We start from the raw sequence: 269359 nt of genomic DNA on the forward strand, positions 1-269359 counted from the left end.
TTCCTTGAACCAAATAGTCGTGTGCCAATATTTGTTGTTGATAGTGTTTATATTCTTTTATGTCATTAGTATCCATATTTTTTAGTAAACTGATCCAAAGAGATTAGTTTGTAGAGCTAACCAAACGAGGATTATAGTGTTTACTTTGGAAAAATTAATAGGTTGAATGATAGATGGCGTGCGTGTTTTTCACATGAAAATCTGCACATATATTAAAATTGTAAGATTTGAATCATAGAGAAAATATAGTGTATATGACTGAAGTTAGGCCATTCCGAAACTAAAGTTGGCTAAAATTTTTCTTTGTCAAAATGCATAGATATAAATCTTATATGAATAGAGTTCTCTATTGCTTATAGCAGTGTAATAAACTTCGTGTGTAAAGGAGAAAAAATGTTAGATAAGTGGAAAAAAAAATTATGATTTTTTTTCTTGTGCCCATAGGCTCTTCGCAATTTGGAGAAGAAAGAACATATTGTGTAAAAATCTTTGGCTCGGTCAAATTTTATCCAGTTGTTTATAAAACTTTTGTTATCTGATTCATGTAATTTTTCAGTGTTGATTTAAAAGCCCAAAAAACCCATCTATACTGACTTTTTGATATATTTTTTTCTGTGATTTGAATTTAAAAAGAGATAAAACTTTCGATAAGTTATGTAAACTCAAAACAAGTATTTAGCTTTAGAAAGCATTTACATTTTTCAAACTTATAATATATACATATATAATGTTTAAAATTTTGCATATAAAACCTGTGTAAAATGTGCCTGAATATATTTCTCTTCTTTAATGTGTTAATCGTACTATATATAACATTATTTTAAAATTTCAAAAAGTTTATGTCACATACAAAAAATCATCAATAAAAAATATAATTCTTCATCTACAACAAGAAAAATAAAAAATTATAAACATATAAATTTAAATTAAAAAAACCTAACATTGGAAAAAACAAGAAGTTAATGTAAAAAAAAAAAACCGACAAATAATATTATAAATAAAATAAATTTATAAGACAGAAATCTCTAGTTATTATAATTTGAAACAAATTGTGATAGGAAACAAAGATTGAACCAAACGAAACTCGGTTTATACATCAAACCGAAAACAGTGAAAGAAGGTAAGAAACAAACAACACACAAAGTCCACATAACATCATTGCCAAACGGAAATGATGTTTTTTATTATTGAAGAAGCAAAAAAAGCATTTTGAAGTAAAAGAGGTTATTAGTTCTTGTTGGCGATGAAAAGTCCCCACTTCTGCTCACCCGAAGCACTTCTCTCCAGCTTCGCCTTCCATCCTCCAACTATGTCCTCATAGTCCTCCTGTGTTTATTTTATAAGCTTTGTTAGATACTCCAAACGATAAATCAATAGATACAGCTTCGAATGTTGTTTTATGATATATGAAACTTTTTGGAAACAAAAAAAGATACTGACTTTGGAGAAGTCGGAGATGAACTCTTCCTTTTCTTTCTCCACCCTCTCTAGTTCACGTCTCAGGACTTGCATAAACTGTATTATCCAAAACACCCAAAAAAACAAACTCTGTTAAGAACTGATAATCCTCGGTTTCCAAAATGTTAATATTCATCTACCTGATCAGTACGGTCATCTGCGATCACATCGTTAAAGCCTGCCTCTTTTAGCATCTATACATTGAATAGTTGCGTTAAGAGTTACTGTTTTGACACACACAAGAAAATATCTTTGACAAAGAAAACAAACCTGCCCATAAGCTTGAACATCATGGAGATCATATCCTCTCTGTTTAATGTACTCAGAAAACTCAGGAGATGGAGTTTCCGAGCTCTTACAGTAGTCGCTGATGAGCACTTTGCCTCCCGGTTTAAGCCACTTGAAGAAAGTCCTGAACAAAGCTGGTTTGTCCTGTTAAATAAGATTGACAGAACGAGTTAAGCATTCACAGTGATAAACTTCCAAGAGATAACAACTGAGAGAGGTAAAGTTTCTTGTACTTGGATGTGCAGAATAGTGTCACGGCTGTAAATGACATCGAACGAATTCTCAGGGTAATGTTTTGTGGTGCAATCCGCGACCTCAAACTCAACCGAGCAGTTGAGTCCAATAGCACGTTCCAGTGCGAACGAAATCATGTTGACTGAGAGATCGATACCAACGACATGAACATCGAAGTTCTCAGCCATGTAGAAGTCACCTCCACCAATACCACAACCAACATCTAACACTTTCTGTCCTGGTTTCAGATCCATTTTCTCCACAAACTCTTTGGTTGTCTCTGTCACAAGAAACATAACACAAACACATGTGAGTACTGATCGTATAAAACACAGAACATCTCCACACCCACAACACAAGCAAAAGCAAAAGCAAATTGGGATCTTACCGATTCCACCAGTGCTCACAAAGCCTTGTCCAAAGACACGCTCATAGCGTAGGATCCCACTGGATTTGTATTGAACATTGTCCAAGAAACGTTGGAAGCCTCTGTCATTCTCTGAGCTGACTTTCTGCCAAATCCAGCAAATCTGCATAGAACATCACAAAGAGTGTTATCAATGGTTAAAGATGTCGGAGTAAAAGGAAATAGATAATCCTGATAGACAGAGTCTTAGTTTTACCTGGTTCTGATTCTTCTTGTTCTTCACATAAGCTCCAATGCACTTTTGCCCGATCATAGAGAGCTCAAATGAGTTCCCAGCAGCATCTCGTGTCACACATTCTTGAAATACCTGCATTTATTCACCAGCATAACCTCTACGTGAGTGAACTTCATTTATTCACCATACACGAAGGCACAATATAACATTTACGTTTCAGTGAATCAAGTGGTTATATACCCTTTATTCTTCAATTCAAACCACTGAAAACTCTAATAAATCTCAAACATATTCTTAAGCATAGGCATTCTAACTATTTTTAACCCGCTAAACAAATGAAATTACAGTTCTGTAAAAAGTAAAAACCTTGGTATAGAAACGGGGTTCACGGTAGTGAGTGGGGTTGGATTTGCGCTTGCTGTCACCAGATTGGTGGAAGCAAGATTCTCGGAAGAAAATGTATCCTCCAACTTTGATCCAACCAACCATCCTTTCTACCAAAAGCTCCACCTGCACCAAAACAAAACCATTTAAAAAAAAGAAAACTTACTTGCTTTCTCATTGATAAAAAAGATGATGTTTATACCTCTTTGTCAGAGAGATACATGAGAAGCCAGTTGGAGAAAATCAAGTCAATGGATCCATCAGTGATGTTCAGGTCAGGGGATGTAACATCAGCACACATGAACTTCACATTCTTGTAATGCCCATTGACACTCTTATTCTGCAGTAACATTGTAAGGCCATGAGCAATTAGGCATAACAACAAGACCTAAGAAGGTGAATAAAAGTAGTAAAAAAAAAAAAAACCTTCTTGATGACGCTATCAATGAAGTCAAGAGCAATGAGTTCACCAGCCTTCTGAGCCAATTCACCAGTGAACCGACCAATACCAGCTCCAAGCTCCAGCACCGACTTGCCTTCATAGGGTGGAAGCAAAGAGAGCACCTGCAATAACATTAAACCAATCAAATCAATAAACAAAGTGGTATCATCAATCCAAACCAGAGCTATTAAACTGAATCACACTAATATGAATATATTTAATCAAAAATATATATAGGTTAGTTAGACCATCTCCAATGGCTTAAGTAACTCTATAATAGAGTTTGAGTTTACTCCAATCGTAAACTATTTTAGAGTAGAAAATAGAGTGATGAACAAAAAAAAAAACAAATAGAATACCATGGGAGCATTTTTTACTCTAAACTCTATTTTAAAGTGAAAAATAGAGTGGGATTGGAGATGCTCTTTACCTCAGGGCGTTCTTCCTTGTCGAGATCAGCAGCACGAGAGTCGAGCATCATAGCTTCAACAGTGAGATCAGCTGAATGCTCAATCCAGTAACTCTTCTGGACGTCACGCTCTGCTTCTGCTCCCACATTATTATTTCCATTAATTAATAAACAAATCCAAAATCAGATTTCAACATTCTCTCTAGTGTTTTTTTTTTTTTCAATTTTAAATTTGCGAAGGTTTAATCATAAAAGCCGATAAATCATTTCAACAACGTGATTTTAATCTAGAGAAGGAAACCTCACCGTACGATGCTGCCATTGTGGGAAAGGTGTTCGTCGGGGAAAAAAAGAGGGGAAAAGATGTGTTTGCGAGAGAGAGATGGTTTTCAGTGGCCTTCGACGGCGAGTCTGGATCGGGAGAAGCTTCTTGATCTACGGTTGACGGATCGGCCTCTCTGCTGCATCAATTCGCAACTCGGGAACAAAATGTATTTTGAGAGAGATGTGTGTTGAGGGTTTAATGTGGGTGAGAGAGAGAAGCTAACTGCGCGCCCGATTTTATAGGGAAACGGTGACGTCGTTTTCGAGGTTGGCTCCCCCCTCTTTACTGACTGACGACTGTAAATAAGTTAAAAACAAGAAACACACGCGGTTGGTTACAAATTGAACCAAAGAGTTCTTTTGGTCAAAATCTACTTGTAAATTTTAAGTAAATGTAATGTGATCTAGTCTTTTATGTTGCGGCTTATATTTTTTACTTTATAAATACGTTATATTTTATATATTTTAATTTATACAACAAATCTTCTTACATATTTGAATTTAAATATCATATCTTTACCAATAAAGTAGAATTTTTTTTTATCATTTTAGGGTACTTGTCGCTCTGTCATTTGCTGAAGGATGTTTTCGATCTGGGCTTTTTCGGGTTTTTTGGGTTTGTGTTTTCTGTTTATGATGTTTTCCGATTTGAGTATGTTACCTTAACCTTCCGTAGACCAAAACATGACACATGTCACCTTAAAACTAATGATTTTGTTGATTTGAAACTCTTAAAAAAATGTGTCAGTTATTTTTACTTTTCATTTTTTCAACTATATCAAAATGAAATAAAAATAAAAAGAAAAAATATAAATTCTTACATTTTTCTTAATTTTGTCAATAATTTTGTGTTCAATAAACAACATTATATTTGAATTTTTTAAAATTTGTATATAATTTTAAATTTTTAGTAACTTTTTAAATTTTTATAAAAATTATAATATATTTTTATTGACATCTTTCCAACCCCTAATATTTAAATATATTAAAGTGGCGTTTTTAAATTTACTAAAATGGTGGTCTAGTGGTTTCCACTATAGGAAGAGTTGTCCTGTTGGTCTAGGCCAGGGATCGATTCTCCTCTAGTGCAAAATTATTAGCTCCACATGTGGCCACGCGGATATGGGCCCATGCTTACGGCCCATTTGAATACCCGGGAGAGGATCCATCCGTGGATTGCACCTCCCACCCGGGAGTTAGGTCTGTGTCTTTAATAGACCCGGGTTTAACCCTTTTTCTTAGCAAAAAAAAAAAAAAAATTTACTAAAATGGGTGATTTGAGAAAAAAAATATAAACCAGCTTCGAAAGGGATGGCAGTGAGACGAGCATGTGTAGAAATGAGAGACATTGTGGACTATGTTACCCTTTGGTGGATGTGTGTATTATTGGTGGGACTCAGTAATTATTTTGGACAAAAATCTAGTGTTTGCATGCAAGTGTGGTCTATCTCCTGTAGGCTCTAGTGACATCTTTTCAGAAAAAAGGAAATCTCAGTTGATAGGCATTGGCTAAAAAGTAAAAACGTTACCGGAATTCAGAACATATACAGTTTTCTTTTGAAGAGTATGAATGGAAGTTTCTTGGAAATGAGTTTCAGGTCAAACGAAATTAAACAATACTAAAAAGGTTTTGTAAAACTAAATGAGTAATTTGGGAGAGTTGGTGGAAGGGAATCTCTAGATCGTTCATAGGGAACCGTAATTTAGGGTCCCTTGGGATCTCTATCAAACATAAAAAATTAGAAACAGTATACTATACTCGAATCTCTTTTACTTTTTTCGTAAATAGCAAGAAAGACGCTTCAGTGTCATCACAGTCACTTGACACACTACTGATGGTGATCATCAAGACACGTTGTATTAAAGGACAACAATGGGTTCACGTGTTTTGTCGTTTTCAGCGATGGTGGATCACTCATTATAGTACACCTGGATTCTCTTCACCTAATATCTCCGTTGTCTCTTTTCACTTCGACCCCATTATTTCATAGTATAATTTCTTCATGAGATTCAGAGTTATTTTTTTAGAGGTGAATCTTGTTCACTACATTTAATCACATATGTTCTGCTTCAGCAATCAGCACCGTAAACATTAACTTCTGATATCAGTTGTCGAAAAAGGCGTTGCGGTATCCATGTGAATGGTACCATGCTGATTTTAAATTTTATTTAAAACGTTTATGGCTGAGTTTGGATCATTATCTGTTCTTTTGGTTGATATTAAATAATGAAAATATATGAACATACAAGCATCCCAATATGTGTGTATGTGTAACTGTATAAAAGCATATAAATAAAATCAGTTGTTCGTGTCAATCAAAGGATTTATTCGAGGCACATAGCTAACCAAATATACATGGACAATATATAGGACTCGATCACCATTTGGGAACAAAACATCACTCAACGCTCTTAATCCTCATACTCTCATGCATGGATTAATATGCGTTTTCTACTTCAAGATGGGTATGTTCTTACTTTTGATTTTGACTTTTAATTCTCAAAAAGTAAAGATGATTAATAAAGAAAAAGTAATTCATAGACCCTTGGAGCCAGGGAGGTCAATCCACTGAAGCTGAGCCTCGACCTCTCCACATTCAACGTGACGTAATCTGAGAACGAGATCCTGAACGAGCTTACCGTCGACCCAAGTGACTTTAGACTCCTCAGCTAGACAGTTGCGACGACAGGGCTGAACCGTGGTGACAATGGTTCCACTAGGAAGACCGTCAAGGTGCATTTTTAAAGCCTCAATATACGGCTTTATCTCGAACTCTGCATCACCCATCTTGTCGTCCTTGCTAAACATGTCGTGGTCGTACACCGTCTATATACAAAACATATTACACATATGGTCCATAATAATAAAATTTTAAAATATGATTTATATGAAAAAACATACCAAGAGGACGGTAAGAGTGGGGTCTGTGACGGAGAGAGTCAGATCTTCATTCCATTCTGGATTTACGTCTTTGTTGATAACACGAGTCTTCAATTTCTGCAACCAAAGAAAAAACAATTAAGTTAAATATTTGCACGTATGAATATTTGTGATACTGTAATATCAGATGACCTGTTTGCCCATTTTGACAACGACGTAAGGGTCGCTGCTATTGATGTCACGGACGGCGAGGTTGACGCCTCGTTTGATGCGGATTCTAAGGAGTCCCAAAAGATTGTTCATTAGTGAGCCTGTCGTGGTCATCTCCCTTTGATTAATTTTCTATATATTGCTCACTCTCTACGAATCTTTTATCAAAGCTTCCACTGCAACACAAATGTTTCGTTTTATTTTTATTTTTATTTGTTTTCTCTCCTCCTCTTAGCTCTGTGTTTCTCTTAGAGCGAAGCGTTTGCGGGGAGGAGATAACGTGCAGTGAAAGAAATGGATACAGACGATGTATATTAAAGGGATGACCTAACTTCACATTGATTTGAAGACGACCGTGAGTTTCGGTATCCGTTGTTTAGGATGAACGTTAGTTATGGGAATCCAATTTTAGTGGACGCTAAAACTCCGTTACAACGGTAATATTTTGATTCCATTTTCGGCGAAGACTCTCGCAAAGTGTATCTAAATAGAGTCCCTAAATATGCGAGGATTGTAACAAAATTGGCCTTTACTCTTGGATACATTTTAAAGGAACATACGTTTGCGGAATGAAACGAAGCTTCACTGGAATACCTTTCGCAGTCTCTCGGCTGATAGAGACGCTCTCTTGTTGTTTGGTTCCAACACCAGCGCGTGTCTGAAATCTGCAGAGTTTACCAAAAAAAAATTAATATTTTTTACCTATTAAGACGAAAATAGTTTAGATCTTGGTTCTTTAAAGCTTACCGTCCATGGCTTCCTTGTACTCGCCTAACATTTCCCTTGCGGTTCCTCTTCGTAAATAGGCTTTCACATTCTGAACAAAAAGAAGGAAACATTCTGTTGAGGTTCAAGGCAAAGAGTGTTATTACTAAGCTAGCTCCAGTGTTTAAAGAAAGTTACCTTCTTGTCGAGAGTGATGGCTTTGGTACAGTCTTCTTCGGCTAGAAGAAAGCTGTATGTATAGGGTTTTATCAAGCCAGTGCCACAACAAAAAGAACTCTCACTTAAAAGAGGTTTTCTAGGAGCAGAGAAATAAACTACCTTCCAATTTCAAGGTAAGCAGCAGCTCTGTTACTGTAATATGTAGCATTGTTTTCACTCAGCTTAATAGCTTCTGAGTATAGACCTATAGCTTTCTGCCACTGTTTCTCTTTAAAAGCTTGGTTACCCTGGTTTTACAAAATCAACGAACAAAGAAATAACAAATGAGAACCACACTAGACAAAGGATGACAATGCCATTTGGATAATTAATAGACCTTCTCTTTGGCAATTTCAGCTGACTCTTCTAGGCTGATGGTCTTTTTAGATGATTTAGGATCGGCAATAACACTGGAGTTCTCTTGCAAAGACGCATACATTGTCTGCACTGTATCTAGTAAAAAGCGGTCACCACCATGTCTTGCTATGAAAGAAACTGAAACAGGGCACTTCTCGTGGTGTCCCAGTGGCACAGTCACCTGTATTATCAGACCAATAAATGTTCAAAGACACATAATATGTGAACTGCGTTTTGCCCATTTACCATCGTTTTTTTCACTGGAAAGGACCAAATAAGAGAGTGAATCTAACCTGACAACATCCAGATATGCTAGCAATGCTAAGTAGACTGGAAGCTCGGTTCTGATAGTCCTCGGAGATGATCTCTTTGCTACCAAGTTTTGGAGGAAGAGTTGGCATTGTTGGAATAACCAGAACGCCATCATCCTTGAACCATGGAAACAAACACACTTAAGCTTAGTCAAGTCACTCTTAACGAAAGTTGCTCAAGTTGTGGAGATAGCATGGAAAGAGCATGAATACCTTGAGAAGTGAATTAATAGCCACTCGTGTCTGGTTTCTAATTGTATTCAGATTCTCAATTTCTTCATTGGTTAGTTCTGCGTTGTCACACACTTGTGAAGAAATCACAGGATCAATAGCTGGCTTCACTGTATTGATCCAATCCCCATGGTTTTGAAGAAACTCATGCCTACAATACAAGCCAAGATCGTTTTTAAGAGTTCAGAATCGAGATTCTCTCATCCTCTGATGGTGAATAAACGACAGGCACACCTTTGAAGAAGCTGCATGACATTTGCTAGTAGCCTCGATGTTGGGACCTTCGTGTTAGCAATGGCTTTCGTCCTAGTGAACTCTTTCAAGCTAGGAACTTTAGATTCAAAATAGTTCTCCAGGCTCTGATGCTTCAGCGATTGTTCTGAAAATAAAACAAAGGATATCTCGATTATAATCAGGATATATGACGACGGAGGTACTTCAAGAAGAGCAAAAGGCATACTTCCGAAGAGCTTTTCAGCTGATTTGATCACCACCTGTGTAATCCGGTCCACAGGGATCTTTAACAGCTGAAAATAGTCGTCAGCTACTATGATTTGCCTTGGATTACGTTGTGTGGCAAATGGAAGTTGCAAGAGTACATGGCCAACACGACGTAGGGTGTTTGGATCGCGAGCAAACCATCCTGAAGGCAATATCTATTGGTCAGAATCAACTTAACTTCTCATATAACAGTGCTTAATGTATTATTAGACCACAAAGGTCTAACTGACACATGTATATGTATCCATACCAACAGAGTCAAGACTAGAAGATACTGGTATGATCCCAGTGTTTGAAATGGCCCCATGTGAAGATTTGAACCCAAGAACGCCACAGTATCCAGCAGGCACTCTTACCCCGCCGACTGTGTCGATGCCTGCAATGATGCAATCATATTGTTATGAAAACTGAACCAAAACCAGCAGGCGATTGAGATTTAAGAGATCAATGAGAGGGGCCAATGAACAGACTATCTTTCCTATATAGCCATAAGAGTCAAAAATTAAGCAATTATATTAGAGGCCTAATCAGCTAAAAGTGAGGTTATAATATATTATGCTTATACAGAAAGGTTGGGGTGTGATTCATACAGCCGATTCTGAGCTTTCACTATCTCGTTCACGATGAAAGCAAAATGAATGCAGAAGTGTTCTTATTTATGGTGATAACATCATCTTGTTTAGAAATGCAAATGGTGGCAGCTTTGATGAAAATGTCATGTAAATACTAAACAAGTTTAGGATCTTTTTAGGGTCTTCCTAAAGAAATATAACTGTCAACCATGTTTTGTTACCAAAACTAAAGGTTACCTTTGCACTACATTGTCCTCGCAAGGGAAAAAAAAGAATAAACTGAACTCACCTAAGGCAAAATCCACAGCGTTAGTGGCTACGGCAACAGCAGCTCCGCTGCAAGCGCCACCAGGGATACGATCATGAGCAGCAGGATTTGTCGGAGACTCGTAATGCTTGTTTTCTCCACTGATACTGAAGAAAACAAAGGGGTCAAAATGCTTGAACCAAAATCGTAACGCTTGTTTTCTCCACTAAAAAATATAAAAAATTTCACACTGGAATCCCAAACTGGTAAACTACATGTCCTTTTCTGAATTTCAACATAGTTAACAATTTCGCATATGTAATAGAAAGAGAGAGACAAACCTAAAGGCAAGTTCATCGACAACAGTTTTGCCAACGCAAGTAGCTCCACCTTCAACGAGAGTTGAAACCACAGGACATGTTGAAGAAGCAGCTTCATGCGTCCTGACCCAATCTGGATGACCAAAGCCAGTCACGTAGCCTGTAACATCGAATCTGTAAAACAGATGAGAACGAAAAGAAAGAGCAAGCTCAGCATTTTTAACCTCTTGCAAAGTAAAAAAAGTTCATTCATGAGAATGAGATATATGAACATAAATTAGATAAGATATATACTAATCAATCAACATATCCATAGTTCTGTAAGTAGAGGTCAAACACTCTCTACGGCAATTGAAACCATCTAAGCTTGGTGATGAATCCAAACTTACAACTTAAAGATCCAAGCCCTAGAGTCTAACGATGATAGTAACAATTCAAAGATTCATATCTCTATATTCATTCGCAGGTGATATCCATTTGAACATTTGAGCTTATAACAAACATATTCTCAGTATAATTGCTCAAAATGAATCTCGGAAGTTCACTAACAGATACTGTAGAAGTTTCTTGCTACTCAGCAAAAATTCTTCACCTAAATCCCAAAAATATCACAAGAGAGACATATGAAGCTGAAGAGGGAAGGGAAACAGGTGTGTACAGTGACTTACACGTCGGAGATGGCGAAGGAGAGACCGGTGATAGGGTGAGGAGCTTTGGGAGGAGCAGGCTGCGGCGGAGGAAGCAGGAGGAGCTTGTCGATAAAGGCGCCGAAATCTTCACGGATGGTTTTCTTGAGCTTCTTAGCAGCCAAGAGAATCCCGGCGATGCCTAAACCAAGAAGGACCCAGAGATTCGAAGCGTGAGACGCCATCGATGACTGCTTTGCTTAAGATAAGAGAGAGAGACCCTAAGAAGGAAGAAAGAGTTTTGTTTTGTGTGTTTTTTGCGTTTCTTGAGGTTTATTCCCGTTCCACCCCCAAAAATATATTATTTAACTAATTAAAATAAATTTAATTATTTAATATTTACATTTCAATATAGATGATGTTTTAGATGATTGTCTTTGTTTTATAATAGATGATGTTTTCATACATTTAACTTTGTGTTTCAAAAAAGAAAAAGTGTTTCAGAAAAAATATGTAACTTTAGTTTTATCAAAAACTGTGTAGTCAATTGTGTTTTCATTATTTTTGTTTATAATTAAATAAATTAGTTTTAAATTATATTTTAGTGATTTCTTACTTAGAAAAAATAGTTTTTAATATATACTAGATTTTGATCCGCGTTTCAAAAGCGCAGGTTTTTCTTTGGATTGTAAACAAATATTATGAATTAGTATTTTAAAATTGTTATGCATTATTATGTTATAAAAGTTATATTATATCGAAGAAAAATTTATTTAAAATTGTATAATTTATGAATTAGTTTATTTATGATTTTGTATATATACTCTTTATGTAATTCTCTCTCTTAGATATGAACATTTTACCAGATCCGTGAAACCAAACTGAAACCGATCTGGAAATATTGGTGATGTTTGGATTTGGATCTAGGGCAAAGTACATATTCAATTTTATTTTTGGACCCGCAAGTTTTCTTTGAGTCAATATCCTAACCGAGACCCAACCTAATACCCAAGTACCTGAATTTTTTGTGTATATTAGGTATATTAGAGTATTTTAGATATGTTTTTGGTATTGCGAATACTTTTTAAGTTTTGCATTCAGGTTTTCGATTTTAGTTTCGAGTTTTGAGTAAAATTCTAATAAAAATATATATAGGGTATTCGGAATTTTTTTTGGGTATTTTTCGGTTCCTCGGGTCAGATTTCATGTAAAATTTTGGATATTTTCGGTATTTCAATATTTTGGGTACTTGTTTGGGTTTTTGGGTATGTGTTTCAGTATTTTTTTTGGGTTTTCAGGTACTTCGAGTATTTTTTGGTTCCTCAATACCCAAACTAATTCGGACCTGTTACGTACCTAAAAATTACATGTATTTTATAGGTATTTGAATTATAGATTCAAACCGCTCAGGACCTAAAAAAACCAATCCAAACCTAAACCAAAAAAATTAAATACCTAGTTATGTCCAAATATTTAGGACCCGAATAGGACCCGAAATGAACCTGACCTGTTGACTGAGATCAGACCTACACTCTCTCATTGTATTTTGTTTTTGACCTTATACTCTCTGATTGTATTTTGTTTTTGACCTTACACTCTCTGATTGTATTTTGTATGCATTTTATAAGAGTTACATTTTTTGAGTTAATTACCTTTAAGATGTACTTGAAATATTTTTGGCCAATTTAATAGTATAAATTTGTAAAGTTTTTAATAGTGTTAAAAAATATTTTAAATAACAAATTTTATGATAAATACTTTGTATAAAAAATAATTTAAAGTAAAATATATAATTTTTAACATATGGTTTACTTTATTAGATTTGATTTTGTATATTTTGGAATATATAATGTATGATGACATGGTATAGTATGATATATGATATATGTTAATTTTTAAATGAGTTATGAAATCTGTTAAAGTTGATAAAGTTATTGAATTTAAATAGTATATATACGGTATATTATTTTTTGGTTAAAATATTTTGTAACAATGTTGCTATATCTTGGTTTTTAAAATAGGATAAAAGTATAAGAATATTTAATTTTTGATTTGTTTCAAATTTAGATACTTTTCGAAGTAAGATATATTCTTTGCAAATATATGAATTAGCTTTTTCATGATTTAAAACAGAAGTATTAAAAGGATGGCGTGTATTGTTACATAGTTGGTGGATCAAACGACTTATATAATTTATTTATATTGGGTGAAATGAGTCATTTATTAATTATGAAACTAATGAGACATGTTTAGATAATAATATAATAAAGTATATGTGGTACATTATTTGTGTGTAGCAAATAGTACGGTCATCTAATAAAGGATAGCATATATGTCGTATAACTTTGTTCTTGTACAAAATAATGTGCTCTAATAAATAAATGTATTATTAAATGTTTGTTAGATAAATTTTTGGTTACTTATTGTTAATTAAATATTATGGTAAAACCAAAAATGTTGGTGATGATTGGTTCGACTGTGGCTTTAAAAATTTAGCTGCAAATGTTTAGCTGTATATAAATCAGTTGTAGCTGTAAAGTTGTTACTGTACACTTTCTCTGCAGAGACTTTTGATGTAGTTAAATTTGTTGTAGTTGTAAGTAGTTTGCTGTAGATATTTTAAAATAAAATATATGAAATATGTGTTGTATATATAAAATTATTATTTTATATCAATTAAAATAAATTATATTAATATTTTTAATAAATTATCAAAATTTATTGTAATTTAAAATGTGATATGTAAATAATATTTATATTATTTAAATATGTTAATAATTTAAAAACAATCAAATTTAAAACTAAAATATTTATAAAAGTTTTATTATGATTATATAATTTATTTTATATTATAGATATTTTTTTTTCATTTACAGATTCTACAGCCTATAAAAAGAAGATGTTGGGTTTTTGCCTAAAATATATTAAAAAAAAGTTTTGCTTTTTTTTCTTTTGCTGTAGCTTTAAAGATAAAGATAAAATATGATTGGTAAAACTAAATAAAAACTTGATATAAACATTAATTTTTAAAAGTAAAGCTACAACATGATTGGTAAAATTTAGTGATTTAAAAGTAAATAAAGCTAAAGTAAGAAGACAAAACCCAACCAATCACCCCTTTATTAGTCAAGGAAATGGTTCAAACAATTTTTTTAATTAGATTTATTAAATTCATTCCCTTTTAATAGTATTGATATTAAGAACCAAATTTTTTTCTATTATGAAAAGGAGGGAGTAAATTGGTGCATGTTCTAGTTAATTTTATTTTGAGGCATGATAAAAAAAAAATTAATTTTATTTTGAGAAGAAAAAAAACAAGATGAGAGTTTGAGATTGAGATGACGTAAGCTTCAACAGAAGTGATCACTTCCTCCTTGTTTCTCTCTTTACATATCAACAAAAATCTAATTCACTTTGGCTTTATCCTCCTCCTTATCCTTAACCCTGATAATGGCAGATCAGACCAAGAATGATAATACTCCTGGGATCTTCGAGCTAAACAACGGATCCTTGCAGGTCAAGATCTCTAATTATGGCGCCACCATCACCTCCTTGTCTGTCCCCGACAAGAACGGTTCCTTCTCCTTCTCCCTTCCTCTTTTTTTTGTTTATGTATTCCTTTTTTTCTCCAAGTCCCAATTAATCATCTGATGATCGAGTTTGATTTTTAAAAATCGAAGGGAAACTGGCTGATGTTGTTCTCGGATTCGACTCGGTGGATCCTTATGTGGTAATATATCTCTTCAAATTCACCTAACTATTTCATTGATGTACCACACGGTTTTCATTAGATCTGATTAGAAGAATAAAAAAAAGAGTTCTGATCAATGGCTATAAGCTATCTGTTCTCAAACTCTCACCCATGTGGTTTCTGTTGTCTGAATTGGTCAATAGAGTACTTATGAACAACAACAACAACTGGTGTGTCTGAAATACTTCTTATGCATAGTGTCTGAATCATATTGTTAAGAAGTATTAATGATCATGCCTGTTGTGGTGCTCTTGTTGTAATGAATTCTTTTTTTTTTTTTATGATAGCTGAAGTTACAATAAAAATAATCAGGATTCTGTAACAGTGGTTTTGAATTTGTGTGTGTGTTTTTTTATCTATGAATCTGAAGTATGTGATTGATTCAGAACGGGCTTGCACCATACTTTGGGTGCATAGTTGGTCGTGTAGCAAATCGGATCAAAGAAGGCAAGTTTAGTCTCAATGGAGTCGACTACACTTTGCCCATCAACAATGGTCCCAATAGCCTCCACGGTAAAATATAACCATTCTTCTTTCCTCTATATGATTCTGCACCTTTTCAGTAAACTTAATTAATCGGATGTGTAAAACATAAATGTTACTCTTATCTTTCAGGTGGTAACAAAGGTTTCGATAAGAAGACATGGGAAGTCGCAGGACACAAGAAAGACGGTGACAAACCTTTCATCACATTCAAATATCACAGCGCCGATGGAGAAGAAGGTTGTTAGAAAAGAAATATATATATTCTACATGAGATTGGATAAGCTAAATATATAATATGTGTTGTAACGTTTAATAGGTTATCCCGGTGCGGTTACTGTCACGGCCACATACACTCTCACGTCAGCAACAACCATGAGACTTGACATGGAGGCAGTTCCTGAGAATAAAGACACTCCAATCAACTTAGCTCAGCATACATACTGGAACTTATCGGGTCACGACTCAGGAAACATTCTTGACCACAGGATCCAAATCTGGGGTTCTCATATCACTCCCGTGGATCAACACTCTGTCCCTACAGGTGAGCTCTTGCCGGTTAAGGGAACTCCATTCGATTTCACCGAGGAGAAACGGATAGGAGAGCGTATAGGAGAGGTGGGGATTGGATATGATCACAACTACGTGTTGGACTGTGCTGATCAAGTGAAGGACGGGCTGAAACACGCGGCGAAGCTAAGAGACGGTGAGAGCTCAAGGGTGATGGACTTGTGGACCGATGCTCCGGGTGTGCAGTTTTATACGGGGAACTATGTGGATGGAGTGGTGGGGAAAGGGAATGCGGTTTATGGGAAGCATGCAGGTGTGTGCCTTGAGACGCAGGGGTTCCCTAACGCGATTAACCAGAAGAGTTTCCCGTGTGTTGTGGTCAAGGCTGGTGAGAAGTACAAGCACACGATGTTATTTGAGTTTTCAGCTTGAGGGAGACACTGGTGGCATTAGATGAAAGTGTTTTAGCCTTTTACGTGTTAGATGTTGGAATAAAGAGACGGTTCAGTGGTAAATGGAACCGGAAAGAGAGTGATTGTAATTTGATTTTTTTTTTTGCTACTAAAATCAAACTTGATCTTCCACATTGATTTGTTTGGCTAATAATCATTTTATTATTTTATTGATTTATTTGGCTAGTTGTGATATATAATAAGTTATTTTGAGTGTATAGGATAAAATTAGATATTTTGGATATAAAATACCCAGCTAAACAGTAACCAATATTATTTTCAGATAAAATTATCTGGTTCAAACAACATGTAATTAGTATTTTTTGATTATTTTTGGATCAATTTAAATAATTTAGATATAAAATGCCTAATATTTTTAAATAATTTTTAATTACAAGGATACCCAATTATTTTTTGGCTCTTACACATTATAACCAATTTAGGAGGATTCTACTCAAATTGACTTGGTTTTTATAATATTCGGAAAAAAAATTATTTCAAAACCGAAAAAGCTATATGACATAACCAAATGCAATGCCTAATATGTTCTACCTGCAACTAATTCTAGGTATTTGGGAGACCAATCAGAGTTCAGATTCAATCAGATTCTGAGTTTTTGGATTTACGAATTTCAGGTTCGGATATTATAAAAGTCCAATTAGAATTTCGTTTAGATTTAGTCGGGTTCAGTTCAAGTTTGGTAATATTTTTTTAAAAAATGGTTGAACCCAATATAATTTTGGATTTTTAATCTTAATTAGGTTTTCGGTTCCAAACTATTGTTTTGTACTTAGTTAAACCCGAAAACTAAATAAATATTCAGTGAAACAAAGATCAAAAATAAAAATAAAAATGAAATGAAAATAAGTAATGTTCTTGTCAGGACTCTTTTTTGTTATAGTGTAATTTTTGACAATTCAAATTAGGGAGCAAAAATAATGAAATTAGAGAAGAAGCTCAAAAACTATATGCAAACACATCATATCCAATATAAAAGAAAAGAATACACTTAAAATCCAATAATTTCGACTATACAGAAGAAGAGCATCATGTACTATATTAAGCTAAGTATTTGGATTAATTATTGATATAATTGATATTTATTTTAAGTACTTAATGAGATTTTATAGTATTTTGTGTATTTATTCGAGTTTGAGTTTGGTATGAGCATTTTTGTAGATTTTTGAATTTTTGAATTTTTTCGGATATATATTCGTACTCACCCAAAATACCATAAAACATTTTTTTTTTTTTGAATAATACCATAAAACATGTTTCAGCTGATGTTCATGTCGAATTCCATTCGATTCTGATTCATTTTTACTGGGCCTGGTTTGGGTTTGGTTCAAGTTTTCGGGTTAGTTTTATTTATCCAACCCCTAGCGAGTAGCGACAACAAGCTTTTCAGTTTTTTAGACTTGGGGAGATGTAAGGGGTATTTTGGTATTTTCACTATCAGCACGCGAAAAGCCTCCGTCACCAAAGCTTGAAGAACGTATTTTACTGTGGCATTGGTTTACTTTATACTACTGTCATCACATACACAATTGATCTCATCTCCCTCCAGTCCAATCCTCCCCTATCCCTGAGAATCGATTCTTCTTGCTATGAAGAGAAAAAAGTTGCCAGAGGGAGAGGAGATCCACCAAACTCAGAGCAAGAAGAGTAGCTTCTCCAAGTCCCTGTCCCCAGGACAAAACTGGAAATCGAAATCCATGGTACACTCTCTCCCTCCCCCTAGATGAAGCTGCTGCTCTGATTATTATATTATATTTAAAGTTCTGGTGTTGCTGTTTCTGTGGGTTTCTTTAAAAAGAGGATTATTCCTGAAGAGATTTTGAGAAGCAACCCTGAGGCTTTTGAACACAGGGTGGTGTTCACTGTTCCTTGGAACAATTCTTGGCAGCTCTGGCTCCAGGGAGACAAGAATTGTCTGTTTATGATCAAAGAAGATTGGAATGAGTTTGTTGATGACAACCTTTTAGCTTCAGATGATACTCTGCACTTTACACATCAAGGCACTATGTATTTCCAAGTCCGGATCTTCAAGAAAGATGGTAAAGAGATCCTCTCTGCACCTCTTGAAGTTGAACCACCTCACCAGGAGCCAACCACTGTCTCTGGTAAGAGTATTCAGATCGAAAAATATCATCTTTATGCTCTTCAAAGAAACTATCTATCCCAAAGATTGACTCTTTTCTTTTTGTTTAATTGTATTGGCGACTGAACAACTTTCAGCAAGTGGAGGAGGGAGACAGAGTTTTGCTCATGTGGGAAACCCTGAGCGTTACCTCTTGAATCCCAACAACCCTTACTTTGAGAAGACGCTCACCAAAACTAACACTGCCCTGGTAAAATTCAGTTGCAGCATTCTTCAGTTTCTTTACTGCTTTTTTTTTAGGTTGATCTTTAGTTATAAAGCTAAGACTTGTCCTCTTTTATAATACTTGTACCGAGTAGTATGTGAGTACTCCGGTGGTTAAGAAGTATGAGTTGGAGTTTGGTCCCCGCAATTCCTCTATGCACTTCCTTCTCCCTGACGGAAACAAACTGGAGGGATTCAATAAGATTTACAGCGGTTTACATGCTTTCCTTGGCTGGGCAAATGTATGCCACAAGTACAACCTCAAACAAGGAGACACTGTGGTTTGTGAATTTGAGCTCTCAGGACGTGTGGTTACTGCTGTTAGAGTGCATTTCGTCACTGCCTCTAACTCTGGTAAGAAAATAAATCATCTTCATGGTCTTTAAAACTCAAAGAAACTAAGCTTTGACCCTTTCTGTATTTGTGTATTAGTGAACGCATTTTCAGCAAGTGGAAGACAAACTAGTCGAGGGAGGGAGAGTTTTGATCATGTTGAAAGCCCTGAGAGATACCTCTTAAATCCCAACAACCCTTACTTTGAGAAGACGCTCACCAAAACAAACAGTGTTCTGGTAAAATTTTGTAGCATTCTTCAGTTTCTTTACAGCGTTTTAGTTTGTTCCAGTTATAAAATTCTGTAAGACTTAAGTCTTCTTTTTTTTCTTCCATATTTGTACAAATAGTATGTGAGTCCTCCGGTGATTGAGAAGTATGGCTTGGAGTTTGGTCCTCATAGTTCCTCCATAGACTTCCTTCTTCCCGATGGAAGCAAAATGGAGGGCTTCACCAAGAGTTACAGCGGTTTATATGGTTTCCTGGGATGGGCAGCTGTATGTCAAAAGTACAACCTCAAACCAGGAGACACTGTGGTTTGTGAATTTGAACTCTCAGGAGGTGTGGTTTCAGCTGTTAGAGTGCATTTCGTGAATGAATCAGCAAGACAACTCTAGTCTCCTTCTTATGAGTCAGGTTTCTAAACATAGTTCTTATTCTAATGCTAGATGTGACCTCTATGTTGGTATTCAACAAATTTGTAGCAATAAACTTGATCTTTATGTTGGTTTAACCGACTTGCAATGCTAAATCTCTTATTCTTGCATAGAGATGTACTGGTATAAACTCTGCTAATATGCTTTTGTTTGGATTTGTACATACTATAACAAATACTTTGGAATGAACGAACCTGAGATGAGAACTATATTATACAACCAATCAACTCCAAGAAAGGATGTAACTGATGATTCTTTTCAATCAAGATACACAGTGACTTTGAAAAAGATACTCAACTAACGAATGTAAAACTAACAGAAGTATAAGTTCGAAGCGATCTTTGGTGAAGGGAGCCACTAACTCAAGCACCAGCTTACCGACATGCTCCAGAACGTACCTGTTTGAGAATGTCTGATCAGTAATAGATTAGGTTGGCGTTGAGAGTTTAACATTCGGAGAAACGCAAATTTTTTTAATAGTTGCGGTTAGAAACACGCGCCGCACGTGCGCGCGTATGGGGAAGATTCAATAAGCCAAAAAAAAAAAACTCAACGCGCGCATAAAATATCAACCACCCATCTCTCTCTGTCTCTCATCTCTTCTTCGTGTTTCATTTCTTTACATGTAAGCACCGCTTCTGGGTTACACGCAGACATGGCTTCTCTACCGTACGGAGTTTCAAATCTATGCAGAAGCCAAGAGGTTCTGTCTGCAACTGTACAGATTCGTCCGACTGGTCGACAAATCACAGGTTTTTGTTTTCACAAACCCAAATCGTTTTCCACAAAATATACTAAAGATTTAGCAGAAGCGACGGTATAAGTCTTCCTATGTTTGTTGAGATGATGCAGGAGGAGTTAGAGCTGCGAAGAGAGTCTTGTATAATGGATTGTCATCATCAGTGAAAATAAGAGCGAGTAAGCAAAGAATGAGATGTAGAGTGAGCTCAGAATCATCTACTGAAACTGAAGAAGATTCTGCCACAAAGACCAAGGTCTCATCGTCTTCAATTTTACATCATAATTATCATTGCTTCATAGTTTCATATCCTAATAAAGCAAACTCTTGTTGTGTGTTTAATAACTTGGTTTACAGAAGACGCCGTTTGGATACACGAGGAAGGATGTTCTGTTGATAGGAGTCGGAGTTACTGCACTTGGTATCGGGCTAGAGAGTGGCCTTGAGGTAATCCAAGAATCAAGAAGCAAATCATGAATGTTCTTTATTCTCTCTGTGTGTGGCTCTGAGTACGTTTGTTATCATGAACTGTGCAGTATGTGGGAGTAGATCCTTTGCAAGCAGGTAACGCTGTACAGCTGATACTGGTGCTAGGCTTGACATTGGGTTGGATATCGACTTATATCTTTAGGGTCGGTAACAAGGAGATGACTTATGCTCAGCAACTTCGTGACTACGAGTCCCAAGTCATGCAGGTTTGTGATTTCTCTCTTCAAGTACTTTAGCTCTCGGGCTTTATCTAATTTACCCTTAACATATGGTTGGTTTTGTGGCGGGCGCAGAAACGGTTGGAGAGCTTATCTGAGGCTGAGTTAGAGGCATTGATGGAACAAGTTGATGAAGAGAAGCGACAGGTTTAGTAGGCTTAGGCTTCTCTGTTGTTCCAGCCACCTGCAAAGTTAGTAAAAGAATCACAGAAACATTTTGATGTACTTTCTTGTTCCTCAATGTTGGTTGTATGATACACAAAAGAATACAAATCAAAGAATATGTTGAAACGGTTGAAGGAATCTGTCAATCAGACTCACTCAGAGCACGCCACAATACCCCAAGGGCTTTATACAAGATGAATCAAAACACATGGGAACAAACTGAATCAAATGAATATGAAGTTATGAACATTATGTGAGTATGCAGGAGGCATTTTTTCTCACTTTCTAAAAAGTAACTTTACGACTTATATCTAACCCAAATGCCTTACGAGCAACGGGAGTTCTGGTGAATCCGGGTGAAGTCCTTTGACTAGAGACACGAATTTGAGTACACACTCGATGCTGAATAATTTGAGCTTCCATGTTGCTGAAGTCGCTGTTCTGTTTGGTCTGGCTTGAAATGTGGAATTCTTCTGCTTGATCTTCAGTGACAAGCATGAGCTTCCCCGGGATTCAATAGCCTGGATGATACTCAAGTTTTCATACATCAAAAAAGAAGGGGAAAAACGACAGTGTGAGCAAAAAGCAAGAATAAACAAACTTGTTACCATCTCAAAAATGTCGGAGATGGAGCAGCTCGAGTCAAGTGAGAAATATGGAGCCGAAGAAGTATCCTTTGGCAGAGAACTCAGCAGCCTGAAGTCTTCAATGCATATGAAAAGATGTCCATCTACCACAAATAGTGACCGTGGAAGCCATGACACCTCTGCACAGTTCAATAGGGAAAATTAACACTTAAATGGTCAGTCAATGTTGACTCAGCTTGAATCGGATTTACTTGTAGGCTATTAAGTACTTCTTAGCATAAATAAACCGTTCTCAATTCGATCAACTAACAAAACAAAACTGCTTCATGATGTGCATCTAATCTGCATATTTATGTGGAATACGAGACTGAATGATTTTGAACCTAGAAACAAAAATCATTAGACTACCGACATCCCATTGAGAAAAATACCCTGAGATTTGCGGCATCGAGGCAGGATACTTAGCTCAGTAAATTTTAAAATACCATATAGTATAGAGAAGGAACCAACATTAAGGGGCTCCAACTTTGTAAATGTGAGCTTAGTAGCTTACACACCACAAATGAAATCATGAGCGGTTGATCTAGTCTAACAATTATCTAGGCAAATTCATTGCTAGGTCAAACTATCAGGTCTTACTTCATTTACGGTTTCAGGGGAAAAGAGTTAATCATTCAAAGTGAACTTTTTCTCAATCAATGATACGCGGGAAAGAACATACCTCCAAGAGTGCTTCTCTGAAAATGGAGAACACTGTACTGGAATATACTCAACTTTAAACCACCACATATTTCTTTCTCAAACATTTCCATTTGAATATTCTCCAAACTGTTATTTAAGTTTCAATACATGTCAAATCAGAAAATGGCAGAAGCAAATAGTAAAAGAGCTGAAGAAAAAAAATGATGATATAGCTCACCTTCCCAAACATTTAGATTCCGTAGCTTGAGAATCCAACACTTTAGTGATATTGAGTAAAACTGTTGTTTTCTCGATGCTCTCTGTTTTGAAAATGTACTCCGTGCCCTCCTTAAAGCGTAGCCTAAACCAGAAGAAAGAGAGAGGTTAGGGACCATGGGGACATAATCAAGTTTAAAAACGCAACCATAAGAGACTAACCTCACAACTTGAAGTCCTAGCCCAACTGAGACATCTTGTATATCATTTATAGCATGCGAACACAATAAACTTAAATTTCTATCTGCGTACACCAGGGGTCAAGAAAAAGTGAGTCAGCATCAACAGAACATATCATATTAACACACAAAGAATAAAAGAGGAGACGGGGAAGACCAGTCTAACCTTGTGAATCAGTAGAAACATCCACGAACAGCACACACAATTTATCTTGGCTACTCCGCAGCAGCACTACTTCCCTGCATTTATAGAGTACCGTCAGGTGCAAAAGAAGACACTATCTGACTAACAAGGGAACCAGAAACAATATCGCTCTAATTTCATCGACCAATTTTTCATTTTCAAATTGAATACTGGAGAACCTATCATTACAAAAGAAATAAATAACTACGCAACCTCAGCGACCTTTTTTACTGCTCGGCATGCCCTATCAAGTATCATAATTCATATCTTAAACCAAAATAGAAGGGACTCACATTACTTTCTTTCACCTAGAACTTCAATAATAAGGGGAACAATACTCACTGTTGCGTGTAGGTGGATTCTTGCCGTAGTACACAATCACAACATACGTAAATCCTACAAGTCTCATCAATGCTGGAATCTGACAGCGTTGTTGTAATATACTCGTCCACTAAACCACCCATTACTTCAGGGGTTTTTTCGGCACCCCAAAATCTAGTAGTTCTCTTACTATTACAACCCATAGTCAATGAACCTTCTTGCAAATGATCAGAAACACACCCATCTTCACCAGAATCACTGATATCAGCATCACTTCTATGAGATGTTTCTCCGCTACTTATGACACTATTATCCACCAATAGAGAAACAACTCTCTTTTTAGGCTGCCTCTTGCTTTTCCTTTTGTCAAACCAATTATAAATATGATTAACACCGGAAGCAAGCTCACTATTATGTAGTCCAGAAATAATATTATTGGTCTTTGCTTTGAACGATTCATCTATCCTCCAAGTCTTTATTATGCTACTTTTTTCTGGTTGAGAATCAAGCAAGCTTGTGCCTTTTTCAGATCCCAGAATCTCCTCGCCGGGGCTATTCTCATTAAGATGATCCACCAACATATCTTGTTCAGGGTTTGATTGCTCAGAGTCATAATTTTCATTTTCACTGCAGCTGCTCGAGCTATCAGACGATGCTACTGAGTAAGAATCTGCTGATAGCTGCAAGATTTCTTCCACCAGGTTATGACGTCGGTGTAAGACATCCTTTTGATAGTGAGGGGGTGATTGCATATATGTTGAGGGTGAAAATGATCCTGTTATATCGTGAGTAGCATCCAATGTTGACATGTTTCCTTTTTCATCTGGCTTCCCATCAAGAAGATATGCTTGATCCTTCTGATTTAGATCTGTAATTTGGAAACCTGGTAAAGGCCCTGGTGGATATCTCAATGCTTCCTTGTGATGCTTCGAGTTTTTTCCATTCTTTGTGTAGTACTTTTTCTCTGAATCAATACTCCAGCCGTCTTTTCTGACATCCACAAAATCCTCTGACGGATGATCCATCCACTCCTTAACCTCTCGCAGCCAAAGAACCGAACGTTCTTTCTTCAACTTTTCAACTTTACTTATTAGACCAAAGATATCATCTTCGTGATCGGACTTGATATTCTCCTCTTTGCTTTGAGTCTCGAGTTCACATGAAGCAGACTCTTGGTCAGAATTTACATAAGTGCTCTCTTCCTCAGTGTCAATAGACGCGAGCCGGTAGATTTTCGCCTGTGACTATGAGAGTGAAAAAGGACAACAATAAGCTTTTAATAATTACACCACAAAACAAACCAAGAAACTGAAACTCTGAAAGAAAACATAGAGAAGCTGCCTATCAAGTGATGTATATCTTCAAGATGCTCTTCAAAAACCCGTTCCATACTACAGTAACTACATCCCTTAATTGGTTTGGATATATTCTTATATTTTTTCCTGCTTAGGGTTTAGTGTCAGTGTGTCACTCAGAAGAAAAGGGCCACTATAGTCACAAGAACATTATATATATGTAAATAAACTGTAATTGAAGTCTCTGTCGTTAACCTTTTTTCTATTGAAGCTTCCTTCATCATCAGCTTCCTCTCTAGCCGGAGAGTAGAACCCATAGCTAGCAGGCTGTGTTTTCCTACGGGTAACAACAACCTGCCTCTTCCAAAATTCTCTATTCCCAATTTGTTTGCCATCTAGCTTTAACTGAAACGCAGCACAGATAGTAAGAATCATTATGAATCAAGCAGAAACTGAATTGGTGCAAAGTCTGTCTTTTTAACAAGATTATGTAGCCTCTGAAACAAAACTTACATCATTTGGGCGAGCAACGTAGCTGAGGACATTTGCCCTGTACCATCGAGCACAGCAAAACGGATTTCCTTCCAACCACAAGTCTGTCAAGAATGAAAGACTCCCAAGGAATTCCAATTCTGAGAAGTCTGAAATAATATTGAAGGAAACATCAAGGCCTTCAAGTGACTTCAAATTCTCAATCCCACGCAATGTAGTTAGAGCGTTGTTCCTCAAAACAAGTTTAACAAGGTGACATGATACCTGCATAGTCCAAAGATAAAGGTGCATGGGTCCCCTAGGGTACTAAAAATCTAAATAAAATCTTTAGCAAACACATCAAAGTGTTCTTATATCTATGTGAGTTCAAACTAAGCCATATATAGTAACCAACAAACGCAAAAGTTAAGTAACTTCATATCAAAAGAAATCCATAAAAAAAGGACATGCAGAAAGAAACCTGACGTAACCCACCTCGCTCAAGTGAGAGATTTTTCTAAGTTGATTGAAACCTAGATCAAGGTGCTTCAGCTTGGAACACCTCCGAAGATTATCCACCTTCGCAAACTTGTTCCGACTCAGATCAAGCGACTCAACAGCTGGGAGAAGTTGCAACGACTCATCCATGAGCAAGAGACGGTTACAAGCGCAAGAAACGAAAACCAACTTATTCCACTGTGGTGAATCCTTTATTTCGGCAATTCTACTAGCAAACACATGCCGCAACGCATCCTACAGTTGGTAGAAACCTGGTAAAGATTAGTTAGGAACACTTCCAAAAAATATTCAAAGACAAGCAACAACACATGAATAAACTCATACAATCAACCTTGTTCTTGAAACGTCCTGAGAGATATGACACAAACCTCACAGCGTTCATAGCTTATTCCAAATACACTAACAGTTCAATCTCCCTACAATCTAAAGCAACACAGAAACTAATAATCCCCACTCAATGCCATAACAGAATGCACTAAACCAAGGAAACAAACAAAAACAAAAAGAGGAGAGGAGAGCTCACAGTGGAATTGTGGCAGATCAACTTCTCCAAGGTGTGCCTTAGTTCGAGCAACCCCTTAGCAGACGAAGTGGACAAATCACACCCGCGCAGCTCCAAAACCTTAAGCCTCGCAAAGGGAAGAAGAGAGAGCGGCGTGGGATCACGAGCCGGGGAAGGAAGCGAGGAGACGACTTTGAGAGAAGGGAGGAGGCGGAGGATACGTCGGAGCTGCTCTAACGCGCGGTAATCGCCGATGTCGGAGACGTAGGCGCGGAGATAGTCAACGGGAGCTCCGGAGAGCATACGCTCGACTTCGCGGAGAGATTCGAGACGGAGATGAACGTAGTGAAGGCCCGCGGGGTTGAGTTTGAGGACATCGGTGGCGTCGATGAGCGAATCGGCGTTTCCTTCGAGGAACTTCTCGAGATTCTCTAGGTATCGATCTCCCGTCACGATCGCCATGAGAGATTCGAAGGAGATTTAGGGATTTGACTCGTTCGAAAACCGAATCACACACGAGACGAAAAGGCGCGAACCGACGCGGGAGGTGGGAGGAAGGGATGGGGTCTAGAGAGAGAAAGATGAGAGAGAAAATGCCATGGCTGATTGCTGCTTGATGATGATTGGAGAGAAATGGGCAAATAGGAAACAGCTAGGATGATGATTCTCCTCTTTCTCTCTGAATCTAAACAACAACCTGGGGGCAAGACTGAGATTAACACCTGGCAACTATACCTTAATCAAATCATTTCTAATGCAATTTGCTTTTAGACAATTACTTAGCTACTAATCATTGATTAATGTAAAATATTCCCACCTCATCCAGCTATAATATTCTATTTAAATTCAAATTTCATGTTACGGAAAAAAATTCAAATTTCGTACGTTTAGTTTTTTTCCTATATTTATTTATTATTATTATTTTCTTATCTTTTGAATAAACAAGGCTCTCAGATCTCAATAGTATCCACGATGCATAATCGGTTAAATATTTGTTTCCTAAATAATGAGATCTGGTTCACCCCGTAAAATATAGAATGAAAGCCTTCCTATAGGTTTCTTGATTGGCTTTGTAACATTTCCACTGGTTTGATTGTTTTCGAAGAAAACAAAAGTAAACGTCTTTAAACATTGATGAACTATCATTAAACCAAAAATAACAATAGATTAGAAAAGTACAATGAAAGAGTCAACGACATTGCAGCAAAGATCGCATCGACAGTGGAATATTCAAATTTTAGTACAATTAAAACCCAAAGAAAAGAGTGCCGCTGGTTACTCAGAGTAAAATGGTGAAAATATGAGGTGAAAAGAGAGAATTAATTTTAAAAAATTGGAGTAAATTTTTTAAGTGGAGGGAAAAGTTATACTACTTTCATTAATGGGCAATTGTCAATAATAGCACCTTTTGAAGTTTATGTCTCAAAAATAGTACTAGAATGAGAAAGTCACAAAAATGACATTCATTAAAGGGTAAAATATCCCTAATACCCTTGGTTTGAAATTAAATAAATAAATAAAAATAAATAAAATAAAATAAAATAAAAATAAAAAAATAAAAATAAAAAAATTTATTTTATAGTGTCAGATTATATGTTTTCAGATTCGAAATTTTTATAATTTTTATTTTGAAATTTTTTTTTTAAAACTTTTTTTTTTCAAATTTTCTTTTTATAATTTAAAAATACTTTTTGAAACTAAAATTTTTATTTTTATTTTAGTATTTATTTTTTATAAAATTTTAAACCCTAATTCCAAAACCCCACCCCTTAACTCTAAACCCTAAGGTTTGGATTAATTAACCCAAAGGGTATAAGTGTATATTTACCTCTTTAATGAAACCTATTTTTGTGACTTTGAGTCTTGAGTGCTACTTTGGGAACAAAAACTTGGTTTGGTGCTATCCTAGTCTTTTTCTCTTCATTAATTTTCCTCCAATTTCAGAATAAACTAGGTGTCTTGCCCGCATATACGGGCTTAATTGTTTTACAAATATTTATTAGTTTATTTTTTATTAATTCAAAAACCAGCATAATAACTTATTATTTATGTTTTCAAAAAAATTAAATCAAACATATATATATGACAAAAATATAATTAAATATATGTGTTTAATTAAAATTTATTAAAGATAACATTGACTTCAACCACTGAATTTATTATAATTGTTTTATAGTTTATTTTTAAATTTTATAATTGAAAAATATGTTTTAAGATAACAACACAATATATAAGAATTATCTTATTTTTAAAAAAGTTAATATTATTAATAAAAATTCGTTTTTGATTATATAATTAATTATATATAAAATTCATTAAGGATATTATAGATATTAACCGCTCTAACTTTTAACGTGAGAGCTCGATTCCAAAAATTTACTTCGCAAATAATAGTATAGATAGGCAGAAAACTTTTTTCACTTGATTGGCAAAAATAAATTGATTTCAGAGTAAAAATTAATAGCAGAGTAAAGATTTACTCTAAAAGGTACATCCAGTCACACTCAAAGAAATTAACATACACAATAAGAGTTCATTAGTCTTCCAAGACAAACTAAAGTAGTATATATATAATCAAATAAACACTAATAAACCGCAATTTTAACTTCAAGCAAATGGTGTTTTTTTTTAATTAGTAATACAAAGATTTAACATAAAGTTTTGCTGATGGCTTCTAGTTCGACCTTTCTTCGCATCACAGAAGAAGAAAAACTACGAAAACCTATCACAATATCATAACTTTTTTATTTCGGTGTGACAAAAAGAATGAGGCCTGATTTGATCAAAGAAAAGCTTATCTGCGGGTAGCCTTTGGCTTGAGCCTCTTGTAAGCCATGAAAGTCACAGCCGCCGAGAGAGAGTACCTGTTCATCATTACACACAAGCACAATCTCTTTCTCATTAATCCATAACACCAATTAAAGACTAACAATACCAAGAACAGCTCTTGTATCTGTATTGTAGTTACCATGTTATACAGTAGTTGAGATGGTCCTGCGGCATGACTTTACTACGGATCAAGGTATTGATGTCTTTCGGGACAGGATACGGTCTACTCCGATCTATCTCCTCATGAACGTCCTCTACGTAAATTGTGTCCTCAGGAAGACCTATGGCACGAGCCATTGCAGGAACGTCTACGTAGAACCACTGTCCTGTGCTTGGATCATTGGCCGGAACAAATATGCTCGGGTTCTCCCCTCCCCTGATCACACCAACAACTTCTACAGGCTTAACCGCGGACACATGCTCCTGCAAGATTTAAATTTTCACAGGGCATAACGTATGTAAGAGATTTGATAAAAGACGCAAAACAAAAAGAGCGAATCTTTGCAGATAGCTAAAAATTCAATAGGCGAATCAAAGCAAGTTTCTGAACAAGACTAACCTTGGGAATCACTGGCGTCTTAGACCAAAATTTCCACCATGAATTTTGCTCACTGGGGAGTGGTTTAGCTATGGTTGAATCATTTGTAACGGAGTCTGACTCGGTAGATTCTTGTGCCTTGTCTCTCCAACTACGAGGAACCCATCCACGATTCACAAGAATAGGCGACTGCATGCTAGTTTGACAAGGGAGAAGAACAATCCAAACTTAAGGAAATGCCAAAAAGATGAAAGCTAGAACTAAAACTAGCAATCAAAGCTTAAGTGACAATTCAGCAAAACACAAATAATATATGTCTAATTAATTCTCAAACTCTCCATTAGTAAGATGCCGTATAACAATGATCTTAGTATTTCATTCATAGAGAGTATGACTAGAGAACCAATGGCCTATTATATCCTACAGTACTTCGATAATTTCACAACCAACAGAGAATACAGAAAGATAAGACCCTACTTTTACTTTGATACGGTTGACACAAAAGTCTGATATGTTCAATAGTATAGGCAAAGGGGTTACAAAAAAGAAGAAAAAGCAAGGAGAAAGGATCATTACCCTCACCTATCCAGGTCACCAGGGATTGGCAATAGAGGCGTGATGACATAGTACCCATTTTCAGTTACTCCTGATATGGACCTAGACCGTGGGCCCAAATAGATAGACTTTTGCTCGTCAAACACGCCCTTGCAACTAACCCGTCTAAACTCCAAGGCATCCAGATTCTTATCAGGAGGATGGTCCGCGTTTAGCTTCATTGGTTCCATTTTCAACCGTTGTTGTTGGTACTCCAGTGTTTTGATCTGCGTTAACAAGGAATGAATCAAGCTTTAGGTTCTACTAAGCCAAAAGCACCAACGATTAGTAAAATGTACAAGCTTCAGCAACCATTTTAGAAGATAAAAAGGAAAGAAACCAAGACATGGGAGCGGTAGCCACTAGCTAACAATGAGAATGTATGATTAGGGCTCAAGCATTCAGAGTCTATAAGAGTGCCATTAGATCACTTTACATGAAAGACTTACTAAGAGCCAAACATTAACCTAATACACAAACTCTAGCTGGAATCTGAGGTTTTGTTCTAAATTAATTACTCTACATGGCAATGCACAAAACTTTAGTGGTTATACATAGATCAGTGCGTGTTTAATCAGAAACTCAATAAGAGAGTGTCCAGGATCAACACAAATCTCACTACTGTCCTCATCACTACAACCACAAGCATTGGTCTGAAGCTCTTCAATGCAAAGCACTAATATATATAAAGGTGATCTCTTTACTGATTCCAAAGAGGTGAAGAAGAAGAAGAAGATACACCGACCTTTTCCTCTCTTCTGACGATTTGCCATGAACCGAGGCCGAAGGTAATCGCTCCAGGCAAGAACAATAGTAGTTGTGTCCACTTCGACCCTCGTTTGTTGTCTGAAACTAAAAAACGGTTCTTAATATCTCTAGATTCCAAGCTCAAGCATTGGAAGACATAGTTGGTTGACTAACATACCTTGCGTTGGAGCTGGGGGACTCGTTTGGCTTCCAATCGCGGCGGAGGTGGAGAAAGAAGAGTCGGCGACGGCGGAGAACTGTCTCTGGATGGAATTGGAGGTAGAGATAGTGGTTGTGGCAGAGAACATGTGGCTGTGAGTTTTCGATCTGGTTAGGAGTTTAGACAAAGATGTCGCCATCTTCTTCTTCTTCGTCAAGATTTTTGATCGCCGGGGAGAAGTGAAGTAAAAGGGTTTTTGCCTCCACGACGACTTGTCTGCTACAGCGGAAATGAAATGGCTCCAGAGATTTGCAGAGCTTTGATCCTCTGCACACGGGTGCACCTAAGTTCCGGTGCTCGCTACATTTTGTGCTTCATAAAATAACATGTTTAGCTTTAGATTTCATGTGCAGTTTTCTCTTAATAATAACTAGGTGATAATCCGCACCCTGCACGGAGCGAAGAGATTATTAAAGTATTATAATTTTTAATATGTAGACATAATAAAAATTAAAGGCATAGTAAAAAAAATATATGTAAGAAAGTACGGATTATAGCTAGAAATTTTAGTATATCAATATAAATTTATATGCGATGGCCATTAAAATTAAATTGTATATTTGTTTGCATGCGGGTAAATTATAAATATAATATTAAATGAAACATACTCCCTCCGTTCGTTTATACATGACGTTTTAGACTTTTTTGTTGTACCAAAATATTTGACGTTTCCTGAAACCAATGCATAATATATCAATAAAAGACTTCTTCTACCCTTACGCATTTCACATAATTTTTTAGTCAACAAGTTCAAGTTTCATTGAAATTAACTCGTAATCGACACCTTTTACAAGAAGTGCACATTTCCAGTCAACTGAGTAAACACACAAATTAATCATAAAACTTCATCTCTCCACTATATAATCCATCTGGTAGTTTTATTCTCTCCACTAAGTTTATACTAAAAAAAATGAAAACTGAAGAGATCAACGAGAAAAAAAGATACTAAAGAGAAAGAGGAGACTAAAGATAAAGATGATCTGCCGGTTTACAAGATTTTCTACCGTGTCAAACGCGACTTCGATTTGAATAAGTTGTTCTTCTATGATGAAGGGGAGCTTCACCCTGACATAGCAACTGAAGAAGTCATACTAGAAATATTGAAGATTTATCTCCCACATTTTTTTTAAATCTAGATTTTATTCTATTGTTCCAGTAATTCCGTAAGAATAAATACTAGATTTTGATCAGCGCTTAGAAAGCGCGGATTTATTTTTTGAATTTTATAATTTTTAATATAAATTTTTATATAAGATAGTTTATAAGTTTGGACATATTATTCGGAACCGAATAATCAACCCATACCAAATTGAAAAAATGAAACCAAACCTGAACCAAAATTTATAAATAACCGAACATATCATATATCTCTAGAACCAAGATAAATAGATACCTGAATTTTTAAAATACAAATTATATACCTACAAATATTAATTATATGTAATTTCTAAATAACCAAATATCTTAAATATACTATTTATAAGCTGAATTATTCAATAAAAACAAATTACTCAAACATTTTTTCAAATATTTAAAAAAATATCTTAATAAGTCCTCATTATTCAGTCTAATTTTTCAAAGGAACCAAAACACCAATAACTGGTATCTACAGTCAAACCAGTAAATGCAGTCACCGTATATAATCTAGTTTCAATTTAATAAAAAAATACATTATTTAAAATCCTTTAAAATCTAAAACTCCTATTAACTCGTGATCTATAGCAGATGACATGGTAAAAACTAAAATAACATGATAATATTTTACAAAATTTGATTAAATTTCTCATATAAATTTTACTAAGATATAAAATTGAATAAACTACATTGTTTTTATGTTATACATTCTAGTTTATAGGTTTTATAATGACTATTTTAAGATTAAATTTTCGAGTTTTAGAAATAAAATTATTATTAAGTTGAGTATAGTTTTGTTAACTATAAATGTTAAAAAATAAATAAAATATTTTATTTAAACATAAAAAAATTCTAAAATGCTATAATTTCCTGAGAAAATATTTATACAAAACTTTTTCTCCTAATAAACCCAGTTGTAAAAGATTTCCATCACAAAAATAACCTAGAAAGGTTTTTAAGGAAAAAGCTATAATTTTGAAATATAATTAAGCTTTTTGTTGTATTGTGAAGTTAGTATCGTAATTGGAAGTTAATATGTTTTGACCGTCGAATGGTATCATGTTTTTAACTTTCTGTTAACCGTACTTGCATCATGTTTTTATGTTAGTTTGGGTCATAAAACATTTAATATGAATTAAAAATATGGTATTGTTCAGATTTTAGTTACCAATAAATCTAAATGTTTTTATAGTAACTGTTGTTGTTAAAGAAAAATGATCGTGGATTGTATGATTATTAAATCAGTTATAAAATAATCTGTTTTTTTTTTAAATAGGTATAGTGCCACGAAAGTAATATTCCAAGAAAAAATAGAGGCAAAATATAGTAATGATTCTGAATTAATAATATTGATGTATAAATCTTTGGTATATCATAGTAAATTGAGTAATACATAAGAGGATTGATTATCTTATAGTTAGCGAAATATAAGGTAATTGATTATTGTATAGTTAGAGAAATATAAGGTGAGACCAAAAAAATAGTGAAGTCTAGTAAATAGGTCCAACAACCTTTTATAAGTAGATTTTTTGGGACTCCTTCCCTTTTAATAGTATAGACTAAATTTTGATCCGTGCAACCGCACAGGTGTTTGTTTTCATTTTTCTATATATAAATTATTGTTTTAGAACATAAGTGGTATATATTTTTAATGTTAATCATATACTTAAATATTTATATAACTATTTCAAATACAATAATTTTATAATTTACATGTTATAATTAATTAATTGTTTAAATCGTATGTATACCACTTCTTATTATATATTATCTTATTGTATTTGCATTTAGTTATTAAGAAAATTAATATATTAATGAGAAAATATATTTAAAAATTATTTTGTATTTAATTTATGCTAAATTCTGATCCGTCTTTCAAAACTGGATTTTTTTTTACCAATATTTTTATGCTTATTCATTTTAGATAATTTATTATTGTATATATAAAAGTCTAAGATATGTTAATTTTCAGACATGTATTATATAGTTTGTTAATTTTAAGCTGGTCTATCATCATATTATATTTTAAATAAATAGTTTATATTTATGAAAATAAAATTTATAAATTTATCAATTGAATATAATTTTATCATATTTATTTTAGTATAATAATTATATTTTAACATGATCATGACTATAAAGTAGATAAAATAGAATATAATTTATTTATTTTCATTTTTAAACGATAACTTAAAATACATTAAGTTATATTTTAAACATTTTTACACAGATTTATTAGAATTTTTAAAATATAATATATAAATATATATTATATTTAAAATGAAAATATATTATGATTAAAGTAGTTACAAAGATTTTATATTATTAACTTTAAAGAAATATATGTTAATTTTTATACATGTATTATATAGTTTGATAATGTTAACCCATCTTACCAACATATTAGATTTTATTTTTGAACATAAATATTTTATAATTACGAAAATAAAATATATAAATATATAAATTTAATACAATTTTATTATATTTAGCTCAATATAATAATTTTATTTTAATATGATTGATTATGATTATATAATAAATAAAATATTATACATTTTTTATTATTAATTTTATATAACTGAATATATTAATGTATAATAATATTTTAAACTAATTTCGAAATTAGCAAAAATATTTAAATATAATTTTGAAAATGAAGATCTTGTAAAAATCTTTTTAAACAGATTTGTTAGAATTTTAAAATAAATATATTTATATTTAAAATGAAAAGATATCAAAAGATATTATGATTAAAATATTTTAAAATTTTTATTTATTATTAGTCTGAACTAAAATGTAATATGAATTTCTATGAATAGGTCCATTAGGTCCATTTTTTTAAAAAATCACACATGAATCAAGGTTGTGACTTCTGTTTTAATATATAAGATGTGAAATATAATTTCACAATTCTACATTTTCTGTTAATCATTTTGCTCTACTTTTTGGTCTTGTCGTTGTTATTATTCACAAAACAATTTTATGTTAATAAAAAAAATAACAAAAATTTATTCATTTGAAAACATTAATAAATAATAAAACTACAAGAAATCTGAACAAACAAAAAGACTCCAACGATAGTTCAACAATTTTAAATAACTAACTCATGAAGATGAAGCTAGTGTATCCATTACACTTTGGACTAGTGAAACATCACAGCTTATTTGAAGAGGAAGGCGACCTTCTCTATCGAGCGCAGCTTTTTTCATATGTGGAATTTGATAGTTATTTTTCCCTCCAACTTTCATGATCTCTTTCATGCAAGTCTGAAGAGTCAAAAAAATATAATTTACCTTCTCGGAAGAGTATTCTTCATAAGAATCTTCCACGGCATGCACAAGATCTTCTACAGTAGTCGGACATGCTTGGTATTGTAGTGATTGGATCGCACTGAAAAAACCAAGATCTAAAATTAGATCGGGTGATTTTGGAGGCTGGCACATTAGACGTATATCAAAACCGTTTTTAGACGCAGCTTCTTGAAACTCTTTGTCATCGCATTCAACGTGTGTCCGTGCGTTGTCTTGTTGAATGAATATAGTCTTCCCCCGATCTTCAATTGGCCATCGTTCATGGATTACCGGAATAATCTTTTCAATCAAATACGCTTTTATATCTTTTCTTTTGACGGAGGTTAATGCTTTTAGCTCCAAAGTTCCAGCATCTCTGTTCTTACTTCGTCTTTGAGCTGGTTGGAGGGTGACAAAAGGAAATACTCCTATTTTTCCAGAAAATGTCTCATTCCCTTCATCATCAAATCTTGGCCGAGCCATCGCTGCTAAAAACATAACTTTCGTAATGAAGTTCTTACTTTGACAAGTTCTATGAGGCACCTCTTCCTCTGGAAGTAAATAATACTTCTCTGTTTGCTTTGTCATGTAAAACCATTTTTCGTCGATATGTACAATACTGTACATATCAATGAATTTTGGTTCATGAACCAGAGAGTCCTTTTCCAACATAGACAAACAGAACTTCAATCTAGCTCTTATATTCTCATCCGATAAACTTGGTTTGATAGCATTAGTATGACGTCGAATCGTACCTTCCTTGACACGTTTATGTAATGTCGAAGTAGCAATGCCCAAACCCATTGAAAGCGACCGTAGTGACGTTCTCTTGCGCAACGGAATTTCCATAACTTGATTCAAATCAAGTTGGATTTTCTTACGACCACAGCGTCCGGTTTTTTTGTGTGATACATTGACTTCTTCATCATTTGAAGTGTCTTTAGTCTGTTTCCAGATCCTTTGCACCGTTCGGATAGGTACCATAAACAAATCAGAAACTTCCCGTGTAGTATTTTTCTCTAGTTCTCCATTTTGACTTCTCTCCAACAAAGCATTATATATTGCCCATCTTTCTGGGTTGGAGATATTCAACATTTTTCTGTTTGGAAGCTCTGTTTGATCATCAATCTCTACATATTAATATAAAAATAGAAATGGTTAGCCAAAAAATATTTGCAAGACTGACCTAAAAGAACGACACATGTATATTTGTTCATATAAACATACACAACTTTCATTCATATACTCCGTATTAAGAAAACTATAGAGACAAGTAGAAATAAATGTCTGGAGTAATTTTAAATCAAATTGAACATACACATCACAAACAAACAAAAATAGCAGCCTTTGTTGACTAGTCTATGCAAAATTGTGTACAGAAATCACAAATATAACTAAAAGTCAAATCTTATTTAACACTATTGATCGTTATTAGAACAGCAAAATGTTGAGAAAAAGAATTACTCCGTAGAATGGAAAAATTTACCTGAATCTGTTTTGCTAAAACAATCGTTGGAGACAATTTCATCGATCGCATTAGCAACATCATCTTCATTATTGAATACAACTATTTCTTCATCAGTAGGAGTTTTATTTAGATCAAACAAAAACTCACTTTCATTACTTGTAAATGGAAGATTTAGATCAAAATTATAATTCATCAGGGAAATTGTGATCCGCTTGACTGTGCTCAGTCAATATATAATCATGATTTATTTTAAGTTTGGCTCCAATTTTAGTTTAAAAATTTTTGTTTTGGCTCCATGATGAAAATTTTTAGAATGATTTTAACACTAAAAATTTGTTTGTACGTATATCACAAGAACACAGAAACTTGACTTAAAATTAATGGTGCATTTATACATTTCTTATGATAATTTGTCAATCAATACAATACTAAAAGGGGAATACCCTCAAATTCTAAGCTGTCCACGTCATCAAAAATATTCAACCAATCAAAACATTTCATTTTTGGATATGGGCTTAAAATTTGTTTAGAATGGACTTAGGTGTGTGGGTTTTGTTTGGTTTAGGTTTGGGCTTTTTTTCATCTGTCGATCTTTCCAAAACGTCTGCCGATCTGAAGCTTTAAATCAGCTTATCATGGTCTCATAAACCATGAGTTTTTCTTTCTTCCTCGAGTCTGCAGTCTCCTCCTACGACGCCGCTTTGCATTCTCCGGTCAGATTATGAATACGACGGATCCACATTTAATCACTAACGCCACTCAAGAGTTAGTTTTTTTTTTGCAGATTCAACACAATCGTCAATACCAAAGCTTCAGGAAAGGAAATTAAAGGAAACTATCTCAAATAGGGACAAAGGTAAGAACCAATAACAATCTTTTTTTCTTTAGGAACAATTTTTTTTTTGAAACACCAGAACCAATAACGATAAACTATACTAACTCATGTCACTCATATGTACTGTTTGACTATTACTTGCAGTTGGTCGAAATGTTAATCCATGGGTTTAAGGTTTGATCCAGTCGTATCAGTGTTGGATTAGTTTGTTACACAAGAAGATACAATAAAGCTAATCTAGAGTCGTATCGGTGTATAGCTTCTGAAACGTATCTCCTGCTCTCTAATTTCTCCGACCACGTTGAATAGGTTGATTAGGAAAGGGATCCCGCCGGTATTAAGGTAAAAAGTTTGCCTTTTATTTCTAATGCTGCCAAGAAAAGTCCACCGCCCTAGAGAATTATTACAGTGATTTGAGCAGGCCGAAAAGGAAAGACCACATTGACAACACAGCAGATTGATCGTGTGAGACTGATCTTATCCGAAGTCTCAATTTTTTTTTTGTTCTTCAAAAAAATTGATGTATTTTATATTCAGTTAATTTTCAAGGATATATTGGTGTTGTATAAATGGTTATAAGCTCTGTTTCATATTGTAATTTTATGTAGTCTCAAAAGCATTGTGAAAACAAGATGCTATCGATGCTGTTATGGTTGGAAATTTAGAATACTTGCTCACAAAGAGATAAGGGTTGGTATCAGAGAGATTCACTTCTTCCCTGCTCCAGAGCAGGTACCTACGAACTGATTTTGTTTTACTGCACTTCAAGTTTTAGTATTGTTTCTTATCATATATACCGGAAAATCAAACCAAAATCTCAAAAAGAATAAACATGTACACAATTCTCTAATTCAATCCAAGTTCTAATTATTTTCGAGTATTGAAAAAAGGACCCAACAGCAAACTGATCATGTCATCTGATGTTGGATCTCTGGTTCCATTTGTTTCTCCTCGAGAAGCTTTCATGTTTGATCCATCATTGACATCAACCACCATTGGTTCAGATGTTGACAATGCCTGGTCTTCTTCCTCACCTTTGACGTACTGTGAACTCAATCAGAAGTAAATAAATGGACATTAAACACCAAATTCACTAATAGCAAAACCGGCTTGGTAATATACTATGGCATACCTCTTGAGCAAAGCTTAACAAATCATCAACCGTGAGATCCTCCTCATCTTCTGGACTAGTCACGGATTGAATAATCTCGGGACTCTTAACATCATCGCGAATACTAGGCTTAGCCTCTTCTTCTTTGATTTTCCTACCTACTCTTCCTCTTCTCCTGATCTCCACCTTTTTGGGTTCCTCTGAGTCATCTGTCTCTCTTCGAGTTTTACGCTTCTTCTTGGTCTTGGGAGCTTCTGCTTCCTGTTTTACTTCACCCTCGTCTGTTCTATTGCTTGTAGCTGTTACACCGGATGACGCGCCGGCGATCATCCACGGTGGTAACCGCCTCATATTCCCATCCATCGGATTTGACCTTCTCGTTCTTGAAATCCGGAAGATAACAGGCTAAAGGTTCTTGTGTTGGGCCTAAAGCTGAGCCCATTTATATAACTAAAACCCAAATCTATCAGAAATTAGTAGAACTTTTTGCTAAACCGAGACTGAACCAATCTCACCAAGAGTTTTACTGAGTTTGAAATTTGATTAGTAAAAATTGTTCATCATCCTAAGTTTCTCACCAGTCACCCCTTACTCTTCACTTCATCAGCTTTCGCTGAAGACAGGAAACACGGCTCTTTATTCAAATATGACATTTTAATTTTGAGACACATAACATAACCCTGAACCATCACAATGCCAATGAAACACCAAGGAAAAGAAAACACATGTAAACATGGTTACAAATACTTAAAAATTATGGTACAACAGTTTTGTTGCAAAGATTCACCATCAGCTCTTCAGCAATGGGAGAAGACTGAAACGAGCCATACCATTAGTTAGAAGAAGAGTGCTGTGCAATCTTCTTCTCAAGCGAACCTTTATCAGCTCCCACAACTTTGTCTACCTGTTTGCCATCTCTGATGAAGCAAAAGGTCGGGACGCTGCTTATGTTCCAAGCAGCAGCCACGTCATTGGCCTCGTCTATGTCAACTTTCAAGAAGACGACTTTCGGGTGTTGCGTGGCCAGGTTTGTGTACACAGGCGACATGTAACGGCATGGTCCACACCATGTTGCTGTGAAGTACATGATTAGCAGACGCGATGCCTTCTTTGCAGCCTTTGTCTTTCCTTCTAGCTCGCTCGTAGAGTGGATGCTAATCACTTGTCCTGTATCATTAAATGAGAAACAAAAATTTGGCTTTTATAAAATTATGTTTTGGCTTTACATCAGCTACAAATCAAAGTCTGTAAGGATAACGAAAATTCAAGATAAATGCAAATTGCTTTTCTCACTGAGTCTCATACTTGTGATCAGCATATAAAATCGTGAGGAACTAGCAGTATCCAATAGAAACACAACGCTACTGAGGTGTAAATACACCAGGATTTCCAATAATTATTCCCCTAAATTTTTCTTTTCTTGGGATGTTATGGTTCTGGTCTGGATTTATATGATTAATCAGGGAACCAATGCTAATTAAACTGGAGGAACGGGGTAAGCATTAAGCAATCTTAAGCAAGCTGGTTAGTGGCCTAATCATCTGGAATTAGTGACTAATTAGAACTTATTGCGCTTTGATCTTACTGAGTGCAGACAGTTAACTAGGACAAGACTTACAGATAAATGTTCCGACACATAAGTAGTTCATTTGCAGTAAGATAATGAAGTAGAGAACCTCTGAAAGAGATGGATAGAATGTTTACCGTCTTTAAGTGCAGACAAAGCTTCTCGCTCCTGCATTTATAGGATTCAAGAATAAGTAGAAGTAAATCAATGAGCATGAGATGTTTGATATGACATGAAGTGGATAATGTCAAAAAGACGTTATATTGTTACTCTCGCAAGGAGAAGATAACAAAGCCGATGTGTTTTTTGGCATTATATACGAATCACTAATCATGGTTTTGGTTATGGGTGGGTCTGACCTGGGCTTCTTGCTGTTCTCTTCTCTCACGTTCAGCCCTTTGAAGCTCCTTTTCTTTCCTCAGACGTTGATATTTCCTGCGGTGTTCTTCGATTCTCTTTGCATTGGGCTCAACCTGTGAAGTATATACATTAACAAAACCTTAAGCTTTACTAAACTTCATTATGAGGCTATGAGGCTGTGCTTGTACAGTGATATCAACAAAGGTAAGAGAGGTTTCCTTTCCACAGTTACCTTCTTAAGTGCCGACCCAATCTCCTCATCGTAATCTAATTTTGACGCTACATGAAGATCAGCCGCAGCTTCTTCCCATTGGCCTAACATGGCCCTAGCCATACCTCTTGCTTTGTACCCCTTAGCTGAATCAGGGTTGAACTAAACACCAAATTAAACTGCTTCAGCTAGTTATAGGAGAAAACTATAAAAAAAAACTATTAAGACATAAACTTGCTTTTCGAATTCATCTTCTGCACAAACTAAACAAAGTTTAATGCGACTCAAGTAAATGCTCACCTGTAAAGCCATGTCCGCATCCCGGACTGCAGCATTTGGCTTCTTGACTGCTAGAAACACAGTAGCTGCGGAACAACAACAACTACAAACATTCAGAATATCACCCACCTTTGGTCGGAAAGAGAGTAAAATAAAGTCACTCACCTCTAGTGGCGTAGAGAATAGCTGAAGAGGGGTTTAACATGATGGCCTTTGTTAGATAATCAATACCTTCGTCGAACTTTCCTGGATACCAATCAAAGCATTAACGAAAGCCCATGAGCTAAAAAAAAAAAGGTTAAGAGTGAAAGTACCTTGAGAGATTGCCTCCATAGCTTTGCTCTTCTCTAACTGAGCAGCATCCCTATCTTCATCCGTCACTTCAGCTGTAGAATCTCCCATCTAAAGAAACAAAAATCAAACAACCATGGAAGATTTGCATTAGAGACAAAACAAAAGCTCAAATCTTTCACCGCTTACCGGTTGAGGAGGCTCATTGTCTGGCTCAACAACATCAGAATCATCCAAATCAACATCAGACTCGGTAACTTCATCATCATCATAGCTAGGAGAGAAGCTGGGTTTAGTCTCAGCCGTATCCTCATAATCTCTTTCCTACATTCATTCAGACAAACGAACTTACATAAATATATAGATACAGTAGTTAAGCCAAGAAGAGGACTTTGATCAATCAACAAAGACAACTTACAGTCTTCACTATCTTAGGGACTTGAGCTCCTAAACTGTACGAGAGAGACAACAAAAACATCGATTAGAAAAAGTCATGGAGTAACGAAAAAGTGAATCTTTGAAGTAAAGGAAAGACCTTCGGAGATAATCTTTGAAGAAAGTCAGAGAAGGATCGTGGAGGAGAGAAGGATTCAGTTTCAGCTGCTCGATGAATCTTCGGAGCTCTGCTACTTGATTCGCATCCATCATTGTTCGTCTCCTTAACGGAACGAAGAGCTTGGAGCAGCGGCAGTGATTATGATTATGAGAATGATTAGTTTAGCTGCTTCTTATGATCGATCGTACGGTGGCGATTAGCAGGTGGAGTTGGACAGAGTGATTCGATGTGCCTCGAGAGTATCGTGTCGGTAGAACCGGTCGGGTATGTCCCGGTCGAACCGGTTTTGTATTCTCCTTGATTTAACCAACACACCAAAAATCTGATTTCTCTACTAATCCAATCACTTTTATAAATCTTGTACCTCTATAAATTTATACATTTTTTAGTTTCAAATTAAATATCAGTTCGATAGAGTTTTTTTATAAATCTATATTATGATTTTTCACGTAAAATTATAATACCTAAAAAATTCAAATGAAAACATAAATAATAATTTATCATTATTATATTTTAATTAGTAATGCATGTATTAATAAGTAAATATAAAATGTTTTTTTTTTTTTGAGTTTGATCCAAAAAAAATATGTTTCGAATGAAATCGTGTACTTTTTGACTTTGCTTCTTGGCGACCACTATGTTTCTTTCTAAAATCTCATCATTTCATGAAAAATGCATCAAAGGAAGGTATGCAGTATACATGGTCAATTACATCGATTGATATGAACAACCTGGTGTGAGCGAGCATTCAACACTAGCATCTCTGATCTAAAGAGAAGAAACGAACATTTTCTACAAAATTCAAAAGTACAAATTCAATTTGCTCTCATAGTTCCATTCGACCAAAATGACATAACTGAAGTATACACTATACTACAGTATAAGCTAGCTACAAAGAAACTCAATGTAGCGAGAGAAGAAAGAGTTACACTATAGTATATAAGCTAAGAAGAAGCTCAAGTGTAGCCAGCGCAAAAGGAAAATTCTGTAACAGAACAAAAAAAAAAAAAGAACTGAAAAATTCACCATCGAAATAAAAACATGGTCCTGGAGTGGTCTGAAGCAGTATGTATTACTGCAAATGAGATTTAGGTTGCAGAGCTGAATGACGAACTTATGCATTCAGATATTGGCGTACGACAGTCTGTTGGTGACTTCTTGTCCAAGCAATATGGCGATACACTTGTGACCCTGCAACAACCAACAGTGAAAAGAGTTATTTCAAGAAACAGTTAATCAGTTTTATTCGGTAAAGAACGGTTGTGTGTACCTTTCTTTGCGTTTCTCTAAAAACCTAGCCAGAGATGCTTTGCGAGCCTGAGGTAAAGCCACTGCATACAAAACAGAACAACATTGAAGCTACATCCATAAAGTAGGCGAGTTTAGCATCAGGTGTAAGACTTGATTTTACCTGTTTGAGGCTTTACAGTAGATGCATTAGTTTGGTTGTTATGGTATGTTGATGCAAAGCCTCTTGCTCCGAGTACATTTGTGCTACTTCCAGCTTCAGGGCTAAGATAAGAGACTGTAGGCATGAAGCTAGGAGGCATAGCTGAAGAATCAACAGATGCACGAGCATGATGGACCACCTGTTGATGAGTTTGAGGTGGTGAGAAGGCTTGAGGCATAGAGGAACCGTTTCCAGCTAGCAACATTATCGCCTTGGCCTGTGATGAAGGAATGATATTATTAAGCAAATGAGTATCATAAAAGATAAGAGACGCATAAATGGGAGAAAGTGATCTAAGATACCTTATCAGGAGATATGTCATCATAAACACAAACTGAACCGGCATAAAAGACGGTCAACTGAGCTGGTGATCCTAATGGCTTGGAAGAAGATCTGGCAAAAGAAGAAGTTTTGAGTCAGCACTACAATACATGATATTATGACTAAAAAAAGAAATAGATAGAAGCAGTGAGTGTACCTAATATCAGTTGTCCCTACAATGGAACCTGGAGCAGGAAGGACTGAGATTGGAGGTGCCATGATAGGAACTCCTACAAAAGGTTGTGAGTTTATGCCATTGCTCATGAAGCTTTTTCCTCCTGGTGGATAATGAGACTGGAGACCCGGCCTGGCCATGGAAACTGTGATAGATTCTTGCTGTTGATGGGAATTAGGGAACATCCTGGCTCCCTGAAAGCAACAAGTCATAAATGAGAAGCTTAGTTTAAACCACAAATGAATTAAAACCAAGACTAGATTTAGAAACTAGTTGTCATAAACTACAAATAAAAGTGTTCATCAATGTGGAACCACAACAGAAACTACCTAACAGGTAAAAGGGTAAACATGGGTCCATAATGCACAATCAACCTGATAATTGGGTTAACATAGGTCTTAATGAAAAGTACCTGTACAGAACTGTATGGAGTGTTCCGGTTAGAATCATAAACATCTGCTACTGATGATGGCATGAATGAACCAGAGTGTGGGAGATGATAGTTTCCAGGCTTTCTATGTCTGTCATCTTGAGATGGCCTGAAAGATAGAAACTGAGAAGAAGCAGCAGAGCCTTTCTTTGAGAATGACCAGTTCATTCCTCTATTGGGAGCTGCAAAAATAAAACTTTAAAGTCAGACATGGAGTGGTAACTGTAAACTATAAATGTCTTCAAGTTCATACATAACCAACAGATGATTAATTCAACACCAAATCCAAAAGTAAAGACCAAGTAAAAGAATCTGATACTATAATTATCTGATACAGTTGACAATATAATTATAATTAAAAAATTTGTAATTATAATTAATCATTTTTTTTAAACTGATACTGTTTACAAATTCAACGAGGCAACAAAACCACCTTAGAAACCATGTCTAATTAAAAAAATTATCCAAAGTCTAGTACAAAAACTAGTGTATTTAAATGATTATTTTAAATTGATAATTAAAGAGAGATTCAACTTTAACTCCACAGCACATGTTGATGCACTACCTTTATGGAATAGCACGTTTTTGCCTTATAAAAAAACAAAGTGGACACAATTTTTATTCCTCGTGGTGAGAAAAATATTCATTCTCATTGTACCTTCAATTAGTATTTTAATTTTTCACTTAATCAACACACTAATCAATATTTAATCAACTATATAAAATAATCCAACTCGAACTTTCTTTGTATAATTAATCTTCTACGTTTCTATTTTAATATTATTTGTGTACCCCTCCATTCAACTACTCTTTTCCAACATTTTACGTATTCGTTTTTAAAAAAGAAACTAATTAATTAATTACACCTTTTATCTCAATTATTAGTCTCTTCAAAAAAAAAAAATCAAGCTAGAGATTAGTTCTGGTTCTAAGAACATGTGGTTAAACCGGTTCTGTAAAAAAAATACTACTAATGTCCTGAAAAACAAAAAAAAAAACTCCACGGTTCGATTTCTCGAGAAAGCGAATGAAAATGTTCTCCCTCCAAGAGACAAACTGACAATCCAGTTCCCGACCAGACCACAAAACCAGGTTTTGCAAGAAAATAAAATATCAACCTAGTACTAGCTCCTAACGAAATAACTGATCAAGGAATCACAATAAAATCGATAAGATTGAAAATCAATCAAGGGAAAAAAATATTAACCTGAATCTCTGGAGCTTTCGCTTGTTTCCTCTTTCACAGTGATCGGCGAATTTTTCGAACCCAGCCCGAGAAAATCTCTCTCCATGTTAATCGATCTCAAACCACGAGCGATTGAAAAACGCCGGAATCAAACAAATATCTACCTGAAATAAACGATCAAAGCGTCGCTGGAACTTGGAAGATGGAGCAAAAGAGAGGATTTTCTTTTTGTAAGTTGGAAAAAAATGAAAAAACGTGTTAACAACACAGACCGCGTTTTCTCTTTTTAACCATCGCGCATGAGAGACATGTGAACAGCACTATTTAATTATATTTTGAACCTTTTTCTTTGAATTAATTAAAGTAAAACAAAATAAAGGTAAAAGATTCCTTTTTCTCCTTCGCTATTGGTGGAAAAGGCAGCTGCAGGTTTGTCCGGTTACGTCACCGGATATAGGCGGTCAAAAAGCACGTGCATCATCGTGCAGTGCGATTTATGCTACGTTGCACGGAAGCTTTTCGGACGTCCGCTTCCCGCTTCGGAACCGGAATCGGAATCAGAACCTTGTGGAAGCTTGCGGAATCTCGTTTCCAAAACGTTTCTAAAATATTCTCTTTAAAAACCCTGTTGGAAGATTATGATTCCGTTTTGGAATCACGCTTCCATTTAAAAAAAAAAATACAATATATATCAATAAAATATAAAACCATAGTTTTAATCTATATAAAATAAATAAATAATAGTAATGAATATTGAATTATAAATATATAAATATCAAAAAAACTATAAATTATCTTTATGCATTGAGATTTTTTATTAAAGATATAGCACATATTAAAACATATTGTGTCAATTATTTATGAAGTATTAAAAGTAATTAATATAATATTTTTTGTAAACATAATTTATGAGTATTTTTACAGTTTTAATATAAAATCATTTCAAAATTATTATAAATGAATAAATGTTTTATTTCAAAATTAAATCATATAATTTTAGTCCAAATTTTTTTAAAAAAATTACATATATATATATATATATATGTGGATATACGCTTCCAACACGTACCCACTTCCTAATATTTTAAAAAATCTCGCTTCTGCGCTTCCTTACGCTTCCGCTTCCACGTACCCGCTTCCGTTTCCATGTAACATAGGATTTATGCGTGTGGGTTTCTTTTGGCGGTCCGGCACGTGCATTATTTTATTTACGCGCGTCACTAGCTGCCAGTCAATTTTTTAACGTGAATGATTCACGAGATGCGAAGCGGCAGTTTTAATTATTATTTTTATTTAAAACAAGCGAAACTGTGGGCTCACGCGCGTATGAAGCACGTAAGTTGTAAACTCGTTGTTTTAAGGATTTCCTAACCCTTTTGTTTAATAAAAATGTCTAATTAATATTAGCACTTTCGTGCACGTTCTCTCTTGACCAAGATAAAACATTTGCATGTTAAATTTTATTTTGCAAAAATAAAAAAAACTATATATCGGCTGTATTTTATATTGTATAGTTAGTACGAATAGTTTAATACCCCATGTGATTATGTCACAATTCAATTATTATATCACTTTTAAAATCATTAATCTTGTCAGTGTACTTCAATGATATACAATGTTATATACTGTATTATTTTGCGATTAAATAATAGTATATACTTTGCTTAAACTATACTTGTATTAATGTAAATATTGGAACCAAAAGAAAATGTTTTTAATGTAAATTTAATACTAAAACGATTCGTTGACATCGTGCTGCTGAGTAGTTTATAGATGCATGTGGTCCTGGTGATGAAATTACGCCATTTCCTGCGTCACATTCTTGTTAATTTAGTAAGATTGTAACGTTTTGAAATGTTTTATACAGTAAGAAGCTTTATAAAAATGGAAAGTTGGAAAGCAGGTCAAGTACACAACAACTCGCCCATCTCGCTCACGATAACATCGTTCTGGGGAAATGTAGCACACGTTATTTTCTCCAGCCTTTAATTATGTATTTTCTCAATATTGATATCAAAATAAAATATTCATTTGATATGAAAGTACTACGATGCAGTTTTGTAAAACACAACATTCCATATAGATAATAGGATCAGATCAAAAGTGAACCTACGGAGAGAAGATAATATCAAAAGATGCCATAAGCGTATCTTTCACGCTATGCTCCACATTGAACATCCAACGATAGGGAGATACTGAATACATGGAACATGCATCCGATAGAATGAATATTTCTTTAATTATGTTAGTGCTGCTGGTTTGGTCGTTGAATATGATCGTTCTTAACTCGGAGAGATGGTAACTTTCATTAGGTTTCTAGCTTGGCAAGTTTCTTATTTTAGTAAACTCAGATATTGCTAACTATTTCAAACATAAATCCATTAGTTCTATATAACAATAATCGAAATTAAATATACTTGTTGCTATTTGCAATAAAAAAAACGTGTTCAAGCCATATTTACTACCAATGCAATCACGGTGGAATATATTTATGCATGCAATCTCGCACCTTCTCCTACACCTCCATGGGAACAACTATGGCAATGTTAAAGGCCAAGGAGTCAAATAAAAGGCCACATAATTAAAGGACTAAGGTTTGGCAGCACACAGCCTCAAATCGTTGAGAAGTACCCATAATCCTCTATAAAAACGGTTGCTTACCGAGCCTTTTTCGGCCTCGATCGTATTCAATCCCCTTGCCGTAGTATTCCATGGAGCTAGAAGCCTTTAAAAAAAAGCAATGTTTGTTAGATGAACAAAGAGACCCTAACCATCAAAATATAATATAAGCCCAATGGACTTGATCAAATATGGAGCGCTTAATTAAATTTTCAGCGGTTGATAAATTCAGTTGTGTTGGAAAATGATGTGTAGATGGTAATGAAATTTTAGTTGTATACCAGTACTAGAGCCTTTTTTTCTGCGCTACGCGCGGATAACATGTTTTGAAAAATTGTGTCTATTGATTAGTAGATAGTTTGGAATTATTGTGTTGTTTGTATACTGTCTTGAATAAAGAATCAAAATTGTATTATAAAATAAGTGTATGAGAAAAAAAGTTTTTTAGTAACACTTTTATAAATTTAAATCATGAATTTAAAGTATTTTTGAATGTCGGTTTAAGACTACACCATTTTGAACATGTTTGAGCGCAATATGAATTGAGTAAAACAAAATTTGATAATATATAACATAACATGAATAAATCCGGTCCATGGCACAAGCAGAGTAGGCGACTGCTTAGGGCTCAAAAATTTTGTTCCTTTTTTGGTTTAAAATTTGTTTTTAAAATATTCAATTAAATGGAGCACATTTTGTAAATTGTAATTGAGCCTCTACTGGGTATGGACCGTCCCTGATCATGAATTATTGTAATAAAAATATAATCTTAACATATTTTTTTATTTTGTTATATTGATTTTTTTATCATTTGCTCATTTCATTTGGAATGTTAAAAAAAAATTATTTTAGACGTTGTTTCCACAATAAATATATTGTTAATTATATGAAATTATCCATTTAGTTATGTTGAATTAATATGAAATATAAATAATATTGTACCTTTATCTAATTTCCTCTAAGTTTAACCATGACTTATTGTTATTCTGTTGATCTTTAAAATTTTATTTTTGGCTAGATGACCATCAAACACAAATTATACAAACTTAATCTGTTTCACATTCGTGTCTTTGCCATCGTTCTTGAAGACTTAAACATTGAGACTTATACCTTCAGCCAATACTGTATTAGTTTACCAAAATTAAGTTTTAAAAATGTGTAGTTTCTAAAGGTATCTCTCAGTGTGATAATTGTGAAAGCAGTGTTACTATATTACTTTATAGTTAAAAAGAGACCATATCTTTAAACATATAATTTAGTGTGAAAGGTTATTGAAAATGTTAAAAACTTAATTTTTTTTGTCAAAATGTTAAAATGTAAAAACTTAATTTATATTGCTTAATGTTGTCTCCAGTAATATAAATTTTCAATCAAATTCTCTTTGTAACTAAACAAACCTATTTTGCAGGTATATCAGACAAAAATAAGAAGTATCATAATCCAAAACAAAAAAAAAGAAAACACAACATTACTAAGGGCATCTCCAACAATAACACTAAATTTGGTGTTAAAATTACTTGATGTTTTTTTTATCATCTCCAACAATGACATCAAATCTTACACCAAAAGTAATACTATATATTATTTGATGTTTTCAGTTTTAAAATTTTTATATTTCTAATATTTGTAATTGATAAATAATTATTTTGTTACATCTAGATTAGATTTATATTTTACTATTTGTAAGTGATAAATAATAATAGTTATTTAATGATTTATTTTGAAGATAAAATTAAAAAATAAAAATTTAATTTTAATTATGTGAAATAAACTAAAAATACAAATAATAATATTATTTATGTTTAATTACAAATTTGATAGTAATTGATCTATTATTAAATGAAACATATTAAAATGTATTTTAGAGATTTTATGTGATGAATATTATTACACCAAATATGAAAAAAATACAAATAATACAATATATTTATATTTAATTATAAATTTGATAGTAATTAAACTATATTTTTAAATGAAACATATTAAAATATGTATTTTAAAGATTTGGTGTGATTTGGTGTAACACTATTCACATTATACTAAATTTGGTGGAATGATGTCAATTTTAGTGTGTTGTTGGAGATGAAATTACACCAAATTTGGTATTTTGGTGTCTTGTTGGAGATGGCCTAAGGGCATTTTCAACCATGGCACAAAATTTGGTGTTAAACTTTATTTTTCAATTCCACTTCTCGTTGCTGTTCAAAACGATAACAATATTAATTCTGCAGGACACCAGTGTTACGTATCCAAAGTTGTTTTCTATTTGTAAGTCTTATAACTTAATTGTTCTAAAGTTGATAAAAAAAATGTGGGTCCTTGTGTTTGTGTTTTTTTTTAAATATGTCATAACAGACTATTACACAAATTCTTACTCAAGAAAAACAAAAACACAAACATTTTCCCCAAGAGCTACCCTCACTTCCTCACTTCGCTTATTAATAAAGCAAAATATCATGCTCGTCAATGGTTTAAATAGAAAATGTTTGTGTTTTTTTTTTTAAATATGTCATTCTATTAAAAAAAAGCAGTACAGTCCAGCTCATGTCAGTGTTTTCTTAGTTAAATCCAGAGAAGCCCAATTAATAATCATTACAGTCGTGCATTACAAAAAAGATTAACGAAAGTTAAAACAGATTTTGTTAAAGCATGCAGCCAAAGCGGTGAAAGAAGAAACCAGAGAATCATGGGATGATCCATCATAGCGTGCTAGCGATCATCAATTAGTTTAATTGGAGAGAATCAGAAAGCCTTCATAGTAAAGTGAGTGGCAAATCGAGCTTACAAAATTTTGTGTTTGTGTTAATAATATAGAAGCGGTTACTATCAATTCCTCAGTCATCCCCATCTTCTCCCTCCTTGCTGCAGAGTTTATTCTCCATCTTTTCTGCCTCTTCTTAGTCTCTTTGTTTTCTACTGCTGTTTCTCCTGACTTCACCAACCACATCTGCATAGGACAGGGGGAACAAAGATTTTTACAGCAATACCAAGAGGACAGCGTTGGAAAATGGGTAGGAGACAAACCTGGTAACTCGGTGTTGGTGATGGCAAGCGAGAGCAGCTGGTCAACCGGATGATCTCGTAAGGGAAAGGGTTGAGTGTTGCTGCAATCTCAGTGATTTGGTTTTGTCGTTGAATCGGATGGAAACAGGTGTCTCTGCAAGCTTGAAATTGTGGTTACTCCTAGTAACATCGAATCCATGTAGCTCATAAAGAGCCTAGTAAATTGTGGTGCCAAGAACGTGTCGAGTCGGTGCACTCAATTCTGATTGAAGCCTGAATCAGAGTTGCCTGCGGTCCAGCATAATGTAAACATTAAAACATTTTTCAGTTTTGGAAAAACATAAGAAAACTATTTTTTTCACAACCTATAAGCTTCTACAAATTTAATGGATTATCAAGTACCTTTTCATCCACCAAAACCATGTCGATACCCATAAGTTTCCCTTCTTTTTTGATATTTCTTGCCTTCCAGAAATACAGAGCAAGAGTGACAACAGTCTGGCGACACCATTTTTAGAACCTTGTATTTTTGTGAGATGAAAAGTTACAATTAGAACAGGAAGAGGAGGTTGTGAGAGAAACTCGTGATGACTCTATTTATATAGGACTAAGATCAGTTGATTAAGAAGATGAAGAATTGAAGACAAAGTAGTGGGTAGATGTGTTTAAATGCAATAACTATCATGAGTTACAGAATCAATCGGATAAAAGCTCTAACAAGAAAGTCGTTATTAGTGTAAAAAATACTTTCTCAATCTATCAATGTACGTACATGAGCTGTATTTATACATACATTGTATACGGTTTAGTAAAGGGAAGCTAAACCGATGATTAAACTTAACCAGAATCTAATCTAAGTTAACCGGGTTCTCTAATACACCCCCCTCAAACCGAAGGCGAAGAAGGAGAGAAGAGGTTTGAAATGGAGAAACGTCGAAGTAGTGAATGAAATGGACCCGGGTGTAGCGCCTTTGTCAAGATATCAGCATGCTGATTGTTGGTGGAGACATGAAAGAGCCGCATGAAGCCATTCTTGATCTGATCACGGATAGTATGACAATCTATCTCGACATGTTTCGTGCGTTCGTGAAACACCGGATTGTGAGCAATGTGAATAGCGGACTTGTTATCGCAGAACAACTTCGCAGAGGTAGTGACCGTGATCTTTAAATCTTTCAGGAGCTGATGAAGCCATATCAACTCACAAGTGGCAAGTGCCATGCTCCTGTACTCTGCTTCAGTGCTGCTTCTACTCACGGTTTGTTGTTTCTTGGACTTCCAGTTGATCAATGATTTGCCAAGATACACACAGAAACCAGATATTGATCGTCGTGAGTCTGGACAAGTAGCCCAGTCAGCATCCGCAAAAGTATTTAAGCAGATATCAGAATCAACAGAGTAAAATAAACCCTGGCCTGGATTGGACTTTAGATATCGCAAGACCCGATGTGCAGCCTGTAAGTGAACGTCTGTGGGACAAGAGAGGAACTGACTCAAATAGTTCACAGCAAAGGTGATATCAGGTCTTGTGATTGTGAGATATAACAGTCGTCCAATCAACTCACGATACGGCTTTACAGAAGGAAGAAGAGTACCAGTATCCTTACGAAGATGCACGGAAGGATCCATTGGAACAGAGACGGGCTTACACGCTAGCATTCCAGTAGAAGAAAGAATGTCCAATGCATACTTCCTCTGACACAGAGAGATACCAGTTGAATTGCGTGCAATCTCCAAACCCAAAAAGAATCGAGGAGCGCCCATATCCTTGATCTCAAAAGCCAAATGTAACGCTGTCTTCAGTTCATTCAGAGCCTCATCATTGTTGGATGCAATCAATATATCATCAACATATACCAACAATGCTGTGAACGAGGTCGAAGTCTTCCGAACAAAAAGAGTGTTATCCACTAGAGACTGAGTAAATCCAGCAGCTAAAACCACCTTCGAAAAACAATGATACCACTGTCTCGATGCCTGTTTTAGGCCATACAAAGACTTACGCAATTTGCATACCGGGTTTGGAGGTAGAGGAACTCCATTTGAAGGTGTATAGCCAAGTGGTAAACTCATGTAGATCTCCTCGTCAAGATCACCATGTAAGAACGCGTTGGTAACATCCATTTGCGTTAACTTCCAACCAAAGCAAGCTGCCAAACTCAAAATCAACTTAACACTTGCAAGTTTAGCCACCGGAGAGAATGTATCAATGTAGTCAATTTCCTCTTGCTGCGTATAACCTTTGGCAACCAAGCGAGCTTTATACTTCAAGATGGTGCCATCAGGATTATATTTGATGGTGAATACCCACTTACAGCCAATGACATGCTTCCCTGGTGGTAACGTCACGATGATCCATGTCTCCTTAGTTTCCAAAGCAGTAATCTCAACACCCATGGCATTATTCCAAACCACATGTCGCACAGCCTCTTTAAATGTATGAGGCTCAGTCTCGATTGTGCAGGAAAGGGTAAAATTTTCATATTGAGGATTAAGTTTGGAATAAGTGAGAACAGAGGACAAAGGAAAGGAAATGACAGTATCAAAGGTTTCTGAAATATGAGGATTAAGTGGAGTAGGATTAAAAAGAAGGTTGCAATGATATTCAGAAAGCCAACCTGGTGTTTTAGTATGACGTCTTGGCCGAGTATTGATCAATGAAGTCGGCACTGCATCAGCTGCAACAGTCTCTTGTGCTAAAGGGGCACTAGCAGACGATGTATTATGCGAGGACAGTGTGTCATGCAGCACAGAGTCAGATGAAGAACTAACATCCAATGCAACAGGTATAGGCATAGGTAAGATAGTAGGACCAAACAAATCAAGAGGCAATTCAGATGATTTCACATTTGTAAAAGGAAAAGTTGTTTCATGGAAAACGACATTTCTAGAAACACTCACAATATTGGTTTGCAAATCAAGAACCTTATACCCTTTATAACCAGTTGCATAACCAATGAACACACATGGATTTGCACGGGGAGTAAACTTGTTACGATCTTTAAGATAAGTCGAAACATAGCAAAGACAACCAAACGATCGTAAAAAAGTAAAATCCTGAGCTTTCTTAAAAAGTATTTCGTAAGGAGACAGTTTATCAAGCAACAAGGATGGTGTTCTATTGATCAAAAAGAAAGCAGTAAGAACACATTCAGACCAATATGCAAGAGGAACGTTAGACTGAAAGAGTAATGCACGAGCAACATTTAACAAATGTTGATGTTTTCGTTCAACGATAGAGTTCTGTTGTGGTGTATAAGCACATGAGAATTGATGAATAATACCCTTAGAAAGAAAGAGGTCTTTGAAAGCCAACTCAGGTGCGTTATCACTTCTAACTTTCTTAACAATAGTCTTGAATTGAGTCTCTACATGAGTTAGAAAAGTTGGGAAAACTGTTTTAACATCACTTTTATTCCTCAACATATACAACCAAGTAACACGAGTACAATCATCAACTATTGTAAGAAAATATTTGAAACCTTCTATAGACTCAACCGAAAAAGGACCCCATATGTCTATATGTATAAGATCAAATGGGTTTACAGACAACTTTGGACCAGATACAAACGGTAAACTACGTTGTTTAGCTAAAGGACAGATAGTACAAGGTGTTGTGTTGACTTTAGACGATAAAGGGATACCAGGAATGTGATGCAGTTTTGTAAATGAAGGGTGTCCTAGACGTTGATGCCACAGAGTTCCATCAACCAAAGATCCACATAAAGAATTTGTTTTAGCATGTAACTGAGGCTCCAAAATGTAAAGACCATGCAAAAGTGACCCTTTACCAATCGTCAAGTCCCGAATATGGTCCTGTATGAAACAAGAGTCATAGTAAACATGAGTAGACAAATCACGGTTTTGAAGCAAAGAGCTGACACTCATCAAATTGAACTTAAAACTCTGAACATGCAAAACATTATGAAGTGTAAGTGTATCCGAAATATGCACTGTCCCCGTGTGACTGATTGGAACACTAGTGCCGTTAGGTAAAGAGACTGTTACACCTGAAACATGACACACTTCACTAAACAAACTCAAGTCAGAACATACATGACTAGTGGCACCATTGTCGACAATCCAACAACCATATGGTAAAATGGAATATAAAGTCGAAAGGCAATGATGTTGGAATGTTAAAATGTGATTGTCAAAACGAAGGTTGGTTGAAAGAAACACAATCGAAACCTTACCAGCAGTAGAGGTAGACGCCTTGAAACTGTGTTCAGTAATAGTACCAGTTGGTTGTTGAGAAGACTGCTTATCACCAACTCTTGTTTGAGCCATCAGTTGTGCTAGCAAGCTCTGAACCTGATCCGTAGTAAACTGATTTAGATCCAAAGAAGGATTAGGAGCAGCAACAGCATTAGCCACATTAGTCGATTGATTCTGTTGGAACTGGCTCTGTGGAGGAAACTGAGGCTTAGGAGTAGACTGTTGTTGTGGACCACGTGAAGACGACGAAGTCATCTGATGTAGTTTATGCCCGGGAGGATAACCATGAAGTTTATAACACTTCTGAACAGTGTGGCCGTGACGTTTGCAATGGGTACAGACAGGCTTCTGAGAAAAGCGATTGCCTTGATATGCTGCAGCATAAGCTGGATTATCAAATGGACCAGTGTAGTAGCTAGGATCCTGAACGTTGACTGCAGACTCAATTGGACCAGTGTTCTGAAAAGCAACATTATCTACTCGTGTAGATGGTTTAATTGACTTCTGTCGTTCATCCTGTGCCACCATGTTAAACACATCCTCAATATCTGGAATAGGCCTCAACATGAGAATATGACGACGTGTAGACTCATACGCTTCATTCAAACCCATCAGAAATTTCATAACACGACTCTTCTGTTGCATCTTCTCCCATAGCAAAGCAGCATTACACTCACAACGGCCGCAAGTACAAACCGGAATCTCCACATAGTTCTTATATTCTTCCCACAGAGTAACAAGTTCTGTATAATACGTACTGATATCCATCGAACCTTGTTGAATAGTGCTCAGACGCTGTTCTATCTCATATACCCGAGGAGCATCATCCTGCTTAAAGCGAGTCAACAAGTTCTTCCATATGGATTCAGCAGTAGACATGAACAATAAGCTTTGACCAATCTTCTTGGAAACAGAATTCATAAGCCAAGTCACCACCATATCATTGCATCTTGACCAAGATCCAGAATCACGATGATTGGGAGAGGGTTTCGGAATCTACCATCAATAAACCCAAGCTTATTGCAAACATTCAAAGCCATCCTCATCGAACGATGCCACGAGTGAAATTCCAAACCGCAAGACAAACGATCGGAAACATGTATCAAATCAGCATGATCCGATGAGTGGAGATAGTACGGATTCTCGTACAAATCAGTAATCGAACGAGCTGGATCTGGAACGGACTGTTGCTGACCCGTGGAACTCATTGAATCAAGTGATGTTGAAAGCAAACGGCAAAACAATCAATCAAGATCAATGAGAACGCAAAACGGCAAAGAATCAGCAAGTAACAGCTCAAGATATCAATCACCAGCACAGAACGATTCAATCGAGCAACAAAATCAAGAAGACGAAGGCGATTCGCGATACCAGTTCTATCAAATCGAGAAGGAGATGAAGGCAGAGATCGATCGTGAGCTCACGAACAGAAACGCTCATCCTTGAATCGATTTGAAGAAGACGAAGGTCGAGAATCAATGGCGGAAGCTCAGTATGTGCTCTGATACCATAACAAGAAAGTCGTTATTAGTGTAAAAAATACTTTCTCAATCTATCAATGTACGTACATGAGCTGTATTTATACATACATTGTATACGGTTTAGTAAAGGGAAGCTAAACCGATGATTAAACTTAACCAGAATCTAATCTAAGTTAACCGGATTCTCTAATAAGCTCAAGCGTTACCAGTAAGCCGGCAAACAAATGAAGACCAAGGAGGAAAACCTATGGTCGCAGTCGCAAAGGAAGGTGGTGATACGTTTTCTCAACAAAATCTCGTTAACCTTAATTTGACTTGGATTTCGAGGGGACAATAATTTGGTTTATTTACCAACTTAAGAAACAGTGCAGTAAACCATCTATATCAATAACATATCAATTTAGTGGGCCTCCCTGGATAACAAATTTCTAGACGTTAACAAAAATACACAAGCCCATATTAATAACTGGTCTGAATGACATGGCAAAAAGAAGTCTTCCGATTGGTCTGAATTTCCGATACTACGTGGCACACCTAAGGAGGCTCCTTATTGTCCTTTTAATATAGTTAGATTGTTAAAAAAAAGGTTTTATACTAGTATTAATTAATCAAAGTCAAAATCTAAACCCATCATCATCTAGGAGAATTTTTCATTAATTATATTAAAATATTGAAAAACTTGTGCCAAATCCGAAATCTGCGTCTTTTTTTTGTCAAACAACCAAATTCTGTCTTAACCATATTTGGTTGATTTTTTTCTGTTTTAGGCATTAATAATATATTTTCAGTTAGATTGTAGTGTCGTAAATTGGTCTGAACTAGCAGAATTGTAAAATGGTAATCAAGAACAAACTCTTCTTCTCATCCGGATCTTCGAGCCACAATAGTTTCAATAGTCCCATTTCTGTTGGCTCCAAATCTCCGATACAATCAGACACAAATATGCCTGAAGCTGCTCCCAAGGATGAAACCCTTGTCCCTGACCCGATCCCCGCTGGTGGTTTTGTCGGTATGTTCTCATCAGAAACAAATAATATATTGATTTGGTTAGTGTCAGATATGATGTTATTGTCTCAAATTCTCAATCCATTATATTTAATTCATCTAAGACATAAAAACGCTTTGAGAGCTTTTTTTTCTTTGAGAGCTTTTATGTAATATTGTGATGGAGACTTATGCTCGTCTCGTTCCTGTTATGAGCATGTTCGCTTGTAGGATATAATATAAATGCTTGTTTTAAGGATGAGCATTATCACCACCTTTTACCATCTTGTTATGAATTAAACGGTATGTTTGTCGCATGTTGATTCTTCACTTCATATTTCTCAAATTTTACTTCGCAGGCCGCTCCGGACGATTTGGCCCTCGGAAGAGGTTTCCTAGTGACATAAAAAGTTTTTCTCATGAGTTGAACTCAAAAGGTGTACAGCCCTTTCCATTATGGAAGCCTCATATTTCGAACAATGTGGAGGTATTCTAGAATATCTTATTTTTATTAATCTTCTATGAGTTTTGCTGTATGCAGGATCTAATAGTCTGTCGTTTCTAGGAAATATTGGTTCTGATTCGTGCAAAATTTGATAAAGCAAAGGAAGATGTAAACTCTGACCTTAAGGTATTTGCTGCGGACTTGGTGGAAGTTCTTGAGAAAAATGCAGAAAGCCATTTTGAGTGGGAGGAATCACTTGAAGACTTGTTAATTTTGGCTCGAAATTGTGCTATGACTACTCCTGGAGATTTCTGGCTTCGTTGTGAAGGGATAGTTCGAGATTTGAATGATAGACGTCAAGAGCTTCCTCTTGGCATTCTCAAACAGCTTCACACTCGGATGCTTTTCATACTTACTAGATGTACGAGGTTGCTTCAGTTTCATTATGAGTTCTCTCTGACTTCATAATTAGGTTTTTGGTGAGTCTTGAACCCATGACTTCATCCTTTAACAACACTTTTCCGGGATGAGTTGTCACTGATCTTTTCCTCATGAGGAATTTATTCTATCACATAAACATGATGATTTGTTTTACTTTTTATTTACTTAGTTCCTTTGTCTTTCATTTCTCGAATTTGTTCTTTTGTCTTTGATTTTTCGAATTTGAAAAAAATGAAAAAGCTGGTTTGTGCTGTTGGAAAATGATTTTGTAGATGAAAATTTAGTTTTATCAGTTTAAAATCTTAATCAAAAGTCAAATGATAAGTCAGAATTTGACATTTGTTGACCTATTTTTCTGTGTTAGTCATTATACAAAAAAAAAAAAACATTTGGGGGGACTCTAAATCTACGGTTACCACTACAGTCACGCCTTCCTTCTTCTTCTTCTTCCTCGTCGCTTCCGCACCTCTGAACCTCTGAGATCTCCACAGAATCGAATCATATACACAGAGACAGTTCTCTTTCGAAGTTACAAGTGTGTAAATGACCACTAACTTTTGAGTTGGATCCTAGTATCCTGATTAGGTTTTTCGAATCGAGAATGGTGTTCAAGAACAAACTCTTCTTCTCCTCAAAAAAATCCGGATCCTCGAGCCCGGATAGCTCCAACAGCCCCAGATCCGTCGGCTCCAACTCTCCTAATCCATCGGACAAGAAGAAGTCCAAATCCGCTTCCAAGGATGAATCCCCGATCCATAGCCCGAGCTCACTCGGCGGCTTCGGTTGTAAGCAGGCGTCGTCGATTAAAGACGGTTTGAAGAAGAATAAGGGAAAAGAAGTTCCGTCTCCTCACTCTATCGGGAAATCGAACTTGTCTCCCAGCTCCGAGGCGAAGAAGAACGGAGGAGGACCGGCGTTTGTTTCTCCGATCATGGCGTCGTCTCTGGGATTGAACCGGATCAAGACGAGATCGGGGCCTTTGCCTCGGGAGAGTGTTTTCAATTTTCGGAGTGATGAGAAGACTCCGCCTCTGCTGTGTACGAGTAAGCTCTCGAAGATGGCTACTGATACTGGTTCGGGTTCGGGTTCGTCTGGATTTGGTAGTGGGGATAAGAAGAAGGAAGCTGGGAGTGTGATGCTGAGGTTTGAAGAGAACATGAGTCGCGCTCAAGCGAGTGATCGTGATAGTAGTATGTCTCCTGATACTGGAGGACCGCCGAAGAGCCTCAGCCCTACGTTGCCGCCTTCAGGATCTCGATTGCAGAATGCTGCATCCTCATCGGGAGTTGGTATGTCCTCAGATACATAAAAACGTATTGAGAATTTTCTGTATGATGGTAATGTGATAAGAGTCTTATGCGATGAGAATGTTCGCTTGTAAGATGTAAGAGAAATGTTAGTTTTAAGGATGAGCATCCGTGTGTGTTGATAACTGGACCTTATCACTGCCTTTGGCACGTCTTACTCTGAATAGTATCTCGATATTGTATGTCTTCTGTTGGTTCTTCAGTTCTTATACTAAGTTTTCTTATGGTTCTACTTCGCAGGCCGCTCTGGCCCTATTAAAAGTTCAGACTTCTGCACCCCAGAGGTACCCCATTCTCCATCACATATATATATATATATTTTTTTATTGGTTGTGCTGTGTATTACGCTTAAGTGATCTTTTTGCATTGATGTTTATCTTTTCTAGAATTCGTATGAGTGGGAAAATCCCAAAGAGTCAGAATCACCACGTTATCAAGCCTTACTTCGTATGACCAGTGCTCCTCGGAAGAGGTTTCCCGGTGACATCAAAAGCTTTTCTCATGAGCTGAACTCTAAAGGTGTACGGCCCTTTCCATTGTGGAAGCCTCGTAGGTCGAACAATGTGGAGGTATTGAAGAGTCTCCGATCTCTATTAATCCGTGTGAGTTTTTTTTTTCCGTATGCAGAAGCTAATACTCTGTCTTTTCCAGGAAATATTGGTTCTGATTCGGGCCAAATTTGATAAAGCAAAGGAAGAAGTAAACTCTGACCTTAAGGTATTTGCTGCGGACCTGGTGGGAATTCTTGAGAAAAATGCAGAAAGCCATCCTGAGTGGGAAGAAACATTTGAAGACTTACTGATTTTGGCTCGCAGTTGTGCTATGACTACTCCTGGAGATTTCTGGCTTCAGTGTGAAGGCATAGTTCAAGATTTAGATGATAGACGTCAAGAGCTTCCTCAGGGCGTTCTCAAACAGCTTCATACTCGGATGCTTTTTATACTTACCAGATGTACGAGATTGCTACAGTTTCATAAGGAAAGTTGGGGAGAAGAGGAACAAGTTGTACAACTACGTCAGTCAAGAGTTTTGCATTCTATAGAAAAAATACCTCCCAGCGGGGCGGGAAGGAGTTCAAGTGCTGCAAAGGTCTTAAAGATGCCACCATCCACCAAGAAAGCTTATAGTCAGGAACAGCGTGGTTTGCAATGGAAGGAGGACGTTGTTGTACGCTCAGTTCCTCCCCTCTCTCCTCCTGAAGATGATGTTCTTAAAGAATCTGAATCTCCTGCAAACATTGATAGAATGTCTTCGTGGAAGAAACTTCCAACTCCAGTACTGAAAACTGTGAAAGAAGCGCCAGCATTAGAAGAGCAGAATCATAACAAAGTTGAACCTCCAAATCTGGTTAGAAATCGACATGAGGCTATCTCTACTCTCAGCGGCCCTCCCGCAAAAGATTCTCATGAACATTCCCCCAAGCATCGGCACAATGTATCTTGGGGTTACTGGGGGGAACAGCCACTTGTTTCGGAAGAAAGTTCAATAATGTGCCGTATCTGTGAGGAGGAGGTTCCCACTACCCATGTTGAAGATCACTCTAGAATTTGTACATTAGCTGATAAATATGACCAGAAAGGTCTGAGTGTTGATGAGCGGCTTATGGCAGTTGCTGGAACTCTAGACAAGATAGCAGAGACCTTCAGGCATAAGGATAGCCTAGCAGCTGGAGAAAGCCCAGATGGTATGAAAGTATCCAATTCAAATTTGACTCAAGAGTGTGATGTTCTCTCGCCAAGGTTGAGTGATTGGTCGCGGAGAGGGTCAGAAGACATGCTTGACTGTCTCCCAGAGACTGATAATTCAGTTTTTATGGATGATCTGAGAGGTTTACCCTTAATGTCATGTAAAACCCGTTTTGGTTCCAAGTCTGATCAAGGCATGACAACTTCATCTGCCAGTAGCATGACTCCTAGATCCCCAATTCCAACCCCTAGACCTGATCCAATTGAAATGATTCTAGGAGGCAAGGGTACTTTCCATGATCACGATGAATATCCACAGGTTTGTGATGGTTATGCTCCATCTTCATAAATTTTCTTTCGTTATTAAATATTTCTCTGATAGAAACTCTTGATGCAGATGAGCGAACTTGCTGACATAGCAAAATGTGCAGCAGATGCCATCCCGGGTGATGAACAATCAATTCCATTTTTACTTTCTTGTCTTGGAGATCTGAGGGTTGTCATAGACCGCAGTAAGTTTGATGCACTTACAGTAGAAACTTTTGGGACTCGCATAGAAAAGTTAATCCGGTGAGTTTCTTGTGTTATTTTTGGCATGAGATATCTTTTAAGTCCCTCCCTCTCTCTTCTTTTTGCGTTCATGTATAATTTGTAGAGGTTTTGTGATTTCCAGAAATATTAGGTGTTGAAAGTATAGATTTCTTCATTATGTAGGGAGAAATATCTGCAGATCTGTGAGCTTCTGGATGATGAAAAGGTTGACTTATCAAGCACTGTAATTGATGAAGATGCTCCTTTAGAAGATGATGTTGTTCGAGGCTTGAGGACCAGTCCAGTACACCCGCGCGACCGCACATCCATAGATGATTTTGAGATCATAAAACCAATAAGTCGGGGAGCTTTTGGGAGAGTTTTTTTGGCTAAAAAGAGAACAACAGGAGATCTATTTGCAATCAAGGTAAAATATATTTTGCGTTTGCTCTCTCTTAGTTCTCTTTTCTTTTGTGAAAAATATTGTAGTTAGGATGACGTGGATGACAAAATCTTTAGTTGGATTTTCTCTAATCTTGTGTTGTAATGTCTGTTATACTCTTCAGGTTCTGAAAAAGGCAGATATGATCCGAAAGAATGCTGTTGAAAGTATACTAGCCGAACGTGATATTTTGATCAATGTCCGCAATCCCTTTGTGGTGAGCAGGTCTAACCTTTAAGCACATTCTTTGGATAGATCTACATCTTTAAACGTAACTTCTTTTGAGCAGGTACGTTTCTTCTATTCTTTCACGTGTCGTGACAACCTGTATCTGGTGATGGAGTATTTGAATGGAGGGGACCTGTATTCTTTGTTGAGAAATTTGGGTTGCTTAGAGGAAGATATTGTCCGTGTGTATATTGCCGAAGTGGTAAGTTCTGCATGCTTATTTTTGAGTCATGCCATAGAAGTTCTAGAAAGTGATTTCATGATCAATTTTCTTTTCAGGTCCTTGCTTTGGAATATTTGCATTCTGAGGGTGTTGTTCACCGTGATTTGAAGCCTGATAATTTGTTGATTGCGCATGATGGTCATATTAAGGTATTTTTTCGATTGTTAGAACTCTCTTCGGCCATCTTTTGGAATACTTTGGTTGTCTTGTTATTTGAGGATTAGGAGATTGTGTTCTGGTCTTAGCAATAAATTCTCAGAATCACTGCGTCTTTTGTGGTTTGTTTCGCTGTATTGAGCAGTTGACAGATTTTGGGCTCTCCAAAGTTGGTCTCATCAACAGCACGGATGATCTGTCTGGTCCTGGGATATCTCTACTTGATGAGGAGGAATCACAATTACCCACATCCGAGCATCAACTTGAAAGGCGCAAGAAACGGTCTGCTGTGGGTACTCCTGACTACTTAGCACCAGAAATTCTTTTAGGGACAGGACATGGTGCGTTCTAATCTTGCTGTATATTTATCTTCTAATCAAAAATGGTTTTTTGAGTAGAATGCTTGGTATTCGGCTGGGTTGGTTATTGAGCCAGGAAAAAAATACGCTCTACACATCTGTTTCTGCATAATATTGATGTGTTTAGTAGTTAGAAAGCTGGACTACCGAGTTTCAGATGTTTCTGTTCCGTTTATCACATGCCAAGTTGACAAAATTGACATATACTTGCAATATTTTTCAGCTGCAACTGCGGATTGGTGGTCTGTTGGAATCATTCTGTTTGAACTCATTGTGGGAATTCCACCTTTCAATGCTGAGCAACCTCAGGTGAGAGACTAATCATATGTTGTTTCTTGTTAATGCTTTGAGTGCGGAACATATGTTTCTCAAGGTCTCCGAGTACCGTGTTAGGTTTTGTACAGGCTGTTGTACTCCTGCAACTTACATATGAAATGATTATTTATGTTTCTATAAGGAGTAGCTTGCATCTCATTTTGGCTTTTAACATTTATTTGCATTATCTTTGGTTTGTTGTAGCAAATATTTGACAATATTCTCAATCGTAACATACCATGGCCTCATGTCCCGGAAGAAATGAGTGCTGAAGCCCACGATATTATTGACCGGTAAAATATATTCTCTCTCCCTTTCTAATTATACGCTTCACACTGGTCGCTTCCAGAATCATCCGTTGTGCAATAGAAAACACCGATGAACAACTCTTTTCTGCTCACTATATTGAGTAACTATCTGTTTCGCTAACGTCCATAGTTAATGTACATGCTAAGGACGTTTGATTCAAACTCTGTGTTTCCATACTAAATAGAATCTTTGCTCTACAGATAAAAGACAGGTTATTGTTTGTAACGTCATGTCATCTTCTCTTTCTAGATTTTTAACAGAAGATCTCAAACTCTGTGTTTCCATACTAGATAGAATCTTTTCTCTACAGATAAAAGACATGTTATTGTTTGTAACGTCATGTCATCTTCTCTTTCTAGATTTTTAACAGAAGATCCTCATCTGAGACTTGGAGCTAGAGGTGCTGCTGAGGTAAAAACTGATGTCGTTTTCTGTAATGACTTGTTCCAGTTTGCTGTATTTACTGAAAATAAGTTCATGGCGCAGGTCAAGCAGCACATCTTCTTTAAGGACATCAACTGGGACACTCTAGCGAGGCAAAAGGTGCTGTATCTTTTTCTTTTGATGATATATGATTTGCAGAAACGGACCCTCATGTCGTATGCAAAGTTTAACACTAGTTTTCTTTAGGCTGCATTTGTTCCAGCTTCAGAGAGTGCAATCGACACTAGTTACTTCAGAAGTCGCTACTCGTGGAACACATCTGATGAGCAATTTTTCCCATCGGGTGAGGTTCAAGATTATAGTGATGCTGATAGCTTGAGTGGCAGCAGTGGTTGTTCGAGCAATGGTCATGAAGAGGGAGAGGTAACATTCACTGATCCACTCTTTGAATTCAACCTCCTTACTCTTTCATTAATGTTCTTCGAATGTAAATAATTTCACCAAAATGGATCAAAATGGTGATACACAGGTTGAAGAAAGCGACGGACAAGCAGAGTCGGAGTCTGGCATACCTGTAGATTACTCTTTCAGTAATTTCTCGTTTAAGGTACTGATCACATGACTTCTCTGTTAAGAGCCAGTTTTGTACCGAGTATACAAAGGCTATTTAGTTATTGATTTTAAGATTTGAGTTCTATGTTCGTACATTTTTACTTAGCGCTCTAAGTAAGTTGCTTTGTTTCATGGTTTTGCAGAACCTGTCGCAGTTGGCATCAATCAACTATGATCTTCTATCTAAAGGCTGGAAAGATGAGCCACAACCAAACTCGCGTCCCAAGTAATAATGCTTATTACAATTTGGCCAAAGCCAAGCCTTTTTAAAGCCAAACCAAAATGCTCATGAAAATGCAAAACTGAGGTGTATATTTTATCACAGAGACAGAAAATCAAATATTATTTTGACAAAATATCAATATATGATGACAACTAAAAGCTACTTTTTTCTCAGTAGTGTAACAAAATCTCATTTTATACACAAATTGTTAGAGCATGTTTATTGGTAAAACCCTTAAGTGGTTCTTAGTGAATTTTTAACTATTAAATTTAAGATAAAAGAGTTTGTTAAGAGACCCTCAATTTTAATGGTTTATTGGTTGTTTCTTAATGATGGTATATAAGAACACAAGTTAAGAAAATGGAGATGAAGAATGTGAGATAAACAAGAAAGAGGATGGAGACTTCAATATTTTGAGAAAGAGAAGAATGGTATCTGATTTATAAAGTTTGTTTATGAATTACAAGTGTGTCTCGTGAATTAAAAGGGTGTCTTGTGACACAAGACTACAACGAGAACACACACACAACAACTACATCTCTCGTGACACACACACACATACATTTCTCATGACTACACACACACAACAACTACATCTCTCGTGACTGACTACACAAGACTACAACAACAACAACTATACTCTTCTTCTGAAAATCACAAACCTTTCACCATTTATCAAATCACGGTGCTTTCACCACTTCACTTCAACTATAGCTTTTACCTTGATTAACAATTGGTATGTGTTTGAGATACTATCACAAGACAATGCAACGGTGCCCGAGAAACCATCACTCTGTAGTTTCTTCATCCTCCCTTAACCTTAGCATGCCTCTTGTTCTTCCAATCTAAAGACACAAAGACAGGAAAAGATCAAAACAGAGCAAATAGAAAGGTTTTGTCCAATTGACACAACGGTTTATCCAATTCAACAGAGCAAATACAAAGGTTATATCCAATTCAAAAGATCAAATACAAAGGTTTTACCTTTATAAAAAATCTCGGGGGGTTTCGTCTGGCAGAGAGAAAGGTTTGACCTTTCGATTCGCTTGAAACAGTCACCGTTCTCCTTCGTCTCCGACAGCCACCACGAGTTTTAGATCTCGTCGTTTTTCTTGGTCGAAGACAGAAACTGATAGAGGGGACGCCGATTTCCATCATCGACAAGAGCCTTCGGGAGCGCCGACGTTTCGTTGAGGAGAAGCTCCTTGAAGAAGAGAAATCGACGAACGCAGAGAGGAGCGAAGGAAAAGAAAAAGAAGGAAAAAAAGAAAAGAGACCAAACCGACAGACCCACTTCTCCTCAATCCAATGAACAATAGACACGTGGCTCGTAAGGGACGTGCCTTCGCTCCCTTAATTAAGGGACGGAACTTAGTTTAATTCATGTTTTTCTTTTATTTTTAATGCAACTAGACCTAAGATACCAGCTTAAGGGCTGCTGATAAACATGCTCTTAACAAACAAAATCAGTGAAATGGAATTCAATCAAACACGTTAAAGAAAAACATTGTCTCATTCTTTCATCATACAGAAACATAATAATTCGTAGCTGCTCAAAACATTTTCAGCATGAAATGGTTAATAACTTCATATTATAAAAGTTACTAATTATTTGTTCTTTTTGGGCTCGCATACTATTGGTATCAAACTGACAAAAGGCTGAAACAATACTGAAATAAAGTTAAAAGTTAAAAGCACTAATAATTACAACCTCAACGAACTCATCATTATCAGTGCCCCAGTCCACACACATGAGAAAAAAGAAAAAAGAAAACCAAAATTAAGAAACTAATTAACGACCCCAGTTGACAAAAAAAAAAATTAACGACCCCAACTCTAATTCCCCGCCATATTCTTAAACTAACATTTCACATTTAGAGATAAAGACACCAGCAAACGCCGCGTTTCATACCATCGTTCACACTAGTGAACCTCTCGAGCCTCCTTGCATCCATGGGTCTAGAGAACCTGATCCGAACCCGATTGGCGCAACTCCTGGATCCTCCTCACAACCTCCACCATCCCTGGCCTCTTGTCAGGGTGTGGCTCCGTACACTCAATCCCCAGCTGCAGCATCTCCTCCATCTCTCCTTCCACCACCGTCTCCAAACTCATCAGCTCCGAGTCGAAAACCTCACTCCTCCACGCCTCTCTCCCCACCGAATGCACCCACCTCGCCAAGTCCATCCCTTCCTCATTCATCACCGAGTTAGACGGCGCTTTCCCCGTCAGCAGCTCTAGCAGCACCACACCGAAGCTATACACATCCGCCTTCTGCGAAACACGCCTCGGATCAGTTACTTCCGGCGCACGGTACCCGGTAACACGGTTTGTGGTTGCGGTTGAAGAGCCGACGAGCTGAGCCAAACCGAAGTCAGAGACTCGTGCATCGTGGGAGTTTGTTAAGAGGATGTTGGAAGACTTGACGTTCCCATGAGAACTTAACGGATCTTGCGAATGAAGATAGTCTAGTCCACGAGCAGCTCCAAGGGCGATACGTGACCGTACTTCCCAGTCTAGTGGACTCCTTCCTGCACCTTTGTTTCCTGTAACATAACAATAACGTTAAGCACAACACAAACAAAAGCTATTCTTTGAAACTTAGAACACACATCCAAGGCTAAGTACTGTCCCCATTTATTCACATAACCATTAACAAAACTTTTACCGTGTAAATTCTTCACAAAACTGTTTCGTTTTTTTTTTAATATAAGTCGTGTTACTCTAAAATGATTTTTCAGTCATAACTTTTTCTACCAAAAAAAGAATAATAATAAAATAAAATAAACTTTTACCGTGTAAGAGAGCAGACAAGCTTCCCATAGGCATGAAGTCATACACAAGCAGCTTCTCATCACCACTGTAATAATAAGCTCTCAACGGCACCAAGTTCTCATGATCCATCGCCCCAACAACCTCAATCTTCTCCTTGAACTCTCTATCCGCCATCGTCACATCCTTCAGCCTCTTCACAGCCACCATCGTCGCCGCGTCAAGCACCGCCTTATACGCCGTCCCGAACGTCCCCTTCCCCAAAACCTCCGCAGAAGCTCTCAGCAGATCCTCCAGCTCGAACACCTTCGTAGCGTTCCCAAAGAACACTAACTTCCTCCTCGTCCCTGAACCGTTCACTTCCGCGTTCCCCGTCACAGCCGCAGCCGCCTCGTATCCACTCTCCGTCGCTGCTTCCACCGCCGCTTTCTCCCCGGGAGATTCGATATCAAGCTGCTTGATGGTTCTTCCAACGTCCACGTCCCTCCCTTTCTTCTTCCCAAAGAGAGCCATCAGAACCATAACAACCACGAAGAACGCAACAACACATCCAATCACTATCCCAGCTATCGCTCCACCGGAAAGCTTCCCTTTTTCTCTCTTCCCATCACTCCCTGGAATGTTCCCGACAGAAATAGGCTGACTTGGCACAGTTCCTTCGTTATTACAAACACCAAGCGGTTTCCCACAAAGAGAAGTCCCCAAGAACGAATCAGAATCGAATCTCTCAAGACTCTTGGGTATAGATCCGTTCAATAAGTTGTTAGAAACATTAAACTGATCCAAGCCCAAGCCCATATCCACTAAAGGCCCAGAGAGTTTGTTATTCTCTAAGTAAAGAGTCTTTAGCCTCGTGAGGTTCTTGAACCCTGAGGAGATCTCTCCGGAGAAACCGTTATCTCCAAGATCCAGCCTCACGAGGTTGCTGAGGCTGAATAAAACCTCCGGTATCTCGCCGGAGAATCTGTTTCCCTGGAGGTAAAGCCGCCGGAGGTCTGAGCAGCTGCCGAGATCTAACGGGAGCGTTCCGGTTAGGGCGTTGAGACGGAGGCTGAGGGTGCGGAGATTTGTTAAATTACCGAAAATACCCTCCGGTATCTGGCCGGAGAGCGCGACGCCGGGGAGGCGGAGGGCGGTTACGCGGTCGGCGTCGCAGGAGACGCCGGTCCAGTTGCATGGAGAGGTTTGTTTGGTGTCCCAGAGGAATGTGCGGCCGCCGAGGGAGGAGCGAAGGGAGAGGAGGGCGGATTTGTCGGCGGCGAGGTCTTGGAGTGAGGGAGGAGGAAGAGAGAGGAGGAGAATCGAGAGGTGGAGGAGGAGAGAGAGAGGAGCCATTAGAAACCCTTGAAAGCTCTGTCTGAAGAAGGAAGGTTGTGAGTGAAGTGAAGAGTAGTCAACACTTATCAGTCAATCTCTCCTCTTTTTCTTCCCATTTTTTAAAAACTTTTTAATATTTAATTTTAAAGAGCTTCGGTATGTGACAAAAACGACATTTCTAATGAAACAGTGACATATGTCATTCTATGCTTGGTTTAAAATATGTGATTGCAATGGATCATATTGTAGAGTATCCTATGTAACATGTTTAGCAGTATTTGTCTTTATCTAACCTGCATTAGTCTTTTAACACCTTTTTCAAATACATAAACTGCTAAACTGCTGGAAATGCTCTAGTTTCATAAACTGCTAAAAATGTTGTGAAATTATTAATATTTTAGTCATCTTTGTTGTATTAGAGAAATGTTTGTGAAAAATGAAGTGTAACATAAAGAAATTAGCAAGTGGATGAGTATAGTTGGGGGGCAGATATTAAACTAATATACAAGAGAAATGGAATCCAAAAAAGTTATTAGTAATTAAAAGGCGTGTTAAGAACATCATGAAATTCCTTGCATCTGAGTAAAGTGGAGCCCTCTTCTCAAGATACACTTTAGTTCTATGTTTTTCCTTCATTAATATTTTTTTCAAAAAAGAATAATATAAGTATATAAATTGATTTTGTCTGTAGAATAAATTGCATGTGTAAAAGGGAAAATAGAACATGGGTGTGTATGGTAAGTAGGACCTTAACATGTAGAAAAGGCAACAACAATAATTTACAGCATTTAATAATTTTTACCAAAAACACATTCTCTATTATGTCGTTGTCTCTACTCTGAATGATCCAATCAATAGGGTCCCATTAATATATTAGATTTAAATATAGGCTAATTTGTCTAAAGAAGAAAAAAACAAATTAAAAAAAAGTCACGATGGCTACAGACTCACACTGATTAGAAAAAAAAAGACAGAAATGGTTGAGCGTTACACTTTGGAAGAGAACGGCTACAATTATCTTAAAATCTAATTCTTGCACCAACTTGTTATCTAACTTTGCAGGGTTCACCTCAACAATATAAAATGAAATATCTACGAGCTCATATGGTATCTCAATACTAGAATTATTTGCTTAGAGGAAACCACATTGTTGGTTTTATCAAAACTCTTTTAACCATAAATTAATGATAAAACATACATACAAGATCTCTTTTGTTTTTCTACAACAAACAAGTTCAGCCATTGTATAGCAATGAATGGCCCTTCAGAATCATGTTTATCTGGTTAAAGCTCTCTGTTTACTTGGAACCAAAGTTCTCCATCTGGGTCTAGGGTTTTAACGAAATTAGATTTCTTTCTTTTCTTTCAAGCGATTACCCTTTTTCTGAACAAACGCAACAGCCGAGGCTATAACGCACAGAGCCAAAAACGTGAAAACAGTCGAAGTCCCTGTCTCTTTAATTCTTTGTAGTGGCACTGATGAGTTCAAGCTCATTGTCCCAAACTTCGTCCTTGAATCTTCTGGTCTACAATAAAAACACGACATATAGACCATGATTCATGGATAAAATGACAATGTTGTGTCCTTTGATCAACTGCTGAGAAAGGTTCCATGAGTTTACCTTATGAAACTCTTCATTTTTTGCCACAAAGACGGTTTTTCTCTGGACTCTGAGTCATATCTATGCTCCTCTTGACAAGTTTCTACAAAATGAGGATTATAAGTTTTTATTTTTATTTTGGTTGAAAATAGATTTGAATTATGTGCAAGTAAGTGTTGTACCAGTACTACTGCTAGATCTTCTAATCAACGAGAATTCCTCTACCAACTTGCGTTCCCTCTCGCTGCCGTTTGACATTGTTTTCAACATTTTAGCAAGCAAAGCATTAAGCATGACAGAGAGAGGGATACAAGGGAAGTGACAGTGACACAAACCTTAGGTTTTTGGGGATCGAAACCTTCACTTCAAAGCAATGATCACCTCGAACAGAAGGTCTGTCCGTGTCTGGAACTCCTTTCCTATATAATTTCACAGTGTCACCTGGCTGAGTTCCAGGCGGAATCCGAAGATCCATTGTTCCCTCAACTGTTTCTACCTGAAAAAAAAAAAGATGTCATACCTACAAGGTTCTCATTACCGAGTAACATCAAAGTAACAAACGAGTTTAAAATAACCTTTGTGAATGTCCCAAGTATTGCATCTGTGAAATCTATGGTGATCTTGGAGTATAGATTAAGCCCTTCCCTCCGGATCCCACGCTTCTCAGCAACCTGAAGCACGATGAACAGATCTCCAGCTCGTCCACTATGGAAGTGAAAAAAACCATACTGAGAAACAGAACAGGTGCCAAAACACTAAATATCAGGAAACGTAAAAGGCAGATTCTCCAGTACCTTCTCTTGTCCACGTTACCTTCTCCTCGCATCCGCATTGTGGCTCTGTCGCTGACACCAGGAGGGACAACAAGATCCATCTTTTTACTAGACCGTAGTCTCCCGTTGCCATTGCACATTCTACACTTATCAGTTATGATTCTCCCATCACCACCACATTTTGAGCAAGTGGAAACCTAAATATATATCACACATTATTATATCATCTATCTATAGCACAACACAAGTCCAGGGAAATTAAAGTTTCAGTTATAGTAAACGAGTTACCTGAGACATGATTCCAAAGGGTGTTCTCTGAGTGTCCATGACACGCCCTTTACCACCACAGTTGCTACACTGTTTAACGTCCTTACTAGATTTAGCACCTGTTCCTCCACAGCCATCACACGTTGCTAAATAAGAAACCTCAATCTCACGTTTAACTCCAAAAACAGACTCTTCAAAGCTCAACCGCATATCATACCTAATACACACGTTCCCCGAGTATCAGTAAAGAAACAAAAACTCCCAAAGGTCAGGAGGCAAGGAAATAAAAACACAATGGGCAAAACAGACTAGGCCGCAACAAGAGCTTAGCAAAAGGGATAAGCTGAATCTCGAACTTCCTATAGCTAACTATCACCAAACACAGAAGGGATGCAGTAATCAAATGCTACTTCATGGGGAAACAATACTATGAAAGTAAGTATAGCTCGTGAACAAACTTGCATACAAGAATTTGTTACCGGATGTCAAGGTCCATGCTTCTCTTGTTCATGAAATCAAAACCCATGCCTCCAGAATCACCCATATCCCCAAAGAATCCATCAGAACCACCTCCAAAGAATGCACTATACAAATCAAATGGGTCCACCTGAAGAATGAGAAAAAAAAACAAAAGAATCAAAGAGGGCATTTTTCAATCAAAATTCTTCAAAGAGATTGACTTACTCCTTGAGAAGCATCCTGTGAAGCATTGAAATTACCATCTAAACCAGCCTCGCCAAAGCGATCATACGCGGATCTCTTCTCCTCATCAGATAAAACCTACAAAAGATGCTTCATTTCCACTTTGTAATAAGCAAAAACGAAGAAGAAGCAGATTTGAATGAAAAACAAGGAAAAAAGGAGAGGACTTTGGGGTTAGTTACCTCATAAGCAGCACTAATCTGTTTGAACTTATCTTCAGCCCCAGGGTTCTTGTTCATGTCCGGATGATACTGTTTTACACCCATATCACAACTCTCTAACAATTAAAAATAAAATAAAACAAAGTAAAAGAGTTGAAGCTGAAGGAGTAACCTTGCGAGCGAGTGCCCTGTACGCGCTTTTGATCTCCTTCAAGGTGGCGTTGCGGGCGACATTCAGAGTTTTGTAGTGATCCTTTCCGGCGGACATGGTGACCCCACGGCGGCGATTTCCGCATCTCCGAACACGCAGAAAACTGGGAGGTGAAGAGAATGAAGGATTGGATAGCGGGAACTGAAGACGGAAGCTGTGAGCTGGGTTTAGAGATGGAATCAAAGTAGAGCGAGACATTTCATCTCCCTCGAGCTTGTTCCAGAATTTCAGATGGGAGGGTTTTAACGTGTGGGGGTTTTGTTTTGTTCAGTGGTTACTACCTACACGGCAAAAACTTGGGCCTAGATAGAATCTTCAGACTCGTTTCAAAACGACGACGTCTGTTTAATTTTTAATGTTTTGGACCGAATAGCTTAAATACCCAATATACGGCCTTCTCAGAATTATTCGAACGGCTCATTTGTGTTTGTTGAAAATACATATACAGCCATACAGGTTGTTTGTTTGGTTTTCTAGTTTTTTTTTTTTTTTGGTTTTTAGTTTTTGGTTTTAGGATTTTAAATTTTGGTTTTTGATTTTGCAGTAGATTTTAGTTTTTTGAAAAACATGATTGGTGATTTTAGATTTTGGTTTTTAGTTTTGGGTTTTTGTTTACAAGACAATGAAATGAAAATATTATCAATAGTAAAATATTTATTCTGGAAATAATAAATATAATATCATTACCAAAACACACATAAGCTTATTTAAAAAAACAGATAAAACAAATATAATTTTATGTTTGAACATAAAATTAAAAATTTAATTCTGTGTTTAAACATAAGTTATATATACTTTTCTTTATAATTTTACTATATTTATTGACTATTTTCTTTGAAGTTGAAATAAAAATAAGAAAAAATATTTTATTTACTATGAAAACAGCAAATAATCAATTTTATGTTCTTTGTTTTCTTTATATGTACTTCTATTGCTTGATCTGGTCGATTACGAGTTCTACAACGTAGTTCGGTTACCATATTATTTGACCCGAATTTTTTTTTAAAAAATGATTAATGTTAAGAAGATAATTTGATCGTTTGGTACTGAATTATTATGTAAACTATTTGGACAAAATTTTTAGAATATACAAGCAACATCGACTTTGCACCTTATTTGTTAAAAAGTGTAAAAATAAAAAGCTGCAAAGATATCAACCAGAGAATGAAAACTGAATAAAATACTCAGAGGCATGTGTGCTCATGTAAAAGGAGTCCAAGTTAAATGAATCATGAATCATATGATTCACGTATCATCATCATCCACACCTAATACTTCCATTCAAGAAAACCAACAAGTTTTCTTGAACAACTGCCTTTTTCTCTGTGGAGAAGTTAAATCGGAATATGCTTCGTGAAACTCAGGACGCATGATTGCACGCATCTATTAGTTGAACCACTAACAATATTACTTCTCCTTTTTATAACAACACTCCCCTGTTTATTTTTATATGATCTTTGGATTTAGTGCACAAAGATTAAAAATATATATTCTTCTAAAAATCATATTTAAAGATATAATTTAAAAAATATCAACCAATTATAAAAAAGACATTAAAAGTTTACTAATTGAATAATGTCCAATAAAATTAAAATAACCTTAAAAATTTAAAACGTCATTTATTTTGAAACAACATAGTTTTCTAAAACATCATATAATTTGAAAAGGATAGAATATTACTTTCTTCAAAATAAAATAAAATAAACTATTCTGGATATCAATTTTTTAAAATCTAAGAACATGTTGCTAGCTTATTAAAATTCAAAAATTTGTTAATTTACATTTCGACTTAACACCAATCGCAGGCATCGTAGGTTTTGTCGACAACATAAAATCATAACTTTGCTATTACTTTATAAAAAGCTAAATTAAGTGGGTTGGACGTCATGATTAGTAATTTACTAACTTTACAAGGAACGTGTTCAAAATGGCTACACTAATCAAAAGCGTGATACGTTGGCAAAAGAATAAAAGAATCAAAGTGTGATACAAAAACGCACAGAGGTACAAAAGTACTAACAGTGTACTTGCGTTTCATGACTTGCCGAAACTTAAGAAAACGCTAATACAACTTTTCATCGTCATCCTTTTTAGGTTAGCAATGGCCACTATTCCCAACTTAAGAGAAATGCGTCGCAACTTTTCTCAGTGGAGTAGTCACGAACGTCCCACTCAGATAATAAATTATCATGTCAATAAATAAAAGTTGGATTTGACTTTTCCTCCGTAGCTAGTCACGGATTTCAATGAACACTTTATCAGTACGGTGCACGTGACGAGCATAGCGATGTGTTCCCACCTAAAAATCCACCACCCTACCTCTTCGGAATTATAAATATTTTAAAAAATTCCCAAGTAGGTCACATGCAACATCATGAATATTGTTGATAAAGAATATTCAACATTATTAGGTAAGTAACATGCCACATCCTGCATAATGTTGTAAAGAATATTCAACACTTAAATTTTAAGATAGATTCATAATTATTAATCACCAGATCTTATCCACCTACTTTACTACTCCCGACAAGCTCATTAACCTCCAACGTGCCAGGCCGTACTTTGTTATTATTATTATCATTTCAAAACAACAACAACACAAAAGTCGCTGATTGACTTTTTTCACCGCATGAATACCCTTATTTAATTATTCGAAACTAAGAAGAAGAAAAAACACAAAATGTCGTCATAAGAATTATTGAAACCGAAATAGACCGCGATCACAAGCACAACAGTATTCAAATCATAAAACCAAACCGGAGAAAATCAAATATTACTAAATGTGTGTGGTTTAACCGAGGATGGTGGTTTCAGCGATCATGGACGTAACAACGTAAGGATCCATGTTAGAAGCTGGCCTTCTGTCCTCGAAGTAACCTTTGCCTTCTTTCTCAGTGTCTCTCCCCACTCTCACCGAAGCCCCACGGTTCGCCACTCCCCAAGAGAACGTGTTGATGTCTGCAGTTTCGTGCTTCCCCGTGAGACGACGCTCGTTGCCTTCACCGTAAGCAGCAATGTGCTCCTTGTGCTTCACCTGAAGCTTCTCTATCGCTTTCTTAATCACAGCTAATCCTCCGTCGTTCCTCATTGACTTCGTGCTGTAGTTGCAGTGAGCTCCAGCTCCGTTCCAATCACCCTGAACCAACGCAACAATGTTACAACTTATTGCACAAGAAGAGTGTGGTTAGAGATTAGAGACACTAACCGGGACTGGTTTAGGGTCGAAGCTGACATTCACACCAGAGATCTCAGTGATCCTCTGTCGGAAAGATGATAACCGTTAGCAAAGTTTGAAGCATTTTATGGGGAACATAACCGGTGAAGTACAGATTAGTCTTACCTCGAGAAGGTATCTAGCGACCCAGACTTGGTCACCAGCACTAATACCCTCAACAGGACCGACTTGGAACTCCCACTGACCAGGCATGACTTCTCCATTGACACCAGAGATGCCAATACCTGCGTAAATACAGGCCTTGTAGTGTGCATCCACGATGTCACGACCAATGGCTTTGTCAGCTCCCACACCACAGTAGTATGGTCCCTGTGGGCCAGGGAAGCCACCGATAGGCCAACCAATGGGCCAGTTCACACCCTTCTGCATCAATGTGTATTCTTGCTCAATCCCATACCTTTTTAAGTCAAAGGGAAGAGAAGAGTATTAGTATATGATTAACTGATTAACAGAGAGATCAATAGAGGAAGAAGAAGAGGAGCTTACCAAGGCTCCTCAGAGGCAACTTTGGGGTTGCTGAAGATCTTAGCAGCGTTGTGCCTCTTGTTGGTCGGAATTGGATTCCCTGCCGGCGTGTAAGCATCACACATCACCTGCATAGATAGATAACAATAAACAATGATTTTCTTAAAATTTGATTTTGTAACAAATGAATATTGTCACGCTCTAATCATATAAAATTAAACCTACCAGAATGTTGTTGCCTTTCCTGAACGGATCACGGAATATCGCCTGAGGGCTATCGATTCATCAACAAAACAGAACGAAGATCAACACTATTTACTTCATATTTACTTGATGTTTTATATGTAAATATAGATAATAAAAGAACATACTATAGAATGACTTCACTGTCATCTCCGGCGGCTTGACCGGTGCTGGATCCGTCGTAGTTCCACTTAGGCAGCTTTGATGGATCGCTCACTGGTCCTGGTAGTGTCTGTATCATCCAAAACAAATCAGATCAACCAAATAAAAAAACAGAGGATCAAGAAACAGAGTATTTATTTAATTACCCTGGCTTTGCTTCTGATGTCCATTCCAGATCCACCGATCCTGTTCATTTAAAGTTCATACGAAAACTCACAAACCCAGAAGACGACAAGAAAGAAAATATCAAAAAAGAGACATGCTTTATGATGTATACTACGTCAAACTCAGTGAACCGTGTTCATAGAGAAACTCTCAAAACCATAACAGATCAATAATAGCAAGATGAAGAAAGGTGAAAACTTTACGATCGTATTAATAGAAAGAAACCAAAATAATGACACTCGTCGTGAAAGAGAGAGAAGGGGAGATCGAACCATATGTATTCGGCGATGATTTTCTCGGTGGAGTCAGAGAGGTTGAGGTTGACGAGATCTGAGAGGAGAGACATGGCGCCGTCACGAGAGAAAAGAGAAAGATAATCAATCAGTGTTTGTCTAAGGGCATCTCCAACCCATGACACCATTTTAGTGTCAAAATTACACTATTTTAGTGTAGTTTTAGCACTAAATGTTTTTGTGTCTCCAACCACAACACCAAATGTTACACTAAAAAGGAATATTCTTCATTATTTTATTATTAATCAAATTCTTTTATTTTTAATAATTTTTGATAAATATTAATAGTTTTATGACTAAAATATATTAACTAATATTAAAATTGTAACTAAAATAATAATTATATTTAAGTGTATTTACATTATATAATAACATTATTATTAATACATACTGTTATATTAATTAATTAAACACACAAGCAAAAGTTAAATTATAACATACTAGATCTAAATATTATAATATTCCAACTACAAATGTTTGAATTAAACTTTGTTATGTATTTAAAATTTAATTTTATATTTGTTTTATACACCCTAATATTTATAACAATTAAAATATAACAAAACAATGGTGATATAACTTAAAAAAATTCATTCAATTATAAACTAATCATACAAATCAAATATAATTAAACAATACATAAATAAACAGTTTTAACAAAAAAAAAACAAAAAAAAAACTTTTGCCGTCTGCTACAGTGTTGCACCAAATATGGTGTGTCACTGTAGCAAAAAGGAAAATGACACTAAAATGCAGTTTGATATACCGTTGGGTTGGAGAGAGGAAACATCAAATCAATGCACTATTTTTGCTGTTTTACCGTGTGGTTGGACTTGGCCTAAGGGAAGACGATCAATGCAGCTTCTCTCCTGACGAGTGTTTTTATTTTATAGACCTATTTTTTTGTTTTTTTTAATTTATTTTTTATTTTCAAATAATTACATGATTTTATTTACTGTTGTCTGCCAACATTATCTTTTGATTTTTTTAATAGTTAATTTTATTAGATAAACGATTCCGTTAGGATTCTCCTGACATTTACACAGAGATAATTACAATTATTATTTTAAGCGTTTCTTTATTATTATGAACAGGCGAAAGGAGTTTATTTATGATCAAACGGAACTAATTCTCTTCTGTGGTTACTACATGAAGAAAAAGTGGTTGCACTATTGATAGACGAAGGTCTTTTAGTTTGTTGTAGCTAAGTTTTATGAATCGTAGGATGATGAAACGGGTGCAATTCGCAAAAACTAAGAAGTTTCTTGATATTCTTCATATCTTTTGTCTTTTAGTACAAACCTGATTATGGATAACTGGAGGATATGTTTATGAGTAAATCAGTAAAATTAGAATTGTTGATGAACACGTAAACGTAGTTTAGTGAGATACGAAATGAAATGAGTTTTGCACTAATGACTATAAAAGTATTATCATATGATGAATCAAGACGTGGACACTTTTGTATTTTGCGTACGTAACGTTTTCCTCCAATTTGTCATAAAGCCCATTTTGTTGCGCCCTGTTTTGCTCTTCGCATTAACCTGATGTGTCTAAATAGACATGACCTTTTAACCAACTTGCATGGACTCAATCATGCAGCTCAATAATTGAATCGTACAGAGAAACTATAAGATCGATACATCTTTTGTATACAACTAGAAACTTTTCTCCTTTAGTTGTACTGTAACAAAAAAAAAAGTTGTCATTTTTATACATCAGTATTTACAAATAAACTCAATCCAATGGAATTCAAACACATGCATGAAAGAAACCTTCATTTTTGTGTCATTCACTGATGACTGATCATGTCGAAACATCCTGCTTAGTAGCTGCTCAAAAATATTTTCATCGATCACTTCATAGTACTCAACATCTTATTAACAAAAAATCCAAAACAACAAAGACATGTTCAACAACTAAATTGGCTACGCTATTATTATCACTTATTTTTGGCATGATATTAATTCATTGTCTAATGGACCTTTGCCGAGAAGTTTAAAATCCATCTCCAAAAGTAAATTCTCTATAGTTCGTAGAAAGAGATGAAACTGATCTCTACGAATTCTATGAATAAGGTTTATGAGACAATAAACTAGGTCAATTTAAAAAAGAGACTAGAAAATCCTAATTTCTTTCTTGTATAAATAAGGAGGCACCCTCCGAATGACTTTTTCTGAGTCCAAACACATTTTCTAGAGAAGTTTTTATAGATTTTTAGATTCACTTTACTTTTCTATAGAAAACATCATCTTTGTAATGAAATCTATAATCTTTATAATGGCTTCAAATAAAGTAGCAATCCCATTTATATATCATGTACTAATAAACATTCAACCAATTTTTTTTTGGCAAATTGCATCCTATACATTCTTTCCGTTCTATAAATATAGACTTTTTAGTATTTCCACACATATTAAGAAAATACATTAAACTACTATAATAAATGTATCATTTTCTGTAATTTTCAATTTTCAATAACTTTTAACCAATAGTAATTCAATAAAATCAATTAATTTTATTGAAGTTTACAACTTTTTTTTTTATAGAAAACACATAAAAATACATTTTTGTGAAACAAACATTTTTTTCTAAAAATTCTATTTTAATAAAACGGATAGAGTACAATAAAAAAAAACATAAATACACTAACTAACTAAAACTCCTCTCTCTTTCTCATACTTTCTCTTCCTATCTCTCTACTCTATCTCCTAGATCCTAATTTTCCTTTTTTCCTGTTACTTAGCAAATAAACCTTTTTTTGGGGTGAGTTAATACATCGGGAACTACAGAATATAAATTGTTAAGTTACCTGTGACGTTCATATGTGCTGTTTTCTTGAATGAGTGATATCTCTATGTTTCCCTTGGTCTGCCCATGCTTGTGCAAGAAAATTTATAATATATGCAAATTACAGTTGGTATGAAAAGATATTTTTTACGTTTCATTTTAATTGTCATTTTATATTTGTACACATAAATTAAGAAAACATTTAATTTTGTATATTTTCTCAATAAAAACATCATTACCTATACAGTTAACCATATTTCAACCAATATAAAATAAATTGAAAAGATAAAGAATCATATACATATAAAATTAATAATTGTTGTATTGAAATTCTAAAATAATACTTATTTTGTAACAAAAATATTAATGATACTTAATAATATTAAACGGATGAAATATTAAATATCTTGAATTAATTAATTCAGGGGAATAGATAAATATAATTCATGAAAATTGATCTTTCGGTATAACCCCTAGAATTAACATATACTCCAGATCGAGCCAAAGTTTTTACTTTGTAAAACTTTCCAACAGAAACTGTGACCTCCACAATGGAATTGCCCTGGAAACATGAACATTTACAAAGACAGCGAGTTAATTAAATTCATATCAAAATTCCTTAACGCAGACTTACACTACAAGAAAGCAGTCGAATTCCGACGGAGAAAATTTGTTACAAACATTCTTGTTATTAATATATGTTTTCGTTCTAAAATATTTTTTTAAGATAACAACTATTATATTATCCATGAATTATTGTAAAAAAAATCTGAAAAGCAAACAAATATGCAAATTCTTATGTAAAGTTTAACAATGATCACATCAAGTAAGGAAAATAGTTACGTAACTGAGAAAAATTACATCATGTCATCATTATAAGATGTAAAGTTGATTCACAAAGCATGCATGGCGTAGTGTAAAAATCCTCACGAACCTCAATGAGCCAAGATATTTGGAATAGATAATTAATTCAACCTAAAGATTCTCTGCGAATCCAATGATTGGTAAATCAAGGTCTAGGAAAGAACTATTGAGGAAGAAGATTTCTTTCTAAGAGCAGAGATTCATTGATGGATGTTGAAGATGATGATGGTGCTTGAGACATTTAGGATTTGAGAAAAATTTGTATTTGAATGATTCTGCTCGGATGAGCTAAACCTTTACAAATAGTGTTTGTAAAAACTGACTCTTAACCAACACGGTAGTGTAATGAACCAACCCGGAATAGATAGTAGAATTCTTGTAACTAGTCTGATGTGATTTACATTTATAAATTATATATAATATTTAAATAATATATAGTGAGTTTATAAGAAGAATAAAAATAATTCGTTAAGAAGTTTGCGTAAAGCTTATATTGGTGACCAAATATTGCACTAATTCAGCTGAGCATCCGCAAAAAAAAAAAATTGTTCTCATTACGTTTTCATTGAAAATCTTAGATATATATACATAAAAAATTTGATAGTTCTTCATTGACACTGATATCTTTTAAGTTTTAAGTGATTTTCGTTTTATCCAATTTATACATTTTAAATATTTAAGTCCTTATATTCTCACAAACATAATTTTGATAAGTTGACACCAAATAGCTTCAGATGATTGGGCTGTATATCATAAGACCAACTACATATAGTATTTGTTTCACATTAATAACATAAATTTCTCCATACATGTGAGAATATGATAATGTTTATTTCTATGATATCAAGTGTGTAAATTTTGAAGGTAAATACACATTGACTTAAAAGATTTAGAAATGGTGAAAATGTAACAATATCATACTAAATTGATTCAACATACGTTTGCGGAGTCACAAGAATTGTGTTGAGTAGTAATTAGTAATGTATGTAAGTGTCAAGGAGAGAGAGAGGAAAGAGTGGCAAACGGCTTGAGATAGGAGAGAGTGGAAACGGACTTGAGAGAGGAAAGAGTGGCAAACGGCTTGAGAAAGGAGAGAGTGGAAACGGGCTTGAGAGAGGAGAGCCAGGAAAGAGTGGCAAACAGCTTGAGAGAGGAGAGAGTGGAAATGGAAAGCGACGAAGAGGAAAGCGTGATAGTCTAAATATTTTTACAAATTAGGTTTTGTCTACTGTCTTAAAAGATGTTCAACTACATTTACAATGACCAGTTTTATATAGGGCCAGACTTAGGTCATCTTATCTTCTCAGTCTCTAAGCCAAGGATAAGGTTTCACTCAAATTTTAAGTTGTCATGAGCAAAGCACGTGAGTCTGAGTCTTTGGTTATATCAAGCAAGGTCAAAAGAGTCTTTGGCCAAGGGTAGTAGAAAAGAGGAAAAAAGTTTCCTAGCTACTCTAAGTTTACACTAATATGGTGGAAACCATCCAGTGTATGAGAACGTGTCAACAACTACACGAAGTTTATGTTAATATATGTCACATATACGAAGTAAATAATAATATGGTGGCAACATCACAATCGGGTTTAATTGATTTTAAGCTAAGTTAATGGGATCAATCCGTAATTTACTAAACTTAATAAACTTAATGATTTATTAAGTTTAATAAACTTAATTGATTTTATTAATAAACTTAGTAATTTAATAAACTTAATAATTTATTATACTTAATAAATTTATTAAACTTAATAAATTTAATAATTTAATAAACTTAATAAACTTAAACTTAATAAACTTAATGGTTTATTATGTTTAATAAACTTAATTGCTTTTATTAATAAACTTAGTAATTTAATAAACTTTAACTTAATAAACTTAATGATTTATTATACTTAATAAATTTCATAAACTTAATAATTTAATAAACTTAATAAACTTAAACTTAATAAACTTAATAAATTTATCAAACTTAATAAACTCAATAAATTTATTAAAATTAATAAATTTAATATATTTATGAAATGATTAAGTTTATTAATAAATGATTAAGTTTAATAAGTTTATTAATAAATTATTACGTTTATTAATATTAATTTTATTAAGTTTAATAAATTTATTAATTTTATAAGTTTAATTAATTTATTAATTTTTATAAGTTTAATAAATTTATTAATTTTTATAAGTTTAATAATTTTATTAATTTTTATAAGTTTAATATTTTTATTAATTTTTATAAGTTTAATAATTTTATTAATTTTTATAAGTTTAATATTTTTTTTAATTTTTATAAGTTTAATAAATTTATTAAGTTTATTAAGTAAGTTTAATAAATTATTAAGTTTATTTACAAAATTAATTAAATTTATTAAACTTAATAAATCATTAAGTTTATTAAGTTTAGTAAATTACGGATTGATCTTATTAAGTTAGCTTAAAATCAATTAAACCCGATTGTTATGTTGCTACCATATTATTATTTCCTTTGTGCATGTGATATGTATTAACATAAATTTTGTGTAGTTGTTGACACGTTCTCATACACTGGATTAGGGGTGGGCGTTCGGGTACCCGTTCGGGTTCGGATCGGGTATTTCGGATTTTCGGGTATTTCGGTATAGAGGTGTAGAACCCGTTCGGGTATTTCTGTACTTCGGGTCGGGTTCGGGTATTTTAAGTTCGGTTTCGGTTATTTCGGATCGGGTTCGGATATTTAAATTTTGAAGAAAAAAAAATGAAAATTTTCATTTCTCAAATTTCTTGTATTTAAATATATAACTTTTCACTTAACTATTTTTTATTTTTAATAGATTGCATGGTTAATAGATTTGGACATAACATTTTCAAACTAAAAAGACATTAATTTGGTTATTGTTTTTAAATTTTGGATGTAACTTTTTGTTAATTGCTGAAATAAAAAGTTTGACATGCATTTTAAGCGAATAACAAATCATCTTCTACGTAATTGTATGTATATCATATGAATTTAAAGTATGTGTAGTATCAATATAAATATTTTATATAAAATGAAAGATGTAAACTATAAATATAAGGTTAATTATCATATGTTCGGTTATTTTCGGATATCCATTCGGGTTCGGATATTACCCGTTCGGGTTCGGATATCCAATCTCTCCTAATTCAATACCCGTTCGAATATTTTGCTACTTCAGTTCGGATTTCGGTTCGGGTTTTTCAGATCGGGTTCGGGTGCCACTTTGGATTTCGGGTAAAATGTCCATCCCTACACTGGATGGTTTCCACCATATTATATCTGATGGTTTCCAACATATTATAAGACTTTTTTCCTAGAAAATATCTGATTATCATCAGATCTCCATCGTCATCTTCAACGTAACGAGACGTAAGGTCTGTAACAGAATCTGAGAAGAGAGCTGAGAAAGCTCAAGACGGTGAGCGAGAGCTCGATCCGGAGTGAGAGAGTCAAGGCTGAGTGAGAGAGCTCGCGACTGAGAGAGAGAGGCAGAGAGAGAGAGAGAGCTCGCGACAGAGTGTTGGAGCTGGTGAGAGAGAGAAGGGGATTCTCTGTGTATCTAGGCTCAGCTTCTTGTATCTTCTTCCTTTATTCCATTTGTATCTCGTGGTGATTGTAACCGAGAGAGAGGAAGAACTCCGGTGATTGTACTCTTCTCAGTTTCACCTATTGGAAAGGTTGAGAGACATAATTCTCTATCCGGTGAGTATAGCAGCTTCTCCACATCGGAGGAGTGCGGTGAACACCGGATTAACAAAAAACTCTCGTGTCGTTTACTTTCTGGCTTGATTCGATTCCACACTAAGATTGATTTGCTTGCAATTAGAATGCGATTTGAGCTACATTGAAGCTTGTAGGAAACCGATAGAATCCTCAACAGACACAACACAATGGAATGTTTCCGTGTATCTCCTTCGATTCCAAAAGTCTCTTTCCTCTCCAACTCAAGAAACTCAACTTCTCAACGATTCATCCCCAGCTGCAGAGAGAGAAGAAACAGAGAAGATCCACTCTCCAGCTCTTCACCATACTCTATTCTCGGCGTGGAGCCAAACTGCTCATCTCTCGAGCTCAAGGCAGCTTTCCGCGCCAAAGTATGAATCCAAGAATCAAAGATCTCTGCTTTTCTTTTTTTGTGCTGACTTACTTTGAGCTTTGTAAAGGTGAAACAGTACCATCCTGATGTAAACAGAGAAGGAAGCAGCTCTGATGTTATGATCCGTCGTATAATCCAGGCTTACGAGGTACTCTACTAAAACCTTATTCTACATTTTTGAAAAGAGGTGATTTCACTAATGGTTGTCATTTGCAGATGTTGACAAACTCTAGCAGAGCAGAGATCATTGAAGGGTACACTCATGATACACTTTCAGTAGATTCTCTTAATACACAATAGTAAAGTAATGTTTTTTTCCTGTGGATTGCATTGGTAGAGAATGCTTGGACCCTTTTGACCATCCAGAGTGTGAGGCACTTGATGTGTTTGTGAACGAGGTCATTTTAAATATTTAAGTCCTTATATTCTCACAAACATAATTTTGATAAGTTGACACCAAATAGCTTCAGATGAAAAAAAAAAAAAAATAGCTTCAGATGATTGGGCTGTATATCATAAGACCAACTACATATAGTATTGGTTTCACATTAATAACATAAATTTTTCCATACATGTGAGAATTATGATAATGTTTATTTCTATGATATTAAGTGTGTAAATTTTGAAGGTAAATACACATTGACTTAAAAGATCTACAAATGGTGAAAATGTAACAATATCATACTAAATTGATTCAACATACGTTTGCGGAATCACAAGAATTGTGTTGAGATGACAAAACATATAACTATCAACTAGTTTAACAAATAGTAATTAGTAATGTATGTAAGTGTCAATTTATCCTAGTATTTTTAATGGTCTACTTCTATGAAAGTTTTATATATAAATGAAAACCAAAAGAATGAGCATTAGGACTTTCCAAAACTCTATGCTTTGTTGATTAGACCTCATCTACTAGATCAAAAGGTCAATGTTCTAATTAAAAGCGTAAACTCGTATAGATATTTTGCCAACAGACCAATTTAACAATCTCACTGCTACCAGCTAGAAAGAAAAAAAGAAGTGGTGATAATGGATACATTATACAAGTGATACACAACGAGAAGAAAATAAGATACAGTACACCTTAGTGTTCTTTTTTTTTTTTCCAAGTGAGAGTTGAGAAATGATGTAAAATGATAGTAAAGTTTCAAACTTTATAAAACATTTGGGTCAATAACTTCATCAGGCTATTAGTTAGAAACCATACTTTCAGTCTCCTTCACGAACCCATCACCGGTCCAATCTTTATCAGATTTCAAGCCTTTCCTCTCGGCTTTTCGCTGCTCAATAGCTTCTTTCTGTCTCCTGACTAAATCTGTGTGTGTTGTAAAGTACTGAAGAGAATGCCTGTCCCGAGATGACAACAAGTGAGCAAGGAAGCAAGTAAGCAACAACAAGAATAATAATAAAAACATAAGAAAAATAAGTTGCACATACCCTCTGAAGTCTTCTATCGTCGAGAAGTTGTGTTGTTTCATGAAATCTTGAAGCTCAGCGCATAGGGTTTTCACATGACCATAGCCATGCACCATCACACCGGTACATACCTTCCAACCAAAATCAATTACTGAGTTTCTCAGGGAGTAGAGTCTAAAAGAAAAAAGTGAGGGTAGTGTTGAGTTTAGTCACCTGAACAGTATTTGATCCGAGCAGAATGAACTCAGCTGCGTCATATCCAGTTTCAACACCTCCAATACCGGAAAGCGAGTAATCTTTCCCACCAAACTCAGACTTCATCATCTGAGCAATGTTCATAACTTTCGCAAGCGCGATTGGGCGAACAGCCTTATAAGAGTAACCTCCTGGAGTTGAGTAACTGCACATAACAGTAACAACATTAGCAAAACTCTCAGTCAACCCATTACAAGAATTGCTAAACTTTTGACATCATAAGAATGCAAACACTAACCCTTCCACACATGGCTCAGGATGCAGTGTCTTCAGATCAATTCCCATCACACTCATGATTGTATTGATGGCTGCAATCCCTTCACATCCTGATTTTAGAGATACCCTAGCCGGCTATTTAAAAAAGAAAATAAGAAAACAGAACATGGTTGATAAAAAATGACTAATCTATTTACTAGGCAAAGAAGTATAGTGACACACCTCAGTAATGTCAGTGATATTAGGAGTCATCTTAGCCCAAACAGGAACAGTAGCTTTAGCATTAATCCAACCGCAAACCTCCTCCAGAAGTGCACAGTCTTGTCCCACAGCTGCTCCCATTCTACGCTCTGGCATACCATGAGGACACGAGAAGTTGATCTCTAAAGCATCCTACACAATACAATCAATCCAGAATCAGTCTCTTCAACATATTAGTTAAGAATCTGTGTGTTGGGGGAAAACTCAAAAACTCACAACACCGGTTTGCTCAACACGGTCAATGAGCTCTTCCCAGCCGGTTTTGCTGTATTCCTCCATGATGGAAGCGATGAGGATCCGGTCAGGGTACTCTTGTTTCAGCTGCTTAAACTCTTTGAGCATGGTTTCGAGAGGTCGGTCACTGATGAGTTCTATGTTCTGCCACCCGATCACATCTGTTTTGGCTGAGCCGTTGGATCCGGTCTTTAGCCTTGCGTATCGAGGTGTTACGTTGATGACTTTGGATGCATCTAGTGACACCTAAACACCATCCAGTCACAATCCTCTGATTAAAAATGATTACTTCTGAAACTACAGTTCAAGAATTGATATCTAGTCAACGATAAGCAGAAACAGATTCGAAAGCTTACGGTTTTGGCGATGACGGCTCCCCAGCCTTCATCGAAGGCTCTCTTCATGACGGTGTAGTTGGTACCGGGTGGACCCGACCCGATCACGAACGGATTCGGCATTTTCAGGCCGTTTACGGTGACGCTGAGATCAGGCTCGGAGTCTGTTTCGGAAGAAGAAGAAGAGGAGATCTTGAGACCGACTCTGTTCGGAGGTAGAAAAGTCCGGCGAGAGGAGTGATCGAAGTCCGGTGATAAGGTGGTTTTAGAAGAGAGTCCGGAGAAGCGAGTCAAGGCGGAACTCATGGATGCCATCGATGAGTTCTGACAGACGATAGAAACGAATTCGAGAGAGGTATAAGAAGATAACAAGCGACCAAAGTGGAGATCAAATCGAACAAAGGTGGGAAGAGAAGTGTGTTCTAATAATAATTGGTCGGTTCCAACTTCTCTTTCCCCATGTGGAAATAATTGAAGTTAATTAATTAATTAATTGAGACAAATAATGTAGTAATCCCATGTTCCGTAAGATATAGAAAGGCGTATTAATCTAGTTTAATTGTTCGCAATTAACGTAATAAACGATTCATTTCTGTATATTATTCCCTTTTCTTTCATCAACCGAGTGGATAAAACTTAAGAAGAAAGATGGATAGAGACTTCGTTGAATGCGCCGAATAAAGATCTGCGTACGTTGCGAACACGTAACGGAATCCAACGTGAGCTGAGCTCAAGGTTGTGGTGGCAGAGTTTATGGGCCCAGATAGAATATCTAATGGACTAGTGGACCCAATATAGCCCATATGCCACAATCAGACAAAACGTGAGGAGTAATCCAACACGTGTAAGTGGGAATGGACACAACTCACAAGAGCTAGTTGGGTGGCTCTCATCGTTTCCATTCCTTTGTTAATTTGACTATCTTTTTCTCGTTAAGTTTGCATAGAGTTAATCAGACAAAATGTGAAGAGTAATCCAACACGTAAGTGGAAATTGGAAATGGACACAGGAGCCAGTTGGTGGCTCTCATCGTTTGGCTTCCTTTGCATTATTTGACTCTTCTCGTTTAGTTTGCCTAGAAATGAGGCTTAAAGACCAGTAAAAAGGTTAAAAGTTTATAGTTGAAATCAATATACTCCTCTAGAATTGTCTACCAAACGTGAGAAAAATTGTCCAAGCTTAGACCAAATTACTATACCGAATCACCCCCACAAATTTAAAACAAGCTTGTGACATCTTCAACTTATGAGCTCTAAATAACTACAAAATTTTCGAACTATCCAGATCTTGTTAAAAAAAATTGACATGGATGGACTGTTATGAGAATATCTGCATTGTCCATCCAAGGACATACAATGACCACGACATCGTATAATTTTTTTTCATGGTCACAAAAAAATGCAAGAGAATAAAAATAAAAATAATAACCTGAAGTATTTCATTTTTATAATATAAATAATCGAATCAGACTCGCATTATTGTCAAAGAACCAAACCAAAAAAAAGTCTAAATCCAACTAAAATATAGATTAGCTCGCCATCCTCGAACTTTCTCTACCTACCTGCTGTATCGTTGATCTCTTTCTAGAGTTTATTCTTATCTCTTCTCTCCGACCAAAAGTTTGTGTTTCAACTCTCGAAAATAAGACATGGACGCCGCCGCGACCGCGAGTTTGATCCGATCTTCCGTCTTACCGCGTAAAGCTTCCGACAACGGTGCTGGATCTATGTTCCTCACGGCCAGTGGCCCTGGGTTCACGCGTTCTGGTCCTGGACGTCAACTTCGTTTCAGGGTACGTCTCCAATCTTTTCCTCTCGATCATACGATTCACCTAATCAAATAATCAAAAATTCGATTTGTGTTTAGTGGCCAAAAAAAAATCGAAACTTTCATACGAAAATGGAGAATTTTAATTAGTTTTTTTTTATATGTTTGCAGCAAAACGCGTTTGCTAGATTCTCGAGACCGTTGCAAAGCTCAACAGCTCGGAGAAGCTTTGTGGTAAAAGCTTCAGCATCTAATGATGATGCTTCCTCCTCTGCTGCTAAACCAATCGCGCCGCTTCAGCTGGAGTCTCCTGCTGGTCAGTTTCTTTCTCAGATTCTGGTGACTCATCCTCATCTCGTCCCTGCCGCTGTTGAGCAGCAGCTTGAGCAGCTCCAAACTGATCGTGACTCCGAGGGACAGAACAAAGATGCTTCGTCCGTACCTGGAACCGACATCGTTCTCTACAGGTTTATACCCTTCACTCTTGATCTTGATCTTGTAGCCTTGAAGTAATAAGTGATAGAGACGTTTTGATTAATGTTTGTTTCGACAATTTAATGTCTAACAGTTTGGTTGGTCCACTAGTTAGTGTTTAAGCTTCTATCTATACAAAAGCATACGTGGAGCTAAGAGACGCAACTGATTGGAGTTTGAATATGAGTTTGATTCTTTTTTTTTGTTTGTGTAGGAGAATCGCTGAGTTGAAGGAAAACGAGAGACGAAAGACACTGGAAGAGATTCTTTACGCATTAGTGGTTCAAAAGTTCATGGAAGCTAACGTATCACTTGTACCATCGATCACCCCATCATCATCAGACCCATCTGGTCGCGTTGATACTTGGCCTACCAAAGTAGAGAAACTCGAGAAGCTTCACTCCTCCGAGATGTACGAGATGATCCACAACCATTTAGCCTTAATCCTCGGTCCCAGAATGGGCGACCTGGCTTCCGTCGCACAGATAAGCAAACTCAGAGTCGGTCAAGTCTACGCTGCCTCCGTCATGTACGGATACTTCTTGAAGCGGGTGGACCAGAGGTTTCAGCTCGAGAAGTCGATGAAGCTTCTTTCAGGCGGGTTGGATGAAAGCAAAACAAGCGTTGAGCAGCCGGAGAACGTGACTTTTAAAGCTGTGTCGTCTCACCCGGAGGTCGGTTCGTTTGCGGGTGGTGTTAGTGCTAAAGGGTTTGGTAGTGAGATTAAACCGTCCAGGTTAAGGACGTACGTGATGTCGTTTGATAGCGAGACGCTTCAGAGGTACGCTACTATAAGATCGAGAGAAGCGGTTGGGATCATTGAGAAGCATACGGAGGCGTTGTTTGGTAAGCCTGAGATTGTGATTACTCCTGAAGGCACGGTTGATTCTTCCAAGGACGAGCAGATTAAGATCAGCTTTGGTGGAATGAAGAGGCTTGTCTTGGAGGCTGTGACTTTCGGTTCGTTTCTTTGGGACGTTGAGAGCCATGTAGATGCAAGGTACCACTTTGTATTGAACTGAAAAAATGTGGTATGTACTCTTGTAATGGATATGACTAGCTTATGTAACATTAAGAAAGATACCTATTAAGGGAATCATTACATTTATATAATATGCTGAGTGGGAATATGTTACTCTCTCCATTTCAGTTTAGTTGTTCACATTTCAGTTTAGTTGTTGTATTAAATTTTTGCATCTCCATTTCAGTTTAGTTGTTGTATTAAATTTGTTCATATAGATTAAAAATATATTCAAATTTGAATATTTTCTAAATAAAGACAGCATTAATCATACATTTAACTATGTTTTAACTAATAAAAAATAATCTAGAAAATATAAAGAGTTATATAGCATATATAAAATTAATAAATTTTGCATTAAAATTCTAAAATAAATTTATTTTGTAATGCAATTTTACTCTAAAATATTTAATATGAAACCGATGGAGCTAAAGAGTGATTATGGATGCTAAACTTATCTTAAATATATGTTACAAAAATTACAAAGAAACCCAATTTATTAGGCCTTTGAATCAAACAGAGGAAAGAAGAAGCTGTTTAGAAGTAACCCATTTGTGCAAAACTTCACCAAATACATTGTAGAAGACAATCTCCGCATCTGTGTGAGTGAATCTAGCAGACATGAACCCTTGACCATCGTAGTAAAATCTCACAGACTTGGGATTGTTGGTCGTCGGGTCAACATCTCCTCTCCAAGCCTTGGAGCCAGCACCGCTAGTCAGAAACTGAATAGGACTGTCTTCGTCACTGATATGTTCAAGACAATGGTCGTGTCCGTTCATATAAAGATCAACACCGTACTCTTTCATAACCGGAAGAAGCTCCTCGATTAGCTCTTTGGTGTCTCCATGGTGACCAATGCTTCTCATGGCGTGGTGACCAACGACGATCTTCCACGTGGCCTTGGATCTTTTTAAGGAAGCTTGGAGGTCACGGAGGAGAGACTTGACGTAAGAGTTGCGAGATGGGACCGCACGCCAGTCGTACGTGTGACCGTCTTCTTCTGTGTAGTATTCTTTAACGAAGGGAGTTGTGTCAACGAAGAAGATCTCGACTAACTCAGCGTCGACTACGAATGATCGGAGACAGATCCAACGTCTGTCGATTTCTCTGAGAACAGAGCTTAGCTGAGCCTCTGAGTCACCTCTATAATCATGGTTCCCCAAGACTGCATCGATATTATTTTGGGTCTCTATTATTTTTCAGTTTAATACAAGATTGGTTAGAAAACAAAAATGAGAAGAAAGAGTTTGTGAATACTTACCACTGTACCACTGTTTCTGAAGACTCGGAGCAGTGTAGATGTTAGAGAAAGACTCTTTGAAGTTTGGATCGTATTCACTAAACAATCCATTGTCGTAGAAGTTATCTCCCGTGGACACCACGAAATCTAAACCTATCTTTTCTCCAACTCTTCCCATCTGTGTAATAAAATTAATTTTAGAATATTTAATGAATGAAAAAAGACAAATGTTATTATGTATGACGGAAGTTACAAGAAGTAGTTCAGTTACGGTAATGAGATGGGCCCCATACCTGATAAGCGACTTTAGACTGGTTGAAGTCGCCACGGCGACCCCAATCTCCGATGGTTATAAAACTAACGGAACCGTCGCTCTTTGCCGGTTCGATAAATCTCTGAAGCTCACCGTTTGTGACGACTACGGTGGTGCAGATATACAATAGAAAACTCATAGTCGCCGCCGTAGCGGACGTTAACGATCGACGAGAATTCATGTTTAGTTGTTCGTTTGTAACGCTTACACTATATATATGTATATATTATACAAATCTGTATCTCTCTATCTCTAATATATTATTGTGCGGAGAAATAGAGAGAAGTTTGGTTGAGATGCGAAGCAAAGAAGAGAAGGGAGAATGGTGAATGATGATGATTGATGAGGAAGGAGGGAGGGAGAAGAAGATGCTTTTTAAAATCGAAAAAAAATATTAGAAGTTAAAAGAAAAAAGAGAATATTGAAAGGTGCGGTTAGAGATGCTGAAGGATATTCCAACCAGTAGCCGCATCTTTTATTTTTATTTTCTCTTCCTCTGCTCTGAATATTCTGACATCCACCTCTCATTTTTGGTCTGAATCTCAGGGATTTGGCTTTGTTTGTGGGGGAAATATTCAAATTCTAAAAATAAACATATAGACAAGTTTTTAGCAAATATTTATTAATAAAGTTTGTGGTTTTTAGTTCCCAAAGAAATTTAGACAATGATGATATAAAGGAAAATTAGAAATGACTCGGTGCCTACTTACTTGGTTTCTTTTCAAAGAATATTAAAGTTGAAATACACATTATGGATAGTAGTTAAAAAATAGTATTGTTTGGAAACATGGATAGCAGTAAGTTAGAAAAAAAATAATAATGGGCTTATGCTACTAAAAAAATTGGAAGTCCATCACATTATATTAAAAAGTAATGGGTCTATGTTACTTGATATATATATTCAAATCAAAATAATAATTTAAAATTAATTTATGTCAAAAAAAATCATTCAAAAATAAACATATATTCAAAATTTGATTTTTACTAACATATTTTCCAATAACTATTATAAAAATGTTTTCAATATATATAAGAAAAATACAATACAAAGCCTAATTTCAAACACCAACTTAAATTATGGTTTTTATATTTCACATTAAATTTTAAAATATAATTTATGTGATTATTTATATGATTGTACGTATAAAATATTATTAATTATAAGAAAACTTATTTGATGGTACGTATAAAATATGATTAATTATATGATAACACATATTTTGTAACCTATGATGACACATATAGGATATATATATATATAACTAGGTGTCCAGCCCGCGTGGACGCGGGCACAATGATTTTGAGAATATTAAACAGTTAAGATGCATCATAATAATGTCCTAAAAGCAAGAGCAACAGGAAATTGTCTCTGTCTCATCCTAAACGGAAATCTGGTTTATGGTGGAGAAACAAACATTCTTGGGAGCAAAACTTTTTGGCCAACTTTATCACCGGTTATAAACTTGGCTTGAATGACGTGATTTGCTAATTGTGTTACAAGTAACCTTGTACCATTGCATAGTCCACCTTTAGGGTCAATATTCCTAAGCAGCATAATAGGTGCACCGATTTTCAACTTTAGATCATGATTTGGTAATCCAAAGATCTTAATGCTGTTTAAATATTCTTGAGTGTACACCATATCACCTATTTTACTTGTATCAGAAGTATCTATATTATCTGAACTGAGATACGAACGCTCCTTACCTATTCAAATATTCAATAGAAAATAATCAACATTAATGATTTGACATGAAACCAAATACTTCTTCTAAAACACACAAAATAAACATCAGACAAAAGATTTACCTTTTATTTGAGATAGCATATATTCATTGATCTTGTCGACATCTTCATTCTGTGGACTCAAGACACCTAAAGACAAAAAGGGGTTAAATACCACACACGTATAATAAACAAAGAAGAACATAACTTACTTTGGTTATTATTTTCCTTTCTTAATTTGTGTAATATATCTTTTGTCAAGATTCTCCATGTTGCGTTCCAAACTTTAACAGGCATAGCCATACTATTAGAAAATAACATTATAGCAAATAGCTTTCTTAAAAAGTTCCATGTTCCCCATAAACTGGCTTCGTTAATTGCTTCGATATACTTTTTATCATCATCCAATAATCCCAATGCATAACTTGCATCCTTATATATGTCTTATAAACAATACCTTTGACTGTACGTATCTTTTCATAACTCCTTGGGCCTTTAACTATGTTGAGCAAAACTCTTAGATAGTACTCTCTCTCTCTCTTTTTAAAAAATAGACTTTTTAGTATTTTCACACATATTAAGAAAACACATTAAATTACCATAATAACTATACTGTTTTCTGTAATTTTTAATTTTAATAACTTTTAACTAATAGTAATTCAATAAAATCAATTAATTTTCTTGAAGTTTACAATTTTTTCATAGAAAACACAAAAAAATACATCTTTCTGAAACAAACTTTTTTTCTAAAAAGTCTATTACTAAGGAACGGAAGAAATATGAGTTAACATATTTAGGTGGAACATATGTAATCCTTCCTATTGCAAAACCTTTGTCACGTGGCTTCCACTCTCTCGTCTTTTGTACCCAAACGAACCTTGTGGGGAATTCCGCATACGTTAGACCTCTTGCTTCCGGATATTTACAGTTCTCCTCCATCCATGCTAGAAACTTTGACCGCAATACCGCAGAACGATTTAAAACATCATCAATAGGGTCATCTTCATTATAAATTGCCATTTGCTGATTAGGTAAATGGAAGGAAAGCTTAACTACTGTGGTTGTTCGGTAATGCGTAGGAAAAGCTAGTATTCTCCAAGTTGCTTCACACGCTGAAATATACCTGCATCATCAAATAAAAGCAATCTGTCAACACTATTTTGAATTTAGTTTTTCTATTTGATTGGAGTTGTTAATATATTTTTTCTTTTTAGTAAGGAACTGGTCGTTTTAGAAACATTCCTATTCCCACTATTAATTATGTACACAAGTAATTCTCTAAAATTTTGATAGAATATTCCTAACTTGATTTTAAATTACACAAATATATTCTCTAAAATTTTGTTTCATCTTAGTTTTTAAATTAATCAAAATAGAACTAAAATCAATATTTCATGTTGTAACACTATTAAATCAAGAGAGTAGACAGTAGTTGATTTGGCTAAACTATGCCTACGTTTCATCTCCTCCCCGAGTCCTAATTTCTTTTTTCTTCTTTTTTTATAAAAAAAAACTATGGACTCAAGAGAAAAAACATCAGAAAGAGACAAAACAGTTTGTATATTATTAGCACATACCTGCAACTAAGGAACTTCTGTATCTCATCGTCAATAGTATCATCTGTATCATCCCCTTGGACCGAAGCTCTAACATAATCTGGTCCCTTTGTAATGTACTTAAAGATACCCTCAGACACTTTTCCTTCATATATTTGTATCAAATCTTCATCAATGGATGCATGTATCCTTTTTTTTTTTTTTGTAACTGAAAAGGGTTAAACCCGGGTCTATTAAAGACACAGACCTAATCCCTGGGTGGAGGTACAGCCCACGGATAGACTCTCTCCTGGGCATTCAAATGAGCTGAAAGCAATAGCCCATATCCGTGTGGCCAGCGGGGTTCGAACCAGGGTTCACCGTATTGGGTTTAATCCCTCAAGCGCCACTGGACTACCACTACTGGTTAATGCATGTATCCTTGTTCCCTACAATTGAATAAGTTAGATAATCTTACATAAACTAAAAATAGAAATCATCAAAAATAATATTGTAGTGTACTCACAGTTGCATCCACAAGAACCATCTCAATGGAGACAACTTTTTTTGATCTCCATAGCTTCCACAATTTCATAACCTGCACCTTTAATTTGTAACTATTGTTCCCTGGTTTAATATCATCAATAAAGACTAAAGTAGCTGTCTTCCTTCGTGGATGGGACATGTTTTGCACTGAGTAAAAAGATGTTATTTAGATATTAGAAGTTTGATTTTGAAGCTTTTAAGGACGTGGGGATTAACTTACATATATATACACATCATTGGTTAAATAGTTTGTTTTATTTAGAAAGATAAATCCAATGATAATAGGGATAATAATGACGAATTAAAGATAGAAACAAATTATGTTGAAATCAACCAAATCATATAATGAAAAGGAGACATACATCAAACGTGACATATAGATAATTTTCTCTAAATAAATTAATTATATAAGAAATAATATATATATAAAATTCACTAAGGGTAGTATAGATATTAACCGCTCTAACTTTTAACGTGAGAGCTCGATTCCAAAAACTTACTTTGCAAATAATAGAAATATATATATTATGAGTAATTCAAAAATATTTATACATTTTTATTCTCTTTACATAAATTATTAAAATTATCTTTAATTATATAATACATAAATATGTTTTAATATTTAATTATTAAAATTATCTTCAAACGAATAGTATTGTTCATATTATATTAATTAAATTATTTTTATTCTCTTTACATAAATTTTATATATTATGAGTAATTCAAGACAATATATAAGTATTATCTTATTTTTTAGAAAATATGAGAATTATCTTTTTAGAAATTTAATATTATTAATATAAAATTCGTTTTTAATTAAATTATTATATATAAAAATTCATTACAGGTAACAACGATATTAACCGCTCTTAATATTTAATTATATATTGTTTTATATCTTAATTTTTATAATAAAAATATTATTTAAAGATAACAACACAATATATAAGTATTATCTTATTTTTTAGAAATATAAAATATTATTTCAAGATAACAACAAAATATATGAGAATTATCTTTTTAGAAATTTAATAATATTAATATAAAATTCGTTTTTAATTAAATTATTATATATAAAAATTCATTAAGGGTAACAACGACATTAACCGCTCTAACTTTTAACGTGAGAGCTCGATTCCAAAAACTTACTTTGCAAATAATAGTATAGATAGTGATTAGGGGTGGGCGTTCGGGTTCGTTTTCGGATCTTTTTGGGATTTCGTCTTCATTTCAGATCTTTGAGGATTTGGTTCGGATTTGGATAATCAATTTAAATAGGTTTGGTTTAAATATTTGGATAGAGAATTAATAATTATTTAAGTATTTTTGGAGTTTTGAGTATATTTTAACTATTTAAGATATTTACGTTTGATTATTTGTATATATTTTCAAGCATTTAAGCAAACTTAAAAGTATCATATATATTCTGGATGTTTTTATATATATAAAACCTAAAAATAATTAATATATAAGTATATAAATCTATTTTGGATACCCAAAATACTTCGGTTCGGATCGGATTAGATTTCAGTTCTTCAAATACCAAAATTTTGAATAATTCGGATGTTTAATCAATTCAGGTTCGGATTTAGTACTACTTATTCGGATTAGGATCGGTTCAATTCTTCTAATTCGAGTTTTTTGCCCAATCCTAAATAGTGACATAAAAATCAAATAGCATCATATTTTTCTAAAAAAGTACACCGCACGAGCGTACGGGTCAAAATCTAGTTTTGATTATTATAGATGATCAGTTCAGTTATTATGTATTTAGAGGACATTAGGGGCAACATTATGTGTTCAATCATATGATTGGGTTGGGATTGAGTTTTTAATTGTCGCAGAAATAAGATTGTGTCACGAGATGGTATTGCTATTGGACCACATACTTTACTTTCAGACAAGTTCTAACAGCGGACAAAGCCGCTTTTTACCTATTGTATGTTAACACGTAGTGTAATAGGTTATTCTCACCGTAGAATATCCACTCCCACTACTTGTTCTTTCGTTAAGGGTTAAGGCTAGTGTTTAAATCTATTGTTTATTCGATCGGCCTAGTGATCGGTGACGGTTGTTTTGGTCTAGTCCAATACGTAACTGGCCGCTTCTCTGTTGGTCCTAGACATCAAATCCTTTCGAGTTTGTTTCGTTTTTACCTGCTTGTCTCGGGCGTTTATGGTAAGAAGTGATATAGGTTTCTTGTGTAAATGTCAAGTTTCCGGACATGAAATAAAATAGAGCCTTCTATTTCTCAAAAAGGTAAAACAAAGTTGCAAGAGGAATAAATACAAATAAGGTCTTGTGCAATGACGTTCTCGAGCTAAATCATTATCTTGTTTAAAATTTTGAACTAGTCACAAGACGAGGTTATATTAATAACAGGAAGAAGCAGATTTGGGGAAACTACTACTACTACTCTGTCTTGCATCTCTTCTCTAGCTCCTCCAAATGCTCAAGGTCTTTGTTGTACTTGCAGATGCGGAAAATGCACCTGCCCAATGAATATGAGAGAACATTAGTCAAATTACACAAGTGTGAAGTTGTGTCATAGTGATGATGTTACCAGTAGAGAAGGATCCCAGCCGCACACAGAACCACATTCCGCTGAGCCTTGTAGATCTGAACACACAAGTAAACTTGTAAGTTTGCTGAGCTAAAACATTTTAGGGAAGTAGAACTGCTTTTTTTTTTTCTTGTCAGCTCACAAATGTGGGCTTATGTGTTCACAACTTCCCCACTAAAGGAAGGGAAGTAGAACAGAAGCCACAAATAATGTGTAGCAACAGATTCAACCGATCATAAACGCAGAACTAAAAAAAAAAGAGTTTCGGAAACATAGGCAATCAGAAGTGGGTTAGTTAGTTAGTTAGTTAAATTCCATTAACAATCAAACCAACATATTCTCACAAGAAGAGAGCAAAAATAGAAAATGAAACCAGTTTCATTCCAATAAACCTATAGATCCAGACGGTTACACTAACATAAGATTCCTTGCAACATTGTAATTTGTAAGCAGAAGGTTAATTCCTTGCAACATTGTTACACTAACCACAAGATCTGTGACAAAATATGGAATTGGTTGAACTACTGTGAACTCATTTGGTGCTGTTTCAATACTCAGACATCTCTATATGTACTGAACTAACTTATAGCAAATAACTCCGGATGTTTTAAGCTTCAACTAAACAAGATAGACATGACCACCACAAACACGCTTTGACTCACATGAGGAAACAATCTTAAAACAGAAAGTATTAAAGATGATATACTTACTGATTTCTCGTAGCGATCACGCTCGGTGGCAGTGCAAACCTCAGATGAGCACATTAGTCTATGCTCATTCTTCCAGTAAAGATCTGAAACAAAGTAACCAAATTTCATATTACCAAAAATCACTCAACCTAACTATAAATGAATTGACAGAGAGGGAGAGATCACCGAGGAGTTGAAATCCAGCGAAGGCGACGATGGAGGCGGCAGGCTGGAGTATGAGCGAGACAAGTGACACGACGCGTTTCTTCACGAGCATAGGGTAAGGTAGAGTCAAAATGACTGCGATCGCGACCTCGGCAGCAACCACATACGACAGAATCAGCCATTGCAATGCCATTTTTGTTCTTCTTCTTCCTCCTCTAGATCTCTCTCTCTCTCTCTCTCTCTCTCTCGGGCTTCCTTTTTAATGATCTGGATTCTCCGCGCGACGGACACGTTATCTACGCCGTGTGCGAGTGCCGGGCGGTTTTTGACTTTTTTTTTTATCTTTAATGGTTTTTACTCAATGGGCCTTTAGGCCCAATAGGCTAGCATTTATGTAAATCATTGGTATTAACTACCCGGTTTGGTGGTTATACAGGTCTGTTCGATTTTGGAGGTCCTTAATTTTGAACGGTTTGACTTTGGCTATTTTCCGGTTTACCAAAGTGGGAGGTAAGGCAAAATCAGGTGACGATAGCAAACTCTGCCGTAGCCACATATTTGAATTTTTTTTTCTGTTTTGTAACTTACACTTATTGTTAAAGTTTCAGTTTTTTTTCTTGGATCTATTCACATAATCTTCCTAATTTCTTAATTACTATGTTTGTTGGATCCTAAAAAGACTAGTTTAAGTTCAGTCTTAAGTCTTTATCTATTCTCAAATTGTATGACATAATTGTCATAACACCAGCATGTGTGATTACTTCTACTAAAAACGAAGAATATAGGGAAAAAAATATAGATAAGATCATAAGACTAATCCACTGAAAAATATAGATAAGCTCAAAATACCTGAAATTGGTACTTTATGTGGACTTCATAAAGAATGAGCTGACATGGAAAGTTAGTTTTGGATAAGCTTTGATCTGTATAAAGTAAAGAAGAGTGTTATACAAATATAGAGAGACGAATCCATTGAAATATAGGAAACTAAAAGCAGCAATATAAGAGTATCGAAAAACTAAAAGCAATTTAAGAATATCAGCGAATCATAAATGTTGACTTCAGGATTTGAACAGAAAGACTATTTTAGAAAATAACATAAACTGGATTATATCTAAATACAACTCAATTAAAATGCAAAAAATGTAACATTATACATACATAAGAAATATAAAAAATACAAACACGCGGCGATACGGCACAGGCGCCCGCGCGGCACACGAAAACGTTAAGAATCACGTGTTAATCACACAGCACCATTAACAATCTATTAGGTAACTATAATCTATGCGGATAAAGTAATTTACAGATTCGTCATAGAATATCTTATCCAGATGAGGATTGGGCCTGGCCCATTACACGTCTGCAACTGCCATTTATTTCAACATTGGGGTTTCTCGTACGGAACAATCTCTCTCTCTCTCTCTGGCTCTTCTTCTTTCTTGTTGCTTCTTCTCTCTCTCTCTCTCGTTGCTGTTGTTGACTCTCATTAAACCTTCTCCTGCAATCCTCTCCCCCCTTCCGTGTGAGCTTCTCCGATTGCCTCAATACTCACGAAAATGGTTTACGCGGCGAAGAAATTCATCAACAACCCCAACGGTTCGTCCTCTTCGTCTCCGTTCTCTCTCTCTTTTGTTCGATTGTTCTCGCGTTCTTCTGTTCGGTGGAGTTGTTCATCTTTTCCGACGTAGATTAGGTTGATGATGATTGTGAATGCTCTTGCGAACTGTTGACCTATGTAATTATCCCCGATTGTGTTACTGTTTGCGATATATTCTTTGCATTGCTTGTTTATTGCTCATGGAATCCGTCTCTGTGTCCCAATTTTGTTCGCGATCGTCGCAATGCTGCTTCGTTAATCGTCAATCGTCACTGTGTTGTTTCCTTGCATGGTCAATCGATCTTGATTTTCCATGGCTTAGGTTATAGTTTTCCATATAATCGGAATCGCAAGTTGCATTTTCTTGAAATTGAAGTGGCGGTTCACAGTACTGGTTTTGGTTTTGCAGATGTTGTGACTGAGTTCATCGAGGGACTTGTGGAAACTTTCCCTGGACTGCAGTATTTGGATGGCTTTCCTGAGGTTAAGGTGGTGCTACGAGCTGATGTCTCTGCTGAGAAGTATGATAAGGTTGCCGTTATATCAGGTGGGAGATTTTGTGGCTTAAGACAATTGTTTTATGGTTGATTTGGTGTTCTTGAACCTTTATGAAGTTATGCCTTTTTGGTTTATGCAGGTGGAGGCAGTGGGCATGAGCCAGCACATGCTGGTTACGTTGGAGAAGGAATGCTTACAGCTGCTATCTGCGGAGATGTCTTTGCTTCTCCACCTGTTGATTCCATCTTGGCTGTAAGTCTTCCAAATGTGCTTTTTTTTTTCCTTTTTTTCTTCTGCGTCTTTAGAGGGAATGATAATTTACTTTTCCTAATTTCAGGGGATTCGGGCTGTCACTGGTCCTCAGGGATGTCTTTTGATCGTCAAGGTAATTAGAGTGGGAGAGAGAGGTCTATACGTGCTGTGTCAATATATGCGAGAAACTATGGACTCTTTTCTTTATGTTTTAGATTAATGTAGTTTCTGTATCAATTCTCCATACAGAACTATACTGGTGACCGTTTGAACTTTGGTTTGGCTGCTGAGCAAGCGAAATCTGAAGGTTACAAAGTAGAGGTACTGCTCGTTCTTGCTTTTTTTTCTAAATTAAGAGCGTCAAAGGACAGAATGACAGAATATTCTTTGTAGACTGTAATTGTTGGAGAGGATTGCGCTTTACCCCCACCTCGTGGTATTGCTGGACGCAGAGGGTTAGCAGGAACCGTTCTTGTACATAAGGTTCTCTCTCCCTTTCCTTTCTTTCTCTAATTGCGATTTAAATTAATGTCTCCCCTTTCGGTTGATCTCATTTATGGTACTATATCTTCTTAAATTGTGATTTTGAAACCTTGGTCTGCTATGAGTACTGTGTTTTGTTTAGTTTAGCCTAGTTTAGTTTAACAAGCTTAGCATCTGTTTCTTAATTCGTTTCTGCTTGGTTACAGGTGGCTGGCGCAGCAGCAGCGGCTGGTCTTTCTCTAGAAAAAGTTGCGGCCGAGGCAAAGTGTGCGTCGGAGATGGTTGGTACCATGGGTGTTGCATTATCTGTTTGTACGCTTCCTGGGCAGGTTACATCTGATCGTCTGGGCCAAGAGAAGATGGAACTCGGGCTTGGAATTGTACGTTATTTTCTCTTCATTTCCTCCCAAGTTTGCATGAAATCCATTTTGTTTCACTGCTGTGGTTCGTACCTTGACTTGATTCTTTTCTCTCAGCATGGAGAACCTGGTGCTGCTGTGGTTGACGTTCAACCTGTGGATGTGGTGGTTTCACATGTTCTTCAGCAGATACTGAGTCCTGTATGTGCTAATTTTTGTTTTCTCTATCGTGCTTTTGTCGCCATAGTCAAATATAACTGTCGTGGATTAGAAGTTTTCTAGACATATCGTTTATCAACTTATTCATTATGTTTAACTATTTTTCCATTTCTGCAGGAGACCAATTATGTTCCCATTACACGCGGTAACAGAGTGGTTCTCATGGTTAATGGGTAAGCCCATTCGTAATATCGGTGTTTTACGCCCATTATTTCAACTACAGCAAAATGTTACTTTTATGATGTTAACTTATGGTCTCAGAGTTTGCATATTTGGTTTTAAGGTGAGAGCTTATGTTGTCCTTTTCATTCTTTGCAGCTTAGGAGGCACCCCTTTGATGGAACTTATGATTGCTGCTGGAAAAGCTGTCCCTAAACTGCAACTGGAATTTGGACTTGCTGTTGATAGGGTGTACACAGGGCTTTTTATGACTTCGCTCGATATGGCAGGTGAGTTTCAGCGGTCTCCTTGGTTTAGTTACATACTCCTGTTGTCATGCTGACGGTGTTTCTTTGTTTTTTAGGATTCTCGATTTCAATCATGAAGGCTGACCAGTCAATCTTAGACCGATTAGATGCTCCAACTAAGGCTCCAAATTGGCCTGTTGGCACTGATGGTCCGTGAAATGTTGTTTCATGTTCTATATTTCCCTGAATTTTCTTCAGTACCTAGTCTTTGATACAAAATCATTGTTGTGTTGCAGGCAACCGGCCACCTGCAAAGATCCCTGTTCCTATACCCCCTTCTCGATCAGCAAAAAGCGCTGAGGTATGCATTGCAAAATTTGATACATTTGGGTTGTTTTAGAATGGTCCCAAGGTTTGGTGATAAGTTTTTTTTTTGCAAAATTTCATGACATATTGGCAATACCAGTCTCAGGCTCGACCTAAAGAGCTGAGTCAACAAGGTCGAGTTTTTGAGGCAGCTATTCAAGCAGCAGCTACTGTGATCATCAGTCTAAAGGATAGTTTGAACGAATGGGATGGAAAAGTAGGCGATGGTGATTGTGGGTCAACAGTAAGTCTTATTTTTGGAACATTTCATTTATGTTGCGCATTTCTAACATTATATCTTACATGGGCTTGCATTAATTTTGTAGATGCACAGAGGTGCAACAGCTATTTTGGAAGACATGAAACACTAGTGAGTCTATTTGTTAATCTTAATTCCTCATGTACAGCTCTTTATGTTGGGTTCAGATTCCTGAAAAAAATCTGAACACTTCGTCTCTCCTTTTGTTTCTAGTTATCCGCTCAATGATGCTGCGGAAACAGTGAATGAGATTGGTGCATCAATCAGCAGGGCCATGGGGGGCACAAGTGGAATTATGTAAACTCATGAAATTATTTGAACATTCTTCCATATATAGTCTGGTTCATGCTTTTGGCTTAGGCTACTACGCTTTCTCTTATGAAAATAGATACAATCTCCTCTGCAAGGCAGCGTACGCGGAGCTAAAAGCTAACACTGAGTCAGAAGTCACTCCCAAATACTGTGAGATAATGCTTCTTGAATGTGGTTGGTATTGCAATGGTCACATACTTGTTATAACTCAGGCTTCTCTTGAATCATCAGGGTCCAAAGCACTCAAGTCATCAATAGCTTCTGTCAGCAAATATGGTGGAGCAACTGCGGGATACAGGACGATGCTAGATGCGCTCATCCCAGCTTCACAAGTTCTTGAAGAGGTGACAATAAGCGGCTTACTTTTTGCACACTTTGAGATATTGCGAGTACTAATGTGTTTTTGCTTTTGATAAGAACAGAAGCTAAGCGCTGGAGAGGACCCAATATGTGCTTTTATTCTGTCAGCTGAAGCAGCAACTAAAGGAGCGGAATCAACCATACAGATGCAAGCACAGGTGAGCCATTTCGGTCTCTGCTTTTGTTTATACTCTGTGCTTTTTTCTTTTTCATTTTGATCTGACTGGATGAGACTGTGAAACTCAGGCTGGGAGATCGAGCTATGTGTCAGCAGAGATGCTTGCAACAGTTCCAGATCCAGGTGCAATGGCTGCAGCAGGATGGTACAGTGCGGCAGCAAGAGCCGTGAAGGAGCAGTATCAGGGGTCATCATGATTCCCCCTTGGAGTGGTTTCTTCTTTTGTTTCTCGGGGATATATATGAAATGAGAGAGAGGCTCTTTATCGCAAACTATTGGCTTTCGGTGTATGTGTATGTTTAAGATTTTTACCTGACTCTGTGAGGGCTCTCCGTTTATGCCATTTTTTTTTGGGTGGTGCGTAATACTGAGAGAGTTTAATATAAGCTTCCGGAGAGAGACGAGACTATATTGGTACTTTGGATTCTTGAACGACTCTGAAAAAATGCTTCTTTTATCTTATATATATATTAAGCATCGTACTTATACTTTCGAAATTTATGGTTTATAATTGACTTTTGGTGCGTTCTAATATATTATTAGACGCAGAATTCTTAGTAAATTAATTATTCACCTTTTAAGGTTAGTTTCTATCCCATGAAGAATCCTGCGGAGGATCTTTATTAGGATATCAGCATATATCCCGTAAATAAATAGTTGTTGCGAATTGTTTGTGTATATCTTCCTAGGCTCATGTTTATCTTTGGGCAAACATATTTGATGTATAAATATACACTTTGATTTTTAATTTCCTACGTTTGAGTTGGACTTCTACAAAATTTTAAGCTTTTAAAGGAAGCAGCAGCAACTAGTAAGTTCCTGATCCGGCTCACTAGCTCTGTAGGTTATTCACAAGATCAATCGTATTACCCCCAGTTCTTGTCTATTATTGTGATGTTGTTGTTCTCTCCTTGACGAAATAATTGTGGTGAATGAATTATAAGTGGTGTACAAAACCTAATTCAAAGGGAAAAGAGAGTCAAGGGGAATAAAAAAAGAGAGGAGTTAGTTACATGAACGTCTTAAATTAGTGAAAGAGAGTTTTGCTTTCTTTTATATCTGTCAAATAAAACTTGTGACATCTATCTTCCTCTCATTTACAAATATTTCAGCACAAGTTAAAAATATAATGGTACTCGCCACAAACTCCGACTCAGAAGAGCATTTGCACTCCACTTTCGCTTCCAGATATGTCCGTGCTGTTGTTCCCAGGTCTCTTGTCTCTCTCCTTGTCCTTTTTCTGGTCTATATGATTGCATATAGTTATGTATTACATATCTTGAAACAGGTTCACTATGCCTAACAATTCCATGCCCAAAGACGCTGCTTATCAAGTGATCAGTGATGAGTTGATGCTTGATGGCAACCCCAGGCTTAATCTAGCTTCCTTTGTCACCACTTGGATGGAACCTGAATGTGACAAACTCATCCAGGAGTCTGTCAACAAGAACTATGTTGACATGGATGAATATCCTGTCACTACCGAGCTCCAGGTTCCTCTTCTCTCTCTCTCTCTCCCCCCATCTGCTAAATATCTATTCAACATTGTTTTCAAAATTATAAACACATCTTTTGTTTCTGTCCTATTCAGAACCGGTGTGTAAACATGATAGCCAATTTGTTCCATGCTCCCATGGGAGAAGAGGAAGCTGCTATTGGATGTGGAACTGTTGGTTCATCAGAGGCTATAATGCTTGCTGGTTTAGCTTTTAAAAGGAAATGGCAACAGAGGAGAAGAGCTCAAGGTCTTCCTACTGATAATCCCAACATTGTTACTGGTGCCAACGTTCAGGTCTCTATATATATATATACACTTACTTCTCATCCTCCAACCATCACATCACATTATATTGATTTGATTCTTTGTAACTTGTGTATAGGTGTGCTGGGAGAAATTTGCAAGGTACTTTGAGGTAGAGCTTAAAGAGGTGAAACTAAGTGAAGGCTATTACGTGATGGACCCAGCTAAAGCTGTAGATATGGTGGATGAGAACACAATCTGTGTTGCAGCTATTCTTGGATCCACACTTACCGGAGAGTTCGAGGATGTGAAGCTACTGAACGATCTCTTGGCTGAGAAAAACACAGAGACTGGTTGGGATGTTGCTATTCACGTTGATGCAGCCAGTGGAGGATTCATTGCTCCTTTCCTCTACCCTGATCTTGAATGGGACTTTAGGCTTCCATGGGTTAAGAGCATTAATGTCAGTGGTCATAAGTATGGACTTGTCTATGCAGGAGTTGGTTGGATTGTCTGGAGAACCAAAGATGATTTGCCAGAGGAGCTTGTCTTTCACATCAACTACTTGGGAGCTGATCAACCCACTTTCACCCTTAACTTCTCTAAAGGTTTGTTTGTATTAACAACTAGCTTATCCAATCTATTCAATATTTATGAGACTCTTTATTTGTTTTGTTTTTGCAGGGTCGAGCCAAATCATTGCTCAGTACTATCAGTTTATCCGACTAGGCTTTGAGGTACTTGTTCCTTTGTATATCTAGCCTACTGTTTCATCTTGGTAACATCTAAGAAACTGTCTGATGATCTTTTTTTTTTTTGGAAATTGAAAAAGGGATACAAGAACATTATGGAAAACTGCATGGACAACGCGAGGAGGCTAAGAGAAGGAATAGAGATGACAGGGAAGTTCGACATTGTCTCTAAAGACATAGGCGTGCCTCTAGTGGCATTCTCTCTCAAAGACAGCAGCAAACACACCGTGTTTGAGATCGCAGAGTCTCTTAGGAAATTTGGGTGGATCATCCCGGCGTACACTATGCCTGCAGATGCACAGCACATTGCTGTGCTCAGAGTTGTGATCAGGGAAGATTTTAGCCGAGGACTTGCGGACAGACTCATCACACATATCATTCAGGTACTGAAAGAGATCGATGGCCTTCCTAGCCGGGTTGCTCATCTAGCTGCGGCTGCTGCGGTTAGTGGTGGTGAGGTGAAGACTGCTAAGATGTCGTTGGAGGATATCACTAAGTATTGGAAACGTCTTGTGGAACACAAGAGAAATATTGTCTGTTAGGTGGGTAAGTCTTCACGCTTGTTCTTGGTAATAAGGTTTTTGTTTTAGACAATTCTGCTGAACTTTTTGTTTTCCTTTCTTGGCATTATTTTTTATATTGATGGTAATATAAACCAAAAGCTTGATTTTCATTAGTCTGTTTGAGTCTTGATCAACAGTACTTAATTAGTAGTTGTAGATTTGTTCACTCTGGTAAAGAATCAAATTCAAAGAGACTATATTTCACAAACTACCAGTACAACAAAATGAGTAAATAGTCATACATCAACTTAATATACAACAAGGTCTGAAAGATTTACCCTCTCAGAAGAGTTTCAACAAAAACAAAGTGGAAAAAAAACAAACCATTCATCTTCTTCTTGACTAGCTCTCATCCATTCTGGACTTTTGGTCAAGAAGATGTTTAATAACCAGACAATCATGGAGATATGGGTTCGTAGGGATGAGTCAACCATGGATGCTTAAGAGCTTCTGACGCAGAAGGGCGTTTCTTTGGATCAACTTGGAGCAAGTGTGCCACAAAGTCTATAAACCCTTGGTCACCCATTGGCAGTCTACGCCTTAGCGATGACTTTTTAGGTATCAGGTATTCCAAATTGTTACTCTCCTGAAATATATTTGCAACACAAACTCATTACACTGTTTCTAAATCCAATACAGCTATATAAAAACAATGGTTCAGCAAATACCAGGGAGGTGCACTATAGTAAAGTTTAATACGCACCTGGTTCCTCTCGTATAACAAATGATTTTTGGTGAAGTATTTGCATGTATCAGGTCCTTTTGCAAGCATTTGTTGATCAATGGATCCGATTATACCAATGACCCTTGCAAGCAAAGTAGCTGGAGAATCATTTTGAAACAGAACCTGCATAACAAGTGGTTCTAGCTAGCTCAGTATTACTGCAAAAGGTTTTGACAGGTTTCATCAATGCTAGAACTTACGTTTCCGGAACACAGTTCTGCCAAAATGCAGCCAAGTGACCAGATATCGATCTTTTTATCATACGGAAGCCCGAGGATGACTTCTGGAGCACGGTAAGATCTAGACTGGACATAAGAGCAAAGATGATCCGTCTCAAAACAGCTACTTCCTAGATCAATAACTTTGATTTCGCATCTGCTGTAGCTTTTGATAAGTATGTTTTCAGGTTTTAAGTCGCAATGTATAAGGCCGAGACCGTGCAGAAAGTTCAATGCTTCCAAGCACTGGATGGTAATTGACTGCACAAGATTTTGATACAGAAGAACATGAGAGAGCAGCAAAAAAAAAACACACACATAAACCTTGAGAGTGGTAAGGGCTTTTGGCTAACCTGCAATCTTGGCATTGTGAAATAAACTTCTCCACCTGATTCTCTATTAAACTTTTGGAACTCATACAAGTTTGCCTTGAGAAGTTCACATACTATTAACAAGTGCTCCTGCAAAACAGAAATTTTAAATTAATTGCATCAGAGGCATCAGATCATCAACAAAAAAATTTGAAAATAGCAACAAATCAGCAACCGCTTCTAGAAACATCATAAGGAAGATGATTGAAAGTACTAAAGACATAATCCTCCACTTACCCGAAAGTAGAAATAGTCATACAATCTAAGGAGATGGTACTTGTCAGCAGGATCATGCTGATTGACATACTTGAGAAGTTTGATCTCATCAAGGCTCTGGTCAAAGAAGTCTTTGTTGTTCTTTATGATCTTTACACATACATCAATGCCTGTGTGGAGGTCATGTGCTTGAATCGCTTTGCTAAAAGCTGCTGATCCAAGATGCTCAGTGACATGATAACGACCAGCTATGACAGAGTTCAAAACCACATGGAAGTTCTTATCCTCCTCAAAACCAGTCCTGAGACAACAAAAGAAAAACAGAAGAAACAAATAAATATCCTGAATGTTCATAAGAACTGGGATAACCCAAGATGAATTAAGAGAAAAGACCTGTTTTTCCTGTGAACAATCTTCAGATTGAAAGTCTCAAACTCCTGCTCTTGGGCTTTAATCTGTCTTACTTGCTCTTGGACCACGATAGCATCTTCATCCTCAAACGAGGTCCCAGGATCTTCTTCCGGCGCAGGACTAGTTTCTTCCTCATCTTCTTCCTTGCAGTTCTCTCTCCCTGTATAAGAACTGTGGGAGACTGCAGATGGAGAAGAACTTCTTGAACTTTCAACCTTCTCGCCATTCCTATCAACCATACTATTGGACTCAGTCAGCCCCTTTGGTCCATAACTTTCATTTCTCATAGCAGGGTTTGACCATACAGGGTTCGTGGAATCTTCATGAGAGGTTTGTCCATCAGGTACTGGAGAAGGAAAGGAGAACCCACCGCTTGTAAAACTTTTTATACTTGCACCTTTACCAGGTGGAGGCTTAACACTAGTACTAGTAGCTCCAACTTGGCGATGAGGAAGAAGCTCCAGGTCCCATTCACTACCTTCTCCAGGAAAGTAATCAGGTACTACACTCCCATTGTCATCAACATCATCACTGATTCCTACACCAATTGACCTAACTGCAGCATTTCGATCATCTTCTGCGCGGATATCCTTTGAACAGAACCTACCACCGTTATCCCCTTTGTTCAACAAAACTAGATCGTTTTCATGTGTGACAAGTCCCTGCCACACAGGCTCAGCTCGCATCAAACTCAGCTCCGTTGCATCCATCAGTTCCCCGTCATATCTAGCAGCTAAATCAGGTTCCTTAGTTGTAACTGGCTCAACCCCTTTGGCTAGCACATATTGTTCACCAGAGAAATAAGAATCCTCCTCAGCAAATGAATGCTCATCATCATTCTTGGTCTGACTTTTATCCTGAGTATCAGGAACACTTCCAGGCTCATGTTCGCTAGGATAGTCAACTTCGTGACCCAAAAACCAGGCCTCATCCTCAATTGGTTGCCTAATGTAACCAACATCATCATCGTCATCGTATTCATCAGAGTCCCAATACTCATTTGAATGCTCAGCGAGATCACCTAGTCCATTGCCAAAGCCAAAAATCAAGTCAGATGCATCTTCTGCTAGTCCCTGACTTACAGACAACCAGTTTCCTCCCCCAGCTATTCTGCCACCTATGTCACCATCAGAATGAGAATTAAACTTTGACTCCATCTTCTAAAGATATGAATAAAAAATGGGCAGTCTTCTAAAAATCGGTATAGGAGGCAAATCGATCCTAAACAAAACAATTTTTATACAACAATTTTCAAAAATCGGTCTAGGTGTCCATCTAAACAATAATGCCCTATGAAGGGGCTAGCCAACAGTAATTTAACTTACTCATGCAGAACATTTAAAGTTTTTGGTATAGTAATCATCACAATGTCAACTAACCTGATGAATGGATCTCTTGTCCAATAGGAACATCTAGATAAGAACCTATAAGGAAACCATTCTCAGCATTGATTAGCTTCTCGTCCAAAACGTCTCGCTCATGTTTCTCTTCTGAAGTATAGTTCATTGATTTATCCTCTGACTTGATTCTCACATGCGGCAGCCTTGGTAAGTCTTCCCTCGTACCATCATGAGCCAGAGAAAATGCAAAGCCGCTAAGATTCTTAACTTCATAGCCAGAAAGTGACTTTCCAAGGTATAGATCTGTCTCCACATCATCATCATCCTGCTCCTTAATAACAGCCTTTGAATCACTCGCGCCAACCTTTTTCTTCCCTTGCCTTTTGTCTAAAACGGACACACCTATATCCTTTGTTGACGTGCTCCCTTTGGACAATGGATAAACAGTTGTAACAGAACAATCCTTCCAATGGTCTGTGCGCTCTTCGCTTCTTGGCCATGAGGTGGTGATAAATCCTTCTTGTATCGCAGCCATACTATCATCTTCCAAGGATTGAGATGCTTTGCCATGGTCATACTGACATACCTGGCTAGGAACCTTGTCATGACTAGATGGTTTTGAGCTTCTTGGATTCACAAAGCTTGTTATACTTGGATCGATACTGTACACCTCAGAGTCAGCATGGTTCCATGGAGGTAAATCAAGCTCGGTATCTACTAAACTTTCGGAAAAAGTGAACCTGTCCTCCCATAATGATGAGGGACTTTGTGTCTGAACAGAAACATCATTCATTTGCTGATGATGATGAGTCTCAGTGGCGGATCCGCATTGTATCTCTTTGACAACTAATTCATCAGAAACTTGGTTCTTGTCTCGGCCTTCAAAGACCTTGCTTTTCACACCATTTGAGCTTGAGTTGCTGTTGGAAAGCTCACTAATCAACGCAGCTTCAGCTCTCATGAAACGGTTCTTCCGGAGAAACTCCAAAATGGAGTCTATAGAGGAGGAGCTAGCTTCCTCCATTTTTCACAAATCTTGAAACAACGTTTAATCTAATCAGTCCAAATAGTTGAGAGAGGTTTAAAAATCATCGAAAGGAGAAAACTTGAAGCAATAACCAAAAAAAGGAAGCATTTTTACGAGAAAAGATAATCTCAATCCCAGAACCAAGCGAAAAGGATTCGAATTCGAACAAACATTCACTTACAGATCCAATGAAAAGCAGAGCAGACTTCAAAGTCTTTTGCTTTGTCTGCAAATCTCTAATACTACAGCTTCTTCTTCGTCTGCGTTTTTAGTTCGTTTCCTTATTCTTCAATCACGGCGCTTCCCTCCTCCCTCCTCCTTGGACATCCCATTATCAACGCCAGCCATTTTTTCTTTTTGTTTTTTAATTAAATTTTTATTTACTGTATATATATTTGCTTTGGATCCATTAAATGAAAATCATTAGTTTTGGTGGGAAGAGAAAAGCACGAAATGACACATTTACCTATTACTGTCCTATAACTTTTATTACAGCATTAATTTTATTTTTAATTATAAGTATTTAACTCGGGAAAAACATTGTATTTTACATAAGAAATTTCACATACGTATACGTAAACTGAAATGATTAATTAGTGAAGAGAAAAAAAAATCAGTGCCCCGCTCCACGTGCATTTCATTTTTTCTCAGATATTTTTTGCCGTTCCCCTCATGATGATAGAGTAAAATAGTAACGAAATAAACAAAAAGACAATTATTTCAAATAGATTTTTTTAAAAAAAAATTTCACAAAAATGGCACTCAAAAATAAAATAACCAAAATAGCTCTTTTTATTTTAAAAATTTTAATATTTATTTTTAATTTTTTAAAATTAGAAATCCTATCCCTTAAATCTCATCCCATTGAGTATAAATGCATATTTATTCTTTAATAAAATTTATTTTGGTTATTTTCTTCCTTTAAGTTCATTTTTGTGAAAATAAACTAAAAAGGATTATCTAAGAGAATTTCTCTAAACAAAAAAACAAATATGAGGCGAAATAACAAATACTTAGGAGTAATATTAAACCACTAATTCAGCCCTAATAAAGTATTAACATATGGCCCAACTAATGAAGCAAAATACTTTTATACTCTTGCTTTATAGATATATAAATATAAATAATTATTTTAAAAAATCATACTTTTGTTTAGCTTTCAATTTTTTTTTCTCAAGTTTTCTTTTCGAAATTCTTTTTAAAACTATTTTTAAATTTTTAAAAGGATTTAAGTATTTATTCTTATATTTATTAAAATCTTAAATCCCATTTTACAAAACCTCATTCATAAACTATAAATTCTAAGTCTAGAAGTTAACGGTTAACTCTAAGATTATAAATGTATATTTATCTCTTTATGATAAATGTGATAAGATAAACATGAAAAGTGATATTAGGAATTTAGTAGTTTAAGAATTTTTCTTGAATTTGATATAAATATGTAAATTAAGTTTATCTGGAATATACTGCAATATATGAAACTAAATCAGTTAAAGAATTTAATGCTAAAATCTAGCCTTATATATATATATATATCTATATATATATAGTTTAGTAAATATACAATTTAATATCTATATCTGGAAGAGAAAATTTCATAAAAATATCCTAACTAAATTTTGTTAATTTTTTAATACCCAAATTCTTTTTCTTACCTGGTTTAATATCTAAACTAATTATTTAACTTTTTAATACATTTATTTTTAAAATTGTGTTCATTTTAATACCCACAAATGTTCATTATAATGAAAATATTAATAAGTTTCAAAGACACTTAATATATCTCTAAATTTAAAACAAAGAATCTAAAAAAAAATCAACTTTTATTTCAAATTTAAGAATAATAATAAATAATTTTTTGGATAATTTTTTAAATGAAAATAATTCTGAAAAAATAAATAAATTAGTTTTAAACTTAAGAAATATGATTCTAGTCATTCAAATAACTTTTCACTGATTCTTACTAAAGCATCGATCAAGTTCAGAATTCTTCTCTCATCGTTCATACTTGATGGTGTAAAACTTCTTAGCTTTTTAAGTTTGGCATAAAACCATTAGCTAAAAATTGGAATTGGAGTTACGAGCTGTTAAAATCTGATGAAAGACACGGAATCATTTGATTACATTAACAAGAGTTCACCAAACCAAAAGGAAAATGAAAGTGTCAATGCTACTTAAGCAAGCGCTTGTGAGCTGTCGGTGAAACTTGTATCTAAAAAGCTTTTTGCAGACCATAGAGTGCTTCCAAACGTGACCATGTAATCAACCGTCTCAAAGAGAACATTGCATCCTCTGCTTTTAAGATCTTCAAAGACAGTGTCGCACAAGACATCTCTAAAGGGTTTGGAGGAGATAACCAAAAAGTTATAGGGCCCACAAGAATATGTCAAGTTAATCATGTCCGTTACCATCAAATTGAATTTCCCGAATTCGTCACCATCAGGTGTGAGTCTCACGTGAAGTCCTGACTTCGTGCAGACCTTGATCACTTCATCATCAATCTTTCCCTTTTCAACATAGGCTATCACTGACTCAAAACCACCATAACCTTTAAGCTCAAGAGTTGAACTGAATAAGTTCCAAAAATCAGATGGCTTAGATGGGCAAGTGTCTACCAACCAGGAGATGCGGACCGGACACGCTGACAAAACACAGTTAATGCAATTTGATTAAAGATGAATCAGCCAGCCAGCCAGAAAAATATACTAAGTCAAAAGAAATTTAACTTACAATTGCGCTCTCGGGTCAAGTCGGTGAGCGTCCGAGATGGTGACTTTAGGCGGGTCTGGGAGTTAGGGTGTGGTGGGCTTTTACAAAGCGACTCGAAGCGGTGGTCAATGGCGACCTCATGGGAGGGTTTAAAGATAACATTGAAAAATCTGTGTTCCAAGGCTTGAACAAAAATGTCGATGTCTTTTGAAGGTTGTGAGATAAGCATCAAATTTCGTGCATAATCATCATGGTTCATTGCCCAGAAAAGTATATCCAACAACATCCTAGCAACTTTTGTGTATTTATCCCCTGGAAAAAAAAATAAAAAAAAATATAAATTATAAATATATCAAAGCAGATCTCAGGACTGCAAGGAACTGAACTCACTCATCACTCACCTTGGACTTTGATACTGGGAACACAGGCATAGCCATCATACGTAAAGAGCTCATCTCCTTGATAATCCATGTCAAGGTAAGGAATTAAAACCACCATGCCACGATAACCTTTATTGCGAAGAGCTTTGAGGATAACCGATAAATCAGTTGGGCAACCCTGGACATCCCAGAAGACGGATACCCCGCACACTGACAGAGAAAAGGGCAACAATTAGATCAAACTTGAGAGAGAGAGAGAGAGAGAGAGAGAGAGCTTACCTTTTAAATTTTGCTTATACAAAGAAGCTAGTCCATGGGAAAAACCAACAACCTCCTCTTTCGGGCGTAAAGACATTTGGTGATGGGGATGAGGCCAAGACGTTTCGAGAAGAGGTAATACACGAACATTGTAATATCTATCACGCAAAGCTTCAAGAGCATTGTAAAAATCTGTTCCTTGTTTGACATTTCCAGAGAAAACAAACAAATCCCTTGGTTGGAAATAGGTGGCAGTATTATCCAACGCCCACAAAACAATGTCCAGTGACATTTTATGAGCTCGAGGAGCACCTAGTTCCGCTTGTTGGGGAATGATGGTGATTCCGAGACTTGTAAAAGCATCAACCCATCCTTCCGGGAAGGAGGAGGTTTCGGTATCAACAACATAAGCCATGATTGAGAACTCATCATCGAAACACAAGGACGTTCTAATGTAGGAATTTAAACGATAAGGATCACAAGCCAACAGGAGGGATTCCGGCAGGTCCAAGAAGACACCTGGGCTGTTGTATATCTGGATGGGAGGAGAGGGCAGGGGGCTGGTTTGGATGGGAGGATAGTATAGAGGCGGGGGTTTGGTTTGGATGGGAGGATAAAACAGAGGAGGGACGACGACCTCTCTTGCCATTGGTGTCATCAAGTCTTCTTGTAATAATAGGCTTTTGTAAAGAGATTCGAACCTAACAGTATTATCTAGCAGGTTGGGTGATGATGATAGGGAGGTATCTTCATCAGGGACTGCTAAGCGAACCTTGTAGGCATTTCTCAGGCCTTCGAGAAAAACGAGTAAACTCGGTTCAATCTGACTTATGATTACCATAAAAGTAATCTTGCCAAAATTTGGGAGGAAACCCGAATCCGCATCCCACCATGCCATGTCACGTAACATAAAACGATGCCTCTCTGAAACGAACGAACGTCCATACAGAATTATTATTATTATTATTATTATAACAAAAAACCATTATTATTATTATTATTATTATTATATCAGGAGGAGATCAATAAAACTAACCTGGTTGAGTAACGATGTTAATCCCGGCTTTCTCATAGGCTGATTTATCCGGGAAGGTTTCCGAATTACTGACATAAGCCATGATTGACAAATAATGGTTAATACAACCCATCTTCTCGAGAATTAATTTCATTCTGTGGTAAATCGTTTCAGGAGCAAGACCCTTTGGAAAAGGGAAATCCACCGCGTCCCAGAACACACGCGTGCAGTACTCTGCGACAAAAAAAAAGGTTTTAACTTTTTACGTAACGCATAAAACAATCTATAATACATACATACATATTCCCAGAGAGAGAGAGATAAGAGAGCTTCTACCTGGTTCGGATGACATAACTGGACTTTAGCAGCGAGAAGGAGGATCAATTAGGGCAGAGGAGAGTAGTCACCATTGGTCAAGGACAAAAATCTGTGAAGGATATATATATATTGATCTCTAGTATAACTATTAACATATGATGGGCCGAATAAATAGACCCATGCATGACGGCTATTTATTAGGCCCAATAAAAAGGCCCGTTTAACGAGAAATTATACATCGGCTAGAAAAGTCACCAAGGCCATCGGTTTTATTTTTTTCCGGTGGAAAATGTGGAAGACACCAGAGAAGGGCGACGGCGAACAGAATACCACAGGCTTGTTCCCGCTCTTCCCTACTCAGGCGAACTCCGTCTCTGCTATTTCATCTGCTCCTCAATGGCTTCGCAACGCCAGCTTCACGACGGATCTCTCCGTCATCGACGCCGCACCTTCGACGGCTCCTTCCCTACCCGATGTCGAGGCTAGCGAAGAAGAGGAAGAAGGAGACGCTTATAGAAACAATACTGAAGCTAATCAGCCTAGGGTTTACGATTTGATTGAAGAAGAAGAAGGATCCGAGTCTGATGACGACGACAAGGCGAAGAAGAAGAAGAAGAAGAAGCGGAAGAGGGATTCTGATGAGTACTATACGAAGCCTGCCAAGGATTATTACTTGGATACTCGTCCTGATCCGGATAATCTTGCTTATGGCTCCATCTACAGGTAGTTTACATCTCCACATGTATAGTGTGATTCTCTAGTATGTGTAAGGCGCTTTTTAAGTGTGTGTGTGTGTGTGTGTTTGTATTGTAGGATGAATGTTCCTCGTTATAAACTTGATAATTCTCAGAGAGGTTTTGAGTCAGGTTCTACGAAGCTTTATCTAAGGAATAGGCGTGGTTCTATGCTTGAAGCAGAGATTGATGTTAATTCATTGGACGGGAAAGCAAAGTCTGATAACAGATACTGGTATGCAAAGAATGCAGCCATGGAACGGAACAAGAATTTCAGGCGTATTCGTTTATCTGCTTCTTCTAGAGAGGCTGTTGATTCGTGCTTTGATCATTTCATTCCTCTGGAGGAAGGTGAAGCTGTTCAAGAAAGCGAGGAGGAAGATGTGGAGTCTAAAGAGTCAGTGGTGGGAACGTCGTGGGAGGATGAGGTGTTGAATAAGACCCGAGAGTTCAACAGGCAGACGAGGGAACGTCCTCATGATGAGAAGGCGTGGCTGGCATTTGCTGATTTTCAAGATAAGGTTTCGAGTATGCAGTCTCAGAAAGGTGTTCGCTTGCAAACTTTGGAGAAGAAGATTAGTATACTTGAGAAGGCTTTTGAACTGAACCCAGATAGTGAAGAACTGTTGCTTGCGCTTCTCAAGGCGTACCGAAGTAGAGACAGCGCAGATGTGCTGATCAGTAGGTGGGAAAAAGCACTTATGCAGAACTCCTCGAGCTACAAGCTGTGGAGGGAGTTTCTACGTGTTGTTCAAGGGGAGTTCTCCAGATTTAAAGTATCAGAAGTGAGGAAGATGTATTCTTATGCAATCCAGGCACTCTTTTCTGCTTGCAGCAAGCGACATAGGCAGGTTCTTATCTTGTATACTGTTGCAAGTTATGTGGGGTCTATCCGTTCTTTCTTCGAACTTAGTTTTTTTCTAGTGTTTCCCGCTAGCTTCACGCTGACATTATTGATGATCTTCTTCTTAGCAGTTCGACATTATAAGGTCTGACTTTTTTGGTTGGATTATGCAGATGGATGCAACATCTGAACCAGTGGATTCTGCTCTCATCCAGCAGGAACTTGTTCTAGTGGATATGCTAGTTAGCCTCTGCAGGTTTGAATGGCAGGCTGGTTACCGGGAGCTGGCCACAGCGTTATTTCAAGCTGAAATGGAATATAGCATCTTTTCTCCATCTTTGTTGCTAAGTGAACAGAGTAAATTAAGACTGTTTGAGCACTTTTGGAGCAGTAATGGTGCTAGAGTTGGAGAAGAAGGAGCTTTTGGATGGTCTTTGTGGTTGGAGAAAGAGGAGGAACAAAGGCAAAAAATGTTGAAAGAGGAATCTTCTGATGACAATGACGTAGGCGGTTGGACAGGTTGGACAGAGCAATTGTCAGATAGGAAAGAAGACAGTAGTATTGCTTCAGCTAACACTGGAGAAGGTGATGTTAATCGGGAGGGCCTGGACGAAGAGATGGAAGACGAGAATGGCATGCCTGAAGATGACACTGAAGCTATGTTAAAGCTATTAGGCATTGATGTCGATGCTGCGGCCAGTGATGAGATTAAAGATACTTCAACATGGGTCAAATGGTTTGAAGAAGAGGTTTCTCGAGATCAAAATCAATGGATGCCTACTCGAAAAGCTGGTAGCTATCTCTACCTTTACCATTATTAATTTTCAATCTTATATAAAACTTTCTCAACGTGTATGTGGTTATTAACCATCATGCATCATTCTTTAATAGGTGAACTCTCAAGTGTTGATGAAATGGGCGAGAGAGAAGATGAAGAGCAACTGTCAAGTCTTGTACTATATGAGGATATAAATGGATATCTATTTTCATTACGTTCAAACGAGGCGCGCTTATCTCTGGTATACCAGTTCGTTGATTTCTTCGGTGCGAATATCTCCCCATGGACATCAAGCAACAGTTTGTGGTGGATTGAGAAAATAAATAGTCTTGAAACATTGTCAGATTCTATGCTGGAAAATTTGAGAAACGTTCATGAGTGTTTGTCGAAATCAGATAGTGCCAACGGTTTCAGCTTGGGATCTCTTTTAGGTAGCAACAGTGACATATCTATGCGGACCGAGATGATGAAGTTTCTCCGCAATGCCATCTTGCTTTGTTTGAATGTTTTTCCGCGAAACTACATTTTGGAAGAAGCTGTGCTTGTTGCAGAAGAGCTATTTGTAACAAACATGAAAACATGTGAAGTCGCAACAACCCCATGCCAAGCTTTGGCCAAACGTCTCCTGAAAAGTGACCGGCAGGTAAGCTCGTTTCCAATTTGTAGGTGTGGTTTGCTCTTCTGCTCAGTTTACCTAATTGATTCCTTCTCCATTAACAGGATCTACTACTTTGTGGAGTTTATGCTCAGCGAGAAGCTGCTTCTGGAAATATGAAACATGCAAGAAGAATCTTTGACATGGCTCTGACTTCTATCTGTGGCCTCCCTAAGGTTAGATTTCCGTTATATTGTTAGCATATAACAACACTACCTTAACATGTTACCACCTACGTTTTAAACCTCAAAGGGACCTTAGCTGTGTATTTGTTGCTGATTCAAATTTATGCGCCGGTCTGAAAAACTGGTGGCCTTCCACTTAAGCTTGCACACAATGTATTTATCTAGGACAGATCATAGTAGTCTATATATGTTAAAGAGCATTTTGTTCTAGGTAATGTACATGGAATAGAGCCAGATTAGATTTCTTATTTTTTACTTTATTTTTGGTGCACTTGTAAGGAGATAGATGAGCCCTATTTTTGCAATTGGTTTTAATTTTATTTTACATTAATAGTACCCATGCTAAGTAGTTGGTTCCCCCTTTTATTACAGGAACTACAGGATAACTCTCCATTGCTATATTTATGGTATGCCGAATCAGAAGTAGCCAATAGTAGTGGCAGCAGTCTAGAAACAGAATCATCATCTCGTGCTATGCACATTCTGTGCTATCTGGGAAGTGGTCTAGCGTATGTTCCTTATAGTTCCCAGCCTTCAAGCATGCAAATCCTTAGAGCACGCCAGGGGTTCAGAGAGAAGCTTAAGAAGATACAGTCATTATGGTCTCATGGTGTCACAGATGATCAATCAGCAGCGCTTGTTTGTTCGGCAGCTGTATTTGAGGAGCTAACGAATGACCTTTCGGGTGCTGTTGAGATCCTGGAACACATGTTCAGTTCCGTTCTTCCAGGTTATTTCCCTGATCTCCATTCTTGGGTTCTCTTACTGATTCTCATGCTAGTATATACATGACTGCATTCAGAAATGTTTTCGTTATACAAATAAATTTCTCTTATAGATTGTACAGCTTATAGACGAGGATCATGCATGCACTGTTTATCTGGATTTGTATATCCCATCGTAAAATTTTGTTGTGGTTATTGTGAATATTCTAGGAAGAAGAAGTCAAAGTCATCAACTTGAAATCTTGTTCAATTATTACGTGAGAATGCTTCAGAGGCATCAGGACGACCTAACTTTGTCAAAACTGTGGAACCCCATATCAGAGGGAATGCAACTGTATCCTCTCAGTCCCGAGCTTTATCAAGCTTTAATAGACATCTGTAATCATCGTATGACATCCCATAGACTGAGAATGATGTTTGATGACTACTCCCGCAAGTAAGCTTCTTCACAAACTTCTTATGAACTCTCCGTCTCACAGTAACTTCCTAATGTAGAAATGAATGCTTAGGTTAAGTATTAATATCAATACTAAACTAGTTTAATATGTTAATCATGCAGAACTCCATCCGTAGTTGTTTGGCTATTTGCGCTTTCTTATGAGTTGAGTAGAGGAGGCTCCCTACACAGGATCCGTGGATTGTTTGAAAGGGCATTGGCACAAGATACACTGAACAGCTCGGTGATTCTATGGCGTTGCTACATTGCATATGAAATCGACATCGCACACAATCCATCAGCAGCTAGGAGGATTTACTTCCGAGCTATAAATGCTTGCCCATGGTAACACTTGCACATAATCCAGTTTTTTTCATATTATTATCAAAAAGCACATTCCTAACATAAGGGCGTGGCAGGTCGAAAAAACTATGGCTGGATGGGTTTGGGAAGCTGAGCACAGTACTGACGGCGAAAGAGATGTCAGATTTACAAGAAGTGATGCGAGACAAGGAACTCAACATTAGGACAGATATTTACGAGATTCTTCTTTTGCAGGGTTGAGACTTGAGATAATAGTACATTTTCCTAGTTCTACATGGGATGTGTCTATGTGGATTCTCTCTTTGGATCTAATGAAACCGAGATACAAGAAGAAATATTTGTATCCCCCTTTAATCGTATTGACTCTCCTTACATGCCATAACTTGCCGATCCTAATTCTGCTACGATCCCTTTGTCAAACGAGTTTAAACTCTTTGACAGGCGTATTATGGGCTTGTGTCTCTTTTGATCAAGTTTGTATGAATCTAGTAAAATAACTTGGATCATATAAATACAAAGTGACAAGATGTTTTTAATTAACAGAATCACGTATCCTTGTGGGTGGGAACTGAGGAAGGAAAGACATGTACAGCACGGACAACTCGGTAAACTAACTAACAAGTTAGTTAGCTTCGTTTTGACTTTTTGATGAATTAATGTGCCACCGTCAGATTTTTTGTTTAGTTTTCCTATCAAATCCAAACCTTTTAAATCCAAAATTGGTTGCAGATAAATTAAAAAATTCAACTACCTTTCAAACCAATTATGTATATATATGAAATTGCTGAGAGATTCATTTAGCATTTTACTATTAATGCTAATTGTTGTAGTACTAATCATTCTAACCACACGTCACTTCCTTTCTTCTGTGGTCAAAAAAGGACATTGGATTGTTGTCAAAAAAGGAAAAGTAGTTATCCTTTCCAACTGAAATTTCTCAACATCAAAAGGTGTGCCAATTAAAAAAAACTCAAATCATACAAGTTATCCCACACCCACACCATTTGGTTAGTAGACCCATACCTTATCTTTATTTATACAAATATAAAGTTTCTCATCTCTTATTTATTAGTGCCACAGTCACAAAAGCTAAAGGTAAAAAGTGTAATGGCTCCGGTGAAGCTCCCATGTGATTTAGAGGAAGAGATACTCTCTCGGCTTCCACCTCTATCTCTTGTACGGTCCAGAACCGTATGTCAACACTGGAACTCTCTTTTACACGACAAGAGTTTCCTCAACAAACACGTGGCTCGTGTCCGTCCCCAGTTCATTTTCCTCACCGAATCCAAGGCTCACTCTATCAACATCGATCTCCACACAGGAGGAACTGATCCAACGGTAGAAGTGCACGAGGTACCTTCTGACTTTCCTTATCAGGCCATAGACTTGACGCATACCACCATCACTTCTTGCGACGGGTTCTTGTTCCGCCACTTTTGGAAACAAGGTGTTGCGTTTTGGAACCCGTGGTTAAGACAAGTAGTATGGATCGAGTACGTCGACAAAAGCTTCCACTTCTGCGGTGTGGGATACGATTACGATAGCAACGTACCCGAAAAGCGTTACAAGATCTTAGGGTATTTAAACTGTCTCCGTGACGTAAGCGACACGTACCAAGTGAGTTACAAAAGAGTTGCGATCTACGAGTGTTCATCTCGCGCGTTGAAGTTTCTTGATGCTCCTTTCAAGAACTGGCCCACCATGGATCCGTTGTCCTTGAACGGGAATCTCTATTGGGTTACTAGTAACCCCGAGACTCATGAGTGTTTCATCCGAAGCTTTGACTTCTCGAGCGAGACGTTCAAAACGTTTTGTCTCCTTCCGTGTGAGAAGAACCATTCTCGCGACCAACTTGTCCTTGCGGTTTATAAAAGAGATGGGTTTTCATTGTTGAAGCAATGCTATGTAACAGGGGAGATTAGTGTTTGGGTGACTAAGGAGAAGATTGATGCAGCGGAAGTGGTCTGGATCAACTTGATGACTTTGCCAACAAGTAACTTACCGAAGTTGATTAATAAGCTTTGTGGGATTAGTTACTTCATCTTTGAGAAGACTCTGATCATGTGTTGTGGCGACCAAGAGACTGGAGCTGCTAGCATCTATATTGTGAGGGAGGATATGTGCAAGAAGATCCAAATAGGTTATGAAATTGTTCGGTTTTCTCATTGTGTTTATCTTCCTAATTTTATATCGGTTCCTTCAGAATTTAGATCGCTGCCTGTTTAAATTTTAGCTTTGATTGTTTTATTACAAATATTAATTCAATATATTTAGCTGCCTGCTCATTGTTGTTGGAGCAGAGAGTAGAAAGGTACTTCTGTTTGAATTTTTTTGTATGCTGTCTCTTTGTGGATTGATTTGGAAATATATGATAGTACACATGAACAATATTTGAATGCATAAAAGATTTTAAGGTTGAACTAATAGTATAACTGTGTGAATGTTTTATCAATCCAAATAATTTCAACAAAATATAAAAAAGCTATGGAAATTAAAGAATCTGAGATGTGATGTGAATCTGACTCTACTCAGCTGGTCAAAGCTTTGAATACTGCTTCCATGAACATGGAGATCTACAGTGTTGTTGCGGTGTTGCCGATATTTTCACCCTATCAACGGCTTACGATGTTGTTTCTTTTCATTGGGGTTTCCGTGAGAAAAACAGAGAGGCTAATTTCTTGGCCAAGCAGATTTTATCTTTTGAAAACAGGCTTCTTTAGCCTTAAACATTGTCACCTAACTTTTAAAGTAGTAATGAATGTTTGTGTTTCAAAAAAAGAAAACGAAACGAGACTTGGGTTTAGACACACACACGATATATACAGAACAAAAGACAGACTAGTGCATATGAGGATTAGTGACACAAATGTTCTTGAGCTTCTAATTTAGACACGCGGTTCCTTATTGTTCAGGAGGTCTACAAAAACGAACAAAAACTCAAGATCTAGTCAGGGACTACCTATAACAACACATTATTCACATATATATTACATAGAGTAACAAGTCACTTTATCACTTCTCGTTTTTCTTTTCTTTTGAATACCAAAAGGTTCGGGCCGAAGTCCGTAACCCCCCAGGTCTGAAACCACAACATATTATATCAGAGACCTCTGACACGATGGTCAAGGTCTTTCCATTTATGCTACGACCTCTGGTAACTTCTCGGGTTATAATTGTGAAGCAAACATAAACTGCTTCAAACCTATTTGCAAATGTATAGATAAGACTCGTTTTGCATGTTTCATGTATAAAATTTTTATGTTCTTTGTAATTTTTTTTTCTTTAAAAGAAGTTTCATGAATCATGTATGCTAGGAGATATATAAACTTGGACAAGTTCTACCGTGGAAGATGTAACAATAACGCCTAAAATATGGTGTGTGGAAGGGTCGAAAACCAATGGCGAATTTGCTAAGCTGAATCTGCACTCATCTATATGTATAATTTTGCTGCAGGGATATGATATGTACATATAATTATGTTCTTTTCTGTTTATTGAGAATTTACAAAATGTAGAGGAGGAAAGATAAATGATCGGAAGTATTTGAGATGCGTGTAAGAAAAGAAAGTCAAGTCTCCTTGATCGGAAGGCAAGGGATATTTCTTTTTGGAAGAGAGTGAGATCAGAATCTTAGATTTACACTTCATCAAATTCTTCACTTTGCACTTTTCTTTGTTCTGTTTTCTTGATTAATACTAGAATATAGAATCATCCAAAAATATATGATTAAAGAAGTTTTTGCAATATTATTCACTACTTTTTATTATTACCGACAGATATGATCATCATATATAGTTTACTTTATATTGTAAATTATAGTCAGAAACATTGGATGTATGTGGGAGATCTCCGCTGAATGCTTTTGTATGATGCAATCATGTTTATCTTGATCTCATGGTCAGCTGCAGAATTTTATTTTACAATAAATATTTGACCTAACAAGTTGTATGTAACTTGGCGTTCACGCTATTCTGCGAATAGTGAAAGAAAAAAGAACATTAATCACAAATCCAAATATACTCGCCCATTAACTTGGATCTGGTTACACTCATGTGCGGTAATAGAACAAAGGTACCAATGATCCATAGAGTCGTCAAATCAATGGATAAAATAACATCATCAACCCAGGAAAAATAAGTAAAAATATAAAAATATAAAAATACAAAATAATATTCAATCAAATCACATGATTTCCCTCCACAATTAGAAAAATTAGTTATAAGTTTTCCAAAATACCACTTACCCCCGGAGGTTTTATTTCAACGATTATATAGATAAAGTACAACAAAAGTGTACTCAATAGTTCTATAATCTCCCTTTTTCTGCAGTAATACTCTTTGTTCTTTACTGGTCAATAAACCCCTTGACCATGTCCCATAGCTGCAGCGTTTGATGAGGAGTCCCACGCATCATCTGTGATGAATTGCATCCACGAGTCATCTTTATCGTCGACGATATCTTCTACGCAGGCGGAGGAAGCTCCAACCTCCGGCGACATTGCCTCGTAAATATCACTGTTATAATTAATATTATTGGAGTTCATCTCCATTGACACCGTCGTGAAGCTACATTGTCCCGTTTGTAGCTGCGGTTCTGTTTCCAACTCCGAACATATTCCGTTCTTCTTAAACACCCGACATAATGCATACGAGTCCTGCACCACCAAATTACCATTTAAACTAAATATTTGGAATGTAACTTGATATATATATATATATATATATATATATATTTATAAGAACTTTTATATTTTTTGTATATCTATAATATTATTCGTATCTGCGGGTGTAATTTAAAAAGAGAAGGATAAAAGTATTTGTCTTATTTGAGTAATTATTAAATCTGTCTTTTGCGTTAGTTGCAGTAAAGCCAAAGTGAAACCCTAAGCTTTTGTCAGCTTACAGCAAGAAACGAGTATACATCAATTTATTTATTTTATTAAAGTCAGATATCTGTTTATTATAAACATGATTAAATATTTTCTTGCAAAAATCTAAAACGATAATTAAAATGAAATGGAGTGTGTATAATGTATATGAAAATAAATGGAGAAATCATGTTTCAAGTATGGTAAATTTAATCTACTGAATTTATTTCATATCATTATTAGTTTATTTTCTTATTTCTAATTTTCTTTAATAATTGGGACTATCCATGCATATCGACGTAATTCAACATACGTAATAGTAACTACTGTACTATTATTCTTTGAAATATATTGAATTATGAAAGATTGATCAATCACCTGGAGCGAAGAGGGATCATCACAATCTTTGTCATCGAGACGATACTCATGCATGACCCAATCCGTACGTATACCTTGAGGAGCTCTTCCTCTATAGTAAACCAAAGTCTTCTTCATCCCAATCGCTCTGCTTTGACTCGTCACTCTCCGATCTTTCCCGGTCGATTTCCAGTATCCACCTCTCGTTGCTCGGTTCGTTCTAAACCCGTTCGGATACTTCCGGTCACGTGGCCCGAAAAAATACCATTCTGGATCTCTACTTGGTAGAAACGACTTCTCTACATTTCATAAACTTGCATTCATCGATCATAAAAGACTAATAATCTTATAACATATAAGAACAAAACTATACGATAAGATTATCAACTATGAGTCAAAAGACCAAAACTTACTATAGCTAGTATGAACAGAAAAATGTAACATGAATGTATAATTTACAGTTGAGTTAAACTTAAACCATAACAATTCCCTAGAAAAGGAAGTTAAAACCAAAGAAATCGTAATAATTTCATAGCAAAGGAAATTAGAACTAGAAACTTATGTTTTTACCATGTAAAGCAAACATCGTCGGATATAGTTACTTTTAGGAATAATTTTTGACCGACTAAAACTTGGTTTAAGTATATACATAATTAACAAAAAAAAAGATCGTAACAGTATAATGAGCCCAACGCCGGCCATGAACTTGTTAATTAGTTACTAGAAACGAGAAGAATGTAAAATAACGTACCTGCGAGGTCCCATGGCTCACATTTGTAGAGATCAACCTCAGGGATTATATCAAGCTCGATTTCTTGACCACTGATCTTTCTCTTAAGATAATAGTTTACTAGTTCTTCGTCTGTTGGATGAAATCTGAAGCCTGGAGGTAATCCGACAGGAGCCATATATAACCTCACAAACACTTACAAGATCGGGTTCTAATTAAGGAGTACTCATCTCTTCATATATATACACAAACTTTATGGTACTCACTTGATTAATTTCATAGTTTTTTTCTTTTCTTATATTGTTTTATATATCTCTCTCCTTCCTTTCTTTTTGTTGTTTTCATCTTTCGCTTTATCTTTTTGGAGATTCTTGACAAACGTTAACCGCAAGCTCCTTGTGCTTCCTTCATTATAGAAAAAGGGTTCGATATCGATCGCGTTATTAGCATGTTAGATGTCAATATATTTTATGTTCTTGATATCTTGTTTTAAAGCTCCTCCTTGATGCAGTAAGACAATGACGTCACATACAATTTTAATCTTTAATTATAAATATCATTATGCCAAAAATACTAATCTGAATAACCCTTTATAGCGTTACGCTTCCATATATTCCTCACTTTCGTTTATTGAAAATACAGCTGAAGTACGAGTGAGCGCTATACCGGTGGAAAATTGTTCAGTTACACCAACCGACAAGACTAGTCCTAGACTGCTAGACATATTATGTGAAACCCGAAAACCGAATTGGAACTAAACCAAAACACCAAAACCGAAACCAGATAGAAATTTCCGAATAGTTTATATTTCTCTAAACTTGAAAAACTGAACCGAATCGGATCCAAATCGAGAATCAAACGGATACCGCATATCCTTAACTTAATAAAAATAAAAATTATTTTAAGTTTCAAAATAAATAGATATAAAAACTATTTTTTATAAATCAAAATTATTAAAAAAAAACTCCTGGATTACCCGAATATTTTTGATTTTACGGTTTAACTCGGATTTTCTGTTTTTTTTTTTGTAATTTTTTTGTTTGTTTCAAACCTTACCAAGAACCATTTTAAATCGATTCTGTTTCGGGTTTGTAGAAAATAGAGATCCGATCGGTCAAATGTGTCCAAAGAACAAAAGTAGAGCAAACAAAGCATTCCCAAAAGTAAACCAACCTCTTAGACTGCTACAAAAAACACCATCGGATTTCAAAGTAGCACGATCTAATTCAAAAATCTCACCCAATTGAGCCCGTCTAGCATATTTTTTTCACAGTTGCGGGATCACTATAACTCACTCCATTGAGTTCACCACCATAAAACTCAACAGTTACACCTACTTGTTCTACACTATATTTAGATTCTGCCCTTCTAAACGGGACGAATTCGACATTACTCGACCCGAACCCTACGTTGCCCAAATTGATCGGATCTGAGAAATGTTTGGTTCTTCAACGAGTCATATATACCCAAATAACCTAAATAACCCGATCCGAACCTGAAATCAGAATACCCAACTCTAGATAAGACTTTGTCTAGGCATGGGCATCCGTGTGTCAATTGGGTTCAGTTTGGGTTAAATCAGGTTTTGATTCTTCGGAGGGGGGGATGAAAACTGACCCTTTAGATATTTTTAAAGTGCAGTTCGGATCTGTTTTGGGTTTTCTCAGATTCAGTTCACATCACATATTTGATTGAATCCGTTTTAACTTTGGGTTCAATTCTATATCAGGTTTAAGTTACCCAAATACATGTTTGTAATTTAGAAGTATGTAAACAATTTTCTCTAACAAAAACTGGTGGAATGATTCAGAAGTGGTCATTAAAAGATAAAAAAGTATAAACGAGTTAAAATTACCAACTAACAACTCTATAAAGAAACATTGTTTAAACGTTAGAAGCAAATCTATTCATAATTGAACTTCAAATGCAATTCTCAAATCATAAAAATTTAATATTTGATCAAATACCTAAAATATACTTATTAATTAGATTCTTGAGTTAATTATTCATGTAGGTGCTCGAGTTTGATATGACTTGTTTTGAATATTGATTTTTTCGATATTTTTTGGATAGTCCTTCGGGTTCGCGTTCGAATAAAATCTATAAACCGAAATATCATATAACACTAGAATAAGACCAATTAAGTATTTATGTCAGATTCGATTCGATTCAATTTTATTTTTATCGGGTTGGATTTGGTTTATTTGCCGACCCCTAAGCTTGTCCTACAGAAGAACATATTATTGGATTAATTGGATCATATACCCTAAACTTTATAAAATTTTGTCAGTATATTTTCACTTATCTGATTTGTTTTTTTCTTGGGAACTAAGGATAACAACCATAAATTTTAAAGAAATAATCCGAAAATTGGCTATGATATTTTTTATATTTTCATTACTATTTGAGGTTGTAACCTAATTCACTCATGAGTTCAGAGATTCTGTTTTTTTCTTTTCTTTTTTCAGCTACTTTTATCAAATAATTTATCTTTTTACTCTATTCATTTTTAATTGCTTTGCATATTTTTAAAATAACTATCCAAGTTTATGCTTTTACTCGTAAATAAAGTTTTCTGTAAATTTTAAGACGAGCTTACATTTCTATATATTTATATATGAACAACAAATATATAGTATTATACAAGTGAAAGTTCTGTATAAAATACAATCATATAGAATTCTTATTTTATGTATTGAGATGCAAAAGAATACATGTAGTATATACGATGAAAACAAATTCTATTAAACTGTTGGATGGAAAGCCAAGTTTTATTATGTATATGCGGAAATACTATTAAAATTATGTAGTTTAGTCAAACAACATAGAAGTTTTATTTGTAAGTTGTGTATTATCTAAAGTCCACCTTACAGACTAATCAATGTATACAGTATTTTTATTTCTATTGTATTGTTACTTCTTCATTTTTATTTTATATATAGCTAGCCTTTAGTTTATGATGTGTATATGAATATACAGAAAATTAGCCCTTCCTTTTTATTTGATCTTCAATATAAATTTGTTCATTCTTAAATTTAAAAGGTAACTACGGATGAGATGTTTAGTCTAAAAATAGGAGAAAGTGATCTAATTAAAGCAACAAATGCATCGATTTCATATATTTACAGTGAAAAGATGAATTTAAGTAAAGCATTAAGCTATCATGTAATACAGTAGTAACACCACCTATGACATAACCACCAAGCTTATGTCATCAAGAATAAAGATTAAAATCTAAAGGCTGTAACTAGACTGATCAGTGTACAATCTCTGAAGCCGTCTCCTTCGGTATCTCCAAGCCACTTGAATCTGAATAGCTGCTCGTAGCCTCCAATAAGGAGACTCATACCTTATGGCTCCTTGCACACGATTGCTCCTTAGGAATCTAGAGAACAAGCTCGTTACATCTTCAAGATCTGCTACACTCAGCGAAAACGCCTCCACGTTTGTCACACAGCTAACGTTTCTGTTGCTATGCAGTCCCTTTGAGGGCATCCGTATCCTTGTCCCATCTGAATTTTTCAAAGTATATTCAGTTCCAAGATGCAGTTGTCATCTAAGGTTTTATGTCTGTCTGTTAATGAGCACATAGAGTCAACAAAGAATGTACCGGGGTTTACAGAAGAGCGTTCGAGGCACCAAGTGAGAAGTTCTTCACCACAAACATCTCCTTCTGACAATGGTAGAACATAACCATCTTCTCCAACGCTCTCTATCTCACCTCTCACTATGAATACCATTTTCTCAACTAGACCTCCGCGGTGCAAGACCATGCTACTCCTTATGTAAGTCCTTTGTTTCAGCCTCTCACGTATAGCATCTAAGATTGGTTCATCCATCACCGAAAATATCCTCACCTGCAAACCCATGATGACGTTTCAGAAAGAGAGAGCCAACGCTGAGGGAAATGAACTCTGACGTCTACCTTCTTGAGAAATATGAAGAGGTGTTTTCTTATATCTCTTTGAAGGTCATCAGGCATATTCTTAAACAACAATTCTTCATTAACTCCTCTGGTAGCAGCCCAGTTGAACCGCTCAGCCTCTCGCACCCTCCTGAAAATGTAGAAACAACTATTCAGTTAGCTTTAAAAGCTAGTAACATTACAGAGCCGGAGACGATGTCATTCTTCAAAATTCAACTTCAGAAGCAAAGTTTAAGAGGTAGTAGAGTCCACATACTTTCTAATATCTCCTGGCAACCGTCTATGCCTCATCCATTGCTCCACATCACGCCGTCTCAAAGTCATTTCCAAATTCCTAAGTGTACAAAACACAATCAACTTAGGTAATTTGTGTTTTAGAGACAATCCAACCCATGTCTTATTTTGTACAATGGTGGAGTTATTTACCTTCGACCGAGAGATTGAAGGAAGTTCTGCATATTACCAATAAGAAGAGCGAAAAGCAAAAGCCCCAATCCGATAATGCCCATGGTGAAGAAGACCTCCCCAAGAAAGTAACTTGGAATTAGGTTTCCAGCAAGCGTGCTGATTTGCTTTTGAGAGTTTTAAAACAATTTGACATTCATTACAAGTTCCAGATATGCTAAACCAATGTAAGAACTTGAGTATAACCAAGCTACCTGAAACCCCCAAAAAAGAGAGTAACTGTATCTTGTGAAGAGGCTACTATGATTGGTGAGATTAACTGCCTTCAAATAGATTCCATAAGGAAAACCATCCTCTTGAAAACAAGCACGGGCACTCGCATTATCTTTCCACGCAGCTGATAAAGCGCTAGTTTCACCATGACAATCTATAAGCTCTCTGCATGGACGATCAGAACTACCGCAAGCATCTCGAAGGCATTGATTAACTCTCTGCAAGAGAAAAAAAAAAGGAAAAAGGAAGGCAAGCAATGAAAAGAATCAATAAATCACTAGAAATATATATAAACAGCTTCTGTTGGTTAGGACAAGAGAAATGATTTAAGCAACATAAAGGACGTTGTTAGATTAAAGTGAGTTTTCAGACTGTTGCCGTACCTGCAGACCAAAAAGATACCAACAAGAGCCAACGACATGACCAGCAAGCATGAAGGTGAGAAGATTAATAAAAAAATTAGCCCAAGCCGACTCAAAGATGAAGCCAGTCGGTGTTTGTCCAGCAAGAAGTGGTAGTAGCCTATATAACTTGGGAATGTATTGGAAAAGAACTGCAGCACGTAAAAGGTTCTTTGCATAGTTTGCCCCAGATATGGCTAAGTTTGCTGGTATTATCCATAATATCAATATCTGTAACCAAAAGAGTAAAAGGAAAATGAGAATTCAGAGGTAAAATGAAAATATTACAATTACTTCTACATAGAAGTTGTGGCTCTTAACATTATATATGATACCTGTGGAAGTGGCATCACTATGAACAAATCTAGTAAAAACTTTCCTCGGAAGTAATGACTAGCAATTTTTCTTGGATGGTCTACCAACTGGCCAGCACCAACAACCGTAGACTCAGGAGCTACATAGGCTAATCGGAACTGCAACAAATATATGCAAGAGAAAGAAACATTTAAAGCCAACATAGTCTCTTATAACAAAAAATAAGTAAAAGGAAACACACCTGAAGCAGGATGTTTACAGAGAACATAACATCTGTTACACTTCTAACAGCTACAAATGTGTGAGCCATGGGCCAATCAATCTCAATGCAATTGTTGTTCTGCAGTATGAAAGATGGTTATAAGAAAGGTTCTCAAGCGCAAGAAAAGAAAAACATGAGAACCAAAAGACAGAGAAAGAAATATGTCTAAAGATACCTGCTTGACTAATATGAGGAAGAAGAAGAGGGGATCTATAAAAATAGCTAACAAGCAAGAAAAGGCAAAGAACTTAGTCCAGCTCTGAACGAACTTGGAGTGAGGATTCATGATTCCTGGTAAGTGTCTATTAATAGATGTAGCAAACCTCCTAGCCCAACCTTTAGCATCATGGAACTAGAAAGATCAAAATGAAAAAAAAAACTTTGTTTCAGCAGCATTCACTTGAGAGTCTGAAGCTAAATTGTGAAGTAAGAGAACATACAGTGGAATCAAAAATGGCAGAAACTCTAGAAGTAGGGATTTGTGCAGCTTTCCGGTTGTAGTAAGAAGGACAAGTGGTACAGTAAGGATCATTACACATACCCAACTGTCCAGATCTCAAGAGATGTGCGTGTTTCAATACGAACTCCTCCTCTGAGTTTTTGTGTTCGAGAGCAGCAAAGGAAGGGTACCTCTCAGCCTGAGAGGAGGAGACATCACGAGTGGAAGTAGGAGGAGGAGGAAGAAAGAGAGGCTCAGAACTGCGAGTAGATGAGAGAGGACCACTCATCTGAACTAAAGGAGGCCTCCTAAGAGTTCGAAGAGGACCTGTGTAGCCTAAAACAACAGTCGAGCTGTCGAACCCATCAATGATCGAAGAAGTGTTTGCGAGAGAAACGCTACGTGACCTGGAAGTGAAAGGCCTAGTACGAGATAACGATGATGAGTCTGAAACTGGAAGCATGGGAACATCATCCTTCTCCATTTCTGAGATAAGAAAGTAGAGAGACCTAGCAAGAAAGCTAGAGCATTTGAGGCTGAGAGCTAACTGTAAGATGAAAGCAGAGACTTTGGGAAGGAGACGATGACTGAGTCAGGGTCTTTTGTAGGGTCAAGCTAGTGTCTTAATTATAATCGTTTCACAAATTAAAAATTGAAAAGTGTGTGGACGGAATACGAAAAAATCGTCTGATTTCTTTTTTTTTTTTGTAATTGGTTTTTCATTTTGTTTTTATATAATTTTTTTATCGATAACACTTGATAAAATACATTATTGAAATTTCCAAATCGTGGGAATACGTAGAAATCCCAATAAGATAGTTTGAAGTAAAATATATGCGATCTTTTTATTTTTTATTATATAATAGAGTAAAAAGAAAACTATTTTAAAATGTAGTAATGTGTTTATTTTTAAATAAAATGTTAAGAGTAATATTAAAACCAATTATAACATTATTTAAATAAAATAAAATATTAGAAATGCTATAAACCAAAATAAATATTGATACGATGCTATTCGTTGTTTTCTTTTATGATTAAAATTCAATCATTCGATCACTTACCAACTGTCACTAATTAATTGGAGGCAAATTTGCCGTTAACAGCTTTTCCTTCTTTATCCTACTTTCAATTTAAATGGAAGGATACTTTTCCACGCATCATTTATGGTCAGAGTTAATGTTGCCATTGGCGCATATCCTTTCTGCAGAACTACATTAAATATGGGGAAGCACAAACTGAAAATGTTTACATGCCAACCAAGCTTTGTTTTGCATATATACATTTGTATTTTATGTCTTAACAAAAGTTAAGTGATGTTTTTCTTTTAAAACACAAGTTAAGTGATGTTAAGCCCAAAGCTTGTTTATCAGCATCAATGATATGGTGTTTCCTATCAATATTATTAAAACATAAGTACTTTTGATACTATTTTGAAACATGGATAATTACATTGTTTTTTAGTAATTTCATTAATATAATTACATTACCTATCTTTTTATATTTCAGACAGTTTAACAATTTCATTTATTATATTACATTAACAATACATCAGATCATTAATTATATTACCATAATAATAATAGTGCATATTTTTATTTATTAGTTAATCATCATTAATTTTGTGCCAATTATAAAATCAAAAATATAAAATAACTAGGGTTTACATATGGTTAAACGTTCGGTTTAGTTTGTTTTACTATTTTTTTTTTAATTTTAGTGTCAATCAGTGCGAAATTACATAGCCAAAAACATAATTCAAAGATATGCTTTTGTGAATAAAATAATAATTTAAATCAAAATAATAAAAATGTATTATATTTATTGTCACTTAATTTTAACTCCATATAATTATTTTACTAAATAAATTTTTTTTCTATTTTATTTAATTTAACCAAACACATAGAAATAGTCATTTTTATTAGTTTATAAAATCACTTAGGCATAAACATTGGCTATCCATATAGGTACGGATTGTTCTTTTCGGGTATCGTTTTTTTGGCCCGCTTGAATGTTATAAATTTATGTGTGGGTTTTGAGTTGAGTCATTTTGGGTCTGGATGAGTTCGGTTCTCATGTATAGGAACCTAAAAATATCTACATAACAAATATATCTGAAACGGGTTTGGATATTTGTACAAAAAATAACCATATTATCCGATTCAGTCCATAAGAATGTAAGAACCAATATACGCGCGGGTATCAATTTCTAGTGATTTCTTATGACCAATATTAACTAAATGGGAGAGTATCAATTTCAGTGCTGATAAACACTGTATTGATGTTTGTTATTGGAACACCATAGACATTGCACATTAGAATTTACACAACTATTCTAATGAATCCAATGTAAACTATTTTTCTCCAACTAGCTGCTTCCACATGTATCAAGTTGTTTCCTCACTGGAAGAAATGACCAACTTAACCGATACCCTTCAGGCACAGCACTCATCTGTGTCACCATTCTGTTTTTTTCTCTCAAGTCGTTTCTTTCCGTATCTCCAAGCCACTTGAATCTGCATAGCTGCTCGTAGCCTCCAATAAGGAGACTCATACCTTATGGCTCCTTGCACACGGTTGCTCCTTAGGAATCTAGAGAACAAGCTCGTTACATCTTCAAGATCTGCTACACTCAGCGAAAACGCCTCCACGTTTGTCACACACCTAACACTTCTGTTGCTAACCAAACCTTTTGTCGGCATCTTTATCCTCGTCCCATCTGCAAGTTTCATTAACATATCCACTTCCAATCTTAGGGAGTTACAAACACATAGACCACAAAGCTATTAGCAAAAGGAGGCGTACCAGGGTCTACCGAAGAGCGTTCGAGGCACCAAGTGAGGAGTTCTTCACCACAAACGTCTCCTTCTGACAATGGCAGAACAGAACCGTCTTCTCCAATGCTCTCCATCTCACCTCTCACTATGAATACCATTTTCTCAACTAGACCTTTACGGCGCAACACCGTGCTACTCCTTATGTACCTCCTTTGTTTCAGCCTCTCACGGATAGCATCTAAGATCAATTCATCCATCAAAGAAAATATCCACACCTGCATACCAATAACAGTTCAGAACTACCTCTTTCTACAGTACACAGAAAAATATTTAGTGAAATGTATTCATTGTGCTTATGCTTGTTTACCTTCTTGAGAAACTTGAACAGATGGCGTTTTATATCTCTCTGAATATCATCAGGCATATTCTCAAAAATCAGCTCCTCTTTAACTCCTCTAGTAGCAGCCCAATTGAACCGCTCAGCCTCTCGCACCCTCCTGCATTTGTTGAACAAAGCACTGAGTTAGTTCAGCCCAATTCAAATGAGAAGCAAAGTTTAAAAGGATATATATGAAGTAGTGAACATACTTCCTTATATCGTCTGGCAACAGTCTATGGCTCATCCACTGCTCCACATCACGCTGTCTCAGCATCATTTCCGTCCTCCTATTGACAAGCACAAATCATCATCATCTCATTTGGTCAAGTCACCATTTGTTATAAGTATTTTCTCTCTTGAAATATTATTGATGAAGTGTATATACCTTCTATCAAGAGCTTGAAGGAAGTTATGCATGTTACCGATAAGCCGCGCAAAAAGCAAAAGCCCTAGTCCGATGATGCCCATTGTAAAGTAAACCTCCCCTACTGAGTAACTTGGGGTTTGGTTTCCAGCAAGTGTGCTTATTTGCTTTCAGAATTCAAAATGAAAAAAAAAAAAAGAACAGTTTTACATTAGGTAAGTGTGATTTAAAGGATTATATATATAGTTTTAATAACAATCAACTTAGTAGAGCCTAAACTACCTGGAATCCCCAAAACAGAGAGAAACTGAATCTTGTGAAGATATTACGTTGAGTGGTAAGATTGGCTGCATTCAAATAGATCCCAAATGAAAATCCACCGTCTTGAAAACAAGCATTAACACTCTCACTATCTCTCCAGAGAGCTCGTAGATAGCTTTCCCCAGAAGTACAGTCTATAAGATATCTACGTTCATCCATCGTAAAATTCCCAGCTTGTAACAAGCATTTGTTAACTCTCTGACAATACAAACATGATAAGAATCAATAAAACCACTAGGAGTTGTGAAAACATTACAAAATGTGGTACTTACCTGGAGCCCTGCAAGATACCAGAAAGAACCAACAGCATGACCAGCAAGAATGAAGGTGAGAAGATTAATTATAAAATTAGACCAAGCTGACTCAAAGATGAACCCGGTCGGTGTTTGTCCAGCAATAAGTGGAAGAAGCCTGTATAGCTTTGGAATGTACTGGAATAGAAATATGCCAATTATAGCGTTCTCCTCAAATTCTGACTTGGGTAGTATCGATAATATCATCAGCTGCAAACAATACAGAGATCATATGGTAAAAAGACATCTTCAAGTTATTAAAAAAAAAAGCATTTCAAGGGTTAATACTACAAACCTGTGGCACAGGATAGACTATCACCACGTCAAGAAAAAACTTGCCTCGCAAGTAATTACAAGCAATTTTCCTTGGATGATCAACTAACTGGCCAGCACCAACTATTCTAGACTCAGGAGCTACATAGGCCAACCGAAACTGCGGAAAATATGACAAGGAAGAAACACATTAAAGCCAAATAAGTTTCTTTAGGTAGGAAAAGAGAGCAAAAGGAGACACACCTGAAGCAGAATGTTAATGAAGAATACAAAATCCGACATAGTTCTCAGAAACAAAAATAATGTCGCCTTAGGCCAATCAATATCTGTGCATTTGTTGTCCTGTAATAGTCTCAAAACTCATGAGAAACATATACAGTCAAACAAGAGAGTGATGGAGCAAGAGAAGGAGACGTACATCTCTGATTAATAAGAGGTATACGAAGGCAGGATCTATAAAGATAGACAGCAAGCATGAAAAGGCTAAGAAACGAGTCCACATTTGAACGAATTTGGAATGAGGATTTATGATTCCAGGTAGGCATCTACGAACATAGGAAGCAAGCAGCTTAGCCCAGCCTCTATCATAATCATGCAGAGCTTGGCGGTTGTGTGTAACATTTACTTGGGTCTAAACAAGAAAAACAAAGATGATGCTTTTGTCAGTTGTGTATAACATTTACTTGGGTCTCAAGCTAAGTCGAAGAAAACATACCCTAGAGTCAGAAACTACTCCGTAAGTGTGAAACTGAGCAGCTTGGAGGTTGTAGTAAGAAGGACAAGTAGTACAGTAAGGATCGTTACACATCCCTAGCTGTCCAGACTTCAATAGATTTGCGTTTTTCAAGAGGGCTTCAACAACTTCTTCGGAAGGAATATCAACGGTAGAGGAGGAGAGGGAGGATGCAGGAGGTTGAACAGGAGAGGGAGGGAAGAAAGACTGATCAGGTCTACGAGTATCGTAAAGAGGACCACTCATGTGCACGGAAGGAGATGGTCTACTCTGTGTTCGACGAGGGCCACTTGAGTTTTCAACTCTGTTACTGGAGTAAGTTGAATCAGAGAAGGAAATGCTACGATTCCTCGAGTGTAAAGCACGAGATCTTGCTTCTGGAAATTGACGAAGCATGGGAAACTCGTCGCTTTCGTTTTCGTTCCGGGAAGCCATGTTCTGGACGAGAAGATGGTCCCCCAAAAGCCTAAGGTTAGCTGGAGAAAAGTACAAAACGATGAAACAGAGAAGAAGGAGAAGACAGATGACAGAGACTTGTGTTTTTTGAGTTAGCCCGTCAAGAATGAAGTATTATACAGTTTTATAGTGAAAATGGAAAAACATCTAACGTTGAAGGAATCTCTAATAGTCAAGATGAAAACAAAAATTAAATGTTACATACTGGATCGCTTGCTGAAAACTTATGCCTCCATGAAACTTCGAAAAAAGTATTTCGTGTAATCTCTTATATATTAATCGAGAACCGTTATAACATGTGAATTATGTTATATATCATTAATAAAATTTATCTTATAGTTCTTAGAAAAACAAGTTTTATTTAACATTTCTATAATATTATTTAAAAAATCAGTTTCATACGTGTCGCTATTAAACTAATTATTATAATTTAACTATAATGATAACAACTAATTAATTATTTAAATATCATTATTAATGTATTATTCAACTTTCTTTTTGTTAGTATTTGTTTCCATATCACCTTATTATCAAAAGGCAATACCTTTCATAATTACAATGATAATATTAATTTAATTATTAAAATATCATTATTAATATATTTTATTTGACTTCCTTTTCTGTTAATATTTGTTTCCAAATTATCTTATTATCATCTTATTTTATTTGACTTTCTTTTTGTTAGTATTTGTTTTTATATTTAAAACATATTATTTAAGAAAAACATATCATTTTTAATATATAAAGGAATCTAATATCAAAAAGGAACTTTGACTTTCTTCTTTTTGTTAATATTTGTTCCCAAATTATCTTATTATCAACAAGGAAATTTGACTTTCTCTTTTGTTAATATTTGTTCCCAAATTATCTTATTATCAAAATATGTCAAAAATCGATAAGATAATTATTTTGTTAAGAAATCCTATGTAATATATTGTCCCACTGAAATTATAAATTAATAATTATATATAAGTACAAACAAACAATTGTATTGTTTTTTTATATTCACAATAGAATTATCTCTACATTTTCTAACACTTATATATATATTGTATTTTGCTAAAATTTAATAAAATTATATCTAAACCACATTTAAAATTTATAGAACATATTTTATATACACCAAATAATATGAAAATCAAATTTCAAAACTTTTAGTTATGTATATTCGTTTTTTGAAAAACTAGACTAATTAAAAATGTGAAAATAATAACTAAAATGTTTAGATGGCAAACAAACTTTGTTTTGTATACAATTGAATGTTATGCCTAAATGAAAGTTTTGTTTTCTTTTGGATATCTTATTTGGGGGGCTGAAGCCAAACCGACTAATTCTTTGGTGGTCTGTCTACCAGACTAGGTAAATTCAATTGTTCGCAATAAGAATTTTAGATACTTATATCGCATGACCACAATAACAGATATATTTAAAATGGTAGGTTTCGAACCCAGAATGCTTATCAGCTTTCCAATTATGTTGTACCACTTGACCACGATTTTGTGGTTGTCTAAACGATGTTAACTTAAGCCCAAAGCTTTTGTTTGCCAGCATCAATGTACCTTCTATCAAAATCAAATTTCAAAACTTTATATAACCAATATTAACAAAATGGGAGAGTGTCTAATTCAATGCTGATAAACACTATATTGATGCTGATCTATGTTACCGTTTTTTTCTGGTGGAAAGCTGGTTGTTAGAACACCATCGACATTGCACACGAAAAAAAAAAAGTCCACTATAAAGTATTCTCCTCCACTTAGCTGCTTCCACGTGTATTCAAGTTATTTCCCACTTCCTTCGACAACACCTGACCAACTTAACCGATAACCTATAGGCACATCACGCATCTCTTTTATCACTATGTTATCCTGTAACAATAATCTCTCAAGTCGTTTCTTTCGGTATCTCCAAGCCACTTGAATCTGCATAGCTGCTCGTAGCCTCCAATAAGGAGACTCATACCTTATGGCTCCTTGCACTCTATGGCTTCTTAGGAATCTTGAGAACAAGCTCGTTACATCTTCAAGATCTGCTACACTCAGCGAAAACGCCTCCACGTTTGTCACACACCTAACACTTCTGTTGCTAACCAAACCTTTTGTCGGCATCTTTATCCTCGTCCCATCTGCAAGTTTCATTAACATATCCACTTCCAATCTTAGGGAGTTACAAACACATAGACCACAAAGCTATTAGCAAAAGGAGGCGTACCAGGGTCTACCGAAGAGCGTTCGAGGCACCAAGTGAGGAGTTCTTCACCACAAACGTCTCCTTCTGACAATGGCAGAACAGAACTGTCCTCTCCAATGCTCTCCATCTCACCTCTCACTATAAATACCATTTTTTCAACTAGACCTTTGCGGTGCAACACCGTGCTACTCCTTATGTATGTTCTTTGTTTCAGCCTCTCACGGATGGCATCTAAGATTGATTCATCCATCAACGAAAATATCCTCACCTGCAAACCGATAACAGTTGAGAACTACCTCTTTGGAGGAAAGTACACTATACAGAAAGAGAATTATGGAGCAGTGTATTCACTGTGCTGATGCTTATTACCTTCTTGAGAAACTTGAAGAGATGGCGTTTTATATCTCTCTGAAGGTCATCAGGCATATTCTCAAAAAGCAGCTCCTCATTAACTCCTCTGGTAGCAGCCCAATTGAACCGCTCAGCCTCTCGCACCCTCCTACGTTTGTTGAACAAAAAACTGAGTTAGTTCAAGTTCAACCCAATTCAAATGAGAAACAAAGTTTAAGAGGCTATAAAGTGAACATACTTCCTTATATCCTCTGGCAACAGCCTATGGCTCATCCACTGCTCCACATCACGCCGTCTCAGCATCATTTCCATCCTCCTAAAACACATAACACAAAATCATCATCACACTTGGTCAAGTCACCATCTCTTATAAGTATTTTCTCTATTGAAACACTATTGATGAAGTGTATTTTACCTTCTATCAAGAGCTTGGAGGAAGTTGTGCATATTACCGATAAGTCGAGCGAAAAGCAAAAGCCCTAGTCCAATGATACCCATTGTAAAGTAAACCTCCCCTACTGAGTAAGTTGGGGTTTGGTTTCCAGCAAGTGTGCTTATTTGCTTTCACAATTCAAAAAAAAAAAAAAGTTTTACATTAAGTAACAGTGATTAAAAATATTATATAGTTTTAACATCAATCAGTATAATAGAGCTTAGTTTACCTGGAATCCCCAAAACAGAGAGTAACTGAATCTTGTGAAGATATTTGGCTGAGTAGTAAGATTGACAGCCTTCAAATAGATCCCAAATGAAAAGCCACCCTCTTGAAAACAAGCATTAACACTCTCACTATCTCTCCAGAGAGCTATTTGTGACTCCCGTGCATAGTTAACCCCACGAGCACAGTCTATAAGATTTCTACGTTCATCCATTGTATAATTCCCAGCATGTAACAAGCATTTCTTAACTCTCTGAAAAGAAGAAATGAATACAACAAGGAGAAGAAACAAAAAAAAACAATACAAACATGATAATAATCAATAAAACCACTAGGTATTGTGAAAACACTACATAATGTGGTACTGACTAATATGTATACCTGAAGCCCTGCAATATACCAGAAAGAACCAATAGCATGACCAGCAAGAATGAATGTGAGAAGATTAATAATAAAGTTAGCCCAAGCTGACTCAAAGATGAACCCCGTCGGTGTTTGTCCAGCAAGAAGTGGAAGAAGCCTATATAACTTTGGAATGTATTGAAATAGAAATACTATGCGTATAATGTTCTTCTCAAGTTCTGATCTAGGTGTGCCTAAGTGTGCTGGTAGCATCGATAATATCATTATCTGCAACACACACATGAGATATCAAGAACATCTTCAAATTAACATTACTCAAAAAAAAAAAAAAAAAAACGTTTCAACGGTTAATACCACAAACCTGTGGCATAGGTACGACTATCAACAGGTCAAGAAAAAACTTTCCTCGAAAGTAATTGCTAGCAATTTTTCTTGGATGATCAACTAACTGGCCAGCACCAACTATTCTAGACTCAGGAGCTACATAGGCCAACCGAAACTGCGACATGAGGAAAGACGTTAAAGCCCAATAAGTTACTGTACATAGGAGAAGAGAGCAAAAGAAGACACACCTGAAGCAGAATGTTAATGAAGAATATAAGATCCGACATAGTTCTCAGAGACACAAATACTTTTGTCTTAGGCCAATCAATCTCTATGCATTTGTTGTCCTGTAATAGTCTCAAAAAATCATGAGAAACATATATATAGTTAAACAAGAGAGTGATGGAGCAAGAGAAGGAGACGCACTTGTCGGATTGATAAAAGGAATAAAAAGGCGGGATCTATAAAGATAGCCACCAAGCATGAAAAGGCTAGGAAACGAGTCCACATTTGGACGAATTTGGAATGAGGATTCATGATTCCAGGTACCATTTTACGAACAGAGGAAGCAAATCGCTTAGCCCAGCCTCTAGCATCATCATACAGAGCAGTGCGGAACTAAAAAAAAAATCAAAGTTGCTTGTGTCAGTTGTGTATGACATTTACTTGGGTCTCAAGCTAAGTAGAAGAAAACATACCCTAGTGTCAGAAACTACTCTGTAAGTGTGAAACTGAGCAGCTTGGCGGTTGTAGTAAGAAGGACAAGTGGTACAGTAAGGATCATTACACATCCCTAGCTGTCCAGATTTCAATAGATTTGCATTTTTCAAGACGACTTCATCTTCTTCAGACGGAACATCAACGGTAGAGGAGGAGTCAGGAGGTTGAACAGGAGAGGGAGGGAAGAAAGACTGATCAGGTCTGCGAGTAGAGTAAAGAGGACCACTCATTTGCACCGAGGGAGGTGGTCTTCTCTGTGTTCGAAGAGGGCCTGTGTAGCCTAAAACAACACTTGAATTGTCAACTCTGTTAGTGGAGTAAGTTGAATTAGAGAAGGAAACGCTACGGTTCCTTGAGTTGAAAGCCCTTGTGTTAGCACGAGATCTTGCTTCTGGAACTGGAAGAAGAATGGGAAACTCGTCGTTTTCGTTTGGAGACGCCATGTTCTTGACAAGATGAAGTAGGAGAAAGATGGAAAACGGTGAAAGTAAGAAGAAGACGATGACAGAGACTGTGTTGTGCTAGTCAAGGATTAATAATTTTATAATGAAAAGGAAAACGTCGAACTTTGAAGGAATCTTGATTCGTTAAAGTGAAAAATAAATAAATAAATGTTACATACTGGATCTTCCTATGAACATGCATCAACGAAACTTCAAAAAGGTATTATCGTTTCACTAGAAAACCTCAAGAAGCTGCCTCTTTTGTGTTAGTTCAACATTTCTCATTTTTGTAACTATACTTTGCGAAATGGTTAAATCGTGTAATTATTTTATATGATAAACTTTAGAGAAAGCTGTTATGAAAAAATAAAATAAGAAGTGTCAAGTGTGAAACTACTTTAAAAGGAATTAGATTGAATTCTCACCAAAGTCATGGCTTGGCTTATTCTAATGCAGTTAACTTTTTTTAGATTATCATAACGTGGTTAGTACAAAGGGTTGTTCTTTTGTTCTTTGAATTCAAAATTCATTTGGTACAAAATATTAACCTTTTTTTTTTACAAAATATTAATTTTTAAAACACTGAATTTCCAAATAATAAATTTCTGGGGTAAGGCTCTCACCAACTAAATACGTATAATGTTCTAAATTTCAATGGTTATAAAAAATGGAAAAAAAACACTTTCAAATTTTAACAAGTATATAACTTAACCAAGCAAGGGTAATCTTGTGGTAAGAGAGAGAAATGACTTGGGGTAAGGCTCTCACCAACTAAATTGTTATTGTTTTATCAGACGAAGATAAACTATACCCTAGTTTAACCAAGCAAGGGTAAACTATACTTTATGTTTCATTACAAAATCTAGGTATGGACAAGTCGTTGGAACGTATCACTTGAACTTCAGCCCAATATCCTCAATTAAAAAAATAAGTATATAACTTTTTGACATTAACTAAAAGGCAAATCTCCAAAATAGCATCTTTCTAAGTTTATATCACAAAAATAGCACTCAAAAACTAAAATGACCAAAATAACATTTTATCTTTTGAAAAATTTAAATTTTTTTATTTTTTAAAAATTTAAAATCTTATCCCCAAAACCTCACTTCTCAACTCTAAACCCTAAAACCTAAACTCTAAACTCTAAACCCTAAATTCTAAACCCTAAACCCCACCCCTTGAATGCTATTTTTGTGACTTTTGATCTTGAGCGCTAGTTTGAGAACAAAAACTTGATTTAGTGCTATTTTGGTCTTTTTCTCTTTACTAAATAATTAATAATTCAAGAGTGTGAATAAACTAAGCCGCGTGTCTGACATTCAATTCTTTACTTACCCTCCTGTCCTGTCAGGTCCTTGAAGGTCATCATGCTTTCTTTTCTTCATGTAGTAGAAATAATAGATAACTAGAGCTTAACCCGCGCGGATGCGCGGATATTTTTCATAGTTATGCGTTCAATTTAATATATATTTTTTAAAATTGTTTCTATTGTGTTGGTATTTAAAAAAAAAAAACAATTGAGTTAGCTACATAAAAACACGCTTCGAAAACTAATAAGAAACAATCTCACCTTTTCTGTGTTGTGTCAAGGAGATTTATCAAAGATTATACTATATTTTTTTACGAAGGTTTGCGTAAAAGTAATATTCTTCCTTAGGTTTATCAGAGATTACTCTTAGATACTTCAAAAAAAAAAAAAAAGACAACTCTTCGATGTGTTGGTGTTTCTGTTCTTCTCGCAAGAGCTTCTTTGACAGCTTTTGCAAACTGATCCCACATGCTTGTTGTGATGCAAGTCCAGTAGCTCCTTGAATCTCTTGTGGTCAAGCTGTTTTCTTAAAAATGAGATACCTGCAAACTCAACATAGTAAGCTAAGAATCACATATATGTTTTCTCTGGCACTACGTCAGTTGTCATGAAAATTGAATGGATTCAGAATATTACATCTGATGTATATATCACGAGCTGCAATGTATATCTATGTACTTATGTCGAATCCCAATGCTTTTAGAACCAAAGCCACCTCCTCTAACGTTAGAGGACACATCCCTTGCACCCTCCTCTCCTCTGAGACTTCTTCTTCTTTTTCCAGCAGAGATATCAGTACCTAAAGAATACAGAATAGACCAATGAGTTAACAACAACAACATAACAAAGCACGTGTAAAAGACTTTCAAACTCGAAGTCCTGAATAATAGTATTGGTACCAAACTCCTTCCCCAAGTGGATCATATCAGCCCATATTTGCTTTGCTTTCTCAATGTCCAATTTCCTCGCCTTTATGAACCTCATTATCATGTCATAGTCATCATGTTTAGAGGGTAGTAGCAACTCGTCCATGACCAGGCTTGTCTAAACTCATCAACTACTTGAAAATCCTCGACATCACGAACATCTTCAACGGAGACCGAGCTGACTCAGCCTTCTATTTTCTTCTCTTTTCCTTCTTGAGAGTGTGTTTGAATTTGGTAGAGGCATTGATGGCTTTCTTATTCAAAGAACCCATTTATGTTCTCCTCTCATTTTCTTAATTCTCAAAGTTAGACTTTCTTTCTTCTCATCACTTCTCTACAGTCCATCAAAACCTGAAAAGTATTTCTTTTAATTTATAACTTCTTCTGAAATTGAGGAACAAAACCCTAAGTACCCAGAAATGAAATTGTAGAGATTTTCACTTTTCATGATTTGAATTTGTAGAGATTATGGGTTTTGTTGTGCCCAGAAGAGATATTGCAGAGATTTTCAATTTCAATTACAGTGAAATCCAAAAAGCAAATTAAGAAATTTAAAGGTAGAGCATTAGATGGAATGAAACAGATCTGATTGACTTACATGCACCTGGAGATTTCTTTCAACTAAATGATTGAAGAAATAGAAAATCTTGCTCGAATCAAAAAGAATGGCTGATCCACGATCAAACTGATATCACCGAAACTAAATTTGGTTTTTTATTTCTTTTAAATCCAATGAAGATATAAATTAAATTAGTAAGATAAGAAGACAAAACATCCTTAATGGAGCGTGTTTTATTAGATAGTTATTAAGTTTCTTTTATATTTTAGTTATAACATTTTTAATAGGTCTGAAATTAAAACATGCCATGGTAAGTTTTAAATAGGACTCTGTTTTAATAGATTAGATACTAATAACGTGTTACTTTTCCTTTTTCAAAAAGGATCGTTTATTCATTTATATTTCTCTGCCATAAGATCAATAATTGCCATTACTGATCTGGATTCAAAATTAAAATTTCCAATTCGTCACCAACTAACACATGCTATCGATTCTACAGTGTATCTTCTTTCTGCCTTTTTACCCAATTCGAATCTCAAAATTCAAAATGATGAAAGGCTTTTAAGCCCAATAGTAAATGGGCCGCAACGGCTAAACCCAAATACTTTAGCCACGTGTTAACAAATGAGTGGTACAAAATCAAATGCTTGTTGCTTTGGCGGATTTTGCCTGTTATATGCTCTGCACTGATGCAAACGACCAGACGTGTCAGCTCTCTTCTCTCTCTGTTTCAAGGTTTGTATCTTTCTTCTCCTTCCTACTAAAAACCTTTCATTAATCTCCATGATCGTAAGATCTCTTTCTGTACATTTATTACGTTATTGGAAAAGTCATCAATGTCTATATCATGTCTCTCTGGATCTACGCACATTTACATTTTTCCTTTATAAAAATGACTAACAAGAACAAGTACCCTTCAGGTTTGAAGAAGATGAAGAGCAAAGGAACCATGGACGTCGTCACTCATCTTCCTCCACAGTTGCCATCTCTCTCCGGTACTATTCCTTTCTTTTTGGAGCTTTCCTCAATTTCAAATTTTCAAAAACAAAAGCATAATACTGTTGGACCCACTTTCTCTCTCTTTGTTTGTCTTCTTTCTCTCTCATCATTTCTTGTCTGAAAATGTTGGAAACAATAGACCTTGAAGCTCGGATGCAACTCCTGCGTGTGTCTGCTTTTGAAGAAAGCCAAGGAGACGATGATACATTTGCTCAACGTGCTGAATGGTTTTACCACAGAAGACCTCTACTTCTCTCCCTTTGTCTTGACCTTTACAACGGCTACCTCACTCTCCTGGGCCGTTCTCATCAAACCAGACCGAACCAGCAGCTTAAACACGCACCTTCTCATCCAAATCACCTCCTCCAAGATGACGAAGACTGCGTTTCAGAGGTTGATTCCGGTAGCGAGCTCAGTTCCGAGAGCACCTTATCCTTTCAACAGATGGAAGATCCTGCTGCGGTTTCAGAGAAAGTCGACGAGCTTGTGTCCCAACTTGTGACTGCAAACTTGGACAAGGAGATTCTGCAAGACGAGTTACTCAACAAGGAGGAGAAGTTTTGTGAAGCCGCCAAGACCATAGAGCTGTTGAAGAAGTTCGTCATGTTGCTGGAGATGGAGAAGGAAGTGGCTGTGGAGGAAAACGCTAATCTTGGATACAAAGTCACGTCTCTCTTGGAGGAGAACAGAGAGCTAGCCACTGAGGCGTTGTTCATGAAGAACGAAGCTGTTGGGCTCGCTAGGTGTGTGCTTAAGATGAGGGATGACCACTTCCACAAGGTCTGCATCCTCCAGGACCGCATCTATTCGCTTCAGGCATCGCAGAACTCCGAGCCTGTCTATGATAAGGTCTCAACCGGATGCTTTGGCCTGGATAAGTACAAGACCAAGAAGAAGAAGGAGAACAAATCCGAAGAGAAAAATGGATTCAAATGGTTGAAGAAACTGAACAACATTAACCTCTTCACAAAGTCCAGCCTTAACCCATCAGCTGCTCCATCATGCTGCACTTCTCAACTTGCCTAATTAATCTATCCTTTGTTGTATTAGTAAACTATGAACAATACATACATGACTATGTGTATGTTCTACCGCCTTGCTTTTAATGCTATTTAGTGCATCGTCCTGATGCACAGTTTGTTCTACCCTGCAAACTATTTGTGACTCCTCAATCCACAAATGTATGGTTTACATGACTTAACTAATCTAGCAAACACAACAATGTCATGACCTTCCCACCCATACATGCTTACTGCTATAAACCTAGACTGAGCTTCAGAAAAAAATAGAGAAAACAAAGGCAAAGAGATAACAATGCTTCATCAGGGAAGCTGGTTCTCCAGCTTGATGATACTCTCTGCCATTTTCTCTTTAACTTCGTTCATGCTAAAGTCTGAAGGAGCAAACCATACAGTTGGCGACAGCTCTGGCTGGGAACTCTTGACAAACTATACCAACTGGACACAGGGAAGAGAGTTTCATGTCGGCGATGTCTTAGGTAATTTCCCTAACTCCTAGCTTCTCTAGTAGTCCTTTGTTCCATACCATTTTGCAAGAAACTATGATCAGTTGTTTCCAACTCCATCCTGGCTAAAATCTGCCTCTCTTCTTCAACAGTTTTCAACTACAACAAGGACCAGCATAACGTTATGCAAGTTAACTCTACCGCTTACGCAGATTGTGGAAGAGATAATTACATCTCTCTCTTCACCAACGGCAACGACTCAATAATTATATCAGAGGTTGGAGAGCACTGGTTCATCTGTGCAATGTACGATCATTGCGAGAATGGCCAGAAGCTAAGTATTAATGCAACTCTTTGAGTATTGTTGATGAGTGATAATCAAAGATAGGAAGCTTGTTGTTTGTGCCATCTCTAGCACCAGAATAATGTCATATACTTGAATAACATCATCTGAATAATATAATATCATTAGCTTGAATAATATAGACAGCGTAATCTCATTACCACTTGATATACTAATGACACCTATAAACAACGTAATTTGGAACTCTTGAAAACCCCTCTACCCAAAGAAAGAGACATTATTGCAACGGTTTTGACAGAGAAAAGAATTGCCCTTAAAATGACAGATATGTAGTGAGCTATATGCATTCAAAACAACTCCAAATGTCAGGATTTAACTCACATCTGCTTCAACAGCTTTCTTTTGAAGGTTTGCAATCCGCGCCTGCAATGATAGTTAAAACACCAACCATAGGTTTCAAATAAGATTATGAGACTGTAAGAAACTGAAGACACCACTATGCTTGAATGCTAAATAAAACGAGACAAACCTTGAATGATTTTGATCTTCGAAGGGTAGGATCTATCTCTAAACACTTCAAGTATGACTTCTCGGCGAGATCATATTGACCTTGTGCAACGTAAACATCACCTTGGAAAATGTAGGGCTGTTATATAAACAATAGAACCAACAGTAAGCTTTCGAATAAGAACATATAGAACTTCAAAAGAGCTACACATCTCTGAGTATTACCTCATAATAGTTAGGAGCTAATGCTAGAGCTTGGCTTATATCTTCAAGAGCCCCAGAGTAATCAACCATTCCTAGTTTCGCCACTGCTCTACAATCCCAAGATTCCAACAATCTATGAATAACCAGTATCAAGAAAACAAAATTTGTACCTTCTTGTACCTGTGTTTGAAGATTCTATGCAATCCACCGTATGGTTTCATCTCTAAAGCCTGTGTAAGAAGCGATTCTGCCTCCTCGAAGTTCCCAGCTTCGATCTGAGTGAGAGCATTGTTCGTGAGCGCCAAAGCGGAGAGAGCCTCCGCGACGGCGGAGGAAGAGGAAGCTTCCCTGCCGTCGCCGCATAGGCTGAACAGGATCTCAGCGGCTCGAGAAGGCGTGGCGCAGTGACGAAGGAAGAGGCCTTGAGGGAGAGCGACGAGGTTCGGACCCGAGCCGCATCGGCCGAGGCATCCGCAGGGATTGACTCGGAGTTGGGGAGGCGCGAGGGACGTTAGCGTCTCGAGGATTTGGAATGAGCCTTGTTTACGGCAGGTGCGGTTCGTGCAGACGCGAAGCTCCTTCGTCGGTTCTGCTGAGCTCCGGCAGGTGAACGCCGGCAAAGCGACGGAAGCCATAACGATAAGGAAGAGAGTATCGAGGGCGAGAAGAGTTTTATTCGGTTAAAGATGCGCGCCTGAGACAAACCGGAACTTTAACCGGTTTAATCCGGTTTTATTTGGTTTAAACACCGAATGTTCGGTATCCGATGGAACCAAAACCAAGATACCACCATTTTACACAATGTGAAGCCTACAAAAGTAAATTTTCAGGCGTTTTACACGATAAATCGGTTATAAGAGAACTGAATTTTAGAAAAATCAGTTTAGACGTTGCCTAGCTGCCCTTAGTAGTCTTTTACAAAGCGTTTAATTACCGTTAAACAATTTTGTGCACATTATTCAAAAGTCTGCATCCATTATAAGACCATTTTTAACGCTGGCGTTTAAGAGGATTCTTAAAGGGTGGGTTACCCGGTTTTTTATAAAAACCGTGTTTTCCGCGTTTTCTATAAGAGCCGAGTTTAACTTGGTTCTTGCACTACTCGCGGATCCCACTGACACGTGTCAGCCCGCGATTGGTTTGTCTTTTAATTTTTTCTATTAGACAAAAAAAAATCAAATAAGAACCTGTGCAGCTTTAATCATATGCTTTAAACTAACAGAAATTGTATTTACACTGATTTTCTAAAATGACTCGTAGACTGGAAAGACACAAGATGTGGCAATCTCTATTGTATGCAACATGATGACCATGGAGATTGAAGATAAAACCAAACAAGTCAGTAGCAACCATATATATAACATTCTAAGGTCTTTCACTATCAATCATTGAACATATACAAAAGCAGGTAAGGAGACATCATTAAATCATGCTTGTGCATCGAACACAATCCAGTCCCTCCATAGCTCCTGCACCTGTGACCAAACCACCTTGTAAAAACTTAAACTTCTTAGGTATCACAGTTACAAGACCATTTGGGCCACTCTCCTTTTGAAAGCATTTACATAATCCACGCAACAAGTTCTCCCTTGAATCATACATATTACCAAAGCAAGAAAAGGAATAAAGTTGATGGGGGTAGATAATAAGAAGCAATCATCATTAGATGAGACATTTAGAAAAGTGACTGTTGCAATCATTATGGACCAATCAATTGATATTGCTTGTACAACAATTCAAAATAATACACACTGGTGACTTTTATTGCTTTTTCTTTTGGTCCAAGATCTTTCTCTCCCATTGTACTTTAATGATTTAGTTACAAGCAACCAAGATTGAATATAGAAAAATATATATTGAAAGATAAAAGAAACATAGAAAAACAGAACAAAACTCCATTGTTGACTTTTGAGTTCATCATAACCCCATCTTTGCCAACCTGTTGACCATAACTAAAAGCCCACATGATGATTAAAAGCTCCATCTTCTCCTTCTTCTTCTTCTTCCTGTTTCATTCACATATAAAGGTTTAGAAACGTTAAGACTTGCTCACATATGGTAAAAGAAAAAAAGTTGTAAGCCTTTAAGCCTTACAGTCGAAAGTAGCCCAGCTCGAGGGTGGTGCAATGGTGGTTCTTCTATTCTGATACAAATCTCCAGAGAAAATCTCATTCTTTTGATTTGGCTTATTGACATTTATCCCCACTGGTAGAGGTAGAACATATACATTCTCCTTCATCTTCATATCTACCGAGCCCTGCATGGTAGAAAGAGTTAAATGTTTTGTGATCCTTCTACGTCAATCTGGTGAGATAACATACCGCACGGATTCTTGTTTCTGGTGGTGTAACTTCAAGAACGTGCTTAAGAAGGATATCTTCATCGAGGGAACGAGTTCTTGTTTTCGTTGGAGTCTCAGGCTTATGTCCTCTCTCTACCGAGTGACTAACTTTGCAGCTTAGCTGGTTAACTACAGGAGCCGGTTGTTTACCTCCCGGTGAAGCCCATTTCTTATCGTTGTATCTAAGAAGCACAAATAGAAGAAAACAAAAAGCTGTAAATTGTGTTGTAGCAAATGAGGAATGCAGCAAACACTTTGTAGCATAGAAAAGAATCAATACTTTGCTCTGATAAACGCGTCGCTTGAACTTCTCTCGAAATGAGGAGGCAGTTCTGATTCCCAATACTGATTTGCCTTAGCATTACCGGTAGCTACAGACAAAGAGAACAAGATCAATCAATCAAGCTATGGGATTGATACTGAGTTTCAACTAAATGGGTTAATTATATTTACGGATAATGAATATCAACTAAATTAATATTAACTAATAAGAGGAGCTTACATTGCATGAAAGCAACCTGATCAGGTAGCCATGTATCCAGAGTTATAGACCTCACCTGTTTCCGAAAAAAAAAACCATCAACATCAGTAACGTGTCTGATGCATGTTTCAAACACAAAGAATTTAAAAAAAAAAAAAAACGAGGAAACCTGAGAGATGTGGACACCAAGGCTGCGATGGATTCCAGAACATTGCATACATATGAATATCCCAAGGTTCACACTTGCCCATCTTGGTGCCCTACAAAATAGATTAGATTATCAAACAAACAAACACAAAAACTCTAATCATTATGTTGAATGAAGAAGAATAGTAGTATCTTCATGATGCTTACTTTGATCTACAATCAGCACATTCTCGATTGTCTGGATGCTTTAAAAGTGCTTCCAATATCTGTAGTAACCACACACACATGATTGGGTAAAGTAATGACGTAACCTTTTAGACGCAATATAGAAAAGATGGAGGAACCTTGGAATGCTTGGCGTTGAGCTCCTTGGAAACAGAGGCCTTCCCGTTCATTCTGATGTGAGAATAGAGAGAGAGGGGAGAGGGAAGCAATTGAAAATGAAACAAAAGTTTGTAATAGAGAAGGAAAATGATCTCGAGGAAGAACGGATTTGAAGGAGACAAGAGGGAAAGATCAAAGAGCGAGAGAGAAGAAGAAGGGTGACGGTTTCTCGTACCCTTTTTATATCCGTGACTTCGACACCTCAGCTCTCTCTCTCTATTTTTGTTTAATTATGGAAACACAATTAATAATGGGAGGAGAGAAGTTGGGAGAAAGTGAAGGGTCTGAAATGAAAGAGACTGAAATGAAATCCCAAGGTGATGAGAAAGTGAGGGAAAACTTTTTTTCTTTTTTTTTATATGAACGGAAATCAAATTTCAAAGGATTCAACATGGACTCCTTCTTTAAATGTTCTGACAAATCAGATATAGCTTTATGCTGCTTTGTTACTTCAAATTCTGTGTCGATATGTCTGTAAACAGTTACTTGTCTGGAATTTATGTTGTTAATGGTTTATAAAATCAACACCATTTTAGGCTCTTCTAAGTTCTAAACAAATCCTTTAACTCATCCATGTCCAACAAGCTTGGATCTTAATAAATATCTTTTATATAAACGGTATCTTGAGTGCTCTCCAACAAAGTGAAAAAAAGTTTCAACCGTTTTTTAATTATAAGATAATACTAACTGAAGATAAGAAAAAAAAATATCTGAAAAACCAATGGTGTCTATATTTTCCTCTTCCAAATGGCACATGCAACTCAATATGAACTCAATGAAAAATACAAAATAGAGAAAATGACCAATCTGTATATATTCCATAAACACTACAATCTAATTTACACGTGAGGACCACACTTTAGATTTTTATAATAAGAAAACACTACCAGTCACAACGGTTCAATTTCTAAAAATGTCATTTTTGACAATTTTCTTTGCAAACAAACAAAAAAAACAAACTGATCTTTAACCAGTGGAGCTGTGGTTGTAAAAGCGAGAACATTGTATAGCAGGCCTTGAGAGCAGAGGTGCAACTTCTATCGGACACGTGGACAAACCAACAACTGGATCCGTATCCATACAGTTATACGACAAACAGAGCGAAACAGAGTCCGGTAGTTGAAAGCCAGAGTTCCACGGGAATCTCGTTAAGTAGTTATGTTGCAAGAAGAGCGTTTTCGTCGTACCGTTGACCAAGCTCTTGATGTACTCCTCTGGAATCTCTCCTGTGAAACGGTTGTTGTTCAAGAACAGAGACTCTGCTCCGGCGAGGGAAGGAGGCAACTCGCCGGAGATAGAGTTATGGCTCAGATCAACGACGGAGCCCTGAGGTAACATTGACAGTGACGTGGCGTTGATGGATGTGAAGTTGTTTCGTTGTAGGAACATTGATGTGGTTGTGGAGCCAAAGAGTGATTGTGGGATCGCTCCGGTGAACCGGTTCATGCTGAGATCGATGTACGTAAGGTCTGTGAGTGGCTCCAAGGGGATGATTGCGCCGGAGATTGAGTTTCCGGCGAGGGATAAGTACCGGAGAGTGGTGGGGAAAAGAGGTGGGAGTTGGCCGGAGATTTGGTTCGTCTTTAGGTCTAAATGGAGCAAAGGGCTAGAGACAGGTTTAACGTTGTCGGAGAAACGGTTTGAGGCTAAGACAAGGACTTTGAGATGAGGAAGTGTGGTTAGAAACGGAGGGAGAGAGCCTGAGAGTTGGTTATAGCTGAGGTCAAGAGTGTGGAGGTACGAGAGAGATGAGAAAGAGTTTGGTATAGGACCGGTTAAGCGGTTTCTGGTTAAGGAAATGACTCGAAGGAGAGGGAGGGTATCGAACCGAGGAGGGAGAGGTCCGGTGACTAAACCGGGGTAGAGAACGAGTTGGGTCAAATGGGTTAGGTTGGAGATGGAAGGAGATAGTGAACCGGAGAGGTTAGGGCCGAGAGATAAGGCGGAGACACGGCCGAGGGAAGTGCAAGTTAGGCCTGCGAAGGTGGAGCAAGGGTCAGGGGTTGTGAAGTCCCAAGTTGAGAAGAAGGCTGAGCCGGGCATGTCGGTTAAGGAGTCTCTGATGGATTCGAGAGCGGCTTGGTCTGTTGGAGCTAGGGAAGAGAAAGTGGAGTGGACGAGAGTGAGGAGAAGTAAGAAGAAAGTGTAGTTCATGTTTTGATGTTTATTTTAGTTATCTTTTTTTTTCTCTTTGAAGTTTGGTGAGAGTGTTTTGTATTTAAAGAGAGGGAGAGAGGGGAGCGCGTGGGAGAGGGTAATAATGAAGTCAGAGAGAGTGTGTGATAGTGAGTGAATGTTAACGTTATGGATTCTTGTTAGAAAATGTGTTTGTTAATTTATTACGCCTCTTTTTTGACTCTTGTCGGTGACACTGGCGGTTGTATTCTCTTTTTGCATTCAAAACTCCTCAGAGGAGGTAACTCAAAGATGAAGCAGATTCATCTAATCCTGAAAGTCAAGTTCGATTAAGTTTTGGATATACATAGAAAGTTATCAGAAATATACAAAAAAAAATTAAATTAAATTTCGGTTTGTTTGATTTGATTTTCCTTACATTATATTCAGTACTAGTTGAATTTGTTTGGTATACAAAAGTTCCCTAATAGTGTAATAACACACGATTCAATTATTGTACTAGATTTAAGACTTTTGGAACTTACCGACAAATTTGTTTGAAATTCGGTTACTCAACTAAACTAGCACATATACTAACACATTAAAGTTCCAATAATATCACCTATCGATACTGACTTCAATATAAACAGTTTCGGATGCTTCTTCTAAGTTCTAACCAAGTCCAAAAACATCTAATTGTTAGTTATCACTTAGTTAGAATGCCCATGTCTACATTAAGGAGTATTATTCCTTGATGTGTAAATGAAAATCATCTAGGCTTGTTATAGCCAAAATGAGATTTTATAAAGTCTTGTGAAGAAGATACATGTAATAGACTAACGCTAAACTCTATTAACCTAACTTTACAAATTGAAATTCCAACAAGTCTCATATATTATATCCTCAATCTCCAAATCAATCCATCTATAAGTCTCTATCATCCAAGAAAGATCATTTATAGAATCTTGATGTTGCATGTGCTGTATGAAACTGAGACTTCAAGCTTCCAAAATGCACATTAATTTTGAAATAAAACAAAGGACATGGCACAACTTAAAGAAAATAAAACCCTGATAATACTAGGCACAACATGATATTCACGCAATCTAAAACTCTAAAGGAACAGAAGTCCAATTTGGAACATAGGCACAGTGAGAAAACCAAGTGATCCTAGATGCAAGGCTGTTTAGGTCAGCACCTATATGAATCTTATCGCACGTATCTCCCTTGACAATATAGATGCAAGGCTTTCCACTTTCATCGTCCCCACAACACATGACTAGTGTCTTGTCATAGATGAAGTAACTAACACCATAAAGCTTATTAAACAACTTTGGCAAGTTAGTTGCTGTTAGAGTCATCAACTTCATCCACACCACTTCCTCTGTATCATCAATCTTCCTCTTCGTTACCCAAATATCAATCTTCCTTGTCAAATAGCATTGCATTAACAACGAAAACCGATCTCCTTTGAAAACCGCGAGAACATGCTCATCACAAGAAGGGCTTTCTTGAAACGGAAGGAGACAGACGGGTTTGAAAATCTCACTAGAGAAGTCAAAGCTTTGGATGAAATACTCGCGAGTTTGGCGATTGCAAGCAATCCAATACAAATTTCCATTCAAAGACACATGTGAACTTTTAGCTGTTTCAGACATGGGCATGTCCTCGTCAGGTGTATCAATAAACCTCAACGTTTGAAACGCACACTCGTAGATCACAACTCTGTCAGGGTATACATTTATCTGGTCTTCGGGTGGACTTCTAAAATATTCCAACATCTTGTAAACATTGTCCACAACCTCCATGGAAACTCTCTGGAGGTAGCTATTAATTGTCTGGACTTTGGAAGGACATCTCATATACCCTAACATCTTGTAAACCTTTTCAGGCCTACTATTGTCGTACCCTAACCCAAAAACATCGAAGTGTTTGTCCACAACCAAGTTGATCCACTTAACCTGTCTCAGCCATGGATTCCAGAGTGATGTCTTCTTCTCCCAAGGGCGTGGATAGTTAAAAAACAACAACTCATCGCATGTAGTGATGTTTGCGTTATGCAAACATAAACCAAGGCGAGAGGTGTGTCGCTCAAGCAACTTCATAGTTGGATCGGTGATGTCTATCGAATAAATGGTGTGTTTGGTCAGGAGGATGAACTGAGGACGGGGGAGGGACAGGTGGTTGTAGATGAAACTCCTGTCGTTGAAAAGAGAGTTCCATTGTTTGCATACGGTTCTGAACCGAACGAGAACTTTAGGTGGAAGACGAGTGAGTATTTCTTCCTCCAGTTCCCATGGAAGCCTAGCTTGCGGAGGAGGCATTAGGAGTTTTTGTTTTTGTTTTCGATTTAGTTACTAAATGAATAGCTATGACTATATGGTATCAAATATATACGTTCACTTTTTTCTTGTTAGGAAAAAAAAATATACTATAGGATTCAATACATTCAATGCTTTTAAGGAAATTAGTCTTCAATGAATAATTTTGAAAAACAATCTTGGAAAACAAGTAAAACTTGAGAAACAAGTAAATTCATAACTTCTTAGAAACGAGTTTAAAAATGGAAATCAGCAAATATAAACTTGTGATTGGTTATATATCCCAATACATGTTTTACGTTGCACTAAATTTAATCAATTCGGTATTTAAATGACAATATCAATATGTTTTCAAATGAAAATTAGTGGTTTGATTTTGGTTCCAAGAAATCTAATGTTCTCTTTTTCATGTATTTTAAAAGCTGGAGACTCACTGATGAATGATCAAACATATGGTTTAGTTAGTGATACAGATTCGTTATGCCAACACTATTTGTAACTCCACTGAAATACATGAAAAGAGAAACAGCTTGAAGAAACCTCTCTAATCATATGCTAATGCAATGAATGAGTCAGCTTCAGCTTCAGATTCATTCACAGTTCCATAAATTAACTAAACCTCTCTACTCTTCGACGACGCAGCTCATCCAAAGGAATATCACTAGAAGAAGAATGTGTCTGTCTCTGGTTCACTGACCATCCGTTTCCTCTACCTCGTCCCAAGCCACACATCTCACAAACACTTTGCAAACCAGAATTGTCATAAGTACACGACTGGCATCTCCAGACACCACTCTGACCTCTCCCCACTCGTCCTCTCCCTGTTATCCTCCTCCTCCGAGACCTAACCAAACTGCTCAGAAACCTCAACGGCAAAGTCACGGCTCGAGTAACACCTCTAACAACCATACTCACAGGGTCTAAACCTGAGTGAGAAGACCTCTTCAGCTTCAAGTAGAGAATCCCCGCAAGAATCCCACCCAAATGCCCAAGAAACGAAGCGCTAGGCATAAACATCTGCACAAGTATCAACTCTGCCCAAGCAGCATACTTAGTCGGAACTAAGATCCCATACACGCTGGTGTAATCCTCATCCCGAGAATTGAGAACAACTTTCAAAGCAAAGATGACGCCAGAGAACCCCACGGAGTACTCACTGTAAAAGGCTCTTTCGTAGTCGAAGAACACGTGGAGGGACTTGGCTAACAGCAACGTGACTCCTTGGGACATACCGAGAAGCGCAAACACCATCGAAGCGAACTCGCTGCTTCCCATGGATGTCTCCAGCTTGATACCTTTCCAGAGAAGAGACATCATGTTGTAGACTAAGTGAGGCTCGTCTAGATGGTAGAACGGTGATAGAAAGAAGCGTTTCAAGTCCTTGTGCTGTAAAAAGTCACAAACTTTGGATTCTTCTAATCTCAAATTCTCTCAAGAAATTACATTAAAGAGAATCGAATTTGGGGTTTACCTTGAGGATGAGGTTTGGATTGAACCAGACCTCGTTGATGTGAGGGATGAACGGATCGATAAAAGACGGTCTGAGATAGACGAGAGTGTTGGCGGCTAATAGACCCGCCGTCACCGGAGGTTTCCACGGGAGTCTGTAGTACTCAGCGACGGTGCTGAGGGCCAGAAGAGGAAGCATCCCTCCGCTTGCTCTTCTTCTTCCTTCAACAGAATACGCCATTGAAGCTTCGAGATGGTTCTTTACTTGTGATCTTCTTCTTCAAAATCTCTCTCGGATTCGTAAAGTAATCTCATTTATTTATTACTTGTCTGGTCTCTACGAAAACAAATCCTCCAGACGCTTCTTTACACGTGGGACCCACCTTTGTCTAACTAAACTCTCGGTTTAGGATACTTCTGTTTATTCTGGTTTGGTATTCTCGGTTATCTCGGTTTGGCAACAATTCCATCTAAGTAAACCGAAACGGTTAGACTTCTGGTTAATTTAGATTTGTATAATTTTATCCGTAAAGAAGCAAATTTGGGGAGGGGGGTTTGGTTAGATTTCGATTTATTTTTCAAAAAACTATATATTATTGGTTAAGTTTGGTTAATTTGATTAATTTGGTTTGGTAATTGCGGTTAATTTTGGATGATTCAGTTTTTTTTTTAAACAAACCAAACCGAATACGAAATCATTTTTAAAATCCCACCAACTCAAAATCTAACTCAACCGAAAACCAAAAATTTCATAACCAGACCTGCTAAACTCTTTTAAGAGCACCCCCATTGAGAGTTCATGGGGGGAGTTCACACAAAAACCAAGAAAAAAAAATAATAAAATAATTCAATCCCATGAACCCTCTCTCTCCTAAAGTTCTTTTGGTTGAACTTCTCTCTCCTAAAGTTCATCACTATAGCGCGGACCCCACGTGTCGTGGCGGCCCGCGATTGGTCTAACTTTTTTTTTTTCTTTTAAGAAAAAAAACCAAAAAGAAAAAGAAACAAATTTTAATAATAAAAAACTAAAAAAATAAACCCCGAGCCTTTTGTCTTTCTTGATTAAACTCTATGAAGTCTTTACCTTTTCTCTTTCTTGATTATGCAAATATAAAATTACATGTTATCCACCGATTTTTTAAAAGATCAACTTTTTGGTGAGACAATGTTATGCGCAACTTGATGTTATTTGTATACAAACAAAAAGACAAACATACAACACTGGGTTAGTTAAAGGATTTTTATCATCCTAGTGACTGTCATCAGCTTTAGGCCTAGTGTTGATAAGCATTTTGCGAAGCATTGTGTTCTCGTTCATCAAAGTAGAGATCTTCTCCTCAAGCTCATCATTGTTGTTCTGCAATTCGTTAGCTCTTGATTCCATATCACTCACATACACTTTCTTCCTCTCCCTCGCTTCTTGTGCCGATACTCTATTCCTCAACAATCTGTTTATTTCATACCAAAACCAACGCACATTCATTATCACTTCTTTCACGTTTCAATTGCATAACTTTAGTAAAAATGACTGATTCATATTTCACCTCTTGTGGCTTCTGTATTCTTTATCGACTGGGTCTCGTCCACGGCCCCGCTTGGCGGTTGAGGTTACGTTTTGGGTCTGGTCAATCTCCGGTTTGTTGACTCCGTCGTCGGCGTTGCTGCTTAGAACACCTGTTGATCCAGCTGCTTCCATGTCAGGAACCATCAACAACTCCTCCTCGTCACTCTCCTCTGAAAATTATACAAACCCTTTTTTTTTTGGTCAACCCACTTTCTTAAACCCAAAATAAATAGGAAAAAAAACAAAATTTTCATTAAAAACAAGTAAACAACTACCAGTTTTGTGCTTCTTGGGGGACGAAGAGGAACTCGAGTTCCCATTGGGTCGTTGAAGAGACATCAATATATTTTACTTGTCTTTTCAGATATTGCTGAAGACCAGAGTAGTAGAGAGAGTAAGATGTTAAAGAGAATACCGAACCAATGAAATGGCTTCTCTTTCTCTTCTTTGGGACCACTGCAAAGTCCGAAACCAATCAAACACCACCATATAACTCTACAACTCGTTTTGACGTAAAAGTCTTGAAAATGTTATGTTTGGCTTATAGAAGAACACGTATGTTCATGCAAGACCACAAGTGCAAGAGTCTCTCTCAATCCAATGGTCGAAATTAACAGAGCATATATAATGTATCTCCGTTTTCCTTTTTAAACTATACTACCTGATTGAGATTCTAAAGTCTTTGATTGTGACCACAATTGATTGTTCTGTTTTTGCTTTTAAACTGTGTTCATGATTTCTTATGGAAACAAAGCTTTATTGACAGAGCGTGTGGGTTTTAAGACCATAATTACTGTCTAGAACAATACAAACGTACTATACAGACAAAGTCAGAGACTATGTGCGTGTATTTGTTTGCATGGCGTAGAACGGTAGAAGGCATGCACAGCACACTCATCATGTAGCCATATATTGATGATAGTCCGATATATACCTTGTTTGGTTTCTATTCCTTGCTTTTGTGAACTTAATTTATACCATTTACTTGACCAAAAAAAAAGTATACCATTAACTTTCTTTTGTACTATTTTTAATAATGGGATGGATTCCGGATTAAAACCAGACCAGTCCCAAGGCTTGTTGAAGTGCGGCTATTCTTACCACTCAAATTGAACACTAGCTTAGTAAATTGTGGAACTCGGTTGCTAATTTTTATCTACGACGAGCTAGTCCACTGTACACAAAAACAAACCACCAGACCACACCTTATTGGTTATGAATTTTATTGGTAATTAACACCGTGGTGGAATAAGTTAGCAGATGTTCAGGTTTTGTAGCAATTATAAAGATTTTATAATCGTAAGTATTAGTATTCTAAAAAAAAGAAAAAGTAAGTATTAGTATTCTATTTTAGCTAACAATTTTAATAATTTTCCTCTAGGAATATCAAGAAATTTATAGGCTTTATCCATAATGAATCCTGAATTAGAGGTTATAAATCATTGAGACTCGGACTTGTCACTAGAACCGGCCGGCTCTAGATTGCTAGATCAAATGCGACTAACTTTGGTATTGGAGCTTTCTGGCGGGTTTAATAAGAAAATAAGGTTTGAAATCTCTGTTGGTGATTTATTAATGCTGGTTAAAATAATCTTCTTTATCACTCTTACATGATATTATACAAAATTAACGTACATAAACTTTTTGTCGTATTATCTTTCAAGATTCAGGACTAATACACATTAAAAACCTATGGCCTGTCGACCTTTGGTTTGTGCTATTTTATCCGTTTTCTTCTTTAAATTGGATCATGAGTCAGAGTATGTGTAATGTGTATCACCCAAAGGGATCCCCGTGCCTTAAAATCAACTAAAATAATTTGATGTCACTTTTTGACGAAGTACTATCCAAATGATTGATTTTCATCAGCAGCTAGCAGACATTCATTTTGTTTGTAGGACTATATATATGATTTGATTATATGAAGTTGTATGCAAACGTGGAGATATGATTGCATCTTTGTCTATGCATGAACATGCCACGTTAATTTAGGAGTACATCTCATGATAATGATCTCTCTTGCTATAACTTTTTGGCACAATACTATTGCATGCCTCTATATATTACTTCCATAAACGTCTAATCTACGATAGTCACAAAGATGTAATTAAGCTACAAACTAAACGGTATTGGTTTTCTTGTTCTAGCATTATAAAGTTAATCTACGATAGTCACAAAGATGCATGCATGAAATCGGTCTTAATATATAGTTAAGTGATGTCAAAATTTTGGGTCTCTTTGAAAATAATGTAAAAGAAATATGTTTTTGTTTTGTTTTTGTTCTTACTTATGATACCGACTAACCATATGACAAACTCTTCTAACTCGAGATAAATACTAATTAACTCTTTAGACATGTCGTATATGAAAATTAAATAATTGATTATATTACCTAATAATTACAAGTATAAAGAGGACTAGACATTCATCATTAGACTACTAGACATTCTAAAGTTATTTATATCGAAATTCTCAGAAGAAGGATCCCTAGAGACAGACATGCATGTCCAAAGACAGATCGTAAAATAACTCATAGGAGTCTTAACGATCCAACATTCAAGGTAGGCTTTATAAGAAAGCAACTATTAGAATAACTATTACATTTCCCATGATGATTCAAAGATCTAATATTATTATCAAAACAGCCAATAAACACTATGTAATGTAAAACGTCTACATTATATTTTAAGTTATTATAAATTAATGAAAGTATTTTGAAAACAAAAGGTAAAAAGATTGGGCTCCTAAGAGAGACAAGCCAGAAAGCTAAAGAGACATTAACAGGAAACGTATAGTTAAAGAAAAGAGCACTGTCTGCTCCACAAAAACAACATACACAAAACTCTTCAGGTCTTCTTTATTTTTATTGGTTCCGCAATTTTCTATGGTCTGTAACATTAATGTGTCACAGCGACAATTGAGTTTTCATATCAACAGAATGGTCTAAAATTTATCCCCAAGTTCATAGTCTATAGACTCAGTTTTCAAATATTGATGTACGAAAGTGAAAGTGAAAGTGATGTGATGCTCAGTTTCTGTTTAAGGCTAGACAATAAAGCCTTTTGGCCCTTTATCTCTCCTAATTAAAGAATCTGAGCTGTTGAGAGATTTAAATCAAAGCCTTAACATTTTAGCTCCAACACCATCTGAACACACCTTCCTTGGATTCATCCTTTTATGGAAACTTCGAATCTTACATGTAAACAAATGTTAAAGCCATAATCTTATGTTTTACTATTAACAAGCTTCAAAGGCCTAAACATGTGAGTTTGTTATCTAATCGGGTAATTATCACAGTGGTTATCAAAAATCATGTGTGTTCATATATAGAAAATGTTTAAAGTTCATAGTTAAAGTGGTGAACCCTTAAGCTTCAATATTTATTTATAGCAAAATTAAATAAGTCATTTTAAAATAAACCTATGCAATCTCAACACGTACTAGTCTCTAATTTGTTTACCAAACAGATAGATATATAGAAAGAGAGAGAGAGAGAGAGAGAGACATGAAGAGCACTCTCAAGAGAGAATATAAGGAATCATGCAGTTACAGTTGTAGGTGAGAGGTTACACAGCTTCAAGGTCTCATCAATGGAGAATTCTAACTCATATTCTCCTTATTCCTCATCCTCCGTAGACAGTACTAAGCCTTCACCTTCTGAATCTTCTGTTAATCTCTCCCTCAGCCTCACCTTTCCTTCTACTTCTTCACAAAGGTCTTCTCCACATCACAACTCTGTTTCTATGTTCTGTTTTTGCTCTGTTTTTTAGTTCACATTTGAAGTTTCTTGTATTTTTCTTTTGTAGAGAGACAAGCCAAGATTGGCCCCCTATAAAACCTCGTTTAAGGGACACACTAAAGAGTCTTCGTCTTCGTCAACGCGGTTACAACACAGCTCTCTTTGTTAAGGTTTATATGGAAGGTGTCCCCATTGGGAGAAAGCTTGATCTTTCCACATTCTCAGGCTACAAGAGTCTATTAGAAAATCTGTCTCACATGTTCGATACATCAGTTATCTGTAAGTAAAAGTCGTGGAACAAAACATTTAACTAAATCTGAACACTTTGAAGAATGTCCATACATTGTCTTTGGTTCAAACAGGCGGTACACGAGATAGCAAAAACCATGTTTTGACATATCAAGACAAAGATGGAGATTGGATGATGGTTGGTGATATTCCATGGGAGTAAGAATCTTGAATCTTGAATCTCACATACATAGTTTTCCATATCTAACATTGACTTTGGTTCGATGTTTTTGGTCCAGTATGTTTCTTGAAACCGTGAGGAGACTGAAGATCACAAGACCCGAGAGGTGTTAAAAACTTGGATCGTTCGGTTCATGGACTCTGTTTCCACAGTTTTTGGGAGATTTAGGAATTGAGGAAGAGTCTTTACATGTGGGACAGAGCTAGCTCTTGATGCATATCAGCAACGGCGACCATAAAGAACTAGGAGGATTGATGCATATATTATTTATTTAACACCTATGATGCGTGTGTGTGTGTGTTTTTCTATAAATATAAAAATAAAACACAATATCCAAGAGTTTTGTTTACATGTTTGCAATAGTGTTCCTTCGGATGTGTACACGACCATGGTCCATGAAGAAACACACGAACGTTGTTTGTTGGGGAGCACGAACATGTAACAAAGAGAGAGAGAGAGAGAGAATGATTCTCTGGTCTCGTTGATTCAATATTCAGGTTACACCAAGCCCGTCTCAAGGCCCATATAAAAAGCCCGTGTATGACGGCCCTAAATTTCATATAGTGCGTATAAACACAAAAAAATAGGTAGGGGTGAAATGTGTGAGAAATCATAAATGTAAGGGCGGTTCTGAAATAAAGTAAAAATAATATTACCGCATCGCCTGAAAATATCAGAAATTGAAAACTGAATCTGTGAAAAATTTGAGAGGATGAAGGCTTCAGGGAAAGGTCCCGTCAAGTTCAGGATGTAAGTTTCGTCTCCTCTTCTTCATCTTCGAATAGAGTTCATGTGTTAGTGTTTCTCTGCAATTACTAACCTCATTTATGATGGGGGGGAGGTAGGCCTACTGCTGAGAACTTGGTACCTATTCGTTTAGACATTCAATTCGAGGGTCAGCGTTACAAAGATGCCTTCACTTGGAACCCTTCAGGTTTCTCTCCTCTCTACTCTCTAAAAACCTTATCTTCTTGTCGGAATGTGATAAAGGTGATTCCTTTTTTGTTTGTGTGTTTTGGATTTAAGACCCGGATAATGAGATCGTTGTCTTCGCTAGAAGGACTGTTAAAGACTTGAAACTCCCACCTGCGTTCTTCTCTCAGATTTCTCAATCTATTCAGGTTTGCGACCTTCTCTGTTTATTTACAATTGTGGGAGTGTTTGAATGTGGGGTTCTTACTAAGTTCTATTACACTAGTCACATGTTGCTTATTGGTTCCTGCTGTTTTTATCTCTAGGACTGCTTGTGTGATGTGTTCTTGCTTGGATTACTTTTTGTAAGAGAGGGCTTTGCTCACATTGGTTAATTGTTATGTTTTTATCAGTCTCAGCTCGCAGACTTTCGGGCATATGAAGGACAAGATATGTACACTGGTGAAAAGATCATACCAATCAAGGTTTTAATGCCTTGTTTTCTCTCTCTCTCTTTCTTTTGTCGATGAGTGATTTTCTGAACAAAGAAGAATGTCTAGAAGCTGATGAGTTATGTTTCTTTTTTTTTTCAGCTTGATCTCAGAGTTAATCACACCCTCATCAAGGATCAGTTCTTGTGGGTGAGAATACGTGGTAGTTTCAGTCATGGTTTGTGTACTCTTATACTTGCATGTAGCTTGACTTTAGCGGTTTGCAGGACCTGAACAATTTCGAGAGTGATCCTGAGGAATTTGCAAGGACCTTGTGCAAGGATTTAGGTGTTGAAGATCCTGAAGTTGGAGTAAGATAATCGCTCTCAGTTTTCTCATCCTTCCTTCTGTGATTAAACAAAGTTCAGTTTCAAATGTTTGATACAAAGTGATGTCTGGTTTCTTTTCTTTTTGTTTCCTTTCTCCTGAAGCCTGCTGTTGCATTTGCAATCAGAGAACAACTTTACGAGGTGAATGATCTGTTTGGATCATTAAGCTATTTTTCGTTTCTTTTTTTTTCTAATTTCAGTATAAATAATTCTCTGTTGTTTCTACTTTGCAGATTGCAGTTCAAAGTGTGAGTTCAGCTAGGGAGAGTAGATTAAGCAAGAAAAGCCGCAGAGGATCTGATTATGGTTCTGCGAGGTCTTTACACGTTGCTTCTATCCAAGTTGCCTTTGGTAATAGTTGAGCTTGCTCGAACAATTCCTTAATAAGTCTCCATCTTCTATGTGCAGCAAGGCAAGTGGCTTGTCAATGGACCTAGTGAAGTTATTCAGCTTTAAGTCCAGTGTAGTTCGGTAAGTGATTTTTCATTTTATCTAGAAAATTTCTTAGTGAAATGTCATCTTTAAGACCTGTTTTACAATTGCCGGCTGGTGTCTAGGTTGCTTATAAGATGAGTGGAAACATTTTTAACTTCGTGTCACATCATAAGTTGAAATGCCACATATTCACACATTTTCTATCATTCGATAGTTGATTTTCCCCATGATTTGGAGATGGTCCTTCCTAGGAATGCTCTGATAGTGAATTCTGGACTAAAAATAAAATAACGTTGTGGATATTTGAGAACATCTCTTCCTGCATTGATGAATTTTTGAAATAGAATATAAAAGTGACATGTGTAACCTAGCAAAATTGATAACAAATTCCGTTCATAACAAATATTTTTCCATGATCTTGACAGGAAAAGGAAAGACTTGGATGTTTATGAACCAATGGTGGATCTGCTAACAAATGAGGAAGTTGATGCTCTTGAAGCCAGAGAAGAGAGGCATGCAAGGTGAAGAGTTTTGTGTACAGTATGTCTTATGGCAGGAATCAAAATGAAGAGTAGCACGAACTCAAATGATGTTGTACTATGGTTAACCAGAGCTTATGATCTTAGGATAACTTTTCTTCAATTTATTGACACTAGAGAATCTTTGGATTCTTACAACAAATTATAAACTCGTATCTGATAAGACACTTTCTACATTAGTCAATGAATCCAATCCGATAGTCTGACTCTATACAGACTGGTGTGTATGTGCATAGCTCTGGGGTTTGGTTTAGTAAAAAGTGGTTAGGTGAAGCACAAGTTGGTGTGGAGTGATGAATGTTAGATGGAGTTTACCTCAAATGGGCATGTTAGGTTTGCAGAGTTGAGTGAGACCATCTCTTGATTGAGATGTTTCCCAAACCATTTTTAGAGAGAGAGAAAGATTAAACAAAAATGAAAATAATAGACAAAAAAATTAGGAGAGACTCACTCAGAGGACAAGGCACGTTGTGAGAATTAAGTGTCCCACTTGAGAATTTAATAAGATCTCATCATCAACCATTGAACTCACTGTCGATAATACGGTCGTACTTTGCTTCTATTCTCTTCTCTCTATTTCTATTTTTTTTTTTTTTTTTATCATTTGCTTGTTCAATGATTGGGTCCCCCCTCTCAGCTCAAGCTGCTGTCATCTTAATTATTTTTATTTTTATTCGGAATTGTTCTGATGGAAGTTTTGTAATCTTGTGTGGAGATTATTGATCAGTTTTTTTTGTTGTGTAGAATTTATGAGTTGTACTTGTGCCCTTTTGAATCGGCAGAAATTTGAGTACTAGTAATAATAAGAACATAATATTAAGTTTCAAAAAAAAAAAAATACAATAAGAACATAATATTACATATGGAAATCAGTTTGAATTTATTTTTTGAACTTCTATGTTGTGGTATATCATTCATACTCTAACCTACACATATTGTTATTTTGATTACGGATACGTGCTTAACTTATAATGAACTTTTGTGTTTCCTCTTTTTCTTCTAGGTAATTAGCTGGTAATAAACCTAACTGAAATTGAAGAAACCAGTTAAACCAATGCCCAGCTCCAAATGTAGGTCATACCTTACATTTTCTTTTCTCTTTGTGGTTATAACAGAGTTGGGTCTACTTGTGAGTGAATTGTTTTTCTTTTTTTGTTGACTTGAGCGTACGTGAAGCCTTTAAGGCTTTAAGAGCATCCACATTGAAGGATGTAATGGGGTTCATGGGCTCAAGTTCCTAGGCCCGGATTTTTAAAAGAAATGTTTTAATGGGTTTATTTACGCGACCCGCTTCTTACGAGTGACTCGGTATGAGGCGGGTTCACGCCAGGTGTCACGGTTCCATTGGCGCCGCGTTGTTGACGTCACGACGACGAAAGCGGAGAGAAATTCATTTTCTCATTTTCCAGAAAAGACTAGGGTTTTTCCCCGAGAGGCGAACTGTCGAGCGATTTTGATCTTTCTTCACGTTTCTCCACTTTTCTCCATCGAATCGACGACGGAGTGTCTCCTCGACGAGAATAGGTGAGTGTCGAGTTAATTACCCGTTAGATCGAAGCGTTTTGATGTCGATTAGTGGGGTTCTCAAATTAGGGTTCAAACTTGATTTTGGGGGTTTCGCTTCTAGGGTTCCAAATCGTCATCTGGGTTACATTTTGGGTAAGATCGAACCGTATAGTTGTCGATTAGTTGGGTTTTGGAGGTAGGGTTCAAACTCGAGTTTTGGGGGTTTCGATTCTATGGTTCCGAATCGTCATCTGGGTTTCATTGTGGGTTAGATCGAACCGTTTTGTTATCGAAAAGTGGGTTCCATTATGGGTTCCGTTCATGATATAATTTTGTGATTTTGTTGTAAGCCGTTTGCTTGACTGGTTCAGATGGATCCCGCAGAGGAGATAAGAGATACAAAGAGGCATCAGGAGTACTGCAACATGTTGGGATACGTCACAGATTCCGAATATGGGATTCCTAGAAGATGTCCCTGTGGTGGGAGAATCATTGACGAGGTTCGGGTGAAGGAGGAGCACGACACTCATCCTGGGAAGCGCTTCTTCAGCTGCATAAACTACGAGGTAAGAGATACCTCAACAGACTCATACATTAGTATAAAAATTTATGTTTATGTTGTCTGATGTTTTTTTTTTGTTGTCCCCAAGGCTGATGGATTTCATTATCGTCAGCCTTGGGTAATAGGCGTCCAGGAGGAGATCGAACGCCTGCGTAAGCGTGTAGAAGAGGCTGATGAGGTGATCAAGTTGGTGCCCAATCTCACCAAACAGATTGAGAGTGTTGAGGTTAGTGTCGTTTTTTAAGAGTAGCTCATAGGAATTAATACTGGTAATGTTTGGGTTTTTTTTAATTCACTAACAAGGTTTCTATGTTTCCATATGCAGGCACAGGTTAAAAGGCTAAGTTTGCTGCTTGATCACCTCACTGGAGACGTTTATAACCTCACAGTGCAGATGGCTAATCTGGAGAAGGTCTGCTTTGAATGAAATTGTTAAGGTAAACACTCTAACTAAAATAGTTCCCTAGAAGTAGTTTCCTTGTAGGTTGCTTGGTTGAACTTCACTAGGTAGACTAGGAAGTAAAGTAGATGTTCATAAATCTAGTTTCTGTGTTGTATTAATTGATATGCTTTGAAAGTGATGTGATGCTCTCTATAGTACGAACTGAACTAGGGTAGTTGGTTGCTGTGTTGAATGCTTGAAAGTGGTTGTGTTTTGATGAATGCTATCTGTGTAATACTTGTTAGCGTTTTAAAAATGAGATTTGATGTGTAATGAATGCTCTCTGTTCGCGTTTTTAAAATGTGATTTGAAAGTGGTTGTCTTTTGATGAATGCTATCTGTGTAATCAATGTTTGGTAGTTAGAAACGCAAACCAAAATATTAGTTTAAAAACATAGTCAATCCTTCTTTAGAAAACACATACCAACTTTAGAAAACACATACCAACTTTGAAACACACCAATCGAAACCCAATGGATCCGCTTTCCTTTACTTCTCCCGGCCCTGTGAACATAGACGTAGGGTCTTCTGATGTTCCTAAGCCGGTGGAAAGGAAAAAGTGGACAATACAAGAAGACTTAGTCCTCATAAGTGCTTGGTTAAACACAAGCAAGGATCCCATAGTTAGTAACCAGCAGAAGTTAGGGTCGTTTTGGAAAAGAATTGAGGATTATTTCAATTCAAGCCCTCAGCTCACAGGCTCTGCTTCTAGAGAGTGGAGTCAGTGCAAGCAGAGGTGGGGAAGGCTCAATGACCAGGTGTCTAAGTTTGTGGGAAGCTATGAAGCCGCTTTGAAGGAGCAAGCTAGTGGCCAAAATGAGAACGATGTCATGAAGTCTGCCCATGACATCTTCTTCAACGACTACCACAGCAAGTTCATACTTGAACATGCGTGGAGGGAGCTGCGGTTCGATCAAAAATGGAGGTCTATCTCTTTACCAAGAGATGGTGCAAAGGAGAAAAGGAAGGAATCTGCAGAGACGGTGCCTGACTCGGAAGAGGCAAGGCCACCTGGTGTTAAGGCTTCCAAAGCAGCCAAACGCAAGAAGAATGGGAATGAAGCTGCATATGATCGACTACAGAGCATTCTAGACTTGAAACAGAACATATCCAAACAGAAACTACTAGATCGTCTCCTCTCAAAAAAAGAAGCTCTCACTGATAGTGAGATGTCTCTGAAGGAGAAACTCGTAGCTGAGATGCTTTGATCTGGTCAGTGATTAGTTGCGTAGTTGTTTAGGTAGTTATAATGTTTTGTTGATTGTTTAGGTTGTGCAGGTGACGGGTTCAATCTCGTAGATTGTTTAGGTTGTTTTGTTGATCGTCTCCTAGGTAGTTTAGGGTGTTTTGTTGCTTAATTGATTATTTGCTAACTTGATTATTGCTTACTTGGTTACTAACTATTTGTCTTGCTTCTTCTTTTGTTTTTTGTTGTGCAGGTCACGGGTTCAACTTCTACTGGCGTGTTTGGTTCTTTCTGCAGGTCACGGGTTGTACTAGCTAGTGGTGTAGTTGTGGTTGTAGTAGGTGTGTTTGTGTCACGGGTCATGATGAACTCAGAGTTTGTGTTTGTGTCACGGGTGTGAAAGGTCACGGGTTGTACTAGGTAGAGCTGTAGTTGATGAATTATGTTTGTGTCACGGGTGTGAAAGTGTAGTATTTTGTTGGTTTCTACACTTCACGTGTGTTGTAAAACAATGACTATATAATCTATGTCTCATTTATGCATTGCTCTCAAATATTGTTCACCTCTTTTTCTCTTAAACTTGTGCTTCTTCATCGCTTCTCTGCAGAACAATAAGAACACAACTATCATCCTCTATCTTCTTTAAATCATATAGCACAAAACACTCAAGCCGACGCCACAAAACCGTCAAAACAAATTTTTTTCTTTAATATCCACTTTTTTTTAAACACTTAGCCAAATATTCCTATTCTATCTCCACCTTTTTTTAAAACCTTTAATCATATTTTTAAAATGTCATCCTCATCGTCAGATGGCGTAGATGAAGCTGTTGAAGAATGGTTCGATGAAGAATTTGATAATCTCGTCGACTCCCTAGTTAATGATCAAGCAAAAAAACCAAAGAGACGGGCTTACTACGAAAGACATCGGGAAGAAGGACACAATCAACTATGGAATGACTATTTCAGGGAACATGCTACATACCCACCGGAAATGTTTAGAAGACGTTTTCGAATGCACAAGCCATTGTTCCTTCGCATTGTGGATGCTTTAAGAAATGAAGTTCCATACTTTCAGCAAAGAAGAAATGCTCACGGAAGGTACGGCCTATCTACACTACAAAAGTGTACAGCAGCTATACGTATGCTAGCATATGGTCAATCAGGAGATACGTATGACGAATATCTCCGACTAGGTGAAAGTACTGCACTTTTATGTTTAGACAATTTCACTAATGCGATAATACAATTGTTTGGCGATGAGTATCTAAGAAAACCTACAGCTGATGATCTTCAACGACTACTGGATATTGGAGAGTTACGCGGGTTCCCAGGAATGGTTGGCAGCATCGACTGTATGCATTGGGAGTGGAAAAATTGCCCAACAGCTTGGAGAGGACAGTACACACGTGGTTCAGGAAAGCCGACAATTATCTTAGAGGCGGTGGCATCACAAGATCTTTGGATATGGCACGCATTTTTCGGACTTCCAGGTACCCTCAACGATATTAATGTTCTTGATCGGTCACCGGTTTTGATGACGTTATACAAGGTCGAGCTCCTAAAGTCAATTTCAAAGTCAACAACCACAATTATCGTATGGCGTACTATCTTAGCGACGGAATTTATCCGAAATGGTCAACATTTATCCAATCAATCTCACTTCCTCAAACTCCAAAAGCACAGCTATTTGCTCAACATCAAGAAGCCGTAAGAAAAGATGTCGAACGTGCTTTCGGAGTATTGCAAGCGAGGTTTGCAATAGTTAAAAACCCAGCATTACTTTGGGACAAGGAAAAAATAGGAAGGATTATGAGATGTTGTGTCATACTGCACAACATGATAGTAGAGGACGAACGCGACAGATTCACTCAGTTTGATACAGATGAATTCGAATCAGGAGAGTCAAGCAGAAGTTCCCAGGTTGATGTCGTCTCCTCTACGGAAAGCCTTTCTAATGTCGGTGAAATGCGTGGGACTCGCAATCAAATTCGGGATCAACAAATACATCATCGTTTGAAAGCTGATTTAGTTGAAAATATATGGCAAAAGTTTGGTAATTTTGATGAATAATCTTTGTATGTTTAAGATTTCTCTATGTATTAAATAATTTTAAACAAAAAAAAATTAAAAAATCATTTAAATTTCTAAGAACCCCATGTTCGGGTTCACTAATGAAAGAATACAATCAATACAAGTTCATCACTATTTATGACCCCACCATAAATATAATAAAAAAATCCTATGAACCCCAAGAGGGGGTTCATTGATGTGGTTGCTCTAACTCTCCATGTGTCTATCCGAAGTTAGGAACATCAACTCAGTGGATAGGGTGTGATACCGAAAATGCAAAAATATTACTAACTTCGAAGAGAATGATAGAGCAGTATGATAATTACTTACCTCTTGGCAAAAATGACGATTACTTGCCTTTTCAGATTAACAATTTGTTAAAATTTACTTCTTTTTGACTAATTAGTTGGTCAAAACAAAAACGGAATTGTCGGTGAGTTGAATACCGTTTACATTGAAATTTCATAGTTGATCAATCTCAATACTAATGGACTTTCTTTTGGTCTTCTGATTAATAATTTAACACATGTGCAACTTCGGTCAATACATGGCTTTTACATTATGGAGAACTAGTTCTTGAGTTCTTAAACAATTAATGCTAATCATCTCATACAAAATGATATAGAACTCAAGAAAGACATTTTTTCTCTCCAGAATAAAAAAAAATCCCACCGTAACATAATCACGTGGATTATCAAAAGAGAAAAAAGAAAAGAGAGAGTAACATCTCCATATTCTGGACGATAATTCGTCGAGAAAAACCCACTAGACCTTAAGCCATGACCGCAGAAGAAGTAAAGATAAGAAGGAAGAGGAGAAGGAGGTGGCTGCTATGGAGGGCTAGTACCACTTTTAATATATGTACAAAAAGAAAACCATGTTTGTTTGGTTGGTTTGGGGTTAAGAAGAAGTGAGGTTATTGGAGGAGTTAGATTTGTCGAGAATAGACCACATGACGAGAACATCATCGTAACCACAAGCCATGACTTCTCCTTGAAGCTCTTGTACCATCCTTCTCTCGTGCTCTTCTCTCGCTTTTGCATCCATTCTTCCACCGCGGCCACCCTTTTGGGGTGATTGCTGCGGTTGGTTGAAGAATGTTGCTGCCTTCTTGAACGGTGTTGCTATTGTTTTCTTCCATGATGCCATTTTTTTGTTTGTTTACTCAATTCTTGAAACAAAGGAAACCTTCTTCTTCTTCCAATCAGAGATTCAGATTGGGAGAGCTCGAGAACGACTTGTTATGTGTATTTATACACACACAATCTCTCTCTTGAAATACATTACAATAATAGTTAGTAATTAATAAACTAAAGAGTGATTAGTAATGCTAAAGCAAAGGGGAGAGAGAGGCAAGATCCGCAATGAGAGGTTCCAAGAAACATCACTTTTTTTTTTTTCTTTTAACTTTTTGTTATCCATTTATGATTTAACCTCGTTTAGGCCTCTCCCTACCCTCCCACATGCCTCCCCACGTGATATCTTCCATCTCTCCCTTTTACATCCAAGATCAACAAGTTGTGTGTAGTAGTATCATATAGCCAAACCAGATCAAACCGAACCAAACCAAATCAATACATATGAGAGAAGCAGATGAAGTCAAGAGTTTGCCTTTTCCCACTCCTTGATACTGACAATTAAATCATCAAATGCTTACAGCATTTTCTCATTCCCATTCACTTCCCCCCACTGTATTAAATGTGCCCATCTCCCTTTTTTATTTGTTTATCATATCCATCTTATATCTATATCTTTCTTTTTGCTATTTTCGTCAATAGGTCATCTAGCAAAGCAATACTTTCATGAGCGAGAGCTAGATAGATGTCTAATGAGGTGAGCGGCTTGGGTTGTAATTTTAAGTTTACTATTTTGTGAAGCACATATAAATGAAGATGTGTATACTGATTATACTCATAAAAATATGTAGCCAATGTAGGTACCGTACAATCTATATCCCTACCAACTATAAATTTAATAATTGGTACCAATGAGTTAGAGGATTGAGGTGGCTAAGAAGGTATAAAATTTGGAAGACCAATGAATTAGAGGATTGAGGTGGGCACAGATTGGTCAGCAATAACCCATGTGATTTCACATGTTCTTCTGCTTCTCTATCTCTTACCCTCTTTTCATACACATCTTAGTATTAAAATTATATTATATATGTAATATTCTGCCTACTCGTTAGATATACATATATTACAGTGTATAATTTATCCACTTGATATTTTGAATCTATCAATAGTTTCACATTTCATAAAAATGTTATTCTCATTTTTGTGTTCACTCAAGCTTTTGTTTCTTTGATAATCTAAACGTTTACCTTTTGTTGACTATTTTTAATTATTTTAGTTTGAGTTGTTTAACATGGATTTTCATTTGGTTATATATGAAGTATAATGAATATAAAATGAGTTCGTTTTCCTGTAGTTAAGATTAAAAGCGATAAATAATTTTAACAAACTAAGTGAAAGTTGAAATTAATGCAGATATATAGATTTGTCTAATTTTATGCACTTGTAAATGTACACTGAAACATTTTAGCTTTTGTATTATAGTAGGACTGGATAACAAAACAAAAAAAAGCTTATGCCTCCCAAGGTATTTCTCTTTTAGTTCTAAGAAAACTCTTTCAAATCTAAAGATTCTTTGTCATTTTGATAACAAAATTGTTAGAGTGAATCGAATACGACTGATTCAATTTTTTAAAAAAATTTCATCATGTTTGGTATATAAGAAAACTAAATTATTTTTTCATTTATCGATTTTCAGATTGATTGGATATAACAATTTTTTTTTTGCACAGGTTGAACATTCTGAATTCAGCCGTATGCACGCACCAAATTACAAGATCCCTTTTTCATATGTACGATACATAGTACATTTATGTTTAGTTTAAGTAACCCTAGTAGTAAATTTAACGTAGCTTAAAAGCAATGCTTCAATTTTCTTCTCTTTGATATTTGGTTTTAAAATTAATAAAATGTATCAAAAGCATATATTTTTAAGAAAGATTAAAAGCATCTTTTGCATGAGAGGAACAGTGTCAGTTCATGTATCATCTTCTCGTTACAATAGAATCTGTTGTTTTATTTAATTAAAGCCTATTATAATATATGTTCATATTTTATTTTTATTAGAAATATAAAAAGACTCACTTCCTTTATTTTGTTTGTACGTAGCATCCCACATGACATATTGACATCCAATAGACTGCTCGTTAGTGCGTAGTTATTTTTCTTTTTTCTCACAATTTTTTTTAATTGATAGTATAACGAAATATATAAATATAGATTGTAGAACCTGATTTGGTTCGTGGTTGATCACACATACGGAGGTACCCTCAGTAGTCAGTACACGATGTATTTAATCAAATGGTTATAACTTTCTCTCTTTTCTTTTCTTTTTTTTTTTTGGGGGGGGGGGGGGGGGGGGGGGGGGTTAGTAATTGGCTATAACTTGTAGATGTGGTTTCTTTCTTTATTAATATTTTCTGTATTCTCTTTTTTAAATTCATTATGATAATTTAAAGAAATATAAGATAAATCCATGTGTTTTGCAGGATTTGAATCATGATGATTAGCTGGTGATGGTAAATTTTAAAATACATATATATATTTATATAAAATATACAAAAATGGTGATGCAAATAAACTGAAAGGAGAAATATACACAATGCAGCGGATGGATGGTTCTAGTTTTGACCATACGGAGTTGCTATCTTTTCTCAAAAGTGTGAGGTCGGTTAGATTCAAAAACACTGTTATAAGCGAAAAATAAATTAAAAAGGCAAATCTAAAGAGTGAAGAAGTACCAAACAGGAAGCTTAATAGTTTGTTTGTTTGTTGACTGATGAAAAGAGAGTGGCGGTTTGGTCGGTCCGTAGATTAGGTGACTTGTACGAATTTCCGGTGCCTCCCAAACTCTGACTTTCTCTTTCTCACACTTTCCTTTTGATTTTAAAACATATATTTGTGTAACGTTTTTTAATTTTAAGATTATATAAGCTTTGACTACTGAATATGTTCTCGTTTTCCGAAGAAATAAATTTTCATATTCATCGATATTATTATGGAGTTTACACTTGTATAGTAGTCATTAAGTTTTTTTAAGTTATGGATTCAAACATATTATGATACAAGATATTATTATTTAAACTAGAGATTTTGTCCGGGCTACGCCCGGGGTCAGACAAATATCAATATATTTAATATATATAATGCGTAAATATTACATCCCTTGAAAAAAATATAAACCATATATATAATTAAAAATGAGTAAAACTGATAATTTATCATTTGTACTATCTAAAAATACATAGGGAAAGATGAGCAAATGTGAAATGAACAAAGAATAGTTAATTCTAAATTATGATCCAAATATATTTTTTGAGCAAAATGATCCAAATATATTTTATTTTATGTATTGGGTTATCATGGAAACAAATTATTAATCATAAGTAAAATCCATCTGGTTGCTAAAGAAATAAACCATGTATTACACATGCCAATCTAAGAACACACCACATCACTATTCTAATCACAATTCTAACATAGTAGATATTTACAGATTTATATTTTTGTTTGAAATCAGTGTGCTTTCACTTTTTATTTACAATTGAGTTCTAAATTATGGTATTAGAAATTCTTTGTGGTATTTAGAATCTATATGAGATGAATAGATGATGACACTTACAATGATGTTTGATGACTGCTGCCCACTTTGGAGCAATACTAAAAATGTCACCAAAAAATCCTTAAAAGTTGACATCAACATTTGTTTAATGCTAATCTTGAAGTGTTTATAAACTTTTATTAATAAGTAATAACTGTAAAACAGTCTCTAAGTTTTTCTGAAAAAAAAACAGTTTATATAATTTAAATTCACAATTAATTTGGTTCATTACCAGTGATTATTAATTCGATTATCTTCTTTAGGAGTCTGTTTCATAATGTTATGCATAAGTATCTTAATTTTTATTGTGTATCACTTGAATAAATTTTGGAGAATTATATATTTAATTAAATATATATATATATATATATATATATTATTTGTTGTTTTAGTGTGTACCTATTCAGAACTAAATCAATAACAACCTCCGTTTTTCTATGGATTTTGAAGATATATACCCTGCATTATGTATATTTGACCTATAACATATACTTGTAGGTTTATGATAAAATTTGTATTTTAAATTTAAATAAGCTAAACCAAATATATAGGTATGTTGTTAGCAGCTAATTAAATTTAGGAAATAACCATAAGTTCGAACCCTAAATTTCTCTAGAAGGTATTTCTGCTACATTTTTCTTAATTGGAAATATTTATATCATTCAATTGATCTGAATGAAATAAGGATGACGTGTTAGTCGGTATTTCTTGTCATTTGGAAGAACTATAAAATTTGATACTTCATAAACTGCTCATTCCTTCAACATTTATGTATGTTGGTCTTTTTTTGAGTCTTGCAGTTTCCTCAATCCTTTGCATTTTTTTTTTAATATTCACCAATAAGTGGTGGAAAAATTGAATCAAATGATAAATATATTATGATTTTTTCAAAATGTTCGTTCTTGTTTTTTTTTTTTTGCAATTAATGTCCACATACAGTTAAAACATGCAAATACTATAAATCTTAAAATAAGTACTATACTATGTAATTGTTGATTTGATAAACATTGTTATTGGTTTGGTTTGCTACTCCTACATTGTTAATTATGATAAGGGTTTGTTAGGTTTATGAATTAGGAGTTAACTGATGATCTTATTGACAATAACTGTAAAGTGACGAATCTATTGGCTATGTATTTGGTGAAAATATTATTCATTTTATTTGGTGTGTGTTTACCCTTTTGTTTGTTCTTCCCATTGCTTTATCAGAAGAACTTGGATGTTATGATTGACCCATGTTCAAAACGTTCCTATTCATGTGTTTTGTTGTCACCAATTTTTTTAATCTTTCTTTTTTTCATTCTCTTATAGTCCTTAAGGCTATAAACAAACTGATTTCTTTTGTTGTGTCTTATTTTTAATAGGTTTATTATGTGATGTTTTGAAGTTTGTGTGATTTATTGATCTAGATGGAGGTGATGATGTAATTTTTAATATGTGCATATATCAGATTGGGTCTGATGAATTTTATTTTTCGGGTAATTATATTATATTTTAGGTGAGCAGTTAGAGAAGAAAATAATTGCTTAGAAGCTAATTGTGGATATATATATATTTTTTTCTTTTTGTTTTTTTCCTAGTGTTTATGTGTTATTATGTTTTTAATATTTCATCTTAAAATTGTAGTTCTATATTTTGTGCTACGCAGTTGTGTTCTCGGTTTGGTTGTGTCCCACAATTTTATTTGGTTATGAATTCTACAAACACTATTTAACTTGACTTTGAACATAGGAGATGTTGTCCAAGATAGAGGGTCTCTTCGTCTATAGAATATACTTAGCAATATGAATGCTTGGCTTCTTTACAAAATGTTGTAGTGTTAGATTTGAGAATAAATAAAAACATTTTTAGTTGCAATATCAGATGCCATTTGACAATAGAAATCTTTCACATAATTCAAAAATATATAGAAACAATTATTCACCTAAAACTTGCTTGCTTTCCCTCGTCTCTCATAGTCACTGCTTAACGATATTTATAGAGTAAATCTGGTTACATTGGTTTTGTTACATTGGTTTACAAAAAAAGAGGTGTATTTTTTCCTTTTGCTTCTTTAATACAAATACGTGAACATGTTCTCTGCTTTGGTTTTGTCTCTTTGCTCCCCTGGTGATTAGTTGATCAATTCTTTTCTCTTTTATGTGTTCTTTGTAGTGAATAAGATCTGGAATCTCATCATTGTTTGTTTTTTAAAGTGTAACATATTGGTAATTCATGAAATGAATATTCTTTACCCTAACACAATACAATATTTGATATAAAGTTCTTTTGGTGATTGAGTGTGTTATAAAGAACAAAAATATTACTTCAACTACACTCTACAAACGAAAGACACACCAACCAATATTTTGAGAGATTTATTCCAAATTTTAAATAGTTAAACAAAGATGAAGGAATATCATTCTTGATCCTATCCCTGAAATATTCTCGTTATGTAATTTAACGTGTGCATATACATATCAATCTTAAAGTAGTTTGGTCCTGTCCAAATGATCAACATACACATCAACAACAACATTAGCACAGAGCTTTGAAAATTAAATGTGCGATTAGCTACTGAAAACTAAATGAAAAATTTGTAAAGCGAAAAGAATCATCTAGTTCGGGTAAACGTTATTGCTCTGAAGTTGCCTTGAACTATATTCCTCTCCACACACATCAACAAACATCGTAAGCTCGTTCTCGGCCAGGTGTTTTGCTCTTGGGTCGCCACACTTAGTTTGGTAAACAGCCTCTGTTGTTCCTCCAGCCACCTCATTTGTTCACAAATTTTCAGTTTTCGGAATCTACGGTTTTTTCAGTCATATAAATGAAACTGTTACGTACCAGAGCTGATGTTGCCGGGACAAATGGGTAGTCCACCTTACTGTTGATCTCCTCCTCTAAGAGACATCCCAATCAACCTTGCTGTTGATCTCATCCTATATAACCCTCCAATGAATACGCCCAAACTATATAACCATCAGTAATCAAAATAGTTACTTTAAGACATTTGGTGAAATAAATAATTATATAGATACATACTTATACGAAAAGACAGGTAGACTTTTTACTTGTATTCTGGCCCATTGAATCTCTTGTTCTAGTTGGGTCAGCATGATCGTAAAATAAGATAAGATTTGTCTCACCAACTGATCTAAGACTTTTATTTGCTACACCATTTATGGATCGTTAAGATAAAATATGCTTGTTGAAGTAAACTTTCAAGAGCTAAGAAAGAACACATACCCAGGTCTAGCGACAACCATTTATCTGTTGTTGGTGCGAAGAGAATCTGTATATGAAATGGTTTTCAATAGAATCAGAGTAGAGTTGAAGCAAGTAAGAAAATTACAACACTGTCAGATTCACTACTCAATTTTAAAAGGTGACAGCTTTGCAAAACTTATCTCGAACTCTTCTATGGACCACAACGTCAAAATGTGACAGAATCCTGTAGAAATGGAACCTCGAACCAGTTAAGACGGTCGACAGAAGATAAATCAATTTACCATCAGGATTGAAAATTCTATAACAAAAAATTATAAGGCTACAGGAGACTTGCCGGAGGTATGAATCGATTCCATGGCCCATAGCTTGATATTATTGTATAGAGGTTCTACGATGTGGTTTGATGTAAGTATCAATAAAGGGCTGTACCGGTTTCCATCTCAAATCCCCGGGAAATTGGATTGTTTCTCTGTCGGGAGAATCATGCATCATCCTCTCCGCCTCTCGTAAATGTCGCTATCTTCACCGCCACCGATCTCATTTCTCCTTCCTTCCAATCGAACCCCCATGCGATGCGGTGATCTAACTATTGGAGTCGGCCAGCCTTATGTGTTAGGGCTTTTCCACGCATCTTGTTATGGGACACTGTCTTCCGGATCAAATGGCGGCGCCGAGGCCGACGGGGAGCCAGGATCTGTTCGATACGTATTTCAGGAGAGCAGATTTGGATGGAGATGGTCGTATCAGTGGTGCTGAGGCTGTCGCTTTCTTCCAAGCCTCCAGTTTGCCTAAGAACGTCCTTGCGCAGGTTTGATGTAAGTATCAATAAAGGGGTTATATAAGATGGAAAACAAAGGGAGGTGAAGGAGAAGATCTCATGAAGATAAGGTATAAGAAGTGAATTGAATGTGTTATCAAAACTCTGAAACAGAGATTCATAGAAATCTGAAACGATAGAGAACAAACAAAGAAGACGAAGAGCTAGAGAAGAGAGGCGTAGATCCTAGTGTTCACCGGCTAGGTTTTTTTTTTTTTTTAAATTATACCGATAGATTGTAGCTATAGGATATCAAAGCCCACTGTTAAAGAACAAAAGCCCAGCGGAACCACATCGAAACCCATACGAAATCAATAGCGTAGTGTAGGAGATCCAACGTGTATTAATTAAATGTTTTGATTTGTCACAGCCCATCTGACGTGGCTAAACGCTTCAACGTGATTGGTCGATTTAATTGTCCTACGTGGACATGCTGTATGGAGCTCATATATCCCTTTTAATATAGTATAGATTCGTTCAAATATTGATTTTGGGCCTTCAGATATTATGGATTCAAAGTTCAAAGATTTTATGACTTTTGTAAAAGAAACTGTTATGAACGTAATATATGCTTGTTATGGGGTTTTACTGTACTTGAAGACTTGTTAGACCCATTATACTTGCTAAGCTGATAATTAAAGTTTAAGTAAAATAAAATTTTATACTATGAGATTTACGTGGGAGAAAACCATAAAACAATTCAAAATAGTTTTACACGAAAGCAAGTTATATATTTAGAAGATGAGACCAGGGTTGTGAACACTGGTTAATCAGTTACCAATTCTAATTTAGAACTAGTTAGTCAACACTCAAAATTTCTTGGAAAGGCTTTTCTAGCCTAGCCTAGAAATCTCATAAAATTTAATCTGGGAAGGAAAGCCCAGGGGCTTTTTCAACTGCTTACAAACTTTGGTTTAAGATTTATATATCTTTTTGTAAACGGTTTAAGGTTCACATATTTACTAGTATTATCCTCGTCCTTCGCACGGGCATTGTTTTATAATTTACAACAATAGAAAAATGTTATTTTGAGAAATATTATTTTGAATGTTATATAATTCAGTGTGAAAAAGTGTTATTTTGGGGTCATATTTATTAGTAAACTTACAAAATTAAAATTTTGTTGTTTATATCTTTCAATAGTCCAATATAAACAACATGTATTAATCTATTTTCTAAAACCTATAATAATTTTTTTTGGCATATCGAAAGAGAAAATTAAAACTTAGTTTGCATCCATTTGGCTAGCAACATGGACTAACCATCTTGGAGCATAACAGTTCACATAAGGTATCCAGAGTTCGCGTGATCGGATTCCCTTCGTTAGGCCATCCGCACGGAGGTTTAAAGACCCTGATACGTAGGATACAGAGAATGCGCTGAAGTTTCTTGCGAAAGCATTAATTTCATCCAGTTCTGTTGCCATAGCCGGCCATTTCTCTTCAACGTTCTTGACAAGCTTGACGAGGTGTTGATAGTCTATTTCAAAGTGCATTATCTTAGGGTCTCTCTTCAGTGTTTCATGCATTACCCAAATTAGTCCTTCAGCTTCCGCATGTAGAGGAGATTCGGTTCTACTCGCCTTCTTAGCCCCGTATAGGAACGTTACGTCTTCGTCCATCATCACAAAACCTAATCCTATATCTTCTCAAGCACTTACCCACAAAGCATCGACTTGGCATCTCCATCTTGGTGGAGCTGAGGCTAGTGTTTCTGCAGGTCCGTCACTCTGCTCGTCCATAACAGGGACTATCTGAGAGAGGTTCCAACTTTCAACTTCACTCATGGCGAGTTGGAGGGTATCCATTGGCGTTATGTCTCTATTGTTAAACAGTTTTCGTTCGTGCTTTCTATATGTACCATAGTATCACGGGAATGCATTCACATCTCGGCGCTTGCTCCTTTCTCCTTAGCCCTCCATAGTAGATAATCTATGTTTTCAAATAGAGATGATCGCGGGAATAACCCCGGAGGTGCTGGGATTTGTGATAAAGCCCAACATTGCAGAACAGGCCGGCACTCGAACAGCGTGTGGTTTATAGTCTCAGATTCCGCACCGCAGCGAACACATATACTATCTCTCATACAATGTCGATCCCGTAGACTCTACGTCGTAGCCACAAATCCGGATATAGCTTACCAAATAAAGTGCTTTAGTTTCCTTGGGGCTTTAATTTTCCATGCTGCATTCTTTAGCTCAATAGTGCTGGGTTCAGAGATCATCGGCTGGTAGGCTGCAGTACGCAGATCATGAGCTACGAAATATTCCGACTTAACCATATATAGTCCAGATTTTGTAAAATCCCAGCTGTTAACAATCTCGTCTTCTTATTCTGCTGAAGCGAATTGATTCAATATGGGATATATCTTCCGTTGCCACGAATTCTTCCAGCAAATTTGAGTTCCATGTGTTCGTGTCCATGTTGATGAGGTGATGGACTCTCAGGTGGGAATCTCTGATTACGCCGGGACATAAAGGTAGCCATGAGGGGTTAGTTGGCATCCATGGTTCTTCCCAACCTTGGTGTCATACCCGTTTCCTATCCTTTTTCTTAGTCTTTGCTGCAACACTTGTTTCTCAGCGAGGATAATTTTCCATCCGTATAAGGGGTTTGAAGCTTTATCCACATTCATTGGGTTCGTGTGTCTATAATATCGACTTTTCATAACCCGAGCCAGAAGGGAGTTTGGGTACTTCAGCAGTTTCCACAATTGCTTAGCTAAGATAGCCAGATTAAAGTCATTGAAGTCTCGAAATCCCAATCCTCCTTTATCTATCGGCACACAAATTTTATAAAAAAAATCGAATTTGAAAAAATATAATTTGAAAACATAAAAATTAATATTTTTTATTTTTTTATTTGTTTAAATAATTATTTATTATATATATAGAGAACAAAGGTATAAAAGTTTTTTGCCATTTATTGAATAATATATTTTTAAAAATATCTCTTTAGTGGTAGTAAACATGAATAATAATACAAAAAAGTGATAAACATGAGAATTCTCCATTTTATTTTGAGGTTAAGTTCATAATCCTCCACGGTGAATTGTTTTACACGCCAAACAACATACATAACTGGTCAACAAAATAATGAGATATGATCAAAGTTGAACAAGCCAAAGAACTACTATCATCTTGTAAGAGATGTGAGAGGTCTGTACGTATATATTTTTCAGTCATATATATAAATAAAGATATTATATAATTTGATCAAAATGTTATTAATTTTCTTCTTAAAGTTGAATTCCATTTGTTTATAGACAGTGCGAACCGAGAACTTAAATCTCATTACTATTATATAAATAAACAAAACGAAAACTAATACATGTTGATCTAACAAAAGCAGTGAATTATAAGTTCTTTTACCATGAACTAGCACAAGATAAAAGAAAACATGAAGAAGCAAGCAAAAAGAAGGGGGAACAGGGGGGGGGGGGCAAAACATGGAGAACAACTCAAGGAGTAAGGGTTTTGTATTTAGGATCAGAGACTTGGTTCTCGTAGAACCTAGAGATAAAAGAAGTTGCTCTTCTATCGACCCCTGGCTCAGCGATCCAAAGCCGACCATCTTCATCACTGGTCATGATTCTGGACTTTATGATCACTCCTTCTTCGCTCCAATCTTCTCCATTGTTTGAGCAGCACGGTAACAAAGCTCTTATTACTGAAAACGATGACGATTTCTTGTACCCACCCATCTTGATCTATGTTAATGTTATATATGTATACATCTAAGTTTTCATATTTATAGGGAGTGAGAGAGATAGAAGAAGAAATAGCTAGGAAATTGTGGGGGTGATATATACAAAAGACGACCTCTCGTGTATACAACATGCCTTTAACACGTACGTCGATTCGTATCTCTGTATATAATATATGATCTATACGAGGTTTAAAATAAGATTATTGTCTAGAGAAAATGCATTCGAGACCGACCGATGGATGGATGGCTGTAAAAGTGAAGGAACTTCTTTTGAGATGAGAATATGTTCTCAACCTTTGCATGTATGTGGACTGGAGGATTCAATTATATATTTAGTAATTTACAAGTCTAATAAATTGCAGTATTTAATGTATGGTAGATAAATAAATTTCGTAAAATATTCAGGCCTCTATTTTATATACTACCAAATTATATTCTTCAGCTTTTTTATTTTATTTTTCTACTTGTGAATATGATTAATCTGCAAGTTGTCCAAAAATACTGATTTTATTCAACAAGATATTCCACTATTTAAATTATATGTTCAAAATGTTTATAATAAGTTAATTTCTTCATAGTTAAGTTTGTCTACTTTACATGTTTCAATGTAATTTCATCCGTTGCAGTGTTTAATGTAGGTATTGGCTACTGCTACATGTATGATGCTCGGTTTAGGTTAAAAAGTTTATACTGTTTTCCAAAATTTATTAGTAAAGCAAGTAACGTAGAACCAATACATATGTCAACGTTTTTTTTTTGACAACAAATATGTCAACGTTATTAAAACTCTTACAAAGAACATTGAGAAACTTTGTTAGAAACCCTTGTGCAGGTTATGCTTTTGTGATTGGCTCTACTTTATTAGTATTGTATTTATGAGATTATACAATGAGGGTTTGATTGGTTGAAGCTGTAAATTTATGTTTTTTGATCTAAGATTTAGGTTTTAGATTTTTAGCTTTGGTTTTAATTTGTTTTGTTGTAGAGATTTTTTTTAGACCACTGAATAAAAACTCTGAGAAAGTGTTTTTTTAAAGCTAACATATAAAAATAAAATATGATGTTTTCTAGTTTTTATAATGTTTTGGGTCTAGATTCAATTTTAAAAATAAAAATATGATTGTTTCAAAAAAGACTGTAGAAATTAAAATGGCTTTCCACAGCTTCAACAAAACAACCCCTGAAATATTTATACCACTGGAGAAAACCAATCAACTAGTTTTTATAATGTTTTGGCTCTAGATTCAATTTTTTTAAAATAAAAATATGAATTGTTTCAAAAAAGACTAGAGAAATTAAAATGGCTTTCCACAGCTTCTACGAAACAACCCCTGAAATATCTACGCCACTGGAGAAAACCAATCAAGTAAAGTCATAAACAATGTCTTATAAGTAAAATCATTAAGACCATGCGCATTGAGGTATCATGCGGGGTTCACGGGCTCGAGTTCATAGGCCCAATTGATTAAAACACACATAAAAAAAGGATTTGTTTCGCCGAACCGGGCCTTACGGTTGAACTCGTAAGGGGCGGGTTCAAGCCACGTGTCCTCCTCTCAGTGGCTTCTCCTTTCCGCGTTGGCGAGAGAGAAAGAAGGGTCTCGGCGTCTTGATTCATTTCTCTCATCTCCGTAAAAGCTAGGGTTTTTTTCTCTCTGAGGCGATTCTCTGTGCGACCTCCATCTCCGGCGGTATTCTCCAGCAAATCCACTCTGGTTTCTCTTCTCCACCTCTTAGGTGAGTATTGAGTTGAACGGTAGAATTCTCCACCTCCTCTCCATCTTTTGTGTTTCGGTTTTAAATCGATTTGGGGATTTTTTGTTTGAGGGTTTCAAAATCGATAGAGGGTTTTCGATTAATTGATGTAAATCGGCATGCTCGTTTCATTAGGGTTAGTTTCTGTGAAATTTCAAATCGATAGAGGGGTTTAGAGGTTATATTCACTTCAGTTAGTAACTAAGTAGTGGCTCGTAGTAATGACCAAAGCGTAAACTCGTTGGTTCTTGGTTAGATTTCTAGTCGGAATAGAGTCGTTGTTACCTTGGCCATACGATAATAGGACCATACTTTAGGCGATGGATTGCTTCCATCGAGCCACTCATGTAATAGCGGTAGAGAATAATTTGGATGATTCCGGTTTTGACTGAACCGGGACATGTCTTTCTCATCTTCTTTGTTTCTTACATGTAATTGGAACTCGATTGTTGCAGATAGAAACTCCCCGAGAACCTCATTTCTTCAAGCCTCTTCTTCCTGGTTTTCACAGTGGCGTGGCAATACCACTTGACTTCTACTCAAAACACATACAAGGGGCTGAGATCAATAAACCATGGAAGCTAAGATCAGACGCTTCGGATCAAATTTGGGAGGTGATCCGAGAAGGCAGGACACTCACCAAAGGTTGGAAAGAGTTCACCGAAGCACATGATCTTCGAATCGGTGACATTGTCATCTTCAAACACGAAGGAGACATGGTCTTTCATGTGACTCCTTTTGGTCCTAGCTGTTGTGAGATTCTGTGGTCCGACGCGGATGATGCTCCTACTTTCTCATACGACTACTGCTTCTTGGCTGAGATTACTGTGTGTATGTCCGGAAAGGAAGGAGTGTACTGAACTACTGATCAAGCACTTCAGCAGAATCGATGGTAAGTCTTCTCATTTGACTTGTTTGTGTTGTCTATATCTTCAATGTTACTACTTTGCTTCTGCTTTAACTTGTGTTCTCTTCTTCTACAGGTAGCATTGCTTCTACCTCACGAAATTAGATGGCTCTTTTGCGGTCTTTCCTCTCTATCATCTTAACTTGTTTCCTTTTGTTTCATTAGCAACTTATCAACTTATGTATTTCGGTTTGTAAAACTTGAATGGTTTTTCTATGTGAACTTTTATCCTAAGTTAAACATTCTCGAACTTAATTCCTTTGTTGAATGCGTAGACTGATCATCGAACAAAATGTTTCTATGAATTGGATTTAAATTAAGAAACAACATAAACTCCAAAACTCTAACATAGCTTTTCTACATCTGAAAACACAAACCAAAATATTAAAACATATCTCAAAATCAAAACTTAAACTCCAAAACTAAAACATAGGTTGAATAAAATGTTTTCATAAATTTTATAATATATTTTAATATTTTATTCATGTATTCTGAATAATTTTAAATTTAAAAAAAAATAAAAAAATATTATTATTTTATTCCTATGAACTCTTTCTTCGGGTTCACTAATGCAGAAAACAACAAATTCGGGTTCATAACTGTTTATGGGCCCACAAAAAAATATTAAAAAAATTTGGTGAACCCCAAAGTAGGGTTCACCAATGCTCATGCTCTTAGAACAGTGATCCACTTTCCAGTTAAAAAAAAACAGTGATCCACTCTCAAAAGGGAAAGAAGACCAACATAAACATTTATTCTTTTACTATTTTTATCAACTAATTAGAAACAACCACTCCAAAAAGAAAAACTTTCTCTTATAACAGACTAATCTCGTTCAAATATATGTTTTTTTTCTTAACCGATTTGCAACTAATGGGGGAAAATATTTGATTACGCCGACAAGTATGATGATGCATGGGCCTAGGTTTATTAGTCCGAGTAACATATGCATAGATGTATAAAAAGAATAAATATTTTCAACCAAACAACTTGCATCTTGTAAGCCCATTCGCTTTGTTAACAAACGCCCACAATGAGATATATTGATCTAAGAAGCCTTTTAAGTGGTTTCACAAATGTTCAACCAAATTAGTAACTCTCAAGAACCATTGCTTTCAATTGTATAATTGTACCAAAACAAGTTCAGTTATATATTATATAAAACTTGGTTCTTGAGAATTACTAATTAACATGATTTCGGCATGTGTCAATAATTTTTTTAAAATTGCGATATATATCAAAAATATGATATTTTTTCTTAGGATTTAAAAGAGATTTAGAAAATAAAAGTTATTATTACAAAAATATATTTTTATGATTTTTTTTAAGATTTTGGAAAAGAACAATTACTATTACATATTTTTTTACAATTATATATTGTTAAAATTATTGGATAGTAATTTTTATTTTTTTAAATCCAAAACAAGTAAATAATTGTATAAAGTTATTTGAAAGCAATGTTTTTGTTAAAAATATAATTTTTTTTTAGAGATAATAAAGAAATAAAATTGTAAAATAAAAATATTAACTAAAACAAATCTATAAAAAAAAGTTATAAAACCCTACAAATACAAGATATTATTTAATAAAAATCAAAAAGAAAAACTAACTATAAAATAAGTAATATTTATAGTAATTTTTATTTTTTTACATCCTAAACAACTAAATAATTGTAAAAAATTATTTGAAAGTAATTTCTTTTGTTTTAAAAAATATAAATTTCGTTTGAAAAGATAATAAAGAAAGAAAATTGTAAAAGAAAAATATTAACTAAAACAAATCTAGAAAGAACGAATTATAAAATACTACAAGTACAAGAAAATATTTAATAAAAATCATAAAGTAAAACTAACTATAAAATAAGTAATATTTATTTTTTAAAAGCTTAAAACAAAAGAAAATGCTAAAAGTATTACTATTATTTTACTATAAATAACAAACTTTTCTTTTTATAGATAATTGTATGTTAATAATTTATAAACTAAAAAATAGCTACAAATATTTCACAAGTATATTTAGGTTTTAGCTTCCACATATTATTTTCAAAAAAAAACAAAATATTATTTACGAGAAAAATACTATCTAAGTATTTTCTTTTGATTTCTTGATACAACTCAATTTTTCTTATAATCTTATTACATTTTATGATGTTAACGCAATTTTTTTCAGTTATGATGTGTTGTTGTATATGAGTATGTGTGAATATGAAAAATAAAATAAATATGTATTTGTACGTATAAGACAAAATATAAAATTCGTTAAACAGAAAATTTTATTAAAAACAATTTAGTTTTATAAAAATTTTAAACAAAAACGGATTATGGTATCCTACCAATACAAGAAAACTTCTAATGAAAAATATTAAAGAAAATAAAATAAAATAAGTAAGTATCCTTTTTTAAAAGTCTAAATAAAATAAAATTGTAAAAGCAATATTATTTTACTTATAAATAACTAACTTTCCTTTTTCATATGTAATTTTATGTTTAGAAAATTATAAACCAAAATAACTTCAAATATTTTACTCGATATGATTGTTCCATGTACCAATAATAAAAATTATATTGTTAATGTGTCAATAAAAACCTGCCATTATGTGAAACTAACTTTTGTTTCCTAAAATCTTAAATAAAATAGATTTGTAAATTAATTTTTCCTCTTTTAATCTTGACCAAATAAGATTTTTTTTAAAACAAATTCCTTACAAAAGATAATTGTAGAAGTCTATTTAATAGTAATTTTCACTTTTAAAATTTAATGATAAGTATGATACTAAAAATTATTTAATGAACAAAGAAAAATTGTTAAAATATTTTTGATATTGAATAAACGAATTTTGAAAATAGGAACTTCTAAAAATAGTTAATATTAACTAGAAATAATTATTTGATAGTAATTTTATTTTTCTAAATCCTAAACAAAATTAAATTTTAAAATATTATTTAATATTAATTTCCTTTCTAAAACCCTAAAAAAACTTTAAGAGAATATTTGATATATTTTTTAAAAAAAATCATAAAGAAAAGAGATTTTATCATATTTTTAAGTTCTAACCGAAATAAAATATTAAGAACTTATTTGGTAATGTCTTTAAGAGATAATTTGATGATGAACATGATACTAAAAATTACCCCCTCTGTTTAAAATTAGTTTAGGTACGAATTATATAAATAGTATTTTTTAAAACTTATTTAATAGTAACTAGAAATAATTATTTGATAACAATTTATTTTTTCTAAAATTTTTAAGAGAAGATAACTGTAAAAAGTTATATGATAGTAATTTTTCTTTCCTAAAATCGTAAACAAAACAATATAAAAGAGTATTTGATATATACATATAAAGATTGTAAATGAAAAGGAGCCCTTTTAAAAAAAATCCAAACAAAAATAAAATTTAAATTATTTAATAATAACTAAAAAAAAATTTGATGACAAGTATGATGTTAAAACTATTTAATTAACAAAAATCAAAAATTAGGATGTCGTCATGATTCTTATTTATATATGTTTGGGTATACGAAAATCATACACATGTTTGATATATATTTTCATATTTGGTCATAAGAAATAGATTATTATTATTATCGCCGAAGTGATTTTATATGCATTTTGTCAAAAAAATCAAGATTCCTCGCTATCTTATTACACTTTTTATTTTTACTATGTAATATTTTTCTACTTTATTTTAATTAAAATGTTGTTCTAGAAATATTTTATTTAGAAATAATAAATTAAGAAAATTATTAAGCTCGGATAAGTTTAATAAAATATTAAATTATTATATAAGAAAGTGTATGATATTGTCAATGACTCAGTTGACTTTATTTACCTTTCTATTTTTTTTCATTCTAACTCTTTATTTGAGTTGGATTGAGTTTAAATTAATAGGTATGAGTGTTTTTTCTAGCAATAAGTAGAAAGTTGATAAAAATTCACCTATACACATGATTATAAAATACAAATATTAACTGAGATTTATGTATAAAAACGAGTTCTTAATTATAAAATAAATTTCAAAAATATATGCAAAAATAATCTTAAAAATATAATAAAAAAACTTATTATTTTTATTTTTGATTAAATTAAAATATCAAACAAAACCCGTTGCAACGTACGGACTCATATCTAATCTTAAATGAATTTGAAAATATGTCTATTTAGCTTTATTAAATTAGTAAAAAAAAGAACCAAAACATTATCAAAAGCTTTATCGTCTCTCTTTAGACTATTCTTTTTCGAGCAGGTGTCAATAAATACATGTCTGATGTATTCTCTCTATTCTTTTAACATTGCAAGTCGGTTGAGTATTTTCCAGCAAAACCAATCGTTGGTAACGGATGTAACACGTGTAAAAAAACACTTAACACGAATCCAAGACCGAAACGCCAGAAGAAGTGGGTACTCGCCACGTTGCTGGACATGTGTCGTCAAACCATCTCGTTCTCCGCTAATACATAACAGAGCCATCACAAGACCAATCCTCGGAGAAAACATCACAGAGCTTTTACTGTTGATAACCATCTTTCATCGATCATTATTTCGTTCCTGCGAGAGAGGGAAAAAGTAGTGTTACATTAAAAAATGGGTTTAGGGAAGAGAGTGTACGGTTTGTGTATTGTATCTTTGGTACTTATGGCTGTTGTAACGATGGCCACCATCGAAGAAGAAGCGGCTAAGGATGAATCATGGACTGATTGGGCCAAGGAGAAGATCGGTCTGAAGCATGAAGAGCACAACGTCCCGACCACTCACACCACCACAACAGTCCAAGACAACGTTTATGGAGCCACTGATAAGGCCAAAGACGCTAAGGGAGCAGCCAGACGCAAAGCAGAGGAAGCCGTTGGAACCACTAAGGAGAAAGCAGAGGGGGCTTACGAGACCGCAAAATCAAAAGCCGGAGAGACCATTGGTTCCGTGAAAGACAAGGCATCGCAGAGCTACGATTCAGCCGGTCAAGTTAAAGATGACTTGACTCACAAGTCAAAAAAAGTTAAAGACAGTTTGTCCGGAGATAACAGCGATGAGTCATGGACTGATTGGGCTAAAGAGAAAGTCGGAATCAAGCACGGAGATGATGAAAGCTACCCTAACGTGGGGGACACGGTGTCGGAGAAGGCTAAAGAAGCTAAAGACGCAGCTAAACGCAAAGCAGGAGACGCTAAGGTGAGGTTGGAAGAAACGGTTGAGGCGGCTAAGGAGAAAGCGAGCGATCTGACGAGTGCGGCTAAGGAGAAGGCGGAGAGGTTGAAGGAGGAAGCGGAGAGAGAGAGTAAGAGTGCCAAGGACAAGAGTAAAGAAAGCTACGAGACTGCGAAGTCCAAAGCAGATGAGACTTTAGAGTCGGCGAAAGATAAAGCGTCTCAAAGCTACGACTCAGCTGCAAAGAAAACAGAGCACGCTAAAGATAGCGTGTCGCACAAGTCAAAGAAAGTTAAGGAGGATACCTTGAACGATGATGATGCTGAGCTTTAAAATGTAGGAGATCAATAATATCCAGAGAGGAGTTATTACAGCTTTTTAAGATGGATGATGTTGTTTTTGTTGCTGATCGTTAAATATGTTTGTTGTGTCTGAATCTTTTGTTTATGTTTCTTTTTCTTCTCGTTTGGTTTCATCATGTAGATCTCTTTGGGTATATACATATATGATATATCGCACGTTCTGGGTTAGAAGACTTGTATAATAAGGTGGGCTTATTAGTGAACCTTACCGGCCCAAAACTCTTGAGATTAGAAGTCTAATCACTTGCTCACCCCCATCATTTTAGACAATTCGAATATAAGTCTATTTTTTTCTCTGCAAAATTTTATATAGTGAAAATAAAACACTTTTATTATAAATGAACACATTGGTGGGACATCGTTCGAGTAATAGTGTAACACCTCAAAACCGGCCCATTTAAAAATTTTAAATGTTAATGGGTCCTCTGCAGCCCAATTGGAAAACCCTAGGGTTTTCCCTACCTCTTTCCCTATAAAAGCAAGTCTCCACTTCTTTTTCTCTCATCAGAAATCTAGAAGCGAAGCCCTGCAGAGAATTCCCGGAGACTGGAAGCCCTAGCCGTCGACTCTCTCTCTCTCCTCGCGCCGCCTCTCTTCTCCTTCTCTCTCTTCGCCGCGTCTCTTCTCTCTCTCCTCGCCGCGACTCCTTCTCTCCTCTCTCTCTCGGCCGCGTCTCTCTCTCCTCGCCGTGAGCAGCCGCGAGTGGTGGTGGTGGCCGCGTGGTGTCATAGATCTCAGATCCCGCTTTCTCTTACCCCCTATTCTCAGATCCAGATCCAGATCTAGGCTAAGGTGAGGTGTTCTATTCCAGATCTTGTTCATGATCTTGTATACTGTTGAATGAGGAATTAGGATGGTTTAGATCTTGATTGATGTTAGGGTGATAGATCATACTGCATAAGAACGCTCGCGCTGATTAAGGACAGTAAACGGATTGTTGTGTTACTTGAATGATGAATGTTTGGTTGGTCGATGATCTATTCTTGATTGTGGTTGAAAGCTAGGATGCTTAGAAAGAATTAAAAGTAGGTTAATAGTAAACGTTAACCGGTTGATTAGATGAATAGTAGGACATCCGTGAGATGGTTGTTTACTGAATTGTGTGTGACACCGAGAACGGGTGGCGTCTAGAAATGAAAGTAAAGAAAGAGTCTAAAGAATAAGGAAAAGGAAATGATAAGAAAAAGGAAAGAAAATGATTGATTAGAAAGTACCCGGAAAGGGTGGAATAAATGACCCAAGAAGGGTGGAATAAATGACCCAAGAAGGGTGGGATAAAGTACCCGGGGAAGGGTGGAAAGAAATGAAACGCGGCGGCCGTAGCGTTCAAAAACGGCGGAGATGCGGGGCCATAGCATCAGATAAAAATGGCAGGGTAAGAATAGAGGCGCCGGTAAGATTGAGTCACGCCGAGTCTTGGCGGGAAGGGGTCGTAATACACTGCAAAGGCGGTCCGAACCCGAGGAACTGGGCGGCGGGCCTACCAGGGCAGGCGACTTCACAGGATGCAGCAAGAAAAGGGGAGGAATGGTCCGCTTGAGCTGTGTAGGTCCTAAAGTCCTAGGATGTTGTGTCTTAAATAATAAACCGTATTCTATGATTGAGTGATGACTGAGTTCATTACAGTGCTTGATTGTGAAATGAAACTTATTAACTAGCTGATAGGTTGCATCGACTGAGTGTAGTGTCTAGACGGTTCTCGTTTCGCATTGAGCCGTATAGAGGCTCATGGGGGAGACTGGTCTAGGATCGCCTCACTGAGTACTAGTACTCACCCTCTTTTCCCTCTCCCTTTTTGCAGAACTATAAGTGGAAATGTCAACGGTAAGGAAGGAAATGCAACTGAAACTCATGGGACCAGAAACGGGACACACGGAGATGTCGGGAAAATAGACATGTGTGTCCTAAATCCCGTGCCCTGGAACCCCGGTCGGAAATGGGAAGGGGCGGGTGTTTCAATTGGTATCAGAGCCAGGTTAAGGTCCCTTAATACTAACTTAAGGGATCAGCATTTCTCACCGTTGCCCATTTCCCTTATGGTTCTGTTCGACCGTCATAGCTAATGTTGAAGGAGAATTCAAACAGCTCAGAGTTTCCGGCCGAGATCGGGTTAACAAAAAGTCTTCGTACTGCGGTGTAGTGGAGTTTCAGAGGTTCAGAAATGGGTAACAAGGAGTTGTAAGGCAAGTATACAGAGGGATTAGTCGCCTAGCACGTCAAGTCGAAGGGGTAATGGAAAGCCGGACATTCGAGCTGGAGGGAAGCGGCTCGCGGACGACACCGCCCCGCATCGGGCCGGGGAGGCCGGGGAAGGAGAGACGGACGCAAGGCCGAGGCGTGCGCAACTTCACGGAGGGATTAAACCCTGCAAAGAAATGGACTTCTGGCATTCAGATATCACAGTGAAGCTTGTTCCCAAAAAAAAAAAAAAAAAAAAAAAAAAAAAAAAAAGGGAAATATGGGCGCGGGTCCCACCATCAGGGCGTGGGCCCGCCGACGAGGAAGGAGCAACCCGGGGCGGCCAAGGGACGGACGGACGAGTAGTGGGAGAAAAACCGATTTCAGATGGTGAGGACCAAACTAAGGATCTTCTTGGGGTAAAAAGGATGATGGAGGATCATCTTGGGGTAAAAAGGATGATGGAGGATCATCTTGGAGTAAAAGGGATGATGGAGAGTCATCTTGGAACAGAATGCAAAATGTTAATAAGGATATGGGATCTTCATAGGGTAAAAAGGCTGACTGTAAAAAAAGGGTCATCTTGGGGCAAAAAGGGATGATAAGAACCACACTGGGATTTTGTCTGTTAAAGCAGCTCTAGCTTGAGAATTGATTGAAAACTGCCATCTATGCATGTCTTCTATTAGGTACTGATCAGGTCTTGATTTTACGCTGCAGGATGTCTTCACCAGTGCATCACGAGCTCGGAGAAAGACGCATGCGCTATGGACCAAAAGGGACAAGGGCTTACGCCCGCAAGCCCTACCGTGACGCTTGGGGCGATGTGGTACCTGCACTCTTCCCAGACGAGGAGGAAATGGAGTTCGCGGAGCCGCCGAACGCCCCCATTCAGGAGACGACCGTGAGTCGTCGGATTTTGATGCCTCATTTCCAGCGGGCAGCCGAGTACAGGCGATTGTACCAGGGTCAGGGTACTTTCCAGTTTGCACCTGAAGTTGACACGACGCCGCCCACAAGGGGCCGAGGGCGCCCCAGGAAGACGGGGCCGACTAGGGCAAGTCCGGGGCCGATCAGGATGGAGGACAGTGTACCAACGAGAAAACGTGGACGTCCAAGAAAGATTCCGAGCATTGATGCAGGGAGTCTGAGGAGCATAACCGGAATGTGTCGGTGTGGAACATTGACGCAGGCCAGGCAAGGACTGCGCTCAGTCCGGGAGTACACAGAGGAATTCCTGGAGTCAGCCAAAAGATGCAAGCCCAAGACAGCGGAGGATTGGTGCCGGTGGTACAAGGCAGGACTCCGCGAGGAGATTCAGGGCAGGCTGATTGGTGTGTTGGAACCATTGGAATTCGCCTTGGTGAACCGGATGGCCGGTCAGGCAATGGAGGCTGAACGGACGCTTACTCGTCGGGTTGTCGCTATCTCGAGCTCTGAGGAGGACGTAGAGGTGGAAGAGGATCCATCGGAGGACTCAGACTGGGAAGAGGAGCCGGCGTCGCCGACGGGGAGTGGCCGAGCGGCTGGTCCTAAGCCGGACGGGGAGCAGAAGTCTCCAGTACGAAGTGGCTAGATGTGTTTTCTGAAGTCAGCTAGTAGGAGTAGGACACGGTTTTTCTTCCTTCCGCATTGGTTTTAGCTTTTCGTTTCTTGCTATAAGGTTATTCGCGGATTTTGGCGATACCTTGAGACTTATTTATTCGTTGTAGTCCTACTCCATTCCATTTATTAAATTCATTGTTGGTTTTAAATGATCTTGAGCAAGTAGGATGTCATTTCGTGCTTCCCTTGATTGTGTTTGGAAACCCACCCCAGTTTTGGGATGTTAAGTTCGAATTGAAGATTTGGAATTCGGGACGAATTCCGAATAAGAGGGGGAGAATTGTAACACCCCAAAACCGGCCCATTTAAAAATTTTAAATGCTAATGGGTCCTCTGCAGCCCAATTGGAAAACCCTAGGGTTTTCCCTACCTCTTTCCCTATAAAAGCAAGCCTCCACTTCTTTTTCTCTCATCAGAAATCTAGAAGCGAAGCCCTGCAGAGAATTCCCGGAGACTGGAAGCCCTAGCCGTCGACTCTCTCTCTCTCCTCGCGCCGCCTCTCTTCTCCTTCTCTCTCTTCGCCGCGTCTCTTCTCTCTCTCCTCGCCGCGACTCCTTCTCTCCTCTCTCTCTCGGCCGCGTCTCTCTCTCCTCGCCGTGAGCAGCCGCGAGTGGTGGTGGTGGCCGCGTGGTGTCATAGATCTCAGATCCCGCTTTCTCTTACCCCCTATTCTCAGATCCAGATCCAGATTTAGGCTAAGGTGAGGTGTTCTATTCCAGATCTTGTTCATGATCTTGTATACTGTTGAATGAGGAATTAGGATGGTTTAGATCTTGATTGATGTTAGGGTGATAGATCATACTGCATAAGAACGCTCGCGCTGATTAAGGACAGTAAACGGATTGTTGTGTTACTTGAATGATGAATGTTTGGTTGGTCGATGATCTATTCTTGATTGTGGTTGAAAGCTAGGATGCTTAGAAAGAATTAAAAGTAGGTTAATAGTAAACGTTAACCGGTTGATTAGATGAATAGTAGGACATCCGTGAGATGGTTGTTTACTGAATTGTGTGTGACACCGAGAACGGGTGGCGTCTAGAAATGAAAGTAAAGAAAGAGTCTAAAGAATAAGGAAAAGGAAATGATAAGAAAAAGGAAAGAAAATGATTGATTAGAAAGTACCCGGAAAGGGTGGAATAAATGACCCAAGAAGGGTGGAATAAATGACCCAAGAAGGGTGGGATAAAGTACCCGGGGAAGGGTGGAAAGAAATGAAACGCGGCGGCCGTAGCGTTCAAAAACGGCGGAGATGCGGGGCCATAGCATCAGATAAAAATGGCAGGGTAAGAATAGAGGCGCCGGTAAGATTGAGTCACGCCGAGTCTTGGCGGGAAGGGGTCGTAATACACTGCAAAGGCGGTCCGAACCCGAGGAACTGGGCGGCGGGCCTACCAGGGCAGGCGACTTCACAGGATGCAGCAAGAAAAGGGGAGGAATGGTCCGCTTGAGCTGTGTAGGTCCTAAAGTCCTAGGATGTTGTGTCTTAAATAATAAACCGTATTCTATGATTGAGTGATGACTGAGTTCATTACAGTGCTTGATTGTGAAATGAAACTTATTAACTAGCTGATAGGTTGCATCGACTGAGTGTAGTGTCTAGACGGTTCTCGTTTCGCATTGAGCCGTATAGAGGCTCATGGGGGAGACTGGTCTAGGATCGCCTCACTGAGTACTAGTACTCACCCTCTTTTCCCTCTCCCTTTTTGTAGAACTATAAGTGGAAATGTCAACGGTAAGGAAGGAAATGCAACTGAAACTCATGGGACCAGAAACGGGACACACGGAGATGTCGGGAAAATAGACATGTGTGTCCTAAATCCCGTGCCCTGGAACCCCGGTCGGAAATGGGAAGGGGCGGGTGTTTCAAATAGCTTGCTGGCAATGATGTTAGGAAGTACGTCGTTTCACCATTTGGAGAAGAGCTTTGTTCTAAGGATCAAACGAAGTTTTACCCATTAGCCATTAGCCTATGGCACTTGCTTTTGTGTTAGTTAAAATATGATACTAAAGGGAATCTATGGCCACATGGATCAACAGACGAGGAACACTTGGATTATATATTAGTTTAAAACTTTCGCTTTTTATCTATTGGCACTTTGGCTTTTGCCCCCACTCCAGTGGTCGAGTAGTGGCTGGTGTTAGAGGTAAGTGATTGCTTGCCTCACATCACAAACTTATAATAACAATATTCAGTGCTCTTTTTAATCATATGTGGTGGTTTCACTTTTCCAAATTAAAGTGTATTCGTTTGCTTATAATTGCTAAAATTATAATAATCTTTGGTCAAGAATCATATCTATATTTAACTTCCCCTTTTTGCTGACATCAAATGTGTGCTTTCTCCTTTCTTGCTCCCAAGGGTTGGAGATTCAACTGGTATCAACTAACTGTATTATTTAGCGTACCATATTGTATACCATAACATGTACTTTTGGATTGTTAATACTTAATACTACTACTAGTTATAAGTTATAAGTCTATTACACAATACGTTTTAAGATATTGCGTTTAGTTGAATAATCTACGGTATCTTCTAATCTGGTCAAGTTGATATGTACATCTGACGCTTGAGAACCAGATAGGAAAATATATACGCGGATGTTCGAATTATCATATCTGCCACCAATCAAAATAGAAACTTAAAAGAAATTAACCAAATAAAGTCTCAATAAATCTGACGGAATTCTGGATTGATTTTAAAAGTTCTATTGAAAGCGTATCATTTTTGTTGCCTATGGATGTGTGTTAAATCTTTATACATCAGTAAAAACCTAGCATTCGTTGGGTCGTAGACGCAAGAAAAATAAACTCGTTAGATAAATATGTATTTTTAAAACAATAAGAAAATCAGGTTTTAAGAATGATACAAATACGGGTTAAAAGTTTTAAATTTATTAATTCACATAATAATATACAAATCTTTAAACAGATATTTACTTCAATACATTTTTGCTCTCTTTTGTTTTTTTTAAGTTGATTCGAGTTTGTTCATACACTTTTTCACTACTACCCACATACTAATTTTAGAATTGAATTAAAATACATAAATCTATTAAATAGTTCTACCTGCATAAACCTAGACTTTTAATTGTTGGTAATATGATTCGGTAAACAGCATGTGTCGATCTTTTGATTTTTTAGTAAAACCCAAAATTACATGGTTCTTGTACCTCCTTTTTATTATTTTGGACGAATAGTTGTGTAACTTAGAATTATATCAATTAAGCATCCTTTATATCAATTAAGCATCCAATTAGGCATTCTTGGGGGTAGACTTAAGCTATATTTGCCTCTTCGCCGATGGAAAGGTTTGTGACTTTGTGTCATGTGTCTTTTTTATGCGTATAAGCTATAGTCTATAGATAGGCAAGTAGATGTGGATTTAGTTTGGATAAGATTTGTAAGAGAAGGAGATTCATTTATCCACTAAATTAGGAATTGTTTAGTACTTTAATGTGTCGCTTTTAGGAAAACTCTACGTTAAATGTATGAAAAGTAATCGCAATATATATTTAAACACTCTAAATTGACGTGTGAATAAATTATTGTTGTGGAATCTAGGATCCTTTACGAAATTACGTTGGTTATCACAAAGTCTCTTTTCTATTTACTTTTTTTTTTTTGAAAAAGGACTCTCTTTTCTATATACTTCTACTATATATTTTTAGTTAAGTGCGCTATCGGCTAGAGATAAAGAATATTCCCCACAATTCAACATGAGACTTTTTTTTGTTTTGTAACTAACATGAGACTTCAGACCTTCAAAACAAATATAGCAACAACAAAAAAACAGGATGCATTCCAAAATCCAAACGACTACATACTAATATAATCGACGTAAACGTTTCCATATTCGCAAATATATTAACGTTATAGTAACTACTAGGTTAATATCCGCATCTTGCACATGATAAACTTTATATATATAAATTATTTATGTATTATATGTTTTATATAGTATAAAATAATAAATATATTGAATAATTAAAAGTCAGTAATTATTACATATACAATTAAATTGAGCAAACGTCTAAATAAATTTTATTAACAAACAATAGTATTTTTTTTTTGATATGATAGATAATTAAATATAAATGATATTAACATATATATATAGTATATTTTAGATTGATATCTATTAAATGATGTTTTCTACTCATATGATTTTTTATTATTTGTATCTTCTATAACAAAAACTTTAAATTACTGATAATAAAATATTCATTGTGGGATCAATAGTTTTAGTAATTTATAATTTTTAAAAATTTAAGTTGTTAATATTTGTTCAAAGCTTTTATCAAAAGGGAAAAAAATTCAAAGTAATTTCTAAATTAATTTTTTTATGTATTTTTATATGGTATATTGTTTAATTTAAAACAATATATATATATATATATTAATCTTCATACTTATTAAATGAGATTTTCGACTTATATGATTTTGTAATCATTTGTATCTTGTCATAACAAAAATTTTAAATTATGGATCATAAATTTGAGTGTGAGTCTTTTAACAGTTTTAGTAATTTATAGTCGTTTTTAAAAATTTAAAATATAACATATACAGAAAAATATAAATTTTTATTATATGATTAATATGGTTGTTAAATTTATTTTAATAGTTTAAAATTAAACAAATATGATAGAAAAAACACTAAGTTTTATCAAAATTTTATTATTCAAATTTCTGTAATTTTTATTTAAAGAAATAATGAAGAATATTAATAATGAATTTATTAATAATGAATTTATTGTTAGATTAATAAAAAATTTATTATATATTTAGATGAACCAAACTATTTTTTTAATGATTCTAAAAATCTTCATAGTGAGATACGTGACTACCAAAAAATATTGTAATATTTTTCAATTAATATATAAAAGATTAGGTAGATTTTTTTAGTGCAAACTAGTTCATGTTTGGCACTTTAGAAAACCGTATCTTAATGGATAATTCTCAAAACTGGGATGCATATCATCACAAAAAGTTTACTAATAATCATTTATTCGATTTGGTAGGGCAAATAATTTTCTTAGCTGATCATCGATATATATATTCGAATACGAATGCAATTAATCATATGTAATACGCTAGGAGCATAATAGGACCCGCTTGCGATTATTATGAATGCGACGAAATTTAGATGGGAGACATTCGACTCAAAACATAAACATGGGGGCCACTTATTTAGATACCAAAGGATACATATGCACATTTATAGATAGATCACTCTCACATGGGCACACAAAGATTATATGAGTTCAACTGCCTTATTTGTGGTCGAGAATGTCACGATGTGGTTAATATTACTGCCTGTCGTGTCCTTGTTTGTTTCCCGCCATTAGGTGTATATTCAATATTTCGTCTCTAACTCTATCATGCATCGTCACTCCTTAAATATTATCATGCATCGTTTTTAAGCATCTATTTAAATATGACGTGGTCTTGTCCTGATTTATGAATGCAATGTGTTTCAAAAAAAAAAAAAAATTTAAATTTTGAGGAATATGTTTTGCTTAACTAATGTTTGCGTGCCCATCTACTAAGTGGATAATTACTTCGATCTGAAAAGTGACGACCTTTTGAATTATATTCTCTGGCTCTGGCAGGTGAAATGTACCTATAAAATCATGGACTAGACTACTATATCCGTTGGCTTTTATAATGGCATGGACCGCATGGTCACTTGATCGTGTTATTTATATAAAACTTTTAAAATTTGTAAAATTTATAAACTAACACGTAATATATATATATATATAACTAGCTAAGTAACAACCCATACATAATGCATTTGATAACCATTGATGTGTTACTGGGTCATTAATAGAAAGAAGACAGAGTTAAAACGAAACTAAATCTATAGACTATAGAGTCCACAAACATCAAATCACAAAAAGACACGCCGAGGGGAGGATGGAAAAATGATTTAATATGGGGTACATAGTATAACAATTTTTTCGAAAAGGGCATATATAAATTTAGACAAATTACTTAAGGAAAAACAAAATTTTGTTTTTTGGTAAAAAGAAAAAAACAAAATTTGTGAGCCCAAACCGGTATTTTAAGCAAAGGGTCACACACTTATACATCTTTGTCAATTGTGAGGCCAAAACGGTATCTTAAGCAACGAGAAGTCGCACTCGGATACGACGCAGAACGGCAGAAGTATATGTGGTAACCCATTGGATGATAAGAAAACGAGGAAACTATATGCTAAAAGTATTAATTACGTTAGTTGTAGTGAAACGAAAGGTGATGGGCCTGATGGGAGAAAGTTGAATTTAATTATTTACTAGATATTAACCCGCACATCTGTGCGGATATATTTAATTTTTTAAATTAACTTTTAAAATATAAATATGTTATAAAGAAATATATTTAATATTAATTTTATGTATATAATTGTTATTTTAAAATTTTTTATTTGTTGAAATTTATGTGATGATATTGTACAAATCATATATTAATGAAGTATTTTTGTTTATTTATTTAAAATACAACATCAATATTAATAGTTTCATTTTAAACATTAGTTTTATATGATTTAATAAAATAAATTATTAGCTTCTTTGTTTAGAAATTTTTATTCTCGAAATGTTTATATGCGAATAAATTAATTTTTTAATATTATTTTATTTAATATATTATATTTCAGTTTAACGTTTTTATTTTTACTAAAATATCAAACATAAAATGTTACAAATAATAAAATATTATTTATTTTGTTTTATATAAAAATTTAATTTGATAATTTAAAAAGAATTAGGCTATACTATTTAATTTCAAAATTAGTTACTGAAATATATTAAATATGATCTATTAAATATAATAAACAGTTAAATGATAATTACCTAATGACAATATTTTTATATTTTCTTAGAAATGTTATTGTTTAGATGTATATTTTTTGTTAGGAGAATATTATATATGAGTAATTTTAGGATGTTTAGTTAAATTTATAATAAATGGTCTAACATAGACTTGTGTATGATAGATAAAAAATAGGACTCTATTTTAATAGAGTAGATTTTTAGTCACAAGACTCACAAGTCACAACTAACCAATGAATAAGTACGTGGCAAATGAAAGTTTAATTTGGAACATCTTGCATACTTATAGTATTATATAGCTAAAGATTAAGAAATCAATTGGATGATATATTGTAACTATACTGAGATCATCTATTAATTTGTTATTTAACATGTTGAGATAACCTAGGTTAGTGTGTTGTTCAATATAACATACATGAATTGAACCATACGAAATTGAAACGAATAAGAATGCGACCTATTAATTCATTTTCGTTGATTTTCTTTTAGAAAGACAAGAAAATTTTGTGGTTGGAAAAAATGAAAAAGAGAGCAACCACACATGGCTGCAATGGTCACGCCAGTCAGTCATCAGTTGGTTGGTTAAATCACGTGCTACTGCCCGGATCCTCCATTCTCCCAAATATCTCATGTTTTATTCACCCTTTCTCGGCCTACCACGTCATTATATGTTTACTCATTATTTCTTAGTGATGTGTTATAACTTGGAGAAAAATCGAAACCGTATTATGTATGGACCAGTTATGCTATAACGATAGCCACTTGATCATCAATCATCAAACTTGCTTTCTTTGGGTGGACACCATCTCTATGATTGATTTTGTGTGCAACGAGCAGTATGGTGCGTTGATTCAATATCATGTATAGTTTGCTTACATATATTTGGAACCACATCCTCTATTTTGGTTAACGGCTTACATTTTCTGTAATTATTAATGGAAATATGGATTCATGTTTCAAATATTGGCACTATTGATAAACGATATATAATTTAGGTGCTGTACTATTTAATAACATGAACTTGCAAAAATGGCTCAAGTGAAAACAGTAGTACAAGCTGAAAAATACAAATTACAACCTCACGCAAACTTTGTTACATATTATACATTCTTTTTTGGTATTATATTAGTAAGCTGTGGTAAAAAAGTTGCGGTCGTAACTTCCACCACCCGAGTTCGATTCGACTGACTATTTATAATGTTTGAATTCTCGGAAAAAAAGATGAACACACTTTTTTTTAACTAAAGCGAAAACATTTTTTTATATATTAAAAGTTCCGGTTACACTGGATACCATAATCATTAATCAATATATAGGAAAATAAAATGTAACCGAACGTTGAGCGGCAATGGCGGCAGCCGGTAGCAGCACTACCATCGGCCATCCAAACACGTTTTGACACATTAACTTTTAGTTATGTTTAGTTTAGTTTAGTTTCCTCCTTCCAGATTCATTATTTATCTCAGCCACATCATTTAACAACTGCAATCTTATATAGACATCTTATGAGCATTGAGAAACATGTGACACATTAACATATGACCTTTTTCATAACCAAAGAAGTGAGAAGTTGAAACCAAGAGCCACTAATTTGGAAAATGATATAGGCTTTTCTATTTATATATATGAAAGTTTGTTGTCTTAACAATAGTCGGATAAAAAGTACGTAGAATATACGATTTTTACAGATTATTAAGTTTTCATGTGTATATACTCAAAATTAATCTGAAACAAGTACATTTTTTAACATTTATCTTTCTAAAATTCTAGTTTACGAGGAGAGATCTCTAACACGTCTTTTCTAAATAATAGCAACTTTTATCACCACGTTTTAGGAAGAACTCTATTATAGTCAATAATGTATCTTATTAGGACCACCATACTTGAATAGTTAAATTAATAAGCTGAATTATGACATTATGCTTCTAATTCAAAACTACTTTGAAATAATTGAATGTACCTATGCCTCGCTCAAGTATTCACCTAAGAAAATTTTCAATTTCATGATTAGTATCACTACTAGAAAATTTGTTTGTTGCTGATTTCCAACGTAATATATACTCTTATCTATACTATTAAAACAGGATCCTATTGTCATAATTACCTTAGGGACATATTTCCTTCACTAACATTGCATGTTTCATTAAGGGCAATTAAGTAATATTAATAACAAATCTATATTGAGTCATTATTTTTGGATCCAGCCCAAATCAAATATCTTTTGGGCCATTTGGGCCTATTAAAAAATCAGATTCAATTCTCACTTTTTTTTCCTTTGGGTCATTGAGTCCAAGTTCAAATAATTTTTTTCAATTATTCTTAATTATTATTTTTTTTCTTTTCTTAATATAATTTAAGCATTCATAAAAATAATTGATTTTTTTATTGAAAAGTATAAATCTTTATTAAAAGTATATAATTTTTTAATTAAAATATTAACCCCATAATAAAATTAATTTATCAAAGTTATACCAACTTAATTCATTAAAAAAATAAAGTTTAATTTTTTTAACATAAATAGTCATTTAAAATGAAATACGATAAATAAAGATAAAATTTTTAAGTCTTTTATAAAATAAAATACAAATATATGAAATGTGACATTTACTAAATATTTGTCAATTGAAAAAAAACAAAAATAAACCCGCGCTTTGAAAGCGCGGATCAAAATCTAGTTTATCTTATTTTCGATGTATTCCTAAAATAAATTCTATAATCTAAGTTATGATTTCGTTTTGGAAGAATCAAACATTAGAAAATACATCTGAGATCTTAAAACAACTACTTTTGCTAGTTGTCAACAAATGAAATGCAATTTCATTTACGTTACAAACGCGTGTATATATTTTTAATTAAACGTTTGCCTATCTCACATTCACACCAATAAAAAACATACTTAAAAACGTCTACACTGAAATTGTTTGTCTACAAGAGACGCAAACCAAAAGTGTTTTAAATTGTAATTAGTAAATAGTAAATAGTAAATCATGCAAGGAAACGGTGTTAAAAATAATTACGATTACGAAGATTTGAAGACCTTCGATTTCTAAAGGAAATCAGATATTAATCCTATGAATATGATCACTTGAACATTTTTAAAAATTTAACAGGTTATGAGGTTTATTGTTTGTGATACTTCTCGCAGCAGTAAGGTTTATAAATTGGTCAGGACCGGCTCAACACTGTTAGGGATTCTAAAGAAAAAAATATTTTTTTCCCCCTAAAATTTATATACATATCATGTTTAAAATATTTTTAAAAGCTTAATCAGTAATATTTTGTAATGAAAATAAAAATATATACATATCAAATAATTTTGGGCTCTTTTCAATTTTATTTATTATATTTATAATTTTTCATATATAAAAATATAGATATATAAAAAAAATTGGACCCATTAATCTATAATATTATTTGCGAAGTAAATTTTTGCAACAGAGCTCTCACCTTAAAAGTTAGTGCGGTTAATATCTATACCACCCTTAATAAATTTGTATATAATTAACTATATAATCAAAAATGAATTTTTATTTATAATATTAATTTTCTTTTCAAAAAGATAAATTTTAGATTGTGTAGTTATCTTAAAACATATTTTATATAATCAAAAACAAATTTTTATTTATAATATTAATTTTCTTTTTAAAAAGATAATTTTTACATTGTGTTGTTATCTTAAAACATTTAATAATTAAGCGGTTAAGGTCATTGTTACCCTTAATGAATTTTATATATAATTAATTATATAACTACAAATGAATTTTATTAAAAATATTAATTTTCTTAAATAAGATAATTCTTATATATTGTGTTGTAATCTTAAAATTTATTTTTCAATTATAAATTTAGAAAATAACAAATAAAAAATTTATAATTAAAAATTAATCAACTAAATTTGTATAAATATATTTACTAAATTATTTTTAATATGTGAATGTTTTCTTTTAAAATTTCAGCACAATAATAAACATATATATTTTAATTAAATTTACGTCATATATTTATATATATATATATATATATATATAATTTGATGTTTTATTTTTTTATTTTGAAAACATAAATTATAAGTTATCATGCTGATTTTTGAATTAATAAAATATAAACTAATATATATGTGTAAAACGATTAAGTCCGCAAGTGCGGGTAAAACATCTAGTTATTATTATACGGAGGACACCGGCTTGAGCCCTGAGCGGCCGCACCGTCCCCCCAATGAGCCGGCCCTGAATTGTGTAACCATGAACATTTAAGAAATCTGTAAATTTTATGATTATATAGTTTAAGAGATTTGATGAAAAATCAATGCACTTTAAAATATTTAAAGCAAATTCTATGATAATCGAAAAAAATTCAAGTTGATTTAGGGATGTGCGTTTGTGTATCCATTTGGGTTTTCTTCGGATCTATTCGGATTTTGGTTTCTAGCAGTAAAAATTTAATTCTATTAAAATATTAATACATTTTGGTTCAGGTTTAGTTTGGATTCTTGAGGTTCGATTTTGGTTCAAAATACCTATTTCAATTGTTTTTAAAACTAAAAATTCAAATATACTTTAAAATCTTCAAAATCAAAATAATAAAAACTAATATAACATATAAATTTGAATATTATATGACTAAATATCTAAAATTAATAAGAAAATCGATTCAGTTAGAATATTTGGGTGTAAAAATGGTATGTATTTTAGATATTTTGATGTTTTGATTAATTTCAGATATTTATTTTTGGCTATTTTGGATAATTTTTTTGAATATTTTCAGGTATTTTGAAAATTCTTTAAATATTAGATCTAAAAATAATTAAAATATTTAAGTATACAATTATGATTTGGATATTTTCGGATATCCAAACTATTTTGGCTAGGGTGGAGTTCGATTATGATTTTTTGAATATTAGAATTTGGATCATTTGACAAGTTCTGGTTCCGGTTTGATAATATTTTTTCGGTTCGTGTTCAGTTTACTATCATCACACGCTTAAATATTTATATAAAAGAGAAATTTCTAAAATCTGAAACAAAATCGAAACTGCTCCACAACAAGATCTTATATAAAAAGGGCAACATAGCGTCTCTTTCCAGCTTATTATAAAACCAAAGTTCTCATGAATCTATTATATAGATTAATTTATTTAATTTCAGCATAAAAACAAGTGCAGCAAATAACGTGGGCCCGTAGATGTCTACAAGCACACATATAAAATACACATGCATCTTGATAATACATCTTATTTTACGTATACTCCAACAAAAAAATAATGTAATTCAATTAAAGATGCTCCCTGTTGTAAAAAATAACAACTTTATAAATAATAATTTTTAAAATGAATCAATTTTTAAGCAAGATTTTCTGTATTAGACAATTTTTATCGTTCAGATAATTATGGTTTTGAGAAAAAAAAGAAAAAGATTAACACGTTAATTGTTATCCAATAAAAAATCTGTGTAACAAGAAACCAAAAAAAAAAGAATTAAAATAATCAGAAATAAATAAAGTGGGAATATAAAAAGGAAGGGAGGAAGCAACGAGAAGTGGCGTCCTCTCTTCGATTTCAACAGCCTCTTCTTCTCTTCTTCTTCCCAATCTTCTTCCTCTCTTTCAAATATATATACATATCTCCCTCACACATACATACACAGCTAAAAGCCATAGACGCAATTTAATCGGGACAGATTCAAGCGAGCATTCGTTAAATCGTTTTAATTCTCTGTTTTTTATTTTGGCTTCCTTGGAAAATTTTCTAAACCGGTGATTGGATGGTGAGAGAGCAAGCGGAAGAGAAGAAGGAGGTGAGGAAGGGAATGCGACTGGGGAAATACGAGCTTGGAAGAACGCTAGGCGAGGGTAATTTCGGAAAAGTAAAATTCGCTAAAGACACCGTGTCTGGTCAACCGTTCGCTGTTAAAATCATCGACAAGTCTCGTATCGCCGATCTCAACTTCTCCTTGCAGGTTTTTTTTTTTTTTTTACGTTTTCCATATAATCGATGTTATTCAAATTAATTTTTTTCGGTGACTTCTAGGCGAAAAAATCGCCGGGAGATTTGTTGGAATTTGTTATTTAATAGATATCGTAATTAATTAATTTTGCAGATAAAAAGAGAGATCAGAACGCTGAAAATGCTGAAACATCCCAACATTGTCAGATTACATGAGGTGAGTATCCCAAATAATCTTACCCAATTTAATTTTGTGTAATTAGCTTTTTGATTAAAAAATACTCCTATAATCTTGCTGGATTATCGAATGATTCTTTCTTTGATTAGTATAGCAATTTGGATTATTTATTTATTTCGTTTGTTTGGTTGTGGTGTAGGTAGGTTCTTTTCTTTTATTTAGTACCTGAGTCTGACAGAAAGTGAAAACTTAAATTTTCTCAATTATTGCTTATATATATTTATTTATTAAAATTTAATCCCATATTTTTTTTGCTGTAATTTAGATTAAGAGGTCTGGAATCACTAATACCATCCTATTTTTAGTTTAGTTTTTATCTTATCAAACAAAAGTGGTTAGAACTTGCTGACTTTGAGGACTAGACATCAGATTGTCTCTGAAACTACATATTGTTGCTTTTGAGAATATCTTACAAGTCATTCGGTTTAATCACTTTAAAAGTTTCGTACCGATGTATGTTCCTTTAGCTTGTTTTTCACGTTGCCAAATTAGCCACTGTTTACATAAAATTATCCTTAAAAAAAAAATAATAATTCCATTATCGAAATGCTTGCTGGATTTGCCGGTAACTTGACCTTTTCAATTCAACGTGGGTCCCAAATTCATGTCGTGAAAATGGCAAGATATGGCGCTGATCGTTAATAATTGCCTAATCTTAGGACCTTTTTGAAGCTTTTTATCCATATGGACCCACTTTGATCTTACGCATACGTTTCTTCTTGTTACGATAATGTTATTAATATGTAGTTTTATGCATTATTAGTGTTATTTTGGTGTTGCTGTACATTTGGGTTAAAAGAGTGGAAGACGTTTATTGTTGACTTCTTGTTATCTCTCACTTCTTTGAGTTTTGCTTTACCTTGTAACTCGGATCAATGTTGACTTTTTGGTCAAGCAACCGATTATGTGCTAGACATATTGAACACACGTGGTTCACGTTTCAAGTCTAAGGTCGTGTTGTGGTTAACCTATTATTTTATGTGTTCGTGTAGATTTTGGACACCTAAGGGTTTTGTTATTATTATGGATTTTCTTGGATATGATTGAGATCACATTTCTAAAATTTATTCACTTTTAATTACGAGCAAACTTTTAAATTTTCAAACATCTCATCTCAAGCATCTTGAAACTAACGGGCCTTATGGTCATCATGCAGGTCTTGGCTAGCAAAACAAAGATCAATATGGTGATGGAGTTAGTAACCGGAGGAGAATTGTTCGACAAAATTGTAAGACTCCATTACCTTCTGCCGCAAGAAAAGCTCACTCACGAGTGTAAATTTAAGCTAAAATCACACTTTGATATCTCTCAGGTTTCAAACGGAAAGCTAACAGAAACTGAGGGAAGAAAAATGTTTCAGCAGCTCATCGATGGAATCAGTTACTGTCACATCAAAGGTGTTTTCCACAGGGATCTCAAGGTCCGTGTTTCTCACGTCTTCCAAAACCCTAACAACCTATTATGAAAATCTTGCCCTAATATTCAACTTTTTCTCTATCATATTGCAGCTAGAGAATGTTCTTCTTGATGCAAAGGGACATATAAAGATCACTGACTTTGGCCTCAGTGCTCTGCCTCAGCATTTTAGGGTATATACATTAACATAAGCAGACATAGAGTTGTTGAATTGAATCAATTTTTAACATTTTTTCTTTTGCCATTTTCAGGAAGACGGATTGCTACATACAACCTGTGGAAGTCCTAACTACGTTGCGCCTGAGGTTTTAGCTAACAGAGGCTACGAGGGTGCAGCATCTGATATATGGTCATGTGGTGTAGTCCTGTATGTGATTTTAACCGGATGTCTCCCTTTTGATGATAGAAACCTTGTAGTTCTTTACCAGAAGGTAAAGTCCGCCTCTTGATCTCTTATCTTCAGTTTAAAAAGATAATATTGATAATAATATTTCATCTTTCATCAGATATGCAAAGGAGACCCACCGATACCACGATGGTTATCACCTGGTGCAAGAACCATGATCAAGAAAATGCTAGATCCAAATCCTGTCACGAGGATCACAGTCGCAGGTATTAAAGCCAGCGAATGGTTCAAGCACGAGTATACTCCTTCTGTTCCAGATGATGATGATGACGAAGAAGACATTGACACAGACGATGATGCTTTCTCAGTCCAAGACGTCGTAAGAATCTAACGGCCTCTCTTCTTTTTAAGCATTTTTGGTTCAAGTACAATGTGTCCCTTATGCGCTCTGAACTGTGTAGGGATCGGAAGATGGAAAGGGCAGTGATTCACCGACTATCATCAACGCGTTTCAGTTGATCGGAATGTCTTCCTTCCTTGACCTGTCTGGTTTCTTTGAACAAGAGGTATAGATTCATCTGCTCTGTTTCAAATGTGTTTACCTCTGCTTGAGACACTATTTATACTAAAACAAAGTTTTATTTTCCAACTCTCAGAATGTATCAGAGAGGAGAATAAGATTTACTTCAAATAGCTCAGCAAAAGATTTACTGGAGAAAATCGAAAACTCAGTTACAGAAATGGGATTCAGTGTACAAAAGAAAAATGCAAAGGTGAGTCTTCACTATTATGTGTTCTTCCTCTTTCTTTGATAGTTGAATTTGTAGAGTTTAAAGAAAGTTAAACTGTTTTAATTTTTGTTTCATTTTGTTTTACAGTTGAAAGTAAAGCAAGAAGAACATAACCAGAAGGGTCAAGTTGGTTTATCAGTAACAGCTGAGGTATGTTACATAATAATATTTCACTATCTTTAGCCTATTTAGTGATTACATTGAACTAAGCAAAAAAAAAAAACCAATTGTATGAATAAACAGGTTTTCGAGATAAAGCCGTCACTGAACGTGGTTGAGTTAAGAAAATCTTATGGCGATTCATCTTTGTATAGACAGGTATGCTACTAACTATATTGTGATTTCTGTGTGTTAAGGACTATAAAAATTGAAGTTAATATTTGGGTTTGGTGCAGTTGTACGAGAGACTATTAAAAGAAGTAGGCACTTCCTCGCCGGAACAAGAGCTAGTAACATAGAATGTGTTGGTGTTTTCGGCTAAAGATTATGTATAGTCGAATAAGTATGGTACACCAACGATGTTAATAACTTTTCATTTATGTAAATAGACAAAGAGCTCAGATTTGTATAATTAGTGCGAAAATTTGCATTAATATATAGAAAAAATGTTGGCTAAAGTCGCCTCTTAAGTTGGCCAAAGCCAAATGGTGGTGCATAACAATAACCTGTTGCAGTTAAATATTTTATATATCTCAACTTGTTCCGGATTGTGGAAATCGTCTAGGCTCAGCAAGGTCTGTGGATCAACAATTAACGTTGTCGTGAATTTCATTAAGATTTACATTAGTAGAATAAAGCCTTAAATCACTCAACATGAGAACCATATACTGCTTTACAGCTTTATCCGAGTGCTTCTTGATGAATTCTTCATCTTTGAATAGAGCGTTCCATCGCTTGCAAGTAAAGTCTAAGGGCACCTCCAACTCCACTCTATTTTTTACTCTAAAATAGAGTTTAGAGTAAAAAATGCTCCAAAGGTACTCTATTTCTCACTCTATAATAGAATGAAAAATAGGTTTACTCCAAATATAGAATAATTTGTTTTTTTTTGTTCATCACTCTATTTTCTACTCTAAAATAGAGTACCATTAGAGCAAACTCAAACTCTATTATAGAGTTACTCTATTTTTAGAGTAAAAAATAGAGTAAGCCATTGGAGATGGTCTAATCGTCTCAGAGACGTCTCCCGAACTTTAGAGAGTATTTCATCTTCAAGATCCAATGGTAGATGGAGCAATTTTAATGTTTCTCCTGTCATCTCCAAGAAATTCAAAGAAAGCGTGCTGGTTATTAGGGTTTTGGCTTTCACGTTTGCCCTTGTAATTACTAGTCTCTTATATAGAGACCATTAACTAATAGTCTTTGTATTTTACAACGTGGACTATGTTGGTACATAATTTATATGTACATAATTTATCACCAAATTTATGGTGAATTGTGTTTGATAGAGAATTGAATATAATTGGATGAATTATGGGGTTGTTCCTTAAGCTTCTTAAGGAAGGCTTGCCTGCCAATGAACATAGATAAACTTGTGATATAACGCTGGTCGGTCTCATGAACACCCTTTCTTCATATGTCGCTTCTTCGAATGTAAGACATTTAGTTTTAAAGTTCTTGAATTCTTTTACTCCAACGTATAAACGAATCAATCATCAGAAACTCTCGTTTCATAATTCTCAAAAATTGCTCAACAATGAAAAAAGAACCTACGTACAAACAAGGCATTTAACGATCAAGAGATAAAACATCAACGATTAAGACATAACAACAACACGGCAACACTCAAACATAAACTATCTTAACACATTCAAAACTATAAACAGTCAAAACCGAAACATTAATTGAAGACAAGTCCACAAAAAAAACATTAAAAAGATTAAATATTCAAAGATGTGTATAATGTAAAGATCAACCCAAAACATTCAACACTGAAAAATCCTTTCCGGTGGTTTATAACCACTAATGCCGGTTTTTTCTTTTTCGTTCTCGTGTCATTACTCCACCCTGTTGGATTCGAACCAAGCTTGGAACATAATTGTGAATAACTGGACGCAAAAATTGCAATCTAGATTCTCCTACGGGTATTTTCATTAACAGATTGTCCTCTCCAACAATGTATACCATGTCCGTATTCCTCTTATTCCTATAATCCTGATCGCATAACACGGCCGCTTTCTTCTCCTCGTCCATAAAGAAACTTGAGACAGTTGTAAGATCTATCTGAGGATTATTCTCGTCTAGTTCCAGTGATAAAAACTTGCTCCACGACACAACTTTGGTCTGATCAATCTTATCATGTATCGTCATCCATATCTCAATCTTTAGACGTGTATTGAAAATACTGCTATATAATACTGATAGTTGTTCTTCTCTAACAACTGAGAGAGCTGTAGCAACACAATCATCATCGACACTCGGAAAAGGAATAGACAAACACCTAAACTTCTCTGTTGAAAAATCGAAAGTAAGTAAGAGATCCTCTTCATAGTTTTTATGGGCAATCCAATAAATATTCCCCTTCAAAGACACTCCCTTTGATGTTACGTTGCAGTTTTTGGGGACCACGTCATTAAGATGCTTCCACGAATGAGACTCAAAATCATAGACTCCATGGTCAACAACTTTATAATCTTCAAGACTGTACCTCAATATTTATAGGTTTGGCAAGACTTGTTATTTTCGTATCCAAGAACAAACTTGGAATCATCCTTGTAATGATCACTGTATGGGATCCACCTGATTTGGCCAGTAAAAGGGTTTCAAACCACGAGTTTTAAGTCCATGGTAGTGCATAACAATAACCCGTTACAGTGAAATATTTTATATATCTTGAATTGTTCCGGATTGTGGAAATCGTTTAGGCTCAGCAACGTTTGTGGATCAACAACGTTGTCGTGAATCCCATTGAGATTTACATTCATTGAATAAACCTTTGAATCACTCAACGTGAGAACCTTACACTGCTTTGGTGCTTTATCCATGTGCTTCTTGATGAACTCCTGATCTTTGAATAAAGCGTTCCATCGCTTGCAAGTAAAACGTAATCGTCTCACAGATGTGGTCGGAACTCTAGATAGTATCTCAATTACTAAATCCCATGGAAGGTACAGCAGCCTCAATTAGGGGTGGGCGTTCGGGTACCCGTTCGGGTTCGGGTCGGGTATTTCGGATTTTCGGGTAATTCGGTATAGAGATCTAGAACCCGTTCGGGTATTTCTGTACTTCGGGTCGGGTTCGGGTATTTTTAGTTCGGATTCGGTTATTTTGGATCGGGTTCGGATATTTAGATTTTGAAAAAAAATATTCAAATTTTCATTTCTCAAGTTTATTGTATTTTAAAATATAACTTTTAGTTAACTAATTTTTTTATTTTTAATAGATTGAATGGTTAATAGATTTGGACATAACATTTTAAAACTAAAAAGGCACTAATTTAGTTGTTTTTTTTTTAATTTTGGATATAACTTTTTGTTAATTTTTGAAATAAAAAACTTGACATGCATTTTAAGTGAGTAGCAAATCATTTTTTCCGGAATTGTATGTATATCATATGAACTTAAATTATGTGTAGTATCAATATAAATATTTTATATAAAATGAGAGATATAAACTAGAAACATAAGGTTAATTATACATATGTTCGGTTATCTTCGGATATCCATTCGGGTTCGGGTATTATCCGTTCGGGTTCGGGTATCCAATCTCTCCTTATTCAATACCCGTTCGGGTATTTTGCTACTTCGGTTCGGATTTCGGTTCGGTTTTTTCGGATCGGGTTCGGGTGCCACTTCGGATATCGGGTAAAGTGCCCACCCCTAGCCTCAATGCATCTCTTGTCATCTCCCAATGGATTAGAAGAAGGCGAGAGGTGGCTAGGTTTCTTAGAAATCATGGATTTGACTTTCACGTTTGCTCTTATATAACTAGTCGTATATTGACCATATATATAACAACGTGGTTTATATTAGTAATTTTATTATGTAAATTTTTTTCTTTTTAATTATTATATAGATTTCCTTTTTAATTGCTAATTAACATAATTACGACACATATGATAACTAAAAAAATTATGATACAACTAAAAGTTTAAAGTTTTTCTTAAATGCTATAAGCGAATATATTTATAAATATATAACAACTTTTAATAGTATTTTTTAAAAAATTATCTAATATATTAATTTAGAGTCCTATTTTTTATTTACTATTGACAAATCATAGTAAGACCATCTCTTTAATTAATTATACTTAATGTAACATATTAATTATTTATATTAAATCTTACTAATCAGTAAGATATTAAAAAGTTATAAAAATATGTTGTAAGATATTAATTATTTATCTACTATTGACAAGTCATAGTAAGGATAATAAATTTGAATTTTTTTTAGTTATAAAAGGTCTGTTGAAAAAAATCTAACATAATCCTACCAAAATAATTTATTAATTAATTTCGTAACTAATGATCAAATATTATTATAATTAATGTTAATTAAATATTTATCAAATTATGTTGTTTTTATAAATTTTATAATTATAATTTATATTGTATTAGAATAGAGGTTCTCTTTGAACTAAGTATGAAAAAGTTATATTAAATTGGTAGATTAATCTATTTTTAAAACACTTTCCTTTAAATAAATTTATCAGTCATCGAATTCAATTTCACAGTCCAATCTGGATCCATAATATTCTTCACCAGAAAAAAAAAACCTATATGCGACGAAAAAAGGCGACAAAAAAGGCGATAAACAAACGGTTATTTTTTCTTCGGTTTCTCACCACCGTTGGGGTGGTTGATGATGACTCCATGGACATCGGAGCGGTTTCTTCCTACGAACGAACCACGATGTCAGCAATCTCCATGATAGACACCACGTCTACTCGTGATGAAGTGGTTAGTAGGAAGTTATCTTCCCCTGTTTATAAACAGAAAGAAGCAAGTCCTGTTCTCAATCACACAACAATTGAAAATTTAATCTCCTTCTATTGGAGATTTTTCATCTTTCTGATTCTAATGGCTGACAATTTACGTCGTGCGCTACAAGATATTGATCTGGGTATAAACGATGCACCTTTTGTGCTTCCTACGGAGGTTGTTCGTCAAGCAGAGGAGGAAAATCGTTTCATCCTTATCGGAAGACCAGTCATGCCACGACGACAAAATCTTAGGGCAATCGTTGCCACAATGCCTCGCAATTGGGGTTTTGAAGGCACGGTGAGGGGTCGTATGATTGAAGGAAGGAGATTTCAATTTGTCTTCCCCTCTGAGGAGGCGTTAGATACAGTGATCCGACGAGGTCCGTGGGCCTTTGCTGACAGGATGCTGGTGCTTCAACGGTGGACTCCACTAATGGATCTGGATTTACTAAACTTCATCCCCTTCTGGATCCAAGTAAGGGGCATCCCCTTTCAATACATGAATCGGGAAGTCATACTACACATTGCGAGATCCATGAATCAACAATACATTCAAATGGAGTACAACGAGGAGAATGGTCAACGATTGGAGTTTGTACGTATTAGACTCAACTGGAACATTGCTCATCCTCTACGCTTCCAACGAAACTACCAGTTCACCGTGGGAGTCAACACAGTCTTGAGGTTTCAGTATGAGCGCCTTCGTGGTTTCTGTGAGGTCTGTGGGATGCTCACACATGATTCAGGTGCTTGTATCATTAACAATGGCGGCCCTGGGAATGAAGGTGACGATGATGACAGCAGTGATGATGGAGAAGGCGACATTCCAATACCAAACCAAGGCGTCCTCATTGAAGAAATTGAAGAAGAAGATGAACAGGGTGGAGGGGATGATGCTGTAGAGGAGAACCAAGAAGCATATGAGAACGTTGCTGCAATGGAGGAGGAAGAGGACGATGACGATCTTGGGACAAACAATGTGCAGAGAACTTTGTATTCGGTTGATGGGTCCTCAGAGGATATGTGCAATCCAAGTGATACCATTGGTCTAAAAGAACAAGCAACATCTACGCTCAAGCGCAAGATGTGGCTTTCTGACACGACTGGTCAAACTTCAATGTTCAACAAGAGGGAGAAAGGTGAAACAAGCCAAGGAAGTAAGGCACAGAGGGTTGAAGAGACCCCAACGTCAGATGACACAGAGCCAGCTACGGATGGCAACAAAGATATGGGAGGCGCGGTGGGCCCTGAACCACCTCTCCCACCATGAGGACAGCCTGCTGGAACTGTCGAGGTCTAGGCAATGACTCGACAGTTCGACGCCTTAAGGAGATAGATCGGAAATATCTCCTGGACATTATATGCCTTTCCGAAACAAAGCAGCAGGATGATGTTATTAGAGACGTTGGGGCTCAGCTAGATTGTCTGAATTATGTGTCTGTTCCGCCAGTAGGTTTAAGTGGTGGTTTGGTTCTATACTGGAAGTCTCATGTACAGTTGCAAGTCTTGTTTCAGTCTTCTAATTTAATCGATTGTAAAGTTCAATTTAATGGAAGTTGGTTTTACTACACGTTTGTTTACGGCCATCCGAATCCATCTATGAGACATCACACATGGGAAAGACTTGAACGTTGGGCAATCAACGAAGACATGATTCTTGGCTGGTATTAGGAGATTATAATGAGATTTTGGGGAATCATGAGAAGGAAGGAGGCAATTTAAGACCAGAAGCTTCATTCAGTACATTTAGAACAATGGTGAGACACTGTGATCTCACAGATTTACCGTCGGTTGGTAATAGATTTTCTTGGGTAGGAAGACGTCAAAACGGCTTGATAAAGTGTTGTCTTGATAGAGTAATGAGCAACACTAAGTGGTTTTCAGAATATCCAGCATCAGAAACGGCTTTTCTAGAGCTGGGTGAATCTGATCACCGACCACTTGTAACCTACATTTCTACTGAAAAAGAAAAGCTGCGAAGATCATTCTGTTATGATAGTCGCCTGGTTGATAAGGAAGGTTTTAGAGATTCAGTGAGGCGAGGCTGGAAAGGTACAGGACAGTCAAGCTTACTTCAGATTCCGTTAACACAACGACTCAGTAGATGCAGGCAACATATTGCAACATGGAAACGCAACAACAAAAATAATGCTGAGGAGAAGATCAAAGTACTTCGGCACAGATTAGACACAGCACTATGCTCCCCGGTCCATACTACAGCAGACATCAATCTAATTAGAGAGGATTTGGATCAAGCTTACATGGAAGAGGAGATCTTTTGGAAACAAAAAAGCCGGGTCATGTGGTTACGGGCTGGAGATAGAAATACAAAATATTTTCATGCTGTTTCAAGAGCTAGAAGAATAAAGAATACACTGACTTCAATACAAGATGACAATGGAGTGATACATCGAGGTCAAAGTAATATTGCAAAGGTGGCAGAGAATTACTTCAACAACCTGTTTTCTTCTACTAATGACGTGTCTAGGCACTTTGAGCAGACTTTCCAGGGATTCTCTCCAAGGGTAACTCCAGATATGAACGATGACTTAACTCGAGACATTACTGAAGATGAGGTTCAGGCTGTTGTGTTTGATATTGGACCACACAAAGCCCCTGGTCCAGATGGGTTTACAGGTGTTTTCTATCATCAACATTGGGATGATGTGAAAACAGAGCTGATGACAGAAATAAAAAGGTTCTTTACAGAGGATGATTTTGATGATAAGCTGAATCAGACAAACATCTGTCTCATACCTAAAGTTTATCCTCCAACTGGTATGTCAGAATTCAGACCAATAGCTTTGTGTAACGTTACGTACAAGGTTATTTCAAAGATCCTAATCAACCGCTTGAAGAAACATCTCAGCAGTGTTATTTGTGAAAATCAAGCAGCCTTCATACCAGGTAGAATGATTTCAGACAACATCATCGTGGCTCATGAGGTATTCCACAGTCTCAAAGTAAGAAAAAGACAAGCAACTTCCTATATGGCAGTGAAGACAGACATTACAAAAGCTTATGACCGACTAGAATGGAGTTTTTTGGAAGAAACAATGAAGAGAATGGGATTCCATTCAAAATGGATTCGATGGATAATGCTATGTGTCACCTCAGTCAGCTTCTCAGTCTTAATCAATGGAGTTCCAGAAGGGAGAATTCTACCTAAGCGTGGCATTAGACAAGGTGATCCGCTATCACCATACTTGTTTATCTTATGTGCTGAAGTACTCTCACATTTGATGAATCAAGCAATGTGTGATCGAACATTGCTGGGAATAAAAGTGGCATTACAAGCTCCTGCTGTAAACCATTTGTTATTTGCTGACGATTCACTATTTTTCTCCCTTGCTAATCCAAAGGCGGGAAGGAAACTAAAACAGATATTAAATCTCTATGAGTTGGTATCTGGACAAGCTGTGAATCTGAACAAGTCATCAATTACATTTGGAAGCAAAGTATCAGCATCAGTTAAGACGAATATGAGGAGACTACTGGGAATCTTCAACGAGGGGGGCAACGGCAAATACCTTGGATTGCCGGAGCAGTTTAATCACAAGAAAGGTGAAATGTTTCAGTATATCATTGACAAAGTTAAAGAGGCAACACAAGGATGGAACAGGAGGTTCTTATCACATGGTGGAAAAGAGATTTTACTCAAAACAGTGGCTCTAGCTATGCCACTTCCTAAGTCCATTTGTGAAGAACTTAATACTCTCTTGGCAAATTTTTGGTGGGGATCAGGCACAAACAGAGGTATGCACTGGTTCAGTTGGAAACGAATCTGTGTTCCAAAGAAGGAGGGAGGATTAGGCTTTAGAGATCTTGAAAGATTTAACCAGGCTCTATTAGGTAAGCAAATTTGGCGACTACTACAACAACCTGGAAGCCTGGTTGCTCGCATTCTGAAAGCTCGATACTACGCAGATGAAAGCATCCTAACAACTCAACCTAAAAGGAAAGCTTCATATGCATGGAAGTCTTTATTATATGGACGGGATCTTGTGATACAAGGATTACGGTTTATCATCGGTAATGGAACTACGGTCAGTATGTGGAGTGATCCCTGGTTGGCTGAACATCCTCCACGGCCCCCAAGATCAAGGGAGAACAATATACGCGTAGAATCAGTCAGTAGCTATATCAAAAGTGATAGATCTGGATGGGATATTGAAAAGCTCAGAGGAGTAGTTGTTGAGGAAGATATTGATAAAATCTTATCGATAAGAATAAGTCCACATGCGGAAATGGATTTATTAGGATGGCATTATACTGAGGAAGGAATATATACAGTGAAGTCTGGCTACTGGTTAAGCACTCATTTACCACAACAAGAACAAGCAATTCCAACTTGGGGCGACCCAATACTAAAGAAGAAAATATGGAAATGCAAAACTCCTCCAAAGATTAACCATTTCTTGTGGAGACTCCTAACAAAATCTCTAGCTACTGGGAGTAATCTCAAACGACGACATGTTACTCAAGATGATCTCTGCAAGCGATGCTGCGCTGCTCCTGAAACAGAGTTACATCTATTTTTTGAATGTCCTTATGCTCAGCGTATATGGCGAGGTTCTGGAATATCAAATACTACTCTCCTTGATACACGAGCTACACTAGAAGAAAAGATAGATGTCTGTCTCACGTGCAACATTTCCTCAAGATGGCCACAGATTCAAGACCTTCCTATAAACATTCTTTGGCGCATATGGAAAAGTAGAAATATTCTCATATTTCAACATAGGAATACTCAATGGTGGAGGGTGCTGGAACAAGCGAGAGTAGAGACACAGGAGTGGGCAAAAGCAAGAGACGTATGCACTTCAACACAAAACACCAATAGAGGATTGATGGTAACGCCTAGCGCTGGTAGATGGACTAAACCACGACAAGGATGGTATAAATGCAACTTTGATGCATCATTTACTTCAACTACAACCCAATGTAAGATGGGATGGGTGATACGTGGTGCATATGGTGAATATAGAGGAGCAGGGCATGCGAAAGGTAATACAGTCTCATCACCGTTGGAAGCGGAATATAATGCACTAATAGTAGCTATGCAACAATGTTGGATAAAAGGCTATACTAAGGTGATCTTTGAAGGTGATAACAAGAAAATGATTGATAATCTACATTCAAGGAAATTGCAGTTTGGTTTGTATAACTGGGTTAGAGAAGCAAGATGGTGGAGCAGGAAATTTCAAGAAGTTGAATTCAAATGGATAAACAGAGATGGCAATGGAGTGGCGGACAAGTTAGCCAAGATAGATACTTCGAACTTATTTGAATATTATTATTACATTCCTAGATCTGCTACATCCCTATTGCATAATGACTATGTAAACTCTTCTTAATATTTAATAAATTGATGTTAAAAAAAAAAAAAAAATTTATCAGTCATCGATAAAACATATTAAACTATCTAATATTTTATGCAAAAACTAAAATTATTAATATATGTTAAACTTTTATTTACAACTATATATTATATTTTGTTTATTTACAAAAAAAGCAATATATTATCTAAAAATGATTATATACAAAATATAATAGTACATAACTAACATTTAGTTCATATATCATTTACAAAATAAGTTACTAGAAAAATTTGAAATTTTAATAATTAACTAAAATTATAAATTTAATATTTATTTTAATTATAAAAAAATCTGAAAAAGATATGGATATTAATAATAAATCACTTTTTAACTATAATTTGAGTTTTATTTTAGTTAACAATATATGTTGAGAAAAAATCTATCAAAATCCTACCAAAATAAATAAATATATTTTTATGAAATAATTAATTAATTATTTTCGTAATTAGAAATATAATTTATTATAATTAATGTTAACTTAAATTTTATCATAAAAAACCATTATGATGTTTTATAAATCTTATCATTATAGTCTATATTATATGAAAAATAAAGGTGCCATATGAATTAAATATGACAAAATTATATTAAATTGGTAACATATTGTTAGAGTTGCACAAAAAAACCTATTTTTAGAATTTTATAATATACAAAATATAATACTAAATAACCAACCTTTAGTTGATGTATTTTTTGCAAAATATGTTACTATAAAAATTAAAATTTTAATAATGTATTAAAGATATCAATGACAAATTAATTTTCATTATAAGTTTAATATTTATATTAATTATAAAAAATCTCTTGAGAAAAATATTTAAACAAATATTACTAAAATTCAAATACATTTTTATAAAATAATGAAGTGATTTAGTAACAAACAAATTTGAAAATCATATAATCTTCCAAACTCAAAAAATAGTTGTGTAATTTTACAAATTTTCGTGACCAAGTATACAAATTGAAAACAAATATTAAAAAGCTCAAAATGATAATATTCCAAATTTTATAAAATATAAAAGCATAGATGCTAAAATATTTTTTTTTGATTAGTAACACAACAAAATTAGGTTGAAAGAATCCAAAGTAATATAATATTTTGAAATCTTAATTAAATAATTAAAAATAAACTTAATACCATAACATCTAAATGTATCATATATTGATAAAATTTACTAAAGTACTAGGACAAATATTACTATGTATATAATTTACTAAATTAATCGAGTAGATATTATTTAAGCATTACAAGTTATTTACTTATAAAATTTCGCAAAATACAAAAATGAAAGATGTTCAACTATATTTTCTTAAACACAACATATAAATATAAACTATCATAAACAAATATCCATCGATAGTATAACTAAATAATTTTAAAAATATATTGTATACAAACTATAGAAATTAAAAACCTATATTAAAGGAGACTATGTATTTGATTATTTCATATTGTGAAGTTATTGTGGTGAGCTTAAAACATATTAAAAACTAATAAAAACTAATAAAAAAGTAAAATGTCTAAAAAAAATCACTATATATTAATCTTGACAAATATTAAGCCTAAACAATAATATTTTAGAACTATACAATATATAACACTAAATGTAAATCATATATTTAAAATGTTTATAATAATAATTAAAGTTATACATTTTAAATGAAAATAAAATATCTACACATATGTGCGGATCAAAACTCTAGTTATTATAAAGACATAAGACAATAAAAAAATTCAAACTATGACATGTGTTAAAACGTTTATATAATCCTATATATAATAATAATCCGCTTAGATATGCAAGTGATCAAAAAGTTTCTCAAAAAGAAGGCTTATTCCTTTTTAAGAAACAAATTTTTCTCTCTCTCTTATTCTTTCTCTCTCTACATCCTCTCTCTCAATGGTGTGGCCTCCCTTGCTTCGGTGTTTGGCTAGCGTGAGCGCCACCGCCGGCGCCGGAAGCTCTCTTCTCTTAATCTCTCGGTTTTATCTTTTCTCCCCATCCACTCTTGTCTCCCTTTCGATATGCCTCAGAAACTGGACTAGGGTTTTGTTCGTACAGCATCAGCTCCGCTCGCGAGGGGTTCGCTTCCGGTGACGTTTCCTCTTCCTCTGGTTTCTGGATGAGTTTTCGGCAGCGGTTTATGGTGGGTGTAGTCGTTTTTTAAGTTCAAGGTGTGGATCTATGAGGTTCTCGTCGCTCCTTGCGGGAGAGATTTGAGCGGCTCTTTCAAGCTCCTGTCTTGGTGGTGTTTTTTGGCAGCGGTGGTGGTTTTTAAGGTTCTCTTCAATGTCGTGGAGGTCAAATCTCTTCCCAATGTTGTCGAGTGAGCTCCAGAGGTTTCCACTTCCTCGGAGGCGAGTCTTGGTGACTCGGTCCTGTTTCCGACTTGTGAGATTACGGCGGTGTTCTTGAAAGGTGTCGTTTATGGCTCCTCAATGTTTGCTCGACGTCTCTCATCACTACAAATATGTTTTACTTGCTCATGTTCTGGTACCTTCGGTTAACGGCGATGGCCCTCTTTATCGAAGTTGTTCTCAGTGTTCCCTTGTTCTGTCTCAGTTTGACATTGGAGACTACTTACGATTCACAGAAGACTGTTTTTTGGTTCTCGATTAACAGCAAATATCTTTGTGATTTGTGTCATAATTGCTTGGTGTCATTATTTGGCTTGTCTCACTTCCCAATACATTCGAGTCTGATTTGTATTTCGACTTTGATGTCCTTTTGGGTTGAATAATATAAATATATATTAAAAAAAAAAAAACAAAAAGTTAAAAAAAAATGAGGGAAAATAAATAAAATAATCATTGAAGACTCTCTCTCGCTTAGCGGGTTCGTCAAGTCTAAAACCCTACGCAAAAGCCTCCTCCTCCGAGTCTCTTCTTCCGCCATTGAAGCTTCGATTCGAAACCCATGGCCGCCGTATCAAGAGGCCTCGTTTCTCGCATCACTCAGTTTCTATCGATCCGATCTCTAACCCCTTCATCCTCGCAATCTATTCCCCACTCTAGCTTCTTCCTCATCCGACGATTCAGCTCCGACGCTGGATTACTCGACGGTAATGAATCCGATCCGACTCGGATCATCGAGGCGAAAGCCGGAGAAATGTCCCGGAGCTCGAAAAGGACAGGGATCATCGCCGTAAAGTGCGGGATGACTGCTCTCTGGGACAAATGGGGAGCTAGGGTTCCCGTTTCCATCCTCTGGGTCGATGACAACATCGTCTCTCAGGTCAAGACCGTTGAGAAAGAAGGCATCTTTGCCCTGCAGGTAAAAGCTACTTGATGAGTGAGTGATTAGCTCTGTGGTGGTTTAGTTGATGTTGGTGTTGTTTGTTCTGCAGATTGGATGTGGGCACAAGAAGGCTAAGCATTTGACGATGCCTGTGTTGGGTCATTTCAGAGCCCAAGGTGTGCCGTTGAAGAGGAAGCTGAGAGAGTTTCCTGTGACGGAAGACGCTCTGCTTCCCGTTGGGACTGAACTCGGTGTGCGTCATTTTGTTCCGGGGCAGTTTGTTGATGTCACTGGGATCACTCGTGGGAAAGGTTTTCAGGTGAAAACTGATTTAAAGCTTTCATCTTTTCTTTTGCTTGACGTAGAACGTAAGTGTTGGAATGGTCAAAGTAACAATGTGGAGTGATGGATGTGTTGTTGATGTAATTTTGCAGGGAGTCATGAAAAGACATAAGATGAAAGGAGGGCCGGCATCACATGGTTGTTCAAAGGCGCATCGGAAAGGTGGTTCCACTGGTCAAAGAGATGATCCGGGAAAGGTATGTGTCAAAATGCTTCTTTTGATTGAATTATCTCCAAAGCAAGAACTGACTTGTTAACTCTGTGAGCAGGTGTTCAAAGGAAGAAAGATGCCTGGGAGAATGGGTGCAAAGCAGAGGACAGTAAAGAACGTTTGGGTTTACAAGATTGATCCTGCCAGGAACCTCATCTGGGTTAGAGGACAAGTAAGTATCTCAATCTGGTGTTTTAGGCTCGCACTGGGACGTCTTGGTAGGTCCAATATTGGTGAGTTTTTATGTTGCTGTTGCAGGTTCCTGGTGCAGAAGGAAACTTTGTGTTCATAGAAGATGCATTCTACAAGAAACCAGACATCTCAAAGCTTCCATTTCCAACGTACTTAGCCCCAGAAGACGAGGACCTATCAGAGTTAGAACCGTTGGTCGCAGATCTCGGAGAAGTCGACCCATTTATGCTGGCAGAGTGATGATCGTGAACTTGATTTTGACCTTCTTCTTAACGTTTGTGGAAGACAAGAAGCTGAAGAAAGTGGAGTCACAGAGCTAAAGCTTTTTGCTGATGGAAAATTGCAATTTCCTATTTAGTTGTATGAAATTGAAAACGATGGATAGAGAGGAATCTAGTCTCGCATTTGTTGAGTTTTTGCAATAAGCAATGAAGAAACAGTGATGATTCTCATTCATAGTAATGTGTATATTTCTTCAAACCTTTACGAGAGATGATACATGCTGTCGGAAGTTATTACACAGATTATAAATGCCATTTGTTAAGGCTCCATAGGTTGTTGTAATGGCTTGTGGGTCTGTTAAAGTTTGAAGCTTTATTGAGGGTTGCATATGGTTTGAACAATGATGACTCCACCTGGATCAACCGGAGTAGTAGACCCTGGATGGGAACACTGTGCTGCACAAGACGGTGGTTACAGTTTGTTGACACTTGGATCAACCTAGAGAGGGTAAGACAATGATCAGTTTCTTGGTCACGTGCCTCCGAGGTGTCTACTTCAACTCCTCTATTGATGCTACTGATGTAATAGAAGATGATTTGAGCCTGTTCAAGTACTAAGACAAGCTAGTTGAAGACGTTGGTGAGGAAAATGTGGTGCAGGTTATTACACAGAACACAGCATTAACCTGTAGAGATGCTGGAAAATTACTTGACAAAAAGAGAGAATCTTTACAGAAGCTACTCGCCACGCTCATATTACACACACAAAAGAGCCAAAGAATCACAAGGCTCATCTCATCTACAATCAAACATGGCTACTCAACCTCATGAAGAACGAGTTCACACAGCCTTAGAACTGAAGCTACTCGCCACGCCACGCTTCCAGTTTCACCACTCTTTAAAACTCTTATGAACCACAAAGCCAATATAATATAAGAGACAAAGCCAATATAATATAAGAGCTCTGTTTCAATCCAACGGCTGGATTTTGTGACAGACCGCCGCTAAATCTGAAAAGGGAAGAGAAGTGGAGAAGAGTGGTGCGTTTTGGAAGAAGGTTCAGTATGTTTTGGAAAAAGGATACTTGGAGTTTACAAGATGAAGATGGAATCCGTGAAGAGGAAGAGAAGTGTTAATTACTTCCTAACGTTGAGGATGTATATAGTTAATGTTGATCTTAGCGGATGAAGATAAGTGTAACTTTAAATATATGCTACTACGGTCCTTGAGTTTCCTAACAAGTACTAGCAAACAATATGTATTTTGAAAAATTGAAATAATTTTGTAATGCAAGTAGTTGACTATTTATTCAAACAACAGATATACTCCCTCTGTTTCCGTTTCCGAAAAAATGATTTTCTAGAGTATTTACGCATATTAAGAATATAATAAATATTTATAATTGAATTTATTATATATTTTACTATACATTTTTCAATAAATATCAACCAATAATATTCAAACAATTCAAATAATTTAATTAATATTTTTTTAAAAGTATATAACTTTTCAACATTAATTACTAAAAATAAAATTTTAGAAAATTTATCATTGATAACTTTTTTTTTTTTTTCCGCCAAGGTGTTGTTTAAATTAATCCAACGGGCCAAGCCCAGACGTCCGAAGCCCAATTACACAAAGAGCTAACAAAAAAACGACCCACAAACGAAATGGGCTACAGCAATAACGGCCGAAGCCCAAGAAAAGCAGACGGTCCAAAAGCCCAAACAATTAACCCGAACAGCTTGCCCTCGGGTCGCGACAAGGAGGCTGGGAATTGCACACGTGTAATAATCTAGGCCATCAGCATGCCACGCGTCACCCGCCTCAACTTGATCTCACCCCCTTCGCACAGCCGCCGGAACTTACCACCGACAACCTCGTTTCACCGGAGCTCAGAACCTGAAGAGCCACCGGCGTAACCATAACCACTCTACTCCGCTCTGTCTTCTCGCCGGAGAGATCCATCGAACTAACGAGATCTCCTCCGACTATGAACCACCACAAACCCTAAACAGGCGAGCCAAGAACCGCTACCAGAAGCAAACTGTACTTCTCACACCTCAAGCTAGACACCACAACCCAAAGGACCTCGGGTTTCAAGACGGCAGCGCGGAACTTTAGAAGCCTCCACTCTCCGTGACCAAAAGCCGGCGAAGACAGATCTGACTGAGCCTCTCCTTCCCGGAAGCTAGAGCGGCGACGGTGAAACTGAGAAAGCTTTCACCTCCCGCAAAAGGCCGGCATCGATGGAGCTAGGGAAGCCTCCATCTCCCGGAACACACTACCTAAACATGCAAGCCACTCCATCTCCGTCGGGAACCTCCAGTCGCTCGCGTCGTTACTCCAGAAGCCGAGCCACCGATGAGGATGGTTGCGGTACCAGAGCTCCGACAAGGCGGTCGATGACGGAACTGCGAAGAGGGAGCGAGAGGGGACAACTTATAACAAAGAAAAGGACTCCGGCGACGGCACGCACGCTCACGCGCCGGCCGTACGCCGGACCCGAGCTGAGATCTGGTTTCTCTCTCTCTTCTCTCTCTCTGTCTAACCGATTGAAAGTTGCTGTCATTTATCATTGATAACTTATGGAGCCCAAGTGCTGTGTATTTTTAATTAGTTAAAATTTAATTCCATATAGCTGACGTAAGCTTGTTCTTCTTCTCCTTCTCTTTCCTTTTCCGTTGTTTCATGCTCTCTCTGATTCGTGTTTAGGCTTTTTACACATCCTCTAGATTTCACTATCGTCGGAGTTCTGAATATCTCCGGCGAGATGGCTTCTAATATACCGATGAGCCCTCAATTGGAGCAGATCCATGGCGAAATCCGTGACCACTTCCGAGCCCTCGCGTATGCTTCTCTCCCTCTTTCTTATACTCGATTTTGAGGAATTTAAAGTAACATTTTAGAGGTTGTTGATCGTTTGTCTTGACAGGAATGGTTTCCAGAGGTTGGATAAGATGAAGGATTCTACTCGACAAAGCAAGCAACTCGAGGAACTCACTGAGAAGATGCGAGACTGTAAAAGGTTATTCGTTTTTTTCTTTGAGTTGCTGATTAGGAAACACTACTCATGTTACCATATATATTTCTATATCTGTCTTATGCTGTCTCCTCAGGTTGGTCAAGGATTTTGACCGTGAACTCAAGGATGAGGAAGCTACTAATCCTCCTGAATTAAATAAGCAATTGAATGATGAGAAACAGTCTATGGTGAGTTTAGACTGATGCCTTTCTTTGAATAATTAACTCACATAAAGTTGCACTTTCCAGCATCAATAGCATTCCAGTTTGCTTAATTTTTAGTGGCATTGTAACCAATATTGATATTTAAAGTCAGATTATATTGAGTGTCAAAATGTTATCTATCCCTCTCCTCTGTGTCTACTACCGTTTTGTTTGTTCATGCCTGCTTTTCTAACTTCGCCAGCCATCGTGTTTAAATGTTGCAGATTAAGGAACTCAATTCTTATGTTGCTCTAAGAAAAACGTAAGTGCTTCTTTCATTCCACTTTTAGAAGCTCTCGCTTACTTGAACCTTTTACACCCGTCCTTTTTAGATTTCGATTAGTTTTGTCTGTTCATGCATGTTAACTTGCTCTGTGTACTTCAGGTATATGAGTACCCTTGGCAACAAGAAGATTGAACTTTTTGATATGGGAGCTGGACCCAGCGCCGAACCTACAGCTGAGGACAATGTTCAAGTCGCTTCAGGTGAGTCCTCTATGCTTGCTTTTCTATGCTACTAATAAATGAATTGTCCAAACACATCAAGAGACTGATATGTCTGAAGCTTAAATTTAAAACTCCTTGATGCTTTGAATATGGTGAACTATTTATTTATGCTCTTAGTTTAACGGCATGTCATAATTTCTGATATATGTGAGTAAGTTTATGGTAAACGGTTATACTATACTAGAAATTTTATCGGTTGGCCTGATATCCTTAGTGTTGCTCAAGTGTATAGACAAAGGTCTCGCTTAAAGAAATATCTTAATGGAGTTTAACATGAAGTTGAATATTTTTGGAATGATGGAGCTTAATGTCACTTTATGTATAGCAATGTCAAATCAGGAGCTTGTTGATGCTGGAGTGAAAAGAATGGATGAGACTGATCAGGCCATTCAGCGCTCAAAACAGGTAATTTACAAAATGAGGAAGTGTGTTCTACTTACTTCTTGTTGTTACTATATCTATGGCAACATTCTTGTTCTTCTCAGGTTGTAGAACAAACACTTGAAGTTGGAACTCAAACTGCAGCTAATTTAAAGGGACAGGTAATGCAGATCATTTTCCATCGCTTCCCTATGAATCTTATGAGTACAGTCTCAGATAATCCGAAATGTATTGCAGACGGATCAAATGGGACGCGTTGTGAACCACTTAGACACGATTCAGTTCTCTATCAAGAAAGCATCACAGCTTGTGAAAGAGATAGGGAGACAGGTCTGTAACCTCATACGAACACAAAATGTTCCCCTTTGGCTTGACCACAAAACGTGAATCTCTGCGTCTTCTTATTTCAGGTGGCTACGGATAAATGCATAATGATGTTCCTGTTTCTCATTGTATGCGGTGTGATAGCCATTATCGTAGTGAAGGTACATCGCTCATTCCAGTGAAATGAAAGTTGTGATTGCTCAATAGAAAGTTGTAACTCTGTTTTTTTGTTTGTTGTTGTTGCACAAACTATATTCAGATCGTCAACCCGAATAACAAGGACATTAGGGACATCCCAGGATTAGCTCCTCCAGCGCAATCGAGGAAACTACTATACTTGAGGAATCCGGAGTACATGGGAAGATAGAATCTCTGCCTGTATATGTTATTCACGTGTAATGAGGAAATTGCATCTTGAGGTTTGATAATATATCTTCTTTGCCTTTTCATTTGTTCAAAATCCATTTCATGGATGAAAGAGAGAGAGAGAGAGGGGTTGTGTGCTTTGGTAGTTGACGAGGCTTGGGGTTGTTTATGTTCATGTTCTTTTGTTTCTTTTCACCCCAGTCATTTGAATCTGGGTTTTGATTGGAGAGGGTTTGTATATTTCATCATTTGTTTTCTTTGTAGTAACCTATCACTTCTTTTGTATAAAATTCAGTACCATGTTATATACTCTCTTTCACGTTCTCATTAGGATCTTTCTGTTTTGTCCCTCTGTAGAAAATGTCAGGACACAGCAGGAATTTCCACTAGTACCAACCTTGATCTAGTCTAAAATTAGCATCATCACCATGGGTAGAAAGGGTTGATGATGCTCAGAAGTCACAACTCTTTGGATTGTAACGAAATCAAATCCAGAATCAAGTAATGATGAAAGGATAAAGACCAAATATGTATGTACAAATATAACACTAACGTCAATTCACTACAACGAATTTGTGACTACTGTTTTTAAGCTAGTCATCGGTAATAATCTGGGATGATGATGATGCACCTTTTTCTTTTTTTACGCAACAAAAAAAAGTATGTGAACGAACTAGGAAGCAAAACCTCTATTATACGGTTTCTACTAGCATCTTAAGCGGCGTGATTTCCGAGCTGCATCCAAAGGGCTTCCTCGTTTATCTCGGCTTCTACTCTTGGGATCTCTCCACCGACATCAGGATTGAACTTATCTGAAGACTTGTTCTCCATCTTCAACTCCTATATATAATACTTGTGTATCATCAGTTTCTTATATAACAGATTCATTGCCTCTTAATTTTTATGGAGTCATGATCTCTACTCAACAAAGAGTTAGAGTTTGACTGACCTTATTGATTCGATCTGGGAGACGGTCGGCAGTTAATTGAGACGCCTTCACGTCCTTTACCTTTATGTAATTGTACATGACAACACCACCTAGCGCTGTTTGTCAAAATACATGACAAGAAACAGACAGTTAAGAAAGTCATCAAGGTAGGAAAAATGTTTACAACAAATCAAACTTGTTGTGAAATGAAGAAATCTACCAATTGCGTATCCAATGATGTTCAGACCAGTCTTTGAGAACACCAGCTACCCGGATAGTTACTGCCCCTGTTCTCCCTATCACTAAGAATATGGCGAAGTTCAAGGCAAGAGCACACAGAGCATTTGAAAAGAAGATCCAGAAGTTTAATTGGATCTGTGCAACTTCCATCATGGGTTTCTCCAAAACATACCAAGGAAAAGCCAGAAAAACATAAGTGCACATATAGTTGTTTGAGTATTCACGAGTGAGTACCTGCAGGGAGGTATGTAGTACAAGCTGTTAATAGGGTTTAATGTCAACCCCTTTTTCTGGAGAAGAACTTGAGTTAGCACAAGTCTAAGTGCTTCAGCAAAGATGCCTGTGACCTGATAGACCGTGCCAGCTATATTGAAATGGATTTCTCCGTAAGAAGATATCACAACTCCAACACTGACCAGCAACATGTTGGAGAACACGTCGCACCTTGGTTTGTCAGTGCCGCAAATAACCGCCATGATAAATGTTGCTACTGGCACTGAAAAATTCCAGAGTCATGTATTAATATATGCTTTGTAAAATGAACAGTAAGTCTACGCAAATATTGATTATTTAGCCAAAATGTTTAGTCTTTTTGCATACTTAGAGCTTGAGCATCTGAATGAAGGCAACAGAAATGTGCAAGTATGCAGTTTTTCCAAACCTGCACAAAGGAGAATATAAGATAGAGAAGAGGCAGTTTGGGCCAAGTATGACTAGCTCGTTGGTCAATTCAGAAATTAAAAAGTTATGTCGGAGAAAAGCATCAAGAAACTAACTAGGTTTAACGGGAACTTACCACATGCTTGATGCAAATAATGCGCTTATAGGTACCACACATGTTGCGTATCTGGACACAAGAAGTGTGTCAAAATAGAGATATGATGGAGCTTACTTAAGTACATAAGAGAAAAAAAAAATTAATGGAAAAAAGTACCGAGTAAGATGGCTTGCTTACATTTGAAATATCATTTTAACCGGAGCTACAACCTAAAACACATAGGAGAAACTCATCACCGGACAAGCAAGAAAGGAGTCCAAGGGTCCATACAAGATACCATATTTTAAAAGAGCCACTCCATGAAAATGGTGAGAAAAAAGCACTCTAATGCAAGTAAGCATAGCCAAAATTGGAAGTGTACACGTGAAACTCTCTGAGTTATTTAAATACCTTGAACACGCGAATAAGAAGAAAGGCCACGAATCCAGAGAACCCCATATAGATCATCGTCAGCGTTATAGGAAGTGGAAAATTGAAGTACTTTGGGGATAAAACCCACTGCATTTAAAAAGAAACAAAAGAGACACCATTTAAGATTTAGAAGGCACCCTCTAATGTACAAAAACTAAAAACAAGACCATGAACCTATAGTTAGCACTTATCTATATCTGATGTTAACATCACAATACTATCATCCATATCAATAGAGGATACACATTGCATCACTACAGAATACTATCATCCCTGGGCCCTGGCTATGAGAGAAGTTAATAGCAAGTGAATCATTGACCTTGTTGTAGAGTATAGCTCCTGAGGAGAGTATAATGTAAATGAGTAAGTATATATATAAGTTAATACAAGCGTCTTGTTTATCATCTTACTCCTCCCCTCTCCTCAGTGCAGAACAAAAGACAGTGTATGCCAAAGCTTCTTTTTTATATTCAATCTCCTCTCATTGCACAGTATCCACAAAACCCATTTAAAAAGAAATGAAATTTAAGACTCCAAAACCTAAAATCCATCACCATCGAGTGATCACGATCAGACAAGACGCGAGACTGAATCAGATCCGAGAAGCAGGGAGGGAGAGAGACATTACTACCTCGATATCATAAGGCCAGAACGGGAATTAGTCAGAGTTTCAGTGGGAATCAACTAAACAGAGAGAAGAAGAAGAAGAGATTTATTAAGGGCAATTGTCAATAATAGCACAAGTTTATGTCTCAAAAATAGCAATAGAAGAAGAAAGTCACAAAAATGACATTCATTAAAAGGTAAAATATCCCTAATACCCTTGGTTTAAAATTAAATAAACAAACAAAAATAAAAATAAAAATAAAAAATAAAAAAAAAGTATTTTTTTTTATAGTTTCAGATTATATGTTTTCAGATTCAAAATTTTTATAATTTTTTTTTTGAATTTCTTTTTTTGAAATTTTTTTTTTTTGAAATTTTTCTTTTTATAATTTAAAAATACTTTTTGAAACTGTTTTTAAAATTTTTATTTTTTATTTTAGTATTTATTTTTTATAAAATTTTAAACCTTAATTCCAAAAGAGAAAAAGACTATTATAGCACCAAACCAAGTTTTTGTTTATTTATTTAATTTTAAACCAAGGGTATTAGGGATATTTTACCCTTTAATGAATGTCATTTTTGTGACTTTTTCCTTCTAGTGCTATTTTTGAGACATAAACTTCAAAAGGTGCTATTATTGACAATTGTCAATTCCAAAACCCTACCCCTTAACTCTAAACCCTAAGGTTTGGATTAATTAACCCAAGGGGTATAAGTGTATATTTACCTCTGAAACCTATTTTTGTGACTTTGAACCTTGAGTGCTACTTTGGGAACATAAACTTGGTTTGGTGCTATCCTAGTCTTTTTCTCATTTATTAATGTAAACAACGTACAAGTTCATAATAACACTAGGATAGGTAAGAAAAAAAATATTTAATTTATTCTCAACTTGAAAATGATTTTAAATATATTTGTTATTCAGTTTTGTTATTTTTATTGGAAATCATATGTTTATCTAGCTAATAAAGAAATTTCTTTTTTATTTTATATACTAGCATTATTCAAAATTGCGGTTGAGATTCACATATATGTTTTTTTCTCTTTTATATATTGTTAGTATTTTTTTTACATTCTCTTTGAAATCCAATATTATTTCAAATTATGTAAAAAGTAAAATTTACCTATTATTTACGCTTATAGATTTACATATTTTATAATTATCAAATAAAACCATATTATCATCCAAAATAGTAAGGATTTTCTAAAAAATATTATTGTTTAGTTTTCAAGGGATAATTAGTGATTATATTATTTTGATTTCCTTTATTTCTTTGGTGGAACTATGATTAGTTAAAATAAAAGCAAGTTTACCCACCACAAAAGAAGGTCAAGTTTATAGTGAAAACACCTGATTTTGCAGAAGATACCTGATTTTGCCACTACATCAGCCACTGCATTACATAATCTAGGAATACGATATAAAAATTAAGCTTTAAAGAATCTGATAAAATGGTAAATACCACTAATATCTTTGCTGAGTCCTTAGCTTAGCAGAATTCCAAGTTTCTAACTAACAACGGTGAATTAGACGATATGAATGCCTTAAAATCCAGACAAAAATCTGAATACTTTGTCTATCATTAGGAAGAATACAATACTTATAAAAAATACATAAACGATATGATGGAGCTGTTTTCATTTGAGGCATGAACCTAAAACATTCTTTGATTCAAGAAAAAAATCTAAAACATATTTTGTTTACACTATTTGACAGAACACAACTTTCAAAATAATCAACGGAGCTGCTTTCATTTGATGCATGATAAGTGATACCTACAAATAAGTAGGTTCATCTTTCAGATTCATCATAGCTAAGTCAATCTCCTCTCTAGATCATCCACTTCAGTAGATTCCAAGCTGCAAGAATATTTGAACACTGAAAAGAATGAGTTATCTATTTCTGGTAAACTTAATATATTAAAGTAAGCAAAATAAATTGTATTTCTTGTTCTTCATTATATTCCTGGTAAACTTAATAGATCAAAGTAACCAAAATATAAAAGTAAGAAAACAAATATACATGATGTTGTTTTAGTTTTGAAAGTCATCACTTTCCCTAGTTATATAATATAAAACGTTACTTTTTTGAACATTATATAAACGTTATTTTAAATAAATGTATTGCCGTTGCCCAAAAAAATAATAATAGATGTATTGTCTTTGCGTAAATTTGTAGTGTGCAGAGTGCAACGAAGGGAGGAGGACTTGAGACCGAAGACGTAAGCAACTCTGCTGCATCTCCAAACGCATCCCCAACTTTCTCTCCTGTGTTTTCGATCAGTGTTTTGGTTGTCGCGTTTAGGGTGGTTCAACGCCTTTGGTGAAAGCTGTGCGGATCTAATTTTAACAACAGCATCGTTCGATTCATCTAAGAGAAATAAGAGATCATCAACCAAAGATGATAGGAAGAAAGAGTTAATTAGTCCGAGATGATTATTTTTAGAACGGCTAAAAGCTTGTGTGTGTCCTAAAGTTATAATGATCCGAGATCCACCTAAGCAGCAGCTGCCTCTGAGAATGTTTTGAGATATTTCAGCTTCATTGCTAGCAGAAACCTTGGCTTCCTGCATCGCATCTACTATAAATTTTGTGAATGACATGAGCTCATCTTCTTCCACATGCAGTGCACATTTCAATTCCGAACTTAAGGATCAAAGTGTAATAATAGAGACTTTTGGGTGATGTCATTAAGGACGAACAGATATAGCGTTGGAGGAAAAAATAGTAGCTTCTAATAGAAACATAAGAAGCACATACATACAAAATCATAGCTTCTAATACATTGGATATTTCAATTCAAAACTTAAGAATCAAAGTATAACACAGAAACTATTTGGATGATATCACCAAGGAGCAAATTAAAGCTAGCAGTCTTCACACCGTGGCTTCTAATATGAAGCTGGTAAGCACATAGATGGAAAAATACTCAACACATACAAAACTACCTCACAGCTTTAATGGTAGACTCTCCACCTAACTCTTTGCTTTCATCGAATACAACCTTTGGTGACGGAGGCAACCAATCGTCATCACCCGCTACAATCACTTTCACATCTTCATCTTTCTTTACAACCTACATAAAAGCAATTATTAAATGTTTCAGAAAAAAAAGGTGTGGTTTTTACTAATCCATACAAAGATTCAAGTTCCAATAAGGTTATTGATAAGACCAAAACTAAGGACACGTAAACAGAACAAAGAACAACCGCAAGGATCAAACAACAGTTTCAAGTATTCCATAGCCTTAAGCATATCAACTTTTTTTCTCCCATCTTTTGTGAGTTGTGAATTTCAATATACACAAAGAACTCAGTGAGCAAGACAATCATAAGATCAATGCTTAATTTGTGGCAACCTTTTGCTGTCTTCCTAACTTGTACTTCCAAGACATCAGATTCAAGATTTTCAAACCGAGAAAAAGAATTTAATCTCTATATTTTCAAGCTCCGTCGCCAAATCAATAACAGAGACTCACTGTCAATGCAGTTACGAACTCAAGCGGAGGAACAGAGCAAACCTGGGAATCAAGCAGCAACATATCGACTCCCATGAGTTCGCCACCGCATCTGATGTTCCTGGCCTCCCAATAACAGAGCAACCACACTTGAAAGGTGGAATAGCATCAGCCATACTGAAAATAAAATTACTGGTTTCGGAATACGAAAGGAGGAGATGATTCTCATAGCATGAAAGCATACCCCTTTATAGTCGAAATTCAACCGCCTTTCATGAGTTAAGATCGCATTCAAGAGAGATCATGGGTATGTATTTAAGAAAGAGTTGAAGAGGGCCGGTATCACTGCAGATTGATAAGGAAGAAGATGAAACGCTCGCTCTTGGAGCACAGGTTAAGCCTCGATCTCCAACGGCGGAGAAGTACGCTTCAATCCTAATTGCAAAACGACAGTTAATACGGGTTTAAACTTAGACATACTGGATTCGGGCTGGAAAGATTTTGAGAATACAGATAAGGCCCGTAAAAACGAAGCCCATAAGCCGACCAAAATTAATGAAACGCTGCGGATCAGAATACAGGACACGTGTCGAGCAGTCTGAAGCCGAATTTCTGACCTGGCGTCCGACGTGTCACAACCTGGAGAGAAAGAACTGTCTTTTATATATAAAAACTAGGATCGGCCCGCCCTACGGGCGGGAAGTTATAATAAAAACTATTTTATATGATTTTATATAAATCTATGAAGCATTTAAAATCATTATAGAAAATTGTATTACATACAAACAAATAATGATAACTTTAAAATATTCAATTTATTTGAGTAGAATATCATAACTTTAATAATATTTTCACAACAATTTTATCTTTATTTTACTATTCATTTTGGAGATTATATACTTATCTAACTATTATATAATTTAAAATTAAAATTATTTACTTTATTTCATTGTTTGTTTTAGTCTATGGATTAAAAATTACAGTCAATTGGATTCAGTAGAGTTATAAATAATAAGTGAACTTTCCGTTAATTTCTATTTCATTTATATGTTTTTTTTATGAATTAAATTATTTTTATTTTTAAAGATATATTTTCTGAAAATTAATTACACATGGAAAAGAAATAACTTATTCATTAATATTTTAAAATCTATCTAATTACATTGGAGCGCTCACGTTTATTTTGTGTAATGATTTTTTTGATGGCCTTCCAACTTTAATCTCTCATTGTCTTATTTTACATCCATTCAGTCTTGTTCAAGTAGATTCTCCGGACTGCTAACTTTTCCCTACATAACATGAGAATATCGTATAGACAAATGGCATTGATATAAAAACTTTGTGTTGATGTTCGAAAGTGATGCATCCCTAAGTTGACACTATTTTTATGGTAATATTTTTGTATGTTTTTCACATACTGAGCTCCTGCTTTCCGAGTGGAAAGGCATCTCGTCATTAGATCAACGTAGCTGATTAGTGGTGCTCATGGATGGTCTGTAACGAATAGATACATATGTTCTTGTAGACCTAGGGATCCAGAGCGGTCTACAAAAACACTAATACATATTTATAATGATTGCATGACATTTCCAACATTGATCTTTGAAAATTAACCATATTTATAATCTATGGAATAAGTTCAGGATTTTTCTTCAAAAATAAATAAGGTGAGGGTTTTATTAATTTTTTAATTCTTTTTTAGAAGAAATTATCTCACACATATTGGTCTCGCCCAAAAATAATAACCAAATGTTTTGATTTTGACCCATTTAATGTGTATTTGAAACCACTTGTAAAGCTCATTCAGGATTTTTTAAAATAATAACAATTCCTGGAGAACCAATGATCATATATGCATACTTAGAACTTCTACATACCAGTTTTATCTAAATTCTAAAGTAAAGATATTGAGCATGTACTTTTACAAAAAAAAATATTGAGCATGTTAGTGACAAACTAAATGCCATAATCCGAAACTCATATCCATACTCATAAGTCATAACCATTATAACACTAATACAACACGTGGAAGATCATGGCATCAACATCTAAGCAAGTGGCCTTTGATTAGATGAATTCTCCCGATGCAGAGAGCACCATGCTCAGCCGTAAGCTTCACCAGCAATCATTTTGAGAGCTTAGTCATTGCCGATATTTGCCCAAATCACCTCCTTTTTTCTTGGTGATACAATCTCTCCGCCGGTAAAAAATCAGAGCATAATCCAATAAGCATCTCAGTGAGTTTTTTTTGTGCAGCACTAATTTGTAATCTCTTTCTTCAATAAGTATAACATGAATCACTGACGTCTCAAATCTGAAAAAACAGATAACACTCTAATCAACGGAGAGCGGACTCTTTGTAGGGGGAACACCGAGAGTACTGAATCCGACCAGATGATTAGAAGAAATCCAACAACAATGATGATTGAGAAGGAGAAAGCGATGAATCTCAGGGAAAGGAACTCCCAGATTTATAGTAGTAGATTCATAAGGAGGTGTGTATTGATTGAGACGTGGTGGTAGTAGTGGGTCGGTGGCGTTTATGAGGAGGTTAATGGAGCATTGATAGCGGTGATTGAATGCAAGCGTTTTACGTAACGGTGCCGGATCTCCAAAGCCGCTGGGAAGCACATCGTTCATCACGACGGCGTCTTCGCTTTCCAAAGAACCGTTTGAAAAGAGGGTCGGTTGACGTGAGAAATCATTATGGGCTTAGGTTTGTGAAATTATGGAAGCCCAACTATTAAACAACCTAATCAATAACTTTTCTAGCGTTTATTTTTAGAAGCCCAACATGTGATGAACGAAGAAAGTCCATCCCGACGTGCGGTTAAATGAAACGCCGAGTTTCATTAATGGGGACACGTGGCAGCGCGAGAAAGCTCAACTTTCCTAGGTGGAATCCTAGGTGGCACATCCTGGAGAGAACAAACCTTACTTTATATATAAAGATACATTTGTTCTAGTTGGAGAAGATGGACAAACAAAATTAATTAATTACAAAAAGGGACGGCGGAGATTTTAATAGCCAATCTGCAGTATCTGAATCGAACGGCTACGATGCCATCTCAGGGATGTGGAGAATACCCGCCAATAAATCGAAGGTTTGGGCTTTATGGGCCTAGTTTATACCTTCTGATGGAGTGATGGGTCATGAGACTCGTTGTAGGCCCATTAATGCTCGAAAATTCAAAATAAAATAAAATCTGCAATACATGACAATGATATGTATATATCGACGTGGTTGTGTAACCAATTGACTGAAATATATATATTTTTTTATGAAACGTGAGGATTAGGAAGGTTTTATTGTATTTAATTTAGAATAACCAAGTGAATGTGATATACTAACCAATTTTTTAATTGTAGGTCTTATTCTATTATAATTGTTATCACTAACCAATTCTTGTCGGCAATAAGATATTGGTGACAACTCATTTTACTTTGAACACACAAAAATTACTGATAAAATCAACTTACACATTGCATGATAACATGATCCATATAAAATTACCATGGAAATACCATTTTCAGCTAAACATGTACGGTGTGCACAAAAAAGAAGAAGCCATGTGCTTATGCTTCGTGATCGGGTTTGGAAATGAAAGTTGAAAGAAAAACTCTTGAGATTCAAGGAATTGTTGTTAGTCGACATTGTTGACTACAATCTCATTTTCACCAAAATAAACAAATATAAAACGTGTATATATTATATACGATAGATTAATCGTGTAAACATGATAGTTTACCAGATAGAGAGACATGGCATGTATATATGCACTCTTTTTGGACACCGGCTCTGTACGTAGCAGATATAGCAGCAATTTGCGTATGGCACCAGTTGATTGTGTTATCATTTTACACAAGAATCTCCTCTTTTATCCCATTGAAGTTGACGTATATCTATATAAATGCGAAATAAAGCTACTAAACGTCGTATACATGAACCATGAAATGGACGTTTAAGGTTCTGACATGTTCATAATTCATAAAACATTTACAATTTATGTCATGAACCTTGTAACCGTAAATACAATAAGATGTCATACAAAATAGTGGTTGGATGATATATACAAAAATTAATAAATATCACTATAATTTAAGTAAGCTTGTATATATTTCTTAAACAAGACTTCCGACAATATTGTTGGTTTGATTTGGATGCAATGCATGTGTGGTTTAGACAAAAAAAAAAAAAAAGAGCTTCCACAATCACTGGTTCCTTGTTTCTAAATTATTTCTTATCATTGTTATTAATTAAGACCCTAATATCTTACTTGCTAGTAGGACAGATTTGATGTAACCCAACAACTGCAAGACCATAACAACTTAATTAATCAAACATCAAGGAATGAAAAAGGCTAAAATATAGATAAGAAAAGTATATATAAACTAATGTTTTTTTTTTTGTCCCAAAAAAAACTAATGTTTTTAAATGAAAGATAAAGAACGACGAATTAAAATAGAGAAGAAAAAGAGTAAAATATCAACAACAACACCAACTAAACCATTGTTGGTTAGCTTGTGGAGGCGGACACTAATCATGCAATTGTTTGTTACCTGTATTCTGAATTATTGTTCTACTTCTACAACCAATCAGCTTAATTTCTTTCTTTTTGGTATAAAATTGTTTAATTTATTTTTCTGAAATTAAAATACAATAATTCGAAGTAATCATCTGCCATCGTGAATGGTTTACATAAGAAATTGTATTTGTTATACAATTTTTTTGTGCATAAAAACTATTTGAAAAAAATCAGTTGTTTCATGCAGTTGTATATTTGATCGTCTGAGAGGGAGACGTAAAAAGATAGTGTGAAGCAAACAAAATAATAATGGTTATAGAGAAGATAATAAAATGAAGATAAAGAGATAGAGAATCATTTGTCCAGCTGGAGTATGATGATGAAGAAGGTATGTCTCTTGTATTCCACGCAGCAAGACAAAGGGCCACTCTCAGGTTGACTTTTGTCAAGCACACGCTAAGGCAACATTATTACTCCTTTGCTTTCTCTGGTTTTTATAATTTGTATATTTAACGGTCCAATAATCATGCATTAGTGTCTCACAGCGTGTCACAGCGTATTCTAATGTGATTCCTTAAAGTAAAAACAAAACATTACAAATTTTATATAACCAAAATGTAATAGTACTATAAATATAAAACTTATTTCATAGAATATAATATTTTCTGATCTCACTGAAATCTGATAATTACCTAGCGCAGGCTTTATACAAAACGAATTGATCATATTATTTGTCAAAACACAATTTTAGCTGACATTCTGGAAGAAGATTTCATATTATTTTTGATAAATGTATAAGGTAACTATTTTTTCTTTTGTCAACAAATTTTAATCCACCATGCATAAAGCGAAATGAAAGTACGAGAAGTGACATACACATGTATTTCTTTATCTTCCAACAGGTATATGATTAAGTAATGACTTCATGATAACACAAAACAACTTTCCAGCCCTAAATCATTGTTTGTTAGACGTCGTCAAAAAGTTATGTTAGTACATTTGCATGTTAGTTTTGTTATGTTCATTGCATGATTAATTAATTAATTCTACACGAAAATAACAAAAGACATGCACCCACGTACGCACCTTCTAATCTTTTAACTATTTTCAAATGATTTATCATGTCGTCTTCTTCTCTTCTTCTTTTTTTTTTATGACAATTCAAAGAACCAAAAATCCACGATTCTGATTTTGCAGCCGCTCGTTTCCTTTTATTTAACCCTTCAAAGAAAAATAATGTACTTCCTTAAGATATAAAAGATTGTATAGTGGAGTACAATAAACGGGAAGGTGATGACAATAGTATTACCTTAAAGGGTTAGGTGCGACGTCTAATTTAATAATGTTGACCAAAATGGCATATTGGTTAATGTTAGTAACGCATTTTACAATACTTGCTTAGTTAAATACTAAACGGTTAAACATTTCCTTTGAAAACTGTCGTCGCCAATCACGGCATATAGCTTTGTCAACTTCCTATCATCATCTCTTTATTTTTTGTTCTTGTGTTTTCTGTTTTGTTTTCTCAACAACTAAAGTGTACAATGTTCATATGCAAACTTTAAATAAAGTGTATATACATTTGTGAAAATAAATAAAGTCTATATACTTGAAAAGAAATCTGTGATAAAATTTACACCAAAAGAAATCTGATATAAACATTATTACTTCACATAATTAAATAGTTTAAGCAAAAAAAAAAGTTTATATAGTGAAATTTCAATCAATTTACCTTATGTACATGCTTATAAAATTTTATTTTATTTTATAAAGAATAAAGTTCTACTTGTTATTTTGATAAAGACTAATCACTTAATAGTATATACTTAACAACGACAAAAACTTGCTAATAGAGAAAAAAATCACCTCTATGATCTTTTTCACAAAGAAACTAATAATAAAGAAAAAACAGAAACTAAATGATAATTAAATTGCCGAAAGATGTAAAAGAAGAAATCACTAAATGCAATTTAGAAAGCTAAAAAAAAAAAAAATTAAACAGAAAAAGAAGAAATTAAAAAAAGCAAAGACAGCACCACAAGCATTAAAATATTCCAGAAGAAGAAACATCAAAGAAAGCTTCAAACCTCCTTCTCTTCTCTGTTTCCCTCCTTCTTCTCCCCCACAACCAATGTAAACCCTACAAAGATCTCTCTAAAGATTTCTTAAAATGGAGACAATAATTCGTTTCCTCTCTTCGTTTATGTCCTCCCTTTATTAACTCGAGCTCTAGTCTCCATCTTTCAACCGAAATTAGAGAGAAAACTTTCTGAAAAGAAGGTATTGGTTTAATCAGAACTAAATGAGTTTAGTGTTTTATTTTGGTTTTGTGGAGTTTCAAAGGTCTCAATTCATTATTTTTTCTCAAGTCTCTGGGTATCAGATTTATATTGTTTCTTGATTTCTCAGGATAAAGTTTTAGACTTTTAGTTTCTTATATACTCTGTCTTTTCTCTCCTATGTTTGAGTCTCCTGCGTTTAGGTCCTTTTGTGACAAAGTTGATGTTATTAGACTATGATTCAGCTTTATCCTCTTGTTGATATTCTTCATTACCATCAATATTATTCAGTATCTTCTTTATCTGCTAGGTTCTTGCTTTATTGTACTCTGTTTTGTTCTCCTGAGTTTTGGTCCTTTTGAGTTCTGAGACAAAGTTGATGTTATTAGATTATGATTTAGCTCAACCCTCTTGTTAATCTTCTTCATTACCATCACAACTTTCAAATGCTTATAACTCTATACATATATATATATATATAAAACTCTATATATATATATATAACTCTATATTTTTTTATAACTCTAAATTATTACATAATGATCTGAGAATTCAATTTCATCCGTTAGGTTCTAGTTCTTGATTTATTGTTCCCTTGACGTTCAAATTTGATTACATTAATGCTCCATTTTAAATTATGCAGGTACACATACACATACATCAGTTACAAAAAAAAAATTATATACACATACATCATACAAGTATCTGTGAACTACAATGGCGTCTGAGCTGAAACAAACTCTAACAAAGAGATACGGTGCAGTTGAGCTATGGGAGATCATAGTAATTGCTCTCTTCGCAGCCTTCATACTAATCCTCGCCGTCTCAGTATGGCTCAGCTTCCGTAAAAAATCCAAAAGATCCCACTTCATCCAACTCCTCCCCATAACCGAAACCCCTCGCCATCAAGATGAAATCAAAGACATAAGCGTTGATCACGTCTCATCACACAACAACAATGGCACACCTCTAGATGAGAAGTTCAGCGAGAGAGACATTGAAAATGGTGATAATAACTATGAGAAACATGTTCCTACTTCAGAAACAACTCATTCTCCTCATCTCTCTGGTCTCCAAGAAGGCTCTCACATTGGTTGGGGTCATTGGTTCACTCTCCGTGACCTTCAGGTTGCTACCAACCACTTCTCGAAAGAGAATATCATCGGTGACGGTGGTTATGGAGTTGTGTACCATGGAACTTTAACTAACAAGACCCCTGTGGCTGTCAAGAAGCTGCTCAACAATCCGTAAGTTTCTTTTTATCTCTTCAAATTCTCATGATCTTTGCGTTTGATATGATTTTTGTATTTATTTAGAGGACAAGTTGATAAAGACTTCAGAGTTGAAGTGGAAGCAATAGGACACGTCAGGCACAAGAACTTAGTTCGGCTTCTTGGATACTGCGTTGAAGGAACGCATAGGATGCTTGTTTATGAGTACATGAACAATGGGAACTTAGAGCAGTGGCTTCACGGAGACATGAGTCACCAAGGACATCTTACTTGGGAGGCTAGAATCAAAGTTCTTGTTGGCACTGCTAAAGCGTAAGCTTCCTTCCTTTTTGAAAAAAACACACTTGGTGGTTCTTGGAAACTCATGAGAATGTGTTCATTTACACAGGTTGGCTTACCTTCATGAAGCTATTGAGCCTAAAGTGGTGCATAGAGACATTAAGTCAAGTAATATACTGATGAATGACAGCTTTGATGCTAAGTTATCTGACTTTGGTCTTGCTAAGTTGCTTGGAGCTGATAAGAGTTATGTGAGTACTAGAGTCATGGGTACATTCGGGTGAGTTATACAAACTTTACATTTTCATAATCTCCATTGGTTACTTTTAATAATTTTCTCTCTTCATGTTTAGGTATGTTGCACCTGAATATGCTAACTCTGGTCTCCTAAACGAGAAGAGTGACGTGTATAGTTTTGGTGTTGTTCTATTGGAAGCTATTACTGGGAGGTACCCAGTGGATTATGAACGGCCTAAAGAAGAGGTAAAGAAAGCGATTTATATGCTTGACACAATGAAGATTAAGAGATTGAAAGTTGATTTGTTTTTGTTATAGGTGCATATGGTGGAGTGGTTGAAGCTAATGGTACAGCAGAAACAGTTTGAACAAGTGGTGGATAAAGAGCTTGAGATCAAACCAACGACAAGCGAACTTAAAAGAGCGCTTTTGACGGCTTTGAGATGTGTTGATCCTGATGCAGACAAGAGGCCGAAGATGAGTCAAGTTGCTCGGATGCTTGAATCTGATGAGTACCCTGTGATGCCTAGAGAGGTATGTAGAATGAAAACATTTCAAAGTTCAGAGTTCAGACAGGAAAGAAACAAAACTGGAGTGTTAATAATCTGTTTGATGAATGTTTTATTAGGAACGAAGGAGAAGGAAGCAGCCAAGAGAAAGCACAGATACGAATAAGGATGATATCATAGCAGATGCAAAGATTTAAGTAACAGACTAAAACATCAAACCCTTTTAATGACTTTGGGGTTTAAAAGAGGGAAACATATAGATTCTTTGGAGATTGTTTAGAATCTTTACTGTTTATATGAGTTTATTATGTGATATGTATAGCGAGAACATCAAGATTTGTTTCTCTTGTCTAGAGGAGGAGAGATCTTTTGTATAGCTTTGTTGTACCTTTTTTATTACCTTCATACTTTCAACAAAACTGTTAAGTTTCAGGCCACTTTCGTTGGATCGGATTGATTTCAGTATCAGTTGGGCAGCATTTGTTTAGGTTCCGGTATCATTTTGAGTTTCCATAAAGTTTCTAACTTAAAATCAATTGGCGAAAAAGTGAATTAACACAGTTTATGCATATATTACTCATGTCCTTAAAATCAATTGGCGATAAAGTGAATTAACACAGTTTATGTATATATTACTCATGTCCTGTTGATCATAAAACTCCTTATGTAGAAACTTATATTCTCACAATAACACATAGACATCAAGCTCCAGAGTAGTGGCATGGCCATGGACTTTACACCAAATGCTGTAACCTTGTCAGAGGATCGAGTATCTAAGTGAAAGCAACACAAGATCTTCGGTTGAACAGATGGAGAGAATGTTCACTTCACCACCTATGCAGCAATAATCCATCTTCTAAGTTATACAAAATGGCACAAACACAATGAGTATATTATGAATATATCCATTCCTCGCATATTGTATAATTGGTAGAAACTTACAATCGCAGGCATGAAATAACATAAACAAATAGAGCAACACCATTCAGGTTTGGAAGTGAGACTTTCATGTCTATTGTGAGAAATAAAAAGCCTATTTTCACGAATTTACACAAACCGGATTCAAACAAAAACAAATGAAATAAGTGATATGATGAAGAAGCGTGGCATCAGATTGGAGGACATCAATAAGGATTGTTCCTGTGAGGAGTTTGAGGAGCAGAGCGAGGAGGATTGAGGAGAGGCTGAAGAGCCTTCACCACTATGCTCATGTTTGGCCTGAAGTCTGCTTCGTATTGCACACATAGCGCAGCTACAGCAGCCAGCTGATCATACCAGAGTCATATAAGAGAGACAAAACCAAAATCAGACTTTGAAAAATCATACATCAATGCTTAGGTTCTATTGAAGAAGCAGTTTCTAAGTCATGTCTTAAGATAAACCTTCTCTACTGAAACAATGACACTATGACAAAAGGTTACCTTGGCAACAGCTTTGGGAGGATATTCTCCGTTTAGTCTTGCATCAACGCACTGCTTCACCTTGTCTTCACTCAGTTTAGGAGTTGCCTGCGACACACATTATGATGATCAATATGAGTAAACCAGAAAAAAAGAAGCAGAGTTAAACTAAGCATTACCCATGTAACGAGACTCTGCTGTCCTCGTGGTAAGGTATGATCAACTGGCTTACGACCTGTGAGGAGCTCTAGCAGAACAACTCCAAAACTATAGACATCACTCTTTGTGCTCAATGTCCCTGTCATTGCATACCTGAAAATGCAGAACCAAAAAAAAAATGTTTGGGTTTAAGACCCTAGTTTGGTCAATTATAAGAGATGCAAGGCATACAACAACGTTAAGATGTGACAAAACAATGTCAAAACTTAATCCAAGGAAGGACTTAATGTCTCAAAAACACTAAGATAATGATAACAAAAGTCTCTGAGCACGAGTTGAATGTAACCACATTGATTAGTCTGAACAAAAACAATTCAAATAAACAAGTAAAGGGCTTACTCTGGAGCGTGATAACCAAACGTTCCCAGCACACGAGTTGAGTGAAGGCGAGCAGCCATGTCAGGGGCTTGGTTAGAGAGATCGAAGTCAGCAATCTTGGCAACATCATCGTCAAACAAAAGCACATTGCTGGATTTGATGTCTCGGTGAACAACATGAGGGTTCGCCTTCTCATGCAAGTACTCGAGTCCCCTAGCCGCACCAACAGCAATTTTAACTCTCTGGTTCCACGACAGAACAGGACCTGGCTGTGCTCCTTTCACTCCTTTTCTACCTACACCCAACAAACTCACCACATTTCATTAGTAAAATAGCTTCACATCTACAAGTATTACCGAATCAATGTTTTAGACTAAATAACTTACCATGAAGAATATCATGAAGAGATCCATTAGGAGCAAACTCATAAGCAAGAACACGGAGTGGGCCATCAACGCAATATCCCAGAAGTGCAACAACATTATCTTGTCTCAATCTCGAAACCATTGATACCTAATTAACATTATTTACATCAGTAACTAAGCAGCAACTCAACTTCAACGGTTTGATTTACTTAAGTAGAATTTGTACCTGTGCGAGAAACTCTTGATCAGGCTGCTTACTGGAATCAAGTTTCTTAATGGCAGCTGCCTTACCGCTTCTAAGAACACCATAAAACACTCTTCCATAAGAGCCCTCACCAATCAAGGACTTTGAACCGTAGTTATCGGTTATATCCTTCAACTCATCAGCTGGAATAGCCGGCACAGAGATAGGCTGCATCTGAATGACTGGTGTGTTCTTGGGTGGGTCTACCCTTGGATGGTGACCTCCACCGTGACCTTAGCCAACGGTTGAATAAAAAAGTTCATCAACTTAGCCTCTAGCCAAAAGATTTGGACAAAGGGGTTATAAGCTTAAAGTACCTCCTGCGCCGTAGACTGGCTTTGGACCAGTTTCAGCAACACGACGAAAATCGTCACCACCACAACAACCAAAGCAGCTCATTACGCTGTTTCTCTCTCACACACAAACTGTACAAGTGAACGAAGAGTTCAGTAACGGTGTTGCGGAACAAGAACAAACTAAAAATAGGCATTTTTGTTTTAGTCTTTACAAAATAGACAATACGAATATAGAAACTTTCAGACACAGACTAAAACAAAAAGTTTCCAATTATATAGGGTTTAAGCAGCAAGCAACAGAGACATGGTTATAAAAATCCTTCTTCTCCTCCATGATTAAGTAACATCATGATTCGAACAAAGTCGAGACATTTGGTCAACGATGGTAACCCCTAAAATGGATTTCAATTTCAAACCCCACAAAAAAAAGATCAAATTTTTATAATCTAAGTTCGCATGAAATCGAATTATACCGAAGTAGGAACATAAAAGGAAAGACCCTAAACCCCCAAAAGGGAAATTCATGGGAGTTTGCTCAGAAAGAAGAAAGCTTTTACCTTTTTTTCTTTCCAAAAGAGAGAGAGAGAAGACTCGAGTGTGGTTGAATCTTTCGATGAAGATAGAAGGAGGAGGTAGGGAGGATTGTGTCTATCTTGTTTGTACGTACGGTTTGCAGAAGCTGGAGGCTAAAGAAGAGAGGGCAGAGAGACTTTTCTTTCTTCCCGGCGGAAATTTGTTATAAGGTGTTGGACTTGGAGGCAGATGCGCACGATAGCTACTTCCAAGTTCCAAGTATTAGTAGTAGTCCTCCTTTGCCTCCTGCAACTTCTGATTATTTTACTTTATCGCCTGTGGAGGGTCCAATGTCTTAATCTACTCATTAATTACTCATTTCATTTTATTTTTATTGTTTCACAATTTCTTTATGTTTTTAAAAAGTTTTGATCAGTGTATATATATGTGAGCATAAAGTCAACTATAATCCTACAAAAGTCTTCAATAAAATTTGAGATAAAAGGATAAAGAAATTCATTTCGTAATTTTTATATAATGGACCAAATCACAACCTTCTGGTATATTTTTCTTTGGTTGTATTTTTTTTTGTCCACTTTTCTTTGGTTGTATGTAACTAGTAAACATATTTATAATTTGATGTAATAGAAATTAATGGAATATCATAAATGGAATGTAGAGAAAAAAAATTGAATAAATTCATTCAAGATAAATGATAAAAAAATTTAGAATTGATGAAATAAATAATTTCATATCATTCCATTCCAAATATTGATAATCCAGTTGCACTTGCATCCCTTGTACATTCAGTAATTTTACAATCTTCTGGTATATTTTTCTTTGTACACTCAGTAATTTTCACTTGGTACTAAAGAAATATACAGTTTCTAACCTGGTGGATGAATCTGTGTGAGGAAAAAAAATAGACAGCTTTATTAAATGTGAAGATTATTATACTAGTAAACAAGATGTAAAGCGAGTATCTTTTCATCACCAAAGGTGAGAGAGCGTGTTCTTTGTGCTAGACGGTCGACGGTCTACAAAGTCAACAACCACCTTGAAGTTTTCGCGTCTGTCTTACCTCAATTTCCACCATCTTTTCCTCTTCTTTTTTTGGTATTATTGATACTTTCTTCAAAGTACCAAAACAAAAGTGCAAAATCTTATATATGCACGCGGCTTGTATGTATTTATGTGATTTTTTCAAATGTAAACGTGTTTACCATATGAAACATATCTTATTTTTTCTTCACTGGTGTTTAAGATTTACAAATATAATTGGGATCTTCAACCATTTAAACAAAACTTTAAAACCAAACATAAGCAGCAAGAACTCTGGATTACTTGAGCTTTGTTTGTTTACAAGTTACCAATAGGGCCTTAAAGCAGTAAAAATGTTTCAAAATGTCGATTAATACAACCCTTTATTTCAGATTTTATTTGACTAAGCCCAGAAGCTACCAAGTAGCAACTTTAACCTAATTAGGCATATACAGTATGTCACTGATTTAGGATCCTAACATTGACCAATTATATCGTTATTTTGAGCCAAGTAACTCAATCTATTTTATCTGTTTTTGTAAATTATTGATGGATCATGCTAATATCAAATGTCATATACTTATGCTACATATCTAACATTTACTACTTATTTTGTTTTACATTTATTATAGGTATCAAATAGTGATTCTCATCTTGTTAAAATTATGAATATTCGCTATAATCTAGTTTTGCGATTTTTAAAATTGAATACGGAAATCACGGAATGAGTTAAAGAATAGACTTGGAATAGATTTGGTATCCAAGCGATATATAAATTAGTGATTTTTTAAAAGATGAATACAATTTAAAAAAAAATATTTTATAGAAATTTATTTATAATTACACTAATTGATAAATTGAGAATATATTGTAATACCTTTGGTTTAAAATCGATTTTCATATTTTTGTGTTGATTAAAGTGTCAATACAATTCGAAAATATATATTGCATTTTCATAAGCAAAATTTGAAATAAGACATAGGTAGGTAGAATGAACTCAAATATAAGTTGAACATTGATTTAAATTTCTTTGAAGTATACATTATATTTCACTGGATATTGGTTCTATAGTTTAGAATTATTGTGATATGGAATAAGGTTTGTTTAGACTTTAGAGTTTGAACCTTGAAACCTTTGTATTTCAGGGTATAGTGTTTGATTATTAAGATGATTCGATGAGTTGAACATCCATAATTTTTATTGGATCTTTACGTCAACGAAATGGGTTTGCTCGGATTGGCTTTAAATTACTCGAAACCGGGCTTAGTTTGTTTGGATTTAAATGCTTCTGCTTATGGATAACTATCGAATTAAAAGAGTCGAAAACTATTTTTAAAAAATAAAAAATCAATGGCAGAAGCTTGTAAATAACTTAAAAATCCAAGGATAAAATCTTAAAAGGGATTATAATTTAATAGTATAGATATAGGTTGAACATTTATTTAAATATTTGTAAAGTATACTTTATATTTCAGTGGAAAGTGGTTTTTATAGTTCAGAATTATTGTGATACGGAATAGGGTTTGTTTAGACTTTAGAGTTTAAACCCTGAAACCTTTTTATTTTAGAGTATAGAGTTTGATTATTAAGATAATTTCGATGAGTTAAACATCCATAATTTTTATTGGATCTTTAAATCGACGAAATGAACTTATTCGGATTGGCTTTAAATTACTTGAAACTGGCATTAATTTGTTTGGGTTTAAATGCTTCTACTTATGGATAGGACATATTAACGAAATCAAAAATTATTTTTAAAAAAATGAAAAAGCAATGATAGAGGTTTGTAAGTAAGTTGAAAATCCAAGAATAAAATCTTAATAGGAATTCTAATTTAATAGTATAGATTCATTTATATCTCCTAAGTTTTGATTGGACATTAGCCTTTGGATTAAAGTTAAACACTTGCTTTATGTGATTAAGTGTATCTATTTTCTAGGTTATATTAAAATGTAAATACGTTGTGGCTGTGCTTTAAAAAATCGTTTTCTATGTTTTAAACATTTGCATCTGGCTTTATCTCATGACTAGGTGACCGGTCCGCACCCTGTGCAGGCATAAGAAAATGATCGGTCCGCACCCTATGTTTTTTCTTGGCCCGTACCTCACGCGAAGGAACACAGTAACGTCAGTATGAAGAAGCAGATATTGTGTGTATGTATAATTGCAACGTCACAAAATATTTTGTGTGTTCACGAAGATACTTTCATTCAAAAAATGGAATAAATAGTGTATAGTTTTAGAAGTAACAGATTTTATATTATCATTAATTAGAATTGTATTGTATATGTTTCGTAATTCTTTATTTTAGGTGAATAATATTATTTTTCCATAAATAATAAACAAATATTTATGTAGACATATTAAAAGAAAATATAATAAAAATCAAAATATTATCCATAAATAATATAAATTATGAAGTACATTTCTCGATAAAGAAAGAAAATTCAATTAGAAACGTGCAAAAAATTAAATAAATTTTGTAAGCAATCTGACGGGTTAACATTATTTGATAAATTTATAAATTTCTAAATTTTATTGAACATGAAATAATATTAAATTGACATACCGTCATCGGTCTTCTAACTCATCACAACCCATCTGGCAAATACAAAAAATAAATAATTGTAACAGTTTATATATTTTAACATTTGTATCTGAAAAAAAGTAGATTAAAATTACGTACTGTGACTACGGAATATTCTGAAAAATTTGTTTGTAGACAACATTCAATGTTTTTGTCTTCGGCTTCCCTTCTTTACCAGTTATTAGGATTTTTAATCCAGATCTCGACTTAACTCTTGAAAGTGCAACTTTGCCTTGCATTTTGTAAACATTTTGATAAATTATTTTAAAATTATGATAAATTTATTCTTTAAACAACGATAAATAATTTAAAAATAATATTAATAAACATTTTTGGATTTTGTAATATTTAAAATAGTTATTATATAATTATATTCGAACACAGTTTATCAAGTAGAGGATAAAACTATTATAATTATCTTATCTAAAATTTTGTTCATTTTATTTTATAGGTATAAATATTAAAAGTAATAAATAAAAAATTATTAGTCTTTCAATAATTTCGAGAATAGTTTCCATAAATTGTTATTTGTAATATTCGTTAGATTATATGGCAAGTGATGTTAAACGTCAATAAGTTAAACAATTCTTCCATATTTGGAAAACATATATATATATATATATATATATATATATATATATATATATATATATATATATATATATATATATATATATATATATATATATATATAACAATTAGGCCTAATAACAATGACAAATTAAATGGTAGAGTATGTAAACACCTGTTTTCTACTAGCGTGAGTTAGAACACTGCTGTATTTAAGAATCATAAGAGCCTCTACAGGTCTTTATTCTTCGCCTTCATCATCCCACTTCAGCGGCTTCAGTTGAACTTTCATGTATATCCCTGAGAAATTTCCTCCCTGCGCCATTCAAAAAGGTTCTCTGCTGTGAGAAAATGACCTCATGAATTAAATAAAAAATGTATAATGCTAGCTTACTTATAAGATAGTATATTCAACAAAAAAATGATATAAGATAGTATTACTAAATGATACTATATAATACTTTCCCGAACAATATTCAACAAAGAGAGAGAAAGTACTAAAGAGTTGATATTAAATGTGTATTGTCAAAAAATGATTTGCATATGATATGATTTTAACTTGCGCAAGTAATCCATATTAGAAAGGTAAGTTATTAAAAACAAACAACCTAATTAGAAACATTAAAATATTTTGTAAGCAATATAATAAATATGATATCAACATGCGCAAGTTTACCGTTTGAATAATAAGGAAAGTTTTTAATATTTGTCTTAATTCTAAATCTTGCCCAATGGTAAACTAAATCGATAAAATTTAATGATTTCAACTTGTGCAAGTAATCCATATTGTGAATAAATAATTTGCATATTTAATGATTTCAACTTGTGCAAGTAATCTATATTAGAAAGGTAAGTTATTAAAAACAAATTTTGTCAATGAGTTATTTTCATATTTAATGATTTCAACTTGCGCAAGTAATCCATATTAGAAATGAAAGTTATTCAAAACAAACAACCTAATTAGTAGGGGTGGACACTTTACCCGATATCCGAAGTGGCACCCGAAACCGATCTGAAAAATCCGAACTAAATTCCGAACCGAAGTAGCAAAATACCCGAACGGGTATTGAATAAGGAGAGATTGGATACCCGAATCCGAACGGATAATACCCGAACCCGAATGGATATCCGAAGATAACCGAACATATGTATAATTAACCTTATATTTTTAGTTTACATCTCTCATTTTATATAAAATATTTATATTGATACTACACATACTTTAAGTTCATATGATATACATACAATTACGAAAAAATGATTTGCTACTCACTTAAAATGCATGTCAAGTTTTTTATTTAAAAAATTAACCAAAAGTTACATCCGAAATTTAAAAAAAAATAACTAAATTAATGCTTTTTTAGTTTAAAAATGTTATGTCCAAATCTATTAACTATTCAATCTATTAAAAATAAAAAAATTAGTTAACTGAAAGTTATATTTTTAAATATAAGAAACTTGAGAAATGAAAATTTTATTTTAAAAAAAAAAATCTAAATATCCGAACCAGATCCGAAATAACCGAATCCGAACTAAAAATACCCGAACCCGTCCCGAAGTACAGAAATACCCGAACGGGTTCTACACCTCTATACCGAAATACCCGAAAATCCGAAATACCCGACCCGAACCCGAACGGGTACCCAAGGCTAAACTAAATCGATAATTATTATCCTCAAGCTATATATGGGTTTAACGAAATCGACAATAGTTTTGGGTTGTCTACATAAGTGATTGATTAAAATAAATAAAAAAGAAAAATTCAAAAAAACCAGCCAATAGAATTATAATGTTTTTCCTGTGAAGCTCTATATGAGTGCCACCTTAACAGAAATCACTAAAGTGACTTCTCTTTTAATGTATAGGGGGATTAGCCCACACACAGATCATGCAAGACCTCATCTTAAAACTCGTTATGAGTTTCACCTGCGTCTTTGTTCAATTGAAAATTGTCCCGTCTCAAGATCAATCGTCGAAGACATGAGAATCTTTTTGTCTTTTTTGGCACATTGCTTCTAACAACCCCTAATCTTTTGGTTACAAGTTTGTTCTCTTCTTTCATACAAATATAAACATACCAATACAAACAACATGGTATATGCATTCTTATACACAATCAATCCAAAAGATTAAGAAGACAACATCCCAAAGTATTAAAGCAATTAGAATTGGACGTGGGACTTACAGCTTGGTAAGAAAATCTCTTACCGATATCTTGTACCAGAGCTCTGTCCTTGAGTTCTTGTAGATGGAATATTATTGCTGGTTTTGCGATACTTTGCCAATTCATTGTTAGCATGAGAAAGAAGCTTCTGAGCGTTTTCCAGTCTCTTGGTATAATCAGTATCAGCAAGTTTAAATGACACTGTATCCTGTTTGATGAAATAAGGAAATTCAAAATCTTAGAATCAATCAATCATTGAGTTTTAAGGCGCATACAGTAGAGAATGCAGCGCTGTTTGCAAGTATATTATGCATACCTTTTTTGTCTGTGGAACACGTTGGTTACTGGCTCCTGCCTCGCGGACAGTTCGTTCAAGTTCAGCTAACTTCTTCAGCAAATTGCTCTTGTCATTCTGAAAATGGAAGATAGAATTAGTGAAAAACACGTAACAATGGTGGTGAGACTACTAAAAGTGGAACACGCTCCTAATTACCTTCAACATTTCGTTTTGCAAAGAAAGCAACTGAGCTCGCTCTTGTAGTTGGTCCAAAGATATCTGTGTCGCAAGAACATCTGTATCCTTCTTGTTCAACTCTGACATGCAACTGTCCAGTAGGAACATCCCACGAGAGCAAAACTTGGTAAGAATCTCTTTTGTTTGAAACGCTAAATTACTTTTTTTCTTTTGAGTACTTCAAGAGAGAAAAATAAGCATATTGGCTAGTGATAGAACAGTTATAGTAGAAGTAGAACAGCGCTAACCTCTCTCTTTCCTTAACAAGAGCATCTATATGTCTCTTCAGGTTGATGATTTCTTGGTCCTAAAATCGATTGAGAAAAAGGGACATCAATAACAAAGATGATGATTAACTAAAGAAAGTGGATGCAATAAGTATATAGCATCATCACCTTGGACATGATCTCTTCAGCATGTTGCTTAGCCTCTTCAACCACTCTTTGGATCTGGTGCTGGTCAATCAATTCCTGAAACATCCCATGCGTTTAAGAAACTGCCTTTGTTAACTCTCTTGAAGATGACATATAGTGTGATATACTTACAGCATAGCTAGTTATATCCATTTTCACACCAAGTAAATCTCGAATAACATCATGAGTCATGCTATCGGCTGCAGCTATCCTCGTGTTCAATGTGCAAACCTGTTCCACCATGAAATTTGTAAGTGGGATTCTATAAGACTTCAGAAGAAAAAAAATATGTAGTGCAGGTAGGCTGGACCTCTTTCTGTTTAGCAGCTAGCAGTGACTCCAATTCTTCAACACGAACTCTTGCCATGGTCAATTCCTGATCCTTCTCCAACTTCATCTGTTGTACCAACCCAACTATACATCTAAAGGGTGAACTTGAACCTCTGCTCCTTGTTGAGCTTTTGTCAGTTTTATGTGATATGGCGGTCTCTGCAGCTGACGAATTCGAGTCCTCTAATTTAAAGTCCCGAATCATGACCTCCAGAGTCTTATACTGTTAAGATTAGAACCAATGAAATTATATGAGTACAAATTAAGGAAAATAACACTTCCAGGTGCTAACAGAAATCAACACCATTGTTATCAAATCCTGCCTCCTTCAGATGCAGCATAATAAATATCATAAATCATTCTAATTCGTGACAAGGAGATACTAGCAAGAATGAAGTACGGAAACTAGTTATCTGCTGCACCTAACTGATTCAGCAAGCTAACTTAGAGCTGAGAACTGCTAAAGTCTACAAATCCAATACCTTCTCCTGGTAATTAGATGCTTGGGCCTCCGAATGCAGTAAAATTTCGGAGATGTACTCTTTTAGCTGTTTAATCTGTAAGTGGAAAAAGACGAAAGTAGAAGTACGGGGAAAAGTAATCAAGTGCACAAACTTTAAGGAATTTCATGGGAAAACTGCGCCGAGCAATCCAATAATATAACACACCTCTTTGGTTTGTTCTGCTACTTCTTTCTGGAGGACTTGTATCTGACCATGCGCACCTTGCAGCTCTTTTGACCTGTAGTACATTTATCTTTACCAATATCAGTATTCACCTAGAAAGATCCACAAGAGAAACTTAAATCTTGAGTAGAATTAGGATGGCTGACGTAGATAGTCGACTCTCATATTCATCTCTGCCTTCAGTGGTTGTGACCACAGTGCCAGTGAGGTCCTCAAATCTAAACAATCTCTGCCTGAGAGCTTGGAGCTCTGTCTCTAATGTGCGATGCCTTTTAACTTCCTCATCCATATCATACACCTGGAAGCCAAGATAGTTCACAAATAAGTATAGGAATTAATACAACGGACTGAACAGAATGTTGTATATAAAGAATGACAAACAAAGCAAACTAACCCGTCGTTCTAATATATTTACAGTACGCTCAAGTTCCTCAACAGAAATTTCTAGAATCTTGACCTCTTCTTCCTTTTGTTCCGCATATATTTTACTCGCTTCAGATTCCTACATGAGACAAAGACTCCTGTCAATCTTCAGTATTGCGAAGGATCAAATGATTCATTTAGAAAGATAAGGCTACAAGTTACATACCTGGCGAGCCTCTACCGCAATTGCTTCTTTTTCATCAGCTATAGCATACGCCAACTTGAGCTTATCATTCAATGAACATATTTCCTCAACAAGTTGATCTTTCTCATCGCTGGTTTTCCTCAAGTTTTCTTCGATGGATTTGACCAACTGCTTTTCTGCTGTAGTAGTCAAGTGAAGGATTTCGTTTTCTAACCTTTGGACAAGCTCTTTTTGTTCTTCCAATCCCTCTTCAGCTGCAACCTTTTCCATACAGAGGTCTCTGACGAGGACGTTTAACTCATCGTTCTGCTCCTCAAGAACTTGTATGCTTTCGTTGGCCTGCTCTAGATCTGCCTTCGACGTAAGAAGAGCTTTTTTCAAGTCAATGCAGCAATTTTCGAGATTCTCATTATGAACAAAAAGAGCTTGAACTTGATTCGCTTTCACCTCCAAATCTTTCTGAACTTTGCATAACGCGTCAAACAGCTCATCCATTTCATCTTTGATATCTCTTTTATTTGATGCTGATTCCTGGAGTAGCCGAAAATCAAAAAGCAAACCTTCAAACAAAGCTTCTTTTCTCTCCAGCTCCTTTTTCAGATAAAAATTCTCATTTAACAGGCCTTCATGTGTCTGAACAACTTCTTCACCTTCGAAACCTGAGACCACATGAGCTTTGTGAACTCTATTTAGCTTTCCCGTAACTTCATCTTCAGCACTGTACCCAATGGCCTTCGTTTTCATTGACTGTTGGTTTTCTTGCCCCGCAACTTGGGGAATGATAACCTGTTTTCTGTGGTCCAAAATTTGATCCATCAGTTTCCCAATGTGGCACTGATATGTTGCATACATGGTGAACTCTCTCTCCATGTTTTCAGATACAATCTGTTCAACATCAGAAACTAAGGCCTCTACTGTTTCTCCTACTTCTCTTTTCGTTTCCAGAAGATATGCTTCAAGCAAAGACACTGACTTTTCCATGTCAGCCAAAGTCGATTGTGTTTGCATTAGCAGGATTTGACTTTCCTGTTCTTTTGCCAATAGTGTAGACTTCACCTGTTCAAGATCATCCATCAGATTTTTCTCCTTAACCATCTGCTCTTCATGCGTTTGAAGGCACATTCCAGTTACAAATTTTGATTTTTCGTTGGCCTTTACTAATTCACATAGTGTGAGATCAGCTTCTTTCATGGTAGCATTAACTGCCTCAAATCGATCGAAGAAGCTTCTCACTGGATCCATTCTCTGCATAAGACCCAAATATATCTCAAAAAAGCTGCCTAGATGCAAACTCAGTGGTTTACTTTTTCATTGACATGTAACAAGTTTCTTTATATATCTTGAAAAGAGGAACAGAAGGTAGTAAAAACATACTTGGTTACTGCATTTGCGTTCCGTTTCTGCTCTACCCATCATTATCGTTAATGGCCTCTGTACAGTCTGCCTTCCCTCTGCATAAAACAAATACTTTAGCTTCTCTCTATGCATAAAGGTTAGTCATTCAAGATTACTAATTATATATCTTCAGTATAGGGTGGGTGATTAAAAAAACAAGCAAAAGTATACCTCCGCAGTAAACACAATCTTCAGAACCACTCTTGACCAACAAAGCTGCTGATGTGGTCCTGTTATGAATTTCCTGGGCGTCAGATTCAGAAGCTGAAACTCCTTGGCCCTCTGCGTTCAATGCACAATCATGTTGCAATCTGCAGTTTGAAAAGTCAGAGCTTGATGTTGAAAGCTCATCACCCTTTGTATATGTTGCTTCACTTATATATCCATCCATTGAAAATTTAATATCAGCACTCCCTTCCGCACTAAGAGAAGCCAAGACTGAACTTGAGGGGCCGCTTTCTTTAACCGATTGATTTTCTACTTTTTTCGGCACTTGGTGTTGATTTCTAGAGTCCGAAAGCCATTTTTTAACAGAAATTGCAGCCTCAGCATGTCGCTCTGCCTCTAGAATAGAACACTGCGTTGCATTTAAGTCATTCTCAAGCGTGTCTACCTCCTTGCTCATCCTGTCTAATTCAGTGCTCACGCGGAAACTCTCTTCGGTGGCTGCAGCATTGCCATCCAGTTGAAATTGGTTGAGAGCAATTGTTGCACCCTTTAAGCAATTCAGCTTCAAATCCATCTCTGCTAACAATATCCTTGCATCCTCCAAGCTTTTCTGAAGAAGTAAAATTGTTTCTTCCTTTCTTATACAATCTTTTGCAGCCTTTTCAACATAATCTCCTATCCACGTATTCACATGTGGAAATGAACAGACAATACTTTCAATCTGTGTAGAGGCATCTGTGATGGATTTAGACCCATCCACAATGAAATTTGTTAGTTCTAAGGTGGCCTTTTCCCAGTCTTGGTTAAGTGCTCTTATTTCTGACTCTCTAGCAGTTATAGTATCTCTCATCGATTGATTTTCTTCAGTCAATTTACAGATTCTTCCTTCAAATTCAGACTCGAGAGCAATCACCTCTTCCTGCAGCTCAAGAATTGTTCTAGCCGTTTCTGTCTCGACTTGCTCGCGGACTACTTCAATATCTTGTTGTTGAGATAAAAGTATCTTCTGCTCTTTTTCATATTGACTATTGAGTGTTTTGGCCTCCTCGAGGTCCTTAATTACTTTCCTCAACTTGAACTGCATGACTGACCTGTCTGCCCCCTCATCAGCCTTCATTACAGCATCTGTGTTATTGACCATGCCGCTTAACTCAAACTCATGACCTTCTATCCTAGGAACAACTTCTCTTCCCATACTACTTTTGTTGTTCTGCAGTTTCATGGATCTACCGTTCTCCTCTAGCACATCCTGTGATTCATTTATCCTCCAGACCCTATTGCCATCAGGATTGTCTGTATCACCATTGATACAACTGAACTTTTTACTCTCTGAGAAGGCCACTTCCTCTTTGTTTTCACCAATAGTAGACATTGTTTCGGCCTGTTTCAACAGAAAAGGTGCGTTAGACGAACTTCTCATTTATGTACAGTTTCCTTTCTAGCAAGCTTTCTATGTCAAAACAATAAATATATATACATATAATAATATTCAGACTGATATTTATAATAAATAATAACTTTGAATGTTTATGTTCTTGATTAACCTGCTCAGCTCCACTGGTGGAAGATGCAACCTGCAAAAGGTGCAACAAGCATAAATAATAGGCGAAGCAAATTTAATAAAAACCACTCTTCTGTCAGTCTGAAACCTTACAAAGTCGGATTGTATTTGGTCGAATTTCAAGTATCTTCCAAGTCCTGCTTGTATCTCATCTAGTTCTCTGCATTGAAAAACAACACCATAACATAAAAGACAATACCAAAGCAGGATTCTTTTCCCACCTAGTCAAATTAATCATATAATTTTATGAGAAAAGTGAAAATTTTCAGGTTCAAGGTTATATTATCAACTAACACAGGGCATATCAGAACTGTAGTAGAACAGGGTAGTAAACGTAGGACGACAAACTCCAAGAATAGAACGACAGTTTTTTTAGACAAAAATGCAACAGAGAACTCAGAAAATTTTCCATTTCACATATCACAAACTTAAAAATGCGACAGTGTAAATGATTTTCATATAATAACAAAGCTTCACAAAAAAATATTTGGTTTTCATATAAATTCAAATAGTACCTGACCAAACTAGAGTTCATCTTTCTGCAGTCTTCAAATTCCTTTTCCACCTCGTTCTCCTACAGTGTTATCAAAGTTAACGCTTAAGAAACCAGCAACCGCACTATCTACGATACTAAGAACAGCACATAGCATATTTTTTTCCCCAAAACTTCATTACATGATCTGAAAAGGACTCATTTTTGCAAAATACCTTCTTTCTCAGTGAGTTGTTCACCTGACAGTGACACTTGTCTTCTTGTGTTTTTCTTGCTACTTCATACGCACCAGAATATCTGGGCTCGTCAAGAGAAGCGATGCAGTCTGAAAGAGCCCCACATGAGTTATGGCTCTTTACGAGAGAGGACAGTTGAGCCTGTTTCAATATACGAAAAGGTTTTGATAGCACTTCACATAAGTAAAGTCTATGCATATCCAGGAAATAAGTGAAGTCTACTGTTTGGTCCAGATGTCAATACCTTTAACTTTCTTATTTCCTGTTGGAGTGCTGTGACATCCCCAGAGGCATCTTCATTGACTTTAGCCTGGAACATGAAAATGAAGCAAACTTACATCAAGTCAAACTTCATAGACGAAATTGTAATATTTGAATAATCATAAACTACGTTATTCTGGATGAGTTTAGCTCGTTGTGCGAACTTCAGTGTGCTGAGAGTCTCGTTGGTAGAGCTGTAATAAATCAATAATAATCAGAAATACACAGGACGGGACATATTAGGTAAACGATAACCCATTAAATAAGAATGGATATTGGTACAAACCAAAGAGATGGGCTGACATTGGCTATTATCATTGTTTTAGAGTTACCCCCAAGAGAATCCTGAAACCATATATGATGTTAGTCTCAATGCAGTTGCAAGAAAAATGAAGGCTGAAGTGCTCTAATAGGCCATACCTGCAGTAGAAAGGTAAGTCGTGAATCCCGATACGGAACATGTCTATGTTTCCCATGTGCCAAATCCACCAGAGACATTATCACTAAGCTAAATTGACAGATGAATGGGATAGTGTTAGTAACTACTAAGAATTTGTTACAAGATTAGAGAAAATAGAGCATAGTAGAAGGTGTAAGCATTGTAGGGCCTCTTGTCCAAAGATTATTTATCTTAAAGTTAAGGCAATAATAATTTTTAAGTTGTCAAACACCTCAAGCAGATAAAGTCGTGCTATCCATTTTTGTGATGAAACGCTTGGCAATGTACAACAGAAAATAGTTTATGACAAAAGCAGAGGACAGCCAAACTGACACGTAAACAGATGTCTGATAGGATTACCCCAGAGTGGATAAGGATTTGTTAATGTTTGCTGCTTCTTTTAGGCGATCCCCTTCCGCACCTGAGCTTTTCTGCCTGTATATGTAACAAGGATAATTTCATCAGTCAAAGATGCAAAACTAACCACAGGCAAATATACTGGCTACCTTTCAGAACCAGCCAAATCGACCAAATTTAGCCTGGCAAATCTTGAATGGGTTAGGGAATCTCTCTCCCAGATGCTCTCGATTGTACACGTGAAAACGCTGTGGGATCTGCTGCTTTCACTATTCATATGAGTTGCTGCAATCTTCCGGTTTGCAGCTCCCTGAGCATAAGGAAAACATTTAAACTTAAATACTTGAGTGCCTAAACTCTTAAGATAATATTTAGGTAGGGAAGTCTTGCCTGTAATAGAAGCTTTAAAACGTCATTAACAGTTCTCACATTAAGTTCTACAAGATTTTCCACGTAAACCCCTTTTCCTAAGTCTTCTCTGATCTAAAACATGGAATACAAGGTTACGACCTATCTCAAAACAAAAAGTAACATCATAACTAAATAATAGTCAAGTGATGGAAGAAAAAGAAACTGGTTTACTTGCAAATTGGTCGAGGATGGCTCCAAGAGGTCGGTAATCTGCTCGTTGTATATCTCAAGAAAAGAACATTTGCAACTGAATCTAAGTTTTTCATCTCTCCTTCCCTCTTCTTCCTGTTTACAGAAGACTTTTTAAGTACTAAAATACATTTTCTTGCAATTTTTCGTCATGAGGAATTAGGTAGTTACCATTTTTATTCTTGAGAAGAGGTACTCAAAAATACGAGCAGTAACTCCGCAGTCTTCACCGAGGCTTCCCTCTGCCTCAGATATCTCTCCCATCATAGTATAGGTCTTGCCACTACCAGTCTATATGAGAGGATGTTTAAGTTTCTACATTTCTGAACCACACAAAATTCTAACAAGCAGAAGCATATCGTCATTTATATAATCTCACCTGACCGTAGGCGAACACACAGCTGTTGTAACCAGACAAACAATTCTCCACCATAGGCAGCCCAGCAACGCGAAATAGTTTCTCCTGTACACAACAATAAGGTGCATTCAGTAACTACATCACATAGTAACATCTGTTAAAAAAGGAAAGAAGCTAAGTGTAGCAATGTGGTAGACTATAAATTATCTTCAATGCATAGCCCCAAAATAAACCTTTGAAACAAGCCTTTATTTTACCTGAGAGATAGTCTCACTGGCAACATGGTCAAAGGTGAATCTGGTCTCTGGATGGCCTAACCAAACCAATGTCTGTGGACTCTCCTGCTTTAAACACCTACCATGTCCTTGAGTAGCTCTTTCCATTGTGCTCAATGGCCTCAGCCTTATCAAAACCTACACCACAGCCTAACTTAGTAAGTTTTCAAACAACCAACGAATCTCCTAAACAAATCAACAAACCTGCACATTATGCTCTTTCCAAAACGAATGATCTTCATTCATCTCAAAATGTGGAGTTGTTTCCGCACAATCAGCCATAGAAATCCCTCTTGGGATCCTTCCTCTTCCAACGAAGGACTGAGCAACTCTCGCGCCGGTAACACAACCGCCGCCGAGAGAAACCCTAGCGCCGCTCCTAGTCGGCGTACTCTGCGCGGAGTTTGGCTCCGACCTAGATCTCGCATTACGAATTACAATCCTAGGGTTCGAGTCGTGCGCACCAGCTCTACCTTCGAATCTCCTCTCCGGACCCTGCGTTCTCGCGAGTTCCAGTTTCTGAGCCAAATCGAAACCGGAGAGACGAGTCGTCTTCTGCAATTGACTTGGATCTGGTATCGAATTCAGAGGAGCTCGTGAGGGGGAGAACAGAGAGAAGCTCGCGAACTCGTTCTCTTCGGATTCCGGCATCTCGATTCTCGGAGCGTTACGGGGCATGAGTGCTAGAGTGTACTGTTGTTATCTTTCAAGGTGGACATGCACGGATCTTCAAATGCTCAGTGTGCTCATAATGGAACAATAAGGAAGCTTGAGGATGAAATTAAATGCTTTTTGAAGTAGCCTTCAAAGCTCAGATTTGAATTGGGGGGGAGTGGATTTTCAAAATCAGCAAGTTTATTTTTCTAATGATAAGCCCTTTGGCTTCTTCATTATTACGAATGATGCCCTATTGTAAAAAAAGATAAATAAACATGCTTACCCATGAGTTTTAAAAC

General features: G+C 35.8%; 52 protein-coding genes, 5 long non-coding RNA genes and 1 pseudogene across 65 annotated transcripts; 23 read left to right on the forward strand and 35 right to left on the reverse strand.

The window, feature by feature from the left end:
* Positions 1-1068: 1068 nt before the first annotated feature.
* Positions 1069-4376, reverse strand: LOC125608989 (phosphoethanolamine N-methyltransferase 1-like). The gene is made up of 12 exons (XM_048779675.1): positions 4124-4376; positions 3839-3954; positions 3393-3530; positions 3169-3306; positions 2949-3092; positions 2604-2714; positions 2369-2510; positions 1980-2260; positions 1729-1890; positions 1599-1652; positions 1441-1515; positions 1069-1326 (listed from the first exon to the last, which is right to left on the reverse strand). Exons 1-12 carry the CDS (start codon positions 4137-4139, stop codon positions 1228-1230), a joined length of 1476 nt encoding a protein of 491 aa, XP_048635632.1. The 5' UTR covers positions 4140-4376; the 3' UTR covers positions 1069-1227.
* Positions 4377-6444: 2068 nt separating this feature from the next.
* LOC111215680 (protein C2-DOMAIN ABA-RELATED 4-like) lies at positions 6445-7526 on the reverse strand. The gene is made up of 3 exons (XM_022719615.2): positions 7215-7526; positions 7044-7139; positions 6445-6968 (listed from the first exon to the last, which is right to left on the reverse strand). Exons 1-3 carry the CDS (start codon positions 7344-7346, stop codon positions 6678-6680), a joined length of 519 nt encoding a protein of 172 aa, XP_022575336.1. The 5' UTR covers positions 7347-7526; the 3' UTR covers positions 6445-6677.
* Positions 7527-7648: 122 nt separating this feature from the next.
* Positions 7649-11642, reverse strand: LOC111215679 (outer envelope protein 64, chloroplastic). Its single transcript, XM_048779676.1, has 13 exons — positions 11364-11642; positions 10717-10869; positions 10418-10542; positions 9807-9932; positions 9516-9698; positions 9290-9434; positions 9038-9206; positions 8807-8941; positions 8494-8694; positions 8277-8404; positions 8136-8187; positions 7980-8049; positions 7649-7897 (listed from the first exon to the last, which is right to left on the reverse strand). The coding sequence occupies exons 1-13, from the start codon at positions 11564-11566 to the stop codon at positions 7815-7817; spliced, it is 1773 nt and encodes a 590-aa protein (XP_048635633.1). The 5' UTR covers positions 11567-11642; the 3' UTR covers positions 7649-7814.
* A 3054-nt stretch (positions 11643-14696) lies between these two features.
* On the forward strand, positions 14697-16695 carry LOC106390142 (galactose mutarotase-like). The gene is made up of 5 exons (XM_013830539.3): positions 14697-14895; positions 15002-15051; positions 15459-15585; positions 15688-15795; positions 15875-16695. Exons 1-5 carry the CDS (start codon positions 14772-14774, stop codon positions 16495-16497), a joined length of 1032 nt encoding a protein of 343 aa, XP_013685993.2. The 5' UTR covers positions 14697-14771; the 3' UTR covers positions 16498-16695.
* Positions 16696-17935: 1240 nt separating this feature from the next.
* On the forward strand, positions 17936-19983 carry LOC125608990 (B3 domain-containing protein At5g25470-like). 2 transcript variants are annotated; one of them, XM_048779677.1, is made up of 6 exons: positions 17936-18235; positions 18334-18640; positions 18756-18868; positions 18978-19236; positions 19315-19454; positions 19566-19983. In XM_048779677.1, the coding sequence occupies exons 1-6, from the start codon at positions 18125-18127 to the stop codon at positions 19830-19832; spliced, it is 1197 nt and encodes a 398-aa protein (XP_048635634.1). In that variant the 5' UTR covers positions 17936-18124; the 3' UTR covers positions 19833-19983. The 2 variants fall into 2 exon arrangements, with proteins under 2 accessions (XP_048635634.1, XP_048635635.1); XM_048779678.1 differs by having other exon boundaries at positions 17938-18235; positions 19330-19454.
* Positions 19984-20451: 468 nt separating this feature from the next.
* BNAA05G22300D lies at positions 20452-21616 on the forward strand. 2 transcript variants are annotated; one of them, XM_013830546.3, is made up of 5 exons: positions 20452-20623; positions 20724-20866; positions 20968-21057; positions 21147-21305; positions 21393-21616. In XM_013830546.3, exons 1-5 carry the CDS (start codon positions 20527-20529, stop codon positions 21468-21470), a joined length of 567 nt encoding a protein of 188 aa, XP_013686000.2. In that variant the 5' UTR covers positions 20452-20526; the 3' UTR covers positions 21471-21616. The 2 variants fall into 2 exon arrangements, with proteins under 2 accessions (XP_013686000.2, XP_048635637.1); XM_048779680.1 differs by having other exon boundaries at positions 20971-21057.
* On the reverse strand, positions 21529-27112 carry LOC125574927. The gene is made up of 11 exons (XM_048779679.1): positions 26519-27112; positions 25972-26229; positions 25519-25761; positions 25261-25410; positions 23732-24954; positions 23372-23445; positions 23189-23270; positions 22989-23111; positions 22791-22897; positions 22091-22248; positions 21529-22003 (listed from the first exon to the last, which is right to left on the reverse strand). Exons 1-11 carry the CDS (start codon positions 26957-26959, stop codon positions 21794-21796), a joined length of 3069 nt encoding a protein of 1022 aa, XP_048635636.1. The 5' UTR covers positions 26960-27112; the 3' UTR covers positions 21529-21793.
* Positions 27113-29103: 1991 nt separating this feature from the next.
* LOC111215684 (surfeit locus protein 1-like) lies at positions 29104-31736 on the reverse strand. 2 transcript variants are annotated; one of them, XM_022719621.2, is made up of 6 exons: positions 31384-31736; positions 31204-31310; positions 30447-30685; positions 29886-30060; positions 29466-29749; positions 29104-29361 (listed from the first exon to the last, which is right to left on the reverse strand). In XM_022719621.2, exons 1-6 carry the CDS (start codon positions 31562-31564, stop codon positions 29292-29294), a joined length of 1056 nt encoding a protein of 351 aa, XP_022575342.2. In that variant the 5' UTR covers positions 31565-31736; the 3' UTR covers positions 29104-29291. The 2 variants fall into 2 exon arrangements, with proteins under 2 accessions (XP_022575342.2, XP_022575343.2); XM_022719622.2 differs by having other exon boundaries at positions 31204-31304; positions 31384-31734.
* A 7136-nt stretch (positions 31737-38872) lies between these two features.
* On the reverse strand, positions 38873-39718 carry LOC111215686. The gene is made up of 2 exons (XM_022719624.2): positions 39288-39718; positions 38873-39199 (listed from the first exon to the last, which is right to left on the reverse strand). Exons 1-2 carry the CDS (start codon positions 39627-39629, stop codon positions 39023-39025), a joined length of 519 nt encoding a protein of 172 aa, XP_022575345.2. The 5' UTR covers positions 39630-39718; the 3' UTR covers positions 38873-39022.
* A 166-nt stretch (positions 39719-39884) lies between these two features.
* On the reverse strand, positions 39885-42767 carry LOC125608991 (TPR repeat-containing thioredoxin TDX-like). Its single transcript, XM_048779681.1, has 10 exons — positions 42510-42767; positions 42393-42426; positions 42164-42298; positions 41998-42085; positions 41849-41929; positions 41705-41769; positions 41426-41566; positions 41193-41306; positions 40971-41001; positions 39885-40433 (listed from the first exon to the last, which is right to left on the reverse strand). Exons 1-10 carry the CDS (start codon positions 42620-42622, stop codon positions 40099-40101), a joined length of 1137 nt encoding a protein of 378 aa, XP_048635638.1. The 5' UTR covers positions 42623-42767; the 3' UTR covers positions 39885-40098.
* Positions 42768-43299: 532 nt separating this feature from the next.
* On the reverse strand, positions 43300-46401 carry LOC125608992 (protein TIFY 6B-like). Its single transcript, XM_048779682.1, has 7 exons — positions 46114-46401; positions 44889-45088; positions 44459-44670; positions 44283-44373; positions 43942-44197; positions 43801-43861; positions 43300-43721 (listed from the first exon to the last, which is right to left on the reverse strand). Exons 1-7 carry the CDS (start codon positions 46196-46198, stop codon positions 43619-43621), a joined length of 1008 nt encoding a protein of 335 aa, XP_048635639.1. The 5' UTR covers positions 46199-46401; the 3' UTR covers positions 43300-43618.
* A 13276-nt stretch (positions 46402-59677) lies between these two features.
* Positions 59678-66230, forward strand: LOC125608993 (probable serine/threonine protein kinase IREH1). Its single transcript, XM_048779683.1, has 17 exons — positions 59678-60572; positions 60831-60874; positions 60977-61159; positions 61242-62594; positions 62673-62845; positions 62990-63233; positions 63373-63465; positions 63538-63678; positions 63756-63848; positions 64001-64196; positions 64438-64523; positions 64734-64822; positions 65198-65249; positions 65325-65381; positions 65469-65645; positions 65752-65829; positions 65978-66230. Exons 1-17 carry the CDS (start codon positions 59885-59887, stop codon positions 66062-66064), a joined length of 3834 nt encoding a protein of 1277 aa, XP_048635640.1. The 5' UTR covers positions 59678-59884; the 3' UTR covers positions 66065-66230.
* A 248-nt stretch (positions 66231-66478) lies between these two features.
* Positions 66479-67514, reverse strand: LOC106356273. Its single transcript, XR_001272033.3, has 2 exons — positions 67042-67514; positions 66479-66902 (listed from the first exon to the last, which is right to left on the reverse strand). It is a non-coding gene; the product is annotated as an uncharacterized LOC106356273 (long non-coding RNA).
* Positions 67515-67618: 104 nt separating this feature from the next.
* On the reverse strand, positions 67619-70195 carry LOC125608994 (probable inactive receptor kinase RLK902). The gene is made up of 2 exons (XM_048779684.1): positions 68853-70195; positions 67619-68603 (listed from the first exon to the last, which is right to left on the reverse strand). The coding sequence occupies exons 1-2, from the start codon at positions 70162-70164 to the stop codon at positions 68017-68019; spliced, it is 1899 nt and encodes a 632-aa protein (XP_048635641.1). The 5' UTR covers positions 70165-70195; the 3' UTR covers positions 67619-68016.
* A 1061-nt stretch (positions 70196-71256) lies between these two features.
* On the reverse strand, positions 71257-74139 carry LOC125608995 (chaperone protein DnaJ-like). The gene is made up of 11 exons (XM_048779685.1): positions 73823-74139; positions 73672-73740; positions 73472-73567; positions 73267-73394; positions 72809-73004; positions 72542-72717; positions 72323-72452; positions 72083-72243; positions 71930-71991; positions 71769-71850; positions 71257-71672 (listed from the first exon to the last, which is right to left on the reverse strand). The coding sequence occupies exons 1-11, from the start codon at positions 74057-74059 to the stop codon at positions 71492-71494; spliced, it is 1518 nt and encodes a 505-aa protein (XP_048635642.1). The 5' UTR covers positions 74060-74139; the 3' UTR covers positions 71257-71491.
* Positions 74140-76396: 2257 nt separating this feature from the next.
* Positions 76397-78567, reverse strand: LOC125608996 (glutamine synthetase cytosolic isozyme 1-3-like). Its single transcript, XM_048779686.1, has 8 exons — positions 78404-78567; positions 78113-78152; positions 77933-78036; positions 77787-77835; positions 77583-77689; positions 77202-77493; positions 77067-77120; positions 76397-76997 (listed from the first exon to the last, which is right to left on the reverse strand). The coding sequence occupies exons 1-8, from the start codon at positions 78550-78552 to the stop codon at positions 76653-76655; spliced, it is 1140 nt and encodes a 379-aa protein (XP_048635643.1). The 5' UTR covers positions 78553-78567; the 3' UTR covers positions 76397-76652.
* Positions 78568-85354: 6787 nt separating this feature from the next.
* On the forward strand, positions 85355-86598 carry LOC106427194 (chaperone protein DnaJ 2-like). The gene is made up of 4 exons (XM_013867935.3): positions 85355-86161; positions 86231-86311; positions 86380-86417; positions 86501-86598. The coding sequence occupies exons 1-4, from the start codon at positions 85958-85960 to the stop codon at positions 86577-86579; spliced, it is 402 nt and encodes a 133-aa protein (XP_013723389.1). The 5' UTR covers positions 85355-85957; the 3' UTR covers positions 86580-86598.
* A 547-nt stretch (positions 86599-87145) lies between these two features.
* Positions 87146-89553, reverse strand: LOC106427199 (dihydropyrimidine dehydrogenase (NADP(+)), chloroplastic). The gene is made up of 7 exons (XM_048779687.1): positions 88905-89553; positions 88531-88794; positions 88276-88446; positions 88076-88188; positions 87796-87982; positions 87604-87713; positions 87146-87513 (listed from the first exon to the last, which is right to left on the reverse strand). The coding sequence occupies exons 1-7, from the start codon at positions 89196-89198 to the stop codon at positions 87357-87359; spliced, it is 1296 nt and encodes a 431-aa protein (XP_048635644.1). The 5' UTR covers positions 89199-89553; the 3' UTR covers positions 87146-87356.
* A 781-nt stretch (positions 89554-90334) lies between these two features.
* BNAA05G22450D (UV-B-induced protein At3g17800, chloroplastic) lies at positions 90335-92254 on the forward strand. Its single transcript, XM_013894028.3, has 3 exons — positions 90335-90675; positions 90822-91117; positions 91339-92254. The coding sequence occupies exons 1-3, from the start codon at positions 90532-90534 to the stop codon at positions 92144-92146; spliced, it is 1248 nt and encodes a 415-aa protein (XP_013749482.2). The 5' UTR covers positions 90335-90531; the 3' UTR covers positions 92147-92254.
* A 318-nt stretch (positions 92255-92572) lies between these two features.
* On the reverse strand, positions 92573-94095 carry LOC106435962 (purple acid phosphatase 17). The gene is made up of 3 exons (XM_013876902.3): positions 93682-94095; positions 93410-93566; positions 92573-93313 (listed from the first exon to the last, which is right to left on the reverse strand). The coding sequence occupies exons 1-3, from the start codon at positions 93880-93882 to the stop codon at positions 92658-92660; spliced, it is 1014 nt and encodes a 337-aa protein (XP_013732356.2). The 5' UTR covers positions 93883-94095; the 3' UTR covers positions 92573-92657.
* An 880-nt stretch (positions 94096-94975) lies between these two features.
* Positions 94976-97177, reverse strand: LOC106360230. The gene is made up of 2 exons (XR_007339512.1): positions 97004-97177; positions 94976-96549 (listed from the first exon to the last, which is right to left on the reverse strand). It is a non-coding gene; the product is annotated as an uncharacterized LOC106360230 (long non-coding RNA).
* Positions 97178-99732: 2555 nt separating this feature from the next.
* On the reverse strand, positions 99733-101219 carry LOC125608997. The gene is made up of 4 exons (XM_048779688.1): positions 100946-101219; positions 100781-100863; positions 100071-100126; positions 99733-99998 (listed from the first exon to the last, which is right to left on the reverse strand). Exons 1-4 carry the CDS (start codon positions 101115-101117, stop codon positions 99920-99922), a joined length of 390 nt encoding a protein of 129 aa, XP_048635645.1. The 5' UTR covers positions 101118-101219; the 3' UTR covers positions 99733-99919.
* Positions 101220-102340: 1121 nt separating this feature from the next.
* On the forward strand, positions 102341-106703 carry LOC106452017 (putative 3,4-dihydroxy-2-butanone kinase). The gene is made up of 19 exons (XM_013894024.3): positions 102341-102523; positions 102934-103071; positions 103162-103274; positions 103360-103407; positions 103524-103595; positions 103668-103757; positions 103964-104137; positions 104234-104317; positions 104453-104508; positions 104654-104784; positions 104859-104951; positions 105039-105103; positions 105209-105352; positions 105435-105478; positions 105581-105664; positions 105756-105829; positions 105911-106023; positions 106102-106197; positions 106286-106703. The coding sequence occupies exons 1-19, from the start codon at positions 102484-102486 to the stop codon at positions 106412-106414; spliced, it is 1788 nt and encodes a 595-aa protein (XP_013749478.2). The 5' UTR covers positions 102341-102483; the 3' UTR covers positions 106415-106703.
* A 528-nt stretch (positions 106704-107231) lies between these two features.
* Positions 107232-109383, forward strand: LOC125608998 (glutamate decarboxylase 5-like). Its single transcript, XM_048779689.1, has 6 exons — positions 107232-107429; positions 107506-107710; positions 107809-108009; positions 108098-108566; positions 108643-108695; positions 108791-109383. Exons 1-6 carry the CDS (start codon positions 107347-107349, stop codon positions 109250-109252), a joined length of 1473 nt encoding a protein of 490 aa, XP_048635646.1. The 5' UTR covers positions 107232-107346; the 3' UTR covers positions 109253-109383.
* Positions 109384-109450: 67 nt separating this feature from the next.
* LOC106452016 lies at positions 109451-113964 on the reverse strand. The gene is made up of 8 exons (XM_022687945.2): positions 113762-113964; positions 112593-113588; positions 111196-112330; positions 110824-111103; positions 110569-110676; positions 110198-110476; positions 109977-110120; positions 109451-109859 (listed from the first exon to the last, which is right to left on the reverse strand). The coding sequence occupies exons 2-8, from the start codon at positions 113575-113577 to the stop codon at positions 109671-109673; spliced, it is 3120 nt and encodes a 1039-aa protein (XP_022543666.2). The 5' UTR covers positions 113578-113588; positions 113762-113964; the 3' UTR covers positions 109451-109670.
* Positions 113965-115635: 1671 nt separating this feature from the next.
* Positions 115636-118408, reverse strand: LOC106452015. The gene is made up of 6 exons (XM_013894022.3): positions 118279-118408; positions 117964-118176; positions 116949-117851; positions 116691-116879; positions 116311-116601; positions 115636-116221 (listed from the first exon to the last, which is right to left on the reverse strand). Exons 1-6 carry the CDS (start codon positions 118292-118294, stop codon positions 115755-115757), a joined length of 2079 nt encoding a protein of 692 aa, XP_013749476.2. The 5' UTR covers positions 118295-118408; the 3' UTR covers positions 115636-115754.
* A 107-nt stretch (positions 118409-118515) lies between these two features.
* Positions 118516-123320, forward strand: LOC106452014 (nuclear exosome regulator NRDE2). The gene is made up of 9 exons (XM_013894021.3): positions 118516-118983; positions 119074-119845; positions 120012-120630; positions 120730-121259; positions 121337-121447; positions 121829-122186; positions 122392-122617; positions 122741-122962; positions 123037-123320. The coding sequence occupies exons 1-9, from the start codon at positions 118550-118552 to the stop codon at positions 123179-123181; spliced, it is 3417 nt and encodes a 1138-aa protein (XP_013749475.2). The 5' UTR covers positions 118516-118549; the 3' UTR covers positions 123182-123320.
* Positions 123321-123960: 640 nt separating this feature from the next.
* On the forward strand, positions 123961-125329 carry LOC125608999 (F-box protein At3g17710-like). Its single transcript, XM_048779690.1, has one exon. The coding sequence runs from the start codon at positions 124049-124051 to the stop codon at positions 125165-125167; it is 1119 nt and encodes a 372-aa protein (XP_048635647.1). The 5' UTR covers positions 123961-124048; the 3' UTR covers positions 125168-125329.
* Positions 125330-127060: 1731 nt separating this feature from the next.
* On the reverse strand, positions 127061-129151 carry LOC106452012 (NAC domain-containing protein 86-like). Its single transcript, XM_048779691.1, has 3 exons — positions 128917-129151; positions 128187-128464; positions 127061-127595 (listed from the first exon to the last, which is right to left on the reverse strand). Exons 1-3 carry the CDS (start codon positions 129071-129073, stop codon positions 127293-127295), a joined length of 738 nt encoding a protein of 245 aa, XP_048635648.1. The 5' UTR covers positions 129074-129151; the 3' UTR covers positions 127061-127292.
* A 2817-nt stretch (positions 129152-131968) lies between these two features.
* Positions 131969-135518, reverse strand: LOC125609000 (probable cyclic nucleotide-gated ion channel 20, chloroplastic). Its single transcript, XM_048779692.1, has 11 exons — positions 134917-135518; positions 134652-134828; positions 134456-134554; positions 134235-134372; positions 133882-134130; positions 133480-133716; positions 133247-133392; positions 133077-133154; positions 132821-132950; positions 132506-132752; positions 131969-132407 (listed from the first exon to the last, which is right to left on the reverse strand). Exons 1-11 carry the CDS (start codon positions 135397-135399, stop codon positions 132130-132132), a joined length of 2262 nt encoding a protein of 753 aa, XP_048635649.1. The 5' UTR covers positions 135400-135518; the 3' UTR covers positions 131969-132129.
* Positions 135519-137132: 1614 nt separating this feature from the next.
* Positions 137133-140582, reverse strand: LOC106345295 (putative cyclic nucleotide-gated ion channel 19). The gene is made up of 8 exons (XM_022688301.2): positions 140053-140582; positions 139738-139950; positions 139563-139661; positions 139342-139479; positions 139026-139256; positions 138715-138951; positions 138454-138599; positions 137133-138355 (listed from the first exon to the last, which is right to left on the reverse strand). Exons 1-8 carry the CDS (start codon positions 140485-140487, stop codon positions 138169-138171), a joined length of 1686 nt encoding a protein of 561 aa, XP_022544022.2. The 5' UTR covers positions 140488-140582; the 3' UTR covers positions 137133-138168.
* A 1663-nt stretch (positions 140583-142245) lies between these two features.
* On the reverse strand, positions 142246-145557 carry LOC125609001 (putative cyclic nucleotide-gated ion channel 19). The gene is made up of 11 exons (XM_048779693.1): positions 145093-145557; positions 144821-145012; positions 144643-144741; positions 144432-144569; positions 144089-144337; positions 143712-143960; positions 143465-143610; positions 143288-143365; positions 143068-143197; positions 142720-142966; positions 142246-142633 (listed from the first exon to the last, which is right to left on the reverse strand). The coding sequence occupies exons 1-11, from the start codon at positions 145555-145557 to the stop codon at positions 142290-142292; spliced, it is 2337 nt and encodes a 778-aa protein (XP_048635650.1). The 3' UTR covers positions 142246-142289.
* A 1577-nt stretch (positions 145558-147134) lies between these two features.
* LOC125609002 lies at positions 147135-148576 on the reverse strand. Its single transcript, XR_007339513.1, has 4 exons — positions 148391-148576; positions 147766-148143; positions 147503-147665; positions 147135-147408 (listed from the first exon to the last, which is right to left on the reverse strand). It is a non-coding gene; the product is annotated as an uncharacterized LOC125609002 (long non-coding RNA).
* Positions 148577-149017: 441 nt separating this feature from the next.
* LOC106452007 (kinase-interacting family protein) lies at positions 149018-150495 on the forward strand. The gene is made up of 3 exons (XM_013894012.3): positions 149018-149086; positions 149272-149346; positions 149490-150495. The coding sequence occupies exons 1-3, from the start codon at positions 149041-149043 to the stop codon at positions 150374-150376; spliced, it is 1008 nt and encodes a 335-aa protein (XP_013749466.2). The 5' UTR covers positions 149018-149040; the 3' UTR covers positions 150377-150495.
* Positions 150496-150664: 169 nt separating this feature from the next.
* LOC125609004 (mavicyanin-like) lies at positions 150665-151296 on the forward strand. Its single transcript, XM_048779695.1, has 2 exons — positions 150665-150848; positions 150968-151296. The coding sequence occupies exons 1-2, from the start codon at positions 150665-150667 to the stop codon at positions 151171-151173; spliced, it is 390 nt and encodes a 129-aa protein (XP_048635652.1). The 3' UTR covers positions 151174-151296.
* Positions 150966-152559, reverse strand: LOC125609003. The gene is made up of 4 exons (XM_048779694.1): positions 152011-152559; positions 151852-151939; positions 151649-151765; positions 150966-151542 (listed from the first exon to the last, which is right to left on the reverse strand). The coding sequence occupies exons 1-4, from the start codon at positions 152463-152465 to the stop codon at positions 151492-151494; spliced, it is 711 nt and encodes a 236-aa protein (XP_048635651.1). The 5' UTR covers positions 152466-152559; the 3' UTR covers positions 150966-151491.
* A 1013-nt stretch (positions 152560-153572) lies between these two features.
* LOC125609005 (probable ADP-ribosylation factor GTPase-activating protein AGD15) lies at positions 153573-155383 on the reverse strand. 3 transcript variants are annotated; one of them, XM_048779697.1, is made up of 8 exons: positions 155144-155343; positions 155007-155065; positions 154822-154912; positions 154674-154728; positions 154452-154542; positions 154152-154353; positions 153925-154087; positions 153573-153836 (listed from the first exon to the last, which is right to left on the reverse strand). In XM_048779697.1, coding segments are annotated over exons 1-8 (714 nt in total). In that variant the 5' UTR covers positions 155195-155343; the 3' UTR covers positions 153573-153834. The 3 variants fall into 3 exon arrangements, with proteins under 3 accessions (XP_048635654.1, XP_048635655.1, XP_048635653.1); XM_048779698.1 differs by having other exon boundaries at positions 154674-154912; positions 155144-155383; XM_048779696.1 differs by lacking the exon at positions 153573-153836 and having other exon boundaries at positions 153914-154087.
* A 507-nt stretch (positions 155384-155890) lies between these two features.
* LOC125609006 (leucine-rich repeat receptor-like serine/threonine-protein kinase BAM1) lies at positions 155891-157457 on the reverse strand. The gene has a single exon (XM_048779699.1). It carries the CDS (start codon positions 157335-157337, stop codon positions 156150-156152), a length of 1188 nt encoding a protein of 395 aa, XP_048635656.1. The 5' UTR covers positions 157338-157457; the 3' UTR covers positions 155891-156149.
* An 886-nt stretch (positions 157458-158343) lies between these two features.
* On the reverse strand, positions 158344-159622 carry LOC106345291 (protein SUPPRESSOR OF NIM1 1-like). The gene is made up of 2 exons (XM_048779127.1): positions 159154-159622; positions 158344-159048 (listed from the first exon to the last, which is right to left on the reverse strand). The coding sequence occupies exons 1-2, from the start codon at positions 159620-159622 to the stop codon at positions 158405-158407; spliced, it is 1113 nt and encodes a 370-aa protein (XP_048635084.1). The 3' UTR covers positions 158344-158404.
* A 371-nt stretch (positions 159623-159993) lies between these two features.
* Positions 159994-161388, reverse strand: LOC106422820 (rhomboid-like protein 14, mitochondrial). The gene is made up of 2 exons (XM_048779700.1): positions 161091-161388; positions 159994-161005 (listed from the first exon to the last, which is right to left on the reverse strand). Exons 1-2 carry the CDS (start codon positions 161307-161309, stop codon positions 160229-160231), a joined length of 996 nt encoding a protein of 331 aa, XP_048635657.1. The 5' UTR covers positions 161310-161388; the 3' UTR covers positions 159994-160228.
* A 754-nt stretch (positions 161389-162142) lies between these two features.
* Positions 162143-163120, reverse strand: LOC125609007 (transcription factor HY5-like). The gene is made up of 3 exons (XM_048779701.1): positions 162908-163120; positions 162613-162802; positions 162143-162516 (listed from the first exon to the last, which is right to left on the reverse strand). The coding sequence occupies exons 1-3, from the start codon at positions 162969-162971 to the stop codon at positions 162318-162320; spliced, it is 453 nt and encodes a 150-aa protein (XP_048635658.1). The 5' UTR covers positions 162972-163120; the 3' UTR covers positions 162143-162317.
* Positions 163121-166100: 2980 nt separating this feature from the next.
* On the forward strand, positions 166101-167191 carry LOC125609008 (auxin-responsive protein IAA31-like). Its single transcript, XM_048779702.1, has 4 exons — positions 166101-166347; positions 166439-166650; positions 166734-166818; positions 166899-167191. The coding sequence occupies exons 1-4, from the start codon at positions 166223-166225 to the stop codon at positions 166951-166953; spliced, it is 477 nt and encodes a 158-aa protein (XP_048635659.1). The 5' UTR covers positions 166101-166222; the 3' UTR covers positions 166954-167191.
* Positions 167192-167363: 172 nt separating this feature from the next.
* LOC125609009 (chromatin structure-remodeling complex protein BSH) lies at positions 167364-169757 on the forward strand. Its single transcript, XM_048779703.1, has 10 exons — positions 167364-167590; positions 167686-167774; positions 167867-167961; positions 168166-168237; positions 168346-168393; positions 168471-168554; positions 168675-168713; positions 168806-168888; positions 168981-169043; positions 169433-169757. The coding sequence occupies exons 1-10, from the start codon at positions 167553-167555 to the stop codon at positions 169530-169532; spliced, it is 711 nt and encodes a 236-aa protein (XP_048635660.1). The 5' UTR covers positions 167364-167552; the 3' UTR covers positions 169533-169757.
* A 2772-nt stretch (positions 169758-172529) lies between these two features.
* Positions 172530-173642, forward strand: LOC125608685 (glutathione S-transferase T3-like). The gene is made up of 3 exons (XM_048779128.1): positions 172530-173246; positions 173326-173334; positions 173496-173642. The coding sequence occupies exons 1-3, from the start codon at positions 172530-172532 to the stop codon at positions 173640-173642; spliced, it is 873 nt and encodes a 290-aa protein (XP_048635085.1).
* A 392-nt stretch (positions 173643-174034) lies between these two features.
* Positions 174035-174955, forward strand: LOC106356776. Its single transcript, XM_048779129.1, has one exon. It carries the CDS (start codon positions 174035-174037, stop codon positions 174953-174955), a length of 921 nt encoding a protein of 306 aa, XP_048635086.1.
* An 841-nt stretch (positions 174956-175796) lies between these two features.
* Positions 175797-176711, reverse strand: BNAA05G22690D. The gene has a single exon (XM_013784510.3). The coding sequence runs from the start codon at positions 176461-176463 to the stop codon at positions 176215-176217; it is 249 nt and encodes an 82-aa protein (XP_013639964.1). The 5' UTR covers positions 176464-176711; the 3' UTR covers positions 175797-176214.
* A 13587-nt stretch (positions 176712-190298) lies between these two features.
* Positions 190299-190635, forward strand: LOC125609010. Its single transcript, XR_007339516.1, has 2 exons — positions 190299-190369; positions 190461-190635. It is a non-coding gene; the product is annotated as an uncharacterized LOC125609010 (long non-coding RNA).
* A 4213-nt stretch (positions 190636-194848) lies between these two features.
* Positions 194849-195877, forward strand: LOC125609011 (late embryogenesis abundant protein, group 3-like). Its single transcript, XM_048779704.1, has one exon. The coding sequence runs from the start codon at positions 194968-194970 to the stop codon at positions 195859-195861; it is 894 nt and encodes a 297-aa protein (XP_048635661.1). The 5' UTR covers positions 194849-194967; the 3' UTR covers positions 195862-195877.
* Positions 195878-212037: 16160 nt separating this feature from the next.
* Positions 212038-215928, forward strand: LOC106452106 (CBL-interacting serine/threonine-protein kinase 1-like). The gene is made up of 12 exons (XM_013894127.3): positions 212038-212460; positions 212602-212664; positions 213842-213913; positions 213998-214105; positions 214194-214274; positions 214353-214532; positions 214608-214826; positions 214909-215013; positions 215104-215220; positions 215326-215388; positions 215482-215556; positions 215634-215928. Exons 1-12 carry the CDS (start codon positions 212266-212268, stop codon positions 215694-215696), a joined length of 1341 nt encoding a protein of 446 aa, XP_013749581.2. The 5' UTR covers positions 212038-212265; the 3' UTR covers positions 215697-215928.
* Positions 215929-217104: 1176 nt separating this feature from the next.
* Positions 217105-219133, reverse strand: LOC125608686 (annotated as a pseudogene).
* A 915-nt stretch (positions 219134-220048) lies between these two features.
* LOC106388148 lies at positions 220049-221428 on the forward strand. Its single transcript, XM_048779130.1, has one exon. The coding sequence runs from the start codon at positions 220049-220051 to the stop codon at positions 221426-221428; it is 1380 nt and encodes a 459-aa protein (XP_048635087.1).
* A 6976-nt stretch (positions 221429-228404) lies between these two features.
* On the forward strand, positions 228405-230072 carry LOC125609012 (50S ribosomal protein L3-2, mitochondrial-like). The gene is made up of 5 exons (XM_048779705.1): positions 228405-228814; positions 228888-229097; positions 229213-229317; positions 229390-229503; positions 229590-230072. Exons 1-5 carry the CDS (start codon positions 228458-228460, stop codon positions 229761-229763), a joined length of 960 nt encoding a protein of 319 aa, XP_048635662.1. The 5' UTR covers positions 228405-228457; the 3' UTR covers positions 229764-230072.
* A 2292-nt stretch (positions 230073-232364) lies between these two features.
* Positions 232365-235036, forward strand: LOC125609013 (novel plant SNARE 13-like). Of its 2 annotated transcripts, XR_007339518.1 has the most exons (11): positions 232433-232594; positions 232680-232772; positions 232864-232957; positions 233197-233234; positions 233358-233458; positions 233805-233884; positions 233965-234021; positions 234098-234190; positions 234271-234345; positions 234444-234603; positions 234908-235036. XR_007339518.1 is itself a non-coding variant. In XM_048779706.1 (10 exons), exons 1-10 carry the CDS (start codon positions 232518-232520, stop codon positions 234549-234551), a joined length of 816 nt encoding a protein of 271 aa, XP_048635663.1. In that variant the 5' UTR covers positions 232365-232517; the 3' UTR covers positions 234552-234875. The 2 variants fall into 2 exon arrangements, 1 of the variants encoding a protein (XP_048635663.1); XM_048779706.1 differs by lacking the exon at positions 234908-235036 and having other exon boundaries at positions 232365-232594; positions 234444-234875.
* A 4-nt stretch (positions 235037-235040) lies between these two features.
* On the reverse strand, positions 235041-237609 carry LOC106452104 (probable sugar phosphate/phosphate translocator At3g17430). 2 transcript variants are annotated; one of them, XM_048779707.1, is made up of 9 exons: positions 237318-237609; positions 236887-236994; positions 236653-236705; positions 236515-236565; positions 236319-236379; positions 235891-236214; positions 235699-235780; positions 235500-235594; positions 235041-235390 (listed from the first exon to the last, which is right to left on the reverse strand). In XM_048779707.1, the coding sequence occupies exons 4-8, from the start codon at positions 236554-236556 to the stop codon at positions 235501-235503; spliced, it is 603 nt and encodes a 200-aa protein (XP_048635664.1). In that variant the 5' UTR covers positions 236557-236565; positions 236653-236705; positions 236887-236994; positions 237318-237609; the 3' UTR covers positions 235041-235390; position 235500. The 2 variants fall into 2 exon arrangements, 1 of the variants encoding a protein (XP_048635664.1); XR_007339520.1 differs by lacking the exon at positions 237318-237609 and having other exon boundaries at positions 235953-236214; positions 236887-237283.
* Positions 237610-240231: 2622 nt separating this feature from the next.
* On the reverse strand, positions 240232-241608 carry LOC125609014. 2 transcript variants are annotated; one of them, XR_007339522.1, is made up of 3 exons: positions 241215-241608; positions 241034-241147; positions 240232-240589 (listed from the first exon to the last, which is right to left on the reverse strand). It is a non-coding gene; the product is annotated as an uncharacterized LOC125609014 (long non-coding RNA). The 2 variants fall into 2 exon arrangements; XR_007339521.1 differs by having other exon boundaries at positions 241034-241119; positions 241215-241595.
* A 6869-nt stretch (positions 241609-248477) lies between these two features.
* Positions 248478-250464, forward strand: LOC106452099 (probable receptor-like protein kinase At3g17420). Its single transcript, XM_013894121.3, has 6 exons — positions 248478-249022; positions 249092-249319; positions 249396-249566; positions 249640-249769; positions 249842-250057; positions 250152-250464. Exons 1-6 carry the CDS (start codon positions 248493-248495, stop codon positions 250227-250229), a joined length of 1353 nt encoding a protein of 450 aa, XP_013749575.2. The 5' UTR covers positions 248478-248492; the 3' UTR covers positions 250230-250464.
* A 459-nt stretch (positions 250465-250923) lies between these two features.
* LOC106452100 (receptor-like cytoplasmic kinase 1) lies at positions 250924-253726 on the reverse strand. The gene is made up of 8 exons (XM_048779708.1): positions 253432-253726; positions 252896-253003; positions 252561-252811; positions 252356-252482; positions 251991-252264; positions 251612-251744; positions 251454-251540; positions 250924-251297 (listed from the first exon to the last, which is right to left on the reverse strand). Exons 2-8 carry the CDS (start codon positions 252975-252977, stop codon positions 251157-251159), a joined length of 1095 nt encoding a protein of 364 aa, XP_048635665.1. The 5' UTR covers positions 252978-253003; positions 253432-253726; the 3' UTR covers positions 250924-251156.
* A 5836-nt stretch (positions 253727-259562) lies between these two features.
* Positions 259563-269081, reverse strand: LOC106452098 (kinesin-like protein KIN-12C). Its single transcript, XM_048779709.1, has 30 exons — positions 268608-269081; positions 268386-268541; positions 268150-268233; positions 267942-268061; positions 267753-267866; positions 267561-267653; positions 267320-267480; positions 267174-267248; positions 266795-266882; positions 266661-266719; positions 266505-266568; positions 266358-266423; positions 266093-266254; positions 265900-265958; positions 265478-265544; positions 265368-265397; positions 263827-265204; positions 263635-263711; positions 262282-263505; positions 262087-262194; positions 261839-261990; positions 261675-261747; positions 261489-261563; positions 260987-261229; positions 260809-260907; positions 260659-260733; positions 260512-260570; positions 260243-260354; positions 260066-260161; positions 259563-259957 (listed from the first exon to the last, which is right to left on the reverse strand). Exons 1-30 carry the CDS (start codon positions 269079-269081, stop codon positions 259790-259792), a joined length of 5811 nt encoding a protein of 1936 aa, XP_048635666.1. The 3' UTR covers positions 259563-259789.
* Positions 269082-269359: the final 278 nt, after the last annotated feature.

The sequence above is a fragment of the Brassica napus genome, chromosome A5, assembly GCF_020379485.1.
Source record: "Brassica napus cultivar Da-Ae chromosome A5, Da-Ae, whole genome shotgun sequence".
Taxonomy (NCBI): Eukaryota; Viridiplantae; Streptophyta; class Magnoliopsida; order Brassicales; family Brassicaceae; genus Brassica; species Brassica napus.

Coding starts and splice junctions, on each gene's coding strand:
- LOC125608989 (XM_048779675.1), bottom strand. Junction 2,511..2,603: donor ACAAGAAGAATCAGAACCAG/GTAAAACTAAGA, acceptor TGTTCTATGCAG/ATTTGCTGGATTTGGCAGAA. Junction 2,261..2,368: donor TGTGAGCACTGGTGGAATCG/GTAAGATCCCAA, acceptor TTCTTGTGACAG/AGACAACCAAAGAGTTTGTG.
- LOC111215680 (XM_022719615.2), bottom strand. CDS start 7,346: ATGACCACGACAGGCTCACTAATGAACAATCTTTTGGGACTCCTTAGA. Junction 7,140..7,214: donor TTGTCAAAATGGGCAAACAG/GTCATCTGATAT, acceptor CTTTGGTTGCAG/AAATTGAAGACTCGTGTTAT. Junction 6,969..7,043: donor CCACTCTTACCGTCCTCTTG/GTATGTTTTTTC, acceptor TTTTGTATATAG/ACGGTGTACGACCACGACAT.
- LOC111215679 (XM_048779676.1), bottom strand. CDS start 11,566: ATGGCGTCTCACGCTTCGAATCTCTGGGTCCTTCTTGGTTTAGGCATC. Junction 10,543..10,716: donor GTCGATGAACTTGCCTTTAG/GTTTGTCTCTCT, acceptor TGTTTTCTTCAG/TATCAGTGGAGAAAACAAGC. Junction 8,942..9,037: donor CTATTAATTCACTTCTCAAG/GTATTCATGCTC, acceptor CCATGGTTCAAG/GATGATGGCGTTCTGGTTAT.
- LOC106390142 (XM_013830539.3), top strand. CDS start 14,772: ATGGCAGATCAGACCAAGAATGATAATACTCCTGGGATCTTCGAGCTA. Junction 15,052..15,458: donor ACTCGGTGGATCCTTATGTG/GTAATATATCTC, acceptor TGATTGATTCAG/AACGGGCTTGCACCATACTT. Junction 15,796..15,874: donor CAGCGCCGATGGAGAAGAAG/GTTGTTAGAAAA, acceptor AACGTTTAATAG/GTTATCCCGGTGCGGTTACT.
- LOC125608990 (XM_048779677.1), top strand. CDS start 18,125: ATGAAGAGAAAAAAGTTGCCAGAGGGAGAGGAGATCCACCAAACTCAG. Junction 18,236..18,333: donor ACTGGAAATCGAAATCCATG/GTACACTCTCTC, acceptor TTCTTTAAAAAG/AGGATTATTCCTGAAGAGAT. Junction 18,641..18,755: donor GGAGCCAACCACTGTCTCTG/GTAAGAGTATTC, acceptor AACAACTTTCAG/CAAGTGGAGGAGGGAGACAG.
- BNAA05G22300D (XM_013830546.3), top strand. CDS start 20,527: ATGGCTTCTCTACCGTACGGAGTTTCAAATCTATGCAGAAGCCAAGAG. Junction 20,624..20,723: donor GACTGGTCGACAAATCACAG/GTTTTTGTTTTC, acceptor GAGATGATGCAG/GAGGAGTTAGAGCTGCGAAG. Junction 21,306..21,392: donor ACGAGTCCCAAGTCATGCAG/GTTTGTGATTTC, acceptor TGGCGGGCGCAG/AAACGGTTGGAGAGCTTATC.
- LOC125574927 (XM_048779679.1), bottom strand. CDS start 26,959: ATGGCGATCGTGACGGGAGATCGATACCTAGAGAATCTCGAGAAGTTC. Junction 25,411..25,518: donor ACGTTGCTCGCCCAAATGAT/GTAAGTTTTGTT, acceptor GCTGCGTTTCAG/TTAAAGCTAGATGGCAAACA. Junction 24,955..25,260: donor GAAGCTTCAATAGAAAAAAG/GTTAACGACAGA, acceptor TCACTCTCATAG/TCACAGGCGAAAATCTACCG.
- LOC111215684 (XM_022719621.2), bottom strand. CDS start 31,564: ATGGCGACATCTTTGTCTAAACTCCTAACCAGATCGAAAACTCACAGC. Junction 31,311..31,383: donor TCCCCCAGCTCCAACGCAAG/GTATGTTAGTCA, acceptor ACCGTTTTTTAG/TTTCAGACAACAAACGAGGG. Junction 29,362..29,465: donor CTCAACTACTGTATAACATG/GTAACTACAATA, acceptor AATGATGAACAG/GTACTCTCTCTCGGCGGCTG.
- LOC111215686 (XM_022719624.2), bottom strand. CDS start 39,629: ATGGATGGGAATATGAGGCGGTTACCACCGTGGATGATCGCCGGCGCG. Junction 39,200..39,287: donor TGTTAAGCTTTGCTCAAGAG/GTATGCCATAGT, acceptor TTGAGTTCACAG/TACGTCAAAGGTGAGGAAGA.
- LOC125608991 (XM_048779681.1), bottom strand. CDS start 42,622: ATGATGGATGCGAATCAAGTAGCAGAGCTCCGAAGATTCATCGAGCAG. Junction 41,930..41,997: donor TATGGAGGCAATCTCTCAAG/GTACTTTCACTC, acceptor ATTGGTATCCAG/GAAAGTTCGACGAAGGTATT. Junction 41,770..41,848: donor TATTCTCTACGCCACTAGAG/GTGAGTGACTTT, acceptor GTTGTTCCGCAG/CTACTGTGTTTCTAGCAGTC.
- LOC125608992 (XM_048779682.1), bottom strand. CDS start 46,198: ATGGAGAGAGATTTTCTCGGGCTGGGTTCGAAAAATTCGCCGATCACT. Junction 44,671..44,888: donor CTCCATACAGTTCTGTACAG/GTACTTTTCATT, acceptor TGTTGCTTTCAG/GGAGCCAGGATGTTCCCTAA. Junction 43,862..43,941: donor TACTGTAAAGCCTCAAACAG/GTAAAATCAAGT, acceptor TTTTGTATGCAG/TGGCTTTACCTCAGGCTCGC.
- LOC125608993 (XM_048779683.1), top strand. CDS start 59,885: ATGGTGTTCAAGAACAAACTCTTCTTCTCCTCAAAAAAATCCGGATCC. Junction 62,595..62,672: donor ATCACGATGAATATCCACAG/GTTTGTGATGGT, acceptor CTCTTGATGCAG/ATGAGCGAACTTGCTGACAT. Junction 65,646..65,751: donor ATGGTCATGAAGAGGGAGAG/GTAACATTCACT, acceptor GGTGATACACAG/GTTGAAGAAAGCGACGGACA.
- LOC125608994 (XM_048779684.1), bottom strand. CDS start 70,164: ATGGCTCCTCTCTCTCTCCTCCTCCACCTCTCGATTCTCCTCCTCTCT. Junction 68,604..68,852: donor CTTGTCTGCTCTCTTACACG/GTAAAAGTTTAT, acceptor GTTATGTTACAG/GAAACAAAGGTGCAGGAAGG.
- LOC125608995 (XM_048779685.1), bottom strand. CDS start 74,059: ATGTCTCGCTCTACTTTGATTCCATCTCTAAACCCAGCTCACAGCTTC. Junction 73,741..73,822: donor ACAGGGCACTCGCTCGCAAG/GTTACTCCTTCA, acceptor GGTGTAAAACAG/TATCATCCGGACATGAACAA. Junction 71,673..71,768: donor AAAATGAAGAGTTTCATAAG/GTAAACTCATGG, acceptor TTTTTATTGTAG/ACCAGAAGATTCAAGGACGA.
- LOC125608996 (XM_048779686.1), bottom strand. CDS start 78,552: ATGGTGTCATGGGTTGGAGATGCCCTTAGACAAACACTGATTGATTAT. Junction 78,153..78,403: donor ATCATCGCCGAATACATATG/GTTCGATCTCCC, acceptor TTAAATGAACAG/GATCGGTGGATCTGGAATGG. Junction 77,494..77,582: donor GTTGCCTCTGAGGAGCCTTG/GTAAGCTCCTCT, acceptor TGACTTAAAAAG/GTATGGGATTGAGCAAGAAT.
- LOC106427194 (XM_013867935.3), top strand. CDS start 85,958: ATGGAATGTTTCCGTGTATCTCCTTCGATTCCAAAAGTCTCTTTCCTC. Junction 86,162..86,230: donor AGGCAGCTTTCCGCGCCAAA/GTATGAATCCAA, acceptor AGCTTTGTAAAG/GTGAAACAGTACCATCCTGA. Junction 86,418..86,500: donor AGAGCAGAGATCATTGAAGG/GTACACTCATGA, acceptor TTGCATTGGTAG/AGAATGCTTGGACCCTTTTG.
- LOC106427199 (XM_048779687.1), bottom strand. CDS start 89,198: ATGGCATCCATGAGTTCCGCCTTGACTCGCTTCTCCGGACTCTCTTCT. Junction 88,447..88,530: donor GTGTTGAGCAAACCGGTGTT/GTGAGTTTTTGA, acceptor TGTATTGTGTAG/GATGCTTTAGAGATCAACTT. Junction 87,983..88,075: donor CCTGAGCCATGTGTGGAAGG/GTTAGTGTTTGC, acceptor TGTTATGTGCAG/TTACTCAACTCCAGGAGGTT.
- BNAA05G22450D (XM_013894028.3), top strand. CDS start 90,532: ATGGACGCCGCCGCGACCGCGAGTTTGATCCGATCTTCCGTCTTACCG. Junction 90,676..90,821: donor GACGTCAACTTCGTTTCAGG/GTACGTCTCCAA, acceptor ATATGTTTGCAG/CAAAACGCGTTTGCTAGATT. Junction 91,118..91,338: donor ACCGACATCGTTCTCTACAG/GTTTATACCCTT, acceptor TTGTTTGTGTAG/GAGAATCGCTGAGTTGAAGG.
- LOC106435962 (XM_013876902.3), bottom strand. CDS start 93,882: ATGAATTCTCGTCGATCGTTAACGTCCGCTACGGCGGCGACTATGAGT. Junction 93,567..93,681: donor AGTCTAAAGTCGCTTATCAG/GTATGGGGCCCA, acceptor TTTATTACACAG/ATGGGAAGAGTTGGAGAAAA. Junction 93,314..93,409: donor TCAGAAACAGTGGTACAGTG/GTAAGTATTCAC, acceptor ATATCGATGCAG/TCTTGGGGAACCATGATTAT.
- LOC125608997 (XM_048779688.1), bottom strand. CDS start 101,117: ATGGCATTGCAATGGCTGATTCTGTCGTATGTGGTTGCTGCCGAGGTC. Junction 100,864..100,945: donor CGCTGGATTTCAACTCCTCG/GTGATCTCTCCC, acceptor ACTTTGTTTCAG/ATCTTTACTGGAAGAATGAG. Junction 100,127..100,780: donor GTGATCGCTACGAGAAATCA/GTAAGTATATCA, acceptor TTGTGTGTTCAG/ATCTACAAGGCTCAGCGGAA.
- LOC106452017 (XM_013894024.3), top strand. CDS start 102,484: ATGGTTTACGCGGCGAAGAAATTCATCAACAACCCCAACG. Junction 103,596..103,667: donor CTGAAGGTTACAAAGTAGAG/GTACTGCTCGTT, acceptor TATTCTTTGTAG/ACTGTAATTGTTGGAGAGGA. Junction 104,785..104,858: donor GACTTCGCTCGATATGGCAG/GTGAGTTTCAGC, acceptor TTTGTTTTTTAG/GATTCTCGATTTCAATCATG.
- LOC125608998 (XM_048779689.1), top strand. CDS start 107,347: ATGGTACTCGCCACAAACTCCGACTCAGAAGAGCATTTGCACTCCACT. Junction 107,430..107,505: donor GTCCGTGCTGTTGTTCCCAG/GTCTCTTGTCTC, acceptor ATCTTGAAACAG/GTTCACTATGCCTAACAATT. Junction 108,696..108,790: donor TTATCCGACTAGGCTTTGAG/GTACTTGTTCCT, acceptor AAATTGAAAAAG/GGATACAAGAACATTATGGA.
- LOC106452016 (XM_022687945.2), bottom strand. CDS start 113,577: ATGGAGGAAGCTAGCTCCTCCTCTATAGACTCCATTTTGGAGTTTCTC. Junction 111,104..111,195: donor ATTGTTCACAGGAAAAACAG/GTCTTTTCTCTT, acceptor TTGTTGTCTCAG/GACTGGTTTTGAGGAGGATA. Junction 110,677..110,823: donor ATGACTATTTCTACTTTCGG/GTAAGTGGAGGA, acceptor TCTGTTTTGCAG/GAGCACTTGTTAATAGTATG.
- LOC106452015 (XM_013894022.3), bottom strand. Junction 117,852..117,963: donor TAACATCGTTACTCAACCAG/GTTAGTTTTATT, acceptor CGTTCGTTTCAG/AGAGGCATCGTTTTATGTTA. Junction 116,222..116,310: donor CTTGACCCGAGAGCGCAATT/GTAAGTTAAATT, acceptor GTGTTTTGTCAG/CGTGTCCGGTCCGCATCTCC.
- LOC106452014 (XM_013894021.3), top strand. CDS start 118,550: ATGTGGAAGACACCAGAGAAGGGCGACGGCGAACAGAATACCACAGGC. Junction 119,846..120,011: donor GCAGCAAGCGACATAGGCAG/GTTCTTATCTTG, acceptor TGGATTATGCAG/ATGGATGCAACATCTGAACC. Junction 122,187..122,391: donor GTTCAGTTCCGTTCTTCCAG/GTTATTTCCCTG, acceptor TGAATATTCTAG/GAAGAAGAAGTCAAAGTCAT.
- LOC125608999 (XM_048779690.1), top strand. CDS start 124,049: ATGGCTCCGGTGAAGCTCCCATGTGATTTAGAGGAAGAGATACTCTCT.
- LOC106452012 (XM_048779691.1), bottom strand. CDS start 129,073: ATGGCTCCTGTCGGATTACCTCCAGGCTTCAGATTTCATCCAACAGAC. Junction 128,465..128,916: donor TGAGCCATGGGACCTCGCAG/GTACGTTATTTT, acceptor TATGAAATGTAG/AGAAGTCGTTTCTACCAAGT. Junction 127,596..128,186: donor ATGATCCCTCTTCGCTCCAG/GTGATTGATCAA, acceptor TTGGTGGTGCAG/GACTCGTATGCATTATGTCG.
- LOC125609000 (XM_048779692.1), bottom strand. CDS start 135,399: ATGGAGAAGGATGATGTTCCCATGCTTCCAGTTTCAGACTCATCATCG. Junction 133,393..133,479: donor CTCTTTTTTGGGGGTTTCAG/GTAGCTTGGTTA, acceptor AACTCTCAAAAG/CAAATCAGCACGCTTGCTGG. Junction 132,408..132,505: donor ACGCTCTTCTGTAAACCCCG/GTACATTCTTTG, acceptor TGAAAAATTCAG/ATGGGACAAGGATACGGATG.
- LOC106345295 (XM_022688301.2), bottom strand. CDS start 140,487: ATGGCTTCCCGGAACGAAAACGAAAGCGACGAGTTTCCCATGCTTCGT. Junction 138,600..138,714: donor CTCTGTTTTGGGGATTCCAG/GTAGTTTAGGCT, acceptor GAATTCTGAAAG/CAAATAAGCACACTTGCTGG. Junction 138,356..138,453: donor CTTCAAGCTCTTGATAGAAG/GTATATACACTT, acceptor GCTTGTCAATAG/GAGGACGGAAATGATGCTGA.
- LOC125609001 (XM_048779693.1), bottom strand. CDS start 145,557: ATGGCGTCTCCAAACGAAAACGACGAGTTTCCCATTCTTCTTCCAGTT. Junction 144,742..144,820: donor TCCTTTTATCAATCCGACAA/GTGCGTCTCCTT, acceptor AGACTATTACAG/GACAACAAATGCATAGAGAT. Junction 142,634..142,719: donor ACGCTCTTCGGTAGACCCTG/GTACGCCTCCTT, acceptor TGAAACTTGCAG/ATGGGACGAGGATAAAGATG.
- LOC106452007 (XM_013894012.3), top strand. CDS start 149,041: ATGCAAACGACCAGACGTGTCAGCTCTCTTCTCTCTCTGTTTCAAG. Junction 149,087..149,271: donor TCTTCTCTCTCTGTTTCAAG/GTTTGTATCTTT, acceptor AGTACCCTTCAG/GTTTGAAGAAGATGAAGAGC. Junction 149,347..149,489: donor ACAGTTGCCATCTCTCTCCG/GTACTATTCCTT, acceptor TGGAAACAATAG/ACCTTGAAGCTCGGATGCAA.
- LOC125609004 (XM_048779695.1), top strand. CDS start 150,665: ATGCTTCATCAGGGAAGCTGGTTCTCCAGCTTGATGATACTCTCTGCC. Junction 150,849..150,967: donor TCATGTCGGCGATGTCTTAG/GTAATTTCCCTA, acceptor CTTCTTCAACAG/TTTTCAACTACAACAAGGAC.
- LOC125609003 (XM_048779694.1), bottom strand. CDS start 152,465: ATGGCTTCCGTCGCTTTGCCGGCGTTCACCTGCCGGAGCTCAGCAGAA. Junction 151,940..152,010: donor CATAGAATCTTCAAACACAG/GTACAAGAAGGT, acceptor TTGGGATTGTAG/AGCAGTGGCGAAACTAGGAA. Junction 151,766..151,851: donor TAGCTCCTAACTATTATGAG/GTAATACTCAGA, acceptor TTTATATAACAG/CCCTACATTTTCCAAGGTGA.
- LOC125609005 (XM_048779698.1), bottom strand. CDS start 155,194: ATGAACGGGAAGGCCTCTGTTTCCAAGGAGCTCAACGCCAAGCATTCC. Junction 154,543..154,673: donor TCAGGTTGCTTTCATGCAAT/GTAAGCTCCTCT, acceptor CTTTGTCTGTAG/CTACCGGTAATGCTAAGGCA. Junction 154,088..154,151: donor CAGAAACAAGAATCCGTGCG/GTATGTTATCTC, acceptor TCTACCATGCAG/GGCTCGGTAGATATGAAGAT.
- LOC125609006 (XM_048779699.1), bottom strand. CDS start 157,337: ATGAACTACACTTTCTTCTTACTTCTCCTCACTCTCGTCCACTCCACT.
- LOC106345291 (XM_048779127.1), bottom strand. CDS start 159,622: ATGCCTCCTCCGCAAGCTAGGCTTCCATGGGAACTGGAGGAAGAAATA. Junction 159,049..159,153: donor GATGTTAGGGTATATGAGAT/GTCCTTCCAAAG, acceptor GTCCACCCGAAG/ACCAGATAAATGTATACCCT.
- LOC106422820 (XM_048779700.1), bottom strand. CDS start 161,309: ATGGCGTATTCTGTTGAAGGAAGAAGAAGAGCAAGCGGAGGGATGCTT. Junction 161,006..161,090: donor ATCCAAACCTCATCCTCAAG/GTAAACCCCAAA, acceptor GACTTTTTACAG/CACAAGGACTTGAAACGCTT.
- LOC125609007 (XM_048779701.1), bottom strand. CDS start 162,971: ATGTCTCTTCAACGACCCAATGGGAACTCGAGTTCCTCTTCGTCCCCC. Junction 162,803..162,907: donor CCCCAAGAAGCACAAAACTG/GTAGTTGTTTAC, acceptor TATAATTTTCAG/AGGAGAGTGACGAGGAGGAG. Junction 162,517..162,612: donor GAATACAGAAGCCACAAGAG/GTGAAATATGAA, acceptor TGAAATAAACAG/ATTGTTGAGGAATAGAGTAT.
- LOC125609008 (XM_048779702.1), top strand. CDS start 166,223: ATGGAGAATTCTAACTCATATTCTCCTTATTCCTCATCCTCCGTAGAC. Junction 166,348..166,438: donor CCTTCTACTTCTTCACAAAG/GTCTTCTCCACA, acceptor TTTCTTTTGTAG/AGAGACAAGCCAAGATTGGC. Junction 166,651..166,733: donor GTTCGATACATCAGTTATCT/GTAAGTAAAAGT, acceptor TGGTTCAAACAG/GCGGTACACGAGATAGCAAA.
- LOC125609009 (XM_048779703.1), top strand. CDS start 167,553: ATGAAGGCTTCAGGGAAAGGTCCCGTCAAGTTCAGGAT. Junction 168,238..168,345: donor AAAAGATCATACCAATCAAG/GTTTTAATGCCT, acceptor TTTTTTTTTCAG/CTTGATCTCAGAGTTAATCA. Junction 168,889..168,980: donor TCTGATTATGGTTCTGCGAG/GTCTTTACACGT, acceptor TTCTATGTGCAG/CAAGGCAAGTGGCTTGTCAA.
- LOC125608685 (XM_048779128.1), top strand. CDS start 172,530: ATGGATCCGCTTTCCTTTACTTCTCCCGGCCCTGTGAACATAGACGTA.
- LOC106356776 (XM_048779129.1), top strand. CDS start 174,035: ATGTCATCCTCATCGTCAGATGGCGTAGATGAAGCTGTTGAAGAATGG.
- BNAA05G22690D (XM_013784510.3), bottom strand. CDS start 176,463: ATGGCATCATGGAAGAAAACAATAGCAACACCGTTCAAGAAGGCAGCA.
- LOC125609011 (XM_048779704.1), top strand. CDS start 194,968: ATGGGTTTAGGGAAGAGAGTGTACGGTTTGTGTATTGTATCTTTGGTA.
- LOC106452106 (XM_013894127.3), top strand. CDS start 212,266: ATGGTGAGAGAGCAAGCGGAAGAGAAGAAGGAGGTGAGGAAGGGAATG. Junction 212,665..213,841: donor ACATTGTCAGATTACATGAG/GTGAGTATCCCA, acceptor GTCATCATGCAG/GTCTTGGCTAGCAAAACAAA. Junction 214,533..214,607: donor TTGTAGTTCTTTACCAGAAG/GTAAAGTCCGCC, acceptor ATCTTTCATCAG/ATATGCAAAGGAGACCCACC.
- LOC106388148 (XM_048779130.1), top strand. CDS start 220,049: ATGGACATCGGAGCGGTTTCTTCCTACGAACGAACCACGATGTCAGCA.
- LOC125609012 (XM_048779705.1), top strand. CDS start 228,458: ATGGCCGCCGTATCAAGAGGCCTCGTTTCTCGCATCACTCAGTTTCTA. Junction 229,098..229,212: donor CTCGTGGGAAAGGTTTTCAG/GTGAAAACTGAT, acceptor GTAATTTTGCAG/GGAGTCATGAAAAGACATAA. Junction 229,504..229,589: donor TCATCTGGGTTAGAGGACAA/GTAAGTATCTCA, acceptor TTGCTGTTGCAG/GTTCCTGGTGCAGAAGGAAA.
- LOC125609013 (XM_048779706.1), top strand. CDS start 232,518: ATGGCTTCTAATATACCGATGAGCCCTCAATTGGAGCAGATCCATGGC. Junction 232,595..232,679: donor GACCACTTCCGAGCCCTCGC/GTATGCTTCTCT, acceptor TTGTCTTGACAG/GAATGGTTTCCAGAGGTTGG. Junction 234,022..234,097: donor CAGCTAATTTAAAGGGACAG/GTAATGCAGATC, acceptor AATGTATTGCAG/ACGGATCAAATGGGACGCGT.
- LOC106452104 (XM_048779707.1), bottom strand. CDS start 236,556: ATGTGTGGTACCTATAAGCGCATTATTTGCATCAAGCATGTG. Junction 235,781..235,890: donor GTTTTTCTGGCTTTTCCTTG/GTATGTTTTGGA, acceptor CCATATTCTTAG/TGATAGGGAGAACAGGGGCA. Junction 235,595..235,698: donor CATCATTGGATACGCAATTG/GTAGATTTCTTC, acceptor TTTGACAAACAG/CGCTAGGTGGTGTTGTCATG.
- LOC106452099 (XM_013894121.3), top strand. CDS start 248,493: ATGGCGTCTGAGCTGAAACAAACTCTAACAAAGAGATACGGTGCAGTT. Junction 249,023..249,091: donor AAGAAGCTGCTCAACAATCC/GTAAGTTTCTTT, acceptor GTATTTATTTAG/AGGACAAGTTGATAAAGACT. Junction 249,567..249,639: donor AGAGTCATGGGTACATTCGG/GTGAGTTATACA, acceptor CTTCATGTTTAG/GTATGTTGCACCTGAATATG.
- LOC106452100 (XM_048779708.1), bottom strand. CDS start 252,977: ATGAGCTGCTTTGGTTGTTGTGGTGGTGACGATTTTCGTCGTGTTGCT. Junction 252,812..252,895: donor GCCAGTCTACGGCGCAGGAG/GTACTTTAAGCT, acceptor CCGTTGGCTAAG/GTCACGGTGGAGGTCACCAT. Junction 252,483..252,560: donor ATCAAGAGTTTCTCGCACAG/GTACAAATTCTA, acceptor AATGTTAATTAG/GTATCAATGGTTTCGAGATT.
- LOC106452098 (XM_048779709.1), bottom strand. CDS start 269,081: ATGCCCCGTAACGCTCCGAGAATCGAGATGCCGGAATCCGAAGAGAAC. Junction 267,481..267,560: donor TTTTAAAGCTTCTATTACAG/GCAAGACTTCCC, acceptor CCTTATGCTCAG/GGAGCTGCAAACCGGAAGAT. Junction 266,424..266,504: donor CTAAACTCATCCAGAATAAC/GTAGTTTATGAT, acceptor TTCATGTTCCAG/GCTAAAGTCAATGAAGATGC.